The sequence below is a fragment of the Muntiacus reevesi genome, chromosome 18 (genome assembly GCF_963930625.1).
Source record: "Muntiacus reevesi chromosome 18, mMunRee1.1, whole genome shotgun sequence".
NCBI lineage: Eukaryota > Metazoa > Chordata > Mammalia > Artiodactyla > Cervidae > Muntiacus > Muntiacus reevesi.
In genome coordinates this window covers 136,325-424,682 of record NC_089266.1, presented here as the reverse complement: position 1 = coordinate 424,682, position 288,358 = coordinate 136,325, and the positions used below count along the sequence as shown (strand labels likewise).

At 48.1% G+C, this 288,358-nt stretch overlaps 4 protein-coding genes and 2 long non-coding RNA genes across 12 annotated transcripts; 3 read left to right on the top strand and 3 right to left on the bottom strand.

Moving 5' to 3' along the window:
• Positions 1-4,578: 4,578 nt before the first annotated feature.
• On the bottom strand, positions 4,579-8,979 carry LOC136149357 (uncharacterized). The gene is made up of 4 exons (XR_010659668.1): positions 8,636-8,979; positions 7,378-7,651; positions 7,075-7,198; positions 4,579-5,610 (listed from the first exon to the last, which is right to left on the bottom strand). It is a non-coding gene; the product is annotated as an uncharacterized lncRNA (long non-coding RNA).
• Positions 8,980-10,535: 1,556 nt separating this feature from the next.
• CACNG5 (calcium voltage-gated channel auxiliary subunit gamma 5) lies at positions 10,536-16,570 on the top strand. The gene is made up of 5 exons (XM_065909570.1): positions 10,536-10,801; positions 12,089-12,175; positions 13,592-13,732; positions 14,088-14,233; positions 14,718-16,570. Exons 1-5 carry the CDS (start codon positions 10,606-10,608, stop codon positions 14,973-14,975), a joined length of 828 nt encoding a protein of 275 aa, XP_065765642.1. The 5' UTR covers positions 10,536-10,605; the 3' UTR covers positions 14,976-16,570.
• Positions 16,571-60,344: 43,774 nt separating this feature from the next.
• CACNG4 (calcium voltage-gated channel auxiliary subunit gamma 4) lies at positions 60,345-110,176 on the top strand. Of its 2 annotated transcripts, XM_065910399.1 has the most exons (5): positions 60,345-60,458; positions 61,111-61,303; positions 102,133-102,216; positions 105,814-105,954; positions 109,429-110,176. In XM_065910399.1, exons 2-5 carry the CDS (start codon positions 61,153-61,155, stop codon positions 109,947-109,949), a joined length of 897 nt encoding a protein of 298 aa, XP_065766471.1. In that variant the 5' UTR covers positions 60,345-60,458; positions 61,111-61,152; the 3' UTR covers positions 109,950-110,176. The 2 variants fall into 2 exon arrangements, with proteins under 2 accessions (XP_065766471.1, XP_065766470.1); XM_065910398.1 differs by lacking the exon at positions 60,345-60,458 and having other exon boundaries at positions 61,030-61,303.
• Positions 110,177-111,702: 1,526 nt separating this feature from the next.
• On the bottom strand, positions 111,703-122,562 carry LOC136149815 (uncharacterized). Its single transcript, XR_010659710.1, has 4 exons — positions 122,328-122,562; positions 120,542-120,737; positions 115,975-117,459; positions 111,703-112,451 (listed from the first exon to the last, which is right to left on the bottom strand). It is a non-coding gene; the product is annotated as an uncharacterized lncRNA (long non-coding RNA).
• A 103-nt stretch (positions 122,563-122,665) lies between these two features.
• On the top strand, positions 122,666-130,009 carry CACNG1 (calcium voltage-gated channel auxiliary subunit gamma 1). The gene is made up of 4 exons (XM_065910770.1): positions 122,666-123,010; positions 128,124-128,198; positions 128,924-129,061; positions 129,382-130,009. Exons 1-4 carry the CDS (start codon positions 122,779-122,781, stop codon positions 129,606-129,608), a joined length of 672 nt encoding a protein of 223 aa, XP_065766842.1. The 5' UTR covers positions 122,666-122,778; the 3' UTR covers positions 129,609-130,009.
• A 7,176-nt stretch (positions 130,010-137,185) lies between these two features.
• Positions 137,186-286,595, bottom strand: HELZ (helicase with zinc finger). 6 transcript variants are annotated; one of them, XM_065908754.1, is made up of 34 exons: positions 285,911-285,989; positions 284,588-284,635; positions 280,645-280,701; positions 262,513-262,632; positions 262,195-262,422; positions 259,382-259,418; positions 244,833-244,957; positions 243,175-243,231; positions 238,802-238,853; positions 237,367-237,442; positions 235,155-235,353; positions 234,590-234,697; positions 233,260-233,557; positions 228,104-228,371; positions 220,199-220,532; positions 219,222-219,352; positions 213,100-213,279; positions 212,469-212,570; positions 205,566-205,744; positions 202,547-202,665; positions 201,244-201,389; positions 199,553-199,700; positions 195,410-195,593; positions 194,045-194,273; positions 185,725-185,929; positions 179,811-179,862; positions 178,725-178,915; positions 176,405-176,612; positions 167,979-168,058; positions 165,409-165,958; positions 164,786-165,020; positions 163,489-164,005; positions 149,717-149,969; positions 137,186-145,095 (listed from the first exon to the last, which is right to left on the bottom strand). In XM_065908754.1, the coding sequence occupies exons 5-34, from the start codon at positions 262,402-262,404 to the stop codon at positions 144,761-144,763; spliced, it is 5,808 nt and encodes a 1,935-aa protein (XP_065764826.1). In that variant the 5' UTR covers positions 262,405-262,422; positions 262,513-262,632; positions 280,645-280,701; positions 284,588-284,635; positions 285,911-285,989; the 3' UTR covers positions 137,186-144,760. The 6 variants fall into 6 exon arrangements, with proteins under 6 accessions (XP_065764826.1, XP_065764829.1, XP_065764824.1 ...); XM_065908757.1 differs by lacking the exon at positions 262,513-262,632 and having other exon boundaries at positions 149,717-149,804; positions 149,892-149,969; XM_065908752.1 differs by lacking the exons at positions 262,513-262,632; positions 285,911-285,989 and adding an exon at positions 286,513-286,595.
• Between the last annotated feature and the right edge of the window lie 1,763 nt (positions 286,596-288,358).

Genomic DNA, 288,358 nt, shown 5'->3' with positions numbered 1-288,358 from the left:
TGAGGGCCCCCGGGGCGGGCGCCCGGGGAGGGGGCAGTGGGAAGCGTAGGCCCCCTGCCCCGGCCACGCCTGCCCCCGGGCGGGGCCAACCCAGCCTGGCTCCGTCACGGTGCCCCCGACCGAGTCCTGGGAATCGCACTGGGGGGCTCTGTGCTGGGGTCCGCCTGGGAAAAGCGCCCGCCTCGTGGGGGGAGCGGGGTGGACACAGAGGACTGTGCCCCAGAGGACGCGCGTTCACGTCCTGCCGGCCCGCTCCCTGGGCAGGGCCTCGGGCAGCAGCCTGCTTGCTCACCGCAGAGCGGATCACACCTTCTGCAACAGCGTCTTCCCGGGCTCGTGGAAGGAGCCTGTGAGGTCCGAAACGCCTCCAGTGCCGGGGGCGGAGGGGTCCGCACACCCTGCCCGTGCGCCTTGCCCTGTCTGCCCGATGGCCCACCCGCGTTCCCAGGCTCCCGCGCGTGTGACCGCCCTGGGGTTCGGCGGTCGGGTCCCTGGAAGGTCTGGCAATTACACGATGAAGAAAGGCGATGAGGGAGAGGACCTGCAGCCCCTTCGTCCTCCAAAGGGCAGTTCTCAGGACAGCCCCAGCCAGCCGGGCCAGGAGCTGAGCTCCGAGTCCCGCGTCAGCCAGCAGAGGCAGAGAACCAGGTGGTGGTCCGGCCCCCAGCCCCACAGCCATTCAGCCCCGAGAGCAAGCTGCTGGCGCTCTGCACACCTCCCCAGCCCTGACCCCTCCTGGCGTGCGCTGCCGGCTTCACCCTGCCCTGGGTCTCCCCCGCAGCCACCGCCGTCTCCCTGGTCTTCAGCCTTGGACTAAAGTCGACCTCAGGAAGGTGCGCCCGGCGTCCGCCCCCACCCCCAGCCCGCAGTTGATGGCCTGCGGAGCTCCATATGACTTGAGCGTCTGCATACAGAGGTCAGCTGTCCATTAAGCCATGGAACCGAGCACTCCACTTAGCCGTGTATATGGGACACGGTTAAATAATGAAAACAAAAATAGAACATTGCAGAAGCCTGGGGCAGGCTGGAATACGCCCTAGGAAGGAGCAGGGACCGCCATCTGGGGGGAGGGACCAGAGGGTTGTGGGGGGGTCACTGCCAGCCACTCTTTGTCAGGAAGCTGCCCCGGTTTAAAATATATTTTTCCTCTCTATATAGGTCATCTTTTGTTAATTTTTAAATGAAAGTTTATACACACACATACACACATCCCAACTGGAAAAATAATTTGTCCTTGTTACAGCACATTGGGAAATTCAGAGAAGTTGAAAGAGTCGTGCTTCCTCCCCCTGACTTCATAATGCTGAGCAGTGGTGTTAGAGCTCTTTGAAAGCCCCCAACCCCCCTGCCCAGGAGAGAGAGGGATGAAAAGCAGGTACCAAATTAGAGACTCCCCCTTTTGTCAACAGAGTGAGCTCAGCTAACACATTCAATGACCAGCACTTAGGAAGATTTTTAAATATATAGTTGATTCAGAAAAAGAAGTCTTCAAGGAACTCACATTCAGAGTCTTGAACATGTAAACCTATACCAAGGAGGACTGTGGATATTGGACCCAGATATATGGTCTTCCCTGGTGGCTCAGACAGTAAAGAACCTCCCTGCAGCGCAGGAGACATGAGTCCAATCCCTGGGTCGGGAAGATCCCCTGGAGGAGGGCATGGTAACCCACTCCAGTATTCTTGTCTGGAGAATCCCATGGACAGAGGAGCCTGGCGGGCTGCAGTCCGTGGGGTCACAGAGAGTCGGGCACGACTGAGCGACTAACACTTTCACAGGCGTTGTATTATGGTCACCATTTATATTACATTACAGTCACTGGTTCCTATCTTTACCGAATGAGGCTGAGAAAGCTTTCACAGAAGCTCTGATGTTTCAGATCCTTCTTTCTACCCTCTTCATGGGCAGTGTGGCTTTGGGCAGGGCTGGGGGCCTAAATCTGCCCATAACTGGTCATTTGTCCAGCTGTGTGTGCACTTCTTAGGGCTGTAGGCGGCATCACCATGGTCAGCCAGCAGGGGGCAGGTCAGCCACCACCCCCACCCCCCCACAACCTGGTGGGGGTTGTCCCTCAGCATCCGGAAGACCGCTAATCTAAAAACGAAAACTATGGCGCCTCTTATTCCACAAAACCAGCGAACAGAAACAGTAAAGTAGAAAGACAAGCTCGTCCATCATCCTACAGTCAAAGCAACCACAACAAATATTTTGTATTCATGGAGTCACATGTTACCAGATTTTTTTTTTTTTACAAAGCAACAAACTTCTGGTGCTTTGTGTCCCACTTTTTTTTTCATTTAACATTCCCCATCAACGACTACATAACGGTAGATTGAGTGGATAAACGATAGCTCATGTAACCCTTCCCTTTCAGAAAAGCGTTTGGGTGGTTTTTAGCATTTTGCTATCACAGGCAACATCTTTGTGAATTTTTGTCCTTATGTTTTTATCTGTTTCCTTAGTGGCAATTCTCAGAAGTAGCGTTGCTGGGATGGAGAGAAACGAAATGCTTAACACTCATTGTGTGTTTGCTAAGTCGCTTTCCAAAAGGGTAAACCACTTAGTACTCTCACCAGCAGAGCATGAGAAACACCGTTTCAGATGTGATATTGTGCTTTTCTAATTAAAGTTTACTTTTTAGGTAAACTGTAAATTCATATGCAGTTGTGAGAAATCACGGGATTTCTTACAGAGACAACCCATGTACCCAATGGTGTGAACCAAGTTCAGTCATTCAGTCGTGTCTGACTCTTGTGACCCCATAGACTGCAGCCCACAAGTCTCCTCTGTCCATGGGGCTTCCCCTGCAAGAATACTGGAGTAGGTTGCCACTTCCTTCTCCAGGGGATCTTCCCTGCCCAGCCCAGACATCGAACCCTCATCTCCTGCATCACCTACTGCATTGCAGGTGGCTTCTTGACCACTGAGTCCAACCCCAGAAGTACCACGTCACACAGGGTTAGAGATACCATGTCACGCAGGGACAGAGGAGCCACGTCACACGGGGACAGAGGTGCCGCGTCACGTGGGGACAGAGGTGCCACGTCACGCAGAGACAGAGATACCATGTCATGCGGGGACAGAGGTGCCACGTCACAGGGACAGAGATACCACGTCACAGGGACAGAGGAGCCATGTCACAGGGACAGAGGTGCCACACCACGCAGGGGACAGAGGAGCCACGTCACACGGGGACAGAGATACCATGTCACGCGGGGACAGAGGTACCGCGTCATGTGGTGACAGTGGTACCACGTCACAGGGACAGAGGTACCACGTCACGCGGGGACAGGTACCACGTCACAGGGACAGAGGTACCATGTCACGGGGACAGTGGTACCACATCACGCGGGGACAGCGGTACCACGGCACGGGGGGACAGGTACCACGTCACAGGGACAGAGATACCACATCACAGGGACAGAGGAGCCACGTCACAGGGACAGAGGTACCACGTCACGCGGGGACAGGTACCACGTCACAGGGACAGAGGTACCACGTCACGGGGACAGTGGTACCACATCATGCGGGGACAGCGGTACCACGTCACGGGGGGACAGGTACCACGTCACAGGGACAGAGATACCACATCACAGGGACAGAGGAGCCACGTCACAGGGACAGAGGTACCACGTCACGGGGACAGTGGTACCACGTCATGCGGGGACAGGTACCACGTCACAGGGACAGAGGTACCACGTCACGGGGACAGTGGTACCACATCACGCGGGGACAGCGGTACCACGTCACGGGGGGACAGGTACCACGTCACAGGGACAGAGATACCACATCACAGGGACAGAGGAGCCATGTCACAGGGACAGAGGTACCACGTCACAGGGACAGAGGTGCCACGCCACACGGGGACAGGTACCACGTCACAGGGACAGAGGTAGCACGTCACAGGGACAGAGATACCACATCACAGGGACAGAGGAGCCGTGTCACAGGGACAGAGGTGCCATGTCACAGGGACAGAGGTACCACATCACGGGGACAGTGGTACCACGTCACGGGGACAGAGGTACCATGTCACGCGGGGACAGTGGTACCACGTCACGGGGACAGTGGTACCACATCACACAGGGACAGGTACCACGTCACAGGGACAGAGGTACCACGTCATGGAGACAGAGGTACCACGTCACAGGGACAGAGGTACCACGTCACGCAGGGACAGAGGAGCCACATCACGCGGGGACAGTGGTACCACGTCACGGGGACAGAGGTACCGCGTCATGTGGTGACAGTGGTACCATGTCACAGGGACAGAGGTACCACGTCACGCGGGGACAGCGGTACCACGTCACGCGGGGACAGGTACCACGTCACGGGGACAGCGGTACCACGTCACAGGGACAGAGGTACCACGTCACGGGGACAGCGGTACCACGTCACGTGGGGACAGGTACCACGTCACGCGGGGACAGGTACCACGTCACGGGGACAGCGGTACCACATCACGCGGGGACAGCGGTACCACGTCACGCGGGGACAGGTACCACGTCACGGGGACAGGTACCACATCACGGGGACAGTACAGCCAGCGCACTGACAGCAAGGCAGGCAGTCCGGGACATTCTGCACCACAAGGGTGCTGCCTGTTGCTCTTATGGCCAAACCGACCTCTCCATTCCAGGCCCAACACCCACTAATCTATTCTCCATTTCTTTATTTTTGTCATTTCAAGAATGTTATATACTTGGAACCATGAAGTGAAGTTTAAGGAAAATTATTATCAAGACACAGATGTAACAAAGTTACAAGTAGAAGAACTGTAGAGAATACATTTTGAATTAGGTTGTCTGTAGATTAGCACTGCCCAATAGAAATATAATGTGAGCCACAGAATGTAATTTAAAATTCTCTAAAGCCACACTAAAAAAATATAAAGACATAGGTAAAATTCATATATTTTTAGGCCAACATGCCATTTCGCCATATAACCCGTGTTTTTATAAATCGTTAGTGGGATATTTTACTTTCTTTGCTCATGATAAGTCTTAGGAGACCAGCGTGTATTTGTACGAACAGCTCATCTCCGCTTGGACCAGGCACACACATTTCAAGTGCTCAGGAGCCACGTGTGGCTAGTGGCCGCTGTGCTGGGTGGCTCAGCGTGGGTCCAAAGTGAAGGCGGTCCAACCGTGAGCGTGGATCCTGTGCATCTCCAGGGCCAGAGGGCCCCCGATCCGCGAGTGGCTCTCAACCTTGGCTACACCTTAGAATCACCCGGGATCATTGGAAAATACTGGCGCCTCATCCCCTCCCACTCTGTCACCCCTACAGAGGGTTGGCACTCGTTGGTCTTGGAAGTGAACCGGCGTTACTGGGATTCGTTTTGAACTCCCAGGTGGCGCCGAGGAGCAGCAGGGAAGGGCCCACTGACATGAAGTGTCCTCTGGGGTCCTGGGGGGCCCTGGGGACACACGCAGGTTCCCGCCTGCCCTGACCTCCCGGAGGGCCTCTCGGGAGGTCTCTGTGCTTCCGGCCCTGCAAAGCCCAGCCTCATCTCTGCCTTGTCCAGTTTTCAAGTGCGATGCCCATGACCTCCTGTCCCCAGGGCTCCGGGCCTGGGTCAGCGCCTCCATGGCCAGTCCTGTGTCCTTCCTGGTCAAGAAAAGACAATGCAGGCCTGCTGAGAGCCTGTGAGCCCCTGCGTCCTGGAGCCCTCACAGGCCCTCCTTCTGCCATCACTGACGGGGCTCTGGACTGGCAGGGGTGGGGCCAGGGGCCAGCCCACCTGGCCCGGGCCCCCTGGGCACCCAGGGTGATGGAATGAGGCTGCCGGGCCGAGGGTCAGCCCCTCTCCCAGGCTCTTCTCTGCCCCGTGCCCTGGGCCCGTGAGGTGGGGTCCTGGGGAACACACAGAACAACACCCTGCCTTGTCACCAGCCTCTCCTGGGGGCCCAGTGGAGGGCGAGACCCCTCATCCTTCTCCACAGGCCCTCGCTTCCGTCATCCAGTCTGGAAATCCTGTCTCTTTAAAAATGCAGTCAGCACCCTGACTCCCTGTCTTGAGAATCACGAGGCGTCTGCTGGAGCCCAGACCTGTGGGGTCAGCGCTGGACCCTCCGGGGACCCTGGGCCGCCCCCCAGGCCCTCTGGAGCCAGTGGACCGTGGTCCCGGCTCACAAGCCGCCTCGGGCCCCGACTCCCGGGACGGGGTGCTCAGGTCCAGGCCGCTGGGGCCTGGGGGTATCCCCAGCAGCGTCTCACCGCAAGTCGCGGGGCGGAGGGGAGGCAGAAAGCCTCGTGCTGAGACAAGCTGCTCAGAGAAGCACAGATTCGTGCTTTTCCCTCCTTACCCGGCTCTCACGACGCTCACCCTCGAGGGGCCCGGGCCAGGTGGGCTCTTCCGTCTGCAGCTCTTCCGTCTGCACTAACGCGGAGGTAGGGTGGGGCTGGAAGGCCGGGCTCCCGGGGTTCCTCCTGGACCCGCAGTGACCCCGCGCCTGGAACTGAAGGCCGCCAGATGGGGCACGTGGGAGGAGGGCAGGGATGCAGGGGGAGGAGGGAGGGAACACTTGGACTGTTAGCATCGTGGCAGAACGTGCTGGAAGCAGGGAGGCCGCGCTGGGGGGAGGTGTTTAAAGAAGCACATCCTGGCACCTCCAACCCAGCCAGGCCACGTGACCGTCCTGCAAGGTCCCCTCTGCAGGGCTGCTCTGTGGAGCGGCGAGCCTGCTGCAGGGTTCCGAGCTGGCCGCAAAGTGCCATCCAGGCAATTTCTCCAAAGCCAGGCTGCTTTCCTCCCCACGCTCCACCCCACCCCTTCCATCCTCCTTCCAGAAGGGAGACTCAGCAGAAAAAGCAGCATCTTTGTGAACTCTGGTTCTAAGCAGGGAGGGGCTGAGTGTGACCAGGACTAACTGGCATGTCCAGTGGGAACTCAGCCGACTCCTCCCCTCCTCCCTCCCCCTCCTCCCCTCCCTCCTCTTCCTCCTCCTCCTCCCCCCTCCTCCCCTCCCTCCCCCTCCTCATCCCCTCCCTCCTCCTCCCCTCTTCCTCCTCCTCCCCTTACCCTCCTTCTCCCTCCTCCTCCCCCAAGACCACACTCTCATAAGGAAATACCTGGTTCGGCCGTCCACCTGAGTGAGGCAAAGGCCAGGGAGAAAAGGCCTGAAATCCTTAGCAAGAGGCTGATGATGTTGAGGGAAAACGGGCCACACTTCCACTGACAGTCCGGAGTCTGCTCCTGTTGGGACAGAGTGTCGGGTGGTGAGCTCGGCGCTGAGGGAACCTCCCCCTGCCTCCGCAGCTCTGAGCACCAGCCAAGGCAGCGAGGAGGACAGGCCGGACTGTAGGCTCGGGCCCTGGCTCCCTGACTTGCTGGCTGGGTGAACACGAGCATCGGACTGACCCCCACCCCCTCACCTCTCACGTGGGGACCGTGGCCGTGGTTGGGATGAGCGTGCTCCAGGCTGGAGTCCCTGTTTGCACCTGCCGACCTGTGTGCCTCACTGAATCCTCATGAGCTTGTGAAGAAGTCAGTAGCGTTAAACATCCTCATATTAATAACAGTGCCGAGTGCAAGGGTTGCTGTGAACGGTGTGTAAACCGCTATGAACAGTGCCTGGCGCAGAGTCCTGGTCCGGGAGACATCGGCCCGTGGGAACCCGGGTGGCAGAGCGTCCATCAGCGATGGGGGCTGAGAGCAGAGAGACCCGGGGTCAGCGTTCCCTGCAAGCTTCCTCAGCCTGGGTCAGATGGACGGCCAGTGTCACCAAAATCAGATTAAGGAGGCACGTTTCCCTTGTGTACACATTTTAAGACACAGGGAGCAGGACTGTCTTTCATTTCTCGCTGGCTTTTACCGCACACGGTAGCTGTGTGCGGGGGTGGAGGCCCCCGGGGCGGGCTTCTAACTGCCGACAATGAAGACCTTGAGCGCTGAGTCCCGCAGGCTGCAGCCCCGTGCCGACTCTGTAAGGAGGATCCCGAGGAAGAAGGAAGTGGGCGCCCCCCCCCCCCCTTTTCTAAAGGGGACTTTGGTTTCTACAAGTGCTGCAAGATCAACGTCTGCTTCCCTTGGGGTGGAAGTCTCGGGACTGGCCCGAGGGCTGGGCTGGCGTGTGCCGCCTGCTCCCGAGGCCCCTGACGTCCCAGGCGGCCCGGGGGTGACTTGGGGCGGAGGGGAGGTGTGCCTCTGGTTTGTGACTGCTGCCAGCGCTGAGAACGTGGAGCCCTGGCTTGATCCCTGTTCCGGGAAGATTCCCGGCCATGGGGCACCTGCACCTCCTTGGACCCAGGAGGCACACAGCGGGCCTGCCAGGCTCAGGAGAGGAGCTGCAAGGAGCCCCAGCTCCCAGCGGAGGGTGAGAGGCCTCCACTGTGGTCCTTCTTTAATGCCCGTAGAATGAGGGGATCAGCACCGTGGAAAGCAGGTCACAGGAGCCCTGGGGGTTGCCCTCTGGCCACCAGCATGTCCCGTGGGAGCTGCCCAGGCTGGTGCCGAGTCCTGGACCAGTGAACAGGAGCAGCTGCCGCCGGTGGCTGGAAGCCCTGCTGAGAACCAAGGTCCCCAGACCTTCATCAAGCAAAGGTCCCGGGCTTTCTCTCTGGGCTGTCGGCGCCTACACTGGCCTGGCCTTCCATGTCCCTCCTCCCCAGCTGTCCTCTAACCAAGGCTCACCTGTCTCCCAGCACCTCCGCGCTTCATCGAACGTCCTTTTATTATCGGCCTGGGCAGGAAAATGTGCCATTAGTGACTCCATCTCCACAAGACATTGCTCCCTAATTGCTACTTGTGAATGATAATTAGCAGCTATTAATTCCTGATAATTAAGCTAATACTTCCAGGTAATGGCAGCTGGGTAATCATCTTAAAAGGCTCAGAGCTGCTGTGCTTTCCAGGCTCCACACTCAAGGATGACACTGCGTCTCAGCTTCTCTCGCCCGGGAGTTCAGGGGCTCTCGCCTTTTCTTTACGTGGGCAGTGACTGGGGAATCGATGAGTCTGGCCTTTATTTAGCTTTCTTCTCTGGATGTAGAAATAATACATGTTCTTTTAGAAAAGTAGAGAGAAAATCAAATATACATAAGCTATTACCTGGAAACATTCACTATCAACATTTTGGTTTATTTCTTCCCAGTCTATGACTTTTTTTTCACAGTTGAGTTCACATTAAACACATGCTTTCACATCCAGCTTTTTTCTTGTAGTATTACAATATAAACATCTTTCCTTGTGATGCACGCGTGCATGTTCCGTTGTGTCCAACTCTTTGCGACCCCATGGACTGTAGCCTGCTAGGCATCTCTGTCCATAGGATTCTCCAGACAAGAATACTGGAGTGGGTTGCCATTTCCTCCTCCAGGGGATCCTCCTGACCCAGGGAGCCTGCATTGCAGGCGGATTCTTTACCAGTGAACCACCGGTGGAGGTAGCTCACCTAGAATGAGGGTGGTGATCTGGTTGTGAAGATTAAAATTAATTGCTTGGCAGACCGATTCAACATACTTCAACATACTTCAGCGTGTGTCCCCTGTCCCGGAAGGGGGCCGGGCTGGGCATGGCGCCAGGGCTCCGCGCTCCTTCAAGGCTCTGCGGCTCCTGGGGCTGGTATTCCCACCTGTTCCACTCACCATCCTCGGGGTTCTAATTCCGGTCCCTCTGGCGGATAATGGGATTTTGTGAGCCTCAAATGTAAGCGAAAATACTTCATAAACGGCTATCAGAGTTCTCGGGAGTGTAAACCACGTGGGGACATCTGGCCGGTCCGGGCAGCCATTCCCCAAGGGGCCCTGCCTGCGCCCCATGCCTCCGCCTCAGGACCCGAGGCTCTGCCGGGCAGAACACGGCCCACCCTCCCGTGCTGGCTGTTCCGCTGTCATTTCATGTTTCTCCAGCTTGCAGTCGACAGAGACTGATTCCTGTGCTTCTGGGCAGTGAGCACGGGGCCCCACGCACGGGGCCCAGCCGGCCCCTCCACCGCCCACCAGCTGCGTGGAGAGTGGCCTGGTGTGTGTTTCGGCTTCTCCTCTGGAAGCCGGTGCAGACGGGTCTGGCTGGGGTTAAGGCCTGTGCTGTCCTGCCCGGGGCTACGCCCCTTTGCCTCCAGGCGTCCAGGCCTCCAGGAGGCCAGTGTGGGCCCATTCTACCAGCCAGCCCCCTGCCCCCACCCCGGGTCAGCTGATGGAACGGGGCTCCTGCCCCTCGTCCTGGTGAAGGGCGCCCTTTCCCCCCTACCCTTTCCCTCCCCCACCTCCACCCCTCGGGCAGAACTCACCAAGCTGCAGGCTCCTCGCTTTGGGGTTGGGAGCACTGTTCTAGGCAAAACCCATCAAGGGCAAGGGCAGGTCCTGCTCGTCCCTGCCTCTCGAGTCAGGCACGCTGGGCTGAGTGAACGGACGGATGGGTGAGCGGCAGCATCAGCCAGGGGCTCCAGACAGGACACGGGCCCCTCGCAGAGGCCAGGCAGGCAGGCTCTGCGTTCCCCCCAGGAGAGGAGGCGGCCCCTCTGGGTGGCCTGCTGGCCCTGGTTCACCCGCCCTGCCCCACGGGGGCCTCTGCTTCCCTCCCAGGCCCCCGGAGCCGCGCCTGCTCTCGCCGCTGCCTCGCTCTCCTGCCCCCAGAGCCCAGGCCGGGGGCTGCCCGGGAGGATGGGCGCCTGCGGGAGGAAGGCCCTGAGCCTGCTGAGCAGTGTGCTTGCCGTGTGCGGCCTGGGCCTGCTGGGCATCGCCGTCGGCACGGACTACTGGCTGTACCTGGAGGAGGGCGTGGTCCTGGCCCAGAACCAGAGCACCGAGCCCAGGGTGTCGCTGCACTCGGGCCTGTGGCGGGTCTGCTTCCTGGCAGGTAAGCGTGCCCTGACCGCGGCCAGTGCTGTCGCAGAGAGGAGCAGCCCCCCACATCCCACACCCCCCGGGAAGCAGTGTCCCTGTGGGAAGGAGGCGTTCCCACGGATGTGCTGCCCTCGGCGGCCACGACCCGCTGCAAATGCCAGCCCCGCCTGCAGTGGCCATCAGGCAGGTCCTCTCCCCTCCGAGACCTGGGTCTCCCACCTGAGAACGCAGGTGGCCCTGGGGAACTCCCGGCACATTCTCTGTCCACGAAACGGCAGGGATGAAACACAGGTGCAGGCTCTCCAGCTCTGCGAGGGAGTAGGTCTCCACCTGGCCTGTCCGGACCTCCTGCCCACTTGTTGGGTTTTCTCTGCCCACCCAGAGTTGCTACTCCAAGCGCTCCATTCTTATCCCTCCGTCATGACCAGGGGCCAGGCTTCATGAGAGCATCTCTTGTGCAAGGCTGCCCGGAAACACCGCAGTGGGTCCACGCAGCCTTTCCTGGAGGCTCTGAGACCCACGCGCGCGTGTGCACAGAGCACGCTCGGTCCTCCCAGCCTCGCGGCAGGGCTCTGCTGGGGGCGCCCACTCGTGCTCAGCAGGGACAACACCTGGGGGCCTGGGCGAGTCTGCCTCGGGAATGACATCCAACGCCAGCCCCACCTCCCACCGCCTGCACTATGCGGCCTCCATCTCTGCTTAAATCTGAAGCAGAGTCTGAGGTCACCCAGATCCAGCCACCAAGGTGGCGACAAAGGGGTTCTGCTCCTCAGCTCCACACTGGGGCCCCTGAGCCAGCCACGTGCCACCCCCAATGGATCCCGTCCCCAAGCTGCCAGACATCTGACACAGCCTTGCCAATCGCTTTTCACGCAGCTTTGGTGCTTCTCTGGGGAAGATGTGATGTCAGGATGGGTGTGTTCACCTCTGTCCACTGTGGGCCACCAGCCAGGGACAGGCCCCCAAGCGCTTAGATCCAGCTCAGGTGTAAACACACACAGGGGGTCAAAGATTCTAGAAGCACTTGCCGATGCTGCAAACCCGAGCTCAGGACCCAGAGAACGTGAGGGCCGTCTGGCGGGGACACCGTCGCCGCTGATCCCCAGGGCTGATTCAGCTGACCGGTCAGGCGGGAGTCCCCTTTCCGCTCACGCTCTGTGCGCACCCCTCCGGGAGCTGTCCGCTCGGCTGAAGAGGACAACCGTCCCCAAGGGGAGGACTGCTCTTTGGTCAAGGGTACGTGAGTAGCTGTCGACAAGCTCGCCGAAGGCCCCGAGCGAAAGCGGCTCCTGTCTCGCAGGTGAGGAGCAGGGACGTTGCTTCACCATTGAGTACGTGATGCCCGCGAGCGCCCAGCTGACCTCGGAGTCCACGGTCAGCGTACTAAGTAGGTATCTCCGACCTTCCACCCCAGGCCACGGGCTGCACGGGGCAGAGTGGGGCAGAGGGAAGAGGCGGCTTGTTCCTCGAGAGCCGACGCCCCGGGACTCAGCTGGTCATGCCGACCGGAGTCGCAGAGCTTGCGCTGCAGTGTCTGTCGGGGGGACAGGGTGCTGGCACTGCCAGGGAGAGGGCGTCCACACCCAGGGCCCTCCTCTGCGTGGGCGGCTCCAGCAAACCACGGATCCAGCAGCATAGAAACAGCAGAAATGCGATCCTCTCAGCTCTGGAGATTAGACGTCCGAGTCCAAGGCTCCAGGACTCTCCTGGAGGTCCAACGGTTAAGACTCCATGCTTCCAACGCAGGGGGCACAGGTGTGACCCCTGATCACGGAACTAAGACCCCACATGCCACATGGTGCAGCCAAAAAATTAAAGTTAAAAGATAATTTTTAAAAAGATCGAGGTGCCGGCCTGGTCAGCTCCTGGTGAGGGCCCTCTCCCCAACACGTAGCCCAGGCCGTCCCGCTGTGTCCTCTCATGGAGGCTTGGCCGAGGGGGCTCGCCTGTCTCTCTCTTGTCGGCACTGACCCCCTTCATGAGAGTCCCACACCCATGACGTGAGCCCTCCAGAGGCCAGCCCCAGACACCATCCCTTGGGCGTTAGGTGTAACATGCGAGTTTTGTGGGGCTTCCCTGATAGCTCAGGGCTTCCCTGGAGGCTCAGAATCTGCCTGCAGTGCAGGAGACCTGGGTTTGACCCCTGGGTCAGGAAGATCTCCTGGAGAAGGAACTGGCAACCCACTCCAGTATTCTTGCCTGGGAAATTCCATGGATGGAGGAGCCTGGCGGGCTACAGCCCATGGAGTCACAAACAGTCGGACTGAGTGACTTCACTTTCTTTCCCTGATAACTCAGTTTGTAAAGAATCTGCCTGCAATGCAGGAGACCTGGGTTTGATCCCTGGGTTGGGAAGATCTCCTGGAGAAGGGAAAGGCTACCCACTCCAGTACTCTGACCTGGAGAATTCCATGGACTGCGTAATCCATGGGGTTGCAAAGAGTTGGACACGACTGAGCGACTTTCACTTTAACTTTGTGGGGCACAGACATTCACGCCATAGCACCCAGCTCTCCCCGCCACCCCCGGCGAGACTCACCCATGGCCCGGGCCTCACCAGAGCCGGTGTGGACCCCAGATGCAGCTGCAGTGCAGTTCTGAGCTGATCCCGGGTTAGCACAGACCCCGCAGGTGAAGGGACGCGGGACAAAAGTCCACCGAGGAGGAGGTGGAGGCCGGCTGCTCACGCAGGGCGGGGGCTTGGGAACCAGCTGGGAGATGCTGGCAGGCTGCTTGGACTGGGGGGGTGCCGGGTGACCGCAGCCCCTGGAGGCTAACAGCACCCTTCCGTCCCCTTGGTCAGAGATGATTCGCTCGGCCACCCCATTCCCCCTGGTCAGCCTCTTCTTCATGTTTATCGGCTTCATCCTGAGCAACATCGGACACGTTCGTCCCCACAGGACAATCCTGGCCTTTGTCTCCGGCATCTTCTTTATCCTCTCGGGTGAGTGGTGCCGTTCCGCTCGGGCACGCTGGACTCCTGACCCTTGATTCCTAACCGCTCTGCTCCGGGAAGCCGTGATCCCACAGCTGTTTCAACCCCAAGGCACCCGCCGCGCCAGTGGCTCAGAGGAAGGGCGGGCGGGCTCCTGGGAGGCCCTGGCAGGGCAGGAGCCCCACCTGCGCGCCGGCCTCCGTCTGGAGGGTGACGGCCCAGGCAGGCTCTTGGGGGCGACTCCTGCTCCCCTGGAACTGCAGAGTGAGCTCGTGGCCACCCAGGCGCCGCCTTTTCCCGGCCCGGAGGGGAGGCGGGCGCCCCGGCAGCTCCGGGCCTCCTTGCTGAGCCCCCGCCTCCGCAGGCCTCTCCCTCGTCGTGGGCCTGGTGCTCTACATCTCCAGCATCAACGACGAGATGCTCAGCAGGACCGGGGACGCGGAGACCTACTTCAGCTACAAGTACGGCTGGTCCTTCGCCTTCGCCGCCATCTCCTTCCTGTTAACCGAGGTAAAGCCTCGCGAGGGGCTGGGCGGGGGCGGGGCTGCTGAGAGCGGGGGGAGGAGGAGGAGACCCGCCGGGCTCCACCCTTCACCCCACCCCATCCTCTCCTGGATGCAGTGGCCTTCAGGCAGGTCCTGCATCCACCCCCTCCTCCCCCCGCCCACCCCCACCCCTCCTCCCCCCGCCCATCCCCCACCCCATCCCCCACCCCATCCCCCACCCCCCCTCCTCCCCCATCCCCACCCCTCCTCCCCCATCCCCCACCCCATCCCCTCCTCCCCCATCCCCCACCCCATCCCCTCCTCCCCATCCCCCACCCCATCCCCTCCTCCCCCATCCCCACCCCTCCTCCCCAACCCCCTCCCCTCCTCCCCCATCCCCCACCCCCACCCCTCCTCCCCCATTCCCCCACCCCATCCCCTCCTCCCCTCCCCTCTGGCCGCTGCCCAGGCCCCCAGCACCAGCGCCTTCCCTCCGCCTCCTCCCGCAGAGCGCGGGGGTGATGTCCGTGTACCTGTTCATGAAGAGGTACACCGCCGAGGACCTGTACCGGCCTCACCCCGGCTTCTACCGCCCGCGTCTGAGCAACTGCTCCGACTACTCGGGCCAGTTCCTGCACCCGGACGCCTGGGCCCGGGGCCGCAGCCCCTCCGACCTCTCCAGCGACGCCTCCCTGCAGATGAACAGCGGCTACCCGGCGCTGCTCAAGTGCCCGGACTACGACCAGATGTCCACCTCCCCGTGCTGAGCCGCGGCCTCCCGTGGGCCGCGGCCCGGACAGCCTTCCGGCCCCGCTGCGCCCCCTCCCCGCGCTCCCCACTAGCTCCTGCACGGTCGGGTGTCAGGAGCCGAGAGAGGGCTGACTGGTGGAGAGGGGGTGTAGCCAGTCACTCAGCCCTCTGCTCCCCGCTGGGTCCTCCCAGCCCTGACCAGGCTCTTTCCGGAGACCCAGTCGGTCTCCTGCGCTTGCCTCCCGGCCTGGCCCTCCCTCATGATCTGGGCTGGGGCCAAAAGGTGACTGATCCCGAGGTCCGGCTGGGGCAGAGCTGCCGGCTGAATCCTTGCAAAGTCCCTCATCCCTGCCGGTCACCGCGTTCCACAAGGACACACCTGTCTGCTCTCTCCAGCTCCCAGCGCCCCACGCCGGAGGGCTCTTTGCTCTTCTCCCACCAGAACTCAGCTGCCCCAGCCGCTCCCCGAGGGGTTAAGGGGGTCTGGACCCCTCGGATGAGGTCACAAAGAGTCATTAGCGGCTGGCGATGTCTTGGTGTGTGTGGCCCCTCAGCAACGTGTTTAACAAGGGCCTTTGATGCCTTAACCCAGAGAAGCTACTCTGACGACGGAAATTTCAGGATGGGCCTGGTTCAAGTCAATATTGCCAAGCACTGTATCGGGCCCTGCTCACAGGGGTGACATTTCCAGTCTAATCCTGTAGACAGACGTCTACCAGCAAAGCAGAAAGCGGGTTTCAAGAGGCCGCCTGGGGTTTGGAGCTGGATTGCCGACACTGGAGTCTAAACAAGCCGGACTCACGATACTCCTCCCGAGGACCCTGTCAACGCCAGGGGGCTGGTTTAACTCTCATAGATGGCAGTATCTGCCTGCTGGGAACGGGCGTGCGTCAGCAGGTAGAAGCCGCAGAGGACGCGGCGGCGCGATGCCCCTTTCCCCGGGAGGGGTCCGGAACAGGGAGGTGCCGGCCCCTTCCGTGAGAGGTCCACAGATGGACGCGGGAAGGGTGCCTGCAGGACGAACCCTCGGATCGCCACGTGTCTCCTCAGTGCGGCCACCTCTGGATTTGAGGCTATCAACAGCCGGACAAAACGGGCTCTCTGCCGTGTGTTTCTGTCACTCCAGCTGTTCTCTCTTGCTCTCTTTAAGACGGCATTCAGCTCTTGGTGCAAAAAGCCACCGTGGGCAACATGTGGGCCCCAGGAAAAAATACAGAATGCCGCGCGTGCAGCCTGGGTGGCCTTGGGAAGGGCCACGCGTCTGTTTGCTGGGCAGCCACGGGCTGGGTGGCTTCAGCAGCAGACACTGGTTTTCTTACGGCTCTGGAGGCCAGAAGCCTGAGATCTCGGTGCCAGCAGATTTGGTCTCTTTCGTGGCCGTTTTCTGTGGCTTGTGGATGGCCGTCTGCTCGATGGGGCCTCTGGCGGTGCTTTTCCTGCATGCCTGTGTGTCTCCTCATGCCCAAGCCGCTCTTAGGAGGACACCCGTCAGACTGGATGAGAGCCCATCCTAATGGTTCATTTTCACTTAAATCAGCTCGTTAAAGGCATTGTCTCCAAATGCAGCCACCTCTGAGTCACAGAGGCAAGGGCCTGAACACAGGAGTATGGGGGCCAGGAGCAGGAAGGGGGGCGAGGAGGGGGCAGGGGTCCAGTGAGGAGGGGCGAGGGGTCGGCCGGGGCGGGGGCGAGGAGGGGGCCGTGGCGAGGGGCCGGCAGGGCAGCAAGGAGCCGGATGGGGTGACGGCACCACCCAGCCCAGCCCGTCACATGGAAGCTGGGCCGCCCTGCTGTGTCAGGGGTACAAGAGGGGAACGAGAGAAGTGGGCCGCTGTCCCAATCCTGCCACCCTCCTGGGGGTCCTGGGAAACCCCCTTCTGCTTCGAGGGACCTGGCCTAAGCTGTTTCCCACCCCCACCCCAACTCTTTAACAGTCCAGCCTTGCCCAGCGGCCCACGTGTGGACCGTTCACCCTCGTGGGTGCGCTGACACAGCCGTAAGGCCCCTTCCGCCCCATCGGCCACAACTTGTAACCTCCGTTACAGTTCAGGGTTTACCCAGGAACTGGGTGCTGCCCACCGCAGAGGGTTTGGTCACCGCGCGTGCAGACTGTTGGGAGCATTTCCAAGCTGCTGGCGCTTAGACGCGTGGACTCCAGCCTTTGCCAACGTGCTGAGCTCCTTGGACATGCTCTCTCGCCCTAAAGTACTCCTTCTGTCACCGTGCCGGGCTTGTTTTTGTGCACATGCGGAAAGCAGAAGCCGCTCCTGAGCACACGCCGCAGGCTGACTGTTGGGTCCAATGGGCCTCTCAGCCTGGTCGCTGGGCCACTGAGTCAGGCCGCTGTCACCCGGACGTGCAACTTCCGCCGCTCTTCGGCACGGATTCCGGGTCCTTGTCTCCCCTCCTGCGGGCTGGGTGAACCTTTCTTATCTGTCTATAAATTAATCTCAGAACTGGGACCCTTACAGCCCCTCCAGAATCAAAGGATTTTTGTCAAACATTAAAGTGTATATAAACACAGCTCAGAAACCATAAATGATGGGGCCCTTCCCCAATACACTTTCTGACTTTCTGTTTCCTCAAGCACTTATTTTAAAAAGACATATGAGTTTTTACTTTTTCATCCTCAAAATATGGGAGGGGAAGACTAATACAACAAGGTATGATTCATTATGGAATAAAATCACTCGGTGTTACCAGCCAGGGGTGGGGGACAGTTCTGACCTTTGTTCCTTCTCACCTGGAACTCACCAGCACCCCCAAGTGCCCCTCACAGGCCCCGGAGATGACTTTCAGAGAAATAGTCTGTCATCAGGCCCACGCGGAGTTGAGGGGGGCTGCTGGGGGCAAGTCCACATGAGCTTCTCAGTGGTGTCCTGAGGACCGCGTGTCAGGGAGCCCCCTCCTTCATGTTTGAGTAACTGTTTCCTTCCTAAATGAAAGTGGTGTGCTAGGGTTCTCCAGAGACACACAGCCTACAGGTGCGTACACGCCGGCTCAGTCGTGTGTGACCCAGGGACTGCAGCCCGTCAGACTCCTCAGTCCACGGATTGTCCAGGCAAGAGGACTGGAATAGGTTGCCACTTCATGCTCCAGGGGTTCTTCCCGGCCCAGGGATTGAACCCGCATCTCAAGTCTCCTTCATTGCAGGCGGTTTCCTGCCCTGCGGGTGGACTCCTTACTGACTGGGCCACGAGGGAAGCGGCAGCATGACACCTGGAACCCGAGCACCCCGGTGGCGCGTGGGCGCAGACCTGGGTGAACGAGCGGGTTCTGAGTCCCCTGTGCTCGGGGCAGACAGGCCAGGGCCTGGGGCGTGCGCTCAGCCTGGTGGCTGCCTCCCACTGCCCCCTGCTCCCTCTGGGTCGCGGGTGGTGAGCGGTGGCCCTGCTGCAGCCGCTCCCTCCTGGCAAACACGGTCTCTGGAGCCCCACATACCCCGCCCTGGGACTCAACTTTTGCTCTGTGACCTTGGGCAGGCCCCTCTCCCCAGGGCCCACCTGGGCTTCTCCTGCCTGGCTCTGCCTGACCCCCCTGTCCCTTCTGGAGCAGGGTCATCTGCCTGGGAAGCGTCTGCCCTACTACTTCCAGGGCAGCTACAGGCCCACCGTCCAGAGGCCTGAGTTACCCCAGACGCTGTTCCACCCTCTGTGTGTTGCCAGCAGCCTGGGGACCTCGGTTTTTTCATTCATACAATGACAGCATTGCATTAAATTGTCTTCATGCTCTGGCCCCAAGCTCCATCTTTGACTCTAAAGGCTTCAGGAGTTAGAGGCAAAACCCAACCAAGCCCACATGATTCCAGTATTCTTCCCCAGCCCCCACCTCTTGCCTGGGAAACGCAAGACAGTGCCCCGAAAGAGTGTGGGATTTTAAGAAATGGTGTGAAGCTCAGCCTCTGCCTTGGATCAGCAGACGAGGCACGGCTGGTTCCCCCAGCAGGCTGAGGACTCTAGGGTCCCACTCAGGCTTCCTGCAGGCTGGGGCTGGGCTCCAAGCTTCCATGGCCCCCGCCGGTTCCTCTAGAGCAGCGGGTAGGCTGTGCTTTCGGCAAGAAGCTGAGGCCAAGGCCTCAGGCCCAGCCTCTGCTCCCTGGCCCTTTCCAGACGAGCTGGTGTTCGCGGAGCTGCAGCGAGAGCCTGCCCTTGAGAAAGAGAATGGCAGAGCCCGGCATCACGGGGGCGAGGCTGTGCGCTCACCACACCGCTGTCCAGCCCACTTGGGCTCCTGGCGCCGAGAAGGTCCAATGGATGCTCAAAAATGACCTTGCCATTTCAGGGCTCCTAGTGCAGAGTTTAAACTGATCTTCACCACTGGTCTTTGAATAATTAATTCCATGCTCAGCCCTCATAAGAACAAGGCTCGAGGGCTTGCAGGTTTCTGATGAGGTAACAAGGAGACCACATAGCTCAGTCTTCTCAGTAGACTGGACTTGGGTCAGTTTTTATTTAAATCCACCCACATTCACACACCAACCTCCCACTGCGTTTCCGATAGAATCCGCATGAAAGTGCTATGGAGTCTCTTTTGTGTGTGTAAACCATTTAAACATGTATTTCTTTGTTCAGCACATCACTGGAAGCACCGTGTGTGAGCATCTCTGGCAGCTACACGAGGTGCAGAGCAGAAAAGCAGAGTGTGGGTGATCTCCCTTCACCGCCAGGCTTCAGTGCAACAAGCATCACCTGGGTTTCTCTAAATCAGGCTAAGTCAAACTTTGAGCCCCAACTCAGCTGGGTGGTGAGAAAGTCAAAGTGCCCCGGGGCGGCTCAGAAATCCAGTGGGTGGGGGTGCAGAGGTTGCCAGGTGGCTGCAAGTCCCGGCCCCATGCAGGGGAGGTGCCAGGTCCACACGCTCCATGCGGCCAGGGCGCTGTCTTCGCGGTACTTCCTGGCTCATTTCCTCCCCAGGCAGGGGGTGCCCCAGAGCTCACTCTCCTCTCACCGTCCCCCACCCCATCATGTCTCCCTGAGCTCTCAAGGACTTCCTTCCAACCTGCCCCTGGGAAAACACTCAACATTCTGCCCCAGTGGGTCCTAAAGACACCAAGGAAGATGTTGGCTTCTGTTCCTTCTATCAATACTTTTTGTAAATTGGCAGGAGGAACCTGAGGTCTGACGGGATGCAGATCCAATAACTCCTCCAGGAGGCGTGAAGGGGCTTCCCAGGCGGCCCTAGTGGTAACGAACCTGCCTCCAGTGCAGGAGACCTGGGTTTGATCCCTGGTCGGGAAGATCCCCTGGAGGAGGGCAGAGCAACTCACTCCAGTGTTCTTGCCTGGAGAATCCCACGGACAGAAGAGCCTGGTGGGCTACAGTCCCTGGGGTGGCAGAGAGGTGGACACGACTGCAGGGACTTAGCACACACAGGAGGCGTGAAAACCCAGCTGTCCTTCTTGCAAAGTTAGTGGTCGACAGCTGTCATGGCCCAGGTCCGTTATCACTATGGTGGTGGCAAAATGCTGACATGCTAACGTCACCCCTTCCTCAGTGATGAGCTGGAAGACAGCCATCCAGAGACACTCCCTCTCCCCCCCGCGCTGGTTTCCCCACGTCAGTCACCACCCTGCAGCTGCGTGTGCCCGTTGTATGACACGCCCGTCCTCAGTGGGTGGACATCACGACACTCCCAGCTGTAAGATCCACCAGCAACGCTTGCCAAGCCGCCCCAGCAGCCAGCCTGTGATCGTGTCACGTCTCCCCGCCGAGAGCCTCAGCCTCGTGCTTCTTCCCGGCCCTGCTGTCCCTCTGCTGCTGCTGCTGTTTAGCCTCTCCGTCGTGTCCGACCATTTGTGGCCTCATAGACTGTAGCCCGCCAGGCTCCTCTGTCCTTCGGATTCTTCAGACTAGAATACTGGAGTGGTTGCCATTTCCTCCTCCAGGGGATCTTCCTGACCCAGGGTTCAAACCCGTGTCTGCTGCATTGGAAGGTGTGTTCTTACCACTGAGCCAGCTCCAAGGGCTTTAAACAACCACATATCCAGCTCTCCCTCTAAGAAGCCTACCCTGGTTAAAGGGCTCAGGAATGGCCACCTCTTTGTCAGCTTTAGGAGACGCCCAGAGCAAGGAGGTAGGCGGGCGTCAAGGTCACATGTCACAGGATGTTGTCAGGCCCCCCCCGTCCTGCCACCCCCACCACTCCCACCCCAGTGTGGAGAGGGGCCTTTCCCAGAGGCCCCTCCAGCTGTGAGTCACCAGCTGCCCAGCCCCGAACCCCACAGGAAAAGTGCAAATAGATTCTGGTGAATAGGAAGCTAACGCCACCTCTGTGTGGGAGAGGATGTTATAATATCAGGCTGTCGCCAAATTAACATTATTAAACAAATGTGCAAAAATAGCAGCCATAATTACTCCATACAGTAGCTCAATCTGGAGCTCTCAGTGCAGTTGTGTGCCCCTAAACACAGGGCTGTCTCTACTCCCTCTCTTCTGGCCCTTCCTCCTTCCTTCTCGCCAAGATGCTGCAGAAGAAAGAGACCCCAAGCAGGTCCCCAGAACTTCTTTGTTTCCTTGAGAAATGAGAAAAGGATGGGAGCTAAGATTTGTTCAACAACTACTGTGTGTCAGGCCCTTTTCCCATGGAACCCCGCTGAGTTCTCACAACAGTCTAATGAAGGAAGCCCTGTTATTCCCATTGGACAGATCAGTAGACTGAGTCTGGTCACTGGGCTTGTAGATATTAAAGCCTGGCTTTGATCAGCCCCCAAACCCATGCCCTTTGCTGTTTATTTAACTATGAAAGTATGACAACACGTTTATAGGAGACTTGGAAAATACAGAACAAGGTGACATATAGATCCACAGTATATCGGAGCCTATTGCTCTTTGTCCTGACGCTCCAAACGTTCCTCTGAACCGTATCGCCCCAACCTCCCCCCACCCTCTCGACAGACGCCTCACAGCAAAGCACCTGCCGGCGGCAACGGCTCTCGGACTCGGCTGTGTCCCAGGCGGGCTGCGCTCCAGGCCTGTCCACTGCTTCAGTTCAGCCCCAGGGCCAGGACCGGTCCCAGGAGAGCAAGGGGGGTGGGGGGTGGGGACTCAGGGTCACCTGCCCCAGCGCCACCTCCCCCCATTCAGGTGTGAGGGAGGGACCCCCCCCCCCAAAAAGGACCTGCCTGCCACGCAGGAGATGCAAGAGACTCCGGTTCCATCCCTGGGTCGGGAAGACCACCTGGAGCAGGAAATGGAGACTGACTCCAGTGTTCTTGACTGGAGAATCCCAAGGACAGAGGAGCCTGGCGAGCCACAGTCCATGGGATCGCACAGAGTCGGACACTGCTGAGCGCACCTGCCCCCCGGGCCCCTCTCCAGCCCCCGGCCCCGCCTCCCCGGGCCCGGCCCTGCCTCCCCGCCCCTGACCCCGCCTCCCCGCCCCTGACCCCGCCTCCCCGCCCCTGGCCCCGCCTCCCCGCCCCTGACCCCGCCTCCCCGCCCCTGACCCCGCCCCCGGCCCTGCCTCCCAGCCCCGCCTCCCCGCCCTTGGCCCCGCCTCCCCGCGCCCCCTCCAGCCCCTGGCCCCGCCTCCCCACCCCTGGGTCTCAGGATGTCCTGGCTTCTGAGGAGCCCTCCCTCTGTGACCCGCTCAGCAGAGGCGGCTCGGGGTGGACACTCAGGAGTCGATGCTCTGGGCTGCCCACGATTGTGTCCTGCCTCGAATTATTGCAATCTGCTGGCTCCCCTCGGCCCTCGGGGATGCGCGAGACAAGCCTGCTTTGCTGAATTGCAGCAGAGAATAGTCGCTGGTCCTCAGTGACTGGTCACCTCTCTTCTTCAGCAGGTGAACTAAGTCCCATCCCAGGCTGTAGGTGCCGTGGTTCTGGGTATTTCCTCATCCTGGTCACTACCCTCATAGACTCTCTAGGGTGCAATGTCTCTTTTAAATGTGATTTCTGCAATTGATCCAGACTCTGGCCATCATTGCTCTTGGGATGGGCCCCTTGTGCATTTGCTTGGCTTGTCAGGAAGATGACACAAACCGGCAACCCAAGGTGACTGCTAGGCCTTAAGCCACGCTTTAGCAGCCTATACCTAGAGCATCAGTTTTGGGGTTAAAAGTCTGAAACATTAATTACTAAACACTAATTTCTTCTTACAGAGAAACTAAAGAGGTTTTGGACTATTAATAAATATGCTTCATGCCACCCTGAGATATTCTCTATAAGAAAGCAAATGCTTTTAGAAATTATCACTGGTATTTATGTTCACCAGTCTACAGAATGCTAATATAAAAGACAGTTCATGTTTGCTTAAGGAAAGTAGGATGTATGGTTTTAGTTAAAAGAAAAAAGTATGAAAAATGAAATTACATTTTATTAAGAAAAAGAAAGTCAGTCTGATTTATAGGTGGCTGTTTCTAAATGAACAAAGTGATTAAAAGAGAAAAAATAGAAGGTCTATGGAAAGTGGACCCCAAGAAGAGAGTTTTGTGCATAATACAAGTTTTCTTGTGATGTTGAGCTGCCCTTGATAATGGGTTTTAAGTTTCTTTATCTCTAAAGTACTTTGCTGTGGCTCAGACAGTGAAGAATCCGCCTGCAGGGCAGGAGATGTGGGTTTGATCTCTGGATCGGAGAGGAGGGCATGGCTACCTGCGGGGAGCGGCCTGAACCAAAAGGCTGGCTCTGGGAGCTGCCTTGATCCTCAAGGGTCTGTTCGCAGACATAGCTCTCTGTCCCGCCACCCCTCTCTGGAATTTATTATCTAAGTTAATCTTAAAGAACATTTGTAAGCCTTGAATGCACACATGATGCAGAGGGATAAGCCTTTCACGACCACCCTTAAGATAAACGGGATGCCTTTCTTATCCCTTGGCGTTATCAGAGAGTTCTGGTGATTGTTATCTCAAAGTGATGTTTATGGAAAAATATTTTCTCTTCTTAAGATTCTCTTCTTAGTTTAGTATAAATGTAACCCTGAGAAATAAAGAATCATCGCTGACTGCAGCGATCCTCTCGACCCCATCTGTTCTGTGTCTTTATTTCTTAGCCTCGTGCTGCTTGCTGAAATCTCCCGGCTGGCCGGCAGCTACCCCTTCAGTATTCTTGACTGGAGAAAGCTGCGGACAGGAGCCTGGGGTCTACAGTCCGTGCAGCCGCAAACAGTCTGACACGACTGGGTGACTAACACTGGCACTTACCTCCTCCCGTATCAGATTATTCACTTGTCCATTCAACCTGGAACTTGCAGCCACAAAGAAACAGTTGTTTTGTTTTTGCAAATTTCAAGTGCTTCTTCTATAAGGAAAAAAGCTAACAATTCTGCCCTCTTATGGCCAATTCACTGATTTCCCTTCTCTTTAGTATATCGCCCTGGGATAGAAAGAAGCTGGCAGAGTCCCTTTCTGGCCTTGACACTGCTGCACCTGCACGTTCTTCTAACATTCATGCACTTGTGGAAACACAGACGGACCTGTGGACATTTGGGCTGACTCCAACAGAATCATCTACTAGCAACATTTTGCCCGCCCTCCTCCATTTTCGTTTTCTTATCTTTGCACCTATCCTCATTCTCAAGACCTGTGAATATCAATGTTGTGATTTTTCTGGCCCTGTGCTTTTCCTCTGCTCCAAGGGCAGTAAACAACCATGTCGCAAGCTTCCTCTGAGAAGCCTGCCCTGGTTAAATGGCTCAGGAATGGCCACCTCTTTATCAGCCTCGGAGACACCCAGGGCAAAGGCAGAAGGCCATTTCCAGGGAGTTGTCATTGCAGCAAGATAGATGCTGCTGTGTTTCCCTTAGAATGTCCTGGAGCACTCTGAGGGTGCCCAGCTGGGGAGCCATGGTCCCAGGCCAGCAAGTTGCTGACGATGGCCATCACACTCGAATTCTTGCTGTGCCTTCCCTCAGAGGGGACCCGTCCCTGCTCGACCCCGTGCCCTCACCACCACACGGCATTCTCAGCGACAATCACTACCGCCCACTGTGGAGGCCAGTGCAAGGGACCTCGGTGCACCAAGGGCAGAGTGGCCAGGAGGGTTGCTGGACGTAGGGTGGGACCAGAAAGTAAAGAAGTGTGACCTCCAGACTAAGGATTTCGGACTTCCTTTTCGAGGCAATGGGGAACCAGAGATTTCAGGGAGGGATGCGTTAGGCTGGACTCATTTTCATTGAGGTATGACTGATGAAATGTTATATTAGTTTCAGGTGTGCAATGTTATGACTCAATGTTTGTATACATTGCAAATGACCTCCACAGTAAGTCCAGTGACCACCCATCACCACACGCAGTTACAAACATGTTCTTTTCTTGAAATGAGAACGTTGAAGATCCACTCTCCTAGCTCCTTCCAAATATGCAGGCAGCAGGGTGGACTCCAGCTGCGGGGTGGGGAGCTGAGGGGCAGAAGATCCCAGAAGGGAGGCTGAGGTCCAGGACCTGGCACAGTGGTCAGCAGATGCTCTGACTCGAGGGGCCAGGCTGAGAGGCAGAGCTAAGGAGGGGCGGCGGCTGGACCAGGGGGTCCCAGACAGGACGGGGCGGGGGCGGGCTCCGAGAGACTGGCAGGCTCTCCCGGGGGAGGAAGGGGCGGGGTGAGGCCGTCACAGCCTCCATCCACTCCAAGCACAGAAGACCTTCTGGCTGACTCCTCGCGTCCTCAGAGGGGAAGGACTCAGCGCCTGGGGTTCAGGCTCAGGGGAACCCACCCCTTAGGAGCCTGAGGGAGAGGGAAACAACAGTTCCAGTGAGATCTCAGCTCCCAGGAAGTCTGCCCCCATGCTCTGACACGGAGGGGAAGCGAGACAGAAAGGAAGCCAAGCCTACAGCCTCTCCTGCTACAGTCTTTGGCACACATGCCTTGCAAGAAAAAAGACTTTCCTTTGGGACAGCAGTCCAGAGATGGTTCAAAATTGTTTCTTTAAACGAAGCACCTAAAGTCCACCAGAGTTCAAATGCATTTACCTGAAGAGACAGACAAATTTTAGCAGGGAAAAAAAAATAGCTGCCCCACCACCACCACCGCCCACCTCCACACACACACCAAATTCGAAGCTTCCCAAGGCAGAGCAGGTGTGTCCCTCTGGGAGAACTCTGCAATCAGGAGGCTGTTAACTAAGCTGCAAATATGTGCAGAGACACGTCTTTGGCCAGAGAACACTGCAGATTGCTCTGAAATCCCATCATCTCGAAAGAAGAAAAATACGGAGAATCTAGCAATTACCTCCAAAAGCTCACCAGGCGACGGGCTCTGAGAGTGAGGAAGAGGGCAGGGCGGGCAGGGCGGAGGCAGGGGCCAGAGAGGGCAGCCATGGGCGCAGGGGGGTGTCAGAGGCGGCGGGAGGGGGCTGAGCGTGAGGGCTGCGGGCTGCCCCCGGGGGCTCACGACCGGCGGATCGGGGCGCCCCGCCCATCCCGCAGTCCTGACTCTGAGAGGGAGTTTCTCGATAGCAGAGGTTCAGCCTTATGAATTCATAAACCGCGACTTCACAGTAAGTCCCCTGCCTTCACTGAGGCACATCTGCGATTAACTCGGGGGCCCAATTAGAGAAACAAATGCTCCGCACCAGGGCCCCGCTGGTTGCCATGGAAACGCGGGCGCACAGATGCAGGTTCTGGCAGCATGACCAGCTTGCTGTTCTGATGCAGCCGTGGCGGTGCCGCAGACACTCGGACTGTGCAGAACCAACCATGTCAACTCGCAGACGCTGTCCACTAGCAAGTGATGGGCAACAGACAGTGGGAAAGCTGGACGTTGAGGAAGTAAATTCAGATTCCACAGCTGAGCCTAAAGAGGCAGCTGAGTGAGTGGGGTCAGCTATCAGGGAAGGCTTCCCTGAAGAAAGCATTTTTAAGCCCAGTCCTGATAAATAAGGGGCTTTGCTGATGGCTCAGTGGGTAAAGAATTTGCCGGCAGTGCAGGAGACACAGGAGACGTGGGTCGGGAAGATCTCTGGGAGGAGGAAAATGGCAACTCACTCCAGTGTTCCTGCCTGAAAAATCCCATGGACAGAGGAGCCTGGTGGGCTACAGTCCACCGGGTCACAAAGAGTCGGACACGACTGAGCGACTGAGCCCAACCCTGGTGAATAAGAGCCCCTGGGGAAAGGCCAGGACAGATGCTTCCAGGCTGGACTGGCAGGTGCAAAGCTCCGAGGTGGGTTTAAGAAGCTGGAGGAAGCCCAGGACAGTGACAGGAGGGTGGGGGGTCTGAAGTGGAGGTTAGGGAGGAGCGAGGACCCAGGTGGGAGAAATTGGGCAGGTAACATGGTATTTTTTGAGAGGAATTAAAAGCATTTTACAGAACCAATTTTCATAAAAATGGTCAAGTGAAAACTGCCCAAACCGGACAGACAAGTTCACAAAGGCCTGTGTCTATCCTTCTCCTAAGTTAATTGTCTATCTCTGGACACCCTGCAAGGGAACTCAGCAGAGAACAGTGCTGTCACACTTTTAGTGTGGACTTTGGGCTTATTCTGAATCGTTTCCCCAGAAGAGGGTGGAGACTCACTCACGTGTAAGCAGTCAACCACCGGACAGAGGCTGGAGGGGCCGCTTGAGGTATGTGGTCTCCAACCTCCCCCATCCATGGGGTTCTCCAGGCAGGAATACTGGAGTGGGTTGTCACGCCCTCCTCCAGAGGCTCTCCCCGGCCCAGGGACAGTACCCTCACCTCCTGTGTGCTGTGCATCGGCAGACCGGTTCTTTACCACTAGTGCCACCTCGGAAGCCCAATTACGTTTTTACCAAATTAAAAAGATACTTATTGAGTGCCAGTGTGGATGTGACTGGTGATGGAAGTAAAGTCCAATGCAGTAAAGAGCAATTATGCATAAAAACCTGGAATGTTAGGTCCATGAATCAAGGCAGATTGGAGTTGGTCAAACAGGAGATGGCAAGAGAGAACATCAACATTTTAGGAATCAGTGAACTAAGATGGACTGGAATGGGTGAATTTAACTCAGATGACCATTTTATCTACTACTGTGGGCAAGAATCCCTTAGAAGAAGTGGAGTAGTCTACGGCCATACCACCCTGAACGCGCCCAATCTCATCTGATCTCGGAAGCTAAGCAGGGTCAGGCCTGGTTAATACTTGGATGGGAGAAGAAATGGAGTAGCCCTCATAGTCAACAAGAGTCTGAAATGCAGTACTTGGATGCAGTCTCAAAAACGACAGAATGATCTCTGTTCATTTCCAAGGCAAACCATTCAATATCACAGTAATCCAAGTCTATGTCCTGACCAGTAATGCTGAAGAAGCTGAAGTTGAACCGTTCTATGAAGAACTACTTCTAGAACTAACACCCCAAAAAGAGGTCTTTTTCATTATAGGTGACTGGAATGCAAAAGTAGAAAGTCAAGAGATATCTGGAATAATAGACAAATTTGGCCTTGGAGTACAGAATGAAGCAGGGCAAAGGTTAATAGAGTTTTGCCAAGAGAACACACTGGTTATAGCAAACACCCTCTTCCAACAACACAAGACTTTACACATGGGACATCACCAGATGGTCAACACTGAAATCAGATTGATTATATTCTTTGTAGCCAAAGCTTGAGAAGCTCTATACAGTCAGCAAAACAAGACTGGGAGCTGACTGTGGCTCAGATCATGAACTCTTTATTGCCAAATTCAGGCTTAAATTGAAGAAAGTAGGGAAAACCACTAGATCATTCAGGTATGATCTAAATCAAATCCCTTACAATTATACAGTGGAAGTGACAAATAGATTCAAGGGATTAGATTTGATAGACAGAGTGCCTGAAGAACTGTGGATGGAGGTTCGTGACAGTGTACAGAAGGCAGTGATCAGGACCATCCCCAAGAAAAAGAAATGCAAAAAGGCAAAATAGCTGTATGAGGAGGTCTTACAAATACCTGTGAAAAGAAGAGAAGTGAAAGGCAAAGGAGAAAAGGAAAGATATTCCCATCTGAATGCAGAGTTCCAAAGAATAGCAAGGAGAGATAAGAAAGTCTTCCTCAGTGATCAACGCAAAGAAATAGAGGAAAACAATAGAATGGGAAAGACTAGCGATCTCTTCAAGAAAATTAGAGATACCAAGGGAACATTTCATGTAAAGATGGCCAGAATAATAATGGCCAGAAAATAAAGGCCAGAAATGGTATGGACCTAACAGAAGCAGAAGATATTAAGAAGAGGTGGCAAGAATACACAGAAGAATTGTACAAAAAAGGTCTTCATGACCCAGATAACCATGATGGTGTGATCACCCACCTGGAGCCAGACTTCCTGGAACGCAAAGTCAAGGGGGCCTTAGGAAGCATCACTACAAACAAAGCTAGTGGAGGTGATGGAATTCCAGTTGAGCTATTTCAAATCCTAAAAGATGATGCTGTGAAAGTGCTGCACTCAATATGCCACCAAATCTGGAAAACGCAGCAGTGGCCTCAGGACTGGAAAAGGTGAGTTTTCATTCCAATCCCAAAGAAAGGAATTGCCAAAGAATGCTCAAACTACTGCACAACTGCATTCATCTCACACGCTAGTAAGGCAATGCTCAAAATTCTCCAAGCCAGGCTTCAACAGCAAGTGAACCATGAACGTCCAGATATTCAAGCTGGATTTAGAAAAGGCAGAGGAACCAGAGATCAAATTGCCAACATCCCTTGGATCATCGAAAAAGCAAGCGAGTTCCAGAAAAACATCTACTTCTGCTTTGTTGACCACGTTCCCGGAGGACGGGGCTGGAGCCCGAAACACACCTGAGGCAGGTTCAGGTCCGGGGAGGCCGCTGAAACAGGGGCCGGGCAGCAGAGCGGGGCGGCCTGGCTGCGCTGAGCCTGAGCGGCCGGGACGTCCGCGGGACGCGTTAGCGGTAGCGGCTTGGGTGGAGCTCGGGAAGTGGAGCCCGGCCGCCCGCTGGCACGGCGGCGGCGCCATCTGGTGTCCGGAGCGCGCACCTGCAGGCTCTGTTCACTCTGCGTCCGCGGGGGCGAGACAGCCAGTGCTTCCCACGCCCCTGCCATTCCCAGGGCTCGGCAGGTATGCGCAACTCCTAAGTAAGTCAGGAAGGAACCCCCAAATGAGCAAACAGATAAATACCTCCCAGCCTCACGTGTATCTGTAGGTGTGTGCACATGTTTTTTGCTACACCCCGGTACTTCTTGTAATATTAATATTTAATTTTTTTTCCTGTAAATCAACTTCCTTATCTACTGAAATGCATTTCATTTAAAAGAAGAATCTTAGTCAACTTCACGCAGTACATGGAAATCCAGTATCAGGCACAAAAGAAGTCGAAAGGTACGGCCAAGGTGAATCCATGGAACATGGAACCTGTGGTTGATGTCTGGCCATGTCCGGCCGCCTCCTGAGGACTCTGGATGCCTAGCCTTTCTCTGCTAAAGGGGCAGATTAGCAAGTGTGGCTGGGATGTCAGAGCTCCAGAAACACACGCATGTGTGTGTGCTTCTCCAGGCCTGGCGTCTTCAGAACAAACACTGGAAACGGCTTTGGTGATCATAAACAAACCCCTGGCCTGAGGTCCTAGGAGGTCAATTGAGTGAAGCGGAACCAGAAACTAGATCTCCTTTTCTGCACCCGGGGAAGCCAAGGGACAGAATCCTCCTTTAATACGACTGTTCCATTCATTGAAAGCAGCTTTAAAACATGTCCAAATGATATGTATGACTTTTTGGGTGATTTTGCTAAATTTGTGCTTTATGATTTGGTGGTCAAGGGGAAAATAAAGGAGACTTTATGATCCCAGTATAATTTTTTGCATTTATAAATTTTTCATTTCTTCTCAGTAGCAGTTTTCTTAGAGCAGTTTTAGGTTGGCATATATAAATAAATTTCAAAGTAAAATTTTCAGGAACGTTGTCAAGAGCAGTTGTCCTTTCAGATTCTTCTCTCATCCTCATTCCTGGTCAGTCTATAGTAGTAGAGTCTTTCTGATCCTCTTGGGGACTGTGGATAGGGTAGCCGGGTGAGGCTGCCAGGGTCAGATGTTGTCCTAACTGGTCACCAGCCAGCTCCCATTCCTGGCCCAGTTGCTCCATTTCCAAAAGCAAAGGATCTGCTCACTAAAGTCTGACTGGGAATAAGATCAGGAAACACTGACCTGGCCTACAAGGTCAGGAAGCTGAAGCTGAGATTCGGAAGGCTGAAGGAAGCCAGCGGTAACTTATCTGAGCTTGCATGGTGGGCGGTGCACATCCAGACCAAGACTGGCTCGTTCCACTTCCTCTGGGGTTCTCCACAGAGGACCACAGACCCTGTGATCTTCAGCCTGGAAACGAGATTTCGAGCAAGTCTACAGACAATTTTCCACCAGCGTTTGTTCACTTCGTGTCTCTGTGTCACATTTTGGTGATTCTCCCCATGTTTCAAACATTTTCATTATTATTTTACTTGTTTTCTGTGAGCACTGATCATTGATGTTACCGTTGCAAAAAGATTAATCTTTGCAGAAGGCTCAGATGATGGTTAGCATTTTTCGGCAACGAAGTATTTTTAAATTAAGGTATGCAAGTCTTTTTTAGACATAAAGCTATTGCACCTTTAACAGACTACAGGATAATGAAGACACGACTTTTTTATGTATTGGGAAACCAAAGCCTTGTGTGAGTTGCTTTATTGTGATGTTTATCCCGCTGGTCTGGAACTGACCCATGGTTTGTCTCTGAACTCTGCCTGTTTGTGTGGACACGGCATTTCCTCTGCAGGGCTCGGTTCCCCAGGCTGTGCCCAGGCACACAAGTCCGGGTCTGGATGGGACACGGGCAAAGAGAGGAGCCGGACCTGAGGTGCCCCCGCCCGTCTGGCGTCCTGCGCCCGTGCCCTCCCCCGACCCCAGTTAGTCCTCCCGGCCTGCCTGCCCCAGGGTCTTCGCTCTGGCTGCTTCCTCTCCGCACACTCTTCCCACCACTGTCCACCAGGCTTACCCCGCTCTCTCCTCCTTCCAGCTCTCCTCACCCACTGGGCCAGCTGCTCTTCTGGCCCCTTCTAGCTCAGATGCCCTCCCCCCTGGTGGAATCTCCTCCATCCAACACCCCACGCTCTGCTTGCTAACTTTCCATGGTGAGTGTCTCCTCACGCGGCTGGGTTTCCTCTGCTCTGCTCCCTGAAGACTCCCCAGCGCCTGGGGACATCTGTGTGTGTGCTTGATCGTTCAGTCGTGCCCGACTCTTTGCAGCCCCATGGACTGCAACCTGCCAGGCTCCTCTGTACATGGCAGGACTACTCGAGTGGGTTGCTATTTCCTCCTCCAGGGAATCTTCCCGACCCAGGGATCAAACCCACGTCTCCTGTACTGCAGGTTGATTTTTTACCCGCCGAGCCACCGGGGTGGACATCTAGTGCTCTAGAAACCCTCAGGGGATGAAGGAGTGAGTGGAACCATGGGCAGGTGACCCCACCCCTCTCTGTTTCCTGAGGCCAGCTGGGACAGTGCTTCGCAACCCATCAGGAGTTAGAATACCCCTGGAGAGCTGGTAAGCAGACTGCTGGACCCCACTGACTCCGATTCAGGAGGCAGGGAGGAGGCTTAGCAACCCCTTGGAAGCCCCCGGGTGTGGCTGGGCCAATATTTCACTACCTCCCATAAAGAAGGCTGAGTGCCAAAGAGTGATGCTTTCAAACTGTGGTGCTGGAGAAGATGCTTGAGAGTCCCTTGAACTGCAAGGAGAGCCAACCAGTTCATCCCAAAGGAAATCAACGCTGAGTCTTCATTGGAAGGACTGATGCTGAAGGTGAAACTCCCAGACTTTGGCCACCTGATGCAAAGGGCCAACTCACTGGAAAAGACAGAATATTGGGAAAGATTGAGAGCAAAAGGAAAGGGGGTGGGAGAGGATGAGATGGTTAGATAGCATCGCAGACTCAATTGAGTCAATATATGTGAATTTGAGCAAACTCTGGGAGACAGTGGAGGACAGAGGAGCCTGGCATGCTGCAGTCCACAGGGTCACAAAGAGTTAACAGTGCTGCTGGGGTGAGAGGTCAAAGAGCAGCCTGAGGTGGAAGCAGCGCTGGGAAGAGCCTTCTCCAAGCATCCTAATCTCCAGTGCCCAGGGCTAAATGAGCCCCGGCCCCCTTCTCCCTGCAGAGGCCATCTGTGCGGCCTTGACTCCGCTCTCTCCTGGGCCGGGAGAGGGAGCCTCTCCCCGTGCTGAGCTCCAGGAGATGGAGAAGCGGGAAGAGCGGATGGGCAGGAGGAGAGGGAGGAGCAGGAGGGGCGGGAGGCGCGGAGGGGCGGGAGGAGTGGGAGAAGCAAAGGGGCGGAGCGGAGGAACAGGGGGAGGAGCGAGAGGAGTGGGAGGGGCAGGAGGAGTGGTAGGAGCGGAAAGAGTGTGAGGAGGAGCGGGAGGAGGGGCGGGAGGAGGGGCGGGAGCCGCGGGAGCGGCTGAGGCCTCCGGGAGACACTAGAGTGATGCGTAGCCCGTCTCGCAGCTCCGGGTCGCCCACTCCGGAAACTGCCCGGCGGCCAGACAGACTCCGCTCCGGAGAAGTGGCCTTTGTGCACAGGGCTGGTCCGGGTAACCGATGAGTTCACCTCTGGAAACAAGGTGCTCGCCCGCACCCACACGTGACCCCCGAGACCTAGTGTGTCTCACGTTAGGAAGGTCACGGAGTCACTGTGCAGGCCCAGCCCTCCGTAAGCCCCCGGTCCAGGGCGGGTGACGGGGGTGCCCCTCTGCGTGGCAGAAGCTCTAACCCCGTTAGTGCACGCGGGCACATCGGAGATGCCGGGGCGGTTGGGTCGCAGAAGAGCAGACGCCTGGGCTGCACCAAAGAGAACGGGCAGCCACTTGGCCAGGCAGGCAGAGCGGCTGAGACGTCAGGCGGCAGAGAGAGGATGGAGAGCTAGGTGCAGCCCGGGTCGGGGCGTGTGCAAAAGCCGTTCCCTAGCCCTCCCCCAAACACCCTGCGCCTCCCGTCCTTGCAGCGGGTCTTCCTCAGTTCAGTTCGCCAGAGTCATTTTTGTTGTCTCTCCTCAGAGTACCTTCCGTTCAACTGTGAACCTGAAACTCTCTTTTAAAATGTCTTTAAAAACAAAACATCTCAAAAGAAAGAAAGAAAGAAAAGAATGAAAAATCTCTTGCCCACCTACTCTCTGTCAATAGGACGTGCAGTTGCGAGCAAGATGAGAGCTCAAGAGCGCCTCCTGTCTATCTCCAACCCCTGCGGTGCCCGGCTCAGGATGGGAAGAGGAAGACAGATTCCATGGCCCAACTCCTGTGGAGAGGACATCAGCTGTGGGAGGAAGGTGAGTGCATTCACATGGTCGAGGTGATGGACTCCACTCCCAGTGACAGTCGGTTCGTCCATAGTCAAGGGCCCCTGAGGTTTGGCTGGACATGTGGCTGCCGTGCATAAAGACATGTCCCAGCCTCTCTTAAATGTTGGCTTAAAACTCAACATTCAAAAAACTAAGATCATGGTATCCAGTCCCATCACTTCATGGCAAAGAGATGGGGCAACAATGGAAACAGCGACAGACTTTATTTTCTTGGGCTCCAAAATCACTGTGGATGGTGACTGCAGCCCTGAAATTAAGAGAAGCTTGCTCCTTGGAAGAAAAGCTATGACAAGCCTGGACAGTGCATTAGAAAGCAAAGACTTTGACAACAAATACTCGTGTAATCAAAGCTATGGCTTTCACAGTAGCTATGGCTTTCACAGTAGTCATGTATGGATGTGAGAGCTGGACCATAAAAAAGGCTGAGAGCTGAATAATTGATGCTTTCAAACTATGGTGTTGGAGAAGACTCTTGAGAGTCCCTTGGACAGCAAGGTGATCAAACCAGTCAATCCTAAAGGAAATCAACCCTGAATATTCATTGGAAGGACTGATGCTGAGGCTGAAACTCCAATACTTTGGCTACCTGATGCAAAGAGCCAACTCATTGGAAATGACCCTGATGCTGGGAAAGATTGAAGGCAGGAGGAGAAGGGAACAACAGAGGATGAGATGGTTGGATGACATGGATCTACGGATGGGCTGGACTTGAGGGACATGAGTTTGAGCAAACTCTGGGTGATGGTGAAGGACAGGGAAGACTGGCATGCTGCGGTCCATGGGGTTGCAAAGAGTTGGACATGACTGAGTGAACAAAAACCACCCAGCCTCTCCTGACAGCAAGGGAACACATGAGACTAAGCTCCACCTAAAACAGAAGTGGCATATGCAACGTTCACTTTCAGGAATTGTTCTTAAATGAACAACATGTGTTCCTTCTAACTGGAATGTAGATGTGATGCCTGGAGCTCCAGCAGCCATCTTGGATCACAAGATGACTATGTGACTGGAAGCCATTATGGAAAAACAACTAACTAGATGGAGTCAGGTCCCTGACACCAAGAAAACTGCACTAACCATACCTCCATATTTCTTGACTATGAAAGAGAAATATAATTTTACTTTGTTAAACTATTGTTCTGCCTATTTTCCCCCTTTGATCTTGCAGTCAAATCTGATCCTATGATACTTCCATGGGTGCCTCTGAGCCTTTCTGTTTCTAGTTGTGTCCCATTCAGTCTTTTTTTCCTGACTCCATCAGTGTGAGCCCCTCATGACATACATCTAATGATGTCCAGTGGCTCTCCATCACCCTTAGGACAAGAAATAAACAGATTAGCCATTCAGAGTCTTGGCTTGGAGAAAGCCAGTTTAATTCCTCCTCCTTGCCTGATGCCTGGGCTATGACATTTAAAAGAGATGTTGGTGAAGGTGGCAGGGCTGTGAACAGAGCCTGGGGGTGAAGGCCCCTAGCCAATCGGGGGAGGAAGATGGAAGATGAGCCCATGTGTAACCAGGGAGAAAGGGAAGTCCCGTGGATGACTCCTGGAACCTTGGCCCTGACAGGTAATATGGTGGAGAGGAAGCCCAGCCCATCGCTGGGGAGTTGGTGAGGACCTGCCTCCTTGTGCTCCAAGAAAGAATGGTTCCTAAACTGAGATGAAAATAACTGCTTGTTAGATTCCTGAGAAAGGAAATCACGTGACCCGTTCAGTCCCCATCTCCTTTATTCTGGCACTTTAATTGGCTATTTGTGTGTCTGGAATGAATACCTAGGAGATTGCAGCCACCACCCCAAGGGAGCAGACTTTCTGTGCTCATCCCTCATTCAGGGCGCTGGTTCTCCACCTGCCTGATGAAAGGAGCCGGGAGGACCACTGATCGTCCCCTGTTTCTCCATGGTCACTGCACAGAATGCGATCTGTTTCCACAGGCAGCTTAACCAGCCTGTCTGAGGCAAAGATCCATTCTATTTACTGTCCCAGAAGCCACAGTGGAGCCGATAAACACCTGGTTAACAAGTCCGGCTTTTCACAAGTGGAGATGCGAGTTTGGAGGGAGGAGAAACCTTCTCCGCTAGCTTGCACAGAGCTGCTCTTTGGGAAGGAGGCTTGACCAAACGATCACTTCTCAAGGCTGGGGTTCCGAGAACAGGGGCCACACGGTGGGTTCCAGGGGCGCTCTCTTCCCGGGTTCCACTAGGGGCGCTGTCTTCCCGGGTTCCTCTAGGGGCGCTGTCTTCCCGGGTTCCTCTAGGGGCGCTGTCTTCCCGGGTTCCTCTAGGGGCGCTGTCTTCCCGGGTTCCACTAGGGGCGCTGTCTTCCTGGGTTCCACTAGGGGCGCTGTCTTCCTGGGTTCCACGCCTGGGGGTGGCAGAGTGCTCACTCCTCGGCATCGATCCTGTCGGGGCGGCCCCACCCTGATTTCCGCACCCAAATTTAATTACTTCCCAAAGGCCTCATCTACACATTCTGTCACATCGGGGGTTAAGACTTCAACACATGAATTCTGAGGGGACACAAACGTGCAGACAACAGCAAGGCTCTTTATTGAGCACTTGGTATGTGCTAACAGTTTAATAATTATTATAAGCTAAATATACAATTAAGAAGCCCCTGGTGGCTCAGACGGTAAAGAATCTGCCTTCAGTGCAGGAGATCCAGGTTTGATCCCTGGGGTGGGGAAGATCTCCTGGAGAAGGGCGTGGCAACCCACTCCTGTATTCTTGCCCAGAGAATCCCATAGACAGAGGAGCCTGGTGGACTACAGCTCATGGGGGCAACAAAGAGTCGGATCGGACATGGCTGAGCCATAGAACAACAAAATTTACAATTATTATATGCTGAATAGACACAATCACCCTTTCCATTTGACCAATGAGGAACAGAGGCTGGCATGATGTAGTAACTTGCCTGAGGTTTACCCGGTGAGGAAGAGGGAGAGCTTTTAGGGTCTCAGGATCACACACCGGACCATGATCTGCCTGGTACCTAGTTGGCCTGCAACCCCTCAACTCTTCCCCACCAGCCTCCTCCTCCCTGTCTTGCAAGACACGCAGTGTGTCTGCACTCCTGGGCCACAGGAGGACCAGGACAGAGTGGGATCATCGCTGGGCGTCCCTCTGTGCATCCCAGAAGACGCTGGGAGCTGTTCAGACAGAGGTAGGGTCCGGTTTCTGAGTGAAACAAACTGTGGTCTCGCCTCCACAAGCAGCCGCCTCGAAGGCACAGGGCAGGGAGGCAGACGCAGACAGTGGGTCAGGGAGCAGCTGCTCCAAACACCTCTTCCCTGGAAAAGAGGAAGTCATCAATTTTTAAAAAATAAACACCCAAAGCAAACTAACATCTTCAGAGGTATTCTGTGTGCTTTTCTGTAAAGATTTGAAGCTTTCCACTTCTTTCCTCTCTCCCTCCCTCCCTCCCTCTCTCTCTCTCTCTCTCTCTCTCACACACACACACACACACACACACACACACACACACACATTCCCCAGCCTCCTCCATTCTCTGAGTCCTGTTTGTGAATCTCAACCTAGCAAGCTGCCTTCTGGGATGTCTAGAGTTGGTACTAGTGGCAATACCAAAGATATGTATTCTTTTCCTATGCTTGTCTGCTTGTGTCTAAATCCAGAGTAATGATTCCTCCTAAATGAATAGGCGGTCGCTTTTTCTCTCCTGTATAAAGTGGAGCTGATGGCAGTCTCCTTGTCCTGGATCGGGCTGCACCCACGACAACTCAGCATTCTGTTTGTTCATCTTAGAGGAAGCCCTTCTTTGCTTTCATGCACGTCTGTGTTGGAATGGTTCACTTTTGCTGCGTGGCCTCTCACCTGGGGAGTAACAGCGAGGCTTCTTAGAGGCTTCTCAGTGTCTTGGCAGGAGATGCCGAGGCTGAGCCCATGCCCTCCCTCCTTCCAAAAAGATTCCCTGAGCAGCTGCTGTGTGCTCAGCGCTCGGTAGGGTGAAGCTCTCCAGTGAAATGGGTGTCTCTCCCCATGGAAAGGCCACGCGCCCAGTACAGAGCGTGGCAGATGGTAAACATGTGTCAGGTAAGTGACTGTTCGGCGCTACTGCACGGCAGATCGCACGAAGCACAACGGTTGTCTGCAGCTCACTCATCACCAAGAGGCAAGGTCATCAGTCTCACTGCCTCTGGACCTGAGCTCAACTCGTCTTTCTTTGCCAATGGAATATGGTGAAGACGACATGCGATTTCCAGGCTTAAACTTCCAGAGGCCCAGCTCCAGTGAATCCTTCCACTCTTGCAGCTGTGGAGCCCTGAGCCATCATGTGAAGGAGTCTAGACAAGCCCGCTGTGTGATGGGAGACACGTGCTACCTGTCGTCCCAACCAGATGCCAGCTGGCTTCCCAAGGGAGCACCCCCTCACTGCTCGGCAGTTCAGTGTGTGTCCCTGCTCAATCGCTCAGTTGTGTCCAATTATATGTGACCCCATGGACTGTGGCCCACTTTCCATGGGATTCTCCAGGCAAGAATACCAGAGTGGGCTGCCGTGCCCTCCTGCAGGGGATCTTCCCGACCCAGGGCTCAAACTCGTGTCTCTTGCACTGATAGGTGGGTTCTTCCCCCTGAGCCACCTGGGAAGCCCTGGCAGCTCAGTAAAAACACCTGAATCAGCTCAGCCAACCTGACCAGACCAAGGCCAGCCACATCTGACCCAGCTGATTTGAGAACTGCTGAGATAAGCTGACTCTGTGGCCTAAAGAAATGATGATTGTTTTCTAATCTCTAACAACGTTTTTCTCCCAGCTTTTCAATTAAAAAAGCAGTACATGCTTTTATAGAACGCCTTGAAAATACGTAACACTGCTGTGGTCAGGTTGGATTCTTGAGACTTCCCTGGTGGTCAAGTGGTTAAGACTTTCCTTCCAGTGCAGGGTTGCAGGTTTGATCCCTGGGTAGGGAAATAAGATTCTTTGTAATTAACTGTATATGCTCTATCATATTGATGTAAGGGCTTCCCCAGTAACACAGACAGTAAAGACTCTGCCTGCAATGCAGGAAACTCGGGTTCGATCCCTGGGTTGGGATGATCCCAACCCAGAAGGAATGGCTATTCCTTCAGTGAAGAAGGGAATGGCTATTCACTCCAGTATTTGCACTGATGTAATTTCCTGAAACAGTCCCCTGTGGATGGACATTTGTATTGTTTTACATTTTCCTATCTGAACTAGCATCGTGATGGATATACTTGCAGAAATAGTTTGAGATAGACTTCCTTAGGACAAATTATTTTAAAATGGAAATGCTGAATTAAAGGAAAGCTCTGTTTTCAAGGCACTGGACCGCATTGACTTCTGGTTCCATCACAGTGTCTCCATTCATATTCTCAGCAAGTGAGCAAACACCCACAGTGGAGAAGTCCCTCAGACACACAGCTGTCTGAGTCAGGCCAGTGCTGAGACAGGCCCCAGCGTCAGACACAACCTCACTGCCTTCAGGAAGCAGTCGTGTCTCAGGGAGGCCCTCTGGCTATGTGATCCAGCCCGTACTGTGTGTGGGGCCACTCGGCCTCATCCCACAATCACTGAACGCACAGTCCCAGCCTCCTCCTCCAGGAAGCCCTCCTTCACCTGCTCAGCCTGCAGCCATCACCTCACACCAGCTGCCCCTTTAACCAGCATTTACCGACTCCGCGTGCGCTCAGGCATGCTTGACCTCGGAAACCAGAGACACTTGACATATTCACAGGTGCCAGGATGACTAGGAGAGGGACCTAGACTAGTGCATGAAGGCAGGACTGTGCTCTGCTCCCAAATGTCTGAAATCTCTCCCCAGAGGAGATGCTGTTGAGCTGGGATGTGAGGGATGGAGGGAGGTTCCTTGGCAGACAGAGAAAGCCTTCAACCCCACGCTGCCCTCTGACCTTCAGGCAGACACCGTCCAGGGTGGGCATGTTTCTCCAGACCCCGGGGGTGTGGGTGCCCCCTCTACTCACGCCTGGGCTTTGTTCTGTTCCCCCAGCCTCTCCCCGCAAAACGCCCATGGGCTCCCTGACCCCCGCTCCTGTCCGCATGGAGACGATCCAGCTCTGGGCAAGGGGCGCGCTCCTTTCCTCCCCTTTCACATAACACCTGTCACCACATTCCTGCAGCCCCAGTTGCTCTCTGGTGAAAATAATAGATAAATAAATAATTCTTCACAAAGCTAATTAGCAGAGAGGAAGATGCTAATGTGTTTTGCCAACTGTGTCTCCCCAGCTCGCTGCCAGCAGGCCTGGGGAGGGGGTGGGGGTGGAGGGGCTGGGCTGTCGGGGGGTGGGGCGGCCGTTCCCCCACCGGTCAGCCGCCCCCCTGCCGGCCACTCGGACTCTGCATTCACGACGCACAACACACGACACCTTCAGGGGGTGGGCAAGCCTTCGCTGGGACAGAGCCCAGGTCCTGGAGCCACAGACTTGGCGGGTTTCGGCCTCTGCTGTTTCCAGGTCAGGGGACTTCCGAGGCCTCAGTCTTCTCCTCTGCAAGATGGGGTTGCTGAGGATGCTGGTCTCCCCGGGCTGTGGCAAGGCCCGAGGGTGCCAGGTGGTGCGATCACCATCTTACAGTTGAGAACCCCGAAGCTCACGGGGGTGAAGTGACCTGCCCATGGTCAGCATGCAGGGAGCTAGGATGCCTGGTCCAGTCTTCACAATCTCACGTGGAGCAGTCCTCCAGCCTGACGGGGAGCCACGGCCGCCCCCGCAATAGCCCAGGGTCTCAGATCCCACCTCTGACATGGGACAGCTGAGCCAAACCCCTCCCTCCAGGGCGGACCGCACATCCTGACGGAGAGAGTTCCACGTCCAGGAAGCCTGTTTCGATCAGCACTGGGGTCTGACAGTGGGGCCCACCGCCAGCATCGGGAGGTTCTGGGGGACCCCTGGGTGGGCGATCTTGGTAGGAAGGCGAGGTGGGCTGGTCCCGGCAAGTGGCCTGCAGACCGCCATCAGCCTTTCTTCTCCGCTGCCAGGGTTTTATTATCTGGCCGGATGAGCGGGTTCCAGATGTTGCAGCAGCTTCCTAGAGACTTCCTTTGAACGTCGTGTGCACACTTGACACTTCAGTGATTGCTGTGGAATCAGGAAGAGTCTGATCTCTCATGCAGGACCAGAGGAAACCAATGCCCAGGACACAGGCCCTCAATCTTTCACAGCACCAGGGGCTTCTCCAAGGCATCGGCTCCTCTCACTAAATGGCCAAAGTGCTAGAACTTCAGCTTCAGTGCTTCCAATGAATATTCAGGGTTGACCTCCTTTAGGATTGCCTGTTTTGATCTCCTTGCTGTCCAAGGGACTCTCAAGAGTCTTTTCTTGAGGTGAGGTTGCTTTTTTCCCACAACCCACTCCTCCCCAGGCATGAGGCTAAGCTGCATTTTCCTTCAAAGCTTTTCATCTTGGTTCGTGACACTGCTAACTCAAGGCCTGTTCCCAGCCCTTCTCTTTTTTACGTGCCTCCACTATTGGTGCCGGAAATTTAAAAACTCACTTTCCCAGTTTTCTTCAAGCTAAGGATGGCCATTGACTTATAGGTGGAATCTCTGGAAGCTTTGTTTTTCTTGATTTAAGGGAACAGATGTGGCTATGACCACCTCTTCTTCCTGCCATGAAAATGTCTGGAGCTACAGCAGCCATCTTGCAACCATGAGGTTAATGAGCAAATACATTGAGGACGGGGGAGCAAAAAGAAAGAAAGATCCTAGATCTTTAATGACACTCTTGAGATGTTAAACCAGCCCTAGATGGCTCACCTCGAGACTTATCAGGATGTGGGATAATTAAAAACTATTTTTTATTGTTTAAGTCACTGTTAGGTTTCTATATCTTGCTGCTGAAAGTGTTCCTGAAACAGATAAGGGCAGCCTTTACCACTCCAGTTCCCCAGGCCAGGGTCCTAGGAATAAAATCCACCCACTGCCTCACCCTCGACGTCTCACAAGCCACCTGGGGATTCCACCTCCTCGATGTCTCTCCTTGTCCTCTCCAAGCTCACTGTTCACAGATCAGGTTCTCATGCTGCCTGTCTCCTCTCCAGAGACTCGCCCCATGGCAGCCAGAGGGATTGTCCTAAAATGCACACTGCACAGAGACTAGTGTCCCTTTTGGCTTCAGAACTTGTCCTGGCTCCCCCTTGCCTCCAGAATAAAACCGAAACTGCTTAGCAAGGCGAACACAGCCCTCACGACTTGGCTTACAAAGTCAGCCATCCCTCACCTTGAGCTTCTTTTAACATTTCCCAAAAGTCACCATCTGGCCATGCACCCCAGGCTCAGCCTCCTGTTTTGTCCCGGCCCCAGCCCAGAGATCGGCCCAGACCCATGGGTCCTTCACACCCTCTGCTGGGCCTGCTTCTTTGGCTGTTCACACCATTGTCTCTATTGCTGTTTTATTGACTTGCTTTTTTCTTCCTCCCTTACCAGAAAGTCAGTTCCTTGACAACAGGGCTGCATGCATGGTTCATCCTATACCCTGGTGTCTGACACGCTGCAGGGCTGTGATAAATGTGTGTGGAGTAAGGGAGTGAATGAGTGAGTGAATGAATGGGGCCAGGCATTCAGGAACCTGGGGAGCCGGCTGCTGGGAGGAGCTGACGTCTGGGGTTTTTGCAGGGAGGAGAGAACAGCAATGACCTCAGACTTTGAAAACCTGCTTAATAACCCGGCTTCCTGGAACCCTGCCCGGTGGCTCTGGGGAGCGGAACACACTCCCACGTGCAGACAGAGCTGAGTCCTTCCTCCCGAAATAAACTGTCTCAAGACACCTGCCACTGGGGAACCATCTTGTCTGGGAATGCTGGAGGGGGTGGCCACCAGTTCGGAGTCCCTTCTGAGGTCCCTCTGAGGCATCTCGCCAGCTTTCTTTCCTCGGGAGGGGAGAACGTCTCAGGGGTTCCCAGGCTGGCACACCTGCCTCCCGTGGGGCGAGGGAGGGGGTGTCTCGGTGACGCGAGGCGCTGTCCATCCTGCTGGTGAACACGAGGCGGTCGTGCGGGTCACACAGCCCTCTGTGACACAGCTGCTTGGCCCCCAAGGCTCCTGCGGCGTAAAGAAGGCAAAACGGGGAATTATGAGACCTGGGAAAATGCACATTGGAATCAATTAGCTCTCTTCAGATGAGAGCTGCTCATAGAACATTAACTGTCCTAGCCCTGGCGTGTGTGTGTGTGTGTATGTGTGAGAGAGAGAATGTGTGTGAGAATGTTCATAAGTGTGTGTGTGTGAAAGTATGTGCGTGAGCATGTGTGTGTGTTAGCTGTGAATGTGTGAGTGTGTATAAGTGTGTGTGTGAGTGTGCGTGAGTGTGTGCACATTCTTGTGTGTACGCAATGCATGTGTGAGTGTATGCAAGTGTGTGTGCATGTGTGTATGAGTTTGTGTATGTGTGTGTGCATGTGTATGCATGAGCATGTGTGTGTGTGTGCATGTGCATGAGTATGTGTGTGTGCATGTGTATGTGTGTGAGCATGTGTGTGTGAGTGCGTGCGTGTGGTGTGGGTGTGTGCACATTCATGTGTATATGCACAGGCATGTGTGAGTGTATGTCACTGTGTGTGCATGTGTGTGTGCATGTGTATGCATGAGTGTGTGCATGAGCATGTGTGTGTGTGTGCATGTGCATGAGTATGTGTGTGTGCATGTGTGTGTGAGTGTGCATGTGTGAGTGTGTGCGTGTGGTGTAGGTGTGTGCACATTCATGTGAATGTGCACATGCATGTGTGAGTGTATGTCAGTGTGTGTGCATGTGTGTATGAGTTTGTGAGTGTGTGAGTGTGTGTGTGTGTGCATGAGTGTGTATGTGCGTGAGCATGTGTGTGTGTATGCGTGAGTGTGTGTGTATGTGTGTGTTTGTGTAAGAGTGTGTGTGTGTGTGTGTGTTGGGGGTACCTGCTTTCTTACAAGTGGCCGTCTTCCCATCTAAACAGCCCCCTGGCAGCTCACCGCTTCCCCCGGGTCTGCACCTCCCTGGGGAGGGGCAGGCCACACCGCATGGTGGGCATGGGAGGAACTCCAGCCACGGCCCAGCAAGCCCAGCACGGCCTCTGTGGGAGCATCGGCGGGGCTGGAGTCCTTCCAGCTGCAGCCGCAGAGGCAATGCGATTTTAGGTTTCATTCAGGAAGCCGCAGTTCCTGAGCTGATGTCTTCAATCAAGTAGATGCCAGTGGCCGCAGAGGCCACGCTGGCTTCCCGGGTGCTGGGCACAGGGACTGTGAGTCACACAAGTGTCAGGATGGCGCTGCCCACTCGGCTCCCAGCAGCGGGTCCTGAGCTGGGGCTGGGCACGGCAGCAGACACGGCACGCGTCCTGGCACCGGGCAGGACTGGGACGGGTCCGGGAGGTGAGTGGCTGCCGTCCCGCTGCTGTTTCCCTCTCAGCTCCATTTACAAAGACCTCTGTCAAGGCCGCCCCCACCCCATCCGGCTCAGGCCTCTCCCCGCCTGCCTCGAGGCCCCTCCTGGCGCGAGCCAGCTCCCTCTCCTGCCCAGACACCAAGCCTCCCTCTTGGGGTCCCCTGACACCCTCTGCTCTCTGCTCCACACTGATGCTAGTCTCTGGAAGGTTTGTGCATGTCACTCGATTTCTAGCTTCTGAATTCTCTCAATGACATCCCACCATTTCAAGAAAAAAAGCCACATCCTTTGTGACCCAGCTCTTGGGTCCGCGCCAGCCTTGGCTCCTGCCCCTCCTACCGGCCTGCTCCCCAGACCTCCAGACACTCCCGCTCCCACGGGTGGGCCTGTGTGCCCCGCCGGGAGGGCTGTCCTGCACGCTTCTCACCATCTGGGACTTCGTGCAAACGTCCGCCGCTTCCTACGCCTCCACCCAGCCTGGACGTCCTCAGCCCGTCTTGCCTGAAGCAGCTCCTGGACGTAGAATCCACCCCACCCATCTGCTGCCTGGCTCCCCTCCTGGCTGGGAGCTTCCTAAAGGCAAACTCCAGCCTTTGGTATCTGTTGATCAGCTTAACTGCTGGAGTGTGCCTTTAGGAAGCACGCATGCGTGTGTGTGTGTGAGTGAGCGGCGAAGGACAGCCTGTGTCTCCCGGGCCCGGTGCTGGAGGCACGGGTGGGAGACGGTGTGGGCCGGGTGGGCAGGAGAGGAGGCCCCAGCATTGGACTGACACCAGCACTCTCACCCGCGTTTTGCTGTTTGGTTCGGCAACTACATGATGACTTGGAAGTGGGTCTGGTTGGGAGAGGACCCAGCTCTGAAGGCAGCAGGAAACACCACTCCTGTGCTGGCTTCCCAAAGTGGCCGCCCCAAACTGCAGAAGCCCCCCCTCTCTCGCCAGAGCAAGCCCGCCCCGGGGCCTAAGGGGGGCCCTCAGGGGCTGGGGTGGTAGAGGGTTGGGACAGTGGCCAGAGGCATGAAGGGGAGAGGCTGGCTCAGGAATTGACAGAGACCTGGGTGTGAATCCGGACTCTACCACTAACAAGGTGTATGTAGGTGGAAAACCATGTAACCCTTTGAGCCTCAAGCTTCTGTGTAAAATCAGGCAGCGCGGCCGGCGGGGGCTGAGGGATTAAGGAGGTCAGGGCACAGAGCACCTGCTGGGACCGTCCCTGGGCTGTGGGGGGTTCGAATCACACAGTGTTGTCACCATGGCGACCCAGGGACTGGACAAATTGGAAGAGGAACAAGAAGACAGGACCCCCCTAGCGGAGCCACAGGGAAAGCAGGGACTGAGGGTCTCCAGGCTCAGTCACAGGAGGAGGGAATTCCAGCTCCTCCTCGAAGCGCCCCCCGCAAGCCCCAGGGCTTCGGCCACGGACAAGAAACCGAGAGTCTGCACTTGACCCCAGCCTCCCAGGCCCTCCGCTGACCCCCCTCTTGCCCTTCTGGCTGCCACGTGGGACCAGAGCCCAGCCCACCCCCCAAGCAGCTGGGGCTGCCACCCGCCCAGCCGGCAGAGGGCAGCGTCTGGCCCCCAGCAGCCCCCAGCCCGGGGGCGTGCCCCCCCAGAGCCAGTGCAGCCTGCCGTGGCCCAAGGCAGCCCTCATGGGGACCGCTTTGTCAGCAGCTCCAGGAATTAATTGAATGCCTCTCTTCATTCTGGCTGGCATCCATTTCAGTGTTCATCCCTGCTTTTTCATATTAGAAAATAATGGCAATTATGCCCTAAATAATCAATCGTTACAGTTTACGTTTAATTTATGGAGGGCTGGCATGCCCAGCTCAGCCTGTAACCACAGCTCCATCTCCACCGCCTTCCTCCTCGGGGCCCTCGAGCCGAGGACCATGTGGGGAGGAGAGGGGAGCGGGCCACCCGAGGGGCTTCAGGACTCACCTGAGACGGGTCAGGGACCCAGGCCAGCTGGGAAGAGCAAGGGAGGCAGGGCCTCGCTCAGCCTCCCCCGCCTGCAAGCTGGGCTGCCCGCTGGGCCCAGAACCTTGACAAGCTTTGTTTTTGATCCACTTTCTCTGATTTTGACTCGTTTTTGCTTCTGCCTGATTTCTCTGATCGGGTTCATCAAAACCCGTCCGTTTCCTGCTCAAAACCTTCCCAGGCTCCCCTGCAGCTCCCGGGAGGAGACTCAAGCCTCTGTGCTGAGGTCACCGGGCCGTGGCTAGTGGGCCAGCGCATGTGTCCGGGGCCTCCCCAGCCCCCGCCCTGCTGGCTCGTCCCCTCCCAGGTCCGGGCTGCCAGCCTCTCTCCCCCCAGCCCGTCCTTCCGTCCACGCGCCCGCTGGACCGTGACCGGTGAGGAACATGCCTCCCTGGCCCCCAGAACCCAGTGCAGGCCTGGGCCTTAGCACACCTCAGGGCTGCTGTAAACAGATCACCATCTAAGGCTTGAAACAGCACGGATTTGCTGTCTTACAGTTGTGGGGGCTCCCTGGGCTAGAGTCAAGGTGTGGGCAGGGCCGCAGTCCTCTCCAGACACCCTGGGCGGGCACCACTCCTCACCCTTGCCAGCTTCCGGAGTCGCCTCCTCCGTGCTCACACCCCTTCCTTCATCTTCAGAGTCAGCGGCGGGTCCGCCCTTCACAGCACGTTGCTCTGACCTCCTCTCTGCCTCCCTCTAATGCTTTCAAGAACGCTTGTGATTCCATTGGGGCCCCCCCAGTAATCCAGGACCACCCCCTGCGTGAGGGTATCTATGGAGCAACCTTAATGCCACCTGCAGCCTTAACCCCCTCATGCGGTGAGGTTTGTGCCTACTCACAGTTCCAGAGATGAGGACGTGGGCTTTCCCTTCATGTGGTAACCTGTGCACTCACTCACAGGTTGCAGAGACGAGGGCGTGGGCTCCTCTGTGGAGCCTCTCACAGAGGGACTTCGACAAACGCACGTGGAGCAAAGACAGAGAGTGAAATGAACCTGCAAGCTTCATGGACCGCCACCCACCGGCAGACGGAGCAGGAGCATGATCTGGGCCGGTCTGTCACTGAAAAGTGCTTCTTTGGACTCACATGCTCAGAGGAGACCGCCGAGTCCGGCTGCCCACTCCAGGCACCGCCGCGCCCTGCCGTCCGCGCCCCAGCATCCGCGCCCCAGCGTCCACGCCCCAGTGTCTGCACCCCGCCGTCCGCGTGGCCACAGAGGGCGCCTGCCTGCCCGCTTCAGCCCCGCCGCCCATCGCTGCCCCTCCCCACGCACCCCGAACGCACGCCGAGAATCACCTCTCCACTCCCTTCTCTGACTGACACTTTTGATGAACTCTCCCAGTGCAAGTGGGTGGATTCCACCCTGGGAAACCATATATAGATAAAAACCTGAATTCACCATGAGTCTTTTAGAAGGTGATTACTCACTGCCAAAGGGCCTGGCCCAGGGTCTCTTCATAGAGCGAGGTTCAGGGAGCATTTTAATGCAGGAGGTGTGCTAAACTGCACCCCTCTGAGAGGGTCAGCAGCCGTGCCGGGCGGGACTGAACATTCTGCTGCCCACAGGAGCCAACCAGGGGAGCAAGCGCCTGACAGGCCAGGCCGGGAAGGCGTGCAAACATCGTCTTATGATGGTGATGTGAGACGCTTCACAGCACAGTCCCCAAATCTGTTTGGCTCCTTCTCTCAAGCCGAGACCAAAGTTAAGTTAGTTGACACCCCGCCACCTCTACGTTTTTCTTCTGAGGGAGAACCGGGACCTGTTGCTATAGCAACCAACTTATTTTCTGCAAGTGCATTTTAATTTTCATCCAATGTTCCATTGGACGGGAAGTTTCTCCTTCTGGGAGTCTGACTTCCACAAGCTCGCTCTAAGCCCACAAACCCTTCTTCTCTTCTGCTGTCATAAGGGTTAATGCACATACTTACTCCTCAGGGAAAATAGTTTAAAAACAAGGCTTTGGGAGGAGAGAAAAACAAAGTAATTACATTTCCAAGTCTGCTGTCGTGAGATAACAAACTCGTAGGTTTCCGGGAGAAGTTTGTCCGGTAATTTCCGGGCTCCTTTTTGCTCCTCCCCTCCCCGTATGGCTCAGGGAAGCTAGTCCTTTACCTTTTCTCTCAGTAAATAATCAGAGCTTTTCTCCTGTGTTTGTGGTGGAGAGTCAGATGTGAACAAAAGAAAGGCGGCCACATGCCTCCTGGGATTGGCTGTGTGTGTGTGTGTGCACGTGTGCGCGTGTGGAAAGAACAGAGGTGAAGTGTCACTAGTGAGCTGGGGACAGGAGCCGAGAAGAGGATGCACAAGGAAGGAGAAAGTGCTCAACCGCAGGTGGAGGGCCTGGACAGGCATTGCCGAGAAGCTGACCCCGAAGTTGAGACCAAGAGTCAATACCCACCAGGAGAAGAAAGAACTTTCTAGACAGAGGTCAAGCCAGGTGTGTGTCGGCGTTGAGCTGGACAAGAGCTTGCTGAGGCCGAGGCAGGAAGGAGACCTGGGCGAGACACAGGGCCGTGGGCAGGCCGTGGTGATGGGGGGGGCCTGGCCGGCGTTAGCACTCGACCCCCAGGCTTGGAAACCTGGGCCTCGGTGTCCAGCAGAGGCACGAGGGCGTTGGCAATGTCCAGACCCCTCTGGCTGCCCCGCTGTCTGTCTCCCCCGTCCTCCGGTAAGGATGCTTTACTTGAACCAAGGCCTGCCCCTCTCTGGGACCGTCTCATCTCAGATCCTTGGTTGCATCTGCAAAGACCCCTTCTCCTCATAAGGTTGTTAGTTGCCCTCATGGGTTCTAGGGGTGAGAACACAGATGTGTCTTTTTGGGGGGTGGTCACCATTCAACCCACTGGGTCTGTCACCTGAGTCAACGAGTTGGTACATCACGTTCACTCTGCTTAATCACTCATCTGATACCACCAGTCCAGGGCCAGACCTGGGGAATGCAGTTGGCTGATAGAAGAACCAAGAACCAAAGCCTTTGCTTCTCAACCAGCCTCATTTTCAGTTGGCTTTTAATTCTCCGTCAGTTTCTCTAAAGCGATGTTTCGAAACATGTGCAGAACCCAGCATTTCTGTCTGGTAGGACTGATTCGCAGTCAATACACTGGAGAGAATTTGACCCATCGGGGAGACTTCATGTTCACCCAGTGGTTGGAGCCACTCTTCCGCCAGCTCTGAGCCCAGCCTCCAGGCCTTCGGGTCCTGCGTCCTTCAGGAAGTGGCTAATCGTTCCGATATCTGCCCTCTGAGGAAGAGACAGGCTGTGGTGGTGAGTTCTCTGCATCACCTTGGCTGGGCCGAGGGACGCCCGGCCAGCTAGCTAGTGATGGTCTCGGGCTGTCTGGGAGGGCGTTTTCCCAGAGAGGAATGCACTTGTCAGGAGGTGAATGGAGACCCGCACTCGTCAGAGCAAGGGGCACCATCCAATCCACCGAGGGTCCGAGTAGAACAGGAGGTGGAAAAGGATGAGTCCTCTTTCTCTCTTCCTGATCTGGCTCCGTCTCCCACCCTCAGACATCAGAGCTCCTGCTTCTTGGACCTTTGGGCTCAGACAGGTTTTCATCACCAGCTTTCCTGGTTCTCAGCTTCTGGAAGGCGCGTGGTGGGACTGTCTGGCCTGTGTCTGTGGGCCAGTTCCCACAGGGCATCTCCTCTGGGACGTATACACGCCTACATCCTCTGTACCCTGCCGCATGTACACGTCTGCGTCCTCCGTATCTGCTGCGTATACACGTCTATGTCCTCCGTATCTGCCGCCTATATACGTCTACGTCCTCCGTATCTGCCGCGTATACACGCCTACATCCTCCGTATCTGCCGCATATTTATGTCTACGTCCTCGGCATCTGCCGCGTATACACGTCTACGTCCTCCGTACCTGCCACGTATACACGTCTACATCCTGGGGACAGACCTCCCACCTGCCCTGTCCTCTGCAGCCTCCTCCCTCCTCTCCCGACATGCGCAAGGTCCTCATCTGTTGTGACGGCACCAACCATGGAACTTAAAGAATATCGGCCACTGTGGGGGATAGTGTCTGCCCAGCCTCCAGGCAGAGGACCCCATGCACATCCTAGTTAATTACAGGCACCAACATTTAGACTTAGAGGATGAGATGGCTGGATGGCATCACCAAGTCAATGGAAATGAGTTTGAGCAAACTCCAGGAGATGGTGAAGGACAGGGAAGCCTGGCATGCTGCAATCCACGGAATCGCAAAAAGTTGAACTTGACTGAGCAACTGAACAACACACTTAACATTTAGGAACCCACCTGCTCCCAAGAACCTTCTCCCAGCATTTTGTCTTCCAGGGACCCTGCCCAGCCCGGTGGCCGCCCCCTCAGATCGCCCTTCCCTCCAGTGTGAAGAGTCAATCCCCCGTGATCTGAGACAAAGGGAGCCAGGCCTCTGCAGTGGGCAAGCGACGCTGCCGGAGGGCAACAAGAGGGCGTGCGAGGAGCTCAAGGACAAGCGGACCTGAGGGAAGCTTCTGTTTCCAGGGACGCATGGGGCGGTGTGGCTGGAACCGGGGCGGTGCAGGAGTGAAGCCAAGGGGATCTCCAGACCCGGGAAGGGCCCCCGTCACTGGGGAGGCCTGGCCTGCGGAGGACGCTGCCCGCTCTGGTCCTTCAGCTGAGCCTTCCGGGTGGTGGAGTCCATCCCGGGGCCGCTCCGCCGCGCTGCCCCTCCTCTGCTCCGGCGCCAGCTCTGCCCTCAGTGCCTCGGTCCCTGGGGCCTCTCCGCTCTCCTCCCAGGAGCGCCCCGAAGCCGCTGCAGCCTGCGCTCCACCTGTAGCGAAGTCCCAAGGCTGAGTTTGGAGGCACGATTACGCGTTATGGAGACGTGGCAGCTTGGCGCTGCCTGTGCTCTGAGGCTTCTGCTGGTGACCCAGGCAGGCCTGGCCTCTCCCCGGAGCCGCAGCCCCGCGGTGCCTGCAGCCCGAACCAGGCCCGGCCCTGGCGGCTCCCGCTGGGGCCTCCTACAGGCGACGACTGCTGGTGACCTGCCTCCCCCATCTGTGGCCGTCACCAAGATGCCCCCAAGCCATCCCAGACAGTGAGTCCTTCTCTCCTTTTTCCCTTTTGCTTTTTTCCAAATATTTATGAAGAGATTTTCCATTTATCCTGACACATCTTCTCCACCGTGGGTGTCGGCTGGGAGGGCTCAGACAACAAACTCCAGAAGGTATTTTCCCCAAAGCAGCATCTGGCTCCATTGGCAAGTGCAGCGGGCAGCCTGCTGAGAACTGGCCTAGGCAGACGGAGGAGGAGCCCAGGGCAGGCGCGGCAGGGCCAGGCTCCTGAGAGCGGGGCCGTCCACCTCCTGATTCCCACAGCACTGAGCCCCCGTGGGAGCCCCGAGGCATCGTGGGGTCCCCCAACCCCCATGTGAGCCCTGAGCCCCCGTGGGAGCGCTGAGGCATCATGGGGTCCCCCAACCCTCATGTGACCCCTGAGCCCCCGTGGGAGCCCCGAGGCATCATGGGGTCCCCCAATCCCATGTGACCCCTGAGCCCCCGTGGGAGCCTGAGGCATCGTGGGGTCCCCCAATCCCATGTGAGCCCTGAGCCCCCGTGGGAGCCCGAGGCATCGTGGGGTCCCCCAATCCCATGTGAGCCCTGAGCCCCCATGGGAGCCCCGAGGCATCGTGGGGCCCCCAATCCCATGTGACCCCTGAGCCCCCGTGGGAGCCCGAGGCATCATGGGGTCCCCCAACACCCATGTGACCCCTGAGCCCCCGTGGGAGCCTGAGGCATCGTGGGGTCCCCCAATCCCATGTGAGCCCTGAGCCCCCGTGGGAGCGCCAAGGCATCGTGGGGCCCCCAATCCCATGTGAGCCCTGAGCCCCCGTGGGAGCGCCAAGGCATTGTGGGGTCCCCCAACCCCCATGTGAGCCCTGAGCCCCCGTGGGAGCGCCAAGGCATTGTGGGGTTCCCAGCCCCTGTGGGAGCACCCCCTCCTTCCTCTCACCCTTCAAGCCCTCTGCCTTCTGGCAGAGCCCCTCCTCTCTCCCAGGTAAACCATGCAGGTTGGGTGGGGACTGGCAGGATGCTGGAGGGGAGGGAGCTGGCTCGGTCCCCATGTCCCCAGGCCCTCCCATCGCAGGGCCTTCTGGAGTCAGAGCCACGGCTGGCTCCCTTGTTCTCCCACCTGCTGGGTGGAAAGGCAGGAAAAGGGCAGGGCAGCGTGACCCACCCCAGGCGAAGGACAGCCTCCTAGAATCTCTCAGATCACACCTGACTGACAGCTGCCTGCCCCGCTGACCCCAGGGCACAGCCGGCACAGCTGATGCCAGGACCACCCCCCGCCCCCCTTAATTCCCTGTGAGTTACCAGAGACCGAGCCAGCGGCGAATTCAGCTGGGAATCAAGCGCTTTCCAGGAGGACTTGGGCCCAAAGCCATCCTGGCCCTGTGCCCTGATCCTTTGCCCGCCTGTGTATTAGGAATCCCTTGGTAGCTCAAAAAATAAGGTGCCCGGAGTGCATCCATTGGGGTCAGGGCCTCTGGGAATGAGGCCTTCCTTTCTAAAGTCCCCCTAGGCCATTGTCAAGGGTGTTCAGAGTTGAAAAGTACTGCGCTGCGGGAAGAACAAGTTTCTGGGATAGGCAATCCTAGACCAGGCCTCAGCTCTCCTACCTGCTAGCTCTGGCCGTGAATAAGTTACCTGAAGCCTCGGTCTCATCATCTGTAGATGGGGATGACAATGTCCCTCCCATTACACAGTGCCCGGCTCAGTGAGTGAGAGCTTGTGTTCACCCTGGCCCATCACGAACCCGCCTTGTTGGACACACAGAGAAGCCCAGCAAGGCAGCAGGTCAGCGGTGAGATGCACAGGGCATCTTCCTGCAGACCTGCCCTGGGCCCGAGGCCGTGAGTGGGCAACTCCGCCACCCAGCAGCCCCGCCCCCAAGGTGGCCCAGGTGAGAGCACTCCCTGCAGGCACAGCACGAGCCCAAAGATGCCGCCTCCCTGAATTGTGAAAGCTCCAGAGCATTCGAAACAGCCCTTCTAGGAAGTCCACTCATTTTTCCATCCTGTGTTTGTGTGGAAACGGTCTGGTATCAGATCCAGTGGGTAAGGAGGCAGAAGAGAACGCCTACGAATTCGATCTGCCAGGGTGGGACGGAAGGGGTCCTGAGGTCACAACCGTCGGGCCAAGGAGCAGCTACTGCTGGGCAGACACACGAAGACCCCAGAGAGGCTTCAGAGCACTTCCAGAGGACCCCAGAAGCCTGGCAGCCTCGTGCGCCCACACGACAAGTGTTACTTCTTAGCTCATGTCATGTGCATCTAGCAGCGACTCCGCTGAGGTCATCCCCGCCCGGCCTGGGTAAGCGGGGCCCCTGACTCGTCTCTGGCGGCAGCTGCACAAGGAGGAGCCGCTCTGTCACTTGGCAGCGGAGGAGTGCTAACTTCGGGGCTGTTCCGGCACCAGCCCGGCGCTCTGACCACGAGATCTTGAAGGGTTCTGGCAAAGGACAGCAAGGACTGTTTTTGGCCGCACAGCACAGCATTCCAGACCTCCCAGGACCAGGGATCAAACCCGTGTCCGCTGAATTAGGAGCACAGAGTCTTAACCACTGGACCACCAGGAAAGTCCAGGACAGCAGCGATTTTAACAATGTCTTTGTCACCCGGGAGATCCACATGCAGAGGTTCCTATGGGGACAGAATCCACATTCAGAGGTTCCTGCAGAGTCCCGCTGAGGGTTAGGGTTAGGGTTAGCCAGCATTTGTGGGCTGGACACATTCGCGGGTGATGGTCTACGCCACAAAGAGCATGTAAGTCTGGTGAGGTCTGCGATTGTTGATGCTGCTATGGAGGGACTTAAACCAGATTTTTAGGGAGTACTGACAAACATGATAAAGTCACTATCTACCAGTACATATCTGGGTCACAATTATCAGTGCAGGTTTCGGAGCCTGACTGCAAGGGACAGCAAAGGGCTCCATCCTGCACAGCCCCAACAGGGTGATCTGCCCCTACGAACCTCTGTCACTGCTTAGGTGAGATGAGACCCACCATGACCCATTGCAAAGTGTTCTGGAGAAGGCCATACGCATTAATACAAGGTAAGGACTGTGCCTGGTGCTTAGGAAGCTGAGGGATGCTTAGCCTCTGTCCGCATTGTGTCAATGCCGTGTTCTGGCTTCTTTAATCCGAGCAACAACTCTGTGAGGCAGAGGCCTGGTTCCCCATTTTATGAAGGCCCAGAGAGAGACGGCCACCAGCCCCAGGCCATACAGCTGCAGATGGCAGAGCAGAACTGGAAACCTCCAGTGACCCGACTCCAACAAATTCCCCTTCCCTCTTCAGAGGAAAGGCCTTGGAGAAAAAGACAGCAGAGACCCATAACAAAGAGAGTGAGAATCGCCAACAGGAGGCAGAGTGCAACATTCAATTGATTTCCATGATTCACAAAGACGTCTACAGGATAAAACGAGCTCATCCACACGGCGGCAAACGCAGCTCCAAGGGGGCCAAAAGCAGCCACAGCTCCCACCCAGCGGGCAGCCTGGAGCTGCAGGGTGCAGGAGATGAAAGCAAGGTGGTGTCAGGAGTCGAAAGCAGCTTGACCAACTCTGAACCACAGTTTCCATTCCACTGCAGGCGCTCGACAGCAAAGTTCTGCAGGAAAAGCTGCCTTTCCTTCAAGCTCCCGCACAAGACTGTTATATTTTAGGAATTAAAAGCTCCACTTTGATAAAAGCACAAATGATCCATGTTCGAAGCAAAATTCACTGTCACTGACCATCTTCCCCACCCACACTGACAAAGGCTTCCGCCTCCTGCTCCTCCTCTCACACCCTCCTTGGAGTTCTTCTCAACCCTTTGAGCTTCGGCTCAGTTTCAGAGGCTGGCTGTGGACAAAGGAACCTCTCAGCCTGTTTGTCGAGTGTTTTGAAAAGAATGTTCTCAGAATAGCTGGCTAGCTGTCAGCGTGCTGGGCTGGAAGCTTTGGCCAAGTCAGCTTGTTAGTGTCCACATGCTGACCCATGGGGCTGGTTCCCAAACAGATTCTGGTTGTTAGTGTCAACAAGCTGGTCTATGGAGCTGGTTCCTGAGCAGGTTCTGGTTGTTAGTATCATATGCTGATCCACGGGGCTGGGTCCCGAATAGATCCTGGTGAGAAGAGACTGCCTGATGGTATCGAGTTTGAAGACACACAGGTTTGAATAAGCCTGCATGCCCAGGAGGGCAGCAGCCCAGCGCCGGAGCTGGCTCAGAGAAGCCACGGGCCCACACCAGGGGTGGCCCCTGCCCTCCGCTCTGGCCAGCACCAGCAAGCGTCCAGTGCCGGGGGCAGCAGCGGGAAGGAAGGGGAGGGCGGGGGGCCCCTGGGGCTGGTGGCTTCCATCACCTGCCATCAGCCCAGCTCACCGCCCACCTTCCCGGGAACTGCGGAGTGGTCTTCGCCCCACCTGGGCTGCGAGGGGCAGGCCTTTCTTCACCGCTCCACACTGTTGTGACTTTGAACTTGATTTCACCTGCATAACGACAGGAAGGAGGGGGGGAGGAAGCAGACGTACCTAGAAGGCTTAGGAGACCCCGGGGCTGGGGTGCAGTGAGTAGCTGACAGAGCCTGGCCACACCCCAGGTGGAGCCAGTTCAAAGCCAAGCTGGGTCGCTGACTCTGCTTAGCTGCAGGCTTATCTTCTGCATAATTGGGTAAAGATCCGCCTTCCACAGTTGCTGTGATTAAGTGAACTGATGCCCGCATCGAACTGGCACATGGGGGGGGTGGGGCAGCTTCCCACCCTCTGCACTCCTGGGGCCAGCTAGTGTGGAGACAGCGACGCGACTACCTCTCCACTGCCAATGGGAGGCGTCTGGCTCCAGTCACCGTGCCTGGGATAGACGCGGTCAGCAGATGAAGTGGAATAAACCTAAATACATAAAGCCAGGTACCATTTTCTCCTCTGCCCTCTCTCTCAAAGGATCTTGCTGAAATACTGAAGAAAAAGAAAATGGCACTCTTGCCGAGCCCCTAATCTGATGGTGGGGAGGCTGTGGGACGCGGATCTGGAGGGATTCTTCTTCAATCCCAGCAGATCGAACGGGCTACCGATAAGCCTCCACACTGAGCCGAGCCTGGGAACCTTCTAAGACTCCTTCCCGACCCTTTGCTAAGAAAGCACAAAACCACTCTTTATGTCTGTTTCACTCACGGTATCTCCCAGGCTCCCCACATCTCCCCATTAAGCCTTGGGAAATCAGCTGAACCATTGCTTGGGGCATGGAAATGAGATGTTACAAAAAGCTGCCACACAAGGTCATTATTTCTGGCGGACAGAGGGGAGAACAAAGCTTTTAAGAAAGGCTTTCAGAGCCACTTCTGCAGACCAGCCAGCCAAGGGCACCTCCTTTCCTGCTGCCTGTCCCCTGCCTACAGCCTCCTCCAGCTTAGACGGGCACCTTACATGCAGGGAGCTGCCTACTACTGTATTATTCCTCTCCCAGGGCCGCTGGCTGGCTGCATCACCCTGGAGGTGGGGTTATCAGCCGGTTCTGAGCTCAGTAAAGCTTTGTCTTCATGGCCAAAGTACAGTGAAGAATTGTGTGGTTGTTGTTCAGTCACTAAGTCATGTCCAACTCTTTGCGACCCCATGGACCACACAGCACACCAGGCTTCCCTGTCCTTCACTATCTCCCGGAGTTTATTCAAACTCATGTCCGTTGAGTCGGTGATGCCATCCAACCATCTCATCCTCTGTCACCCCCTTCTCCTCCCACCTTCAATCTTTCCCAGCATCAGGGTCTTTTCCAACGAGTCAGTTCTTCTAGTCACGTGGCCAGAGTATTGGCGCTTCAGTTTCAGCATCAGTCCTTCCAATGAATATTAAGGGTTGATTTTCTGAAGACTTGAAGAATTGTGGGGACTACCCAAATGATCTGCTAAGGGGAAAGGCATCACTCTGTTGGAAAAGACAGCTTTGGAGTGGGGTCTACACACCCCTCCACCTGCTCAGCTGTCCAGAGAAGTCACGACGGGTATGATGAGCTGTCCCCCTCCTCCACAGGAAAAGGCATCCCGCACGGCTCCGCTGGGAAGACACCACGCCCCCAGCCTCTCTAGGACAAGGTCGGTCCAGAGCCTCCTCCCCAGCAAGTGGAGGACATGGCCCCCTCAGATCTGGAAATGTCACTTGGGAGAAGCTCCAGGGACCTCAGGCAGGAGTTAAATACTGCCATTTAGAGCTCTCTAATCCGGCTGAGCAGAAATTTCCAGATTTAAATTGTGCTCACCCAGGCATGATGAACGGTCTCAGACAGTCTTGAGTTTGCTCCCGCTCCCTTTGCCGGCGGTCAAGTCCTTATTTGACTCCACAGTCTACACTCTTACAATCTCCGGACAAAGCAGGCTTGACAATTGGGTGTCCATGGATAGAAAGGCAAACTGCCAAGCCCCCACTGGAGTCCACATCCCTCAAGTGAATTAACAGGCAAAAATAACAGTCAAGCAACTCTGGACAAGAACGAAGAGGCCACTTAATGTCCTTGGGAAACTCTGGCCTTGAGGCCATCAGGGTCTGAGCCGGATGTTCCAAGGCATGAAACCTCGAGGAGGTCACTGTCTAGAGCTGCAGTTTACATTTTCTGTTATTCTTGGTATTATCCACCACATGGCACCGTGGGAATTTGAGACACAGAGAAGTTAGGTAATTTCCTTGGTGGTCATAAAGAAAGAGAGGGGAACACTCACTACCCAGGCTGTGAGGGTCGCTAAGTGGATGCGATGTGAGAGGCTCTTTATTTGACCCTAAAACAGCTCTGAAAGGAGGACTGGAGACTTCCTCCCCCGTGGTTCCGGCTGGTCCAAGGTACCCAGCGAGTCCGTCGTGGAGCCAGGGCGACCTGGCGACAGTCTTGGCTCCTAGACCAGAGCTTTCTCACGTCTTCACACACTCCTCTGAGGGTGGCGGGGTAGGAGCTGGTGTGTCAGGGCTCCAGGGGACTAACCCAGAGGTCGCTGGGTTGGAGGAGGCCCCCATCCATCCCCCCACCTCTGACCTAAGGGGACACTGGGGGAAGCGACTCACCCCACTCACCGCCCCCCACAGGTCAGATCCGTTTCTCTCTCTTTCATTCATTCCTCACGAAGTCCCCAGAGGAAGGCTGAAGGAGGAACGGAACACAGGGGCTGAAGCTGAGCGACCCAGCACATGACCAACGGTGTCAGTTTCCACACCACTTTTCCTGGATGCCTGCATCCACAGGGCTGCTTTGGGGGCTGCAGGGGGCGTGGGTGGTCCCCCATTTAACCACAGCAATGCCAGCTCTTACCTACAGGGCTAACTGGAGGGAGAACTGGCTTGTTTACACTCAGATGGGCTTCCCTGATAGCTCAGCTGGTAATGAATCCACCTGCAATGCAGGAGGCCCCAGTTCAATTCCTGGGTTGGGAAGATCTACCGGAGAAGGGATAGGCTACCCACTCCAGTATTCTTGGGCTTCCCTTGTGACTCAAACAGTAAAGAATCCACCCGCAATGCGGGAGACCTGGGTTCGATCCCTGGTTTGGGAAGATCTTCGGAGAAGGAAACGGCTCTCCATTTCAGGCTTCCGGCCAGGAGAATTCCATGGACTAGTCCATGGGGTTGCAAAGAGTCAGACACAGCTGAGCGACTTTCACTTTCCTTTACTTTTCTGTTTTAAGATTTAATTTGAAGCAAAGATTTGCTGCTTTAAAAAAGAAGAAGAAAAGAAGAGAAAGAAGAAAAAAAGAGAGTCTTGAGACCCACCTGTCTGGGAGCTTCTGAGAAGAGAACCCAACATTTATCCTTGTGGGTATTAGGGACAGGTCAGTAACCCTCTTCTGGCCCAGAGCAAGTTGCCCCACACCTAGAGCACACCTTCAGACACAACCTGGGTACCAGGGGGTAGGTGGGTGAAAGTGAAATCCACATGATTCTTGTCCTCTGAGACTTGGAAGAAGCAGAACAAACACCCAAAGGCAGAGAAAGGATCGACAAATGGTAATGAATGCAGTCAGTCTCATCTTGGAATTTCCCCCTATTATTTATACGCTCTATTTTCCCCAATCAGAATGTCATTTTCCAGGGGGCAGGAAATATTTCTTGATCAAACACGTCTCATGTACCTCAGACTGGGGAAAGGCTCACAGTCTCACGGAAGAGAGACCAGTAATTCCAGCATGGGGTAATTAACTTTCTTTGGGTCGTAGGGGTCACGGAAAGTGGAAAAAGAGGGTGAAATCTGCATCTTCCAGGAAGAGAGCTGCTCTCTGTAGACCTTCCTGGGGTCCATGGCTGCTTCCCACAGGATGCTGGGTAGCGAACGAAGAGAACGCATGGGCTCTGGGAGGGAAGGGAGCAGAGGCAGGTTGGACATTCAGACGCTGGCCCCCAGAGGCCTCCTAGAGGAAAGAGTTCCGAGCTGGGTCTTAACGGAGGAGGAGCCTGGCGGGCTCTGGAGAACGGAGCCTGTCCAGGTTGGAATCCTGCCAGCAGCTAAGGCAATTAAGTGAAGTCAGCAGGGCCTGAGGCAGAATCTGGCAATGAAGGAAGGAGGTGAGGAAAGCCAGTTAAGCTCGAGTAGAGTGAAAGGGAAAAAGAAATAAAGGTATTGAAGGGGGAGCTGGGGAGAGAGGGAGCCAGCGGCGGGTGGAGATGTTTGAATCTAGCACAAACCGGGCCCTCTGGACTGGCAGTAAAGGACCGTCAGAAACCAACGTCCACCACGGCCGCCCCATCCGGCCTCAAACAGGGATCTGGTGTTCCTCCGGAAGGACCTCGGCTGCCACCTCCCTTCTGCCTCAGCCCGAGTCGGGTCCTCCAGGCCCTGCCCACTGGATGCCGGAGCCACCTTGGGAGGGGGGTGGATGGGGCGGGAGGACTGGCCCGGGCCTTGCTCGGCGTCTCCCGGCCGCGACCCACATCTGGTGCTTCTGGAAATCTGACCTGAACGTTCCCACTCCCGCGCTCACGCCTGTACATTCATCGCCAGGTAAAGGCGCGGATATGTGTATGCGACTCGGGGGTACAGGCGCGCGCGCGCGCGCACTCCCCACTATTAAAGAGTCCCCAGGACCATTTAAGGAAGATGGGGTGTCCTGGGCTGGGAAAGCGGGGAGGCTAGCAACGCCGGTTCCCCGCGCTCCTCCTGGGGACCGGACCGTGGCTTCCTTCGCTCTCTCTCCGGATGTGAATGAGCCGGGGAGAGAGGCCGGCGCGAGCGCGGAGAGGCGGGGAGGGGGGCGCGCAGAGCCGGGAGCGCACGCCCGGCGGGGCCGAGGCTCGAGGGGCGGCGCCGAGCGGCGGGACGCGGGCCGGGAGCGCGGCGGCGGCGGCGGCGCGGAGGGCGCGGGACGGAGGCGCGGGCCGCGCGGGGAGGGCGGGCCGAGAGGGAGGAGCCCCGGTCGCTGCCGCCAGCCCGCCCGGCGGCCCGCGCAGCCCGCACTCGCCGCCGCGCCTCGGAGTTTGAGCCCCGGCGCGGCCGGAGCGCGCGGCGCGGCGCCGCCCCCCGGGCCTCGGCCCCCAGCCCCGGCGCCCCCGGCGCGGCGCGCAGAGGGAGCAGGGCGGGCGGGCGCGGCGGGCCGGGCCGGCGGGCGGCGGGCTATGAGGCGCCCACCATGGTGCGATGCGACCGCGGGCTGCAGACGCTGCTGACCACGGCCGGAGCCTTCGCCGCCTTCTCGCTCATGGCCATCGCCATCGGCACGGACTACTGGCTCTACTCCAGCGCGCACATCTGCAACGGCACCAACCTGACCATGGACGACGGGCCCCCGCCCCGCCGCACCCGCGGCGACCTCACCCACTCGGGGCTGTGGCGCGTGTGCTGCATCGAAGGTACGGCCGGCCCGGCCCCCCCACCCCGCGCGCGCGCCCGGACACGCGCGCACACACACACCCGGCTCCGGGCGCCGGCCGGGAACGGGTGGGCGCGGCACTGGCTCCGCGAGAGACACAAAGGAGCCAGAGCTAGCGGGCGGGTCCCCTCGCGGCCACGGGGGCCCCCCCAGCACACGGATCCCACAAACTCTCCACCGGCACACGCACACCCCCTCGCACATTGACACAATGAAACACACAGAAACTCACGCGCGCGCGCGCAGCCCGAGACCAGAGCGATCCCGAGGGGCCGCGCCGGGGCCCCCAGGGGAGGTGGCGGCTGGCGAGGGGGCGGGAGGAGGCTGAGGCTGGGGGGAGCGGACGCGAGAGGAGGGGAAGGAGGAGGGGGAGAGGTTGCTTGGCAACCGGTGTCTGTGCGATTGCTATGGGAACTGGACATCCTGGGGCGGGGCCGGCCGGGGGCGGGGAGCGCGAGGGCAGCTCCGAGATCGCTCCGGGCCCCGCCACGGGGTGGGAGTGGGGACTGGGCTCCGAGGGGGTCTGGGAGACCCGGGTCGCTCGAGCCTGATGGCTGCCGAGACCTTGCTTCGCCAAGTACTCTTCCTTGGACCGCTGGCCGCTCCTGCCCGCTCGGTGGGGAGGGGAGTGGAGGGGAGCGTCACCAAGCCCCCCGAGCAGGTCCGGAGGCCGGGGTCTGCAAGCACCCGCGCGGACCAGGGGCGGCCTGGAGGGGCGTGGCCGCCGGGCGGGGCCAGAAGGACGCGGCGCTGCGCCCCCAGGAGCGCGGCGGGCAGGCTAGTGGGTGTCGTAAGGATGGATGGCTCTGGGGGCCGGGACTGAGTGCCCCCGGGCAGTGGGGACCGCTCCCTCCGGGGACCCCGCCGATGGCGACGTGCGCCGGAGCGGAGCGCCTCCCGCCGGCCCTGCTGCGGAACTTGCAGTAACAGGTGGCCGTCGGGCGGCGGGGCCCCTGCCGGGTTGTGGACGGTCCCCGCTCGGTCTGGGCTTTCAGGTCGGAAAAGGGGTGAGGAGCTGGGGGAGGGTTCCTGCCCACGATCCTCGAACAGTCTCCTCTTTCTTCCCCGTAACCTTCCCGTGTGTTCGCTCCGTCCTCGGGGTCGGGAAGTTCTCCCTCAGCCCGACTTCTGCCTGCGGCCCCAGCCCCTCAGCCCCGGGCGCAGAGTCCGGCCTGGCTGGGCCTTCGCGGAGGAGGGCGGAGCTCGGGAAGAGGTGGCCCTTCTTCTGGCTTTGGGGTCGTGGTCGCGGAGGCCGCGTAGAGAAGGGTGGCCAGGTGAGGCGGCCTTGTGCCTCCGCATCCTGCCTGTTCTCGTCTGGAATCCCGCCCTCCTCTCCCGCTTCCTCTGCCCCCCACAGCCCCCACCCCCACCCGCTTCCAGCCCAGGCCGCTTTGCCCTGTGAGCCTGAAGCTTATTGCCAGCGCAGAGTGGAGTCTTCTGAGAGCCGGATGTGCAATCAATAGTTTGGGAAACAGCCCCAGAAAAGCCCCGGAAGGATCTATGGGCTCACGATGACGCCCCCTCTTTTCTTTTGAAAAACATCATTCCTGGGGTGCAGTTGCTCAGATCGCAAACACCTACTCCTGTCATCTGGGGGACGCACCCACGTCACTCTCCGCCACAGCACCTGAGTTAGACACAGAACAAGGCTGCCGGCCCCCGAGCTCTAACTCACAGGCTCTGCTGGGTGCCGTGTATGTACATGGTCCTGTTAAGTCATCCCCCTGTTGTCACCCACACCCACGCATTGACCCCAGGCCTTCCAGTTTCCCTGTTGAAAACTGGAACTTGCTTCTCCGCGCCGGCAAGCCTGGCCTCTGCAGGCTGGCTCGCATGCCTCCTTTATTAATTTCTCATCCTAATTAGGATTGATGCTGCACTTAGCATCTTGCCAGCTGCCTCGAGCCGTTTGCACTTGATGTTCATCAAGAGAGCCCCAAGCTGATCTGGGCAGCTGGCTCCACTGGCAGAGGGAGGATGGGGTGTTGCCATCTGGGGGACTTTACTGAAAGAGTGGGACTGCCTCTGTTACCTCCAGGAGCTCAGGGGTCCTGGGGGCCAAACCAGCCCACCCCCAAGGGCCAGGATGTCCTTGGACCCACTCAGGGCTGGAAGGGCTTGCCCAGGATTCCTCGGTGCGCTTGAATCATCCTGACAGTCCGTCAGCCCAGGCGAAAACTGACAGCTTATCTTCTAAAAGCACTTTGTGGAGTCCAACAGCCTCCGCCTCCTATGACCTCCCCAGCACCCTGCCAGTGAGCATTCAGGCTGAGACCCCGCCGGCACTCCCTGGGGACATGGTCTTCTCAATATTTGGCTTGTTTGGGTACACTGCATTATTTCCACCTGCTTTCTAGCAAAGTTCCCCAAAGCGTTACAAGGGGAAAAATGAAAAGCTCAATGCTCTAAGCTGAAACTGAAGAATGGCTGCAGCAGGTAGCTAATAAAACACCAGTTGTGACTGTGGGGCCCTGAAGGGTTTGCTGCCACCTCCCAAGCAGCAGGTCAGCATCCTGGTTCTTTCCCAGGGAGCATGTTGTGGGCAGGAGAGCCCCGCCCTCGGTTCCTCAGGCGTCCTCGCCGTCTGGCAGGACCGTGTGCAGAACACTGCTACCCCCACCTCACCACGCAGACATCCCGTCTTCCGCCCCCAAAGCCTGGGCTCCCCACGGCCCCTGTAGCAGACAGGCGTCACAGTCCTCTCGTGCACGTTGTGTGTGTTACCACACAGCATGCTCATCGCAGCCCTGACGGTGCTGTCTGCAGCAGAGGCGAGCGCCTGCCCTGGGCACTGGGTCGTCTCACCGCAAAGCTTCATCCTGCCCTTCTCCAAGCTTCTGCTGGGTTCCCATTAAAAACAGAACCAAGTACCTGCCAGGTGGCACAGTGGTAAAGAATCTGCCTGCCATTGCAGGAGTCACAGGAGATGAGGGTTTGATCCCTAGGTCAGGAAGATGCCCTGGAGAAGGAAATGGCAACCCACTCCAGTGTTCTCACCTGGGAAATGCCATGGACAGAGGCGTCTGGTGGGCTGCAGTCCACGGGGTCGCAGAGAGTCAGACACGACTATGCACACACTTACACTTGACTACCCAGTGGAGGAGCCCAGCTCTGAGACTGGCTTGCGGCAGCATGAAAACACTTGGAAGTGAGAATGTTCAACTGATACACAAATTGGGTAACACACACATTGCCTCTTCTCTCTCTTCCCACCATGTTGGGGACCAGCCTGATCCCTGCACAACCAGCCACCCACTCCCTCTGTCCCCTGGACCTCCACCCTCTTCCTTCTTTGTGTCTTTGCTGACTCTCAGCCCAGTGCTGGGGACGTGGGAAAGGAGTAACAAGTCTTTGGGGGCTTTTCCATAAAGCTACCACCACCCCACATTTGTTCAGTCTCTAGTGCGTCCTGCAATCAGACGAGGTGTAGAAGAGAAACAAGCGTTCTGGAGCATGTGCGATGAGCTTGGGACAGGGGCAGGGGGGAGCCTCACGTAGACTCAGAGAGAGAGAAGAGGAGACCGTGGTTTCCGAGTGCAGCAGCTCGTGTTGGCCAAGCGCCCGCCACCACGCTGAGCTGCTGGATGTGGGAGAGACCCAGTCACTGTGGTGCCATCAGGGGAGCTCCGCGCCCAGAATAAAGGTCCCGGCAGAGTTCAGCCTCGGGAGCAGCCCCCGCGTCTGCCAGGTCCCTGTAGAAGGACTGCCCAGCACACCCACAGCACACCTCCAGACGGCAGCCTGGGTGCCTGCTTCGTGTCAGTCTGTCCTGGGCACCTGCCGGGGAGGCGGGGAGACCCTGGGCCCTGCACTCCTTGCCGCCCCACCGCAGGCAGCACCAGGGACGCAGACCTCACTCAGCACGCACACCGAGGAAGAGGACGTGTCAGCACCACCCCAGGGCAGGGGCGGGGGTGGCCAGCCAGGGAGGCCCACCCAGGGATGCCTGCCCCGGGCCCACCACCCAGACCCACTTCCCCAGGGATGCACTTCTTGCGTCGGGAACCCTCTCTTGGTGGGTCAGCAGGAAGCCCTGCCTTACACCACGCTCCTGACACGGATCTGCTCAGGGAGGTTTGGATCTGAATGCCGTCCTTTCCCCACCCTGCTCCAGGCCGGGAAGCGGCCTGGGTGCTTGTCTGGGTTTATATCCGTCTTCTCTTGCACTGATTCACGGGCAGCCTGTCCAGACAGTACCGGGGGTGCGGGCAGAGAACAGGCCTGCCCACAGCGCCCAGCTCACCAGCCAGACCCTGGCCCACAGCGCATCCTGGTCCCCTCAGGGTTGCTTGTAAGAGCCATCACACCAGCCTCTGGGATCTGACATCAGTCTGTTTAACTCCCAGAAACTCTGCAGTGGAAGTCTTCAGGATCTGCCTTTGACGGGGTGGAAGAGAGGGTTAAGATGGCCCCAGCCCCTGGGTGTCAGGGTGCCTGCCCACGTACGGATACGGTTGGGGCTGAACGGGCGGGCCCAACTTTCTACCTGCTGGCGGGGCGGGGGGTGGTGGGGGGACCCTGTGCTTGAACCACACAGACGAGGCCGGCACTGTTTGAGTCAGCTCGGCTGCTGTCACAGAGTGTGGTCGGCTGAACGGCTCAAACTGCAGACATTGTTTCTTGTAGGTCTGGAGGCTGAAGCCCAAGACCAAGGTGCTGGGCAGTTCGGTTCCCGGTGAGAGCTGCTTCCTGCCTCGCTAGCGGCCACCCCTTCCCGTGTCCTCAAGACAGGGAGAGCTCTCTGCTCTGCTCCCTTATCCCGAGGACACTGGCCCCCTCGTGGGGACCCCACCCTCACGACCTCATGCATCAGCTCACCTCCCAGAGCCCTACCGCCAAGTACCACTGGGGGCAGAGCGTCAGCATGGGTCTGGGGAGGACGCACTCTCTGATGGTGTTCTTCCTTCTCTCCCTGCTATGTAGCTGGTTGTTCTTGTTCAGTCCTGTCTGACTCTGCGACCCCGTGGACTGCAGCACACCAGGCCTCCCTGTCCTTCACCATCTCCCAGAGCTTGCTCAAACTCGTGTCCATTGAGTTGGTGATGCCATCCAACCATCTCGTTCTCCATCACCCCCTTCTCCTCCTACCCTCAGTCTTTCCCGGCATGAGGGTGTTTTCCAGTGAGTCGTCTCCTCCCGTCAGGTGCCTGTTCTCTAGTCACACAGGGGGCCCTGGCAGCCCTCGCGTCTGCCTTCCCTTCACGCCCTTCTCTTCATCCTCCTCTGTCCTTCACTCCTTTCACTTTTCTGACAAGAAAAGCCCAGCTGGAGCCGGCTGACTTAGAGAAGAGAAGCTGGGGTTCCTGGTGGACCCCAGCCTGGCTTAATGGTCTCACCGCAGACCTGGCTTTGGAGGCGCTCCTTGACAGGGGCTTCTGAAAGGTTCAGGAGGAAATGAACCACCCTTTAAAATAAATCTCCAGTGTCCATCCGGATGGCCAGGACTCTGGGGGCTTCTAGGACATAGTAACAGAAGCCCAGAGTAGGAAGTGACCTCAGGTCATCAGATCCAGGGCGTCAGAGAGCCTGGCAGCCTCTGTCTCCTCATCTGGAAGTGGGACCTGATTGATCTGGAACACTCCTCCCACCTTGGCCTTCTGCCACTTGAGCCCCAGAGAGCCCCGCCCACAGCCTGCAGGTGGAACCAGGCTCCGCAGGGCCTAGACCTGAGCCCACAGGAAGCTGGTTCTCCAGGTGGAAAGCCTTCGAGATGATTTAGTTCAGTGACTCTCAGCACACAGAGGCTTCCCTGGCAGCTCAGATGGTAAAGAAGCTGCCCAAAGCTGACTCACAGGTTCTATCCCTGGGTCGGGAAGATGCCCTGGAAAAGGGCATGGCAGCCCACTCCAGTACTCGTGCCTGGAGAACCCCATGGGCAGGGGAGCCTGGTGGGTATAGTCCGTGGGGTCACAGAGAGTCGGACACGACTGAGCGACTGACACTTGCACTCTCACCACACCTAGAAGGGTGTGTCCCCAGCCTGCCGGGCACACCTGTGTCCAGGCCTTCGTCCACTCACGCCACCCCTGCTCACAGAGCAGCTGCTGTCGGGGGTGGGAGCCGCCATTCTAGCGGGCAGCTGACACTTCCAGGGACTGATGACTGTTTGATGTAAACAGTGTGCGGGGCTGCGTGCTGGAAGAGGCCAAGGAGGGTGGCCGTGGGTCAAGGGGACGGGAAGGAGCTGTCTGAGAAGGGTTGGAGGGGGCGTTTCCAGGAGGAGACGGGCGAGACTGGGGATGGAGGGGCCGGAGGACCCCCTGAGCCGGCTCATTCTTCGCTGTGAGGCCCTGTGAGTGTGGATGGCTCAGCAGCATCTCTGGCTTGACTGACTGGAAGCCACTTACAGCCCCCACCCACCAAGCGTGAGAACCAAATTGTCTGCAGACTTTGCCAGACGCTTCCTGGGTGCTGGGGAGAGGAGCAGGCAGAGCTGCCCCCGTGGAGACCTCTGCTCCAAGGGAGGCATCATTTAGGTTCAGGGCAGGAGCATACCTGATGCCCGGTACCTGATAGGAACTCCATTATTTCTCTTCTTCGAGAAAACACTTGGAGCGTCAGTGGAGGGCAGAGAGCATCTCTGCCGGGGGACAGCCCAGCATCCGCTTTAGGTGATTGGAGGTGTGAATGGTACCCGGCCCATTCCCTTTGATGAGTGAAGAATTGCAGGTGGGCCAGTCACCTGTCTGGGGGCATGGCTGCTGTGGCCAGGTCCCTCCGATCTGCAAGCAAAGGAGAGTGAGGCGGGAGAGGGAGGGGGCCTTGCTTGGGGCCACACAGCTCCTTAGTGATGGAGTGGGAGCAGAAGCAGGTGGGGGCTGCCTGGTCAGGGCTCTGTCTGCTCAGCCTCCCCCGACGGCTGGCCGGCACCTGGCTGGGCATCAAGCAGGAAAAAGGGAACTCACTCCCTCTGGGCCTTTCTCTGCCGTCGTGCCCCTTGGCATCTAAAAGGCCCCTGAGGAGTCAGGGTGGGGCTGGGGTCCACCTGACCCGGAGCTCCAGGGTCTTTGCAAAGCAGATGGTGTGTGTGTGTGCTCAGTTGTGTCCGACTCTTTGCGACCCCATGGACTGTAGCCCCCCAGGCTCCTCTGTCCATGGGATCCTCCAGGAAAGAATATTGGAGTGAGTTGCCATTTCCTCCTCCAGGGGATCTTCCTGACCCAGGGATTGAACCCACATCTCCCGTGTCTCCTACGTGGGCAGGCAGATTCTTTACCACTGCACCACCTTGCCTTCCCCTTATTTCCTTATTTCCTCAAACTTGGAAGTTTTCCCAGAAAAAATAAGTCACCCAGCCTTTGCAGCTGAGCTGAGTGGGGCCCCAGGTTGGCTCACTGGCCTCCAGGGTCTAGGAATGGAAGAAGCTGAACATCCCTGGGATGTTCAGGCCCATGTAGAGCGTGGTGCTTTTTCATCCCCTCTCAGAGGCAAAACCACACTGAATGGCTTCTGTGAACCATAAAATCAGAATCCAAGGGCCCTCAATTAAGAGCTGAAATAGGGTCTAGCACCAATGCCACACCCAGGGGGTGATGGCAGTCACCCAGGCCACGTGTCCCCCCTCCTGTTTCCTGGTGGGCACCAAGGCTACAGCTGGGAACTCCAGTATCATGCAGTAGGGCCTGGACAGAGGAGGACAGGGGACCGGGAGTGGACACATCAGGGCAGGAGTCAGGAGACCTGTGCCTGGTCCTAGTTCTGCCGGTAACATCTGGACAGGCTTATGAATCCTAACCCTAACTTCCTGGGGCCTCTGCTAGCTGGGCTGTCAGGTTGGCAAATGATACCTTTCTTTCCCTCCATGCTCCCTCCATCCTGCCTCCATCCTCCCTCCCTCCTCCCCTCCATCCTCCTCCCTCCCTCCTCCCCTCCATCCTCCTCCCTCCTCCCCTCCATCCTCCCTCCCTCCATCCTCCCTCCTCCCCTCCCTCCTCCCTCCTCCCCCCTCCTCCCCTCCCTCCTCCCTCCCTCTTCCCTCCCTCCTCCCCTCCATCCTTCCCTCCATCCTCCTCCAACCTCCCTTCCTCCTCCCTTCCTCCTCCCTCCCTCCTCCCTCCCTCCTCCCCTCCACCCCATCCTCTCCTCCATCTAACCCTAACCCTCCCTCCTCCCCTCCCTCCTCCCCCTCCTCCCTCCCTCCTCCCCCTCCTCCCTCCCTCCTCCCCTCCCTCTTCCCCTCCCCTCTTCCATCCTCCTGCATCCTCCCCTCCATCCTCCATTATCCTCCCTCCTCCCCTCCATCCTCCTCCCTCCATCCTCCTCTATCTTTCCCCATCCTCCCCTCCATTACCCTCCATCCTCCATTATCCTCCACTTCCTCCTCCCTCCTCCCCTTCCATCCTCCACTTCCTCCTCCCTCCATCCACCCCCCTCCTCCCCTCCATCCTCTCTCCTCCCTCCATCATCCCATCCTCCCTCATCCCTCCCTCCCTCCATCCTCTCCTCCATTCTTCCTCCTCACTCCATCCTCCATCCTCCCCTCCCCCCTCCCCCCATCTTCCCCTCCATCCTCCCCTCCATTTTCCCTCCATCATCCCTCCCCCACCTTCCCTCCTCTCTACCTCTGTCTCCCTCTTCCCTCCATTCTCCCTCTTTCCTCCCCCCTCCCTCCACCTTTTCTTCCTCTTCTTCCTTCTATCCTCTCCTGTCCTCTCCTCCACCCCCAGGTTGTGTGACTTTCCAATGAGAGGTCACTTGGGGACTGCTCTGCTCCACGGAGGCCCTGCAGAGGGTACAGGTTTTCAGGCTCATTTTCTTGGAAACACTTGCCTTGGCCTCTTTTCACCCTGACACTCGGCGAGGACCGGCACGCTGGTGGCAGCGTCGCCCTCGGACGCGCTCCTGCGTGTTCCCACCTCCAGCGTCAGCGGGCCCCTCTCCCACCCACTCAGCCACTGATTCTCAGGAAGCACTGGTGACCTGCTGTGTGCTCAGCCCAGCGCCGGCCACCTCAGAGACGAGGTCAGACCCCTTCCCTCCCACACTCCTGCCGGGTTCCTTACAGCCCCCAGCCGGCTCCCGCCTCTGTCATTTCTCACCTGCGTTCCCCAAGGAGAGCCCTGACCAGCTCGCCTGCCCCCGCACGAGCCCTTCTCCGCACGCAGCCAGGAAGACCTTGTCAGAAAGTAACCCAGGCACGTCACCCCCAGCTCGACGGCTGTCGATGGGACGGCGTCAGGCTCGCTCCCCGTCTGCAAAGCCCCAGGCCCCTGACAGGTCCCACAGGGGCTTCGCGGTCAGGAGGACTCAGGGCAGGGGTTGACGCAAGTCCGCGCGACGCCCGACAGACATCGCGATAGACACCCGCGCGACGCCCGACAGACATCGCGATAGACACCCGCGCGACGCCCGACAGACAGGGAGGCTGGGGTGCGGGGGCACCCTGCTCTGCCCCGTTTCAGCTCTGTGACCTTGGGCAAGTTGCCTGGCTTCCCTGAGCCTCCGTTTTCTCATCTGTAAAATGGAGTTACAGCAGCCGACACCCCCAGGCGGTGGAGCCAGTCCCTAGACGCAGAACCAAGGAGGACCGCCCCGGGGTGGGGGACGGGAGGTCCCGGTGGGCGGGGCAGAGGGCTGCCCCTCCCCCGCCCGGCAGAGGGGCGGGGCCAGGGCGGGGCTTCCGCCGTCCGTCACCGCCGGGGCGGCAGGGGCTGCCCAGCGTCAGGACGTCCGGACATCAGGCCGTCAGGCCGTGCTGCGGACCCAGCGCCTCCGGTTGCGCAGTGGGACAGAGAGCAGTGGGATCCTTGTGTTTTCTGAACCAAAGTTCTAGGTAGAATAGCAGAGCACAGACTTCCTCATGTGGTTTTATGTGCGTGAGGCGGTGTACGAAGTGCTCTTAGATCCTGAAACGCCGGCGCTCTTAGATTAGGGCGAGCAGAGATGGTGGAGTCGGGGGCCATAGCCCAGAACATTTTGCATCAAGACTGGCCTGGAAAGACCCCAAGCCCCAGTAACAGGTCGTCACCAGCAGAACATTCTTGATCATTTTTGAAGAGGAGAACCCAGATTTTCACTTTGCATTGGACGCCCCCTCCACCCCCGCCCCCCCCCCCCCCCCAGATTACTGGTGGGAGAAGGTGGGGCAGGGGAGCTGGGCTCTGAGGCTGCAGGGAGGCGGCGGCTGGCCTGCGGAGCAGGGGAGGCTGGAGCTGCCACTCGTGTTTCTCCCCCGACCCCACGAATATGGGGCTGGCACTTCCTCGGAGAGTGAAGGGCACCCTGGGCCGCCGTGGGCCCCTGCTGAGGCCTGGACTTGTGCTGGGCTCGGTGGGTGCCGCACGGCCCCGGGAGCTTGCTGTCTGGTCCTGGGGGCCCGCGGGAGGAGAGGAAGCAGTGAGGACAGAGCCTCAGAACACGCCTATCGGCAGGGCCTCCTCCTGCACTGCTGCAATGGCCTGTCTCAGGTTTGTCAGGAGGATAGATGGGAAACAGACGGGGCTCTGCACGCGCCTGCCTCTCAGTAGATTTGAGATTTCTAGCATCTGGGTGGCTCCTTGGAAGACGTGCTGGTGGACGTGAGGTGCGGGGCCCAGAGTGAGTCAGGACTGAATCCAACTCTGCCTCCCACTGAGAGTGAGTCCTGTGACCAGCCATTGCCTTCTCTCTGAGCCTCAGTTGCTTTCTCTGTAAAATGCGTACATTAATAACACCTACTGGGCAGATCTGCTGGCAGGAGCTGAGCAGAGGTGTTGGTGCTTGGGTGTGGCCCAAGGCCCAGAGACCGCCCTGCACAAGCGGCTAGGGGGGCCCCGTGAGGGTGGGTCTCGAGGAGGGAGCCCGGCTCACCTCCAGCCCCCAGACCACACGGCTAGCTAGGAGGAGACCATGGCTCCCCTAAGACTCCCCGGGGACATCTCAGGACACCCAGGCTTCCTTCCAGGGTCCGGGCAGTCCAGCCAAGGCCGTGTCACCAGCTCGTCTGGCCGTGCGGCAGGAGGGGGACACCCCACGCTTGCTTCCGGCCGATAACAAACCCACATTGAGGGCTGGCTCCCCGGGGCGAGTGTGCCGTCCCCGCTCTCATCCGAGCCCTCACCCGAGACATCCTCTCGCTTCAGCAGTTTGGCATGTCATACAAAGGGGCTCTGATTTTTCCTGATGTCCAACTCCTCTTGCATGAAAAATAGCTTTTGTTATCTTTCTGCCCACGGATTCCTGCGTGTGAGTCAAGGCCAGATGCCTGGGGCTGGAGAGTCCCCCTGGGCTTAACCACTTGGAGGGTCTTCCCTCTCCCACCTTGGGGGCCCTTGGCCCGTGGCCCTGGTGGTCTGCTTCTCGGGGCGTTGTCTGCCCGGCCTGCCCCCCGCTGCCGGCCAGCACCCCCTCCCACTCGGTGTCTGTCTGCGATGTGGCCCCAGGTCCTTGTTTAGGCTCCTTCACCCCCACTGTCCCCCCATCACCCCGTCCTCCAAACCCAGCTCCTCGGTTCCTGCCCATCCTCCCCCACCCCCACCCGGTTCCCTGTCTTTCTTTCTAACTTGTATTTCTAATTATTTCTCCCTTTCCCTCGCTTGTCTGCCATATTTAAAGCTTACAAGCCCTCTCCCTCTTCCTGTTCAAGGCAGTCTTTTGAAAGTTCTTGAGACATTCACTAGATAAAAATGTATTCTTTTAACTCTGTGATTATTAGGAGGGTTATTAAACATGAGGAGAACTCTATTAAATAGCAAATTGAGTGAGTCAAAAACCCACAGATAGGAAGCCTCTAAAGGTCATCTGTGCAAATAGATGTGAGTGTGGCTCTTGCTGTTCTGTGAGCCCTGAAAAGAATCTTGGGAAAATATTCATCAGAATTTTTTTTTAATGATGATCATGGAAACTCTGAGTGGTTTATCTTATCTCCTTCTGTCTTTTTCTGATTTTCTACCATGTTGAGAGTGCGGTACATAAACATGACACAATTTTACGAAGCCCCGGGCCAGTCTGCAGCCTGTGGGCAGGTGTACGCCCCATGGGCTCCCAGGCACCCAGGGCGTCTGCTTTCTCTCTTCGGAAGCGCATCCAGGAACAGTCCCAGGCGTCGTGCCAGTCGCCTTGTGTCAGTGTTTTATCCAGGTGACCCCTGACTTATAACCAAATTGATTCCTGGATGAAAGCCTTTCCGAGCCATCTACCATCAAATCTTTATTTCCTATAAGCACAATTTGCACACTGGGTTTCCATTCCTAGAAATCCACCTCACATAATAAAAGTGCCCAAAGTGACCACAACAGTAAGTGAAAGGCAAGTAAACCCAGATGGATGCTCGTACAAACTTTTATTGCATAGGTAAAACCAAGTCCTTAATATAAAAGCTCTACCATGAAATCTTCCTTTGGAGGCACTTTCCTGCCTGAGCCAGACTGGCCAAAGTTTCTTTAAATATGAATCCAATGAAGTTTGGACAGAAGATGCTTGCTTTTTGTTTTTTTCCCTGAAAAATCACCCCGTGGCAAGTTTAAGCATGCTTCGTTGCACAAAAAAAAAAAAAAAAAAAAAAATCCTCAGATGCTTTAAAATAAAGAATTCTTCTGTCTCAACTTTTTTCCATTGCCAATTCCATTAGTGTAAATTCTTTAGAAAAGGTCTTTGCCGGGGGGTCTTGCAGGGAAGGCGGAGTCTACTCTGACCTGTGCCGCCTCCATCCCCCCCACACACCCTGCTCTTTATGCCAGTGAGGCCGCCGACCCACCAAATGCCAGTCGATGCTGGGGTATCAGCTTCCAGGGGCCCCCATTGCCAAGTTAATGGTCCTCACTGCTCATTAACGGGAGAAGGAGATGGCAACCCACTCCAGTATTCTTACCTGCAGGATCCCACGGACAGAAGAGCCTTGCGGCTACAGTCCATGGAATCACAAAGAGTCGGGCATGGAACACACACACTGCTCATTAACGCGGCTCTTAGCCATGAGCGGCCGTTGTGGTTAGGATAAAAATGCCAGTGGACAGTAGGCAGAGAGCGAGGTGCATGTGCAGCCATCTGCTGGCCGAGATGGCCAGTATTCGAGCTAGTTATTTCTCAAATCTCATCAGCATCTCTGGGCCTTTCATGATGGTGCCTGTTCCTCCTTGTTCAGTCTTTCCTGGAGCTGAAAACAAAGCCCTCATCTTCAGCCTTAAAAGCCCTCATCCTCTCAGAAGGCACGTGTAGGCCCGCCTTCTATCTCCCCACCCCTGGAGGATGGGGAAGGAAATCGACCTGGTTTTCTTGTGTCTCTAAATGGGGTGCTTTCTCTAGCTCATTTCTGGCTGTCAATCAACAAGCCTTTGGAATGTGCCCGCCAGTGCAGAGTGCTCTGCGAGGTGCTGGGGCCCAAAGACACGTAGGAGACCCTCCCTTATGGGGGTAGAATGCCGGGACGCCCGCGAGCAGGACGGCGGCCGGGCCAGCGCTGCTCAGTCCTAACAGCGCGCTTCTGCCCGCCCCCCGCGTGTCCATGCCACAGCCTCCAGCTCGCTTCTCTGGGTAAGAGCCAAGGCACGAATACTTTCAGATAAGAGCGGATGCCTGCTGGGCACCCTGAGTGCCCCGAGCACGCCGTGTATCATCTCAAGGACTCTCTGTGTGTTATCTCAGCCTCGTCACAGCCATGGTTTCATTCCACTAATTATTTGTCAAGCAGTTACAGCTTGAGCTATTACTTACGCGGCCTTTGTTGTGTGCCAGGGACGGTCCCCAGCACGAGATGGACAGATGCACAGACTGGTGTAGTTAGTCCTCGGCACCCATGAGTGGCTGTCCCTGCTTCCATTGTACACACGAGGAAACTGAGGAACAGAGAGGTTGAGCAACTGCGTTGAAGCCACAGAGCCAGCAGGTGTTGACATCAGGATTCAGGCCCTGCAGTTTAGCCCCAGGCTCCTCTCCTCATCACTGAGCTGTGACCTCCGATGTCTCTCATGTGTAGGTGGTTCGCGTGGTCCGTTTTGTCCATGTGGCCGCGCTCAGATACAGCCCCTTGGGCAGGGGGGAGGCCGAGGTGGGCTTCCCGGGCGGGACACGGCCAGCGCGTGGAGCCCAGGCTCTGCTCCCACCCGTCCCCAGCTTCTTCTCCTGCCCAGAGCTCACAGCCCCATGGCCGCTGCGTGTGGGGAGCGACTGCGGGGGACTCGGGGTCTGGTAAAGACCCCAGACCTGCTGCAGCGACTCTGGGACGCAGGGCCCACGCTGACGCTGCTGGGGCCAGGGGCGTGACAGGTGGGGTGTGAAGGCGGAGTGAGACCATCCCCCCGGCGCAGCCCGTGAGTGCCGGCTGCTGGCTGTGGGCCAGGCTGGCACGGCGGGCTTCTCGGAAGAGGTGGGCACAGCTTCGTGACAGAACAGAGCACGATGCTGGGCCCTGGGTCTGACTCATGCAGCCCGGAAAGGAACGATTCAGCTGTCAGACTGAGGGTGGCTCTTAAGATGGGGCGCTCTCCTCAAAGAAGGTGGAAATTGTTCTACTCAAGACAGCTCCCCGGCGGAGGCAGTAACGTGCACTTCAAACCCTGGAACCCACGTGCGCGGTGGGGGCCTCCTGCCAGCCCGCGTTCACACCCGGATTGCGATGGTTGGCGTTCACGTGGTGACTCCCAGCTCACAAAAGGCAGATGGAGAAACAGAGTCTGACCCTGTCTGCCTCATTCACGTCAAGATCACAGGCAGGAGAACTCACCCTGGGTGAGGCAGGTTGGCAAGTGTTGTGGAGCTGATGGGGGCGGGGAACCCCCGGGGTGTGGACACGGTCTGCACCTCAGGCTGGGGGTGATCACTCAGGTGTGGACATACACCCCTCGGACTGCTCTTAGCGTTCCTCTCTCTGTTATCCTCAGTAAACACAGAGAGCAGACGGCTTCAGGTCTGGGGTGGCAGGGACCCTCAGGTCCTCACCCTCCCTCACCTGCCCCCATCGCTCCCCGCCTGCTGGCCTGTGTTTTCTTCAGTTCTTGCTCAGCCAGCAAACACTTGCTGAGAATGAGTGTTTACAGTGTTCAGTTCAAGGACACGAGGATTCATTCATTCATTCGGCTGTTATTTTGGCGCCTGGCCTTGTGGGAATCTGCTCAACCTGCTAAGTGAAAACACCTTCCAATAGAGAGCCAGGTCCTCCCACTGTCCTGCCTGAGGGCACAGCCTCTCCCGGGCCCCTCACACGGCTCGGGGACCTCCTCCCTCTCGCTGGCCGCTGTGCCTCTGAGAGGCTGTTTTGCCTCTGCCCGGGGGGCTCTGCCTGGGGGGCCCTACCGAGGTGGACTCGTGCCTGAGGGTGGTCTGCCAGGGGGACTCTGCCCGAGGGGCTCGTGCCGCCAGCCCTTGTCCTGCGCATCTGCCCCCCGAAGCTCCACCGGTATGTTTTCAAGTTTCTATTCAAATCCAGCAAATGTTCATTGAGAATTGAAAAACCAGCCCCCCAGACTGAGTCATGGGCACACAGAGATTCATTTATTTATTCATTTAACAAACATTTATCTAGTGCCTGCCGCTAACCAGGCAGTCTTCGAGGTGCTGGGGAAACTTTCTTTCCCAGCAGTGAATAAATGAAACAGACAACAACTCATGCGGTGTTTATACTGTCACAGGGGAGACACACAGTCATCAAGAAAAACCCGGAGCATCAGGGTGAAGGCTGTGATGACAGTGGCTGCGGGGAGGCCTGGACAAGGCCAGGAGGCCAGTCTCGTGGAGGCTTCGGAGAGCATGTTAGGCAGAGGAAATAGCAGGTGTCAGACCCTCGAGAGTCTGTCCAGGGCCTGACCTGCTGAGCGGGGAGTGGAAGATGAGGGTCAGAGAGGGGACTGTGGCCACTGGTGAGGACTTGGCCCTCTGCTCTGCGGGAGGAGCCCTGGGCGGCTTGGAGCTTTTACCAGGGTTCCAAAAATGTCCCTCTGGCTACCGTGTTGAAGAGGGCAGAGCCTGCCCTCAGACAGCTCATAAGTGGGTGGCACTCTTCTGGGACACTTCAGTTCAGTTCAGTTCAGTCGCTCAGTTGTGTCCAACTCTTTGCAACCCCATGGACTGCAGCACACCAGGCATCCCTGTCCATCACCAACTCCCAGAGCTTACTCAAACTCGTGTCCATTGAGTCGGTGATGGCATCCATCCATCTCACCCTCTGTCGTCCCCTTCTCCTCACACCTTCAATCTTTCCCAGCATCAGGGTCTTTTCCAATGAGTCAGTTCTTCACATCAGGTGACCAAAGTATTGGAGTTTCAGCTTCATCATCAGTCCCTCTAATGAATATTCAGGACTGATTTCCCTTAGGATTGACTGGTTAGATCTCCTTGCAGTCCAAGGGACTCTCAAGAGTCTTCTCTAACACCACAGTGGAAAAGCATCAATTCTTTGGTGTTCAGCTTTCTATAAAGAAAGCTCTCACATCCATACATGACTACTAGAAAAACTATAGCTTTAACTAGATGGACCTTTGCTGCCAAAAAAATGTCTCTGCTTTTTAATATGCTGTCTATGTTGGTCATAACTTTTCTTCCAAGGAGCAAGTGTCTTTTAATTTCATGGCTGCAGTCACCATCCTTAGTAATTTTGGAGCTCCCAAAAATAAAGTCTCACTGTTTCCATTGTTTCCCCATCTATTTGCCGTGAAGTGATGGGACCAGAAGCCATGATTTTAGTTTTCTGAATGTTGAGTTTTAAGCCAACTTTTTCACTCTCCTCTTTCACTTTCATCAAGAGGCTCTTTAGTTCTTCTTCACTTTCTGCCATAACAGTGGTGTCATCTGCATACCTGAGGTTATTGATATTTCTCCCAGCAATCTTGATTCCAGCTTGTGCTTCATCCAGCCCAGCATTTTTCATGATGTACTCTGCATAGAAGTTAAGTAAGCAGGGTGACAATATACAGCCTTGATGTACTCCTTTCTCTATTTGGAACCAGTGTGTTGTTCCATGTCTAGTTCTAACTATTGCTTCCTGACCTGCATACAGATTTCTCAGGAGGCAGGTCAGGTGGTCTGGTATTCCCATCTCTTTACGAATATTCCACAGTTTGTTGTGATCCACACAGTTAAAGTTTTTGACATAGTCAATAAAGCAAAAGTAGATGTTTTTCTGGAACTCTCAATGATCCAGTGAATGTTGGCAAATTTGATCTCTGGTTCTTCTGCCTTTTCTAATTCCAGCTTGAATATCTGGAAGTTCTTGGTTCATGTACTGTTGAAGCCTGGCTTGGAGAATTTTGAGCATTACTTTGCTAGTGTGTGAGATGAGTACAATTGTGCAGTAGTTTGAGCCTTCTGTGGCATTGCCTTTCTTAGGGATTGGGATGAAAACTGACCTTTTCCAGTCCTGTAGCCACTGCTGAGTTTTCCAAATTTGCTGGCATATTGAGTGCAGCACTTTCACAACATCATCTTTTAGGATTTGAAATAGCTCAACTGGAATTCCATCACCTCCATTAGCTTTGTTTGTAGTGATGCTTCCTAAGGCCCACTCAACTTCGAATTCTAGGATGTCTGGCTCTAGGTGAGTGATTACACCATTGTGATTATCCAGGTCGTGAAGATCTTTTTTGTATTGTTCTTCTGTGTATTCTTGCTACCTCTTCTTAATATTATATTCTTCTTAATATCTTCTGCTTCTGTTAGGTCCATACCATTTCTGTCCTTTATTGAGCCCATCTTTGCATGAAATGTTCCCTTGGTATCTCTAGTTTCCTTGAAGAGATCTCTAGTCTTGCCCATTCTATTGTTTTCCTCTATTTCTTTGCATTGATCACCGAGGAAGGCTTTATCTCTCCTTGATATTCTTTGGAACTCTGCATTCAAATGGAAATATCTTTCCTTTTCTCCTTTGCCTTTCACGTCTCTTCTTTACACAGCTATTTGTAAGGCCTCCTTACACAACCATTTTACCTTTTTGCATTTCTTTTCCATGAGGATGATCTTGATCCCTGTCTCCTGTACAGTGTCACAAACCTCCTGTAGTTCTTCAGGCACTACAGATCTAATCAGTAGATCTATCAGATCTAATCCCCTGAATCTACTTGTCACTTCCTCTGTATAATTGTAAGGGATTTGATTTAGGCCATACCTGAATGGTCTAGTGGTTTTCCCTACTTTCTTCAATTTCAGTCTGAGTTTGGCAATAAGGAGTTCATGATCTGAGCCACAGTCAGCTCCTGGTCTTTTTTTTTTTTTTTTTTTTTGCTGACCGTATAGAGCTTCTCTGTCTTTGACTGCAAAGAATAGAATCAATCTGATTTCGGTATTGACCATCTGGTGATGTCCGTCACCAAGAAGACCAACAGTCTTCTTTTGTGTTGTTGGAAGAGGGTGTTTGCTATGACCAGTGCGAAACTATTGGCAAAACTCTATTAGCCTTTGCCCTGCTTCATTCTGTACTCCAAGCCCAAATTTGCTTATTACTCCAGGTATCTCTTGACTTCCTATTTTTGCATTTCAGTCCCCTATAATGAAAAAGACATCTTTTTTGGGTGTTAGTTCTATAAGGTCTTATAGGTCTTCATAGAACCATTCAACTTCAGCTTCTTCAGCATTACTGGTTGGAGCATAGACTTGGATTACTGTGATATTGAATTGTTTGCCTTGGAAACGAACAGAGATCATTCTCTTGTTTTTAAGATTGCATCCAAGTACTGCATTTAAGACTCTTTTGTTGACTATGATGGCTACTCCACTTCTTCTAAAGGATTCTTGCCCCAGTAGTAGATATACTGTGATCCTTAGTTAAGAGAAACTTGTCATGGTGCTCTTGATTCCATAGAGAAGTCAGGGAAGGCTTCCCAGAGGTGGTGACATTTGCTTTGCATCTTGCAGAACATGCAGGTGTCTCCAGGCAGGGGGGTTGAACATGCAGAGTCACACGTCTTCATTCATTCACATGTTCATTCACTCATCTATTCATTTTTTACTCATTCAGAGGACATTGTATTAAGCACTGGGGTTAAAAAATAGAACCCAGCCCTGATCCTTGAAGAAGTCAGTGTCCAGTAAGGAGAAGGGAGACAGAAGGAAGCCAGATCCATGACACTTCCCTGAGGAAGCACGACATATGCAGGGCCAAGGAGCTGCCGCTGCCAGGAGCCAGGAGCAGGGTGGGGGCCCCTCCCAGGCACAGGAGTCTTTCTAGACAACAGGTCAGCTGAGCCACTATTGGCAGGTGAGCAGGAGTCTTTTAAGAAACAGGAGGGAGAAGCGTTCTGGGCAGACAGGGGCCTGGACACAGGTCTGCGGCCTTGTGCCTCCCACGCCCCTGGTCCTGAGTGGGCACCACGGAGGCACGTGACATGGCGAGTTCTGGGATGCCAAGACATTCGGGTCTGCTGGCACGGGAGGAGGCCCGGGAGCCACAGCGAGGGTCCTTCACACACACAGGTCGGGGGCTGCACTCAGTCCTCGGCCAGAGTTCCTAAGGCAGGGTTTCACTAGGGGGGAGGCCAGATTCTGAGACTCTACAGCTGAGGTCAGGGTGGAGGGAGCCGGGCTGGGGGTCGCAGACCCATCAGGAAATGCAGGGAGAGGCTAGTCCAGGGGTGAGAAGTCCTGAAGGAGGATGGGGCAGCGGGGGCCAGGTGGGGCCAGGGTAGGGGCAGACAGACCCGTTAATAAACACGGGAAGAGTCCAGACCAGGAGAGCTGAGCCCTGAAGAGGATGGGGTGGAGGAGATGGTGCAGGTGAGGCCCATCCTGGAGCTGGATGGATGGGGGGGCCCATCACAGGGTGACAGGTGGATGGTGTGTCACCAAGTGAGAGGGACAGCGGGAGCCTGTGAGCTGGACCTTAGGAGCGTGCAGCCTCTTGTACAAAACACTGGCACGTTCACAGAGACAGGAAACAGGTCAGTGGTTTCCAGCGGCTGAGAGCAGAGGGGAGTGGATGCGAGGTTTCTGTGCAGAGTGATGGACGTGTTCTGGAATTAGGAGCCAGAGGCTTGGAGAGAGTAGTAACATGCCTGCAGACAGAGCTGAAGTGGGTAAGATGAGATTTGCCCCAAAGCTTGTGTTGTTTCCACGTGGAGTTCACGAGAAGGTTTCTTTCAGACAAGTTATTTAAGATCTCTGAGCCTCATTTTCCTCATCTACAGAGTGGACTCAATAATCAACCCCATCTCTACCCTTGTGAGAATTCATGTGACATGTACAAGGGTCGCTGGTACATTCTAAGTGCTTAATTGTCATCTTTCCTCTGCCGGTCACGGCCCAGAACAACAGAAACCACTGTGTGTCTTTAGAGGAAAAATAGCAGAGGGAGTTGATGTCCGGTGACGGAAGAGCCACGGCACCAACGATGATCCCTGGGACACCCCGGGGTGAGAAACTACAGAGAGGCCCAGCCACCCCTGTGGTGGAGAGAAAGCCGGAGGGCATGCAGTCACCAGAGGCCAGGCAGAAGCAGACTGGCAATGCCGGAGGCGTGTGCCTCGTGGGCGTACCTCCCTACTGTGTGCACGGGGCACTTGCAACTGCACACAGTAGGGCCGCAGAGCCAGAGGCCCGACTGGACACAGCCTGACCATGTGAGTCCCTGAATCCCAGCATCTGGAGCCATGGGTCAGTGTGTGGACAGCGTCTGCCTGCAGCCCGTCCCGGGCCCTCGCGGCAATGGAAGTGCCACCCTGGGTGCAGGCCCAGGGCTCAGAGCCACCTTCACAGGCCTGTGACATGGCCAGGCTGGTCATCTGAGCCGCTGGACGGGTGCGACCTGCTCCTCTGAACTGCCCTCTGGGCAAGAGGATGTGCAGCTGTGGAAAGGGGAGAAGGTGGCTAGAATCTGCAGTCTGGTTTCCCTTTGAAGTGAGGAGGCAGTCTTTCTGTTTCCCTGAGAAGCCCAGCTCCCCCGGCAGAGATTCTGCCGCAGCCGCCTGTTGACTTCAAAGGTCGGCTGGGCCTCCTGTGAGCCCGCCGCTGGCCCCTGGCCTCCCATCACCGCTGCAACGGGCTCTTCCTCTTGCCGCAGGCAGAACAGGACTGCTCTCGGCCTCCACTGCTCTCCAGGTCCCCAGGGTGGGAGGGGGGCCTCATGGGGATCTTCAGCTCTCAGGACAGAATGTTCTAGAAAGTCCTGGGTGGAGGCTTCCTGTTTCTGGCTCTGTCTCCTGGAAAGCACTGGCAAGGCAGGAGATGAGAAGAGAAGAGATCGATGTTAAGGGATTCTTTTCCTCCCAACACCTGTCAGCCCCAGGCGTGAGATGAGCTAAATTTGTGTCCCCAAAAAATAGATGGAAGCGTCCTAACCCTGGTACCTATAGGTGAGTCCTTATTTAGAAATAGGGTCCTTTAAGATGTCATCAAGTTAAGATGGGGTCATAACTGGGATGGGCTTTAAGGTAACAGACTGGATTCTTAGAGGACGAGAAGAGACGCACAGGGTGAAGACCACGTGGACGGAGGCCGTGGGTGGGGTGACACGGCTGACAGCCCAGGGGCACAGCAGGTTGCTGGCAAACACCGGACGCTACAGAAAGTCATGGAACAGCTTCTTCTCTGATCCTTCAGAGGGCAGGGCCCTGCCAACACTTTGATTTTGGACTTCTAGCTTGTTGTTCAGTCACTCAGGCATGTCCAACTCTTTTTGACCCCATGGACTGCAGCATGCCAGGCTTCCCTGTCCCTCACCGTCTCCCGGAGATTGCTCAAACTCATGTCCTTCGAGTCAATGATGCCATGCAACCATCTCCTCCTCCGTTGCCCCCTTCTCCTCCCACCTTCAGTTCTGGGCGGGCAGGAGAACACATGTCTGTTGTTTTAACCCCAGCCTGTGGTGCTTTGTTACGCAGCCCTAGGAAATCAACACAGGGAAGATCATGCAGCCCTGCAGATGGCAGACGGCTGTGATACCTCCCTACGTACAGATGAGCTCCATCCCAAGAGCACGTTTGTAAGTCCAATTTGTTCGTTAGTCCAACAAAGTACACAGTCGGCTATATAGTACTGCACTTTAATAGGCTTATAGTACTTCTCTACTACTTAAATAATACACAGGTAAAAACAAACACACAAAATAAAAGCGTCTCTAATCTCACACAGCACCTTGAGAAGTACAGTAGTGCAGTGCAACAGCAGGCTTACAGGGGCTGGCATGCCCGTCTACATCTGTGAAAGTTCACGACTTGAAGGTTAGTTTGTAGGGGACGTACGGTACCAAATTAACCAGCCTCCTGAAACGTTGCCCAAGTTACTCATCAAAAGTGGTAACCTCAAATAAAAGACGCAATTTGTTAGCAACTGTGTGTTGAGAGCTCCCCACGTGGGCTGTGGTGTCTCATGGACCCTTCCACCAGCCCTGCGAGGACGGTACTAGCATGAACCCCATTTGAAACTGAGGAAACGAGTCTCAGAAAATGAGATAATTTCCCCAAGGTGACTGGACTACTGAAAGATGAGACATGTATTTGTCTTCTGTGTGCCAGCATGCGTGTGTGCTAAGTCACTCCAGTTGTGTCCAACTCTTTATGACCCCAGGGACTATAGCCCGCCAGGCTCCTCTGTCCATGGGATTCTCCAGGCAAGAACACTGGAGTGGGTTGCTACGCCCTCCTCCAGGAGCTCTTCCCAACCCAGGGACTGAACCCACACCTCTTATCCACACCTCTTATGTCTCCTGCATATGCAGGCAAGTTCTACCACTAGGGCCACCTGGGAAGCCCTTGTTTTCTCTGCTTCTTAACAAATTAGCATGAATTCAGCGACTTAAAACAAGCGGACCATCTCACAGTGTTCCTGGACGGGGAGTCTGGCCTGCTCAGCGGGATCCTCCCCTCGGGTCTCCCAAGGTTGTGAGCGAGGTGTCTGCAGGCTGGATGCTTCCCTGGGGCGGGGTCCTCTCCCAGCTCACTGGTTGTTGGCAGAATTTGTGTCTGGCGGGTGTGTGACTGAGGCCGTTCTCTTGCAAGCCATCATCCAGAGACAGCCACCGTTCTTCACCACACGGCCCCATGGCGGCTCACAGGAGGCGGTCTGCTTTCTTCCGGGCCAGCAGGGGAGTCTCCCTGACTTCTCCCGTTCCACCCTGCCCTGGGGCATTCTTATATAACACAACCCAGCCAGCCCGTTCTCAGGGGCCGCCCACATTCAAGGGGAGCACATTGAGGGTGGGACTCTGCTACCAAGTTCAGGTGAACTTGACTTGGAGACCAACGTGAACTTGGGCCTGGGCTCTGTTCCTGACGCGGGGTCAACCTTGGGACATTTCCTCCTGCACCCTTTAAATCTGACCCTCCTCATTTATAGCAGGATGGTAATGCTAGACTCCAGGGGTGCTCTGAGGTTTAGATCTGTGGAATCGTCAAGCACACGCAGTTGCTAGGAGCTCGGTGAATGGCAGCTCCCTCCCCCCTCTTCTCCAGGGTGTCTCCTTCACACAGGAAAACAGGGGGTTGGGGTGGAGAGAGCACGTGGGAGACTCCTGGCCCTGGAGCAGGAAGGCCCGGGTGTCGCTTGGGTCCGCTCCCCTCCCCTGCTCCCAGGCCCTAAGACTCTCTTGCGTTTCCTGTGGAAAGAGAAGCTGAAATGAGACCCCAAAAGAAGCCGCCACCTTGGGAAGGCCTTGCTCTCTGCACAGTGTGAGGCCAGATCCCACCGGGATGGACGTCGGTGGGGTCGGGGTCGGGGAGTGCGGAAGGGGGCGGGGCCGGCAGTGGGCGGGGCCGTGGAGGACAGTGGGCGGTGCATGGGCGGGGCGGGGGCGGGGCGGGGCGGGGCAGGCAGTGGGAGGCGGGCAGTGGGCGGGGGCGGGGCGGGCAGTGGGCGGTGCATGGGCGGGGCGGGGCCGGGGGCGGGGCAGGCAGTGGGAGGCGGGCAGTGGGCGGGGCCGGGGCGGGCAGTGGGCGGGGCCGTGGAGGGCAGTGGGCGGTGCATGGGCGGGGGCGGGGCCGGCAGTGGGCGGTGCATGGGCGGGGCGGGGCAAGCTGTGGGAGGTGGGCGGGGGCGGGGCGGGCAGTGGGCGGTGCATGGGCGGAGCGGGGGCGGGGGGCGGGGCAGGCAGTGGGAGGCGGGCAGTGGGCGGGGCCGGGGCGGGCAGTGGGCGGGCACGGGCTGTGGCAAGCGCCTTTCCTCGTGTGGTCACTCTTGTGCCTTCGGCCGCATCCACACGTTCTCTGTGCTGACCCCAGGAGAGTCCCGTATGGACCAGGGATTTCCTGCCTGGACGGGGCACGGACCCCCCACCCCATGCACCCCCCGGGCGTTAGCCCCACAGAGGGACTGGCAGCTCCTGCCCTCGTGTTCGGTGATGGCTCCCGGTAAGGCGTCCTGCCATCTGAGGGCCAGAACCGCATCCGTTCGGGGCCCTGTCTGGCCTGAGGTGGACGCGAGGGGTCAGGGGTCAGAGGCGCCGAGGAGGTGCAGTCCCGTCTGCCCTGCGCATCCAGCCTCGCCTTCCTGGATGAGGGTCCTCGCGGGGGGTGGGGGGCGGGGTGGTGAGGACCTGCCGCCTGCCCACCCAGCTCCCTCCCTCCTCCAGACTCGCCTGGAGGCTGCCTCCCCTCCGTGCCTCAGCCCTGTTCGTTCATCCGTTCCTCCAGGAGTTCGACCCAGACTGACCGCCCAGGCACAGGGTCTGTCTCTAAAAAGAATGTCCTCCAGCTGCACGAGGGACCCAGCACGCGTCCAGCTTCTCAGGAGCCGCCCTACCGTGGGTGGGCGGGGAGGGTCAGACAAGAAGAGCCTGTCTGCACCCCTTGGGGGCATCCCAAGGCTCCAGGAGCCTGACTTGGAGACCACCGCTCTGGCGGGGGTTCCTGGGAGGGGCTGCAGTGTTTGCGCTGCTTTCTCCAGAGGAGATCAGCACGAGGTGGGCTTTTCCTGATGCTGAAGAAGCCCGAGGTTTGTGTGCTCCCTTGCACAGGTCCTTCCCAGGCCGGGATTCTAGCTGTGTGTTTGTAGTTTGTATTCTTTCTCTTTAAGAGGGCCCATCCAATTGCCCAACAAAACCTGGATCTGTCCCGGGGGGCCGCAGATAGAAACGTGACCCAAGCAAATGAATGTCCTCTGGAAGGTGGAATCCCTGTCGGTGGTGGCGCCAGGGGGCCCCTGTGGGAGTGCCCGCTCTCCTCTGGAAGGTCTCCCCAAATCAAGCTACATGTGGGAAGGGAAAGGGGCCTCTGACCCTGCAACCTCACCCCCCCCGGAGACCCCAGACCACAAGCAGGTGTCTCCTAACGTGGATTGTGTGTCCTCCCTCTCCCTTGTCTGGCTGACCTTTCCAACGGCTGCTCTGTCCCCATCAGCAGACAGATAGTCCTCTGAACCTGTCGGCCCCCGCCATCCCCAGGGAAGCCCCCGAGGGGACGCCCACCACCATGAGCATCAGCCCCACGTGTCCACAGCTGACCGGGGGTCGCCAGCCCAGGCTTGCCCTGGTCCAGAGAGCTCTCTGCCAGCCTCACAGCCCGGAGGCTGCCTGGCCTGGCTCGTGGGGGCCGCACAGCACGTTTCAGGCTCGACATTTGCTGAGCGGTTTCCATCATTTATTAATGAGCGTTGGCAACAGCCCTGTGAATTAGGGCTCAGCAGGAGAGGCTCTGCGAGGTTGGGCAGGCCTGGCCCCTGGCTTCCGGGGCTCAGCATCTGCTCTGTGCTGCTCCTGCCGGTGGGTCACCCCAAACGCCTCTGCACCCAGAGTGAAGTGCGTGCATTTGGGGGTAGAAGGCAGCTTCTCACACCCACCCCAGGGGCTGGGCTGGGCAGGGCAGGGGCACACCTGTCCATCCCCCTCCCTATCGCCACCCACACACAGGCAGCTGGGCATGTCCTGTCATTCGAGTACAAAAGCCTTTCGTGGTCGAGGCCTGCATGACAAAGTGCCTCTCCCCTTAGAGCAGGCAGTCGTGGAGAAGGCATGCCAGGCCCTTGCCAAGGTCCTCGCCACTTCTCCTCATCCTCACCCTCAGAGGGGGCTGGAGTTATCCTGTCTGCTGGGAGCAGAAAACAAGGCACGGAGGGGAAAGCACCTCGCTGAGTATGAACGGTAACAGACTCAGCCGACTGCCAAGTAGGCAACCTGGTGGCCGGGTCGTGGTGACTGTGAGCTGGGTGTCGTGTCAGTAAAAAGCGTCAACTTTGGGGCCGCACATTTGAGTTGAGGTCCTGGCTCCCTCCTCTTGCTCTTCACAGTGCTTCCAGGAGCCTCAGTTTCCTCCTCTGTGAAATGGGAACAAGTAACAAATAGAAAGCAGGGCAGCTGGCTCTCACACCCCACACTTGGCTCCCCTCCCTGCCTTCCTTCTCAGAGCCCCAGGGACAGAGAGTGAGGGAAAGGGTGCTATTTCAGGAAGGGGCTGCTGACGGACCGGGAGGCAGGGCGTTGATATGTGGAGGGCTGGGACATTCTCCCCGGATTATCTAGAGATTCACAGCCTCGTGAGCGCTGGCGGTGAGGGCTGCTTGGGCAAGCATCTGAGATTGCATCTAACATCTTTATTTCTCTTTAACAAATGTCCCCTGGGGCCGATTTCAAATCAAGTTTATTCTGGTATCTAAAGGTATAAAGCCCATAACTCAGAGGCATTAGATGTAAAATATTCAGGCCTCCCCGGACAAGGCGCTGGCTGCTGGCCACGGCTGCACTGCTGCCCTGGGTCCCGGCACCTGAACGAGCTTTGTTCCCTGGCTATTACTTGAGGCTGGAGGTGGGCGGCCCGGCTCTGTCCCCAGACGGAGACGCCAGGGACGTGGTGATCCTGTGTCGGGATCCGGGTCTCACCGCAGCCCTGCCACCCGCGGTGTCAGCTGAGAAGTGGGGGCTCTGAGCCCCTGTGCCGGGACCCTGGAGTCCATACCTCTCTGTGGGGGCTGGTGTTGCTTCTGAAACATCGGGACTCTAGCATTTAGGACAGCTGTTGTGTGTCAAACGTGGGATCCAGACAGACCTGGGGGGTTTTCCTTTCTCCTGTGGCTCTCACTTCAACCTTTGGTTATGGAGAGGATTAAAATGGAGCTGGTCTGGCAGCCGGTCATACCGGATCCCAGCTGTGGTTCTCAGAGGGCGGATCTCCAGGGGATTCTCCGCGAGCAGTCGTATTCATCTCGTTACCGTCAGCTCTCGATTCCTGGGGTGACGTGTTGACCATGGGGGTCGGTGACACCAGCGCTTTCACCTACGTCTCGTGAGCAGAGGCCACGCATGTCCTCTCAGCCTTGTTGCAGGGGTTCTGGGGTCATCGCTGGAGGGGAGGGTGGAGGGCAGTGCAGCCTGGACGCTCTGCCCACCTTCCCTGTGGGCCTGGAAGACAGACAACCCTCAGACCCTCTCTGACTCAGGGACACACAATTAAATACAAGACAGGAAGCCTCACAGAGCATCATGGGTCCTCATGAGGAATGGGAAGCTGGTCCGGAGGCTTCTTGGAAGGGGTGGCACTGGCCCTGACGATGGGGGGCTCCCTGAAAGCTCCAGGCCGGGGAGGGGCGGGAAGCAGAACATGGTTTGGAAGAGCAGGATGGGAGTCAGGAGCCCAGCTCAGCTCAGCGTCGTTGAGGGAGAGCCAGGGTGCAGGGTCTGCGGGAAGAGCCCACGGTGGCTGCCAGGCCCAGACCTGGTCCCCGGGGAGGTTGGAAGCCCCATGGCACCCTGGTCAGGGTCCGGAGTCACCAGGTCACCTTCAGGGGAGGCAGCAACAAGGGTGCCAGTTAAGAGAAAGGTCAGATGGGTGCGGAGGGGAGGGTCTGAAGCTCCCTAGGGGGTGAAACTGCTGCAGATCGGCTGACGGAGGAATTACCGACAGGATGGGGAGGCCAGGAGAGCAGGAACACAGGACGGGCTGGGGGGAGGCCGGCGGAGGGCGGTGGAGGGGGGCCCCCGCGGGAGGAGGGCGAGTCCCTGTGGACAGCGGTGTCCATGGCAGCCACAGACTCAGTCTGCAGTGGGGAAGCTGTGGCCCGGCAGTGCTGAGAACCTGGGGAGAGGAGCGCCACCAGGGGCGTTCAGACAGGAAGCCGGGCAGCAGCGCCAGTCCCTCCAAGGAGGGGCCCCAGGGAGGGCCCGCAGTGACCGTCTGGGGGTTAGGAGCAGGCGGGGCGGGGGAGGTGCAGAAACCTGGAGGACACCACGCGGGGGGTGGGGCCACCTCCCTCCGCAGTCAGGGCCCAGCGCGCTCCCACCGCCCTGCACACAGAGCCACTGCTGGGGTCGTCTGTGGGGGCTCTGGGGCGGGGAGTCCTCCCAGCAGGCCTCAGGTGCGTCCTCGAGTGCTTTCCTGGGCCTGATGGGTTCTGGGTGGGCGCCCCCACCCCCGCCCCCCAGGCAGCATCCCGGGGTTGAGCTCACCAGGGGCCAGGCCTGGGGACCCGTCCAGTCCCCTCCCTGCCTTCCATGCCGTTTCCAGTTCCTTTCCCTCTCGGGGCTCTGCCTCCCCCACCCCTCCAGAGCCCTCTGCACACGTTTCCAAGAGACACCCCCCATCTCCCCCACTCGGGCGCCTGGTCTGGAACAGGCCGGGGAGAAGCAGGTGCTCCTGGAGGCCATCGTTGCCGGGCTGGGCCCCGTAGCCCTTGCCTGGGCAGCTGGCTCCTGAGCGTTCGTGTCGTGCAGAGTGTGACGGACGGGGAAGGCTGAGTGGGTTCCGGCTTCGAGAGACGACCGCCAGCTCTGGGCAGCCCTGGGCAAGTCACTAACCACTCAGGGTCTCAGTTTTTCCATCTGTAAAATGGAGCTGCCGATAATAGAGCCCCCGCAGGAGAGGGTTTGTAGTGAGGACCAAGTGATAAATGTTAAGTGATAAGTATTAGCACTGGTGACAGCGGTAGTTATCCTGGTAACGGAGGTGGTCAGTGTGCGAGCGGCTGCTCACAGACCCTCGAGGGTCGCCTCGGCAGACTTTCATCCTTTGGCGTCCCCAAAGTCTGGCAAGAAAGGGGAGCATCTGCAGACTGTCAGGAAGGAGGAGGCTGTGGTTCGAGGCAGTCCAGGGGCACCCTCCGGGGAGCAGGGTTCAAACAGCTGATCTAGGAAGGGGCTGGTTCCTCCCCCAACTCTCAGTGGCCTGAGACGGAGTGTTGGTGAGAGACTGGAGCCTCCGAGACGAGAGAAGCCTGGGCGATGTCCAGACACTGGCTGCTTCCTCATCAGGTGATGACCAGGGCCGCTCGCCAGCCTCACCCAGCCCCTTGGAGCAGAGTCGCGCTGCGTCCCAGCCTCCAGCCTCTTCTCCTGCTTTGTGTCTCTGCTTCCTGGGGAGGAGCTGCGCTGTGGCTTCCCGTTAACTGTCATCCTCCCCATAAATGGCCTCCTTGGCTCACAAGGAGCACTGCTCCTCTCTGCTCGTTCCTGGGGTGAGGCTGCAGCGTCCCAGCCCACCAAGGCCCCCCTTGCCCCGCTTCAGCCAGCCCTGCTATGCCCTGGAGGGAGGGAAGCTGGCTTTTACATTTTGTTTCCTTTTTTCTTTTGTATGAAAGCAAAAGCCCCAGGTCTCACTCCAGCCTCCAGCAGGACAGGAAGGGAAGTTGAACTGTGCCTGCAATTAAAGGGCCTGGAGCCAGGGAAGGGCATCTGTCCTGGAGCCCAGCTGAGAACAGAACCGGGCACGGGCCTAGCCTGTGGAACCGACTGGGGGGACACGGGAGGGCCCCTGAGGGCTGGTGGGCCGGTCCTTGGGACGGCTGCCTGGAGGGGCACATGCATCCCTAGACAAGGCTGCTTTCTTGGGGGGGAGGGCTGCGGTCAGTCTGGAGATGGATGAGGTACCCGTGCTCCCCGCCTCACGCCAGCATGTGCCCCCAAGTGAGGCTATCATCCCGGAGCCTAGCTTCTAACCGCATCCTGCCCCACCCCGGGGAGGGTCAGACCTTCCAAAATCCCATCTGGTGGCTGGCCCAACCCCTCAAGTTTCCCTGACTTGGCGGCCCCACCTCCCATCTCCTCCCTGCCCTCCACCTCCAGCCGCTGCCTGGCGTCGCTGCGCCCCCGCCCTCTTGCCTCTGAGCCTCCGCTGTGCCATCCGCTCCTGCTGGTTCCAGACTGTGCTCACAACCAACTCCTGCTCATCCTTCGGGGCTCAGCTCGAGTGCCAGCTACGTGGGCAACTTTCCTGACCAGGTTACAGGTTCTCCCGCACTCGGGTGCCCCGGCAGAGATGCTGGCCTGCTCCCCACCGCAGCCCAGCGCCCGCTGGCCCTCACAGGCCCTCAGAGTGGGGATGCCACCAGAAGCGAGGGGGCTGGATGGCTGTGGGTCCGGAGATGCTCTGCCAGCACCAGGGCGGGGGAGGGGAGGTTCCTGGGGGTGGGGACTGGTGCTCTCTGGTTCTGAACAGAATGGAAGTTAACAAAAGTCGAGAAGCTTTTGCTGGAAAGTTGCTGACGTGGACGGGGCACAGGCTGGCTCCGGTGCTCCGGGGGTTGGGGACAGAGCAAGAGGGCGCTGCTTAGCTGGGGGCTCTGCATCCCATCTGTGAGCAGCAAATCCACAACTGGGTGTCTCCTGAGTGAGCGCCCTGCCAGTCCCAATTCCAGCAGATGTGGGAGAATTGGAACCTGGAGCTTCAGACTACAGGGGCAGGTCTTGAAAACTGAGTTTGAACGCAGTCTCTGGCTGCCGGGAAGAGTTGGTCCCAGCCTGAGGAGACTCAGGGGGTGGACACGCACCCCCTTGGTGTCAGGAGGCTCTGGGGGCCTCCCAGACACGGGCTGCTCTGCCATCTCAGAACCGGGAGCGGGCTGGCCCCGAGGGCGGAGCTCTGCTTCTGAGTTGGATCAGACAGGAGCAGGTGGGTGTTCAGTCTTGGGAGCTTACCTGCCTTCTCAGCCTCAGCTGCCTTGCATGTAAAATAGGGGCTCCTATTTCAAAGGATAGTTTGAGGTGTAAATGAGACAATGGGGAAGCTTAGCACCGGCTTTGCAGGGAGCCAGCACCCAGTGGCAGCCAGCCCTTGCCTGTCGGTCCGTCGGTCACGGGACTGAGGGCAGCAGTCATCTGGCCGGGCCTTCTGAGAGTCGGGGCCTTGCGCATTCCGAGCTGCAACGTTGCGGGCACAGGAGGACACGGTGGAGTCCGAGGCCGAGTCCAGGGCCGTCCTGGGAGGGCACGAAGCTGGCCTCCGCCTTCTGACGGGCGGCTGCCAGCACCACAGTTGATTATCGAATCAGCTCACAGGCCACCCCGGGCTCTGGGACGTTTACAGCTGGCATTGCCTCGTGGGAGCCCCCGAACAGCCTTCTGAAGGTTTCCCAGTCACAATCCCCATCCCAGAGACGGGGCAAAGGAAGCCCAGGACCTGAGACAATGCAGTGAGCGGTGACCTCAGAGCCAGACTCGGCCGGCAGGGTGACTTCAGAGCCTCCTGTCTCTGCGGTGTCTGGCCTTGGGATGATCGAAAGGTCTGGTCTTGACTCATAGCCTCTGCGTGGAGGGCTGCGCTAAGAGGACTTTAGACCGTGATGGAGAGAAAAGCCCGGCGATAGATTCGCAATGTCTGCCGCGGGCTTGGGGAGGGAGGGTTCGGGCACCGTCGACAGCTGGGGTGGTGTCCCTGTTGGGGGATGCTGTCCTCTGTACTGTTTAGCAGCACCCATGGCCTCCCCCTGCTGCTTGCCAGCAGCACAAGGCCCCCTCCCCACCGAGTTCTGACAGTCGAGGCTGTCTCCAGAAAGGCAAACCCTCTCCCGATTGTGAACGAGCCCCGGAGCGGGCCGCAGGGATGGCCAAACAGCCCTGAACTCGGAGTCCAGAGGCCAGCCGGCCTGTCCCTGCGGAGACGGGCATCGGGTTCTTCGTGTGGGAAGTTAGCACAAGGCGTGGGTGGTCCCAAGGGCTCCTTCTGGAGGTCGTGACCCTGCCCCCTCACCCCAGCCTTCATTCACGAGGTCTGTGGAGCCAGGCCAGCAGGAAAGCCTGGGCTCTGCAGAGAGCTGTTTCGCCTCTGGAGTTCCATGTTTGCTCATTAAAGGAAAGAAAGAAGCAAAGAAGAAGAAGAGAGCCCTGAAGCCTGGTGCGGAGGTTTCATCCGAGCAGAGCCGTCAGGCAGATTCAAGTGGAGAACTCACAGAGACAATAACTACACGCCTGCTTCCCTGTGCGGAGACCAGCGAGCTCTGGGAAATCTCCCTGCTCCGTTCAATTATGAATCTCGGCAGGAAGCCTGGAAAACCTGCGCCCTGGAGCCAGGGGCTGGAGGAGGCCAAGGCTGGGGCTGGGTCCCCGGGGCACTTGCCTAAAGAGACAAGGGCGGCAGGTGGCGAGAGAGTGACGCGGGGGTCCCATCCACACCTGCGCCAAGAAGCTGGGCGTGAGGCAGCTGGGCCTCGGGGAGCGGGTGAGCAGGGGCAGCCCTGGGGTCCTGGCTGCTCAGCAGGCCTTCCTTCCAGTGTGTGGGGGGAGCACTAGGTGGGAGGGGACTGGGGCCTCGGAAGTCAGAGGGCACTGTGTGGTGGGGACGGAGGAGCGCCCCCAACAACAGGAACCTTCTCGCTGCAGGGGTCCCCACCTTACAGACGGGAACTGGCCCAGTGAGGGCTTCCCCAGCTGACCGAGATCTCAAGAGGCTGAAGTTCACGGGCCAGGCGGCTTCCACGCCGGAGCCTTGGGGCTGACGCTCCATATTCCCGTCCCCAGATATCATGCCTCCTACCCCCCCAGGTCCTGTGGTCTCCCGGGAACCTGCACTCACCTCTATGTCTCAGAAAAGCGTTGCACACCTGGTCTGAGGAATGACACGTGACCCAGACCCCCGAGAGCTGGGTTGGAATCTCTGATGAAGGTGTGGCTGGTTGGGGCAAGAAACCAAATTCTGACTTGACCCCAAAAGAAGATGTTATTGGAAGGATGTGGAGGCTTCCGTGGAATTAAGAGTTTAGCAGCCAAGACCAGGATGGGAAGAGCCCACAGCTTCTGAGGCTGGCCTCCCGAACCCCCGAGAACACCCCATGCTCGAACTCCCCAAAGTCAGTCGCTTCGTCCTCGGGTGCCCTCTGCTTCTGATCCATAATCCGGACTCTGGAGGGAGCATCCGAGCACCTGCAGGAAGTGGTCCAGCTCGGACCAGACGTGCACCCAGCATCCCTGGCAAGGGCTGTTGAGTCGCTCAGTCGTGCCCGACTCTTTGCGACCCCATGGACTGCAGTACGCCAGGCTTCCCTGTCCTTCACCATCTCCCCGCATTTGCTCAAACTCATGTCCATTGAGTCAATGATGCCATCCAATCATCCCATCCTCTGTTGCCCCCATCCTTGCTCTTGATCTTTCCCTGCATCAGGGTCTTGTCTAATGAGTCAGCTCTTCACATCAGATGGCCAAAGTATTGGAGTTTTAGCTTCAGCATCAGTCCTTCCAATGAATATTCAGGATTGATTTCCTTTAGGATCGAGTGACTTGATCTCCTTGCTGTCCAAGGAACTCTCAAGAGTCTTCTCCAGCATCACAGTTCAAAAACATCAATTCTTTGACGCTCAGCCTTCCTTATGGTCCAACTCTCACATCAGTACATGACTACTGGGAAAACCATAGATTATTTGACTATACAGACCTTTATTGCCAAAATGACGTCTCTGCTCTTTAATACACTCCCCTAACCTGCTGGGGCAGACAAGAAGAATCTCTCAGAGGCCTGTCCACCACCTGCTTATAGGCCAGAGCCGAGGGAGGTCCAGGTGTCAGTAGAACCCATTCTTCTCTTTTGGATCTGAAATGGTTCAAGTTGAGGACCATCCCTGCTCAAGACACTCTCTGCTCATGACTGCCTATGAGCAATGGCTGAGGCCAACCGATCTGCAGTCCCCTAACCTCTCCCCATGCTGCTGACCACCATGGAGACTGAGGCTGCGATGGTTGGTCGGTCTGGCAGCTGCAGGAAGCTGCCGACTCTAAGCGCCTCCCTCCTCACAGGGTGCTGCAACTTGAGGGGAGTGATGAAGGGAGAGCTTGTTAATCCCGGGGGAGCCGTCTCCTGGGCAGCTGGGCTCCTCGGGGACTAAAATAAGATGCCCAAGAGGCCCTGGGGTGAGGCCCTCTCATGTAACAGGTCGAATCTCCACTGAGCCAGGCTGGGAATAGAATCAGCGACACGCCCGGCCATTAGGAGCGAGAAGTCCCTGCATTCATTGGGACATTTCTCCAGCGTCAGAGTCACGGAGGCACCTCGGAGCAGACTGCCTTGAATCCAGGCCACCCTGTGGCAGCTGCATCACCCTCTTCTGTCAGCCTAAGTCCACCGGCCTGCCGCCCGCCCTCCTCACACAGCTCTCCTCCAGAGGTGCACCCCAGCCGTGACTCTGGGGCCCCCACCATCACTGCTCAGCTCTGCTGGGCCGCAGCCCTCCCCGAGATGCCTGGCACCGTCCAGCGCTCAGCCCTCATGCCTGACACACCCCGCCGCTGCCGCCTCCCTGGAGCATGAGGTACCCTGACTCCCAGTTCCACGGCAACGTGGACACTCGCCTCCCCAGCTAGTGGTGGGCTCTTGCCAGCTGGACTGAGGCTCTGGGCTCCACAGGGCCCAGCATCAACAGATAGACTCTGAACTAAAGGAAAGAGTGGGCAAAGGGCTGAGTGGATAAGCCATTCAACATCCAGGAAGACCGATCCCAAACAGGTCAGGCGCTTCAGTGACCTAAAGGCCCGGGTTGGGAAGAGACAAGATCACGAGGGAATCTTCTTCCGGGCTCGAGCGCCCAGGCTCTGCATCCCAAGCACTAGGCTGTGGGGAAGACGTGGAGGGCTCCTCCCCAGACCCCAGCTGGAGCACAGGCTGGTCCGAGGGCGTCTCCAGGAAGTGAGTTTAAAACTACTGATTCACCTTCCACGTCACCAGGCTTGGTCCTCTTTGAAATGCTCCGACCACAAGGGCGCCTCAGGCTCCACTTCAGCTCTGAAAGGCTGTAAAGACATTTCCCATCTTCCAGTCGAGGAGAAGCCGTCTGACCTCTGCTCTGTAGCCTCGGATCACATGCTCTTGGAAACTCTGGGCTCCCCGCTCAGACCCCCGTCCTAGTCGTCACTGGATGACTGTGAACCTGGACAGCTCCAGGTCAGCAGAGACCGCGCCTGACTTATTGATTATTGCTGCAACCAAAACACACCAATGAGGACTTACTGCCCACGAGGCAAACGGGGCAGTCCTCTGCGAGGTGGCCTCCTCCACTAGGGATCAGGGATCCAGGCTGGCCTGTCCTGTGACTCTACCATTCCCTGGGCTGACTGGAGGGGCGAGGAGGCTGTCTGGGGGAGGGTTGCAGCACCTGCCCAGAGCCCTCTCCAGAAGGACGCCCGTCACTCCTGCTCACGTCCTGCTGGAGTGGCCACACGGCCCATCTGACCTGACGCAGAGGTAGCCACGAGGCCCAGAGCAGCCATGAGCCAGGAAGCAGGCAGTGAGCTTCCAGGGTTGGTCCTGGGTGGGTCCGCTGCACCCGCTGAGCCCGCAGCACCCAGCACATGGCAGGGGCTCAGACATGGATGTTGGATGCAAGCGCTGCAGGTCAGGGTGGTTCAACGGGGCCTCGTGGAGTCACTCGCGAGCCAGCGGGCTGAGGCTCCCCAGGAAGGTCCAGCCCAGACATGCCGCCTCTCAAGCGGCTCTGTAGGAGCCGGGTCTGCCCTGTAGGAGCTGGGCCGTGGGTTTCAACAGCCTGCCTCCTCAAGGCTGGAGAGGGGAGAGCCCGGCTGCGCCGACAGGGAGGTCACAGTTACAGGAGGGCGGCCGCTCTGCAAGGACCCCTAGGCCTCTTCTCCAGGACGAGCAAAGACTTTCCTTCTCTCCCAGAGCAGCACTTCCACACTCAGCTCAGAGTCTGGGCCCCTGCCCCGGGGCTTGGGAGATCAGGGCTTCTACATCTCTAAGTCTCCTCTTTGCATCCTCAAAGGCGTGTTTTTAAAAAGATGAGAAGGGCTGAAGGGCTGGTTTCCATCTAAGCCTGAGCCAGGGCCCGCCTGCAGGTGGAGTGTCCTGGGTGGAAGGGCGGGCGCGGGGTGAAACCCAGGTCAGGGCCCAAAGCGGTGTGAGGGGCGGGCCTGAGCTGCCTGTCGCTGGTTTGTTCCTGCAGGGACCCGCCCCCAGAAGCAGGCAGAAGGGGCTCCAAGGGTAGAGGATGGGAACGTCTCCCCAGCGGCTCCCACCGTCCTGCTCAGAGGTCCCCCCAGAGGTGGGGGTCCTGATCCCCAAGCCTCTAGCTCTGCAAGCGTGGGAGCGTGTGTGCAGTCCCCCTGGGTGACCTTCCCAGTGCCGCAAGCCAAAGGCAAGAGTAACAGGTGACACTGCGCGGGGCTGGGGGCCGCTCTGAGGAGCAAAGTGGGCGGAGAGATGAGCGTGGGCATTTGGGCGTCCGCGAGGAGCGCGGGGGTAGTAACCGTGAAAACGCTCCGCAGGCTGAGAGCTCATCGTACCGCCTGGTGCTCTTTTCTCCAGGGCTCCCCCAGGTACCGCTGACCCCCCGGAGGCTGGTTGTGGAGTGACTCACGGGGTGACCGGCTCTCCCGGCTTTCCCGCGGCGCCCCCGGGCTTAGCTCTGAGTCCTGGGGGCCGGTCACCCACTGTCCACCAGGGCACAACCGCAGGGTGGGACGGTGACTGCCCAGAGGGGAGGAACCGGGAGACGCACCCGCACTCGTGACCGCTACGGGCACAGCCCTTCCAGCCTCCACAGCTGGCCGCCCTGCGGTCAGTGCAGACACAGAGCCCCACTTTCCTTAGGGTCCAAGACCTGGTTTCCTTTCTCTCTCTCAAGAAACCTCGCTGGTTCATTTTCAGACATTGTAGAAAATTTACAAAATACAAACAAAATGTAAAGAGGAAAATCTGAATTCACTCAGAAAGAAAACAGTGGGCGCGTTTTAGGATATTTCCTTCCAGACGTTTCCTGTGCCTGGAGAAATACCTGGGACTTGATGGACGTAGAGGAAGGGTATGTGAGCCGCTGCAGGCATTCCTGAACCTCTTCTCCACAAAATCCTCCTGGAGTCTCAGGGCAGGAGGGCTCCCCAAGACCCGAGTCCTGAGTTTTACCAGATGAAGGAATAACTCATCACAGGCCACATGTCCCACGAGGTCTCTTCACATGGGGGTCTCCTGACCCCCAGAAGGAGAGAACCGCTTGTCTCCAGGAGCAGAAACCACGACCCTGGGAGGGCCTTGGTCTTCCTGCGGCCTGGCCAATCCAGGACCCCCAGATTAACCTGCGCCCTCTGCACCGCTTGTAGCCAAGGGGCACACAGACTCTGCAGTGTGACTGTGACTCTGTGGTCCCGTGGACTGTAGCCCACCAGGCTCCTCTGTCCATGGGGTTTCCCAGGCTAGAACACTGCGGGGGGCGGCCATTTCTTCTAGGGGATCTTTCTGATTCAGGGATCGAACCTGTGTTTCTGATGTCTCCTGCCTTGGCAGGCAGACTCTTTACTGCTGGCGCCACCTGGGAAGCCCACGTCTTAATAGATAACACAGCAAACAGCCCGATTACCGAGAGAGGACACATGAGGGGAGTCGGGCTGGCATTCTCTCTTCTCACGTCAGCCATTAATTTTCTCGCTGTTAAGTGCCTTGGGGCCGACGCGAACAAAATTGGATTCGACAGGGATAAATGTGAAATCCTTTGGACTAAACACTCCACAGAAACAGGTTGGGGGCGGGGAGGCTGAGAGCCTGAGTCTCAGGGACAGCAGGTCCCAGAGCAGAAGCTCGGCATCCAGAGGTGGGTGGGGCAGGGCCCTGGGCTCTGGGTGTCAGACCCAGTCCCGGCGGGGGCTGCGGTGGGGGCTGTGCTTCTGGGTAACCCAGAGCCGGGAGCGAGGCTGGAGACGGGCTGGAACCATTGATATAGAAACAGCTGAAGGAAATGGGGAGATACGACCTAGGGCACATCCACTAAGTGCCCAGGTTCTCGCCTTGGGGGCCCCGGGGGCGATCCTGTCAGGCTCCCTGCCGCGCCCACTGCTTAGGACTGGGGCAGGGGGAGCGAGCTGGTGGGAGTGCAGTCGGGCTGCCAGCCTGCGATGAGGTCAAGCTGGGGGACGAGTCTGGTCCCAACTGTGGCGGCTTGCCAACCACTTCCCGTGCATCCTCAAGCCTTGGCCCTTACTTTTCTGCAAATCCCGGATGGCTGGAAAAACAGCTGGTCCTTTGTCCTGTCAGACACAGTTCCTTTCTTTGATGACTTGAAGGGTTGACACATGATAGATGATGGATTCTTTTATTCCCAGAGGTCACATGTAATTCCCACGGATGGAGTTTCATGGAGGCAAGTGACCTCTTGGGAGTTTGAAGTTAAAGCTGTTTGGACACAGAATGCCTTGGGAGGGGAGAGGTGCCCGTCGCTGGCTGGGGGATCGGGGTGGGGGAGGGCCCCGTGCCAGGGGTTCTGGGAGCCTGAGAGTTTGGGTGTCTCGCCGCATGCCCAGCAGGAAGACCCTTCTGCAGATGCAGTACATGCGGGTCCCTGGACATCACTCGGGGGCCCCGCAGCTGGCAGAGGAGCAGGAAGGCCCACACTTCGTCCGCCTTCTTGCAAGGATGGCCTCCAACAGGCGAACCAGGAGTGTTGCACTTCCTTTCACACGGCCACTCACCTGTGTGGGTCCCAGGGCTGCCATGACGAACAAAGGGACACTGTCATCTCACAGTCTGGAGCCCCAGGGCCCTGCACCTCCAAGGCCTGCGTAGGCCCCCTCCCAGCCCCGCCCTTGCTGGCGGCGCTGCCCCTCCGTCCCCACCCCCACCCCTGGCTGGATGATGAACCGTAACCACGCGTGGTGACACAGACACCTTAAATAATGTGTGAAGAAGTGTGTTAATGTGTCGGACGGTGTGATTCCTGTTTAAAGTTTCTATCAAATAGAAAATAGTACCCCAAATGCAGAGTGGAGGTTAGCGAAATGCACTGGAAAGGCCTCTGGAGCTAACGTGTCTGTACGCAAGCTAATGCTTCGAGCCTATTTTCTTTTCAGGTTTATATACATTATATTGAATATGTAAATATACGGTTTGTCATTTCTGCCAAAACACAGTGTTAGCATGATCAGTGTGGGAGCAAGTGTTAGTCCTCTAGTCCCTTTGCTGTTTCCTAAGATTTTCAGCAACTTTTGGACTAGTATCAGTTTATTATTTTTTATTAAAAAAAACAAGTTTTTAAAACGTTAAATCTATAGGTTTTGACCTTGAGAGGTGTGTGCATATGTTATTACATGAAAAGAGTAGGTGGCAGAGTGAAGTGTGTTGTATTATCCCTTTTTCAAAATAGGGGACCCAGCCATTCTGGAAGTCAGCATGGCGGTCTCTGACAACAAACGCGCAGCATCACGACCCCTAGCGGCTGCACTCCCAGGCATCTAGCCCAGAGAAGTGTGACTTTGATTCACCTCCAAACCTGTCCATAGCAGCATTAGTAGAAACAGCTGGAAACCACAGGTGTGCTAGTTGGAAATTATCCGGTGTCATAAAGTGTGGTACGGCTATGCCGTGAAATCTTGCTCTGCAGTCAGAAGGAGCAAGATGGTGACACCGCAACTGGTGGATCTCGAATTATGCTGAATGAAAGGGCCAGTCCCCACAGGTTATAGACGGTCTGATTCCGTCTCTAGAAACGGAGGTCATCTCGGTGGTTGCCCTGGGCCAGGGTCAGAGCCTGGGGACAGGGGAGTGGCTGTGGCTGAGGGTGGCATGAGGGGTCCTCAGGGTGGTGGGTGTCCCTGACGAGTGTGTCAGGACCCAGGTTGTGACGTCATCACTGGAGGAAACTCAGTAACAGGGACACGGAGTCTCCCTGCGTTATTTCTCACAACTGTATGTAAATCTCAATTCCCTCCAAGTAAAAAGATCAATGTTTTAAAAGCAGGGGAGCCTCACAGACATGTGCACGGGCTGGGATGCAACACAGAGAATGAGGTGGGAAGACGTATGGCTGACCGCTGACCTCTGCAGAGCAGCTGTGAAGGGAGATTGTTGTCAACCTCTCAGTGTTTGACTGTGCTGACACGCATGGGGGACTTTGTGAATTTTGTTTAGACCCATAAAGTAGACGATGAGATGGCTGGATGACATCACTGACTCAAAGGACATGAGTCTGAGCAAACTCCTGGTCACAGTGAAGGACAGGGAAGCCTGGCGTGCTATAGTCATGGGGTCACAAAGAGTTGGACACAACTTAGCGACTGAGCAACAACAAAAATAAAGTAGCCCAAAAAGTGTGCAGGGGAGGAGGTGAGGGCAGCGAGCGCCGCCTCGCCCACCATGCCCGGGAAACACTGGCACGGCATCCCCCCCGACATCTGGAACCGGGCATGGCCCCCTCTGGCCTCCACGGCCCCCACTCTGGCCACCCTGACACCACCTGCCTGGTGCTGCTGCCTCCTGTCACAAATGCTCAGGGCTCACCCCCAGCTCAGCCTCTCACCACAGAGGGAGACCCGCGGAGTGAAGGGGGTGGTGTCTGGGACCATGGCCGCACTCTCCGCTGAGCCATCGCTGTGGGCCAGGAGGCATCTGCAGGCCTTTCAGTGTCAGCTCAGATCCCCAGGAGGAGGCAAGTGGTTGTCCCCATTCGACAGAAGCAATGAGGCAGGTAATTGAGTCGTTCGCACCTGAGTCACACAGAGTGTGCCATCGAACCGTGCCCCACTTAGGGTGCCATCCCTGACACCCTTAGCTGTCCCCCACTGTCCTGACCAAGGCCAGCCTGCCCCACAGGGGCCCTGGAGACCAGCACCCCAGCTCTGAAGGCAGCAGCTCAGGACCCAGTGGAGGGATATGGCCAGCCGTGGGCACATTCCCCGCCGAGTGGTCCTGCTCTGTGCACCGACCCCCTTGCCGGCCCCCCTGTCATGCCTGGGCTGCCCTTCTGCTCCCCCATGCCCAGGGCCTGCCTAGAGCCGGGCACACACAGCACGCAAGTCTGGGTGAACGGAGGTGGGGGCCCTCGGGACACTCACATGGCTCTTTTCCTCTGCTCCTCCAGGGATCTATAAAGGACACTGCTTTCGGATCAACCACTTCCCAGAGGACAACGATTATGACCATGACAGCTCAGAGTACCTCCTCCGTGAGTGTCAGGACCCTGCCTCCCCCTGTGTGTGGGATGGGGGACGGTAGGCAGGCAGGCAGGCAGGCACTGGAGGAAGGATGCGCCCCGTGGGTGCAGAGGGGCCAGCCTCTGGGTGCCCCGACACTCCCCTCTGACTCAGGATACTGTGTTCAGGGATGGGGTGCGGTTAGGTCTACTGCGGCACACCAGTCGCCCCCGTGCAGTTACTGGCTAGGAGGACACACCAGGCTGGGCTGGCCTGAGGGGAGGAGGGCGGGGCGTCCCACTGCCCGGGTCTGTTGCAGGTGGCTGTCTTCAAAGGAATTGATCACAACAGCTGGTCCTGAGGCAAGGAGATTAGAGGCAAGATGCTGGCCCAGGCCAAGCATCCCTGGGGGCCTTAGACACCCCAAGGATACTGCCCAGCCAGCACTGGACCTGCCCACCCCTCCCCACCCCCACCCAGCAATCTATTCTTGACAAGTCAGATTAAATTGCACACTGAGACAGCTGGTGGGTGCCAGGCAGCCTGTGGGACCAGCTTCGGGTCCATGGGCCTCAAGTCTCTCCAGCATCAACTGGTGGAGCCCCCAGCTCTACCCCGAGCCCCCTGCCCAGGTCCTGAGACAGCGCTGGCCCCCAAACTGGAACCAGAAGTCAGAGGACAAACCCAGCCCCACGCCCCAAATCCAGATCTCATCCCCGGGCTGTGGCTACCTCCCTGGGAGGAAGGATGGAGCCTCAGCCAGGGGAGGAAACTGGAAACGGAAAAACAGTAAGATTTTGAAGTTGTTTTCCCCTTCCACATCAGCCCAGACACATGCAGAGCTGCTCCCATATGCTTCCCCGGGACCTGGGCTGGCTTCATTTATGGAGAATCGATACCAGCGTCCACAGAGGGAACACAATTCACTCTGCACCTGCTTATGGATCGTTTTTTCTAAGAGAAAGGACTCTGGTTCTGAGTCATCTCGTGAAGCAGAATAGCATGTGGTTCCCATGGAGTCCAGGGCCAGAACCAGAAACAATGTCGCCGGATCTGCCTCCTATCCCTCCCCCTCCCCTTCTCCTTCTTCCCGCCTGTCTTCTCTCTCTGCTTTCTGGGGGTCAGTATGGAACTGAGCACGTGCCATTCCTTGCGGCTGCCACAGATGGCTGTGCAGGTTGTGCACTGCACAACTGGGGCTTCATTGGCACAGACTGTGGCAGGAATACCACCATGAGTTGCGCAGTGTGCGGGCTGCACAGCCATCTGGGGTGGCCCTGACTCAGAACCCACCAGGGCAGGCAGACAGTGCTCAAGGCTCTGGGGGCAGATCTGCTGCACTGCCGGGCCTTGGGACTATGGGGAATGGAAGCATCGATCTTGGGACCAGAGAAGCATCCGATCCTTCCCACTTCCCGCTTGAACTTGCCTGAGGGCAACTGGCACTGGCTCTTCCCCTTTACTCCCTGCCCTGCCCCCACCCTGGTCCCCAGAGGGCTGGGGTCTCTGGATGGGCCCCATGACACGTCAGCCCAGAGGTCAGACGTGTGGCTTCCTGGGGTCCCCACCAGAAGCAGAGGAGATGCTCAGACCGGAGGAAGGAAGGGCGTTTAGTGAAGGACTAATTACAAAGATGTGCAGGGATGGGGGAGGGGTGGTGAGCACACAGGCAGTAGCAGCAGAAGGACCCCTGGCCCTTGGCCTGAGCGGGCGACTGAGGCAGGTGCAGGTGCCTGGACCAGAGGAGCTGTGAGGCCCGGGCCACCAGGCAGGGTGGCTTGACAGAGGAACACAGTCACCTCGCCCTCGTCCTCATCCTCAGGAGGAAGCCAGGGCAGTAACGTCTCCAAAGTGGAGTGAAGCGACCCCAGTGATCTGGTCCCTGGTGTCAGCTGCCAAGGCCCAGAGCAGGAGGGAGAAAGGTGGCCGAGGACCAGGAGGGGCAAACCGAGCCTGTGCCACCCACTCACTCCCCACTCACTCCTCACTCACTCCCTGGCCTCAGGCTCACTGCCCGCAAGCCCCTCGGGGTGCCCGGGCCAGTGATGGAAGCTAACCTGACAAGGAAGTGCTTCCTCCATCATGCGCTGTGGGGAGGCGGGCGGGCTCATTAAGGAGCCTGAGGAAGAAAAGGGTGCTGGCTCCAGGACTGTGACCTCGAGTGTTGGTGAAGTGGGGAGGGCAAGGCTGATCTCCATCAAGGGGCTGGTGTTCCCCTCAAAGGCTGCAGAAGCAGCGAGAACTGGCCCTGAAGTTGAGCTCCAGAGAGCAGGTACCCGTGAGCCCAGGAAGTAGGCTAAGGAAGAGCTAGGCAGAGGAAGTGGGCAATATCCCAGGACAGGCCAGCCCGGGCACTGCGGCCAGCCGATCTGTGCCCCTGTTCCCCTGCCATGTCTCTCCTGACAGCCCCACTGGCCTCTGGAGTCCCTGTCCCCCTTGCCTTGGGCCTGGCCCCCCCTTTTCCCAGGTTCCACATTTCAGGCTCGGTGGGTGGTTTCTGTGCTAACCTCCAAGAGCTGGTGTCAGGGCTGCCGGAGCCCACGGCGTGCCTCTGGCCAGACGCAGATCCTTGCCAGGGCCGGATGTGACCAGGAGTGGGCTGGACATCAGCGCTGCTCTGTGCAAGACCCGGCCTGCACCTCAGCTGGCACCTGCATGTCCAACACTCCAGATGAGCCCACGTGGTGAGGGATGGCCCTCACATGACAGGCGGGCGGAGTGCACGACGACTCTGGGCCCGGCCAACCTCGGCGACATTAGAGGCTCCAGGCTTCCCCGCCTCCAGCCCCTCGGACCCACCACAGCACCAAGGCCTCAAAAGGGCCCCAGCCGCCGTGCTGGCCAGCGCACAGCAGAGGAGCGTTTCAGAAGCCTGCAGGAAACCTCCCCCAGGGAGAGGGGGTGGGGGCGGTGGCAGAGAGAAGAGCCTCATTTGATGCCCCACACAAACCACTCTCTGTGCCTCAGGGCACACACTGGTGGGCTTACAAACAGGGAGACAAGCGCTGCCTTCAGAGGCTGAAAGCAGCAAACCCACTCAGCTGGCTTGCGAGGGGTGCCTGCCAGCGCTCCAGTCCCATGGGCCGGCCTTTCCAGGGGGCTGGGAGGCGAGCTCAGTGCTCCTTTCCCCCAGCCCCTGCCCTTCCTCTCAGCCAGGCGCTCCAAGAGCGGAGTATCCCCTGGGGCCCTACTAAGTGCTGTGTATCTTATTCCACAGATTCTCACACAACCTTGGCAAGGCAGTGTGTTCTTTTCCTAAGGCCACCGTAATAAACTGCCACCAACAAGGAGGCTGTGAGGGGCAGCTCCGCAGCATTCCCAGTGGCCTCCCTGGGGGCGCTGAGGGGCTCTCCTCCTGTCTGGCTGGCAGAAGTGTGACCCACACCCAGGGAGAGGCTAAGAGACCCAGGCAGAGGTGACTCCAGGCCACCTGGCATGCAGGGGAGTGACCGCAAGTCAGGGCCATCACTTGCTGGTCCAACCTGCCCCCCACCAGTCACTCCCTCCCTACTTTGGGTCTATGGGGCTGAAGGGGAAACTTCAAGGTCAGGGGGCTCCCACGTGTCCCCCGGGTGGGCCCGTGAGGAGGGCCGGTCTCATGGCCTCTCTGCTCTGTCTCTGCCGGCCAGGCATCGTGCGTGCCTCCAGCGTCTTCCCCATCCTGAGCACCATCCTGCTCCTGCTCGGTGGGCTCTGCATTGGCGCCGGCAGGTTCTACAGCCGCAAGAACAACATCGTGCTCAGCGCCGGCATCCTCTTCGTGGCCGCAGGTGAGCTGTCTGCTCGGGTCCCTGCCGCACACTGCACTCACCCGGGGCTGGGGGGGGCACTCAGGCAGAGGGTAAAAATCCCTGGGGGTAACTCGCATCAGCAGTCCAGGAGGTGGGCAGGGGGTGGGGAGCAGAAGCACAGTGGACATCAGGCCCCCTTCTGGAGTGATAAAATGGTCAGGAACTACATACAGGTGGTAGTTGTACTAAATGACATTGAAGTGTGTACTTTAAAGGGTTAGTTTTATGTTCTGTGAACTCCACCTCAATTAAAAATAATAATAGCAAGGCCAGGTATGCAAAATGCCACAAAGGGGTGCCTTACAAGCCTGTCTCAGGGGAGCCTGGCTGAGGCCGGGGTCAGGGAGGGACTCAGAGGGACTCTCAGAAGCCAAGCCCTGAAGGAGCTGCCCACGTAAAGACAGGTGAGGGGCACACGGCCAGGGTGGGTGCAGAAGCAGAGAAGCCAGCGTGCCTAGGGCAGGGTGAGCAAGGAGGCGAGGGGTTAGGGTTAGGGATGAAGCCTCCCCCACCTATCCTGACTGCCCACGTCTCCTGGCCAAGGGACACCACTCCCTTCCTGGTGGCTCCAAAATGGCTTTACACTCTCTCGTCTGAGCCCAGCTGCAGACAGCACACTGCAGGCCTCGCCGCTGCAGACGCGGAGAAGACCCTGTCCAGTGGAGAAGGCGGTGGGCCTGAGGTGCTGGTCTGCGCAGGGAGGGGGCATCTGAGGGGCTCAGCTCGGCCATGACCTCCTCCAGACCCCAAGCGGCCCCAGGAGTGAGGAGAGTGGTCCAGCCAAGGTCCCAGGGCCGCTTCTTGGAGCAGGACACCTGATTTCTTGGCCTTGTCCCAGTAGATCGTTGCCAGAAACGTAAGGACTGCAGCAGCTCTTCCCTAAACTGTCGTCGCAACTCCCAGCACTGTCCTAACAGTGGTGTTTTCCTCTCAAAGAGCCTTTTCTATTAAAGCAGCCTGGGGATGAGGAGCCGCACAGGGGAGAGGTGAGCGCGAGGCCCGACTCGGCCCAGGCCCGCCCGCTCCCTGCACCCGGCCTCTGAACCCTAAGCCAGCCCGGGGTGCCCTGCGGCAGACAGGGAGAGCGCTCACCGGCGGCTGTGCCTCCCTCACTGCGCGCACGGGGCCTTGCCAGGTGCCTGGCCCACACAGGTCCCAGTGGTCATCCTCACCCCCATCTCCTCTCATGGCTCTTCTTGGAGACAGAAGGTGACTTTCGCACTTTTCATAGAGCTGGGGCCACAGCAGCTCAGGGTCGGGCTCAGAACCTCTTGGCCAGGGCTCCCGGCTGCCATCTCGTGCTCCTCCTGCTCCCCACTTCAGGCTCTGTCTCTTTCCAGGGCAGGAAATACGCATGTGTGCATCTGAGTGTGTGTGTGTGTGTGTGTGTGTGTATCTGAGCAGAGATGTGTGTGTGGAGCGTGTGTATGTGTGCTTATTTCTGAGGGGGATGTGTGTGTGGGAAGCATGTATATGTGTGTGTGTGTGTGTCTGAGGGGGGATGTGTGTGTGGGAAGCATGTGTATGTGTGTGTGTGTGTGTGTGTGTGTCTGAGGGGAGGTGTGTGTGTGCGTATGTGTGTGTGTGTGTCTGAGTGGGGATGTGTGTGTGTGTGGAGTGTGTGTACATGTGTTTATTTCTGAGGGGGAATGTGTGTGTAAGAACCACGTGTGTGTATGTGTGTGTGTGTATCTGAGCAGGGATGTGTGTGTGTGTGTCTGTGTGTGTATCTGAGCAGGGATGTGTGTGTGTGGAGCATGTGTGTGTGTGTGTGAGGAGCATGTGTATGTATGTGTGTCTGAGGGGGGATGTGTGTGTGTATATGGGTGAGTGTATGAATGTGTGTGTGTGAGAGAAGCATGTGTGTGTGTGTATCTGAGTGGGGTGTGTGTGGAGCATGTGTATGTGTGTGTATGGGTGCACGCCAGTGCTGGGAAGCAGAGCCTATGTTTAGGGTCTCCTTAGAAGTCGGCCCCTCCTTCTCCTCATCATGGCCCAGGACAGGGAGAAGCGCATGGACATTCTCTCTCCTCTTTGAAGCAGTCAGGCTTCTCAAAGAGTGGACCCCTAAAGAAGTCCCTGCTGTGACATTTGAATATTGTCCCGTTTCCTTCGCCGAGGAACGAAGGAAAGACTTCCACTAACACCAGTGCCAGGTGCTCTGTAGGCCAGCCCATCATTCCAGCTCCTGAGGAGGCAGGTAGGTGGCCAGGTGGCTTTCCTGAAGTCAAACGCTGCCAAAGTCATGGCTGAGCCCAGGGCTGTCGGCCTCAAAAGCAAGGTGCCCTCGACAGCTGTCCGTGCCCCCGGGAGGAACCACTTCAGAGGCATCTCCAGATGCTGCGAGTCACCAGAGGGGCCGCAGAGACCGAGTCCCAAGACACTCAGCTGAAAACACAGGTCCTGCCAGAGCGGAGAGGACAGGCAGACACAAAGAACAAGGGCCATGGCAGGCGAGAAAGGGATTCTCGCCCATTCCCATTTATTCCCAGGATCATGGGCTCTGACTGTGGGTGCAGAGTCACATGCAGGGGCTAGCAGTGAAGTGAGACAGTCCCATGAATAATTCCAGGTGGACAATGATCCTCAGGACAAGTACGGTCCAAAGGCTGGGAGAGTGAGAAGAGGACTGTCCTGTCAGGGCCCCGCCTCCTGGGTGGACTGTTAAGTGAAAAGGCAAGGGGCCAAAGAGTATTCTGCAAAGAAAAAAATGGAAGAGAGAGACAGAGGGAAGAAGGACTGACTATGGATACAGAAAGGACAGAAGAAACAAGACAATAGCTGCCTTCAGGGGAGGAACTGGGTAGCTCAGAGCTTATGTTTTATTTTATTATTCACCAAAACTCTGTACTTTATTACTCATTCAAAATTAACTACTTTTATTTAAAAGTTAGCAACCAGAACAAAGACATACCACACAGGGGAGCGGCCACCTGTGCCCTGCCCCGCCCACCAGACCCTGCCCCGCCCACCAGACCCTGCCCCACCCACCAGACCCTGCTCCACCCACCAGCCCTTACCCCGCCCACCAGCCCCTGCTCCGCCCACCTATCCCTGCCCCGCCCATCAGTCCTTACCCCGCCCACCAACCCCTGGTCCGCCCACCAATCCCTGCCCGGGCCACAGGCCCCTGCCCCGCCCATCTCCCTGCTCCGCCCACCAGCCCCGCCCACCCCCCAGCCCCGCCCCACCCACCTCCCTGCCCCGCCTGCCTGACCTGCTCCGCCCACCAGTCCCTGCCCCGCCCACCTCCCTGCCCTGCCCACCAGCCCCGCCCACCTCCCTGCCCCGCCCCACCCACCTCCCTGCCCCGCCCGCCTGACCTGCTCCGCCCACCAGTCCCTGCCCCGCCCATCTCCCTGCTCCGCCCACCAGCCCCGCCCCCCTCCCTCAGCCCGCCCCCGTTGAGGGTCTAAACTCTCCCTCCCGCCCCCTTTCCGGATCCGCTTTCAGGCCTCAGTAATATCATCGGCATCATCGTCTACATTTCCAGCAACACGGGCGACCCCAGTGACAAGCGCGACGAAGACAAAAAAAGCCACTACAACTATGGCTGGTCTTTTTACTTCGGAGCCCTGTCGTTCATCGTGGCCGAGACCGTGGGCGTGCTGGCGGTGAACATTTACATTGAGAAGAACAAGGAGCTGCGGTTTAAGACCAGGCGTGAGTTCCTCAAGGCCCCCTCCTCGTCGCCCTATGCCAGGATGCCGAGCTACCGGTACCGGCGCCGACGATCGCGGTCCAGCTCCAGGTCAACCGAGGCCTCGCCTTCCAGGGACGCGTCGCCGGTGGGGCTGAAGATCACCGGGGCCATCCCCATGGGCGAGCTGTCCATGTACACACTGTCCAGGGAGCCCCTCAAGGTGACCACGGCCGCCAGCTACAGCCCGGAGCAGGACGCTGGCTTCCTGCAGGTGCACGGCTTCTTCCAGCAGGACCTCAGCATGCTGAGCCGGAGGACCACACCCGTGTGAGCCCCGCCCGGCCTGTCCGCGCCAGCCTCTCCCCAGATCGGCTGCCTGGACCCCACGGGGCCTCTGACCCCTAGGATGGACTGAGGACAGACTAAAGCCAAACCCCACCCTCCCAGGTCCCCAAACGCGAGGAGGGCTGGCTTGGAGCGAAGCCCCGGGGAGACAGGAACTGGAAGCGAGATGGCTGACTTTATCCCCAAATGTGGCTTTTGATGCTGGGGGGGGCGGGTCCCGAAAGCTCCCAGGAGGCCCCAGAACCCTCCGGAGGCAGCATGGCCTGACCCACCTGGGAAACAAAACCGAGCCATTATCTCCTCTTGGGAACAAACGCTGCCTGAAGAGCAGCGTTCCGGGGACCCCTCCCTGCCTGGCTTCCTGGGCCCCTGGAGCCTTTGGTCGCTGGTCAGCTGCTTTTGGACACGAGGTTCCCGTGTCTGTGAGCCAGAGGCGAGGAAGCCGAAGCTCGTCCCTGCCGCTCTGTCTGTCCGTCTGTCTGTCTGTCATGTCTCTGGCAGCGGCCGGTTGCTGAGATGGCTGCGGTCATGAGGACAGAGCCTGTGACCACCTGGTGCTTTTGCTTTTGTGCTGCCCTCGGCCTGGGGTCACCAAGGCCTATGGAGGTATCTGAAGGTGGGGGGCTGGGCGTAAGTTAAAGGCTTTCCTCTTCACTTCTGGAAGTTTCTGCTCACAGAAAGGGCAGAATACACTGACTGTACTTTAAAGTTTGGAAGATTCTACAGTCAGAGGAAAGGTGGCCGAGAGGCCTCTTACTGTGTCCCCTCCCACCCCTGCCCACTGGCCTGAGGAGCAGCACTGTCCCTCCTGGGGGTTCATGGGGATAGACCCTCCTCCCAGGGGTTGGCAACAGGAGCCTGGACTTTGTGCAAGAAAGGGAGACCCGAGGATGAACAGCAAGGAAAAGCCCCATTTCCCGGGTGGTCACTCATCAGAAAAGCCAGGACACTCGTTCCCTCTTGAAAAGCAGCACCAGCCCCTGCCCCACCCCCGTGACTGTTGTTTATGCTGCCACCACCCAAAAGCAGCGGCTAAGTGGACGTCCCGGCCCCGGGAAGGGAGGCTGGCAGGTTCCACTGGTGGTGTTTTTCTGGCTGTTTCTGCCCCAGAAGCGAGCAGAGAACCTGGAAGCCTGTCGGTCTCAGAGGATCGCTTTCTGGAGCCGACTCTCTTTTATATAAATGCGGGCTTTCTAACGACAAACCCTTTCTTACTTTTTGAAACTTGGCGATGGCTCTAGAGCAGTTGTCTGTGATCCCAGTAGCTGTCATAGAAGTGACAAGCAAACTCTTACCTCAGCCACCTGCTCACGGACCCCCCCGGGGCGGACTTGGCCCCAGGAGTTCAGTCCGGGTCACGGTCACTGCTCTCCTCCGCCGCCCCCAGAGGGTGCCCCTGCCTGTCCCGCCCCGGTGACTGTGTGCCCTGGTGACCGCGTGCCAGGGCCCTTCTGCTTGCTCGAAACCCTTCCCCCGTTGAGGTTGGCTTTGTGTGCTCCGTTCAAGCATGTGCGGCCACGAGTGTTGGAGCGTCCAGGCGCGGCCCGCCCCCGCCCTGTCCCCCTTCCCTCTCCAGGCCCTGACACCGCCTCACCAGGCTGGAAGGACGGGGCGAGATCTGGGGGCCCGTCCCCCAGCAAGGTCACCTCGAAAAGCAGGCAGCCTTGTCCTTCCTTCCATGTCGGCCACTTCCTCCTGCCTCCCCGGGAGCGTCTCTCGTCTCATGGAGAAAGCTGTGTTCCAATGAATCCTACCTCTCGCCCAGTCCCAGCAGAGAACGCGGGACCCACTCTCGGGACCAGGAAAGGGATGGGAGGGACGGAGAGCGGGGAGCAGAACACCTCAGCGCCTCTGGTCATCACGGCCTTTCTCTCCCGCCCCCGCCTGGGCGCCAGCCGCCCCCTGTCGAAGCCCACCCGTCCCTGCACCCCAGGGGCGCTGGGAGGCCCGTGCCTGTCCCCCACGCCCCCATGCCCTCCGCCCTTCCATCCTGCCCTCGTGTCTCGCCAGTTACACACCTGTGACTCCTGTACTTACTACCGGTTTGGGGTTGTTAGTTCTGTCTTTTTTTTAATTAAATAAAAACATTTTTAAAGCATTCTCCTCTTGATGTTGGGCAGGGAGGGGGAGAGCTCCCTTCAAGGCCTTGTGGGCAGTCAGTGTCCTTGGGCCCGGGAGACCCCTGAGAAGAAGGGGAGAGGAGGGTGGATCCTGTACTGGCCAAGGCCGGTTCTCTGCTTCTTGCCTGGGCCACTGGCTGCCTCCCTGTCCCCACCAGCTGGGTTTAGGCTCCTCGGTGGGTCCACGGAGCTGCCTGTTCACAGAAGAGGGGCAGGCCGCCCCGTGTTGTGCGGACGTCTGAGCAAGCCAGGTCCGTCTCCAGAGCCTGCAGGATGCGTCCGGCCGGACAGAGCCACAGGCTCGGGTGCTAAGCTGCCCGGTGGGCTTCTGACAAGTCCAGTAACCAGCCTCCTTCTCCTCCAGATTCCTGAATGAGAAATGAGAAATAGAGGATTCCTGTCTCCAGGTGTGAGTTTTATGCCTGGAGGAGCTGGACGGGAGGATGTGGCTCCAATCACAGGCCAAATGGGAAGAGGGACCCTGCAACAGCACCTCCCCCCACCACCACCGGAGCCCTGGCGCCCCTGCTTCCAGTCACACCCCCCTTTCTGGACGAATTCCATGAGTCTCCCTCCCAGGAGCCCTGGACTTCTCTGGTCTCTCGGAGCGGAGATGCACAAGCCTCTCAAGCCCCCTTCACGAGAAGGCTGGTGATGTGACTCCCGCAAGGAGGCTGGGGGCCCGGTGTCCCCGCATCCCAGTCCATACGGCCACAGGAACCTCCCCTGGCCTGTCTGAATGTTCGGCCCTGGCCTTTTAACCCTCCTTCCTCCTGCCTGAGGCGAGCCGCCGGAGAAACTGATGTTCCCAGATGCGCTGAGCCGCTGGGTCCTGGGGCGGGAGACCCACCCCTCCACTGCCCCCAGCTGAGCTCCGGACTCGCGGCTCCAAGCGGGAGACAAGCCACCCCGCGTCAGCGCCAGCTGCCGACAGTTCTGTTTATTCTTAGCCCTGAGGAAGCTCGGCTCAGCACAAGCTCTGCGGCCGCCCTGGGCAGATGCCCGTGCGGTCTGCATTTAGCGACGCGCTGTGGCCTCCGTCCAGTGTGGGGCTCTCACCGTCATGCATTTCTGTTCAGCTACAAATTCTGCCTCGATAACCGGCAGGGTAAGATCTGAGGGAGCTAACTAGAAGTGCATGTTCTAGGGCCCCAGTCAAGAACCCCCAGACCCCTCCTCCAGCCCCACCTCACCCTGCACCCATATCACTCAGACAGATGACACAGCCAGCCACCCCGAATGCAGAATGGCTTAATCAATGCAAGTGTATCTCTCACTCGTGAAGTCCCATCAGTGGGGTGGGTGGGAGATGCTCTGCTCCCCACGGTCAATCACAGGTTCAGAGCCCCACACCGTGCAGGTTTTGCCATCTTCCAACACAAGCATCTAAGGTCACCCTTGGCATTGACCGCCCAGTGGGCAGATGAAGGGAAAGAGCAGGTGAGCTTGAGTAGAGGGTGTTGTGAGAAGTTTTAATGGACCAGGAAGCTGTGGCTCCACGTTCCACTCACGTGCCACTGCCCAGAGCTCAGGGCCACGGTCACACCTGACAGCCAGAGGAGAGGGGATGTGCAGTCTAGCCCCAGCAGGAAGGAATGTCGTTTGGGGCACAGCTGGTCACTTTCAACTCTGGGTCTGTGTCTGGGCACCTCCCTCTTTTGCCTCCCCCTCCTCGATCTTCCTAGGAGTGCCTGCTTGGAGCTGACCCCTTTGCTGGGACTGCATTCACCGCTGTGTGTCCTGAGTCCCTCCCTCAGCTCCAGAGTTGAAGTCTGGCCTCTGCTCTGCTCTGGATGTCACATCTGTAAAATGGGTCCAGCAACCTTCTTTCTGGGTTAGAGGAACAGGCTCAAGCTCAAGCCTTGACCCAAACAAGAACCGCAGAATTACTGGATGCCAGGACCAGCATGTGAAAGTGAAAGTCACTCAGTCGTGTCCAATACTTTGCAACCCCATGAATTATGGCCTGCCAGGCTCCTCTGTCCATGGGATTCTCCAGGCAAGAATACTAGAGAGGGTTGCCATTCCCTTTTCCAGGGGATTGTCCCAACTAAGGGGTCCAATCCAGGTCTCCCACTTTGCAGGTAGGTTCTTCACCACCTGAGCCACCAGGGAAGCCCAAGAAGACTGGAGTGGGTAGATCTCCAGGGGATCCTCTCGACCCAGGGAGGGAACTGGGGTCTCCTGCACTGCGGTGGACACTTTACCAGTTGAGCCACCAGGGAAGCCCAGGACTAGCATGGGCGGCAGGTACTCCAGAGTTCCTTCATCCAGTGTCTCATCACAGAGGAGAAATCCAGTCCAAAGGAGGAGGTGAGGGTGGTGGAAGGGGTAATGAAAGGAAAGAAGGGATGTTCTGAGGATTTTCATAACAAACCCAAAAGTAGACAGCACTCGCCTCGCCTGACAGTTCTCAAGTGGGGCGTCTTTACTTCTGGGACACGTGTCTGGAGACATTCCTAGCTGTCAGGACTGGGAGGATGTGCTGCTGGCATCTGCTGCTGGGAAGACGGGCAGAGGCCAAGGATGGTTCAGTCGCTCAGTCGTGTCCGGCTCTTGCAACCCCATGGACTAGAGCCTGCCAGGCTTCTCTGTGGGGTTTCCCAGGCAAGAATACTGCAGTAGGTTGCCGTTTCCCTTCTCCAGGCTAAGGATGCTGCTGGATACCCTAGAGCGCACAGCCCCTCCCCTGCTCCCAAAAATGACCTGGTCCAAAATGTCAGTGATTCCCAGGCTGGGTTTTTCGGGGAGGGAAACTGAGACCCAGAAAGTGTGAAGATCACACAGAGGGTTACTGGTACTTGCATTAGGCTGTGGGCGTACTAGGAACCTCACTCATTTATTCTTAGTGTTTCCTTCCCTGCAGTGAGCCAACAGTTTTGAAAACAGAAGTCAGGGGATTGAAGAAGGAAATGGAAAAAGGCCTACCCTGGGGCGGGGTAGGTGTGCCTGATCCCTGGGTTTGGGGACAAAGGGCTGATGGAATCGAACCCAATGGCAGTGGTATAACAAGCCCGGAATCCTGGCCCAGCTGGATGCCCGGCCTCCCAGCTCTGCAGTGAGCTCCCACGCCCACACCCCACTACAGCAAGAGTTAGAAGGCCCGGGGTCACATCCTCCAAGCAGCCTCAGGCATTCACCCCACTCTCCCAGAGCCCAGTTCCCTCCCGGATCAGGGGAGGAAGGAAAGGCTTCCCCCTCTGGGGCCGTTGGGAGAACGGACAGATTTCACCTTCTGCAAACATCCGTAAAGTCCCCCTTGAAGGGAGCTTTCAGGAGTGTCTGTTGACTAAGGAAACAACACTCAAGGAACTCCCCAGAAGGAACTGGTCCATGAGAGTTCTGGGAGGCAACGCTCTGAGAGCCCGGCCACAGCGGGTCTCTGTCCAGCACACTCTGGTTTGGGAGAAACCTGTCACCGGCCCATGCAGGCGCCGGGTGCGCCTCCAGAAGAGGGCTGCCCTCCCACCAGCTTCTCCAGCTGGTGCCGTCTCCCCTGCCTCAGTGGTCCCTGGGAAGATGTTCTCTCTGCAGACCCTGTGACCCGCCAGCCCCATGAGGACTTCCCAGTTCCACACAGGTGATAACCCCAGCATGGAGTTGGAAAGAAGGCAGGCCTGTGGGAAGGAGACACGGGGGGTGGGGCCTCCCTGCAGGGAACTCAGAACCAGCCACGTGACCCCCTGTGCTGGTTCCCAATATAGCACAGGCCACCTGCCTGGCCACCCGCCCCGCCCTGGAGCTGGGTGGGGGAGCAGGGACTGAGGCGGCCTCTGAAGCCAGAGCGGGAGAGGGGCAGATACACCTGATACAGATATTTTTAAACTTGCAGCTTCCAATAAAACTGCCTCAGGAGCAGAGGTCTGCGGTCAAAGAGGGTGATGGACCCACCTGCTCACACTCACAACTGCAGGAGACTGGGGCTGGAGGGACCTTGGGTCCTGACCTTCGTCCCTTGACAAGAGTCCTCAGAGATACATTAACCCCCATGAGATCTCCCCTGATGCCGGGAAAGATTGAAGGCTGGAGGAAAACGGAATGACGGTGGATGAGATGGTTGGATGGCGTCACTGGCTCAGTGGAGATGAATCTGAGTAAACTCCGGGAGATACTGAAGGACAGGGGGACCCTGGCGGGGTCAGTCTGTGGGGCCACAAAGAATCATATACGGCTGAGCAACTGAACAACAACAAGATCTCCAGAATCCATTCATTAAATTGCAAATAATCAGGTACTTTTTAAAACAAATGATACTTATATTTTTCTCATTCTAGGAGTATTATACTTTACCTTTTAAAAATCTGCAAAACACAGAAAAGTTCAAAAAAGAAACAGTACCAACCAAAAGCCCGCCACCTGAGAGGTCAGCACTGGGGGGTCAGCACTGGGGGGTCAGCCCTGGGAGGTCAGCACTGAGGGTCAGCACTGCGGGGTCAGCACTGAGGGGTCAACACTGGGAGGTCAGCACTGGGAGGTCAGCACTGGGGGGTCAGCCCTGGGAGGTCAGCACTGAGGGTCAGCACTGTGGGGTCAGCACTGAGGGGTCAGCGCTGGGAGGTCAGCACTGGGAGGTCAGCACTGGGGGGTCACCACTGGGGGGTCAGCCCTGGGAGGTCAGCACTGGGGGGTCAGCACTGAGGGTCAGCACTGGGAGGTCAGCACTGAGGGTCAGCACTGTGGGGTCAGCACTGGGAGGTCAGCACTGAGGGTCAGCACTGTGGGGTCAGCACTGAGGGGTCAACGCTGGGAGCTCAGCACTGGGAGGTCAGCACTGGGGGGTCAGCACTGAGGGTCAGCACTGCGGGGTCAGCACTGAGGGGTCAACGCTGGGAGGTCAGCACTGGGAGGTCAGCACTGGGGGGGTCAGCACTGAGGGTCAGCACTGCGGGGTCAGCACTGAGGGGTCAGCGCTGGGAGGTCAGCACTGGGGGGTCACCACTGGGGGGGTCACCACTGGGGGGTCACCACTGAGGGGTCAACACTAGGGGGTCAGCACTGGGAGGTCAGTACTGGGGGGTCAGCACTGGGGGGTCAGCACGACTGTGAGGTCGCTGCCCCCCAGTGTGTGTGGGTTGGTTTCCCGTTCACTGTCCCCATGAGCATCTTCCCACATCTTTAATTTAGATTATTCCTCGAAAACATAACCTCTCATGGCCAAATCACCCAGACATCCCATCTTTCCCCTAACTGATGCCGGATTTGGTTCCTGAATCTTGAACGGCATCTGGATGGAACCGAAGTGCTGGGATGTTCAGGCTGCCTTTGGTTAGGATCTGGTGACTTCTCTGGAATTCCCCGAGCAGGCAGGAAAGTGGGGGTCCCGGAGGTAGCAGAGCATCACTCCACAGCTCTTCAGGCACCCAGCTGGAAGCCTGCCTGAGGTCGAGGAGAGAGGAGGCTGATTGCACTTGTTGATGGGGACGACTGGTCCCGGAGGCTGGGGGGGCAGGATCAGGCTTCGGCATTTGGGGAAGACACTGTGGCCCCGGCCTCTCCAGGACCACCAGCCCACCCCCCCCCCCCCCCCGCCGCTGCCTCCAGCCTTCATCACCCACCAGCCCCCTCCCATCCTCCGTCTCTGCTGAGCCCTCTGGAACTACCTACATATTGAAAGCTCCTCACTGAGGTCTCTGTCCACCGCCTCAGGCAGATGGAACCTTCTCCTCCCCCAAGGACTCCGTTTCCCCAGCCCTCCTGGTAGGAGTTGTCCATCCTCCTGCTGAGGTCCCTGCCAGCCTGCCTGGCCCCTCCTCAGTCCCAGGAGATGTGGGGCTAGAAAGGGCGAGAGGGGGCCTGAGGGGCTTCAGGGTCCAGAGGAAGCCAGGGCAGAGATACCTGATTCAGCTGTTTTAAAGTTTGCAGCTCCTGACAAAACCCAGGAGCAGAAGCGACCAGAGGCGGTTCTGCACTCGTGTCCCTGGACCCGTGACCGCAGGAGGGGGGCGGTGACTCCCCACTCCCTGCCCTCCTGGGGAAGAGCCTTCTCCGAGGCCTGGGGAGGCCCTCCTGAGCCCTTCCTCGGCACTGACACCCCCTGAACGCCCTCCTGCACACCCCTTCAAGCCGTCTGAGGCTTCTCCTCGGGCGAGAAGCCCTCCTCCGCACCCCAAGTCCTGCCAGGTCAGCATCCACGGCCGACCATCGACTCCTGGCCTCACGGCTCCCCTGCAGTGACCTTCTTATGTCCAAGCACCTCCCCTCTGTCATGGTTGACTGTCCACCGCCGTGGTCTTCAGAGCCATCTGCCTCTCTGGCCACAGCTCCCAGGGCCCCCAGTGCCTCCCCCTCCCCTCAGAATGCCTGCCCGGCAATCTCATCCAGCCCTCCAGGGCCGTGACCTCATCATCGTGACCTTGCTGTGTCCCAGGGCGACCCACACCATGAGCTAGCTGCCCCAAGCAGCCCAGACCCGCACACCGTCCGCTCTTGCCCTCAGCCCCTCGGCCTTGACCTTCCAGTTTCCTTCTTTCCATCGCATGCGCATCCCCACACGCGAACTGCTAGGTGAAGCCAGAGAAAACCAAATTCCAAGTCAGGGCCTGCAGCAGGAAGAACAGTGGCCCCATAGACATCCAAGCCTAAAGCCCAGAGCCTGAGACTCTCACTGTTTGTGGCAAAAGGGACCATGCGATGTGATTAAATCGCAGATCCTGAGATGGGGAGATGGTCCTGGATTATCTGGGTGGACCCACTGTAACCACAAGGGTCTACTTAAGGGCCAGAGGGCAGCAGGAGAGTCAGAGAAGAGGGGGAGGCTGATGGAAACAGGTCAGGTGACGGGCTCTCTGCCTGAGGTGGAGGATACCAGGGCCTCTGGACAGGGGGAGGCCATCTGTGACTCCCAGGCTGGACCGGGGGCAGCATGCCCGTGGCTGCAGAAGGTCCCGGCTGCACGGTGCAGGGAGGCAAAGGATGCAGCAAAAAGAGGTTGAGACCAGCTGGGCGACACACACCTAAGGCCATCTCTCGGCCTGATTAAGACTTAGCTCAAAATCAGATCGACATGTTTCTGAGGAAGGTTCGCTGGGCCCCACACAGGAGTTCCTCAGCCCCGGCCCCACACAAGGCCCTCCCCCCAGAGGCGTCTTCCTTGCTGTGACTAGTCTGGCTCTTTTGGGGCAAGTGGGCGCTGGTTCATGTGGCCGAGTCAAACATGGACAGCTCCCGGTGAGCTGAGCAGGGCATCTCCACCTTGAAGACTTCAGTCTTCCTTGTGGGTGATGGTGCCTCCCCTCCCTCCTGGGGGGCCCCTCAGCAGCTGGAAGCAAATTAGCTACCGGCCCAAGCCATGCTGGGCCCGTGTTGGATCATTTAGTGGAGTCAGTTATTTGAGCTCTGGCCCCTTCTTTCAGTCCATCTGTCCATCCGCTCAGCGATCCATCCGCTCAGCGATCCATCCGCTCAGCGATCCATCCTTTAGCAAACATTTATTATGGAGCCCAACCCTGGGCTCCACTCAGGGAGTTCTCTGAGGGAACCCAGAGTGAGCACAGAAGACGGTTCTGTATCTCTACCCTCTAGAAGCTCACGGTTCATCAGAGAAAGCTGACCCACCAGCAGCCTGCAGATGATGACAATAACAAAACCGTCCTGAACCCGGCGCCCAATGTCGATATATTCGTTCGGGCTGCCATGAGAGAAAGGGCTTCCCTCGTGGCTCAGGCAGTAAGGAATCTGCCGACAATGCAGGAGACCTGGATTCAATCCCTGGGTCGGGAAGAAAGACCACAGACAGGGTAACCTGAACAACAGCTCTTCGCTGACAGTTCTGGGGGCCGGAAGCCCAGATCGCAGTGCCAGCGCGGCGTGTTCTGAGACGCGCTCTCCTCCTCATTGTCTCCTGACGTCCTCCCGTGGCCGAGAGGAAGGCAGAGGAAGCTCCCCGTCTCTCCTGGTAACAACCTACTCAGCTCCCGAGGCCCCGCTCTGAACGCAGTCACGGCAGGGGTCGGGCCTCATCACCGGCATTTAAGGGGACCTAGTTTGGTCCACAGCACCTCCCTCGGGCTGAGCTGGTGAAGTGCATTATCTCAAACCCTAGAGGAGGGGCAGCCAGAGAGGTCAACCTGCTGCACACCACGCAGCTGCAGGCAGGGCTCCCAGCGGCCCCAGGAGGGGCAGGGCTGAGCGGAGGACGGCAGCCCTGGCTCCCCGGGCAGAGCGGACCGCCGGGCACGGCCCCCAGAGCAGAGATGGCCTGTCTGAAGGAATGTTTAGAAAACGGAGGAGAGAAGGTAGATCTTCCTGCTGCCCTGGGTGGCCAGCCTCAAGCCAGAGGATACAAAGACCTCTGTCTCCAGGCTGCAATTCCCTTAACCAGTCGGAGGGGCTCAGCACACGCTGGCTCAAGGTACAGTAGCTTGGCATGCTGCAAATTTTAAGTTGAAGGAATCTGAGATACAGCTCACCCAGAAAAGCCTCTCTGCCCCTCCCATGAAGCAGGTCCCAGGACACTCACGTGCGAAGTGCTCTTCTTGTCCTAGAAGGAAGGAGCAAACGCCCCACAAATGCAGACAGCGCCTGAATGAACAGACCTTGGTTCCCCCGGTTTCCTGCCCTTCAGTTGAACCCTTCCGACCTGGCATGCTTTCCACTCTTCATCACACACAGCGACTCTAGAACACTCAGGTGTAAACTGTGAAGACCGTTTCTCTCTAGATAAGGTAAGGGATATTACAGACGAAAAGAGCAGAAAGTCATGTTCTTTCTCCATATACATGTATGTGGTTGCATTTGTTATAACAAACATGCTTTCATTTAGGAAAAAAATTAAATTATTACAATAAACTATTTTTAAAAAGGCTCAAATTTGTTTCTTTGGGTCTTCACTTTTTATGAAGGCTCTGGTGCATATGAAACTTATATTAATCTCTATGCTTTTCTCTTGTCAACTTGTCTGCTCTTAGAGGAGCCTCAGATGAGAACTTAAGGTGAAAGTGCAAGTCGCTCAGTCGTGTCCGACTCTTTGTGACCTCATGTTCTATACAGTCCATGGAATTCTCTAGGCCAGAATATTGCAGTGGGTAGCCTTTCTCTTCTCTAGGGGGTCTCCCCAACCCAGGAATCGAACCCAGGTCTCCCACACTGCAGGCAGATTCTTTACCAGCTGAGCCACCAGGGAAGCCACAGAAGACTGGAGTGGGCAGCCTAGCCCTCCTCCAGGGGATCTTCCTGACCCAGGAATCACACTGGGGTCCTCTGTATTGTGGGCAGATTCTCTACCAACTGCGCTATCAGGGAAGACAGAGAACTTAAAAGGTAGCAGACAAATATATGTTTCCTCCTCACAGTGACCTTGAGAGCTCCTCCCAGCGCCAGCCGCTGATTAGGACTCGGGGCCCTGAAACCTGCTGTCCTTGTGTGCGATGGTGCACAGAGGCGTACTCAGCACAGGGCCCGGTAGAGAGCAAGTGCTCGCCGAGGCTGAGCTGTCACTACGCTCAGCATCATGATTAGCTGTCCGAACTCCATGCTAGATGCCCAAATCGCTCTCCTCACGCAGAGCCTTTTGTAAGCCGTGTCAGTCTGAGGCCAGGATTTCAGAAGTCAAACCCCTACCCGGCTCAGGGGTCTCCTCCTGGCCATGCGTCAGCCCCTTGACTACACCCCAAAATAGGCTCCTGGTGACTTGAGGAAGGAGACACAGACCCAGGAGGGTGTAGGGGTTCCAGCCTGGAGGACCAGCCTGCGGCCAGGGGATGGGGTGGGTGGACATGAAGGGGGACTCAGGACCCTCGCTTGGCAGTCCCAAACCCCACGTGTCCTCTGCTGAATCCATACACCCAGCAGCCACTTAACAGTCCCCTGTAAATCAATCAACTTTTGTTCTTCTTCACTGAAGTATAGTTACTTTGTAAAGGACAATATAACTGGAAAATCCTTATTACCTGCCATCATAGAAGGTAAACCTAAAACTAAAAGCCTGGTGTTCCACAGTCCTTGGGGTCGCAAAGAGTTGGACATGACTTGGCGACGAACAACAACAAAACTAAAACAACAGTGACAACAGCGCTACAGTCGAGTCCAGTGGGCTTTTGTTCTCCCTACACTATTCTCAGAAATGTGTGAACGACTTACTAATCCCCAAAAGAGCTTTTCTTCTGGACCAGTTGGAGGGAAGGAAAGAGAACTGACAAGGAAATAGTGCAGGAGCGAGCTGGGGTGGTTGGACGTGGGGGTTCAGGTCTAGAGTGCGCTCCCCTAGGCCGTGGGTCCCCCAGGCCCCAGGACGGAGCCCCACTCACCTGGTCCCAGGCGAGGACGCAAGCCTGTGTCCCTGGGTCTGCATCCTCCCCGGACAGCTCACTCCTTCAGCCCCAGCAGGAAGAGGCCCCTCTGCCTGCTCAGGCCCTCTGAGCCGGCTCTAGGGGTGGCGAGTCTGCAGCCCTCCTGAGCCTTCCCTCCTGCCTCACCCTGCTGTGCTCCTGGACCTAGGGAGGGGAGCCAGCCCTGAAACCCAAGGAGCAGCCGTCCTCGGCGAGGCGCCGGGGTGCGCATTAATAGAAGCTTCCTCAGGCCTCTGACACGCCTGGGCAGCTGCTGAGCCCGTCCAGTGGCCTCGCCCATGGCCAGCCCACCCTGGCTCAGCCCGGCACACTAAACTTAGCTTCCATCCCCGGCTGGAGTCACTGCCGCCGCCCCAGCCCGGAAGGACACGGCCGCCGGCCCCCAGGTGCCCACTGCCGCGGGACCACCATGGCCCCGACCAAGACCCTGAAGGTCCGAGTGGCCCTCCTCTGCGTCCTCGTGGGCACTGTGCTGGCCCTGGTGGCCGTGGTGACGGACCACTGGGCCGTGCTGAGCCCCCACGTGGAGCACCACAACACCACCTGCGAGGCGGCCCACTTCGGCCTCTGGCGGATCTGCACGAAGCGGATCTTCGTGGGCGACAAGGAGAGGAGCTGCGGCCCCATCACCCTGCCCGGGGGTAACGTACCCGCCCCGCCCGGCCCTGTGGGAGGACGGGGCTCCCCAGACCGAATCCGGGCTGGGGGCGGTGGACCAGCCAGCGTGCCTGGGCGGGGGTGGTGGGCCGGCCGCGGTGGGGCTGGCAGAGGCTGAGCCAGGCTGTGGAGCACGGGCGCTCGGCTCCAGCTATTCCTGCGCTGGGGCTCAGGGCTGGTCAGGGGCAGGGGTCTGGATGGGCAGACAGACCGCAGCTCAGGAAAGAGAACGCGGATCTACAGACTCAGCCTGGACGCACCGCCCAGCCAAACGCAGCCCTCAGGTGGAAGGGCCGCCTCGGTGGGAGTTCGTTCCAGGCTGAAGTGGGGACACACTCCTAAAGGGTTACTGGGCCCTGGGCAAAAGGAGAATGCAGGACTCCTCCTCGTGATTATCAGGAGTCTGAAGGCGGCAGCAGGAAACCCAGTGGGCGTCCCTCCTGGGTACCGGCCCTGAGCGCCCACACAGGTGACTTGCCTGTGAGGCGGGACCGCTTTGTGCGAGGACTGTGTGTCCTGCGTCTCCTCCTGGACCCAGCCCCCTTCAGACTTAGGAAATGCTTCCTCTCGCTGCGATTTAAAAGCCTGCCTCACTCTCCTAGGGGTGAGCGAACCACACTTGAAGGAGCTCTTTGTAGAGCACACCCAGTGTGAGGCTGGCCGGGCTGCTCTGCAGGCGTGGAGCTGCCACATTCTCAGTGGACGGAGCACCTGCTGTGGAAAGAGCCTGCTGGCGGCACTGGAGTCTGAGCTCTGTTCGGGCCCTGCCCGCCGCCCCATAGAGACTCCACATCTTCCTTTAACACACGGGCTCAGGTCCAGCAACCCAAAGTCCCCTCCAGCGTTCCTTCCAATGTCACCCCAAGGTGGCCGGCGACCAGAGTGAGTGCAGGCTCCCACCTGGTTTTCAGAATTAGTCTGTTATCAGGCTGGGTGTTCCTTGAACCCTGCCCTTTAAGAAAGGCACTGCTAAGTCCCCGAAGACCCTGAGGTCTCTGTGGGGGATGAAGGAGTCCAAACCCCACGCCTCCACTCCTCGCCTTCCTTGCCCTCCCCCCCGCTGCCCCCAGGAAAGCCCTGCCCTGCTCACTCCCATCGGACACCTGGAAGACACAGCGAGTCCCCAGCCTGAGGGCTCTCACAGGCACGGACATGTGCTCGAAGGGTATCGTGTAGCCCAGATGCCCACGCCCCGCGGCCACGGCCGAGCACACCCATAAACAGACGCACCGTCCGCCAGCCCTCCTGGCAGGGCAGGGTCTCCAGGGGCCGTGCATGGGGACGTACTGTTATGGTCCACCTGGCCTGGCCCTTTAAAGCCTGGTGAATTTACACAGCAGATGGGCAGGGTGGTGAGGGGACTCTACGCAAGGAGAGATGACTGGTGGGACGTGCCCGGACCGGCCACAGGGGACGCGCCGACTCGGCCTGGCCGCGAGCCTGAGTCGAGTCGACCTCTAGGCCGTCTTCTCCTGGTCCAGGGAGAGTCGCACCTTCCGAGCCTGTGAGCACTGCCTTGGCCTGACGAGCTGTCCAAGTGCACTCCTGCCTTCTCCCCTCTCCTTTCTCTGCAAGGGGACGTCGTTTTCCTTCCCCACCCATCCTGCCTCTGCTCTACTGGATCACTGTTTCTTGGAGGAATAGGGTTCATATGCCCTCTCTCACTAGTTAACAACAACATCTACAAACACAAGCATAGCACTGCCTGCCAAACATATATATTACATATGTTAACTTTGGATGACATCAGAAAAAAATGACAGGGTAAGAACCTCCAAAAATTCTTTTCTCCATAAAAACAATGAGAACATTGGCTAACATGATCAGAATAAACTTTCTCAGAACTCTAGAAGTTAACCAGTCCTGCAGCAATAAGCAAGTGCTTATTCAAGAAAGAGGGGTGAATCTCAGTAGGAACAATGAGGTTTGTAGTATCTTAAACTGCTATTCCAGTTCTTTCCTCCCTGACTGTCACAGCCTCAAAAACCAACAGCCTGCCATCAGAGTGAAGCCAGCTGCCTAGAAGTCACCAGAAAGGACAGACTAGGGCTGGATCCCTTTCAAGGCCTCATTCCCAGAGTGCTGTCATTATCTGATCTGTCTGGTGGTTCCCTAGAAGTCCCCACTTGCAAGACTGTCTTTATTTGACCTGACTCTGAGCTCATCCAGTGGAAAAAGTCTTTTACCCAGGAGGCATTTGTCAAAAACAATTAGAGACAGTTGTTTAATACCATAACTGCCTAAAGGAGCAGATAACAGAGCAAACAATAGGCTAACCAGAAAACTGGAGAATAAGATGGGTGGCTTTGAAAAGCTCCAACATATTCCTGGGAATTTAGGAGGTCACGTGGGTCCACAGTGTAACAAGTATGCACAGGAAAGATCTGAGAAGGCCATAAGCTCTCACCTCTGGCTTATGTGGAGCTGCGTGAAGAAAGAGAGAGAAAGAAAGAGAAAGAGAGGAGGGAGAGAGTACGAGGAAGGGAGAAAGACGGAAAAGGAAAGGGAGAGAGCGAGCGAGCGCGGGGCAGGGGAGGGAGGGGAAAGAGAAAGGGAGAAAAAGATGAAGGCAGAAACGTCGACTACCTTGCTGAGTGCTTGGCTGTCTGCTGGCACGGAGCTCCTCAGCAAAGCCTGGGAGAGGCATGGCTTCCAAGCGTTCTAGGAAATCTCTGTGAGCTGACCACCAAACTAACTGAGCAGAGATTTCAGTGGCCATACATGAACAGACTTCACATATTTAATTCAGAAATGTAATTTGACAAGCAACAATAAAAATAGCCACAGAAACAAACCCTGGGGAAGAGTGGACATCTAACTTCCAAAGTTATAGTTTAAAATGTCAAGTTTTAAATTTTAAATCAAAAAAGGTTACAAGACACAAAGGGGCTGCGGTCTCCGATGGGCATCCACAGGGCCCCCTGCAGCGGAGCTTCTGGTTCAGCACAGGGGACACTGGTCATCCTCAAGTACTGAGTCAGGAGAGGGGACGGGCGGGCAGGCCCATCCGCTCACCGGAAGACCTGCCACGGAGGAAGGGAGCCGGGACCTCCAGATGCCCTCTGGAAGCACTTAGTCGGGGGGGGGGGGTGGTGCCTGGACTTGTCCTCGCACAATCTGCAGCACCAGACTTCCCCAGAGCCTGGTGCTGGTCTGGGGGTGCTGACACCCCAACTGCCACCTGAGCAAGAGGACCTTTGGCAACGTGGACGTGCCTGCCTTGGCCGGGTCCTCGATGGGCCTTATGTCCAGGCCACTCGTGCTGAAGGGTTCTAACTCAGGGTCTGCAAATTGTCATGGAGGCAGCCAATCGTGAAACACGCTGGAATTCAGTTAGTTCCCTTCAGAGGGTTTTCAACGGCAACAAAAATTGGCCCTTAAAGAATGAGACAGAAATTATTCCTCTGTCCAGAGGGAGACCCTGGGGGACCCGTCACCTCGCACGAGGCATTAGAGCAGGGCTGCTAGAGAGTCTACAGCTGATAACCTAATACACGCGTGAGAGCTCCGTTCAGCCTGAAAATAGCACCAGAAGCGCCTGACATCACCAGCGGCAGCCACACACCCCAGGTAACTCAGCTCAAAGGAGAGTGATTTAAATATAGAAGCTCAAAGAAAAGGCTGTTTACTTCACGGAACATTTGCTGCTGCTAAGCCAGGCTCCATCTCCCGGGGTCATTCTCTTCCTCCACCACGGAGCAGCAGTAACCCTGACATTGGGGGGTCAGGGGGCCAGAGGTTTCAGTGGGAGATGATACATCTCAGGCAGACAGAAGCCTGGACCCCAGTGAAAGCTATGACTGGAAGGTTTTTTTCCCAAAAGCAACGAGGCACCAACACCTGGTGATCATTAAACTGTGGCCTGAAGATTAAAAAAAAAAACAACGAAAGCACAAAGTAGATGCATCTAAACCAGGAGCAGAGTTTCCTATTGAGGTTCAAGGATACACAGGAAAAACAATTCAGTGCAGTGCCTCACACGAATTAAAAGCAACATAATTTAGTTTTTTAAGAAATAGAATAGTGTAAAATAACCCATTCATCTACTTCCTAAATCAGCAGTAAAGAACATTAAGCCATGCAATAAGCAATAGTCTTTTAATTTTACAGTATATTTAGTTGTAAGAGAGATTAAAAGAGAAAAATGGAGGAGAAATTATATTGAAAATCAGTGTGAATTTCTTTGTTCTGAGTTCCTCCTCTGTCCCCTACCAAATCCAGATTTTTGGCCCTGCGGCCAATACACATCTTCCATGGCTTTCCCGGCGCTAATCAAGTGGGCCGAGCAGTTCACCCGGGAGGTCTCAGCTGCGCTGCCTCTGTGCTCACAAGCATGGAGGGCCTAATGCTTGAGATGATGGTCACCCGTGGCCCTTCATTCAAGTCCACACAATGGCCCACTCAGCAAAGCCCTTCAGGCGGCATTTTAAGGGGCTTAGAGCCAGGTTTCTAAACCTGGCTGAACATCAGAATCTCTGGGAAAGTTCTTGAAAAAGATTTTGTTTGCCAGGTCACACCCAGGGCCTCAGGATGGGCCTGGATGCTGGTTGGAAACCAGTGCTGGGTTGTGTGTGACCCAGGGTCTGGCAACCCCAGCGCCTCTGGCATCTGAGGGCTGCTAGTTCTGTGCCCTGCAGGCTGTCCAGCACATCCCAGGCCACCTCCCGCCAGGTGCCAGTAGCCGTCTGCCCAACAGGGACACAGATGTCTCCAGACGCTGCCTGGGGTCCCCTGCAGAGAGAAGCAGCCCCAGCTGAGGACCACTGTCTGGCCCTGATTGACCATGTGTCCTGCAGTTCCAAACAGACTTGAACTCTAGGCTTCAGTTACCCCATCTGCCAAATGGGCTCAGTACCCAGTGCTCTGTGCCCGGACTGAGTCAGCCTCAGCTCCCTGAAGATCCTCAGGCTCTTATACAGCCCCTTTCCCACCAAACTTTTGGTCTAAGGGTGGAAGCAAGATGCTTGTTTCAGCCCAGAGTCAGGATTTAGAGAGCAGAGAGCAAGCCAGAAGCCCCAGGAGGACTGGCCCGCCCCCTCCTTGCCAGCTCCCGCCCCAGCTGAAGCCCTTTCTCTCAACTGTTTCCCTCCTTTGCAGAGAAAAACTGTTCCTACTTCAGGCATTTTAACCCAGGCGAGAGCTCGGAGATCTTCGAAGTCACTACTCAGAAAGGTGAGCCTGGGTGGAGGGTAGGGAGGGGGAGGAAAAGTGGATTCCACCACTCCCTGCTGAGCTGGAAAATCCCTGGCATGAAAGCCCCAGGCTCCTGCTTGATGACAAGCAGCCCCTCCTGAAGTCTGTCAGCGGCAGCCTGGCCAACCTCTGTGCCCAGAGACGGCAGCTCCCACCTCCAGGCGTCTCAGGTCTCTGCATCAGAGCTCCCACGCACACACACGCATGCCCAGGTACACACATGCACACACATGCACACCCAGGCACACACTGGAACACACACACAGATCCTCTCCGGCACTGAGCTCTGTAACAAGTCGCACTCTGTCATCCTTCCAGAGACTGCTTGTCAGTCCCAGGACAGACCACCCTGAGCCTGGGTGTCACCTTCAGCCCTGACTCTGGGAGGGAGGTTTCTGCTTCAGGCAGGTCTCCAGCCACAAATCTCCGCCCACCTTCCGAGGCCTCTGCCCCTGGAAGGAGGACCTTCATTTTGGTGCATGGACGACCTGGAGAATGAATTAGGTCTTGTGGACATCCTGGCCGCATCCTTTACTCATGTGCCACTCGGAAGGAATGATTTCTTCTCTGGCCCTCAGTGTTCTAACCTGGGTAACAGGGGCGGCAGAATGCAGAGCAATCGCTAACCTGGGGGCAGGAACAACAGGCGAGGGGACTCCGAGCCCCTCCTGAGGCCCCGGCGTCCCTGCGCTCGTGTGCCGCAGAGTATAGCATCTCGGCCGCCGCCATCGCCATCTTCAGCCTGGGCTTCATCATCGTGGGCACCCTCTGCGCGCTCCTGTCCTTCCGGAAGAAGCGTGACTACCTGCTGAGGCCGGCCTCCATGTTCTACATCTTCGCAGGTAGGATGGGGCTCCCGTGGGTGCTCTCGCCCCCCTCCCCAGCCCGCTGGGGTGGGGGCTGGGTTTGGACAAGGCCCGGCTCCACACCCCTGCTCCCCATGCCCCCGTGACCGCCCCCCCAGCTCCCCCACCTGAACCCACCCTCACCTTCCCCTCCGGACCCCCGCACCCCCTGCCCCGGCTGTGCCCGCAGGCCTCTGACTCCCGGCCCCCACCCCCTGCCCCCGTTCCCAGACCCCCACCCCCACCTGCCCCCCAGCGCCGCCCCGCCCCGGGCCTGCCGCTCGAGGCCTGCGGCCTGAGCCCGGCTGTGCCCGCAGGCCTCTGCCTCTCCGTGTCGGCGGAGGTCACGCGGCAGTCGGTGCAGCGCATGGTAGACAGCGAGCACACGGCCTGGATCGCGCACTCGCTCGCCTGGTCCTTCGTCTGCGCCTGCGTCGCTGCAGCCCTGCTCCTGGTCGGCGGCCTCGCGCTGCTGCTCTTCGCGCTGCCGCGGATGCCCCGCGACCCCTGGGAGTCCTGCATGGACGCCGAGCCCGAGCACTAGCCCTGGGCCCGGGCGCGGGGCCCGCCTCGGGAGGCCGAGCCCAGGATGGGCTGGAGGCGGCAGCGTGACTTCTCCGCGTCCCCACTGGGCGCACGTGGCGCGTCGCTTCTCCGGGGCCAGCCAGTGGACTCGGCCCGGCTGGCCAGTGGACTCGGCCCGGCCGGCCAGGAGGGGCGGGGCGGCCGGTGCGGGGGTCCTCGGGGGTCCTCGACCTGCCTCCCCGAGGTTCCTCCGCGGCTCGCCAGACGCCCTGGGTGCTCAGCTGTTCGAGGCGCCAGCGCCTCTCTGCTTCCTGGTCACCCGACATCCCCTCCTTGGCTTCTGGGAGACCCGACAAGCACTTTTTAACTGGTCTGACTGCAATTTGAAATAAAAACTCTTTGAAGCTTGTCTTTCCTTGACCTTGCGTAGAGATCACTTGGGTTCCTGACCACGCAGCCTAAGGGCCCCCTTGACCCAGAGGAGAAATGAAGGCATAGGCCACGGATGGTGAGGACGTCTGTGGGGACACGGGACAGAGGGTCTGTTTACCGGTGAGATTTAGAGGCTCTGAATTCCAACTTCTGACTCTGGGCCCTGGGTTGTCTTCAGGAGAAACCAGAGGCCTTCTGAATTGGCAAGCGCGTGTGGCAAGCGGGTGAAAAACAAGGAGTGTTATTTCCAGAGCTCCCAGTGCCAGAAGCATCCCAGTGCTGACACAGGGCTCCAGCCACCCTGCCACAGGGTCTGGTTTCAGACGCTGGATTTTTGTGGCAGAGAACATTAGGTAGCCGGGCTTAGCACCTAGACACGAAGGGCCACATGGAGAGTCACAATTTACACTCTTCTGCCTTTGAATCCCCTGCATTCAACTAGCCCTTGGGGATGGAAAGCCAGACTCTTGAGCAGAAAGGACCCTGTGCCCCTTACCTTGATCTGTTTCAGAGGCCGTGGCCAACCCCCTCTTGCAGGGATGGGTCTCTTGCTAAGAATGGTTTTTAAAAAAATTTTTTTAAAATTTTTTTTTTAAGAATGGTTTTTATACTTTTAAATGGTAAAGAAACATCAAAGAGGAAAAAGATTTCATGATGTGAAAATTTCATAAAATTCAGATTTCAGTGTCCATAAATAAAGTTTTATCAGAACTGCCAGAGATAAACAAAGTCACAGGTATCCTGGTCAGAACAGATTTTAATCAGTAACTCTCTATCGCAGCAGGAACAGAACTCCACCGTATGCCCAGAGGAGATCGGTTTTCTAGGGTGGGTAGGCTCTGTAGAGTTAGAGAAGCAAAGGGCTGCCCAGGAGTGGAAGGGGGTGGGCCTGGGAACCTGTCTGGGTTGGCTAACAGGAGGTAATCCAGTTAGGCGCCAACCCTTACACAGAGGCTGGGAGACCAGGGCCTGTGGCAGGTTTTGGCTGGACAAACAGCAGTCTTTAGGCAGCCTTGAATTTTCTCAGGCAGACAGTTTAAGAGGGGCTGGGGTCATCCTCAGGATGTGGCCTTGAGCGGTTAGAAACTATGTTAGTGTTTGTTTGCATCTTTCGAGGCCAACGGTGAGTGCAGAGAGGGCTGGGGGCGCCAGGCTGGAGTCTGGTCCCTGTGACTCTAGTTCCTACTGGACCGGTGTGAACTGAACAGTCGTCAAATCATAACGTGTTCACTTTCTTAACTTTTAAAATTCATCAGATCGCACGAGGTAAGGGTAAGGGAGGTGGCAGAGCCAGGACTAGCAACCCAGTTAGATAAATAACATTTAAGTGTGAGACCTTTTTAAAAATGTGGTAAAATATACACAGCATGAAATTTACCACCTTTATTTCTACGTGTCCAGCTCCACCATGTTACCCACTGTCCATGGCGCTTTTCATCTTGCCAAACAGAAGCTCTGCCCTCTTTAAACGACTCCCTGCCCCCCACCCCTCCAACCATACACTTTCTGTCTCTGTGAACTTCACTGTTCAGGTGCCTCATACGAGTGAGAGCAAACAGTATCTGCTCCTCTATGTCGGCCTCACTTCACACAGCGCTAGTTTGTCTTGGGGCTTTGCTCCTGACAAGTTTCTGGCCTGAATGCGAAAGCCCAGCCTCCTGGAGATGCTTGCCGATTCGGCTTTAAGCCTGCCTCTGTCTTCGCCCACAGAGCAGTCCTGGTAGAACCAGGGAGAAACAGGTGGGGGAGGGGCGGGGGGGGGCGGTGTTTGCAGCCACAGTCTGAGGTCTTCAGCTCTGAGCTTGAGGAGCTCACAACACCCAACTCACTGATGTAAACAGCCCCGCCCCGCCCCACTGCCCCGCCCCGCCCCACTGCCCCGCCCCGCTGCCCCGCCCCGCTGCCCCGCCCCGCTGCCCCGCCCCGCTGCCCCGCCCCGCTGCCCCGCCCCGCTGCCCCGCCCCGCCCCGCTGCCCCGCCCCGCTGCCCCGCCCCGCGCCCCTCCCCCCGCCGCCCCGCGCCCCGCCCCGACCCGCCCCCGCCGACCCGCCCCCGCCGCCCCGCCCCTCCCCGCGCCCCGCCCCGCCCCCGCCGCCCCGCCCCCGCCGCCCCGCCCCGCCGCCCCGCCCCCGCCCCCGCCGCCCCGCCCCCGCCGCCCCGCCCCGCCCCGCGCCCCGCCCCGCCGCCCCGCCCCGCCCCGCGCCCCGCCCCGCCCCCGCCGCCCCGCCCCGCGCCCCGCCCCGCGCCCCGCCCCGCCCCCGCCGCCCCGCCCCGCCCCCGCCGCCCCGCCCCGCCCCGCGCCCCGCCCCCGCCCCGCGACAGTCGGAAGCCCATCCATGCTGCGTGTACAACAAAGGGGCGACCCAGCATGTGCCTCATGGGCCGAAGGACGTCCGGAAAAACAGGGATACAGTCCGGATACGTCCCAGAGGCAGGGAGGTGGCAATGTACAACCCGCTCCACCTACTGGGAAGGAAAATGAGAAAAGGAGTCGAAGCCAAGGCCGCCCCCACCTCAGCGAGAGGCGGCCCCCAGTCACTGAGGCCAGGAGGTCCTACCTGCCAGCTCCAGAAATCCAGGTGTGAGCCCTTAGCAGAGAGACTGATTCCCGGAACACAGAGCCACGCTCTGTGGGTATCGCAGAAGTGAAGTGATCTCTGCAGAGGACCGGACCGCCTGGCTGGAAGAAGCGTCGTTTTCCTCCCACCTTCTCCAAGGAGTTGGACGGTGTCTCAAGCCCGAAGCGGTGGTCTTCGGGGTGCGGACAGACTCGCTCCGGCCCGTGGCCCCAGGACGGCACGGACTCAGGGGGACATTCTTCGGTCTGGTACTTTCTTTGTCCTGGGCCCACTTCCAGCCCCCGGCGGAAAGCCTTAAAATGACATTTCCGTTGGTTTTTGTACGGATGGCCAGGGAAGGTTTGAGAGAGGAAGCGGTGTATGATGAAGGTAAACGAACGAGCTGCAGAGGAGAGGAGATGCCATGCTCCCTAGCCCGTCTCTGCTTCCGGCCTCACAGCGCCTTCGTGGAAGGACCTCTGCTCACCAGACCATCCAAGCTAAGCGCCACCGCCCCCCGGCCCCACCGCCGCCAAGGCCCTTGGCTCAGTCACGTGTGCAGCGTCCCTTTTCCATAAAGTATGGTTCCCCCGGTCAGGATGTGGACGTCTTTGGGGACCAGTGTCCTGTCTCAGCCCCTGACTACAGCATATGTGCTGAGCCAGGACAGGACCTGCTTCTGGACAAAACCAGGGATGGGTAGTGGACCTGCCCCTCACGACCTAGAGTTAAATATAGTCAGTGACTTTAAAATAAAGCTAAGTGCTATGCGATTTAGGTTCCTTGGCCGCGGGTGGCCTGCCCCCTTTCAGAAGCTGCTGGAGTCCTCCTGACTCCCCAGGGCCCAGCGTGGACATGCCTTTAACCCCTCTGTGCAAAATCCATGCTTTCTTCCTTGTGTGCCCTTGACACTGGGCGCATATTCCCAGGTTCTACCCCGTTCTGCATGGTTCCCTGCACCTGCCTTGCTGGGTGATGTTTTCCTGAGTCACCCTGGCAGCTAGACCCTTCCCCACCCAGTCAGACACCCCACACAGTGCACATCAGACAGGTGTGTGAGCTAGAAGAGGGCAGGGGTGCTCCAGAGAAGCAGCAGGACGCACAGGGAGGGGACCACCAGAGCTCACGGGGGGCCTGGGCCATGCCCTTGGGGGCCCACAGCCCTGTGGCTCGCCCTGTGCTGGGCCTGGGCCCCTGCCTCCGCCACAGCGGAGCTCACAGCTGCGGGTCCAGATAAGATGGGTTTTCTCAGCTGGAACACGTCAGCCGGCAGTCTTTAAGAACAGACAAGTTTCTGCTGAACACCTGAAACTAACACAGCTTCAATTAAAAGAAAAAAAAGGAACAGATAGGTTTCTACAAGGCCTTTGCTGGATGATTCAAAACTACCTTTAATGACACTAGAGCACACTTTTTTTTTTTTCAAAATGCTGTCTCTTCCATTCTTTAGCACAACCAGCAGGAATGATCTAGGTCTTAGAAGGCCTATAGCAGGGTCCCCAACCTCGGAGACCTAGTGCCTGATGATCTGAGATGGAGTGGATGTAATAATAATAAAGTGCACAATAAATCTGATGCACTTGAATCATCCAGAAGCCACCCCCCCCACCCCACCCCCAGTCCTTGGAGGCCAAAAAGGTCCGTGGTGCCCAAAAGGTTGGGAGCTGCTGGCCTGCAGGGTCACAGGGAGGAGAGTTGATCTGTCCGGTAAAGCCTGATCACTTACACAGCTGCCAGCAGTTCCCTGTTACTTTGGTCCCAGGTCACACTGCTCGCTTTATGCCCAATCGCCGAGTTTAGAGGACTAACTCCTCAAAACTTTGAATAGCAGACATAGGCAGACATAGAACAGAAAAAAAAAACAAAAAACAAAAAAACTTTGAATAGGAGATTCAGTCAAGAGTGCCCACTTCTGCTCAGTTTGTAGAAACCCGTGCCTCTTTGGATACCAAGCCGACAGAAGACCTAGTAGCAGGTGCGTTTGAAGAGCAGGCCCAGAGACAAGCCACCTACCACAGGACTTCAGGCCCATCCCTTTTGGCTTCTGTTCATATCTAGAGGGCTTGTCAGAGATGCCTCAGATTACATTTCTGTCCAACTAGTGGGCAAAACAGCATCAAACCCATTCTCCTCTAGTTTGTTTGCAGGGGAGCCCAGAGGGCAAGCCACGTGACCAGCCAGCCGAGACCACCTTCCAGAGCCTTGGCTGGTTCACCCCATTGTCACACTAGTGTCCTCTCTTCTCAGGAATTAGCCCCATGGTCTCCCAAAACAATGGTTCAAATCAATTTGCAGAGCATCCGCTTTAATGAGCTAAGAGTGGGCTAACACCACATTCTGCAAGCTGCAGCTCCCATTCTATTTAATCACCTCCCTCTGTGGATTTAAAATCCACCAGAGCTTCAGAGCAATGGGAATTTCATCACTTTCACAAAAGCCTGTATGGTAAGTTTATGCCTACAGACCAGGAGATGCTAAGGTAGGCAGCGTCCATCAAAGTTGACGTAACCATGGTGAAGCTGTTAAATCAAGGGTTCCCACAGTGACACCTGGGAAGACACAAAAGGCAACCGTTAAAGCTGAGTGAGCGGGGATGTGGCTGCGCCCGGGCCATCGCTGCCAGCAGCAGTTGGCATCTGGCAGAATCGCACTTTCAAAGGGCCTGTGTGGGGAGGGGAGCGGGTCCTTAAGCTCTTCTCTGAATCCACCCCTCTGAGCTGCTTCCGCCGGCATTTCAGGGTGTGCCCTGTAGAAGGCGCAGAGCCTACGCTGTAGGTCTGGGGCCTCGGGACCAGAAGCTCACCAGCTCCCAACTCAAAGACAAAAACTGTGGTAACGCGAGTATAAGGCCCTTAGAGGAGAAGGGAGCTAATTCCAACTGGGGAGTGTGGGAGGTGAACTGGCAGAACCCTGAGTGATAGCAGCACTCGCCAGAGCTGGCCTGGGTGTCCTGGTGCTGAAGGGTGAGCTGAGAAGCCAGGAAGGGTGCGGGTTCATCTAGGGAAGGAAGGGGAAGCAGTCTGACTCGGGGCGCTGTGCGCAGCGCTCCAGAGTCCAGCTCAGAGGCTGAAGGTGCGACAGGAAACCACGGAGGGCTTCCCGTAAGAGTGGCACCATCAGATCCACTTCAGAAAGGTAAGTCAGCCGCAGTCGGTAGGGTGAACGGGAACTGAGGCCACGCGATCAGGATGGGTCCTCACATCTGAAGAGAGGGTCTCCATCCTTGTGGGAAGTGGTTTGTTAGGACAACACCGCTGTGTGCATCGGGTGTCAGAGCCCATTACAGACCCTGCCTCAGCTCCAAGGCACAGGGACGTGGGCGTGTTCCAGTTTAGCCAAGCTCCATTTCAGCGCTCCCCAAGGCGACTCTCAATTCTCCAGCTCAACCCATGCTCCATACAGAATGATCCCGCCTTGCAGTTTTGATGAAATCACATTCTTCTACTTTCATTCTCAGAAAAGTGCTTCAAAGAGCACCAGTAATGCACTGGAATTAACACCCATGAGTCTTTATTTGTATGTTTTCCATTGAAAATTGGTCTTGGTTATGTCCTCTAGAGCAGATAGCAGCCCAAGGGCTTCTCCACAGCCATATGATTTATATGTAAAGAAATGTGTTTCTTTGCAAAACCCAGAGATGATTTATGTCGGATCAGATCAACTCAAAGAAAGCAGGATACCCATCTTGAATATGATTCACTGCACTAAGAATTGTAACTTGTCCTTAAGAAAGGCCGACTGTCCCATCTCCCCACATTTGCAAACCTGAAGCACAGCATACTCGTTTGATTCATGGTGCCACATTAATGGGAGGTTAAAATAAGACCGCCACGGCACACAAAGCCTCTGTGACCGGCTAATGCTTCTTGAAGTCATATCATGGCACATGCGAAGAATTATTTCCCCAATGAAAATGAGACCCTGACTCAGGCCAATTTTGTGCCCAGCCAGCATTTGGAGGGGAGGGGAGGCAGTGTGATTAAATGCTTGGCACACCCCCTAATATGTTGATGTTGATGTCAACTAGGTTTACAATGTCTGAAATAAATTCTGGGTTGCACAAGCCCGGCATTAATAAGGGACTTATTAAGAGCAATTCGTGATTGTCTCTTCTCTCTCAGCTAGTCGTGTCTCTTTTCGATTCTTTGGATTGCATCCCCCCAGGCTCCTCTGTCCATGGGATTCTCTAGGCAAGAACAGTGGAATGGGTTGCCATTTCCTCCTCCAGGGGATCTTCCTGAGCCAGGGATGAAACTCATGTCTCCTGCATTGGCAGGAGAATTCTTTACCAGTGAGCCATCTGGTTTACTTTTTTAATTTGAAAAGGGCTGATGATCTTTAAACTTTTAGGTAACTAACACCCGAAGCCTTCAGGCCTTTACTACCGCTGAAGTTTAGAGATTTAAGTTGCAAATTTCTGAAAACTAGAGTCACAACTTTACAAATTAATATTTAGTTCTGTTACTTTAGCTGGTTTTACTGATTAATATCATGAATAAAATCAAAGTACTGTGCTTAACTTCTGTCAGACCTTGGGTCATGAAAGGAAGCAGAGGGTAGTGTTTCACAGATAATAAACAGATCTCCAAATTATTAAAAAGGCATTTTATTATAAATACATTTTAGTTGTAGCAGTAAAATACATTTTGTGTTACCATGAATCTTTTAAAACAAAAGAATTTCACTGAGACAATGATCACAATGTAGGAATTGTAGAACTCTGAACTGAAACCTTGTTCTAAGGAACCAATGTGGTCAAAGTAATTCCAAATCTAAGTTTTAAAAGAAAATGACAAAAAAGAGAAGGAAATAGAAACCCTAGATAGTGGCTTTGGGGTTATTTTATGGTACAAAGTCATTTTTACTTTTAAGGATAAACTCTTTAGGCATTAGAATTCTCAGATGAGGTATCATTAACCACAAAGAAAAAAATAATAATTTTGCCAAAAATTATGATTATTAGATAGATGGCTGTACAGCTGGTACTTTTTGAAGAGATGGAAATGGATCAAATCAGTTTTATGTAACCTCCCTTTGGAAGGCTTGCCAAACTAAGACCCTGTATGAATTTGCAACTGTATGAAGTTAGCTGAACAAGTTTAGGTAAGAACTGTATTCTTGAAGCCTTTTTAAAAAACACTGTGTCACTAATGAAGCCGTCAATAAAATGCAAAACCCATTACCTTTATAATTTAGAGGAGAGGTATTTTATTCACCCTATTTACCTAGCATACAACTACCACATTTAACCAGTACCTTCATGGGTTTCAAAGAATCAGACGGGATGACTGGCACAGAAAGCGGATACAGTACTTGTCATACACACGGGTTTTGAGAAGCTGGCATGGTCTGGATACATAAAAACCTGACTCGTCCTCTGCGGGGGGGCAGGGGCTGAGAAACCTTCTCAGGTGTAGCTGACCTGTCAGGACTTCAACCTGGACAGAGCCCCCCGACCAACTGGACGACAGCGCGAGGTCTCTGCATCCAAGGCATTGTGCGAAGCAAAGGATAAATAAACTGAAGCTCCCTACGAGCTGCAACTGAATACAGTAACCTGTGCTGAACATATAAACAATTCCACCAAAGATTATCAAGGCTTTCAAGGAGGAAGTACTGTGTTTTAAGAATTCCAAAGCTGTGTGTTCTAGGTTGCTTATCATATGGTCTACATCTAAGTCATTCTATAATCTACTACCTTAAAAATAATTTTTTCTTTCTAGTCTCAGTAAATTCAAAGCCAAACAAAAAACCAGAGGCAGAGACCAATACCTCTCAAGCTGCACTCCAGGGGAAATATTAACGACAATAACACACAAATTTTAAAATATCCATAGACCTGTAGGTTTATTATATTGTAGGCAGTTTCTCTCAAAAATAACTTGCTCATACATGTGCACCTATAGTTTATGAATAACTCATGCTGTGTAGGTGGAAGATTCCTCTAGACTGTTTCTTGCAAACATATAAATTTTTTTAAAGGTAGCAAAGAAAAAAAAAAAGGTAGCAAAGAAATCAGAGACAATTGTCAATTTTCTTCCCTAAACAATACTGCAGGCTCCCCTAACACCTATTGGCAAAGAATCCAAAATAAGTTTAACCTGAGAAACACATAATTTGAAAAGCAAATCCTTTGCCCTCACCTCTCTCATCCCCCAAAACATGAAAACCACAAAGACATCATTTGGGGATTATCTATCATTTCCCATGCTCAATGTCACTGCCGTCTTAGTCTGGGGCTGTTGATACTTAGGGCCTCCATAAGCGCAAAGGGCATTCCCGTGTCAGTCCGATGGGTTCCTACCACAATGCTCATCTCTGTGTGCGGAGCATCAAGACTGACTCTCTAAGCGTTCCAAACAAATGCTCAGCTTCTAGACAAAAGCCCAGGTTGCAGTGTACAGGAAGCCAAACTCACGCTAGAAGTGACAGCACTCCTACCCTGACTTGGAAGAGCAGCCCAGACCTCAGAGGGTGAATGCTGGAGGCGAGAGGTGGCAGCCCCCACCCAGAGGGCTCTTTGCTCCAGCGGTCTTTCTCCATGAACGTCCCGAATTATAAAAATGTCTCGAGATCAGTTTTGCACACTGAATAAATACATGCATGATTAAAAAGACCCTCGGACTTTCTCTAGACCAGTGGTTCTCAAGGTGTGTTGCCTGGACAGCAGCCTGAGCCTCGTCTGAATCTTTTTGGAAATGGAGACGACGAGGCTTCAGCCTGGAGTCAGAGATGGCGGGAGTGGGTCCAGCAGCCTGTATTTGACAAGGCTCCCGGATGATTCTGACGCAGGCGCTCAACTCTGAGACCCACTGCTCTGTCCTACTCAGACAGGACAGAGGTGTAAACAGATACTCCTTCTATTCTGTGTGGAAACCTATGGAATTCACCCCTTCCCCTCCACTGCTCAGACATAAAAAAAAAAAAGCTAATGACAAAATTTATTTCAAAAAATCCAAAAAAATTTAATATTGGTTTCCCCTCGTATACATAGTTCTAAGGCAGGCAGTTACATGCTAGTATGCAAAATAAAATACAAAAGACACCTCATATGAGGTGTAGAAACAGCTAAAAGACTCCCAAAGAATATAATGAAAAGTCCATAATATTGTTTAATGAACTTGTAGAATTATATAAAACTTACTATGCATTATGCTTAATATTCGTATCAAAATAAAATCTCTCTGTTGAACAAATTGCAAATAAAGTCTGGTCTAATACATTACTGGAACTATAAGTATATGAATGTCTCTGGGTTTTCTCAACACTCCAGTTTTAGAAGCTTTAGGCTAACACTGTAAAACTGAGTTTAGGATTTAACCACGGTTCACGTTACTAAGTCTAGATTCTTCTGTTAGGTGCCTCTGTTCAAAGAAATTTAGAAACTCCTGTGACTATTTCCTTAACGTTTATTCCAAAGTAGATGATTTTCAAACATTTCAAAAAATTTAAATACATTAAAATTTTTGTAATTCTGTTTAATCTGATATTCTAATTTAAAGGAATAACAATGCCATTTCTTGAATGTGTTTTATAAAAATGTTAGTAAGATTCATTCCTTGTAACAATGGTCTTGAAATTGCTTATTAAACAGGTATGAAAGTAGTTAAGTGTGAATTTAGCAGCTTGACAGTGAAATCTCACCACATAAATATCCAACCTCAAGTAGAGGGAGAATATGAGAAACCTAATACAAGGAGTACTTTGAAGACTGAAATGCCGCTTACTATTTCCTGATGTCTTTATAATACGTGACGGACATCACTAAGTGATATTCTGAACAAGAAATCATAAGTAGAACATTATCCACTATTTCTAAGTGCTAAATAGTTGTGGATCAGGTGGCAAAGAGTGGAGCAAACCATCAGATCCACTCAAACATTTACTTTGAGATTTAGGAACATATAGGGTCATGCTAGAAATTGAGGGTTCTCCTACTTTAAAGGGATGGTTAGCAAGAAACATGTCTGGTAAATCTTACAAAAGACAAATTACTACCTTTGTGGAGCTACAAGAAAAACCAGATAGCCTAAGTAACATTTAAGGTAGGAATTTATATCTTTCAATATATTTAAAGTTTTAATCTTGTATTTTTACAGGCTTTTTCTGGGTTCTCTTTTTAAAAACAACTCCAGTTTGAAAAAATGCTATCTAAGGATAACAGGTGTCTCTTCTTAAAATGGTGATTTCAGTAAATCTAATCTTCTTCATAACAGTAGTTGAAATCTAAAATTTATCTTGAAATTGTTTTTCACACCCTGGCTCTTTTTAGGCAAAGTGGCTCTCTCTAGTCAAGGTGGCTGGAGATAAATACTTACATGTTTATAGCTTTGCTCTCAGATGTGTACACATGGAAAATATGAAACATGTAAAATCGACTACATGAGAGCAAGATAACACTATATATTAATTATTTCAATTTAGGAAATTAGGTTAACTTTCTCAGCAATTTCAATGCCTCCAAAAACACGGAAACTATTTTCACAAATAGGTCTTGGAGACTGCTATGTTTAATTAGGTAATGCTTATTCAGTGGGAATTCTGCTTGTTTTACTTATTCTGAAATTCTTTGAACTGAAAAGACCAATTGATGTTTACATCAAACCCAAACTTATTCTAGAATCTTTGATGAATAAACCACACAAGGCAGTTTGTTATTTCATACATACAAAATGACCCGAATAGAAAGAAAGCCTGCCTGTCTCTGAGGAAAGGAAAATGAAGGTTATGTTGTTTAAACGGTCAATAATTAACTGCTGGTTAATCAAAAACAAAGCTCTGCTACAACAATCTGGCAAAGCACAAGCCAAAATGCCAAAATAGCAACCAAACCCCCTTTAAACACACCAGAAATATCCATGTTACATTGACTGAAGCTCTTCAAAGCTTAATAGAAATTCATTTTTAGATAAGGAAAAAAAAATTAGCATGAAAACTCTACAAATTCTATCACCCAAAAGAACTTTAATGTAAAAAACAAAATCTCAGTAGTACTGAAATTAAAAAGTAAAATGAATAAAAAATAGTTCTGGCAAAAAAAAGGAAACTTCAGAATGATACAGAGAACAAAGAAGCAGAAAGACATCATGTGAACAATTGACTTCACTTGGAAGAAATCTGTATTGCAAGAAAAGGAAGTTGGTAACACTTGGTATTATCCCAGAGGTAACATCAAGCTTTAAAAATAAGGAAGTTCCATCTGAACTAAGGTTGAACCTTTATATAAGGTCATCCCTTGGTATCTGCAGGGGCCGGAGTTCAAGTCCCTTCTATAAAATGACACGGTGTTTGCATGTAACTCACACACTCTCCCATATACGTTAAATCATTCTCTAGATTACTTTTAATACCTGATACAATATAAATGCTATGTAAATGGTTGCCAGTGCATGGCAAATTCAAGTTCTCCTTTCTGGAACATTCTGGAATCTTTTTTAGTATCTCTGATCTGCACTTGGTTGACTCTGTGACCATGGCCCCTGCAGACAAGGGAGCCGACCATCAACTGCTACATCAGTCTGATCTGTGGGCACCTGCTCATGCCGCCCAAGTCAGATCCAGGAGCAGGAATGGTACTCTGAAGCCACGCTTCACTGCAGTGGAAACTTGCAATGATTCTTGCAGTTACGATTTCCTCAAAACTGTCACAAGATATTACGCATACATAATACTCAAAGCACAGCTGGAAATATGGCATTAAGGAAAGCTGAGGACCAAGCCTGGAGGTTGGAGTACACGTTTGAAACCGAATCTAAGAGCGTACTGATGGGAACAACATTATGATTCCTTGACTGGCTACAGGAACAACAAAGGAATGAGGATCACTCAGACATGCTCAGCACAGCAGTGGACTAGGAAGTAGCTATTATTTTTAGTTATTCAGAAATAACTGCTTAGAACATTGAAGTCACAACGACCCAACAGCTTCCTTACGCGAAGCTTCCATCATCAACATACTTATATGAGGTGGTGGGGTGGGCACATTTAAATAATTTTAAAACTAGTATTTTTTAAAGGTTCAGGTATGGAAAACAGGTAATTAGGCAATTACTTCATGACACAGGCTTAGTTGACAGGCCCGAGGTGACAGTTCAGTCTTCACCAACATACTTTCGACCGTTCACCTAGCTGTGTCGTAGTCCTGGATATGGGGGGGAGGAGGGTCCTTACTGACAAGAACGCTATTTTTCACAGACACCCTCACATCAGGAGGATCTCATTTTCATTTGGGCTCTGTCTTGAGTTTTGTCACCAAGTTGGAAATACGCAGCTATATAGCAAAATTTTTTCTTCTTTTTTCATGACTAAAGTTACGCTGAGTAAAATCCAACACCGCTGAGCGTGGTGATCTGATATCGTACAGAGAAACCAAGGTGCTGTGCAATTGCTGGCTCCGTTTTCCAGCTGTGACTTGTACTAACCGTGACCACATGGGCAGTCGACACATCGACACCTGCCGCTGCACACAGCGCCCGGCCTCTGCGGCGCAGCCACCTACCAGCCAGCTGCACTCGGGACAGAAGGGGCTCTCCCCGTCCGCCCTGCGGCTCGGCCACCTCCAACCAGAGGCCCTCCCCTCTCTTCTCCCGAGCCCCCTTCTCCCGGGCTGCAGGGGGCTGCTGCCGCGGCCAGACTCCTGCTGTGCAAGTTTTCCTTTATCCCTCGCTTTTCAACTGTCTTAAAGTGGACTGCAAATATATGATGGCCTACTCAAAAGGAGTCTTCCAAAAAGCTATTTCAGAACGGATCATCAGGATCCATTCAGGATTTGCAATGTTTCCCAACCTTATCCTATTATTTTATTTTTTAAAAAAGGTTATATTGTAGTTTCAAGACACCTCTGAAATATAAAAGTAGTACTACTAGGTCAGGAAAACAATACAGACATGCTTTGCTTCAAAAGTGTCACAAGACCACACGTTTGAAGAGGGTCAATGCTTTTCTTTGGATTTTACCAAAGTTCACGCAAAACAATGTCTAGGCTGTAGAATATTTAGGAGAGCTGTTTAAATTTTATATTTTTGTACAAGTTCAGTGGGGTTCTTTCAGAAGAATCGAAAGACGAAAAACAAGGGTAGTTTTTGCCCCAGATTTTGATGAATTTTGATACATCTTTGATAAACATTATATTTCTTCTTTAATGATATTCCTCAAACAAAACAGTTAGCAAAATATTTGAATTTGCCATGTATAATGTCACATTTTAATGTAAACATCAAAAAAGGTACCAAAATTTTTACTGGAGGGAAAAGAAACCTTAAAGCGGCACAATTCTTTATACCACTGGAGAGAGGGGAAGCCAGATTACAAACATTTACACATGCATAGTGAGGAAAAAAAGATTTTTACTAAATTCACGCATTTTTAAAATAGTTATCAAGTCTACTAAGCACCAACAATCCTAAAAATTTTTCAGCTTCATGATTTGTTTAAAAAAAACCACACTATCAAATTAACATTAAAAACAAGCTTGAAGAGTAGCTTGTCCAAAAAATAACTAAGTATGCCCATGTTTTTTTCAGGTTACAAAAAACAGTGGCATAGGAAATACACCTGCAAAGAATGCCTTTAACTCTGTCCTACAGTGGATGGAGAGGACAATAGCGCATCATACAGTCTAAAACTATAAAAGTTTTAGAGTGCAGCATCTTGCCACCAAAAAAAGCTGATGAAACTTAAAAGTATTCAGAAGATGCTGCCCCTTTATTTTAAAAAATTTTCAATGAATTTAAGCAAAAATAACATACATTTGTACATCAACTGGCCATTTCTGGTACAGAAACCCAGCATATGGTAATATTATTGAATAAATGTAAATGCTACTTACAATTATTTTTCTCTTTAAATACATTTTAGACAAACTTTTTTTTTCTTTTTTTTTTTAATAGTTGCACAATTAACTTCTTAGCTGCTAGCTTGATGCAAACATATATAACAATACACAAATTTAAAAATATTTTTTTATTCCACATAAAAGCTGTCAAAATTCTGACTCACGTCAAAAATGCAAATAATGGAATATACTTTTAAAAAATTAGTTGCAAGTCTAGCAGCAAAGCAATTAAGTGAGAACATATTTAACATGAAAACAAAGCAAACTGTGCAGCTATAGGTGAAGGCTGGCTACCTTAGTTCTACTGATACAGAAATTAGAACATTCTCCCTGGAGGAAAAAAAGTGATTATTTAAAATAGGAGTAAAAGCCATTGCTGCCGGCTGAGCTCCCCAGGCTGAGTTCTTGAAACAGAGACAGAGGGTCGCTGCTCTTCTTGGCCTGCTCAGGTGGGGGCCTGGGCTTGGGGGGGGCCCGAAGCGCGCTGGCGTAGGACATGGCAGGCTTGCCGCCCCCGGAGCTCTGCAGGCTGCTGCTGCTGGCTGATTCGGCGATCTGCTTGTTGGGCATGAGCGGGGGGAACTGGCCGAGATGCTGCAGCACGCTGTAGTTGAAGGAACTGGACCCCTCAAGGCTCTCAGGCTTCAGGTGTTCCTCAGGGGCTTTGACGGTCTTGGGCGGAGCTAGAAGCAGAGAACAGTAACACCGATTTAAGGGCAAGCCCAGCAACACCCAGGCACCTCGTTAACTCCGTGTCTCTACTGGTTTTCATCTCCAGGAACTCAGGGACAGACGGCTTCTGCCACAGAACCCTGAAATCACAACATATCTAACCAAACTTCTCCATCTCAGAAACACTTGAAAAAAAAATTAACTATGTGAGCTGCAATAACTAGACATATTAAAAACTGAAGGTCAAATCCGAAGGTCTGCTTCAAAAAACTAATTTGTTTAATTGTACACTTTGATATTTATTGACTACTCATAGTCTGAAAATGGGAGCAAATATGTTCTTTGTTAAATAAAAATGAGCTCTTCAACCAGTTGTCTGGTTAAGATAGCTTCTATTATTAACCGAAGAACAGTAGCATCAGATTCTGTTTCTTAAAAATGCTACCTTTTCTTGTAATATGTAAGTAAAAATGGAATAAAGTGAGAGAAGAACAGTGAACTTCACTTCACACTTCCTGTAATCTGCCTGATTTTAATATTGACTCCATTCTTCCTAACTCATTTCATGGCCCACTGCATCATAACTTGCTTTAAACACTGATTTTGTTTCCAATGTTTTAAAATTTAAACCATTATACTGAGTGATAATCATAATACATATTCATTGAGGATAACTTGAAACTACACAAAAGCCAAAGAAGAAAATAAGCCATTCAAATTTCCAAATACCAGAGCTAAGCCTTAACCTGTTGGTGCATTTTCCCTAAGGATGTCAAACAATGCAGACATTTCGTAAATTTTTAAAGGAACCTCTCATTTTTAGAAATCTGGATAGCAGTCAATTTTTCACTTTTCAAATGTTATAAAAGATAAAGTTTCCTAAATATTCATGATGTTTCCTTGAGATAAATTCCTAAAAGTACCATACAGTGCATGTGTGTGTGAACATTGCTCGGTCGTGTCCGACTCTTTGTGACAGTCCATGGGATTCTCCAGGCCAGAATACTGGAGTGGGTTGCCATTCCCTCCTCCAGGGGGTCTTCCCAACCCTTGGATCGAACCTGGATCTCCTGCATTGCAGGCAGACACTCTGCCAGCTGAGCCAGCCAGGGAAGCCACATCTAATGAGACCCCACTGAGCAGTCATCAGAATGGCCCACATCAGGACACTGATGTCGCCAAATGCTGGCGAAACACGGAGCAACAGGAACTCTTGTTCTCTGCTGGTGGGAAGGCGGAATGGTGCAGAGGTTTGCTGGTTTCTTACAAAGCTAAACAGACCCTAACCATCAGAGTGAAAGTCAAAGTCACTCTGTCATGTCCGCCTCTTTGCGGCCCCAGGGACTGTATATTCCCTGGAATTGTCCAGGCCAGAATACTGGAGTGGATCCCCAGGGGATCTTTCCAAACCAGGGATCAAACTCAGGTCTCCTGTGTTGCAGGCGGAGTCTCCACCTGCCAGCTGAGCCTCGAGCGACACACAGTGCTAACTATGGTAACTGTGGCCACCCCGTGGGCAAACACTGCCCGATTACACTCAGGCAACAAGCGTGCCCGTTCCTCTACTATATCACAACACTCGTGTTGCTACTTAACTTCAGCCTATTTTATAAGTAAATAATTGTCTTACAGTTCTACTTTGCATGTCTTTGATTACTGATATTTATGGACATTTTCCCCTATGTTTATTACCTATTCATGGATTGGAAAGTTTAGTTTTAATATTTCATTGACTCAGTATGCTAATTTCATATTACTATTTTAAAACTTAAAAAAATTCACAAATTGTTCAAAATTATTTTAAGCCATTTAACAGCTTTCTGGAACATTTATCACCTTTCCTGTCTAAACGTCATTTTGTGAATGAAAACAATTGCTTTTAAGAGCATTAGTTTAACAAACATTTCAATATAAAAGGGTCTTGCACTGCCTAATACACAAAATAAGTATTTTATTGGTTGTTCAAAACTATTTTTATTTACCAAGTCATCTTACTTAACCATGCTCTCATTTTCATGACAATTAGTTTAGAATGTTTTTAATTAAATAATAAAAACAAAATCATATTTTAGAGGCAGTTTAACCTAATGCCTACATGCTTATCTAACCATGAAAGTAAAGATCTCTGTCAATTTGATTTACCACATATACTCCAGATAAGACAAACTATTCTTTAAAACTGAATTTTACTAATCTGGCAGCCAATGCTTTTTTTCAAAATACATTTTTCTACCTAATCTTTAATTTTCATCTGTTTATGAAAAGAAGATGCTTGATAAAGCATGCTTTGTCACCAGGACAAGAGAACAGAACTGGAACACCCAGGGTCGGGGGATGAACCCCACCCTCACTGTGGGCGCCGTCAGGCACCAGGCCCCACACTGAGACTGGTCACCCCCTCGATCACACAGACTCTGTTTTCATGCTCTCCTTACTCAGCAGTCAAGCGTTCACTAAGAGCCGGAAGTGTGATCAGTGTCAAATGGGAATCCAAAGTTCAAAAAGGTCAGAAACATGACCTTTGCTCTCAGGTTTGCAAATGTAGAGAAATACAGCCATGTCATGACCGCCTTTAAATTCCAAACCAATATAATACAAACAGTTTCCTTCAACTCAAGAAGTAAGTCTCAAACTTTAGAAAGAACTTTCCCAAGTGGTGATAATTTTCCTTCTGATTTACTACTGGCAATCGCTACATTCCTCCACAAGTAAAATAAGACAAAATAAAATAAATACATAGACACACATATACACACATATACAAACTGTGAGACTAGCAGGTGTGCTTCAGGATACTGGTGACTTCTGAATTCGTTTCTAAACATTTAGCTAAGTGGTGTGTGCGTGTGCTCTGTCGTGTCTGACTGTGTGGCCCCGTGGACTGTAAGCAGGCTCCTCTGTCCGTGGGACCCTCCATGGGAGAATACTGGCATGGGTATCCACGTCCTTCTCCAGGGGATCTTCCTGACCCGGGTTTTGAAACTCCATCTCTTGTGTCTCCTGCACTGGGAGGCAAATTCTCTACCACTAGTGCCCCCTGGGAATCCCGGAGTTAAGTGTTTACTATTTGTCTTCTAGCAATGAGGAAAACTGGCTTCCCCAGTGGCTCAGTTGTCAATGCAGGAGACCCAGGTTTGATCCCTGGGTCAGGAAGATCCCCTGGAGAAGGACACGGCAACTCACTCCAGTATTCCTGCTGAGGAAATCTCTTAGACATAGGAGCCTGGCGGGCTATAAGTCCCTGGGATCACAAAGAGTAAGACACGACTTACCGACTAAACAACACATGACTTAGTGACTAAATAACACAATGAAAAAATAATAATTTTATATCTGTGGAAAAGACACCATAAATGACATATGCGTTGGGCACTTATTCAGGAAATTTCTACCTTATCAACTTTTTATTGATTTTGGCCAAAAGCTATCTTAAAGTTTAGGTTGGAAAAAAAATGAGAAATGATGTTGTCTTTAAAATAAATTATAATAAACAAAACAACTAAAAAGGAATAAATTTTCACCACGTATTTGTAATTTATATGTTTCTCAGGAAATCCAAATATGATGAGTGTGTTTCTGCTAGACCTCTAAAATGACAAAGCAATCCCAGGTGAAATACAGCAGCTTACACACAGAAGGTACTAATGAGTGTTTAAAGATTAAACACTCTTGCTGGGAATGAAACTAATACCTATTTAATGCTTTCTGATCTACTATGTCTCTTGTTCTAAAAATACGCTTGTATGCATATTCTCCAAAATGGGTCAGTTACAGAAACAATGGATTCACATTCTAACGAGGAATAAAATAAACAAAATACAAAGGTTGATGCTACCAAGGCAGAAATTCACCAACGATTATAGACTTGTTCACAAAGATCAACATCTACAGCCTACAAAGAGAAGGCTATAGATCGGAGAATCAAATAGTACCACTGTTTACATTTAACGTTTCTTTACAATCAACATAACAAAAAAAAGGAGACAAAGGACAGACAATGGTTGTTAGGCTGGAGGGGAGACGTCAGACTTCTCACCACACAAGTGCAAAGCCGTGTCCGTTCCAGCGCCTTCCTATGTCTTTTCTCTTTTTCTTCTTCGGACTTGGATTTCTTACTTCATCAGAATACAAGAAATAAACTCTGGATTTCTAAATCTCAAAATATTAGACCCTACTGGTTTTTCTTATGGCCAAACTCTACTGTGTAGGTGTCTGTCACAACTTGATTGACAATAAAACTATTGAAAACTGAAATTGATCTAACCAATTCCCACCCTTAACTGAAAAAAAAAAAAAAAGAGACAAAAATCCCGAAAGCAAGCTCTTCCCAAGAAAAGGTGATTCTATTTAGAAATATATTTTAATTTCCCTTACTTCTTTTACCCATTCACAGGTTACAATCATCAAAATAATCAGTTCCTAAATACTGACAGATTACTTACCTTCCAGATCATATATATGGAAGCTATATAGTCCTAAATTAATATGAATCCTGAGGCACAGCTGTGAGCAGTGACCATTAACTACTGTTCAAAGACAGCCATGCAAACGGAAGAAACAGGAGCAGGAAACCCCATAAGCCGCGGGCGCTGGCCAGTGAGCGCGGAGCTGTGACCACCAGCCCAGTCTTACCTGCCGGCTCTCTGGGCTGGGCTGGCCTGCTGGATCCGTTGCACGGAATGTTCTGATAGGGGGCAGATGAGGTGGCGTTTACCCAGGACTCCGGGGAGGAAAAGGTGAAAGAAGACTGGTTATTATGGTCCTGAAGCTCTTTACACTGAGCAAGACTGTCTTGAGGAGTGCTTACTTCTTCAGAACAAGGCTGCACTGAGCTAGATGAGATTCTTCTTTGGTACAAGGGCCGACCAGGTCCTCTGGGTTCATACTACACGAAGAAAAAGGACATTTCATAAATCTGTGACATTTACATCCTACTCTCTTATGTATACAGCAATCTCACTGATTAAGTAGAAATTCTCAACACCACTCTCTTCTGTGACTGTGAAACACCCCAAAGCAGCCTGAGTGGTGGGCAGGGTGTCTGGAGACCTGGATTCAAACGCAGCTCTGGCCCTGGGCAGGCAGTCCTAGCACACGACGCATCTCATTTCTGACTCTGCTTTCTTGTTTGTAAGATATGGGACTGAACCACCTGTCTTCAGTTCCGAAGTTCCATCAACGTTTTAGGTAACATTAAATTAAGCATGAAGAAACATATCTGCTCAAAATTAAAAGGGGATATTACAGTCACAATCAATTGAACTGCAATGTCTTGAACACACTCATCCATTTGAGGCTCGTCTGTGGGCCTGTCACAACCTCCTGGTTTATCACTCCTTAGACGTGATGGCAAGACAGGGTTCCCCACACCCAACAGAAGTGCACCTGACTGGCCCCACTGCAGTCTTCCTTTAAATTGTCTTCAACTAAAACGGAACACTCATTATTCTTCATCCAATCCTTTGTATGTCTGAAACTCAATTATTTTTCTCCTAACTTGCACCAAAATTTCTTTAGCCCTCTGTCAGGACGTATTTGCCAGAAATTCCTTAAGTGCCCTCCAAGTTTCCTGGCCTGACTTTTATGACCATGGCTCAATCTCAGTCCTAACAGCAAGGCAGGATGTAGCAGACTGAGTTGTCCAGCCTCGGTCTATGGCCAGACTCTCTGGGTAGACTTCAGGCTGCTTTTACTGGGAACATCACCCTGGGCAACTGACTTCACTTCTTGGGAACTTCAACCGTACATGTATCTTCATAACCCACAGTACGCAGCTCTTAGAACTGTGAGAATCGAATGAGTTCAGCACACAGCCGTTAGAACACAGGAAGGGTCTGCTGCTAACCTAACATAAAAGATAGACTTCCATGCTAGATCTTAAATGACAGGATGGGACTGGCTTTTTATTTCCCCCTCTCCCTCTCCCAGTAATAACAGACTTGCTATTCAGTTTCCAATTATTACTGTTAGGGGAAGCACACTGGTTGAAACTGCCCACCTGGCCAGGCACCATAGCAACCACTTGCGTGAGCCGTCTGATGACAGGAGGGCCTGGTATAGAACACGGAACTAATGAGCCACCATCAACTGGAAGAGTTCGGGAAGCCAAAAGGAGACTCCGCAGGTCCGACCACCGCCCAGCATCCTCCTCACAGGCGTCCACCTTGGCTGAACAAGGCGTGCACCACCAGGAAGGACCGAGTCAGGATGACTGGCTAAAGACAACCCAGAAGCTAACCCCATCACCGTAAAAGGCGAGACTGGGAGCCATTGGCAGAGCTGCTCTCCTGGGTCCCCTCACCCTCCTGCCCTCCACCCGGCGCCCTTCCCAATAAAATCTCTCGCTTTGTCAGCACACGTGTCCCCTCAGACAATTCATTTCCGAGAATTAGACAAGAGCCCAGTTTCGGCCCTGGAAGGGAATCCCCCTTCCTGCAACAATTATGACTGGGAGAGAGCTTCCTTTTACCTTTGTTGTTACAAATAACTGGAAATCAGGAACTGGAGGTTAGATTACAGAGAAGAGAGAGAGATAAATGGGCACAGAAATAGCAGGATTTGGGGGGGATAAAATATAAGATAGCACAAGCAGATGTTGTCAGGTCAATTAAATGGGGAAAGCTGTAGGGTAAGCATGTGAGAGTGATCACCTCAGATGGAACCACAAGGATATCAGCTGGGGAAGCGAATGGGCCTGGCCTGGCTGCCCTGAAGCAGAAAGGACGGGAGGGCAGGGAGGCGAGACTCTCACTGTGCGACGAGGGACGTCCGGGTCACGTCTGCATTTCCAGAGTTTTAGCCACTGGATGAGCACAGTGACAACACTTCTGTCTCATCAATTCCTTTCTCATATATTTTTACTGTTCTTTTGTCTTTATGTATAGTATCTAAATTCACTTTAGTTTTACTCTGCTTTAAAGGTATTTTTCTCCCAATGGTTAAGATCATTCTGAATTCCCTATTTTCTAGAATATTAACCATTCTAACTACTGTCAATTGTGAATTTAATCAGTACATTCAAAATTTCTTTGTTGAAGTTATTACTTTATGGTATTGGGTAGAACAGCCCACCTTCTAAACTGGTCTCCTCTCTTTGGCCAGGCAGTGCATGAATGAATGGTCACAGCAGCTTGTCCAGTATGGCTTTCTTACCGAGCTTTGTTAACAAGAAGATTAGCTCTCAGAATCAAAACGAAGTGCTTCTTTTCATTACCATGCCCTGAGTGTTCAGCACAATCAAAAACTGTAGGGGATCACATTCTAAAGGCTTTATGTGTGAACGGTGGTGGTTGTTCTACTCAAGTACAAAACTAATGTCTGTTAGTTTTGTACTTAGAAGAAAGAGGTAGAATAAATGATCTTCAAGCCTCGGCTAATTCCAGTGTTCTAAGCTTTACTTTAAAGTCTTCAATAAATCAAAGTCCTAATCAATGACAATATATTTAAACTTTTTATTAATAAAATATCCAAACATAATCCACCAACTTTAACAATCATCAACAATTTGATGTATCTGCTAAAATGTGCTATGCCATCAAAAGCCTATTTAAGTTACTTAAATTTGAAAAAAAAAAACCAACTATTGAGAGCATGCTAATTGATTACAATTGTTGGGTAGTTAGAATAGGAACAAGGAGTCCAAAAGGCAGTGACTAAAAGACAAAGGGAAAAGTCCGTGAGAAGGGAACAAAGGAAAAATATACAGACCTGAATGAGAACCTCAAGTGAAAAAAACATGCCCCCTTCCAGGCTAGCCCTAATTTGCCCAGGGCAGGCTCTGGGGAAGAGACAAAACCTATAAAAAGAAAAAGCAAGCCAACCTCTCCGTTGGGGTTGCTGGCCCTCATGCCTCGAGGGTGCACCGTCCTTTGCTTGCCAAATAAAACTCTGAGGTGGAACCGCACTGGTCCCCCGGCCCCCCCGCTGCAAGACAGAACTGAGGAAATTACACTCTCCCAACACAAGGAAATCCATTACATGCAATGAGTTCAAAATTTCAGATTTTTCCCCCCAAAGGGAAATTCCTATGAAGTACATTGAAAAAGAAGGGCACACTAAAAAAATTTGAGAAAAAGATCCCTTACCTATAAAAAATTTATGTAGTTTTGACAGAGAATGTTCTTTTATTTCCACCTACACTTAGGACCCTTAGGTTTTTTTTTTTTTTAATTTTTAAAATTTTTCAGTGGGTCCTTAGGTTGTTTAAATATATATATATATAAGCTCTACTTTCCATTGTTTATTTCATTTCTTCTTTTATTTCCTGACCATTTTTTGCTTCCTGTTGTTTTTGCCCAGCTCTCATTTTTTCCCCAAAGAGACTACTCTTTCTACATACATCTCCTGCCAATCCGAATATTCTGTTACTTATAGATGGCAAGTCTACCAATGACTGGCATGCAGATTTAATTTTAGAGTCTTCAGGTCTGAAATAATTTCACTGTTACTCCTTAAAGTCTTATTTTTCTCTGTCAGAGATCCTTACACCTGGGTTCAGTATCAGCTTCACACATATTGTGTGTTTACAAACATTTTTCGTGTTTAAACTGTGAATTCGTTATGTTGTTAAACATATGATCATTATTTTCTAAGTCTACTGCTAATATTTCCTTCTAAAAATCGAAGTATAATGCTAAAGTTCCAAAAGCTGTTTAAGAAGAAAAAGCTGGATGACTAATTTCATGTATGAATTTCTATTTTTAAAGACTGCTGTCAGTTTAAGTAAAAATTCATAGTCTGCTTACCACTGTCTTAAAAGGTCCATCTCTAACATACAAGGTTAGCTGGCCATTTCACATGTATATGCATAAATAAAAACTGGGGGAGAGGTTAGCAGCTTAATGAACCAGGGCTCTACTTACAATTATACTGTCAGAGCTGATCATTAAGGAAGAGCTAAACGCTCTGGTGGAAATTCCAAGTCTCATTAACTATGGTGCCAGAAACCTTAATTAACATAGAACATCTCATTTAAATGACTGGCTTTGATAATTTAAGCATGAATAGAGGTCTAACATTAATTTGTCCATCACGGTCTCTGTTATTCACATCAGATGCTGAGAGAGCATGCAGTGACGCGCTCTCTGAGAAGGCAGCATCACCTGGTTGTGCAACATCAATCACGAGCTGTCGTCATCCACCTTTAAAGTCAGGACAGCAGAATACGTCAGCCAGCCAAGAATACAACCTTCCAGCTCCGTCTGTACAGTAACACCGTGTTCCACGGAAGGAGGCCCGGCTGGACAGCTGGGGTGGGGGGATGGGAGGGTGAGCAGACACCAGTACTGAAATCGAGTACTGAAGGACAAGTACTTCCTGAAAACAGTACTGCAAACTAAGCTCAACACTAGAGCTGATTCAAAGAAAAAATGAAAATAAACAGATAGGTCAAAAAGTGTCTTTGTTCAAAAGCCTACATATAAGACAGAATTATTTCAAAGCAAATAACGTCATACAGACTTACACATCATCTCTAAGATGGTATAAGTAAATGTTGATTTATAGGAAGATGATCAAAATTGGCGACTTACAAGAATTCTGTTTTCTTTAGCAGGCCACTACAATACCACCACTGCAGCGTGAACATGTGCAGCTGCATAGGCATTTGGAGACTTTTACAATGACATTTTAAAAAGAATTTTCCACTTATTACTAATTAAGCCCTTTTAATCAAACTATCTCATGGTAAAGTACATCTTAAATGACAAGAACTTGGCTCTGCACCAGTATCAGCAGTGCTGGCTCTATGTTAAACAAGTTTTTTTACATGATAAAACTATCTCCACTTAAGAAGAATGAGGATTTGTCTCTCAAGATAAAATGACTAGAAAGTATGGGGTGGGGGGGAAGGTCCTACTCATAACAAACAGCAAGAAAAAACCAATCTAAGGATAAATTCAACCAGAAATGAAAATATTACAGAATTTTACAGAGGAACACTCAGAAAACAAAGAAAAAAGGAAGGGAAGGAAGGAAGAAGGAAAAAAGAATTAAAATATTGAAGACTGTACCAGTTCCTAAATCAGAGGTTTAAAATATTTTTAAAGACAAAATTTCCTCCAATGTAAGCTACCCACTCAATGTAACTAAAAACCTCAGAAAGGTTTTTGCTTCTGTCTCAGGGGGAGGCGTTCATACAGGTATTCTAAGTTTCTAGTACGAAAACCAGAGAATAACCTCCTCTGTCCCGCACCCTTGAATACTGACTGAAAGAAAAAAAAGAAGTAATAAGGGAGACACTTCACACCATCCAATCAGAAGACCAGAAAGCCTCAAAAATTAAAACAGTGTAATTCTGGTACAGAAACACATAGACAGATAAGGCAAAAAGCTGAAGTCCAGAAACACTGCAGTATATACTGAAGAATTACATCTCAGAGATTAGCCTCTAAAGTTATCATGCAAAGTGAAAACCTCACTCGGATCAAAATCACCCCTGAAAAAATCCTGAGTCACACCAAAATACTAGAAACTGAATCCTTGGAAGCTTAGAAGTCAGAGTTAACTTCTATTGTTTCTCTTTGTATTTCAGTACTGTTATAAAGAATTTAGTATTTGACAAGAAAGCTACTATTCTATTCAGTGAAAATGCAATAATTTAATAAAGAACATGAAAACAACTGGCTAAATATTTGGAGAAAACGGAATCATAACCTAAAGCTTACACTGAAATTTGAAATCAAACTGGAGCCAATCAGGAATGGTCTGTAACCTGGGCCAGGTAAGGAAGGCCTGCTGCCCGCTGTTCTCCTTACTCCATCACAGTGGCAAAGAATTAGACGCGGGAGAGGGTGCACACACCCCTGCCAGACCCAGAGCCCCAGCCTCATCCAGGCAGCTGAGGACCCAGTAAAGCAGCTAAGGGAAACCCATGGAGTAAAGCTTTAAGCACCTAAAAATACCAAATGTTCTCTCAGTTTCAAGTTGCAAAGAGTGTTACAGAACAGGATAAAGGTCACCTTTAGGGATCTTGACCTGGTGGGGAGAAAGGTCTGACGGGGTGACATAACTGAGCACAGTGGCCAGGGGAAAAGCTGCTCCTCATCTCCAACAAGCAGTCCCCCTCCACTCATCCGCGGTGTGCTCTCACCTGTGAGCGCTAGGAAGTGCTACCTGTCACTGCAGGGGAAGGAAACTGGCCGCCCCAGAACGGTCTCTCTGGCCTGATTCCTTTAGGCTGACTGTCTGTAAGGCCTGAAAGACTCAGGAAGAGCCTCCCTCTCCCTTAACCGTCTAAGAGAATGCAGCTAGAGGACCTGAGACTAAGGGTCCAGCCAGGGAAGAAGCCAGCAAAGTCTGTCTGTCAAGATTCCTCCCTAGTTCCCCTGCCTCGGCACTGTGGGCAAACACCACACCACACCTGTGCTTTTCCTTCTCCATGTCAGCTGCCTCCCTCCACTCTGAACACCCAGCCACTACCCCACATCCTCTAGTCTTCAGTTGAAGACGGTACTTAAGGCAAGGGCTTCAACCATTTTGGTGAGTTACTCAGTTTTCTTGGATCTCACCCATGTACAGACAGTTATTAAACCTGGTTTGATGTTTCTCCTGTTCATCTGTTTCATCATGTCAATTTAATTCTTAGGCCAGCCGGAAGAACCTAGAAGGGCAGAGGAAATTTCCTCCTTCCTGGCATTACAGTAGCTATCTTGGTATAACGAAATTAGGAATAATTGCTCTAGCTTTCACACATTCCATGCTGAATAGGTACATCTTTTGTCAAAACAAAATCAAAATTATTATCAAAAAGAAAAAACCAAATGAAACACAGTATGAAAAACCATCTGCTCAAGTTAACTGTTCACATCTAGATATTTTCATCCTGCTTAAGTTTAATCTATCAAGGCTTCTAGCAATAAAGGAATTCACAGTAGGTAAGGAAATAAAACATTTTTCTGTTGTTAATGTTAAATAAATTATTTTAAAAGGTTAGAAATAAACAACAAACACAAACCATTCATTCTGTGAGATGATTCATGCAAAATCACCTTTATAACACAACGCACACAAGTTATCCTAGTGTACTGAAAACATCGAAACCTGCAAATGTGGTAAAAATAATATTTTTCTTTGTCAAGGTATTTTCTTCAGTGTTGCAAGTTAGTCATCATTCGTGAATCTCATGCATCAAAATAAAGATGACCAAATGTTTTTGCAAAAGTAATTTCACTTTGAGAACCCAATGACAATTGAAAGCACTTATTCATACCCTCACAGCTAAACAGTAATAACAAATGTTAAGAGCTTGAAGGTATAAAGAACTTAAATTCCAAAACTAAGAAATATTTAAATAGATCAATGATTATAAGTACACTAGTCAGTATTCAGCATTATTTACCAAAGTATGAAACTTCATAAAACCTTATAAAAACTTTGGCATGTTACTTCTCCCACACATTATGAATTCATTTGATTAGTTAAAGTATCACAAGTGTTATCAGTAAAAATGGTGGAATAAGGAACACCATAAAAGCAATGAAAAAAACTGACAAAACCTGTCACAATCAACTTTCTTGGAATTCAGAAAATTAAAGCTTGAAGCAACCAGGGGAGTATTTACTCAAGAAAAAACAGGAAAACTTAGTAAGAACAGCAAGATTTGTGGTACTGTAACTTACCCTAGTCCCATTCTCCTGGTAGCCTTAAAGATAAGACCCTCTGTTTGCCAGAGCACAGTATCAGAGTAGAAGGGCCTCACTGTCACAGAGCTGTAATTATTTATTTCGGCCTTTCTGGTACAAAATAACACTTACTTTATTTTATCTACCCCAGAACTCAGCCAGTGCCGAAGGGGCTGTACTGAAAATACTGACGAGGCAAATGCTTTAGCTGCTGCTGCCTGAAGCAATGGGCTGCAGCTGGACTGAAAGCTGGACTCCAAAGCTAAAAAGCTTTGGAGGAAAGGCCGAGGTGCAAGATACTTCAGGGACCTTGACAAGCTCTGACCTATTCCTTCCTGGGAATGCAGAAGACCACAAACACGCCGTGCCCGCGCTAGGACAGGCCTGAAGAGTCCTCCCCTCCGGCTGAACCAGAGCCTGGAGAGGCAGGAAGTGAAAGCTAAAGCAGACACGTGAGCTGCCCGGCTCAGAGAGGAAAGTGCACATGCGTGTGCACACACACACACACACACCCCTCTGCAAAACTGGACAATGTCTTTGGTCCTGAGCCTTTAAGGAGATCTCTTGGCAATGACTATAGTCAATTACTCAGCCCTTCGAAGGAAAACATCAAGAGGCCACACAAAACAATTACAGCCTTTAAAAAATTACTTCAAAATTTAAAATAAAAAAATTAGTTCAGAAATGTTGCTACACAAACAAATGACAACAAAATAAAAAAACAAAAAGATGAAAAAAAGACATTCCATGCAAACAATAGCCAAAAGTGAGCTGGAGTGGCCATACAAATGTTATAAAAAAGCACACTCGGAGACAAAAACTGTTATGAGAGACAAAGGACATCATACAATGATGAAAGGCCAATCTACCAAGATGATATAACAACTATAAATATATGAAAGCTAAGGACAGAACTCCAAAATAACATGATGAAGCATAAACTGACAGAATTAAAAGGAGAAATAGACAATTCAACAATAACAGCTGGAGACTCCAACATTCTCCTTTCGATAATAGATATAAGACCTGAACAACAGACCCAAGGGAAAGAGAAATTGTGAACAATATAAACCAAAAAGACCTAACAAGTTTACAGAACCCTCCATCCAACAAGAGCAAGTACACATTCTTCTCCAGTGCACCAGTGTTTCAGGCGCATCAAACAAGTCTCAACAATTTTTTAAATAATAGAATTATACAAAGTATGTTCTCCAACCACATGGGACTAAATCAGAAGAAATCAATAGCAGCAGGAAATATGGGAAACAGACCCCAGCAATATCTGTTTTCTCTAATTTTGCCAAATATATACCTTAGACATTAAACTAGAAGTTCTGGCCAGGGCAGTTAAGCAAGCAAAAGAAATAAAAAAAACATCTACGTTAGACAGAAAGAACAAAATTATATTTGTAGATGACATTATCTTCTATATAAAAAATCCAAATTATCCACAAAAAAATCTATTAGAGCTAACAAAGAGTTCTGCAAGTCTGAAGATGCACAATCAATACACAGTCAACCGTATTTCTAAACTAGTAGTGAACAATCAAAAAAATGAAACTAAGAAAACATTTACAATAGCACAAAAAATATACTTGGAATAAATTTAACAGAAGAAGTATAAGAAATAATTGGAAAATTACAAAACACTACTGAAAGAAATTTTCAAAGACATCTCATGTTCAGGTACCAGAAGACTTTATATTGTTAAGATGTCAATACTTCCCAAGTTAATCTACAAATTTAAAGCAATCCCTTTTAAAATCCCAGCTTGCTCTTTTTTGTGCAGAAACTGACAAACTAACCCTAAGTTCCATATGGTAATTCAAAGAACCCAGAATAGCCAAAACCATCTTGAAACAGAAGAACAAAGTACAAAGACTCATACTTCCAAACAGGAAACTCAGGACAAAGCTACAGTATACAAGCCAGTGTGGTCAGCATAAGGACATACAGATCAAGGAACAGAACTTAAGAGTCAAGATGTAAACCCAAAGGTCTATGGTCAATTGATTTTTGACAAGGTTGCTAAGACCATAAACTGGAGAAAGAACAGTCTTTCCAACAAATGGTGCAAATAAAACTCAACGACCACATGCAAAATAATGAATTAAGACACCTACCTCACAAAATGCACAAAAATTATTTCAGAATGGATCAGAGAATTAAACCTAAGAACTAAAACTATAAAACTAGGGAAGGTAGATGTAATTCTCTGTGACCTTGGCCTATGCAACAGTTTCTTAGACATGACACCAGAAGCATGATGAACAAAGAAAAAACAGACAAATTGGACCTTATCTAAATTAAAGCCTTTGCTGCATCAAAGGATACTCTCAAGAGGGTGAAAAGACAGTCCACAAAATGGGAGAAAATATTGCAAATTATATGTGATAAGAACCTATATCCAAGATATACACAAAAACTCTTATGGCTCCACAACACAAAGACAATGGTTTTTCAAAGCAAAGGATCTGAATAGACATTTCTCCAAAGAAGATGTACGAATGGCCAATACGCATATTAGAAGATGGTCAGCATCATTAGCTGTTAGGGAAATGCAAATCAAAATGAAATACTATTTCACACCCACTAGGATGGCTATAATTTTTTTTAAAAAAGGACAAATTAGAATATAAATGATGCAAGGCACTGTGGAAAACAGTTTGGCTGCCTCTCAAAAACAGTTACCATATGACCCAAGAATTTCAGGTACAAGAGAACTGAAAATACACTTTCACACAAAATTTGTTCACGAATGCACATAGACACATTATTCATAATAGCAAAACAAAAAAAGGAAACAACCCAAATGTACATCAAATGATGAACATATAAACAAATGGCAGTATATCCATACAACAGAATATCACTCAGCCATGAAAAATTATGAGGTATTGACACATGCTACAAAGTGGATGAGCTTCAAAAGCATGACGCTAAATGAAAGCAGACATGAAAGACCACATGAACGGTTCCATTTACACCGAAGTCTCTGCAGGGGCAGAAACAGATGACTGGCTGTCGGGGACTAGAGGCAGGCAGGGCCGGGAGTACCCGCTCAGTGGTTACGGTGTTTCTCTGAGGGCGGCAAAAGTGTTCTAATTAGACAGTGGTGGCTGCTGCATGATATTGTGCATATAGGAAAATCCATTAAAGTTTACTCTAAAATGGACACTTTCAAATGGATAAAATAGTGAATTGCAACAAATTACCTCCAAAACAGACAAATAAGATATATAGAAATGTCCCTATGAAACTTAACTTTTTAATCAGCATCTATAGCAGAGTATTTGCAAAATATGAATTATTTCTAAAGCCTTTAGAAATCACTAAGGAACCACCAAAATGAAGTCAAAAAAATATTTTTCACATCTCAAAATTCTAAATGTTTACCCTCTTTTAAGACATTTGGGATTGATAATGATCACACAAACTCTACACATTCTTATTTCTAATAGCTGAGCTTAAAAGGAATAGCTAGACAACATTTTTATAGTCCAAACAGTATCATTTTTGAAGTTTTATAATCTAGAATTACTATGATCTTTATATCAGTGAAGGTCCATAAAGATGCTCTTTGGCAACACCAATATATTTTAAGAAAAATTCCATTTACCTTAAAATGCTTAGTTTAGCATTGCCAATTCTATGTTAAGCACTGCACATTCTGACCTCTGGGAATCAGAGGTTAACTGCCCCAGGCTAAGAAAGCAGGGATGGGTGAGAGGAGAAAGCAGGGATGGGTGAGAGGAGAAACCACTGCTGGCTGAGAAAGCCAGCACTGGTCACAGACTCTAATAAACAAACTTGTAATCAACAAAAATAAAGTAAGTAAACGATGAGACACTAAAATCCATTTCCCCAGATTAGACAGGACAAAGCTTCTTAAATGAACAGCCTCCTCAAGTCAGTCAGATGTTAAATGCTCTAAAACAGTTACAACAAAAGGCTCTGACAGGCTCATGTTCTAACAGTGACCCTTCTACAAGGTCTCAAACAGCACAGTAACAGGGGAAAAATGAAAACAAATTCCAAGAACATGCAGGTAAATCAATGAAATTAGAACACTCCCTCATCTCACATACAAAAATATACTCGATAGTTTAGAGACCTAAATATAAGACATGACAACAAAAAGCTTCTATAAGAGAACGCAGCCAACATTTACGGGCGTAACGCACGGCAGTCTTTTCTCACGTCAGTCTCTCACAGCAAAAGAAATAGAAGCAAAAATAAACAAAGGGGACCTAACCAAACTTAAAAGCTTTTGCATAGCAAAGGAAACCATCAACAAAATGAAAAGACAACCTAAGGAACGGAAAAAAGTATTTGTAAATGACCTCACCATCAAAGGATTAATTTCCAAAGTACACAAACAACTCATACAACTCAATGTCAAGAAAGCAAACAACCCAATCAAAAAATGGGCAGGAGACCTAAAAGACATTTCTCCAAAGACATACAGATGGCCAAAAAGCACACGAAAAGATGCTCAACATCGCTAATTATTAGAGAAATACAAATTAAAACCACAATAAGGTACCACCTCACACTGGTCAGACTGGCTATCATTAAAACGTCTACAAATAATGAAAGTTAAAGAGGGTGTGGAGAAAAGGGCACCCTCCTGCACTGTCTGTGGGAAGCAAGTGGCGCCGCCGCCGCCGTGGGAAACGGCGTGGAGGCTCCGTAACAGCTAAAACCAGAGCCACCACGCGACTCTGCAGTTTCACTCCCGGGCACACATCTGGAAAAGACAAAAATTCTAACTTGAAAAGATACATGTGCCCCACTGTTCACAGCAGCACTGTTTAGAATAGCCAAGACATGGAAAACAAACTCAGTGTCCATCGACAGATGAATGGATAAAGAAAATGTGTGTGTATATATATGCATGGGCTTTCCTGACGGCGCAGATAGTAAAGAATCTGCCCACAATGCAGAAGACCCAGGTTCAATTCCTGGGTTGGGAAGATTCCCTGGAGAAGGAAATGGCAAAACACTCCAGTGGGCTACAGTCTGTGGGGTCATAAAGAGTCGGACATGACTGAGCAACTAACACACACACACACACACACAGAGTGGAATATATTTATATGTATGTGTGTGTGTGTGTGTGTGTGTGTGTATAAAACAGAATACTATTCAGCTACAAAAAAAATGAATTTTGCCATTTGCAGCAACATGGATGGGCCTGGACATTATCACACCAAGTGAAGTCAAAGTATTATATGATACCATTTATATGCAGAATCTGTAAAATAACACAAATGAATCTATATACAAAACAGAAAGAGGCACACAGACATAGAAAACTCATGGCTATTAACTTATGGCTATCAAAAGTGGGGGAAGGGGATAAACTGGGAGTAGGGGATGAACTAATACAAACTGCTGTAAATTAAACAGATATGCAACACAGATTTGCTGTGTAACACAGGGAACAGTATTCAGTATCTCATAATAACCCACAGTGGAAAAGAGTAATAAATATATATATGTATACATATAACTAAACCGCTTTGCTGTACAGCTGAAACTAACACAATATTGTACAGCAGCTATGCTTCAATAAAAAAACAAACAGAGCAGTAAAATGAAGCTGAAAAACAAGTTGCAATAAAAGATTGTCTTTACTTAAGATCCTCTTTTCAGTTGCAAGAATTTAAGACTATTAAATTCAATAAGATCTGCCCACTAACATTATCAAACCAATAAATACTGATTTTTTCCACAATCAACTGATGGCTGGAAGGAGAAATGGAGAAGACAGAAACGTACCTCTTCTAAGCTGGGGAGCGAAGAGGACGACACCGTGCGGGAGGACAGCGGGTGGAGCGGCTCCTGACCGACAGCCGGCGGGTGGCTCTGCATCTGCACAAAAGGGGCCTGCGGGGGCCTGTGTGGCAGTGGAGGTAGGCCGTAGGGAAAGCCCGGCCCCATCAGGTGGTTCTGCTGTAAGTTAGCGAAAGTCCACGCTCCGTCAGGGGCCAGGTACTTCAGAGGAGGAGGGGTGAGGTGCTCCGACGGCAACGAGAAAGGAGAGCTGAACATCGGGGGCGGCAGGCGCTGTGGGAACGCAGGGCTGTTGACCGCCTCAAGGTCTCTGCTGCTGTCAGTGAAGTTCGGAAAGTGGGTGCTGTGGTCTGCGCCGGACGGGGGCGAGGGGGCTGCTGGTGGGCTCCTAGCCTGAATTTGTCTATACTGCAAAAGTCTTGATTGAGGTGGTGGCATTTCAGCTAGTTCCCGTGTTTCACTTTGCTCACGATTAGACAGTTCTCTGAGTAAGTCTTGAAACCTATGTAAGGATGATGAAATATGAGGAGAGCTTAGTCAACTACATGTGTAATTTTTACAAACAAAAGCATAATAACTAGAACTAGCATTAACTCATCTCAAAAGCAAGCATTAATGCTCACAGATGTTGAACTGAAGACACTAACTATACCCGAGTATCTGACTTCTTTCTTCCCCTTTTGGCTTTAAAAGCAACTGTCCTTGTCTTTCCATGCCTTTGGTAGCTGGAAGTTACAGAAGGTCACCATAACAGTGGATCTTACTCAGAAGGGATTGGGAAATGCTTCACTGCAGTCAAATGACACACCATAAAAACAAATTTAGAATGAGCACTGAAGACTCAAACATCTGACTTAAAAGAGGGTAGAATTTTGTGCAAAAAATATATTGGTAGTAAATGTATACTTTTTAACTTATAATCTCTAATTTAATTCTGTTCTCTTTGCATTATGACTGAATACGGAAAAAACACCCACAGTGATGGTACATGTCTCTTTCACAAGAGACTGCAAAGCTAGAGGCCACATAAATGCACGGTCCACAGCAGACCTTCCACACCTAGGTTTTCACAAAAGTTACTTCTAAAAAGATGTTCTACATTTTAGAGTCAATCGACAGAACTGCGTAGCAGTTGCCTAGAAGGCTGGCATCCAGTTTCTTTGGGGCAGTGTTCCAGTATGAGGCTAACAGGACAACATTCAAGAAAGAAAACAGGACGGAGGCCACGTCTCAGGGGCCCTGTTCAGTCTGCTGAAACGAGTGTGAGGCAGTTGTTTCTGACCGTGAGTCAGTCGTTTCTGCTTCATCTTCGGCACTGCTGGGGAGTTTCCAGTCTGCTCTCACTGGGGGCTGATGCAGTCCAACGGGCGGCTGGGGAAGGTGCTGGAGGTGCGGGTGGTGGTGGTGCGGGTACGGGAGGCTGCCCTGGCTGAGAAAGGCGTGGTGCTCGCTCCACTGCTGTAGCCGCACATGCTGCTGCCTCAGGGTTTCCAGAGCCACACTCCCATGCATACGATCTGTAATCACATTTGTAACAAGTCTGCTTTCAGCGTTTAGGGTTTCAAGTTAATGTCTTCAAGAATTTTTACAATCAGATATTCTCCACAAAGACACGGCTACCATATGAGTTTGGAGAGAGCAGGACTTCTAATTTCCAAGTAACTAAATCCCGGTAATGATGGGGATTCCTCCTCACCTACAGCATGACGTACCCTGACACCAACTGTACACTTAGTTCTATACAGCATTTGGAACTAGATTCTGATTATACACTAAGTTTTTTTTTGGCCAGCATTATGTGAAGAAATGAAATCAGTCCTGATTCAAATGAACACTGCACAGCACACGTCACTCCAGTACACACTCCCAGACGCTGTCCCGTCCTGCAGCGACAGGAGAACTCACCCAAAGCCTCCCCCACCGGCAGGCCCGGGGGGCTCTCGTCCGGGAAGCTGCTCAGAGGTGGAGGCAGGGCTGGGCCGGGCTGCGTGAGGGCCCGCAGGGGGCTGGGGCCCTCCCGCAGCGCGGGCGGAGGCTGCCGCTCGGGAACCACAGGCTCCGCGGGCGGGGACTGCGGCCGGTGCGGAGCCGTGTTACCGAAGAAAGCACTGCCGGGGCCGGCCGGGTAGGCAGGGGAGAGCTGCGGCGGCGGCGGGCCCAGCTGGGGGGCCACCTGACTGGGCTGGGCAGGCACGGGGCTCGGCTGTTCAGGCAAGGTACTCTGCTGCTGATTCAGCAAGGCGTGCTGCTGCGGAATCGGGAAGGGCGGTCTCGGGAGCTGGGGAAGGGCATGAAAATGACGCCCGGGGATGGCGTACTGCGCGTGGGGGGCGGGCAGGGGAAGGTTTAAGTGTCTTGGGGTGAGACTATCTTTGCGATGAAACTTGGGATTGGGATAAACAATGCCAGGACGTGATTCAGGACTTCTGTTCTGCGGGTTTGATTCCAAATCAATCTAAAAAAAGAAAAAAAGGAGAAATATTTTTTAGCTGCAGAAGATCTAAGTCCTGTGGCTTCCCACCTTTCCTCTCCTCGGCAATTCTAAAGGATATGATCCACTCTTATCAGTAGGAGCAAGAGCATTGCGTGCCTAGTAAATCACTTTCTGACAATCAAGTAAAAGAATATTCTTTAAATCAGGAAACATGAAACAGAAAAAACAGCATATTAAATCTGAGTCATAAGGAGAGATACTACTATTGTATTAGCATATCCATTTTAAAAACATTTTTTTTTTTTACACTTCCTTCCTTGGAAAGATAACCAATTATTTCCTTCTGATATAAATCACTGAAATGTGTTCTTTCTTTCTGATTTTATTGCTTTTATACATCTCTTCCCTTAAACATATCTACATTAAAAAACTTGTCTCAACTTAAATAACTTTGAAGTGAACAAAAAAAATAAGTACTATATCATCTTCGAATAATCTGTTTGGCTGTCAATTTTTGCCATCATTCCTTCAACAAACACTTATTGAGGGCGTATCAAGGATACTGTGCCTGATGTGAGAGATTAAAGGCACAATAAGACTGCATCTGTACCATCAAGACTGCAAAGCGAGGGCTGGCAGAGCCTGGCCCCCAGGCCATTTCCAGTCCACTATATTTTTGTCCACGAAGTTTTACTGGAACACAGCCACACTCATTCATTTACATGCTGTCTGTGTCTCTTTTCTCACAACGATGGCAGAGGTGAGCAGTTGCAACAGAAGCCATATGGCCCACAAAGTCTGAGAATTTACTATCTTACAGAAAGTTTTCTAAAATCTGGCTCAGAGTCCAGTAGAGGACATCACACATAAACGTAAAATTAGAGGTGTTGTAAGAGGGTGTGACATGAGAACCCACAGCCTGAGAAAATCAAGGGTGACTTCAGAGAGATGATGACACTTGGGCTGAATCTTTACAAGAGGTTGGAGTTTTGCAGTGAGGGAAAGACATACTAGAAAAAGGTAGCAGCTTACACACCGAGAGAGGAGAGCAGACGAAAAAGTACGGTGGCTACAAGGGGATGAGAAGTTCTGTGTACACAGAGCTACAACTAGGCTTGCATGCTAATTTCCTCCTCCTTGACATCAAATAAAACTTCAACAGCCCAATTACACAAGACCCTGAATGATTCAATACTGAATATAAACATTTTCCTTTTAATCTCAAAAACTGTGGTAAGCTACTGAAGGTTTTCAAGCTACAGCGTGCTGTCCTTCTGAAACACAAGACGGGAAGTGACTGGAAGAGGACAGATTAGTTTTCACGGAAACTCCCTATGAGGCTGGTGATGAAGAAGTAAGGGTGTCTGAGGACAAAAAGTGTCAAGTCCAAAGTTGTCAGCTAGCAGGGTGGAATCCTGAGGGTTTAATCTCTAAGGCGAGGTCATCCTCTGATCATGAGAATAATGGCGGAAGGTACCCAGTCATCCAAAGGGCCGCTGAGTAAACGGGCAAAGGGAGCCTGGTACACAAACACAGGCAGGTGCCCCACGGGTGCCCTGAGGCCAGAAAACATGGGTCTCCAGTAACACTAATCCAACCAACGATTTGATTTTTGCCTAACTGGCTCATGAGTACAGACGCAGATGAACAAATGGGTTAAGAGTTAAGGATGGGTACAGCAGGCGTGATGAGAGAGGGCTTGAGAATGTGAAATCTTCCTTCTTCACTATAACAGCTCTTCCCAATCTGAGATAATTTTTAATGACACAACTATAGCTGTGTCTTCACTTACTACTTTATCATAAGAAGTCTCTAAATTTGAGTCTATCAATGAATAACATAATTTGAGAAAGTACTCTGAAAAATAAAATAATGTAGCAAAGAAACAGCAGAGGGAGAGAGTGCAATGTGCCCACTAGATCCTCATCAAACAACAAAACGTAAAAGGGGAGATAATTTTCTATAAAACACCCGGATTCTAAGATGATCAATTAAACTAAATCCATGAGAACAATGCATTCACTAAAGGTAAATAACCTACCTGTTTTGCTTCTGTAGGTTTTTTCTCTGGTGTTCGAATCTTATTAATTTCAGGTCCAGGATTATTTGTATCACTTTTACCTAAGGAAATATTTTAAAGTTATTATACACTGTCTCCAATAGATGTCACAAATTCCAATGACTATTCAATATTAGACAAAAAGTAGGATATTTTAAACATTTTTTTCACCCATTATTGATTATTACTACTTTGGTTTTGTTCTTAAAATTTTGGAGTTGCAATTTCTCTGCAAGAAAGAAAATTGATAAATGAAGCAAATTTCTTTGACAAGACAAAAACTCAGTAAGGGATAACCTTAAAACAGCAAATAATCTGAAAGATAACTGCCCACTCTCCAGGAGCTTACAGTCTCATTTTTGTAGACTAGACAAAAAAAAGGCCTTGGTGTTTCTGGCTATGTATGGCTTAATATTTTGGTCACTTACAAATGCAGTTAAGCAAAAATCCAAACAATCTGTCAATTTTATTTAGTAAAGGAATCTAGGATCCCCTGGAGGAAGGCATGCCAACCCACTCCAGGATTCTTGCCTGGAGAATCCCGTGCACAGAGGAGCCTGGCGGGCTGAGCCCACGCAGTCGCAGAGTGGGACACGACTGAAAGAACTCAGCACACACGCACACAAAGGAATCTAAACTAAACGGAGATATTCTGAAAAGAATGCAGTTATGTTTTCAAAAGTAATAGATATCAATCTAAATATAAGTGGATGATAAATAATAAAGGAAGCAGTGTTAAGGTTAAAAACTCACAATTATAATAGACAAATAATGCTAGTTCATGCATGTGAAAGGCTTTTAATCTATAAGAACTAACTACTGTATATTCTAAATCTCTTCAAAAAATTGTTAATTTGAGTTCTTTCTTGAAAACAATCTTTTAAGAATGCCAATGGGACTCTGTGCCAAAACAGCCCTACCACTAAACCTCAGAAACGAAAACTACAACGCCCAAGATGAAAAATACAGTTAGCAGAGTAGACACTGCAGAAGAAAAACAGTGAACCTGAAGGCATTAGCAGCAGAAACAATGCTTGATGAAACACAAAAAGAAAAAAAGAATTTTTTTTAAAATGAAAAGGGCACGCACGAACTGTGGGAAAATTTTAGTTCAGTTCAGTCGCTCAGTCGTGTCCGACTCTTTGCGACCCCATGAACCGCAGCACACCAGGCCTCCCTGTCCATCACCAACTCCCGGAGTTTACCCAAACTCATGTCCATCAGTCAGTGATGCCATCCAACCATCTCATCCTCTGTTGTCCCATTCTCCTCCTGCCCTCAATCTTTTCCAGCATCAGGGTCTTTTCAAATGAGTCAGCTCTTCACATCAGGTGGCCAAAGTATTGGAGTTTCAGCTTCAACATCAGTTCTTCAAGAAGCCTAATAAATCTATGCCCCGACCAGTAATGCTGAAGAAGCTGAAGACCTATAAGACCTTCTAGAACTAAAACCCAAAAAAAAGATGTCCTTTTCATTATAGGTGACTGGAATGCAAAAGTAGGAAGTCAAGAAATACCTGGAGTAACAGGCAAATTGGCCTTGGAGTACAGAATGAAGCAGGGCAAAGATTAACAGAGTTTTGCTAAAAGAACACAACGGTCATAGCAAATACACTCTTCCAACAAACACAAGAGAAGACTCCACATATGGACATCACCAGATGGTCAATACCGAAATCAGATTGATTGTATTCTTTGCAGTCAAAGATGGAGAAGCTTTATACAGTCAGCAAAAGCAAGACCGGGAACTGACTGTGGCTCAGATCATGAACTCCTTACTGCCAAATTCAGGCTTAAATTGAAGAAAGTAGGCAAAACCACTAGACCATTCCAAATCGAATCCCTTATGATTAGTACAGTGGAAGTGACGAACAGATTCAAGGGATTAGATCTGACAGAGTGCTTGAAAAACTATGGACGGAAGTTCATGACATTGTACAGGGGGCAGGGATCAAGACCATCCCCAGGAAAAAGAAATGCAAAAAGGCAAAATGGCTGTCTGAGGAGCCCTTAGAAATAGCTATGAAAAGAAGAGATGTGAAAGGCAAAGGAGAAAAGGAAAAACATACCCATTTGAATGCAGAGTTTCAAAGAATAGCAAGGAGAGATAAAAAAGCCTTCCTCAGCGATCAATGCCAAGAAATAGAGGAAAACAATAGAATGGGAAAGACTAGAGATCTCTTCAAGAAAATCAGGGATACCAAGGGAACATTCACACAAAGATGGGCTCAATAAAGGACAAAAATGGTATGGACCTAACAGAAGATATTAAGATGAGGTGGCAAGAATACAAAGAAGAATTATACAAAAAACCCAGATAATCACAATGGTGTGATCACTCACCTAGAGCCAGACATCCTGGAATGTGAAGTCAAGCGGGCCTTAGGAAGCATCACTAAGAACAAAACTAACGGAGGTGATGGAATTCCAGTTGAGCTATTTCAAATCCTGAAAGATGATGCTGTGAAAGTGTTGCACTCAATATGCCAGCAAATTTGGAAAACTCAGCAGTGGTCACTAGACTGGAAAAGGTCAGTTTTCATTCCAATCCCAAAGAAAGGAATTGCCAAAGAATGCTCAAACTACCTCACAATTGCACTCATCTCACACACTAGCAAAGTAATGCTCAAAATTCTCCAAGCCAGGTTTCAACAGTACATGAACCATGAACTTCCAGATTTTCCAGCTGGCTTTAGAAAAGGCAGACGAACCAGAGATCAAACGGCCAACATCCGTTGGATCATCAAAAAACCAAGAGAGTTCCAGAAAAACATCTACTTCTGCTTTACTGACTATGCCAAAGTCTTTAACTGTGTGGATCACAACAAACTGTAGAAAATTATTTAAGAGATGTGAATGCCAGACCACCTGACCTGCCTCCTGAGAAGTGTGTATGCAGGACAAGAAGCAACAGTGAGAACTGGGCATGAAACAACAGACTGGTTCCAAATCGGGAAAGGAGTACGTCAAGGCTGTATATTGTCCCCCTGCTTATTTAACTTATATGCAGAGTACATAATGAGAAACGCTGGGCTGGATGAAGCACAAGCAGGAGTCAAGATTGCCGGGAGAAATATCAATAACCTCAGATATGCAGATGACACCACCCTTATAGCAGAAAGTGAAGAAGAGCTAAAGAGCCTCTTGATGAAAGTGAAAGAGGAGAGTGAAAAAGTTGGCTTAAAGCTCAACATTCAGAAAACTAAGATCATGGCATCCGGTCCCACCACTTCATGGCAAATAGATGGGGAAACAGTGGAAACAGTAACAGACTTCATTTTGGGGGGCTCCAAAATCACGGCAGATGGTGACTGCAGGCATGAAATAAAAAGCCACTTACTCCTTGGAAGAAAAGTTATGACCAACCCAGAGAGCACATTACTTTGCCAACAAAGGTCCGTGTAAGTCAAGGCTGTGGTTTTTCCAGTAGTCATGTATGGATGTCAGAATTGGACTATAAAGAAAGCTGAGAGTCAAAGAATTGATGCTTTTGAACTGTGGTGTTGGAGAAGACTCTTGAGAGTCCCCTGGACTGCAAGGATCTCCAACCAGTCCATCCTAAAGGAGATCAGTCCTGAATATTCATTGGAAGGACCGATGCTGAAGCTGAAACTCCAATACTTTGGCCACCTGATGCGAAGAGCTGACTTATTTGAAAAGACCCTGATACTGCGATCGATTGAAGAAGGGAGAAGAAGGGGATGACAGATGATGACATGGTTGGATGGCATCACTGACTCAATGGACATGAGTTGGAGTAAACTCCAGGAGTTGGTGATGGACAGGGAGGCCTGGCGGGCTGCAGTCTATGGGGTCGCAAAGAGTCGGACACGACTGATTGACTGAACTGAACTGAAATGGGTAGCTGAAACTCCAGAAGAGAAAAAGAGGTGAGGCAGAAACAAATTCTAAAGAAATAGAAGTCAAAGCTTTTCTTATTTGATGAAAACTGTAAACCCACATATCCAAGAAGCTCAACAAACCCCAAACCCAAGAAGCATGAATAAAACTACTCCAAGGAATATTATCATAATCAAACTACTAAAACTAGTATAAAAAGAAACTCTTAAAAGTAGTTAGAGAAAAAAAGACATGTTATAAACAGGAAAACAAAGATAAAGATGACATCAGATTTCTCACTGGAAACAATGTAAGCAAGAAAACTAAAAGATAAAGACTATCAACCAAGATTCTACACCCTATAAAAATCTTTCAAAATTGCTGGTGAAATAAAAAATTTTCAGACATATAAATGCTGAAAGAATTCATCACCAACAGGCACTGTAGTACAAGGTGTGTTAAAAGAAGTCCTTCAGGCAGAAGAAAACTTATTCAAATAGAAACATGAATATCAAGACTATCAGAAATACTAACTACATGGAGATACAAAAGGTTATTTGTCTTATTATTTAAAACACTTTAAAAAGATACTTGGTTATTTCAATGAAAATAATAACAATGTTTGGGGCTTATAACATAGGTAACAGTAAAATGCATGATAACACTTAAAGGCCAGAAGAGGAAAAACTGAAATATTGTAATGTTCTTTAGCTATACCTGATGCCTGAAGTGGTAAAACATAAAATGGAAAGTAAACTGTGGTAAATTAAAGATGAATGCTATTAACCTTAAAGCAAATACTAAAATAATAAAAAGAGCTACAGCTAATAATCCAGCAAAGGAGATAAAATGGAAGCATAAAAAATATGCAACTAATTCAAAAGAAGGCAGAATCAAAGGAAAAAGGGAATGAAACCAGAATGGACAAATTTGAAACAGATAGGAAGATGATGAAATAACTCTATAAATAATCACATCAAGTATAAATGTTCTAGACCTCCCAACTAAATGGCAGAGATTGTCACATTAGGTTTTTTGTAAACTAAAAGAAATACAGTTTAAGTATAAAGACAAAACAGATTAAAAATAGAAGTTAAAACAAATACTGTGCTATCACTTGCCAAAAGAAAGGTGAAGTGTCTGCACTGATGTTCAACAAAGTAGAGCACAGAGCAAAGAATATTATCAGAGATAAAGAAGTTCATTCCATAATGAAAAATGAGCTAATTAATCAAGAGCTGTTGTTGTTCAGTCACTAAGTCGTGTCTGACTCTTTGTGACCCCATGAACTGTAGCATGCCAGGCTTTCCTGTCCTTCACTATCTCCCTGAGTTTGCTTAAACTTATGTCCAAGAGTTATACTCCTAAATGTTTATGTACCTAACATCAGAAACTTCAAAAATCATCAAGCAAAAGTCAAAGGAAAAATAGATAAACACCAATGATATTTGGAGAATTCAATATTCCTTTCTCAATATTCATTTTTTAAAAGGTAGACAGAAAATCAGCAAAGACAAAGCAGACTTGAACAGTCCCATCAAGCAACCCGACCTGCAGCCACTGGAGTGCTCCACTCTTATTCAATGTGCATGGAGCATGAGAAAGACAGGCCACATCCTGAGCCGTAAAACAAATCTCATTAAGTTCAAAAGGATTCAAGTCATGCAAAGTGTGTTCCCTTATCACAACTGAATTAAAACTAGAAAGCAGTAAGAGAAAAATACTTAGAAAATCTCTAATAACTCACCTAAATTCACCTTTATAAATAATCCATGGGTCTAATTTTAAGAGAAATCAGAAAGTGTACTGAACTGAATGAAATAAAAATATAATACTGGGGTTCTGTGGGATGAACTACTGGGGAGATACCTATATCAATCTAGGCCTTCAACCTTAACAAAATACGTGCAAGACTTGTAGTTTGGAAAAAAAAATTTTAAGGCAGAAAGTGAAGACCTTAAAGAAGAGAGAGACACTCTGTTCATATATCAGAAAATTAAATATTAAGATGTCAGTTCTCCCCCAAAACTGACCCACAGATTCAGCACAATTCTAATCAAAATCCCAGCAGGCTTTTTTGTAGAAATTGACAAGCTGATTCTAAAATGTAGGTGAAAATGCAAAGGACCTGGAATAGAATCTTCTGAAAAAGAAGAATAAAGTTGGAGGACTCGTACTACCTGATTTCAAGATTTTCATAAAGCTACTGTGCTCAAGACAGCATGCTGGGCAAAAATAAGCACACGCTCCGGCAGAAGACAACACGGCCTTCACACACGTGGCAAACGATGTTAACGGAGGCACCAGGTGATTTTAACAGAGGAAAAGAGGCTGTTTTCAAAAAATGGTGTTAGCTGTTTATAACAGCCAGGACATGGAAGCAGCCTAGATGCCCATCAGCAGATGAATGGATAAGGAAGCTGTGGTACATATACACCATGGAATATTACTCAGTTATTAAAAATAATGCATTTGAATCAGTTCTAATGAGGTGGATGAAGCTGGAGCCTATCATACAGAGTGAAGTAAGCCAGAAAGAAAAACACCAATACAGTATATTAAGGCATATATATGGAATTTAGAAAGATGGTAACAATGACCCTATATACAAGATAGCAAAAGAGACACAGATGTAAAGAACAGACTTTTGGACTCTGTGGGAGAAGGCGAGGGTGGGATGATTTGAGAGAATAGCATTGAAACATGTATATTATCATATGTGAAACAGATCGCCAGTCCAAGTTCGATGCATGAGACAGGGTGCTCAGGGCTGGTGCACTGGGATGACCTAGAGGGATGGGATGGGGAGGGAGGTGGGAGGGGGGCTCAGGATGGGGAACACATGTACACCCGTGGCGGATTCATGTGAATGTATGGCAGAAACCACTACAATATTGTAAAGTAATTAGCCCCCAATTAAAATAAATTAATTAAAAATAAATAAATAACAAAAATGGTGTTAGAACAAGTGAGCATACATATATGCAAAAACAAAGCAAAATGATCATAAAGAAAATTTTCAATTCTTACCTCATATCATATATAAAAATTAACTCAAAGGAGACCCTTATATAAAAGCTGAAACTATTAAACTTCTAGAAAAAAACACAGAAGGCAAAAAAACTTAAGATATGCCAAAAGCATGACACATAGAAGAAAAAATAAATAAATAAACTGGACTTCATCAAAAATGAAAACTTCTATTCTTTGAAAGATACTGTTAAGAAAATTAAAAGCCAAGAGACAACCTAGAAGAAAATATTTTCAAAATGCACATCTAATTAAAGATTTTTATCCAGAATGTATAAAGAATTCATAACTTAGTAAGAGAAGGCATAAAAAAGTGGACAAAAGATATGAATAGACACTGCATCAAAGATGTATACATAACAAACAAACCCAACGAAAAGATACTCAGCATCACTGGTCACCAGGATCATGCAAAACAATACGGTAACTGGATATTATCAGATATCAGAGCAAGGGGAAAACTGAAAAAGCTGATGGCACCAAGAACTAATGAGAACTAAGGAGCAACTAAAAATCTCACACACAGTAGAAATTAAAAATGGTTGTGGTCACTTTGGAAAACAGTATGGCAGTTTCTTACAAAGTTAACAAAAGTGCCAACATAACAGCTCAGTCCTGGGTTTTTACCCGAGAGAAATGAAAATACGTTTGACACATGTTCATAGCAGCTTTACCATGACAGCCAAAAATCAGAAATAATTAAGGACAGATAAAAACAATTGATGGATAAAGGCAGGGCAGTACACCCGTGCAAGGGACTGCTGATCAACAGCAGAAAGGAACCACCAACTGACACAGACAACACAAATCAGTCTCGAAAGCTTAAAGTAAGCTAAGTGAACGCGCCCAGACACTGTGACTTAATCTACGTGACAGACTGAAGACGAAAGTACCCGGACATAAGCCAGAGGAGCTGGAGGAGGAGACTGACTGCAAGGGAGTGTGAGGGGTCTCTCGGGTAATGTAAAGGCTCTGAAGCTCGATGCTGGTGGTGGTGAACACCTCTATATATGCGTCAAGACACATAAACTACATTTTAAAGGCTGAATTTCACCATGTATAAATTATACCCCAATAAACTAGACTGTAAAAAATACAGAGGGTAATTTTTCCTTATTTATAAATTCTAGTAGACAAGAGACTAGGATTTGCACAAGAAATAACTACTTTAAATCAATTACTGCCAGAGTAGCATTCATGTTTAGTATGCTACACAAATATTTTGCATCAACAAAAATGTTTAACGGGAGAGGGCTTGCTGTCTCAGTTTTAAATGATTCTCATTTAAAATAATCTAAATACTAACATTTTTTTCAGGAAATGGATAATATCAATCATAAGAGGCTGCATGCAAATTATGTATATCTGTGCACTTATCTGTGTCTTCTGGAGAGAGGACCCAGGGTTTTTACATCGGATTCCTTCTCAAAGAGGTCTTCTGTGAACGAGTTAACAATCATCCAGCTAGAGGAACTTTACATGGTGATACCACTTGGCATGTCACCAACTTACGAGCATGAGAACAGCAAAGCAGCTCACCGTTTCGACCTTGCTCGTGCTGCTCCCTCTCCGGATGCGGACTCTGCGGCTGCCCCAGGCTGGCAGGCGGGTGGTGCCCGAGGCCGTAAGGGGCAGGGGACCCGCGCCCGTGCGTCTGCAAGAGGCTCATGTTGTAGGCCACTGCGGCCTGGTGTGTGATGATTCGCGGATCGACCGCAAACCGGCCCTGGTATCCTGTCCACGGCACCTAGGTTATTACAAGAAACAAAATAAGTGCTTTAAGGGCATGTGGCAGTCACACTGCTGCAGCGCTATTAATTAGGAAACAGCAAACACACAGAGATGCTAACGCTACTAAACTGAATAACTACAAAATGAATGTTGGTAGTAACAGCTGGTAGAATGATGGTTATATCTTAATTGGCTCTTTGAATCTTTAGTGTGGAAGGGAAAATTGATCATTTCCTGTACACACTAGGTTAGGAAGAAATCAACAACTTAAAATAGGTATTAACAATTATTTTTTGAGGCATCAAATCATTTTATAGACTTGAATCATTTTTCTTCAATATGAATGTACATATGTAACAGGTTACCATGAAAATTGCCTTTTAAAGTCATAACTGTAACAGATCACTAGCCCAGGTGGGATGCATGAGACGAGTGCTCGGGCCTGGTGCACTGGGAGGACCCAGAGGAGTCGGGTGGAGAGGGAGGTGGGAGGGGGGATCGGGATGGGGAATACGTGTAACTCTATGGCTGATTCGTGTCAATGTATAACAAAACCCACTGAAATGTTGTGAAGTAATTGGCCTCCAACTAATAAAATAACATTTTAAAAAATAAATAAATAAAGTCATAACTGTATATATATATGGTTTAATAAACTTGAATAAAAGAACAGGGAAAAACTTTAAGAAAGAATTCAGTCTAAAGAGTCTCAACTCAAAAAAATATGTATTACTACTCTTTTATATGAATAATCAAATCATTTAAGGTTCACTTACTGTCAGCAAAATTCAAACAGGTCACTAATTTAACTAATACTTCTGATTAATTAAACTACAGAAACAGAAAATTTCTTTCAAATTTTCGAATATCGAGGGGCTTCCCTAGTGGCTCAGATGGTAAAGCGTCTGTCTGCAATGAAGAAGACCCGGGTTCGATCCCTGGGTTGGGAAGATCCCCTGGAGAAGGAAATGGCAGCCCACTCCAGTATTCTTGCCTAATGCTTCTGATTAATTAAACTAAAGAAACAGAAAATTTCTTTAGGTATGTCTAAATATATAATTGCTGCATATTAACGTACAAGGAATAAATACAATGACATCTGAGCTACCATCTCTATTATTTTAATATAACTGTTAAATGCAGACTCTTAGAAATCTTATATAATAAAAGCCTCTGTGACCTAATGAAATGAAATCTAGATCCTAAGCAACTTACTATTTAAAGCAGATGATGTATAATGTTGCCAGGCTGTCTGGGAAGAAACAACTCAGCTAAAATTGAAAGTCTATGGGGAGTTGACATAAATGAGATACTTCTTATTGACAGTTATCCTCACTGGCTGCCGTGATTGTGAACTATCATGACCAAAACGGCTGAAAAATGTCAGCAGATATGCATTTTTGCATTTTGGGCATGTGGACAGGGGGTGTCCAAGATCCTTGACAATGATCATCTCTATCTGAAATTATAGTACTTGTCTTAAATGAAAGAAATATTTTCCAGGCTAAAAACTCCTGATTTGGAAATACTTGTATAACAGTAAATTTTTCACTTACCAAAATATTCAAAAATCTTAAAAGAAAATAAAAATGAGTTTTACATAAGATGGAAGCCCTCTAAAAATCTAGGCAGTCTTAGAAATGATTTAATAATGTTTTTAAGTATAGGCAGGATTTCAGAAGGAAGGCGTGGAATTCCTCAGATATGTTTAGATCCAAGGGAGCTAGGCTACTCTATGCCTTTCTGTCTCCTTCTTAGGAAGCGTTAATAAATTATATAAGAATGAAAAAGCAAAAGATAAAATAAAAACATCACTTTACAAAACTAGAGTCCAATTTACTAGCTCTTGTTAACTTTTAGCCCAACTTTTCCCAGTAAAAATATTTAAAACAATACAAAGGCTTCTCAATCAAAACATCCAATCTACAGATTTCTTGACAGCCGCTGACAATCCAGTAACAATCTGTAAGCAACAATTCACATTTTTGGGGTCATAAGAGCTGTTTTTAAAGAAGTTTACAGGCATTGAAGAGCCAAAAAAAAAGACTGGTAGAACACTATTTGGGTAGTAATTTAGTGAAGCCTACTTTATCTCATTCCACAGAGAGTATCTTAAACAGCTGCTTACAGGTAAAGGCACGGACATGACGACATTCCCTCCATAGACAGCAGGCACATAAAGAATACTCGTCCCAGTGTGCGGATCGATTCTCTGAACAGGGCTTGGAGATTTCCCCAAATTTGGGTGAGGTCCAAGAGGAGGTGGAGGAGTATATGCTCTGATAGGATTGCCAATAAGCACAGAGGGATTGGGCTGAACTGAAAAACAAATAGAAAAAGGACATAATAGCTCTACATATTCACATAGACAAAAATAATTAAAGTCATCCCACAGCAAAATACATTTCCCAGGTTTGCCATATTAGTGTGGAAGAGTAAAGCATATTAAAAAAAAATAATCATTTTACCACATTCACTGAAATTATTTGATTTGAGAGGTACAATGTATCCCCCTTTATAAACTTCCCCACAAGGGAAGCCCAAGAACACTGGAGTGGATAGCCTAACCCTTCTCCAGTGGATCTTCCAGACCCAGGAATCCAACCGGGGTCTCCTGCATTGCGGGTGGATTCTTTACCAACTGATCTATCAGGGAAGCCCTTTTATAAACTAGCATAATTTTAAATGTCTTGCAAGGAGCTGGAGATGTGGCTTTCAAGAGAGACAACCATACATACAACACATAAACATGCATATACAGTAAACATTCTTCTAAGAGTGGAACACATACATAATTCTTCAGAATAAAGTTCTGACCTGCAACTGTTACACAGTCACGTACAAAATGGTTAGGCGATTATTGTTTTAAAAGCATAATTCTGCAATATTTTGAATCAAATAAACTTTATCTTAAAATGTATAAACAAACACTTGTAAGATATCAATGATATATCAATATTACGTCCAAAACCTTATACTGCACAGGAGGCTTAAATGTTCATCCTCACAATTTCTATATTATGTACACTGGTGCCCATAAAACCACCCCTTAACAGAAATGACACATCAGAGCATTCACAAGAACAGCTGTGTTAAATAAAAGCTGGCTGAGTTCCAAAGTGTCTGTGTGTGTGTGTCCCTCTCCCCATGAAATCTGGGATAAATGTCTTGCATCACAAAAACAAGTTTTCATAGGACTAATTCTTCCACTTACCAATTCCATCATTCTGGAAATGATCATTCTGGGTATGATGGAGGCTTTTCCCCTTTATAGAAAAACACAAATAATAATTTAAACATACCTAATATGAAAGAACAATAACCATTTTCCTAGTCCCATGCAAACGAAATGTATATAACAACAATTAAAATTTAAAGATTGTGAGTCTGTAATTAATAACCATTAGATGCCTCTGAGCTGAGTTTCTGTTTTAAACACTAAGTCATGGTGCTAGGCCTCAAGATTCCTCATTTCAAATTAAGGATACTTAAAATTCCTTTTTCTTTTTAAATGAATTTTTATGTTAAAAGAAATATTCATCAACATGACTGATACCTAAATTCTATTCCTTTGCAGCTTCTCTATCAGTTCTCTATGAATTAGGTGATGATGCAAAAGCTCTTTTCAAGGGAAAGATATCAGTCTTCAACTCTTGAAGATAAGAACCTTTAAAACAATGACATGGACGTAAACATGCTTTGGGTGTACGATATTTTGAGTATGGTTCATGTGGTCTTACACTGTAAAATTTACTGAGTGAACAGGAAAATACACAGTGTTATAATCTGCTTAAGAGATAATGTACAAATTTTCTAGAATGCAAAGTGGCAGTGCAAGTCAAAAGCACCAGAAATGTACATACACTTTAACACAGTAATCACACTTGTAGGCATCTAAATGTCCACCAATAGAAAATTTATTAAAAAAAGCAATGGCAGATTCATACAGTGGCATTAAAAATGACTCTGGGGCAGAAATAACATTTGAAGAAACAATGGCTGTGCATGTCTAGACTTTAAAACATCTTTTTTTCTCTTTTCATGGGCTGAACTGAACACACTAAGCCACCACACAGCACAAGGGAGCACACTACACGACTCACCCTTCGGCCACACGAATTTTTTATTTCGTACATTACACCTGAAAACTCAGGTAGGGGTAACGTCTGCAGCAAGAAGAAGAGTTCATTCTTGACCAGAGCAAAGGTCAATGATGCCTCATTTATCTCCCTATCAGTCAACATTTTAAATACCCAGATCATCCAGCTGGTTAGAGATGGGTATGCAAGGGCAGCTCAGCTCTAACTTGAAAACAAACAAACAAACAGTCCGGGAAGAATCATAGTTGGTTCATTAACCAGAGAAGGTTCACAGTGACTGTCATTAGCTATAAAAAAAAGGAGCTTCTGAGGAAGAGAGAAGTGAAAAGAAAAGCAGGCAGAAGAAAGGAGAGAAAGTAAGAAGGCGCGCTCGGCAGGGATGGCGGTACAGCAGGAGGATGAGAAGCACAAGCAGTTAGAAGTGATAACAGGAGCAGCCGCAGGCAGACGCTCCGCAGAAGAAAGCAGAGCCAGTGGCACAGAGGGAAGACCAGTCCAAGAGGTTAACAAACTGTCCAGATTTCTTAGCTGGTAAACCCATCAACCAGGGGCAACCGTGTAGCACGTGGAGAAAACACAGCGGTGTAGTCAGTGTGGGAGGCAGAGCAGTCCCCCCAGAGACATGTCCAACCCAGTCCCTGGCCACATGTTATGGGGCAAAGGGGACTCTGCAGATCTAACTAAAGACAATACAGGAAGATTATCCTGGATTATCTGGGTGGATCCAATCTAATCACATGAGCCCTAAAACCAGAGCAATCTCTCCAGCTGGATTCAGAGAGACAGTAGAAAAGGCAGCAAGGGATGTGGCAGAAGGGGAAGCAGAGATTCCAAGAGACAGAAGGTTGCATGCACTGCTGACAGCTCTGAGACGTGGGGCCACAGGGGGGAACTGGAGAGAAGTCAGCAGAGGCTAAAAATGGCTCCCAGGTGACAGCCAGCAAGGAGACTGGGACCCCAGTCCTTACAGCCACAAAGACTGGATTCTGCCAACAGCCTACATGACCTGAGATAAGAGCCCAGCTGACCAACACCTTGATCCTGCCTCCTGAGACGCAAAGCCAAGAGACCAACCAAAACAGCCTGGACATCTGACTCAAAGAAACGTGAGATAGTAAATGTGTACTGTTTGAAGTCACTTAGTGTGTGCTAACTTGTTACAGCAGCAATAGGAAACCAACACAGAGAGTAATCACAGTCTACAGTAGACAATATACCTCAGCACTGTGGGTGCTGCGTTCATCACCTGAGTGAGAAAGAAACTTGGAAAGATGACAGCCACATCTCAGTGCTGGTGTGATGACTCTGTTGATGGAGATGAGGCATGTCAAGAATGAAAGGACCTAATGATCTGGGACTTCATCTGTTTATGTCCTAATGGTTCCCTGAACCTACAACATCTCCTGGCCCAATGAATACTGTTGAATAAATGAGGGAAAAAAGCAACCTGGGGACTCTCACATTAAAAGACAGTATACTATCTTCAAGCGCAACCAGCACCGGTATGGTTCACTGCGGTTCAATGTGGTTCAGTGCAGGAAAACTCACCCAGCGTATTCAGACCTAGTGTGCAATGGCAGGGCAGTAGGTGTGCGTGGTCTATGCAAAATACACACTGTTTGGTAGCATGTGAACAAAACAATGATGCAGCAGTAAGCTGGGACTAACTGTAAAAGTCATTCCACGACGATAACTCCAAACTTTTGCCAATAAATCTCAGAAAGTACGCATACCTTTGGTAGAAAGCTTATAAGTAAATGCAGTCCATATCATCTATTTTTTGAGGATTTCTTTTAACTCAACCATTTATTCATTCATTATTTTTTATTCACTCGTTCTTTCATCACTTTCTGTTTATTCATTCAACAAATGTCTGTGAGGGCCCACGACATGTTCACCCTGCCTAAGCAGAGGCTAATGTAAGACTAAGACACACCACCAGTGGAAACAGTGAGGAATGACCCACAGACTACAACCCAGAAAACAATGCTACAGTCTTCTCAAAAGATCCATTTCTAAATACTATCTACCCACTGAATACCTTTCAGAGAGGTACAAATGAACCCTTTCCATTTTAGCAGCTTCTCAACACTGCTCCAGCATGGAGCCTAGCAGTAAGCAGACCAAAGACAGGCAAATCACGTCCTCCATACGCACTCTGTAGGCACCTGTGAAACAGATGCTTTCCAATAAATACATGATGCCTGGAGACAGTGAGGCAATGAAAGCTTAGCTAGGACTGCCTGCTGCTCCTCGTGTCTGTAATATTTTGCACCTTCACTAAACCACAGGACCGACATCTCAGTGAGGAGAAAAAAGCTACTTGATTGATAAACAGCTAGAGGCATGCTTTGCTGCCAAACATGGTCCTGAGGAAGCAGGTCCCAGAGCATGTTCAAGCATCACCCAGCGCTGGATGACTTTACCTACATTACATCTTGCTGTGATTTTAAGTCTTAGCCCAACATTAACAACACTAAACTTTAACATTTCTTATGCACAGAATTGTATTAAAAGTTAAACATTAAGAAAACTTAGGGGGGAGATAACATGGCTTAATGTCATGTTTTCAGAAATAGCATTTTTATTGCAATGAAGTAATTCCCCTTCATCAAAAGATTCTAGCATATGAAATAAATTATCCAAAATTTGTTTCAAAATTCTCCAATGTGTATATGCGGTGGTGGTAGGGTGAGAGAACTGCGCTGCAGGTGAAACAAAATTAAAGATAAATTGATAGTTAAATGAAGCCAAATGATCGGGACTTCCTTATACTATTCTACTTATGTATATATTTGAAATGTTCTACAATAGAAAGCTATATTTAAAAAAATGATTCCAGTACAAATTCAATCCTCAAAACAACTTAACAGAAATAAAATAAAGTACTGGGGAGTGAAGGGAGAGAAGATGACAAAAATAACCTTTGGCTCACCATACCTTAGTTACCTAGTCACCATGGTCACACATGAATAAATAATAACTTTAAATAGCCAGTATGTAAACAGCTTAGTGAGCCACTGTGTTGGTGACAGTAAAACAACAGATGATATCCACTGGATCCATGAAGAAGGGTTCCTAAAAAGTTAAAAAGAAAAAACTCGGAAAACAGCTACTGTGGCCTCTAATTACAGTCTTCCTGTGAAAGAAGAAAGCCACATGGCACTCCCCTGGACGCATCACAATCTCTATTTACTTATCAGATCCTTACTGAGCACCCACTCTGTGCAGAGAGGGGCGAGGCGCTAGGGGCCATAAAGAGTACACAGACTAGGAATTTTGGCTTCAGGGAGCTTATAGTTTTAGAAAAGCAAGTGGATTCAATACATATTTTCTTTACCTTTAAGATAAAAACAAAAGCAAACTTCAGGATCTTGCTTAGGGTCAGTACACATCTAGTATCATGGCTTAAATATAGCTACATCTATCATACATCGATTAATGCTAACACTGGTCAATTAAAAGAGTTTATTGCAGTTATGGTATTTTAAGAATGTGCAAAAGGTATAATGTCTTTGCAACATTTAAAATAAAAAACAATAAAGTTTAAGAGCTTGTAACTGGGTTCCCACTCTTCACACACTTTAAGCTACTTGCTGCTCCCTGAGAGCGCCCTCTCTCTCATGCCTCTTGCTTTTTGTCTAAGCTCCTTACTGGGCATCACTCACTCCTCTTCTAAGCACCTATGATAAGCCAGACGCTGTTCTGGGCACAGAGGCTGGAGCAGGAACTAATACGGGCAAAAACTTCTGCCCCAAGGAAGCTTCTACTCTAAGTTTCTGACACATCTCCTCACTCTCACCCTCACTCCATTCACTTGGTGCTCTCCTAAGCAGTATCTCCATAGTGGAAACTACCTTAAACTTCCACAGTTGCGGACTGTACTTCCGCTGACCATCATCCCTCCAACATCTACCGCAACAAGACTGGAGCTAATTTGCTTCTCTAGCACACACTGTAATGGCTGTCACATAGAAGAAACTTAGCTATTTGATAAATAAGTTGATTATTAACTTGTTCATAGTTTAAACTTAGAAATCTAGAGGATTCAGTTATGCAAAATGCTTAATCTCCTAGCAATCCCAAATCACTGAAGCATTACTGCACATCAGGTTCATTTCTATTAAACTCAGACAACAGTATATTAACACAGGAAAATCAGTTCTCATCTCAGTTTTAATACCTACTCAGCTAAAAGGTTCAAGATATTAAACCAGTAATTACTTCTTACACCTTATGTTTCACGTTTTTAAAATGAAGCCAAAAACTGGCATACTCCCTCAATTCATGTCAGTAAGTTTAATATCATGCTGATGACTATAAATACACCCCAACAACCAGAGTAAATACTAAACAGGCCACTCTCATAGCTTTCTTTTCTAGATGGTAAGTGCAAGCATTTCTTTTTTTTCAGGCAATCTAGCAAATAAACAGCTGTTTCTGCCCAAAATAACTATAGTTCAAAAGTAGAAATGGCCTTGATTCCCCCACATCCAATCCCAGTGCCTGGATTATTTCTTACAACAAATACTTAACAACAAACAACTCCAGTTATCTTCAGGAAGTTGGCCAATTTTCTCACTGTATCAAATACCACTTGAAACTAGCTGGTCATCAACAAGAGATGAGAACTATCTTCTTTATACAAATATTGTTATAATAATATTATTCCTTGTAAAAATAATAGGCTGTGAGAGCATGGTTTTAATGCGTGTGATGGTCTTTGAAGCTGCTTTGTTTTATTCATGTCTTGCTAAAGTATGTCCATCAGTAGAGAGGACTGGGAGATTATATTAAACAAAGGACCCAGTCAGGTCCTTGAAAATGTTTTGAGGATGATAATGCCGTCAAGTAGTATGGCTGAACGACACACCGTATTTTCACTTACATGCCCACGCTGGACAAGTTCCTTGCAGAAACTGCTGGTCGTCAACCCCAATACTTAAAGTAGCTTGAGGCCCAAAACAGCTCTGACACCTCAGCGCGCTCTCTCGCTTTAACCTCTTCAGTTTCACTAAAGGGCTTTACCTTGGGGGGTGACTGCTGTGGTTTGTTGGTGTTTGCTGTGTGCTGTACTCTCAGAGCCCGGGGTATAAATTCAGGTGCCAGTGGATTCAACACGTACGTCTTCTTTAGTTCTAAAGCCTCTAGCTGAGCTTTGATCTGTTCAAAAGTGATTCCATGCAGGCTATTATTTTCATGACACAGGGCAATAAACCGCTCCCAAAATTTCCTACAGAAAAGATTTAGAAGATCAGTTTGCAGTTAAAGTGGACAAGATCACAGAAATGACTGAAAGCAACTAAAGATAATCCCCTCTCCCACTCCAACCCCGAACCCTTAGGTCCAATATTCATCTATGATTCAGGTATAATCTTCCCACCAGATCACAGGACTTCAGAAGTGTGGCTCTGAAGCTCAGTCACGTCTTGTACTGTGGGACACACAAATTCTCAATTCATCCTGATAGAACACACAGTCAATGCTCGACTATGCATACAAAAAGGTTTGTTATCCACACAATAAGCAAGGATTTCAGAACTGATAAGAAGTTAACTAGTTACTACCATACTTTTCTTTTAATTAGCTGATGCCTGTCACAGCACAGCTTATAACATTAATTGACTAAGACAGGCAAATTACGAAAAAATACAGGAAGTTGGAATGCTAATTTTAATGATTATGTCCTAATCAAATTAAAAAATACTAATGGAGACAAATACATTCAAAACTGTTCCAGTCGTACACTGTTGTTCCTAAAGTTTTGAAAACTGATCTCCAAATAGTAAAAATATTACATATCTATTATAGAAGACAACATATAAAAAGTTTAAAGATTTTAAATATTATAAATATGCATCAGTTCAGTTCCGTTCAGTCACTCAGTCGTGTCTGACTCTTTGCGACCCCATAGACTGCAGCACGCCAGGCCTCCCTGTCCATCACTAACTCCGGGGATTTACTCAAACTCATGCCCATTGAGTTGGTGATGCCATCCAACCATCTCATCCTCTGTCGTCCCCTTCTCCTCCCGCCTTCAATCTTTCCCAGCATCAGGGTCTTTTCAAGTGAGTCAGCTCTTCGCATCAGGTGGCCAAAGTACTAGAGTTTCAGCTTCAACATCAGTCCTTCCAATGAACATTCAGGACTGATTTCCTTTAAGATGGACTGACTGGATCTCCTTGAAGTCCAAGAGACTCTCAAGAGTCTTCTCCAACACCACAGTTCAAAAGCATCAATGCTTTGGTGCTCAGCTTTCTTTAAATATGCATACCTACCTTCAACATGAGGTTCAAATAATGTTTTATTATGTTATAAAAGCTATGTGATATGATTTCTTCTCAAGTTGGTATCCATGTGTCCAGACGGACAGCAAGTAATCAAAATGGCTTCAAGAAGCATAAATACAAAGCTGTATATTACAAAAGTCAGTATACGAATAGGAGTGGAGTTAAAGTATTTATAAAACTGCAGATATTAATTTCAAACTATGTTTCTCTTACATATGCTTTCTACCATCTTTTGTAGTTTTTCAAAGATGAGTTTAAGAAATAAGTAGAGAAAAAAATTCAGGCCTCCATGTCAACAGGAAAAGTAAAAATTCTACAAGATAATAAATACGTTGAAGAAAACTCTTGAGAACCCTTGGACTGCAAGATCAAACCAGTCGATCCTAAACGAAACCACTCCTGAATAGTCATTGGAAGGACTGATGATGAAGCTCCAATACTCTGGCCACCTGATGCGAAGAACTTACTCATTAGAAAAGACCCTGATGCTGGGAAAGACTGAGGGTGGGAGGAGACGGGGACGACAGAAGATGAGATGGTTGGATGGCATCACCATCCGACCAGTGATGGACATGAGTTTCAGCAAACTCCGGGATTTGGTGACAGACAGGGACGCCTGGTATGCTGCTGTCCACAGGGTCACAAAGAGTTGAACACAACTGAGCAACTGAACTGAACTGAGTAAATGTGCATTTCTGACAATAAGACACAAAGGCTAACAAGATGGTCACCGAGCCACTGAAAGTGTGTGTCACTAAGAAATGCTCTTTATTTTTATTCCTAAGAACCTTTCCACAGGAATCAGTTTTTTATCTTCATAGTCTGATAGCTAACGGTTTTCAACACAGCACTCAGGATCTAAAAATCCATAAACTCTCCACCCTTTTGATAAAACCCCATAATGTTCAACTGCATTAACATTTATCAACATATAAGGAAGTTCTTTTGGTCTAATTGATAAAGTAACAATTTCATAGAGTGACATTTCATATTCATGTGAACCTAAAGACACAGCAAAACAAGGAGAGAGTGGACTGACTTTACTATAGCCCAGGTTTTAATATTAAATTCTTGCAGTGTATTTCATTCCCAGCTTACACAGCCAAAATGCTAGAACTTGCTCTGTTTCAAGCTCCTTTATAAACTCCATAGCCTGCCCCTATACTCCTCTCACCGACCTCAATGCACTGAGTAACGTCAAGTGAAGCAGAACTGTGAGCCAGCCTCACGCGTCACGAGAACCTGGTAGCTTGCCGACAAGGCTCCGTCTGTAACAGAGGTTCCCAACCTTTTGGGCACCAAGGGCCAGTCTCATGGAAGACAAATTTTCCACTGACAGAGACGGGGGAAGGGGATGATTTAGGGATGATTCAAGCCCAGGGCTGAGCTCCTTTGAGAATCCAAAGCTGCTGCTGATCTGACAGGACGCAGCGCTCAGAGGGTAACGTGAGCACAGGGAAGGCTGCCCCCAGCCACGAAGCTTGCCGCCGTGTTCTCCTCCTGGGGCGCCGCCCGCTCCGTGGCCCGGGGGCTGAGGAACCCTGGTCTGTACGACCCCAGGGATCCCAAGGAACAGACTTCAAGTTAAAGGACACCATTTCATGCGTAACACTGACCACTGGCTATAAGCTCATCAAGCTGAAACAACTCCAAAGTAGCCCGGAATCTCCCTCTTAAACCTCGCTGTCTCTTGATTGCCCTGGGAAGGTCAAGTGCAAGGACTCCAGATCTAGGCTGCCCGGGCCTCAGTCAAGGCTCAGTCAGCTGGGCAAGTTATTTAACCTCTCCTCCTACCTCAGTCCCATCAGGTGGGAAACAGGGCACGAACAGTATTATTATTATGCTTTATCACTTAATAAAAATGCTTTATTCCTCCACTTTTAAACCTTGAGAGAAATGTAATTTTTCCCTCAAAAATTCTTACAGCCAGAAAGACTCCTTTCTCTCTCTGTGAAGGCTCTTTCACAGACTATTTCACTCTGTTCTTGAACTCAGAACTTTAATGAAATACTACACATGGTATTATGAGGCATTTCAGAACACTGAATTGGAAGATCACGTGAGAATTTCAACACTCAGACTGAAAAATTTACCACTAAGGTTATTTAAATGCTTCATCAATTCTCAGCTGCTCCCTAAACTGTTAACATGTTATGTAATGCTGGTTAGAGAACACGAGTGTGTCTCTACGTCGTAACGGAAGTATTACTTTGAGAAAACAAAACGTTACTTTCACCCAGTACATGAACAGAAAGTCTGGTTTTATTTTCATGCCAACCTTGCTTCTGGATCACGGATAAAACACTGGAAATTCATTTGGTGCCCTTATTTCACACAGAGAGAGGGCATGTGCGCACATACACCTATACACACATCTCCGCGTCTGTGAAACATGTTTATACCTTATAGAGGAGATAGAATTCACTAATAAATTCACTTCAAAAGAAGATCTTTTCCAAACATGCTTGTTTGGAGAAAATGTATGATTCCCCCCATCCCACCCCCCGCCCACTCCCTCCCCACACCTGCCTCCTCCGCCTCTCCCCCTTCAGGGCTTATTTATTCACACATGCACCGCTCCCTGGGAGAGGCAAGGTAACTTAGAAAGAAGAGTGTGGGTTTTGAAGTCAATGTGACATCTGTTTGAATGAGTTTCTTAATAGCTAGGTGGCCCTGGGCAGAAATTGAAGCTCTACTTCAGGCTGCCCATTTAAAATGCAAATAAACCCCCCACATTGCAGGGTTATTGGTCTGACTGAAGAGGCTGAGTGTGCAAAGCACCTGACCCAGCACTGAACAGCAGTTACGATATCAATACTCACTGGTTTGGTGAGGAGGAGAAGGGAAAGTTCCCCATGTTCATTTAGAGTTAATAGGAAAATTCTCTTTAAAAGCACTTTACAACAAAAAAAGATTATATAACTGGCTGCCTTCTAAACCGATATACCATACACAGTAATTATCCCTAAAAACTTGATCAGTATTTGGAAGTATCATATTGGTTTTGTATAAATCACATGAGGGGCGAGTGACACAGCCTTACCACCTCAGACCACAGAGAACCCACACCCTCATCACTGCAGCACCCAAGAACCACGATACGTCCCTCAGGGTCATTTGCATTTCGAGATTAATTTAATTCCTAGTGAAGCTGGTAAGAGTGAAGCATAAATATCCATATGCCTCAACTATCAGCACTTGGGTTATACAGTTCATTAAACTGCTCAAATAACACAGACAACCAGCACTCCCCTTCAGCTACAGGGCATGTCATTTTCTCTCCCTACACAGTGTACTGACTTCTTTGAAAATATTTCACCCAGCTTATAAATTAATGTGAGGTCCTTGACACACTCCAACTGAGTAGTAAGAAATAAACAACCAGTAGACCTGGCTTTAAGTTAAAAATGAGCCTGACAGCGGTGGCCTCAGAAAGAATTCCTCCACCTCTCTGCTCAAAGAAGGGGTGAACAATGCTAATCCCACATAATTCACAGTATAGTGTGACTCAATGGGAAGGGTAATGGTTTAAAAAAATATGCATGTTGGTAAATGTCTGGGGTTATTTATAAAGAACATCCAAAGGTAATGTCACTCAAGACCACTGTTATACCTATTTATTCCCCCAAAAGTTTTCAGTTGATTTTTAATGTATGTCAACTGTTTTTTTTTTTGCTTGTTTTAATCTATTAAATTCTAATCCAATTATATGTGTTCTCTCATTTATCAAATGATAAATATAAACAAAAGTAGTAAACTATCACAGCAATATTCTAACCAAATATATTTTCAATGAACAGTAAAGTAACCAAAGTAAACATCTCAGAGGGAAGCCAAATTAATACACTTAACTTTATTCAGTTGTATCTTGTAATTAACATATTCCCTTCCCCACTTTTTGTCATTAGTGGCTAAAAATTAATGGAAATTATTTTTTAAATGTGAAATTTAAGATATTTTACAACAGAACTGTTTAGCTATATAAAACAATCCGTGGACCATTCAAATTTTATTTTGTTAAAAATAAAAGGTCATTGTTCATAATGTAACCATAAATTAAACTCTACCTGACTCCACTGTTAATGGCTTTCCCCTATAAAGTATATTAACTTCTTTTGGAGTCTAATATATACAGCTTACTCTTAAATTAAAGGTCCCAAACTGTCTCCCTTCCCAAAGAATACTTTTTTCCTGCTGAGACAGGAAAGCAGATAATAAACTGCTATTCTATCTGTCCTCCAATAGAAGACCTGGTCTAAAAGAGCCACTTGCTAACAGCTTTGTCTACTCCAACATATTAAGAAGTAACTACCCAAGGTGTATTTGAGGTCATTCTACTTTTCTGAACTCACGTTGACAGGTATTAGAATACTTTTAAAAATTCTAAGTAATCTCTAGTACATTTTGTTCTTTTTCATCAAGAGTCGTCTAAATTTCTGTTCAATTTTTTTTTTTTTTTTTTTTTTTTGCTAACACAGTCTTTCAACACTGCATAGGCAAAGTCTCACATTACTGGGTTCATAGAGTTAAAATCCCTATTACCTAATATAAAACATAAGTGTACAAAGAGAAAGTTTTTATCAGTTCAGTTCAGTTCAGTCACTCAGTCATGTCCAACTCTTTGCGACCCCAGGGACTGCAGCACGCCAGGCCACCCTGTCCATAACTAACTCCCAGAATTCACCCAAACTCATGTTCATTGAGTCGGTGATGCCATCCAACCATCTCATCCTCTGTCGTCCCCTTCTCCTCTCACCTTCAATCTTTCCCAGCATCAGGGTCTTTTCAAATAAGTCAGCTCTTCACATCAGGTGGCCAAGGTATTGGAGTTTCAGCTTCAACATCAGTCCTTCCAATGAACATTCAGGACTGATCTCCTTTAGGATGGACTGGTTGGATCTCCGTGCAGTCTAAGGGACTCTTAAGAGTCTTCTCCAACACCACAGTTCAAAAGCATCAATTCTTCAGCCCTCAGCTTTCTTTATAGTCCAATTCTGACATCCATACATGACTACTGGAAAAACCACAGCCTTGACTTACACGAACCTTTGTTGGCAAAGTAATGTGCTCTCTGGGTTGGTCATAACTTTTCTTCCAAGGAGTAAGCGTCTTTTTATTTCATGCCTGCAGTCACCATCTGCAGTGATTTTGGAGCTCCCCAAAATGAAGCCTGTTACTATTTCCACTGTTTCCACATCTATTTGCCATGAAGTGATGGGACCGGATGCCATGATCTTAGTTTTCTGAATGTTGAGCTTTAAGCCAACTTTTTCACTCTCCTCTTTCACTTCCATCAAGAGGCTCTTTAGTTCCTTTTCACTTTCTGCCATAAGAGTGGTGTCATCTACATATCTGAGGTTATTGATATTTCTCCCGGCAATCTTGATTCCAGCTTGTGCTTCCTCCAGCCCAGTGTTTCTCATGATGTACTCCGCATATAAGTTAAATAAGCAGGATGACAATATACAGCCTTGACGTACTCCTTTTCCTATCTGGAGACAGTCTGTGGTTCCACGTCCAGTTCTAATTGTTGTTTCCTGACCTTCAAACAGATTTCTCAAGAGGCAGGTCAGGTGGTCTGGTATTCCCATCTCTTTACGAATATTCCACAGTTTATTGTGATCCACACCGTCAAAGGCTTTGGCATAGTCAATAAAGCAGAAATAAATGTTTTTCTGGAACTCTCTTGCTTTTTCGATGATCCAGCAGATGTCAGCAATTTGATCTCTGGTTCCTCTGCCTTTTCTAAAACCAGCTTGAACATCTGGAAGTTCATGGTTCATGTATTATTGAAGTCTGGCTTAGAGAATTTTCAGCATTACTTTGCTGCAATTGTGCAGTAGTTGGAGCATTCTTTGGGATTGCCTTTCTTAGGGATTGGAATGAAAACTGACCTTTTCCAGTCCTGTAGCCACTGCTGAGTTTTCCAAATTTGCTGGTATACTGAATGTAGCACTTTCACAGCATCATCTTTTAGGATCTGACATAGTTCAACAGTAATTCCATCACCTCCTTAGGAAGCATCACCTTCCATGCTTCCTAAGGCCCACTCAACTTCACATTCCAGGATGTCTGGCTCTAGGTGAGTGATCACACCATTGTGATTATCTGGGTTGTGAAGATCTTTTCTGTACAGTTCTTCTGTGTATTCTTGCCACCTCTTCTTCATATCTTCTGCTTCTGTTAGGTCCATACCATTTCTGTTCTTTATTGATCCCATCTTTGTATATATGCTGATATTTTAACATTCCTTATGACTACAATCTAAGGAATATTATCAGTTTTTCCTAAAGCCAAATAAAAACTCTTCTTATCCCCCTAATTTTAAGGTTCTCTGAATTAACCAGACACAAAGAATTATTTACACTGTGAAGCCTTGAGAAAAAATGAGAAGGAAATTCATCAAAAACAAGCTAAAGCAATACTAAAGGAGAACAAAGGAAACTAAGTGTATAACATTCAGTCTCCATCAAAGATAATGCGTGTCCACAAAGCCACCTTCAGGACCCCACTGGGTGCCCACTTGTTCCACAGCACGTTCACCCCAGACACCCGCAAAGCACACACCCCACCTCCAATGTGAACTTCTCCAAGAGGCAACTCCAACTGCACAGAACAATCACAGGCTGGTCCACCTACCCCAGCCCTTTTAATCCCTTCACGTTCTATTTCTCTTCCACTGAACTTATCAGAGAAAATGTTACAAAGTGTTTTTACTTTCTTTATTGTTGGTCTTCCTCTCCTCCCCAATAAAATGTTAAGCCCCCAAAAGGCAGAGATTTCTGTCTGTTTGTTCACTGATACATCCTCAGTGGCTAGAAGAGTGCTTGGAACATAGCAAGCACTCAGAAAATATCGAATGAATGACGATGAACAATGAGTTCACAAGTGTATATATGCAATGAACACACTCAAAACAATATATTTTTGTGTTCCCACTGGCTATCAGGTAAGACTAAAGTTTAATTAGCGAAGAGGTCATGTAAATAAACATGTACACAGGGATACAGATCACTACATTTCTCCGTGCAGTGTCTCCAACACTAACACGTAATTACCTGCATCTTCCAATGGAGCACAGAGCAATGGGATCGCCCACCACGGCAACCAGGGATTGTGCTCTTGTGATGGCAGTGTTGAGAAGCTTGTAGTTAGACAAAAACCCATAATCCAAGTCCTCTGTGGAATCTTCTAGCAGCTGCTCTTTCTTTTTAATTGGTGTCTGTTTATGTTTACAAGTATGCCTTGTACGTACTGTGCTAAGAAACAAAACTCTGAATTGCTTTCCTACAACAAAATAAAAGAGGATTGTTATTCGAACCAGTGATATAATAAGAGAATTTCATTTTTAAAATGTTACTGCTAAATAACAGATGTCATTAAGGATGTGGAGTAATTGGAACTCTTGTTCACTGTAGGGCAGAAATGTAAAATGTTATGTAAAGAGGTACAGAGAATAGTATGGCAGTTTCTGAAAAATTAAACATAGAATTAACATGTGATGCAGAAATTCCGCTTCTGGAAATAATTTCCAAAATAACTGAAAGAACTGACATCAGGAGGAAGCCTTGAGAGCCCAGTTTACACACTTTACCCCAGATTCTTTCTTACATTAACATATCTATCCCCCATTCTGTGACAAGCCTCCACATATCTGAGTACAGTTTTAGTGTAAATTCTTAGTCCTTTCTTCTCCAGGCCAAGCAGCCATTGTTCTTTCAAGCATTTCTGCTTGAACCACAGGCAGGTTCCAGACCACTAACTGTGCTAGGTCTTCTGTGGATGCTTCCTGGTTTACTAGCAGTATTCTTCCTAAGATGCACACCCGAATTCTGCGAGATCTGAATGCACAGTACAGTGGAGCCATCCCCCCACCCCCACCATAGTTTGGAAATTATCACTGGGTACCCCACGGACCCTAACACCGCACCTGGCTTCTCTGCACTCACACTACAGTGCTGCTTGACTTACTCAGACGCACAAACTGTGTAGCAACTAATCACACGGAAATTTGTAAAAGTTGCTTTATTCACTTAGGAATTTAGATAAAGAACAAACTATGCCTGGCTTGTCAGGTGCAAGTTTTTAAAAATCTTTATGAACAGATAAAATCTTTAGTTCTTGGATACATTATAATGACAATAAGTGTTGGATGCCACTGTGACCGCAACTATAGCACACATATTCACACAGTTATAGTCGTAGAAGAAGTCCATTTGTTCATACTTCTTTTACTTGGATACAAAAAATTAATAAGCATGTAAATGAGCTCAACATTTAAATGCCGATGTTGGCATTAAAGAACTTGATGTGAAATGAATACACAAATGCTTGTTCAGAAATCTTGAAATCTAAATATCAGAAGTGCACATACTTTGAAATTTAAGCATTTGAATAACCAATTCATTTCAATTCATAGTTACCTTGAACATTGAGCACCCTTTCTACGTTAACATCAGATAATCTCTTTTTTCGAAGTTCGGCACGTATCCTGAACACCTGGTCTGCATAAGGAGTCACCACACCAATACTGCCGTCATCCAACTTGCCCCACGCTACTGGCCACTTCCTTCTCAGCTCTTCCACACGCTCCACCACTTCAAATACCTTTAAATAAGCACACACGTAGACATATTAAAGGTATCAGAAAAATTTATGGTAACTGAAATAGATGTACAAATGATCTCATATTAGCAAATGTCAGTTTAAAACAACCTCTAGATAGGAGTACTGCTTTGCTGATATGAACACAGGGAGAATAAAAATTTTTTATTTACATTTCAAGCAGTAAATTTCTACAGTAGTGCACCCAGTGAAAACACGGGAATCTGAGAAAATGTAACTGGTAGTTGGCCCCCACCCTTTGCCTCACCTCCATTCCTACATGAGGACAGGTTTGAGTTCCTACCTGGAGAAAAGGGCATGAAGCTGGCAACCCCATTGGGGAAACAGGGAAGCAGGTACCCACATCACCAGCATTTCTCAGTCCATGTCCGCAGATCAAGCCAATGAAACCACGAGACTCCCGGAGTCAGGGCCTCCCATCAGGTCTCGGCAGTACAAGGGCTAACGTCACGTCCATCCCCACTGACAACTCAACGGAGCAGCCGAGAGCTGGGGCTGCCAAACCGCAGCTGGGATGAGCACACACCTGGGCTCCATGAAGGGGCTGGCGTGCAGCAGTCACTGCCTTCCAGCAGCTCAACTTCACCCAGGCCACTGCAGGACCCGCACAACCAAGCCATACCGCATTTCACCCAGCTGAACTCTTCGGACCCCACTTACTAAATCATAACATGGTTTTTAGTGTAGTTCAATCTACTTTAACTCAATGAATTGATCAGTTTCAATGCTTGGCACAATAGGTGATAAAATGGTTAATAAAACAGGTTCCCTGTCTGCTAAAAGATTACTGTATATTTAGAAAATAGTGTCCTAATTTAAAATGGATATATAAGACAAGCTCAACAGGAGGTCAGGCAAGAGCCTAAGGGCAGAGAGAGGAAGGAGACAATTTTTAATATATTTAAAATACATTATTTATTCACTATTTGTCAGTAATATCTATTCAAATTTATAACAGTGACTATACAAAAACTTATAGTTTTATTCCTTTTAAGAACTTGAGGATTACTGGCCAGGATGCAGCTCCCACTTGCAGATATAAATTCAAATGAATGACAAAGGAATAGGCTCCAGTTGTCCTGTTGTTATAATAAAATAGCAGCAAGTGAAACAAAGGCTGTCCAAGGACTCTGGTGAGTCCACTGGATCGGAAACAGTGTGCTGTCAACATGAGCGTAAGAAAGGCAGGTCTGAGTCTCCACAGCGAGGAACAGGGTGAGCGATCTCGCCCACTGCATTAGACGTGGTGGTGTGTGAACGGTAGGGCCACATCTCTGCTGCCCACCTCTACACACTGTTCCCCCCAAGCAACACAACCACTTCCCCACTTCGTGTCTCCCCTGCCCTTTACATCATAAGCAGCAGAAAACTGTAGTCAAAATACACAGACTTGGAATGCTCTGAGGAGTTCGGGGAGCCTCTCTCCTAGATAGACTCTACCAAGCTCGTCAAGCTTAACAGATAATCATCCAAGTCTCTGGAGATTAATCAACGAGTTTACAAGAAACTGAGAAGCACTATTTCAACAAAACCTACAGAAATCAGAGCACAGAGTGGAAGGCTGGGCACTCAGGCCCGGGACTGCACCCACTCTCCACAGCAGAGTCTCAAGGACCACATCAGTGGCTGAGGGGCAGACCCCATCTACTCGCGCTCCCTGGGGTGCAAAAGCTACTCCAGGTGGTTTTGGCAGCAGCTGAACATCAGAGATCTCCTTTTCCCAGCAACATGCGGCAGAAGGCCCGTGAGCAGTTAGCAGCACTTGGGTAGCACCTCCCCTTCCTGAGTCCTGGTCTGCAGCGAGGACCTGAGTGGACGCTGGGCAAAGCTGGTGGCCTTCTCTGCTCAGACAGGATGTGTCACAGGAGAGCTGATCAGGTGAGCCCGGCAGCCAGGTGCCTCTGTTCCTCTGTCCCCTCTGTTCCTGCCGAGGGCCCAAATTCAGCTGGACTGCACCGTGGAGTGATTGATGCCGCGGGGAAATGAAAAGTGAACTAATGGAGATGAAAAGTTCACCAGAGGGCCCCAACAACAGATCTGAGCTGGTAGAAAAACAAACTAGCAAACAAAAATATTCAGATAGAGATCACGTGATTTGAAGACAGAGCGGGAATGGAAAAAAAGACAAAAGCCTCAAAGAAACATGGTACACCATTAAGCCCACCAACATACTGGGAGACCCAGAAGAGATAGAAAAGAGCAGGGAAAAAATTCAAATAAATAATGGCTAAAATTTTTCCAAATTTGATGAAAAACTATAATCAACACATCAAGTTCAGTGAACTTCAAGTAAGATAAATGCAAAGAGATCCACACCCAGATATACCATCGTCAACATGGTGAAGTCACAGACAAAAACAAGTCCTTGAAAACAGCAACAAAAAAACAACTCATCATCTACAAAGAACACCAACAAGATTAACAGAGGACTTCTCATCAGAAACAATGATGGCAGTAAAGCAGTAGGAAAGCATATTTCAGTGTGCTGAAAGAACTCAAACTATAATCTAATATCCAACAAAACTACTTTCCAAAGTGAAGTGAAGTCGCTCAATTGTGTCCGACTCTTTGCGACCCCATGGACTGTAGCCCACCAGGCTCCTTGGTCCATGGAGTTCTCCAGACAAGAATACTGGAGTGGGTTGCCATTTCCTTCTCCAGCGGATCTTCCTGACACAGGGATCGAACCTGGGTCTCCTGCATTGTAGGCAGATGCTTTACTATCTGACCTACCAGGGAAGCTCACTTTCCAAAAATGAAGGCAAAATAAAGACATTCCCAGAAAAACAAAAACTGAAAGATTTCCTTACTAGCAGACGTGCCCTAAAAGAAATACTAAAAATTCTTCAGGCTGAAAGCAAGTGACTCTAGACAGTAATTTGAATCAACACAAACAAAGCATACTGCTAAACACAATTACACGGTTAATTATAAAAGATGGTAAAACAGCGTATTTATTCTCCTTTCTCATCTTAACTGACTTTCCAGCCAGCATTTTCCAACCTGAGTGCAAAAGTAATAAAGGAAATCCTTAGAGTTATCTGTCAATATTTCAAATGTAAAGAAAAGTTTACCTTTTCCTAAAATTAACTGGCACAGACTAATTAAAATGCCAAGTTGCTTTGCTTCTGGCTAGGATTTTACCAAATGGGTACTGTCAATTTTCTTGTACTGACTTCTAACTCCAGGCCTCTGATCAATTTTAAAAGGGGAAGATGAATTATTGTTACATAATAAAAGCCATTTCTTTGTAAATAAAATGAGTAAAGCATGGGACTCAAGGGAGGAGAGGGAGATAGATACCACAGATCAAGAATCATTCCCCTAATGACCAACCCACTCACACCACCTCCCCTGGGCTTCCTGAAGTCCAGAACTCCACTCCCACGTGACAGCCAGAAACAAACCTCAGGGTCTCTGGTCTGAGACCCTGAAGACACAGAGGTTTTTGTCTGCTGCCTGATCTGACCCCTCATACTATCCACATTTTCTCTAAACTTAAAAAGTCAGAAACTGTAAGAGAACCATACAAGTTGTAGCACATAATGGACTAGTGACGCCGTCATCCGTGTGGCCTCTTGGGGGACAGGGCTCTTGTCAAGTCTTACACGTTTAAAGCTGACACCTGATTCAAGCAGGCACTATAAAATGTGATCACAGTCCTCTTACGATGACTAACAATAATAACCTATATGAAAACACCGACTTTTAAGCTCTGTACTTCGGCATAAGACAGGATGTAAACCAAAATTTTTGTTTCCCACGGGAGATTTATCTTAACAAATCAATGTTACACAAAAAAGAATAAACCTTCATACCATTTTTATGTAAATCAAGTCAACACATGATAAAATATCAACCCAAATTTTAAATAAATGCTTAGTAAGACCAGACTTTCTGACTGCAAAAATGTTGACAATTTGCAAGACGAACTAAGGTACCTCTGCATTATTATAAAAAGCTGTGCTGTTTTTCTCCTGTACATCTTCCCCTCGTGCTGTAAAGAAGGTTAGTGGGTAGAACTCCTTGTGTGCTGGTTGCTTTCCACTGGCCATCAGCTTGCCCTCATAGAAGAGCTCAGAGGTGTAACTGCAGAAAAAGACCAAAATAAATAAATAAATAAGTAAAAAGTAACTGAGCTCCAAAATTAGTTTTACCCACGAGAAACAAAAACTACCAGTCGAATCTAAAGTTGCTGTATGCCCATGATTAATTTTAATCCAGACATCTAATATCCATGCTGCCAAGAGTTCCTCCAAAATTAACCACAGCAACACAAATACTGTAGGCTGCTGGTATACCACTGCTATATGACTGACCTGGCGAAGGCATGGAGCCGGAATACAGAAAGCAAAGGGAGAAACAACGATGGTTCAATTCTAAATAAGAATCCTGCTCTGTAAGGAAATTTGCTAGCTGTTATGGTTCTCTACACTAAAATTATTTTAAATGTGTGTTTTGATTTATGTAGATCATATACTTTTGCAAACAAAGATCTATAGACATTGAAACAACACACATAACTGAGGGTCATTCCAGTCTTCAACTGTAAAATGATTACTCTTCACTAAGGAAGATACTACCTAGCACTCCATTCATCACTGACTGCAGAAAATGACTGGCAACAATAAAAGGAACCACATGTTGAGATAATGATAAAAGCCACAGTTAAATCTAAATTTATTTTTCTCTCTCCTATTGCTTTCACAGAAACCTAAAAATGATTTTCCCACAACTGCCATAATCAATACTAGTAAATTACACTAAATTTGAAAAAGTCTTCAGTTTTGGTGGTGATGGTGACTGAACGCAGCACACAGGGCCCCCGGGGTTGGTCTGGATGAGGCTGGAGGGCACTCTGGCCTGTGGCTATTCAGTGAGCTAGTGCTCAAGATACTTTCAATGATGCGCACTCTATTTAATAGAAACCTTTTAAAACTTTTACTACTAAATTTCATGGTTTTCCTCCTTCCTCCAATCCTTCCTTTCTTCAAAACAGATTCCTTGCGTAACACAACCAGACACATATTCATAAACCATTATGGAATTTGTCAATATATTTGCTTACTATATATCATGCAGTTTTACATACACATTATGTATTTGGTCACAGAAAAAGGTGTTATAGCTAGTAGAAACTGAAGATTTGTCTCCAGAACGGCCCTGCTACAGAAAATTACAGCTAATTCTTGCTGCTGCTGCTGCTAAGTCTATTCAGTCATGTCCAACTCTGTGCGACCTCACAGACGGCAGCCCACCAGTCTCTGTCATCCCTGGGATTCTCCAGGCAAGAACACTGGAGTGGGTTGCCATCTCCTTCTCCAATGCATGAAAGTGAAAGTGAAGTCGCTCAGTCATGTCCGACTCTTCGAGACCCCATGGGCTGCGGCCTACCAGGCTCCTCCGACCATGGGATTTCCCAGGCAGGAGGACTGGAGTGGGTTGCCATTGCCTTCTCCGCGCTAACTCTTGAGGTGTAACTTTTACAGACATAAAATTTAATATAATTTGTGACACTAGGGACACTGTGTAACTCTGCGGGGAATAATCTGTCCCTAGGATCAGTGCTGTGCTCAGTCCCCTCCCCCAGACCACAGATGACAGCGTGGCAGAGCGGGCAGCTCACACCTACTTGATGATAGCTTCGTGGGAGCGGTAGTTCTCGCACAGGAGGATCCTACAGGGAAACTCGGCAGGGTAGTGCTCATAGAGCCGATCAAGTAACGACACATGAAGGTTCCTCTCCCTGGCAAACTCGCTGTAAACAAAAGGACTGAGCTGTAACAGATAAACACACAGGAGAAAATTTAACTAAATATACAAATAGTATTCTTATTAACATACTTATAAAAAAAATCCACCATGCTGGAACTTCTGATATACTAAATCTCAGCATGCTGAATGTTGCAATAAGCAGAGTCAAACATATACTCTAAGAAAAACTTCACTACTATAAAGTTTTTTACTACTATAAAGTTTTAGCTAAGTTTTCCAACTTTTCCTTTCAGTATGTCAACACTAACCTAGTGTGTCTGTATCCAGGTTAATAAAGGACTTCTCTGACTTAATAATAAATAGCTACTACCTTAGTAATTTTAGGAATGTGACCCATTGTATCACTGGTGGAGTCAATCTACTGTTTCACTAAAAATTAATCAACTATTTCAAACGGTAAGCTGGCAACATATACAACCTATGACTAAAAAACTTGTTTTTAATAATTAGCAGAAAGCCATATTTATCTCGTAAAGTGTAACAAACCATTCTTGACTATAACTTAGACACTAAGAACAAAAACTAAACTACTTCTGGCAAAGCAATAAAAATAGAATTTGATCCTCTACATTCAACTCTTTCCTAAAGGTCTGGACAACTACAATACTCTATACGTTCAATCAGTCAAAGGTGACAAAAGAGAAAGAACCTTAATTTGCAGCTCTGTAAAACTGATATTTTATTAGAAAAACTGTAATTCTCTTTCATACATAGGTATTAATAAGATCAGACAAGTTCCTTGAGATTTTGACTCATTTTTTATTTTAACTTCCCACGATGGTGAAAAATTTAATGCTTCAGGAAAGCAAATGTTGGGGACAGGAACTGAGGAATCATAGGGAGGATAATTTAAATTTATTCAATAAAGAAAAGAATCGAATATTCCTACTGTAGAGAACTGAACTTCAAATTAACAAACATGAAAATGGTAATGCTGATAACTTTATTCATTCTACTCTCTATCCAAAGGAAATAAAGTGGTAGGGTAGCAATTTTCCTTCAGAAATACCAACATTTTTCACTATTAGTACAGAAACATTTGAAGTACTTAACTGAAATGCATGGCACAATTTCACAGGGCGCTTTAGGGAACAAAGAAGACACTAAACATCAAAACATAACACAAGTTCCTTTCGACAGGCTGACTCGAGGGCACCTACCTGCATGTGGTCACCGGCTAGGACAACCCGCGTGTGTTTAGTTGCTAGGGCCAGAGGCATGATGGTTTCACACTCCATGGCCTGGGCAGCCTCGTCTAACAAAATGTGAGTAAAAAACCCTACAAGGGGCAAACACAGGACAGTACATTACAGCAGTGATAAAGGGAGGAAGTCCTTTCTTCTCTGTTAAGGAAAGAATTCAGAGGCCTAATTTAAGAGTTCTGAGTGCTTTAAAACCAATCCTCAATTTAGAAAACCGTATGTACATTTCAGTCATTATTTAGAAAATAGAAGTTGAAATGAATAACTATTTTACTCAATAATAGACAATAAATGGCACCTGGACCTCCCAGCCCCCAGACTAACAAGTTCCATCCGTGCATGTGAGAGAGACTTTAAAGTTCAAGACAGCAGCTCTCACCACAAAGAAAAGCTAGCAATGAAACAGTGACAGGCCCAAAGTCCTTTCACTGTTTATTTGCTAAAACACCAAAAATAAAACAATGGTAGTTCATGAGTAACTTTAGCTTAAACATACATATTAGACATTAAGATAAAGAATATCATACCCAAAACCTAATATAAAAGAGAAAGTTATAATCCATCTTTGACCAAAAACAAAGGTTATCTATTAGCAAATTCACTACTTTGATTATTTAGGTTTGTGTGTGTGTGTGTGTGTGTGTGCATGTGCGTGTGTGTATAGACAGATTATATATAATTTTTTACTCTAAGAACCTATCCTGGTTGGAAAAAAAAAAATCACCAGTCTGAAAAAAAAAAAAGATACAACAAGAATCAAAAATGCACATTATCAAATACTCCTCAGATGCAAACATCCCATGGCTGGCTCACTGCTGTTGCTCACACTGAGCACAGAAACCTGTGGACGGGATGAAGAGCCTGGGCCCTTTCCCGAGGGGGAGCAGAGCGGGAATCTCCCTGCTGTCTCGACAGGCAGGAGTAAATGCCGCCCCCGCCGCCAGCTCCCTGAGTGGGGGGTGGGGGGGGGCCTGCTTTCACGCCACAGCAGAGAACACAAACAGTTTCTTAACAGAACGGCTAGCTATAAACTCTCTAGGTTATTTAGCCTCCTGTGAGTTGACCCAAGAACCTAACCTCTATTTCTCTGAATGGCAACGAGTTCCAAATAGTCTGTTTATACAGCTTTCTAATGCAACCTGTTTCTAGGTTGGAAACTTTCTAAATCCTACTGACTGACAGGAATAACCACCACCACTTCATCGTGGTCCATTCAAATAAATGGCTGTGCTGACAGTACAGGTATCAGTAACCACTGTCTGTTTAATGACAGTGGCCCAAGCATGATGTGGACACATGCAATTTTCTCCCTGTTTAGGAGAACTTGTGCTTTTTATTCTACAAGAATAATTAAAAGATGACTATATAATTACAGGATCGAATTGGAAAAACTGAAACTAGTGAAAAAAAAATCTACCGTTTCTGTTAGATAACGTTTTAATTAAATATAGTTAGGTTTAAATCAAGAATTGAATAAATCCTGAAATTGTTAGACTACAGCTTAAGCTAGTAAAAGAAACCTAAATTAGTCAAACTGATTTAGCCTGAGCCTTGGTTGTCTAGCCTGTAAAATAACCCTCCATGAGATGACATGAGAATTAAAGTATAAACAATGCCAAAAATGAAGCAGGTAGCTGACTTCCATAAATGTACTACATATGTACATATGTACAAATGTAGTACATAAATGTACTACACTCTTGCTCTTCAAAGCCATTCTTTGCTCTTCCTCACAAAACTATACTGTTTAGGAGGTTTGGGTATTTAATTTATGTGGCAAATATGCAGAGTATAGTCATAAAGTAATGAGACTGATTGTTAAATAAACATACCAAAATTTACATTGCAAATAAGTGCTGTTCCATCAAAGAAGTCAGTTGAGAGGAAATATAACTCATTCCAAAGGATGCAGCCACTGTTCAAAACATTTTTGAAACTCTGCTTTTGTAACTGCCCTCACCAGCCAGCTATGAGCTGCGTGCACAAGAAAAATAAGTCTCATTACATGAGAGGCACGTCTCTCTCTCTTTTTTTAATGCCCCTAATGGTATCACTCAGTTTGATAACCTACCTTATTTACCAGACATGTCTCTGAAAGATTTTGAAGCTTTTCTAAAATTAAATCTACCTTCAAAAAAGAAAGTTTGGCCATAGTTCATTTTTTAAGATAAACAGAGGTTTATCAAGGGCCTCCAGGTGTCTATGCCCTGGGCCAGGTGCCAGGAATACAAGGTGAAGGGAACTGTCTCTACCTTTCAGAAATGGAAAAGAACTTGGTACTGGCTCTGAAAGCAATTCCAAAAGAAGAGAGCAAAAATGCGTTGAGCAATGTCAACAATTGTAATATAAGAACAATAAATGAATGTCCTTCCAAAGCAACTACCTTAAAGTGACACCACATTTTGATGGTTAAGCTTTGCCATATTTATCAGAACTTTTTGTTACCTTATATCTGTACTTTCTATATTTGATTTTACATAGTTCCTATAATATAATAATAGTATGTCAAAAAAACTATAATTGTTGTCTCGACACTGTATTAATGCACAAGTATTTTAAAATTATATACTTGAGAAAACTGTAAAAAAAAAAACCAACAACAAAACTGTCCAATTTGAATTTCTGACATGATCAATATTAAGTAAATACCATCTGATCAATCAGAGAACAAGACAGAGTAATAGTCACTAAAATGTCTAAACTAGGGATAGATAATTTTTTCTGTGTGAAGGGCCAAACAGTGACATTTTAGGTTTTTTTCTAGCCACGCAATCTGTCGAAACTACTCAACTCAGCTGCTGTAGCACAAAAGCATCCACAGAAAATATAGGGAGTAAATGGGCATGACTGTGTTCCATCCAATAAAACTTTATTTACAAAGACAGTTGGCCAGATATGGCCCACAGGCCAACACCTGGTCTAAACTGAACGTAGAAGCCCTGTGCATTCACTTTTTCTGTGTCTTGAGTCAGCATACCAGGTTCAAGGTCCAACTGACAGAGGTACTGGGAAGTGTTCAATGTAACAACCACCACTCTGTGTTTAAGAATATCTTCTTTCTGTGGCATCTGAAAGGTGGAATGTGCGCTTGAGATCAAACAGTACTGATGCACAACTGGGTGGACAGTCTTCACCCAGCGGTTTCTGAAATATACCCTATAAAAGAAGACAACATGTCCTGTTTATACTTATTAACATCTTATTGTATCTGATTATCAAAACACTGACAGTATAATTTTAAGACTACAATACCTGGAATTTAACAAATAAATTTGATAACTGTTAACAGTCTACTGGATTAGAATTTAACATACAATGGTGACTTCCCCCAGAATCAAGCAGAAAGTATATACACTATGACAAGAAAAATATCAAATTATTTTAAGTGTTCAGATTAATTTTACAACAGAATGATACAAAGGGTTTTATAAGCATTGGTTTTCTTTTTAATTGAAAACATTTCCAATTACTTTTTTCCCTGGAATATCTTAAAAGAAATAACATTTTAATTATCTATGCTAATAAAAAACAAGGAATTGCATACTTACAAGAGATTTCAAAAGTTACTTGCATTTTCACTTTAGAATAGTCTTACACCTATATTTAAGCAGATCTTTATCTAAAGTTCTGGAGATTTAAAAATAAATTTAAATTCTGGACAACCAGAAAATCTTAAAAGCATCTCTTCTATTAATTGCAAAAGAAAAATATAAATAGGACTCATGCAACAGATTACTAAGATGGTATACAAACATGTCATCCACCTTCCTCCCATCTCTAACTCACCCCATCACAAAGATTCACTGGGTACCTATCCACTACAGCCCAGTACAGAGGCAAATCACAGGGCTTGCAAGCTGTCATAAAGACTTTGGGTTTACTGTGATTTTAACAGAAAGCCATCGGAGAGTTGTAACAAGGCACATGTCATGTGACATGACTTATGTTGTTAAAGGGCCAGTCTGTTTCTGTAGACAGAATACCTAGTTCCGGAGGCAGGGGAGACGGCTGGACACCGGGGTGCTGGTAAATGCTGAACAATCAGCTTTCAGGAGCAGAGGGCATGGCCTGATCTGTAGTATGTGCTGGTCTTTGTGCTATAAAACTTGCTATCATGGACCATTTCAAGCTACCAACATGATGTTACTAAACATGAACCTGGGAAGACATGCACATGATTGGCTCTCAGAAACCAGTACAAGCTGCTCCATCACACCACAGACTAGGAGAGGCAGGGGCAGAGACAACAGCAGGGAGATCAGTTAGGAGGCTACTGTAAAGATCTGGATAAGAGAAACCAAATGTGTGGACTAGGGTGGTAACAGCAGAGATGTGAAAGTGGTCAGATACACTATACACTTTAAGAGGAACACTAACAGGATTTACTGATACACTAGATGTGGAATTTAAGAGAAAGGATGATTCCATGGCTTTGAAACTAGATGAATGGCAGTGGTGGTGATATGGAAGAACAAGTTTGGGGTGGGAATTGAGAATTCAGTCTTGAATATATAGTAGCAGACACCCAAGTAGAGATATCCAGTAAGAAAAGGCATTTGTACACGTGGAGAAGGCCCAAGATGAGAAAATACAATAGAGATAAACTTGAAGGCTAGAAGAGTTCACCTGGAGAACAGAGTAGTTAGAAAGCAAACTAGCTGGAGGAATGGTCAAGGGATCACCTCAACACGCACAGACCGGGAAACAGAGGCTCAGGAGAGAGACCGGGAAACGGAGAGGCGCAGGGTGGGGGGAGACCGGGAAACGGAGAGGCGCAGGGGGGGAGACCGGGAAATGGAGAGGCGCAGGGGGGGACATCGGGAAACGGAGAGGCTCAGGAGAGAGACTGGGAAACGGAGAGGCGCAGGGGGAGACCGGGAAACAGAGAGGCGCAGGGGGGGACATCGGGAAACGGAGAGGCTCAGGAGAGAGACCGGGAAACGGAGAGGCTCAGGGGGGGAGACCGGGAAACGGAGAGGCGCAGGGGGGGAGACCGGGAAACGGAGAGGCGCAGGAGAGAGACCGGGAAATGGAGAGGCGCGGTGGGGGGGGGGGGGGGCGGAGACCAGGAAACGGAGAGGCTCAGGAGAGAGACCGGGAAACGGAGAGGCGCAGGGGGGGAGACCGGGAAATGGAGAGGCGCAGGGGGGGACATCGGGAAACGGAGAGGCTCAGGAGAGAGACTTGGAAACGGAGAGGCGCAGGGGGAGACCAGGAAACAGAGAGGCGCAGGGGGGGACATCGGGAAACGGAGAGGCTCAGGAGAGAGACCGGGAAACGGAGAGGCGCGGGGGGGGGGGGGGGGGGGGACGGACACTGGTAAACAGCAGTCAGTGAAGCAGGAGGGAACCCAGGAGAGGCCGGGGTCCGGTCAGGGGACGTAAACTGCCACGGCAGTAAATCGTGCGGGCGTTCTCCGGGCCCATTAGGTCACTTGCACAGCACCCCACCCTCTGGCTGCGTCCCTCCTGAAATGTCCTCTCTCCCGGCTGCCAGGACTCAGCCTCCCCTGCTCCCCTTCCCCCTGCTCCTCGCCAGGCTGGGGTTTCTCAAGGCTGAGTCTTTAGCGCTCTCCCCTCTCATCCCAGGCCCAAGCCTTCAATTACTACCAGTGACCACCCTGATGACCCCTCTGTTCAGCCAAGACCTCACCTCAGCTCCACGATGCATATCCAACTATTTGACAACTGTCTCTTCTAGAATGCTTCAAAGGCAGTTCAAATGTAATATGCACAAACGCTAATCTCATGATCTTCTAAAATGTGTTCTAACCCTCCTTGAAACAATTAAAACTGGTTGTCCTTTTTTTTTAAGCAAAAAAAGCATTTAATAAATGCTCCTAATTTATAATTATAATAGAAGAAAGTAATGTATTTTAAAAACATTACTATGATAGGAAGGGCTGTGAAAGTAACCAATACTATTCCTAAAAGATGTAAAAATCTTAAACATGTTTTAGACTTTAATAAAAAATATTTAAGCAGACCAGCAAATCAGAATTTACTTTTAAATATACGAAAAACCTAATTTTACAAATTATCCAGGAAAAAAAAAAACAATTACAAATTATGATTCCATTAATATTAACTTCAGTGTGTGTAAGTATATAAATTACCAGAAATTAAACTTGAAAACATTAGTATTTATCTCTGACTGCTAAGATTACAGATAATCTTTACTTTCTTCTTTATGTTTCTCTATATCCTCTTAAATGAACATTTCATTATAAAATTTAAAAAGTAGTTTTCAAATTGTTCATCCAATGTAACTCCAGGCACAGCTTCTTTCCCAAAGACAGAACAAAAACAGAAGCTCTGAGCCTCAACACGGACTTTCCTTAGTTACCCCAGAAAGCTTCCTCAAGTTGAAGCTAGTGAGAATACAAAGTTTGATCATTAGGCCTCTTTCCTGAAAAATACAAGTTAGTCTAGGGCTAACTTCAAAAAGACTTAAATCTTTTCTCAGTACTTTCATTTTGTGAAACATCTAAGGCAGACACCATCTAGAAGATCAGGTAAGTAGATACCATCTAGAAGATCATTTAAAACACATTCAACAACATTTTTCAAAACTGGAGAACTGACACTTTCAAGTTCATAGTATAAAATGTAAAAGTGACACCAACTAAGTAATTTACATATTTCTAGAAACAAACTGTATAACCCACAAGAATTATAATGAAATTTAAAACAAAAGACTGGTAATATATCATTTCAATTCACTGAAATTTTATTTATGTAGTGAATTCATATGTAATGAATACCCCCAAAATATTATTACTTAAGATACTACAGAATCTGAAAGATCTATTTATTTAAAAATCTTTATAAAATAATATTTTATATCTGCCAGGAAACACTACACTTTCTCCACAGATAGCCTTTATCTAATAGGTAAGAACTCAGCCAGAATCAGATACTAACCTTCAGAACCATACACAGAAAGAAGCTATGTTTTCCTCTCCATTCCATTTTAAAATCTTCTAACAAAGTAGTAAGTAAAAACTGAAACTTAATGTTATTAAAGTGGATTCTAAAACCTCCATTCCTAAATAATTTAAATTTAAGGTCCTGCTGCTGCTGCTAAGTTGCTTCAGTCGTGTCCGACTCTGTGCAACCCCATAGATGGCAGCCCACCAGGCTCCCACGTCCCTGGGATTCTCCAGGCAAGAACACTGGAGTGGGGTGCCATCTCCTTCTCCAATGCGTGAAAGTGAAAAGTGAAAGTGAAATCGCTCAGTCGTGTCTGACTCTTCGTGACCCCATGGACTGCAGCCTACCAGGCTCCTCCGTCCATGGGATTTTCCAGGCAAGAGGACTGGAGTGGGGTGCCATTGCCTTCTCCAATTTAAGGTCATGAGTGCGTACTAAGTCGTTTCAGTTGTGTCTGACGCTGTGACATCATAAACTGTGGCCTGCCAGGCTCCTCCGTCCCTGGGATTCTCCAGGCAAGAATACTGGGGCAGGTTGCCTTGCCCTCCTCTAGGGCATTTTCCTGACCCAGGGAGCGAACCCATATGTCTCCTGCATTGGCAGGCAGGTTTTTTACCTCTAGCGCCACCTGGGAAGCCCAATTTAAGCTCAACTCCTGATAACTATAGAATTTTATATGTTTTAACTGTAAGTGTGCATATTTAAACATATTTACTGTTTTAACTGTTTCTTCTTTATGGCTATTCTCCTCCTTTATCACATTTGCTAGGGCCCACTCTAAACCACAGGGTGAGAAGGTAGTCATTGTCACTTTTACTCCACAGACAACAAATCTTCAAGGTCATATGTGGACAATTAGTGCCCCCTGGTGTCCTCTCCCCTGAATCCTGGGACAACTCAGATAAACCTGATCTCCCCAGAGTGCTCAGCCATTCTAATTCTCTCTGTTCCAGCTCCCACACCGCTCATATTTGTTGTCCATTAGGAATATCATTAATTAATCTCAGTTAATATAATTATTGGGCTTCCCAGGTGGCTCAGACAGTAAAGAATCTGCCTGCAATACAGGAGACCCAGGTTCAATCCCTGGATCGAGAAGATCCCCTGGAGGAGGAAATGGCAACCAACTCCAATATTCTTGCCTGGAGAATTCCATGGCGGGAACTGAGAATTTCTGGTGGGCTACAGTCCATGGAGTCGCAAAGAGTTGGACGTGACTGAACAACTAAAACTCAATACAGTAGATGGTACTAATAAACTCTAACATTTCAATGCACTAACTTTTCTAGGAAATACATTCACAAGTCAACATCTTTCCTCAACAGAACACTGGTGAAAATATAGGGCCACATAAAGAAAATAAATGGGGAAGCCAAGCCTTTTCTTATTTTATTCCAGTTACTAAATGAAATAACATGAAATTTTTATTTAAATAAATTTAAGCATCTTTTGCCAGAGGGCAAGTTTCTGTACTTGGGCCACCCTACTGGAATATGTTGGATTATAACTCCCCAAACATAATTTTACACAGGAAAAGCCAAACACAATGCTAGTCCATCAACAGATTTCAGTGTTTATCAACAACAGCTCTCAGGCCCCCAAAGTCAAATGACCTATGGTGGGTCAGCCAAGAGCTGAGGGACCTTCACCCCACTGTTTCCAAGCCAAGCACAATAATAAATGAGACTGTCACATTTCCTACATAACACACATACACAAACACACAAACATAAGCACACACACAAGCTCTACCAACAATAAAACATCTTATCTCCACTGAAGTAAGAACACGCACAGCAAAAATGCTATTGCTAACTCAATTTCACTTATGAGCTAAAAAAGGTAAGAGTATGAAGCAAACTAGTTACTGATGAATTTATCCACTAGTAAATACCACATTTTCACTTATAGTGATTGCATTGTTCTTATCAAATAAAACTGGATTCTAGTTAAAAATAATTATCTCTTCTCTCATCTGTCTTCAGAGTAGAAACAGCACAGCATAAACACCTGTGCTAACAGCCATGCCACTTTCTTCTCTTTTGTTTGTTTTCATGGATTTGTTACATCATTCAAATGGCTTTGCTTATGGTTATTAAAGAATTAAATAGTGTAACCTCATTTTTCGATGCCTAGGCTCAGCTAGAAATAAAAAGTTAGTGAATTATGATTCAAAAGTGTGGTTAGAAATTAATTTTTAAACAATAATTGTATTTGAACAACATAGGGCATGACATATTAGTTTGTAAAATGGCAAAACTAAATATTAATTCATATAACAATGAAAGCAAATGGTATAGTAAATAACCATTTAATGACTCTTTATTGTTTTCTGAAGAAAAGGATTTTATTCCCCCACAATCCTGTATTTAAGAACATTTCATATCCATATACACTTAGAGGACCTACATTAACCTAGAATTTTCTTTGACACTTTATCTCTTAAATGATAGCAGAGAGTTGTAAATACCAGTCAATTACATTTTGTTGCAGAAATCACTTCAATTTCATGCTTCTCTAATGTATAGTGCCTATTAAATTACCAGCATGATCACAGTCAAAATTTTATTTCCACATTGAACTATCACTGCATGACTACTCTGCCATGCAAAATATACCACAAATTTAATTAAAATTCATATAATCATAAATTTATTATTTTGTCCTATTAGTTTTTAGAGGAACACATCAAAACTGGCTTAGATTGTAACAACATTTTTTTACATACAAAACTTAAAAAAGGATGTCTTTCTCTTAATGTTTAAGAAATGAATGGTCAAAGATTTTTAAATTTTGCCTTAAATAGTTTCTTCAAAAGGCATAACCTCCAAATGCCAAAGCACAGTTAAAGATCTTGGTTTTCTCAATGTTACTGAAATCTTGATAGACACCTTTTCTTAAGAATAATAAAGTATGATACAGATACATAATAAGCCTTAAAAAGATACCTGAGAGGTCTTGCCTGGGGGTTGCCTGCTTCTACATATGGATGTAAATAATCCTTTATGTAGAGGTCAGCAGCGCTATTAGAATGGGTGCAAATGAGAATCCTGCCGGAACAAACGGTGCAAATAAAAGGAATGATACAACAAAACCATTGGAGCAGCATCACACCAAAAGCAGCAGCGGCCACTTTAACATCATACATTTCCCTCAACCTGCTCAGTAACATCTAACATGTCCAATTATGCTTTTAGGCAATTACTCTTAAAGCTCAATTACTCTCTAAGCTGTAGAGGAGACAACTTCCCCCAAATTATTTTTTAAATCATATAAAATTATTTTTAAAAAACCCAACCCTTTTGACTCTAATATTTATCACAACTCTTAGCAGACTCAGCATTTTGATGACATATTTAAAAGTTACCATTCTGTATGTTACCAATTTTTTAAAATAGTATGTTTTCAGAAAATTCAAATGTTAGTGCTTTGGGGTCTGAGTGTGGCTCTTTTTTAAATTTTATTTTTAAAATCTTTACAAGCAAGATGAAACTTGTCTTGCTAGCCCTTGCTCTGATTTCACAAGGACACAAGCTGGGCCCTACTGACGAGATCAGAGCACACGGACCACCACCTTACCTGGTCTCCTGTTGCTGGAGAATGTGCTTGACGGCCTGAGCTAGAGTGAATGTTTTGCCTGTCCCATACGGGCCAATGATGAGGACAGGGGGCAACTGTATTGAAAGTGGGGTTGTAATGGCCAGAACAGCCTCTTTCTGTTTTGCATTTAGCCGAGGATCCAACTGCTCGTCCCACTGCCTAAAGAAAATTAAAATGTAAGTTATTTTAAACATAACCTGACATATAGGTATCCTGAATTTCAACGAACCATTAAAAATGCTGAAATAACAGAGCACCTATAACAACAAATGCTTATTCTAAAACTACATGCTAAAAATTCCCAAAACAGAGTCGGTGTAGAGTGTTTTACTACGATGATCAGAATTCACTGTAATCCTCTTGTCCTTTCCAAGTGCACAGGACTCCGATAACTAACCTAAAGACATCACAACACACTTCTAGTCGCGCTGCTGCCATGTCTATAAACAGTAATGGCAGCGTCTCAAAAATGCAATTTCCCTCTTACATAAAAGCACCAGAAAGCTTGTTTCTGGGGATAATGTATTAGCAGTTTCTTTGCATAGCAAATTAAATGCCAAAGGGAAACTAACTAATTTTCAAACACTAGACCACTGAGAGATTTCTCAGTAAAATCTAAAACAAACAAAAAATAAAAACCTCTGCGTGTCAATGATTGAGAGATAGCAAACTTTTATAAAGATCTTAATTTAGAAAATAAGGTTTTGTTCACGGTGCTTTTCAGGTCTACCATATCCTTTAACTTTTCTATTCATTCTATTAATTGTTGAGAGTTTGATACTGAAACTCCAACTAAAAATCTTAATTCGTCTACCCCAAAAATAATTTAGTATATAGTAGAACTTTATGTAACTTTGTTCTGTATTCTCCAAGTTTCCTATAAATGTACTATCACACTTTCATAATTTAAAAAAGAAAATAGTTTAAGGCCAAACAAGATGAAATGTTTTCTAGTATTTCCACACAAGTAAGACAGGTGTGTCACAGTCTTCAGGGCAGAGACACCTGTCATGGCAGCACAAACGGCTCTGCAAGGAGGTCTATCTCATTAGTGTCGCTTCTCCGGCTTGGCTACTTTTGAAGATTTAAATGGACAGCAGATGCTGAAAGGGATCAATCTAAGTGGAGAATCAACAGCATTCTTTCTCACAACTACAATTATAGTACTAAAGATTGCAACAACTATGGTAAAAATGATAGAGATGTGAACCAAAATAGGAAGGGTGTGTGTAATTGGAAATTTTGCAAAATGCCTACAAAACAATCCTGAAATAAGGGAACATGCTTTAGACAGAACAATTTCCACTCTATGAGGCTACACTGTACTTAAAACAGAAGCTAGTTATTTATGGAAAATCTTAACTCTTTCAGTTTTAAAAAAGTATAACAAATGCTATGTATTATGATAGAAAATTTCAAACAAATTCTACTAATGTATATAAAACAAATTTTAACCATATAAGCATGTCATTACTTATTTTTCTGATATTTACATTTGTTTTAAAGTAAAAACCAAAAGGACTCTGACCAGTGACACTAGATTTCCTAGAAGCAATTCACTAAAAATTCAAGGACTCCCTCATCCAATTTATTTACTCACAATTCTGTCAGTACCCAGCAATGCTCCATCTTCTGGAAGTAAGGAAATTGCTTTAGCTGAGTACTGAGTCCAGATCTAATCTATGTGGCAGACACTGTGGAACAGGTCCCCCTCAAACCATCCCCAGCACCCTTCTCTGCCTCCTCGATTAGTGAACCTAGCCAGCAGTAATACTTCCTTTCTCCAGTCTCTTAGACTTTGTTCTAAGTGGAGAGGAAAGGGAGACCCTGTCTTCAGCAGCACTGCCGGGCCTGCACCACCCTGGACCACTGAGCGCTGGGTCTCAGCGACTACTTGCTTAAGGCACAGTGAGTTCAGCAAACTGCTGCCTGCGTCCATACTGACCACTCTGACTCTGTGATGCCTCACCCCAAGAGCTCCCTTATCTGTACGTGCAGATAATCGCATTCCATCAGACAGATATTTTAAAGATCAAATAAGATAATGCATGCAAGCTGTTAAAAAAATAGTTGAGCAACAAGTGCAAAATTAATGTTGACTTCTATTACTATAATATTTTCTAAGGATTTCAGAAAAATAAGATAGTATTATATTATTTGACCAGGGTACACTTTTGAAAATAAAAGAATGTTCTTAAAATATCCTCTAATTTCTCAAATTTGGGAACTTTAATGAGACAGATATTAGATTATCGATATACAGCTAAGTAAAATCTAAGAGATTAATGATAGATTTACAGGTATAATTCTAAAATATGTTGGTATCTCTTTGTTTTATCTATATTTACCATTCTATTTGTCAATTGTTTCAGTGTAAATAAATGCTTCAGAGCAGATCAGAAACTTTATCATGTGTTGTCTCTATAGTTTCTGGTTATGAATAATGAACACTTATAGAAAGTCAATAAGCAAAATAAACTGTCTTTATGTATTGTACCACCTGCTTAATAAAGATGAAGATTTACAATAAACATGCTGGTAAAACTTCTCTCTGATTTTCACAATTTTAAAAATGTAAAGTATCTCCATTTACTCTTCATTTAAAGGTTATTTTATTTCCTGAACCAATTTAATACTAAGTTCTTTTTTTTCCTGGTCTAATGCATTAGTATTATTAATTTATAGGCTACATCTTCAAGAATAATTTCTCAATTTCATTTATCTTTCCATATTTCACCTTATTCCAGAAAAGATTTTAAATAGCTAACAGTTTCTTAAAACTCCTAGACTCAGATACATTTTAATTGCTATTTAAATTATAGTGGTATGAAACCTCTTTCTGCTTGAAAGTTTTCTGCTACTTGACATTTCCTTACTGTTGCAGCTAACACCATCAGTGGTATCTGAACATACTGCTATATACAAAATACTTTTCAGAGGTGAGTATATCAAGGAAACACTTAAAAGTTTACTGGTATGGCTTCACATTTAAAACCCTAATTTTTTTCTTTAAACATGATATTCTTATCAACTTAAATGCATCATATATTAACAATGTGCAAAGCCATGTTGGAGATTCAAAGAGAAATAAGATATGGTTGCCGGGAGCCAGCACACGAGATCCCACCCATGACAAGGTCATGAGGAGAAGACCTGACAAGCAAGGCAGATCAGGACCTCAGGGATTTCGAAAAGCTGCCCCGGCGCTCACCTTAAAGATGATCTCTGTCTTTCTGATGCTTGCTATAATAGACCACTCCCTAATTTCTGTGAATCAATATGTCCCCCGGATGGTGGTACCCTATAAGATTATCCACGATGAAAGGAGTGTTTCAATTTAGACCCCTTTGCTGGCATTCTAGCCTGCTTGGCAAATGTGTACTAATGCACATGACTGCTCACAACACCTTAGTCATAAACAGCATAAAGAACCTGATCACATAAAGGCCCTAATAGGTACAAAGCCCTTCGGGAGGTAAGGAAGCCCTCTTAGAGAACAAAAAATATTATTCTAAAAGTGGCTATAGTTAAAGATTTAGAAAAATAAGAGTTTAGAATCATTAATTTTAACGAGGAATGCTAAATAGGGGCTACCTCACCGGAGCTGCGGAGTCTTTGTGTGGTAAACCTTTTAGATAAATTTAACTGATAACTTCTGCAAAAGGACTGACCTCTGTGTCCATTAAAGAATAGATTACAGAAAACAGCTTTGCATTCACCTAGGTCATAAAATGTCAATAGGCCCCAAGGCCAGAAGATAATGTACAAGACTCTCACAAAGAAGTATGCAGAAAATACCCTGGTTTCATATAGGACAAGCTGATGTAATACTAAACTATCTTTCCCTTAAAAATGTACTAATTTAGAATATAAAAGCTATGGCAAAAAATAAAGATTTGCCAGACTCTGCTGCACACCCCCAGTCTGGTCTCTCTCTCTGTCTCTGTCTCTCTCGCTGACACCGTTCATCCTGAGTGTACCCCTGGATCCTGCCAAGGCTGGACCCCGACATATGGTCTCTTTTAAAAAGCTCAGAGTCTAATGAGAACAGAAATGTATATAACTGAGAAAAATTAACTTTGGAGAAACTATGCTTGAAAGTACAAAACTGACTGAACTGAGCATGTAAGTAGGCATCAGTAAGTATTTGCTGAAATAATGAAATGGAAAGGTCAGGTTCATTTTCTTTAGGAGAGAGTACTTAAGCTGAACTAAATCTTAAATGACAGACAGATTCTCCAATAGATCAATACTGGGCAAAGATGGTTTCAGGGAGAAAAAAAACAGAGCTAGAACACAGGGCTGGGGAGGGGGAAATGCAGAGTTTAATGAGTATGAAGTTTCCATTTTACAAGATGAGAAAGTTCTGGAGATTATACAATACTGTGAATATAGCTAGCCCTCTTGAACAATACACTTAAAAATGGTTAAGATGGTAAGTCTTAGGTAGATTTTACTAGTTGTTTTTTTTTTTAAAGGTCTTTTTTTAAAGATAAGGAAGCAAGTTAAGTGCAGGGCAAATTGAACAAACATCAAGGTAATTCAATATGGCTAGTACATGAGGATTTAGAGGAAGAAAGTAGGAGAGTAAAGAAGGAAAAACTAAAAGAAATCTGAAAAGATACCGTTGGAAAGCACTGTCAATGAAACACATAATGAGAGTTTTGTACTAGGATGTTCAGATTTTATCTACATATGAAGGAGACGCCCTTCAGAGGTTTGTATGCAATGAAATGAAATGATTATTTTAGCAAAACAGCTTTGGAAGAAATATGTGGGTTAGCCCACAGAACTAGCGGGCCAGAACTAGGCTCGAAGGCTACCAAAATAGTGCAGCTGTAAATATGCACTGGTCTACGGATAGAGAGAAGGAAGGACGCAAAGAAGCTGATCAGATGTGGGCTAGACAGGTAAGATGTCACCGGCTTTTACAACTGGCAGATCTCCGACCGCTCTCAGGAGAGCGAGAAAGCAGAGAGCAGGGTTACAGGACGAGCAAATAAGAATGCCAGAACCAGGTCGATTATTTCCACTCAAGAATTTTGGCAATAAAAAGAAAAACAGGGAAGGGGTAGTAGGAGTAAGTGAAAACAGGGAGAAATGACGTGGATTTTGTGTTGCAAGGTGTATTTTGCTTTTTTTGTTTTTAGGACCAGAAGAGATGAATGTGAGGGGAAATGATGTAAGTCACTTCTAGGCCTGGCCCATAGAAACTTCCCCCGTAAGTACAGTATTGTATAATCTCCAGAAATTTCTCATCTTGTAAAACGGAAACTTCCTTTGCTCATGTTGCCCTGTCTGCCTGCTCCTGTCAACACCAAGGATGACCTTGGAAATCACGTATTAAAGATACCACAGCCTCTGTCAGAGAGGGAGCAGGGACCCCTACCATGGCTGGATTGACACAAGTGATTAAAAAAATAATCCATTTTGTACAGCCACTGAGATTTTAAAGAAAGGAGGAGTGTGTTGAGCCTGGGCGGGGGCTAAGAGGGTAAACCAGTGAGAGAATGAACAGAAGGATGCAGGCTTAGGGCATCCATTGCAGCTAGTCTGGAGACAAACAGAAGGATCATATTTAATTACATGTAACAATGTGTAAAGAGAATTAAGCAGAAAAATATTTACACAATGATTAATTATACAGCATCTTCTATAATACATCTTCCATTTTTTCTTAAATTACAAAAATGTGTTTCATATTCAAAAATCATTTTAAATTAAGTCTTTGAACCATTTTTAAAAAGGCCCTAGGTTTCCTATTCAACTTCTACTCAGAAATATTCCTAAATTGTGTGGCATCAATCGATCAAATTACATCTGTTGAGAAAAGCAAAAGAACTCATTCAGACTCTGAGGGAAAGTGAAGAGAACAGATGAGGAACTTCAATTCTAACTTTATTCTAAGAATAAAGTTCAATTTTATTCTAACTTTATTCTAGAACTTTATTCTAAGCGTTCCTGTACTCTCTTTTCTTAACCAAGAACATGTCTCCTGAAGAATATATGGAAATTTTCTTACAAACATGCTTGAGTTACTTGATACAGATATTCAGTTTAATATTAACATAATCTCCTGAATGAGGTATCTCTTTCTATACCTGTTGGGACTCCAAGGTATGGTTGGAGACATAGTGATGTCTGGAAACAAAACCCCATTCTCCTTGACCCTGTCTAGCGCATAATGCATTTCACAGAGGGGTAATCGATTTAATTGAAACTGGAGTTCAACCTGAAATACAAACAAACAAACAAAAAAGGTTCTTTAAAAAGCATTACAGTAAACACCGATATTATTCAGTTTGCTAGAATGCTCTGTGGAGATAACCTTTACAGGAGTCAAGTTTAGAGATGGCTTTAAAGTGTCATCATAGTCTAATCATAATTATTTATGTGTAATATTTGCTTTATTTAGTACCAGGCACTGTTATATTCACTTCACATAGCACCAATGACGTGTATGCTATGATTAATCTCATTTGTCAGCTGAAGAAACTGAGGCACTTAATTACTTAACCATTAAATAAAGGTTATCTGATTCCACCATTCCTATGAAGAATATATTTGGTAAAATTAGTAGAACATCTCTGAAATACCATCTCTCAAGGATTAAAACCAAGCCTATGACACTGTATTGATTTACTATGAATGAATAATATCACCAAATGCTATATTTAGATATAAAAAAAGAGCAGCTTTCCACTTAAATACGGCGGACAGGCTGAGCAGAGTTCACGCAAAAATCCATGAGGACAGAAGCACAAGAGCAGGTTCAGCTTCAGAGGAGAACGGCCGCAGGACCTAGATCAGTTTCTTTTTAAACTGTTTTTCCATTGCTGATTTAAAACAGAAATCAGAAAGCTTGACCATGTATAAAAATGGAACATTTTAGATTTTACTTAAAGATAATCGATTTTCTCTGAAAGTCACCAAAGATCTGAGTCTCCAGCCACCAGAATTAATACTCCAAGCCAACTGCACTTCTCGCTGCAGCAGAGGAAGGGAAATCAAGCCAGAAGAAGAGGATCAGCTGACAAGGAGACCAACCCCAGCGAAGTCGGCACTCTTCGAAACATACCTGTGTGTCATAATCAGGCCGAAGATTAAGCTCTTCACAGCATTCCCTGGATATCCTTAAAAATATATATTCTTTTGTTTTTTCTTCAATAGTAGCTTCATAAACCTTCTCTTTGGTTCCCTGGGTCTGTACTAACTTCTCTTTAGGGACTGGTAATAAATAAACAGCATTGACTTTGGTCATCACCAGCCGTCCAGCCAAAGTATCTTCAGAAAGAGTTTCAGTAAGCTTAAAGCGACCAAAAAGTTGTCCATTCTGAGCATACTTTGCACCTCCAGAAACTCCAGTGAGCATGAAGCTTGCTAGAATCTGCAACTGCACTTTAAGATTGAACCTAAATCAGAAGTAGAAAAATGACTTTGAATTTTTTATATTCAAACATTTTTACATTCAAAACATTAAAACTAAATAAAACAATAAAACAAAATAAAAATAAATAGAGAAAAATTAAAACTTAATTATCCATTCCACTTTGCTGAGCTACAAATTATATACTATTTTTCTGTCTTTAATCCAATCTGGAAACAGCAAACTTTAAGTGAATGAATAAACTCTGAATGTTTACAAAAATGCATGCTTAGTTGTATTGAAGAATACACATGTTTTTAAGTCTGAGCATTTAAAATGAAGCTAAGAATGATTTTTTAAAAAATAAAATGAAATGTCATGTACTATTTAATGTGAAAGCCTGTTTGAATACACCAGTAAGACAATCAAGACTTTAAAATCGCCTAAGCCTGAATGAAATGTATGTGTTGAAACTACAACAGATTTTGATTAAACTGATGCTGTCTAAGTAGTTCTTACCAAAAGAGTCTAACCATAAAATTTCTCTTCCAGAACTGTTAATGAATAACATCCAGAATACATTTCTGTTCACACCTACACGGAGGCAGATCTCATGCCCAAATTACAGGAGGGGGAGTGAAGGCGATCTTATCAGACAGTGGCTGTGCCCTCACTCCCACTCCAGGCACACGTGAGCATGAGAGAAGTACAGAGTCAAGAAAGACGAAGTGAGAGAAAGTCTAAATTAATTAACAGCTCTTCTCCGCCTTTCTGAAATGATGCTGTGAGAGAGAAGACAAGGTGGTAACAACAGGAACATTTTCTCCTTTTTCTTAAGATGGTTTAAAAATTTCCAAGAAAAAATTTACTTGTTTTATAGTCTAACACCCATTTGTGGAAAGGCTACTTTTTAGTGGTAGTATGGCACTGTTTTCTGTTCAGGTCTTCTTTTGGATACATGGTGTCCAGAATGTCTCACAAATTCTTAAAGAAAAAGAAGGAAATATCCCTTTCCAAAACATTATACATTTCATTATATAAAAACATCTGTATTGTTTACAATATTAGGAAATCAATTCTAATTAAAATATTATATTAAAATTTTGAATTTCCATTTATATACTTTAAAGTCAGAAAACTGTAAGGTTAGAGAAATATTTAAACAGCCATAATAAAATATTTAAGAAAAACAGCAGCTATTTATGCACACAGTAAGTCACAGTATTTATAAGTTCCATTATAAGTTATTTTAAAATACACGTACGATATACTCAAAGCTACAAAAAATACATAAAAATGTTTTACTATAAATATAAATTTAATATTTAATAACATGGCTTTCGTGAGGATCAGTTCAATTCTAGGAGTACTTGCTGAGCGTGTGTATCATATATAGGTAATACATGGAATTACTGAAAGCCATATTCTATTTCTCTCATTCTTTATGCACCATTCCACTAGATCCAAACTAGAAATGTAGGATATAATTTAAAGAAATAGACTGCATGTTATCTAGTTATATTTGATTCTTTGAAGACTGGAATGTGCACTAAAGATTCATATAAATATAAGTCATAAAATGAAAGTGGAACAAAAGTGTACAGTTTACATATAATCTCTGTTCACCTTCCTTTAAAAAAAAAAAAAGAAAAACAGAACACAAGCTTTATAAAAGAACAGGAAACCTTAGGTTATTCATGTTTTTTCATATAAAATTAAATTTTTACTTTGCTTTTATCATCCATACAACTGAGATGTGTGGTCATTAGAAGAGATTCCTTACAGCCCATTCTTCACTCACAAATGACCTCTATGTTGCCAAAGCTGATGAACAGACTTCTGACTTTGCTTTTCATTATTATTACTTTGCAACCACTTTCCATCTCTTTTTAACTCCTCCCACTGGCTTCTGTCCAGTCACCCTCTCCAGAGTTCCCTTCCCGCCCTTCCACCTGATCCTCGACCTCCCAGCGAGGCACCACCCACCCCGCCCTCTTCTTGGGTCAGCCGAGGTCACCCTCCCACCAACCAAGGTCACCCTCTCTAAGATGTCTCAGCTCAGGGCTGTAAACCCAACTGCCAAAAACGCACCCTGGATTATGTGCTCTGCAAACTCAGTGCAAACAGAAGAGACTGCACCCAACCTCCCTCCACGCTCCCATACACCAGCCCTTCCGTGTGTCACACGGCCCAGATAAGGGCACTGCTTACCTAGGGGTCCCAGTCAAAAGTTGCCTTTGACTTTGTCTCTCTCACCAACCTTAAATCCCCACCACATGACCACCAGGCCCTGTTAGTTCCTCTTTTTCCTAATCATCTGCATCTCAGCATTGCTAACCTGGACGACTGTTAACAAACTCCTTCCATAACTTCTGGCTTCAAATCTATTCTCTAAACCACCTCTGGAGAATCTCTGTAAAATGCGAGTCTGATGATACACAGCTCTGTGGGTAAAGTTTAAACAGGGTTCTATCTCACCAACCCCACTCCACCACATAGCACCCTCCATTAAAATTATGATGACCAACTTGCCGTTTCCCCCAAAACTCTATGCTCTAATTCTCATATCCTGTTTCTTCAAACTAAGTACCTTTGTCCTATTTTGCCACCTGACAATTCTGGTTTTCAAAATTCAGCTTAAATGCCAACTAGTCCAGAAAGCAGACTTAAAAGGCTATTCAAGCTTTGGGGGGACAAGGAAACATAACTTGTTTGCATCAGAATCAGCAAAGACCAGCCTAGAACCTGACACTTTGAATACTCAGTAATTTTGTTCACTGAATTAATAGTACATGTTTGTAGTAATCTGACTTTTTCCAAGGCACCATATTCCCATTTCAACTACTTTATATTATTCCCTAACAAATTCTTACAACCCTATAATATTTTCTCAACTAACCTGGGTAATACTTAAAGTCTTACTGTTACACCTGTTTTAGAATCTGCCATCCCCAAACACTCAGTCACAACTTAGGCATGAAAACTTAATCTCACAGTTTTAAAGCAGCAAGAGAATTCTTTTATGACAGTTGTGCCCTGCAACAAAACTCAGGAGGCAGAGGCACTGGAAAATAAAAGCACTAAGAAACAGAGCTTCTCCACAAAAGACTCATTGTTATGTTCAAGAAGCAAACATCAGAGACCTTCTGAAAGTAAGTTACCAATATTTAATTTTTCTAAAAGATTAAAAGGCTGAAACTAAAAAGACATTAGTAAGTTTTAAGTATTTTAAATAATATGCATTTTTGAGATTTAATAACTCAAATACCTAGAGTATAAAATACATCCTATAATTAGCAAAGATATTTCCATTGTTACACGCCACACCTTGAAATCAACTTTAAAGCTTACAGAATTTCTAATATTTTTGGAAGTGGCAGAAGAGTAGCCCATGGAAGTAAATTAACCCAGAATATTCACTGGAAGGACTGATGGTGAAGCTGAAGCTCTAATACTTTCTTTCGCCTGATGAGAAGAACCGACTCATTAGAAAAGACCCTAGGGCTGGGAAAGACTGAGGGCAAAAGGAGCAGGGGCGACAGAGGATGAGACGGACGGATGGGACCACCGACTCAATGGACATGAGTCTGAGCAAGCTCCAGGAGACAGTGAAACCTGGTGTGCTGGGGTAGCAAAGAGTCAGGCACAACTCAGCAACTAAACAACAAGATAAAAGATATATGCTTCCATCAGAAATAGTTATTTCCATTAGAAATAGTTAAACCTCTTGAAAAAGTCACTCAGTCGTGTCTGACTCTTTGTGACCCCATGGACTATACAGTCCATGGAATTTTCTGGGCCAGAATACTGGAGTGTGTAGCTGTTCCCTTCTCCAAGGGATGTTCCCAACCCAGGGATTGAATACAGGTCTCCTGCATTTCAGGCGGATTCTTTACCGTCTGAACCACCAGGGAAGACCTCTTGAGGATAACTTTAAAAAAAACCTTCAAAGCTATAGAGTGAATTTCCTTTTGTGCAATTTCTGACTAAATATATGACAACAAAAGTCAAAAAACAGCTGGGTCTCCTGAGGCCAACCTAGGTTGAACCAGTAGAGGCCTGAGCCACGGCAACGCAACGCCCAGACGAGCAACCACACAGGAGGCCTGCTCTGCCAGCTGTCACGTTCCCAGCGCCCCGAGCCAGCAGCCACGACACACTCGGATGCACATACACACAGCAGCTTCAGCCAAAGCCAACCGCTTTTGAAAATGTTTATCTTACAATGAAACTGTTTCACTTCAAGGTGGAATCATTATTGAATGCAGAGCAATATGTAGCTGAGGACAAGAGAAGTTAAAAAAAAAAATCTGGAAAGAACTCAGAAGCATATTTTAAAACTTAAATGAAAGGTAGCATTATTCTTATCAACTCCAAATGTCTCACACTAAAACTTAACATAAAAAGAAATCTTAATATCTGGACTGCTTTGAAAAAAATCATCTCTTAAAAAAAAAAAAAATATATATATATATATATATATATATGTACCTATCAAATTCAGCCTCAAGTCAAAATACATTTTGTCTAATCTTGAGAGGTTTCATTCAATCTATTTTCAAAAAGGGAATTCTAAGGCGATCATGTAAAAGCACAGGCATAGCTCGCCTTATTGCACTTTAGGGTCCTTTGCAGGTACTGCTTTTGTTTAATTGTTTGTTTGTTTTTTTTTTTTTTTAACAAATTGAATGTCTTTGGCAACCCTAAGTCAAGCAAGGCTATAGGCACCATTTTTTCCAACAACTGTTTATCACACATCTCTGTGTAACATTTTGGTAGCTGTCACAGTATTTCAAGCTTTTCCACTATAATTACATGTGTGGTGGTGATCTTTGATGTTACCACTTTAACTGTTTCGGGATGCCACGAAATGCAACCATTCAAGACAGCAGTCGACAAATGCGTGTGTTCTGACCGCTCCACACCTGGCCATTCTCCCATCTCTCTTGCTCTCCTCAGGCTCCCTATTCCCTGACACACAACAATAATGAAATTAGGCCAATTAATAACCCTATAATCAGCCTCAAGTGAAAGGAAGAGTCACGCCTCTCACTTTAAACCAAAAGCTAGAAATGATTCATAAGCTTAATGAAGAAAGCCTGTTGAAGCTGAGACAGGCCAAAAGTTAGGCCTTTTGCACCAGTTAGCCAAAGTTGTGAAAGTGGAGGAAAAGTTCTTGAAGGAAATCAGAAGTTGTATTTCAGTGAACACACAAATGCTAAGAATGAAAAACAGCTTTACTGATGATATGGAGAAAATGCTAGTTGTTTGGATACGTGATACCAGCCACAACACTCCCTTCAACCAAAGACTCATCCAGAATAAGCCCTGACAATTCTACACAGGCTGAGGGAGGGAGTCCCATGGGCAGCAAGGAGATCCAACCAGTCCATCCTAAAGGAAATCAGTCCTGAATATTCATTGGAAGGACTGATGCTGAAGCTTAAACTCCAATACTCTGGCCACCTGATGCAAAGAACTGACTCACTGGAAAAGACCCTGATGCTGGGAAAGATTGAAGGCAGGAGAAGGGGACGAGAGGATGAGATGGTTGGATGGCATCACTGACTCAACGGACATGAGTTTGAGTAAACTCCAGGAGTTGGTGATGGACAAGGATGCCTGGCATGCTGCAGTCTGCGGGGTCACAAAGAGTTGGGCATCACTGAACAACTGAACTGAACTGAATTGAGAGAGGGAGGAAGCCACAGAAGAAAAACTGGAAGCTAGCAGAGTTTGGTTCATGAGGTTAAGAAAGAAACCATCTCCATAACGTAAAAGTGCAAGGTGAAGCAGCAAACTCTGATACACTAACCAGCAGACTCTCAGTGTAGACGAAACAGCCTTCTATCGGAAGAAGACTCTACCTGGGACTGTATAGTCAGAGAGAAGTCAATGCCTGGCTTCAAAGAACAGGCTGAATCTCATTATGGGCTAACACACTTGATGGCTTTAAGTTGAAGCCAATGTTCACTTATCATTCAAAAAACCCTAAGGCCCTTAAGAATTATGCTAACTCTACTCCATCTATGCTCTATAAATGGGGCAACAAGGCCTGAATGATGGCACATCTGTTTACAATATAGTTTACTAAATATTGTAAGCCCACTGTTGACATCTGCTCAGCAAACAGGATTCCTTTCAAATCACTACTGCTCACTGACAATGCACCTGGTCACCCAAGAGGTCTGATGGAGATGAACAACATGACTAATGCTGATTCATTCTGCTAACACAGATCCATTCTAAAGCTCATGGATCAAGGAGTAATTTAGACTTCCAAGTCTTATTATTTAAGAAATAATAAGGCTGCCATAGACAGTGATTCCTCTGACAGACCTCAGCAAAGTAAACTGGAAAAATTCTGTCAAGGATTCACAATCCTGGATGCCATTAAGAACATGCATGAATCATGGGAAGAGGTCAAAATATCAACATCAATCACAGTCTTGTTGGAATGATGACTTGGAGGGGTTCAAGACTTCAGTGGAGGAAGGAGCTGCAGATAGTAACAGCAAGGAAAGTAGAAGTGGAGCCTGAAGACATGACTGAACTGCTGCAAACTGTGATGAAACTTTAACAGCTGGGAGTTGCTTTTTATGGATGAGCAAAGAAAGTGGTTTAAGATGGAATCTACACCTGGTGAAGAGGCTGTGAAGACTGCTGAAATGACAACAGAGGATTTGGAATATGACATAAACCTAGTTGATAAAGCAGTGGCAGGGTTTGAGAGGGCTGACTCTAATTTTGAAAGAACTTCTAACTGTGGATAAAATGCTCTCAAAAAGTACCGCATGCTCCAGAAAAATTGTTCATGAAAGGAAGAGTCAATTGATGCAGCAAACTTCATTGCTGCCTTTTAAGAAATTGCCACAGCCACCCCAACCTTCAGCAACCACCACCCTGATCAGTCAGCAGCCATCAACACTTGACACAAGACCCTCCAGCAGCAAAAAGATGACGATCTGCCAGATGATGGTCAGCAATTTTTAGCAATAAAGTATTTTTACTTATGATATGTACATTGTTTTAGACATAATGCTATTTCACTTAATAGCCTACAGCATAGTGCAACCCTAACTCATATGTGCACTGGGAAACCAACAAATTCATGTGACCTGCGTTACTGCAATATTCACTTTACTGCAGAGGCCTGGAACTGAACCTACACTATCTCTGAGGTGTTCCTATACAGTCCAATCCTTATAATTAAAATGCAATAAACCAGTATGAATTCCCTCAATATGACTCTCATGATTACTTTTCAAAATATGTGGTCTCTGCCACTTTTTGTATATTTTTTCAAAAAAAAAAAAAAATCATTGAGTGCTTGCTCTACCACTGAGAGAAGCCTCCTGATGAGCAAGGACCATGCGTGTGCTCATACTCACAGAACACGGCAGAGAGGCACGTGGAGCTGGAGGAGGTACTAAGCAAGGGGAGCAGAGCTCTTGCCTGGAGAAGCTCATGCGCCAGCGCTGAAGAGCAGCTACTGAGGAACAACCAGTTCACTACCTGACTTCACTAAGGCACCCCTCCTTAGTTTAAATATGAACAATACCACCCAAAGGGGAGATTTTTAAAAAGAAAGAAAGAAGTGTTTCTAAAGTAACTTACTTGCTGACTTCCTTATACTGGGCTATCTCCTCAATATAAAGAAGGTCATGCAACCGTGACTGATAGTTGGTCTTGGTCAATGATTTGTCTAAAACGGACTGGGTAAACAGCTGGTCAGCAGAGAGAGGAATTTGGTATCTGATAAGAAGGCTCTTCTCCAAATCAGTAGTTTCATTAGGTTCAAAATCTATAATAGTCTTAGAAGAAGAATCCCAACGTTTAGCTGTAGTTACTAGCTGTTGTTTTGCATGCATCAGGTACTCAAGATCTAAATGGAAACAAAAAACACATTTATAAAGGAACACAACATTAAATTGTCAAGTAATACATTATGCATTTCAGTATGAGAATTTTGTATGTTAGAGCTAAAGTTCTTAAGTATGAGAATTTTGTATGCTAGAGCTAAAGTTCTTAAAAATGAAAGTACAAAACCCCATTTGACAGAGTATTTTTCCCACATCAGAAATCTTTTTTTTTTTTTTGGTCTAGATTAAGAAAATAACATAAATAGGAATACATGTAAAAAGTATTCTTTTCTACCTCAGGCTGGGACACACCAAAAATAGTTATTAACATTTTAAAAATACAGAAGAGAATTTAGAATTTAACTCTTCAGTCAAGGGAAATCTGATCTGCAGAAAGTATGGTAAATCTTTCATAAGACAAATGTTTATTAGGTGATAATCACTTTTCTCCTCCTACCAGCAATACCTGCCCCATTATAGAAAAAGATTAGAAAACTGTGAGAGGTTAAATCTTGTGTGGTAAAGCACAGTGAAACCCTCTGAAAATCAACCTACAACAAACAAAAATCTTTTGTGTCTTTTTCCCACATTAAACTGCACATTAAAACATGGTACAATGTACTATTCAAATGCCATTTCAGATAAATCCAGTTTAGCCTCAGTTAAACTGCAGGGTGAGTAGGGCACAATGTCAGAATGAACGGCTGTCTGAGCTCGCTAGCTCTAGGGAAAATGCGGCGCGGGTAAAACGTGTCGCAACGAAAACCCTGAGCATGACAGGCTCACTCTGTGCAGTGCGCCTCAGCCTCTGCCGGATGGGATACAGACACCTTCGATGTGAAACCTGACCACCTCACTAGGCTAAGACCCAGTTTTTATTTAACATAAATGGAAAGATGGTCTTATAACTTACTAAAATTTCAGGAAGAAATAATAACAAGTTTAAACAGCCATTAGTCTACAAAGTACAAAGTTAAACTGTGCTATCTATGAAATGAGAGCAGACTGTATAATTGTCTTCTCTTGCTTAGTGACAGCTTTTACTATATTAAAATGCTATATATAAATTATAAACATATAAGTATAGTCATCCTCCAAGAGAAATTTCTCAATATTAGAAAATAGTTCATCCTAATTATCTTTACGGATTAAAATGGAAAAGTCCTGATTTCTAGTCTTTGTTCCTTGCAAAGGAACCAAGTTTTATTATTCATCAAACAGCTATATAAACAGTAGTATAACCATCAAGATACAAAGATGGTTTTCTCATCGAAATTTTGCATTTTAAAAATACTCTGCAAGAGACAATGATGGTTGGCTTTTGCAACAGCCTCAAAAGCAGAAGTTTCATAAAGTAAACTAACCGCATTTTCGTCCTAAATCACTCTAATATTGGACCTTTCCTACTCATTCATTAGAGCATAGCTATAAAAGATATTTAAATTATACAAACACCAACATTCCTAAAACAAAACTATACTCATCACTAAAGATCAGATACTATTAACAAAATAGCAAGAATGTACTTACTTTTCTTCCTTAATTCAAAAGTCAAAAGAAGAAATACAAATGGTACAGTGACAACCCAAATAACCAGCCCTTTAAAATAAAAAACTAAACTCTGCATAGTACTGAACAATTTAATACATAATAAAAGGATGTGTATTCTTTGGGCATAGGGAAATTATACTTCATAAATTTATTTTAAATAAGGAATGGATTCAGACTATGCCTACATCAATATTATATTCCCATTCTTTAAAAAGTCACTAGTTATTCTTGACATTTAAGTAACTGGGATAAAAACAAAACTAAAATGGTACAACTTTCCTCTAAAAAAAACTTTTTGTATTACCTATTTAATATATAAGGCAAATTATACAGAAAATCATTCCACCTTGGGCTAAAAGTATTCAGGCTTTTTGGTAAAAGTGCCTTGAGAAATAGTATTTGTTTTTCTCATTTCATCTATTTATTGCCATGATTTTATGAAATTTTTAAAATGAGTGTCTTCAGCAGGAAGCACAAGAATTTCAAAACAAATCCAAAACAATGTTAACTTTTATTCCCTCTTTTTTCACAAGAATTTCAAAACAAATCCAAAACAATGTTAACTTTTATTCCCTCTTTTTACTAACTGTAAATACAATAACAGAAGAGAGGAGAGCTAGGGGAGCAGAAAGAACAACCTTGAGAAAATCCTTGCGTGCTGGCATCAGAAAGTCTACAAACTACGGATCTAGGCCATTAACTCAGGTGTCCATTATGAGACGGGCCAGCGACTACCGAGGAATCTCCAGCAAGAACCACTTGTTTCCCTAGTCATGCTGGTCTTGAAACAAAATTCTGCCTCCCGTCCTCTCAGCAGTAAAAAGCTTCTTTAAATTAAACTTGTTTAATTCCCATTCAACGACCTTTAAAGGTCATTAGGTCCTAAGAGCTCCTCTTCAAACAGAGGAGGAAGCTGAGGCTCCCCCTGGGGACACTGGACACAACCACTCTTGGGGCTCATTTCATCCCACGTGCACACACATGCACACCTGCCAACATCTAACCCAGATGTGTGCACCACTCAGGGTGGCCTGAACCAGTTCATTCTTGGTAATTAAGTACTTTTCTTCAATCTAGATTGGGCTAAAAAAAAAAAATTCTGGGAAGATGAAACGTGAACAGGTTAGAATCAATATTCATAAAACCACTTAGGAAGAGTTTAATGCTGCTTTATTAACTAACTTCTATAATAATAAATCTGAAATCCTGACAAATTATAAACCTATGGAATTTGTTACCCTGAGATATGATGGGTAGAAGCTACACAAGTATTTTAAGAGAAATTCATAAGAAAAACTTAAAGATAGTTAGAACATGCCTAATTTCCTGAAGATAACATACGGGAAGAACTGTTACTATCAAAAATAGAATTCAAGGCTGGAGTCAACCCATGGGACACAAGATTTGCTGCCCAACTTCCCTCACCCCTCTGATTACTATGAACAGCAAATGCTCTCGTTCCAGCCGTATAATTACTATTCTAATAAAGTATCCAAAGGGTTGGTCCATTTTCTCCTGAAGTATGTAGTACAGCAGACTTGAAAATTATCCTTAAGAAAACCTGGACAGTGGGTAAGATAAGAAGCAAGGAGGAAAAAATCCAGTGCTCTTTGCACTTAGCACAAGGGGTGAAGAGGTATGCCATAAATGCATGTTAAATGTGGAATTTATCAAAAACAGGTATATTTATCTAGTTCTTCAACAGAATGAGATGAAATGATTCCTAATTCCAAAACTGGACACAACACTCTTCCTTAGAAAACATCTGGGTCTGTGGCCTTAATAAAACAAAATTCCAAAGGAAACCCACACTAGGATTTCAGTTATCCTTTTCAACATCGTTCCTTTTACTAAGACAGCTATACAGAGGTGAGAAGAACATCTCTTAGCTTATCCATGTTGTCTGTTCTCTTAATGAGGCTAATAAAAAGTTTAAACAGTGGAGTAACAACAAAGGAGTACCTCACACTTTTTACATGCTTCTACTCAGTTATATTTAGTATTTATTAACAAATACACGATTTTAAAATCTATTTTTCTATTAATTTTCTGATCCTGTAATAATAAATATATATATTTATATATGTATAATTGTGTGTGTGTATATATGTCCTTAATTTACCAACAACTTTGACAGCTGGAGATAATTTTTAAGACATACCAACTTTTAATGCTAATGCTAACATATATTGCTAGACCAAAAGTAATGAATAACATCAAGTTTTCAAATTTAAATATAAGAATTAATTTCCAACATATAGCTTCCAGATATTCAAAGCAGAATTCCAAATCAGTTTTGTCAAGCAAAAATCTTCCATTACTCAAAGTTGAGGTATAAAGTTTATTAAAACAGTTTGTGTTCTAAGCAAGGGGAAAAGTCACTAACTTTCTTTTTCTGTAAATGTCCTTTGCTACAAATTTGTGAGAAGCACATCTTGAACCCCCCCAATTTTTTTTTTTAATTCATATGGGGCTTCCCTGGTGGCTCAGCAGTAAACAGTCCACCTGCAATGCAGAAGATGTAGGTTCAACCCCTGGGTCAGGAAGATCCCCTGGAGAAGGCAATGGCAACCCACTCCAGTATTCATGCCCGGGAAATCCCCCGAACAGAGGAGCCTGGGGGGGGGCAACAGTCCACAGGATCTCAAAGAGTCAGACACCACCAAGAGTCAGTAAACCACCACCAAATCCAACCAAGAGTCAAAGAAATGCAGGCTAACATGCCCCTCCCTTAACCAGCTGGATCTTGGCATAAAATTTAAGTTGAGGCAGTAATAGATAATTCACACAGTAATTCATCATCTCCACAGGTGCCTACATGTTGAAACCAGGACCTCTTCCCAAGACCACGAAGCAGATCCTAGTAAAGGCACCTTGGTCTCCTTTATACTAGTGAAATCAACTTATGAAAGCTAGTATCTAGGACTTTTCATTCAGAGGTAATGTACTAATAAGAACAAAGTTAACTTGACCGTCAGTAGAATATGGAAACAGACACTGTAGGTGTATTCACAATTACCATTAAAATTATATTCTACCCAAATTAATACTGAAAGGTTTTACTGTGCTGAATAAAATCAACCAATGAAGTTGGCAGACCAAAAAGAGACCTGATCACCTACTCATACCAGTCTGGGGAACCTCAAAGCGAGTTTTGCCTGAGGACTGCATAAAGTGACCAGGGTATAATGCAAACATTCTAATCCCATCATACAGCAAATGAGCCAAAAACTTGGGAGGTTTCTCCTTACTGTTCCCTCCCTAACCATGGAATACTTAGAAGTCAATACATATCTTTTAATGTTGCTGTTATAGTGCCTTTTAATACATCGTATCAGGGGGAAAAAGTCTAAATATTACCTTCTGTAGAAGCTGCATCAATCATTACTCTTTGCATGAGTACTGGTTCCAATCCAAAGTCGAAAACTATGGTTTGGCGAAAAGTTCCAAATATTTCTGTGTTAAATGCTATCCCGACTTTATACACGTAATGATCTAATCCATTTGGGGCCATCTTCCCTCCTATCCATTCTTGACAGTTTTCTGGGACTTCTTGTGATACCTGGGTAGTACTATCTCCGGCAGATATTGCAATGATACTAAAATGAGGACGATGAGCATCATAAAGCAATGCTACACGACACAGCATTCTTGCAGGCTACAAGGAAGTTAAAATAATTCATTGAGTACAAAGGGGTGAAAAATCCAGTTGTAATTGGGCTCTTCAATGAAAATATTTCCATAAGGGACTTACTTTCCCATGCTTCTAAGATACTATATTAAAAATACAAATTGTACTCATAAGCCACTTAAGAAAAAAAAAAATCAGAAAGGTTAAAAAAAATCATTTATTAAAATGATATACTTATGATGTTAATTATATTTCAATAAGGTTGCCATTTCCAAAAACGATATATTTACACTACACTTCTAGCCTCCCTGCTCTTTCTGCGATACATTCATTGTTCACTGTGGCAAACGCTTTTACCCTGTACCACCATCACCTCCAATTTGCCATCCCTTGGCCTCAAATAGGAAGTCTTCACAGGAGAGCAGTTACTTCTGAAAGCACTGGATTGGGTTCAAGGCTGAAGCCAAATGTTCCCAGATTTTTCATCCCAAGATGCAGATGGTACAGTGGAGGAAACATTACCAAAAAGTACACAAAACTTTTCCACTGCACATATTAACAGAAATTGTTACTTTGCTTCATTCTTAAACTTTAAACATTATAATTCAAGATAGGAAGCACTGCAGAAAATGCCTAAAATTAAAAATCTGTTATCACAGAATTTGTGATTTCATGAAATCAAAAATAAAAACAAGTTGTTTCAATAGTTTAGAACTGCCAGATTAAACAATTCAACTTTTAAATAGTTAACTATAAGCCATGAACCCCATCCTAAGTTTCAAGTTTGGAAGACAACATGTCAAATATGTCAAACACAGCTTCACCAAATAAATAAATAAATAAGCAAGTATCTTGGTATCTACACAGATATTATCTCAAAAATCTAAAAAACAAAAAACTATACCCTTGATGATCAAAATATATCAAGAAATACACTTTATTATAATATAGAACCTACATACTTTTCAATGCTCTTTCAAAATACATATTTAAAGGTCCAATAAAACTCTAAGAAAATGGAAAGAAATTCATATTGTTTAATTATCACAAAACTCATACCTTACAGGTGAGAGCGAAGGTCCAGGTCTGGTGGGACTTTTTGGTGTTGACGGTGACGGACAGACCGGGGTCGTGCTCTACCTTCACTCCTTCCACGCACTCACTGAGCTGAAAACAGAGAGCAGGTCCCATTATGCTCTCATTCCTAAGAACAGACTCTTTGGCATGGTAAATAAATGTCAACGGTAAAGATGCTGATGGAAATGCTTACAAAGTAGGGTACTTTATACATTAATTCTCATTTTTTTTATAAGTACAAAATATAATAAAGTTAAACTAAGAGACATAAGAAAACTAACAACAACAACAAAATAGCATAAAACTCCCTGAATGAAGACAAGTTAATGTAACTCCTGCAAGTCTCCAACCAAATGGCTTAGTTCTGCTCTTCATTTTAGTAAATGGGTCTACTTTTGCTACCAAAACACTTTATCAAGAAGCAAGTGTTTCACAGAGGATAGGGATATAAACCAAAACACAGCACAAAATAAAGTCAAGATTCAAACAAGGTCACTGTTTAAAACAAACAAACAAACAAACAAAAAATGCAGTTTATTTTCCTCACCACTTTCTCAGGAGATAATGAATTCATCCACTTTTCTATCAAGGTTTCCATGTAACTGCCTGAGAGCTGTTTATTCTCATTTTGCTGTTTCAATTTTATCAACCGTGAAGCATATCTTTTCTGCCATTCTGCTAGTTCTTCCTGGGAATGTGCTGAAGTACACTGCGCACCATACCTACAGATTCCTTGCTCTAAAAATCTAAGTAGAATAGGAAAGACTGTTTTATCATACACTTTGTTGGACCATTTAAAAGATAAACTTCCAGCATTTGCCCTCCATCTCTTCAATAACAAAAACAAAACTTCATCTCCTGAAAGGGCTTGTTTATCACAGAGGAGGAAGATGAGGTTAGAGAACATTCACAACAGTTAATAAAGCAGCAACCCCTCTCCCCCCACATGCACTGACCTCTTTCTCTGGAATAAGGGGTGACAAAGCAGAACATATTCATAAACATCCCCACCCACAAAAACGGGCATTGAAAAGGTAGTTTCCTTCGTGATAAAACAACTCTCTTAGACAGTTCTTCCTAGAGCAGTTTCTCTAAAGCAACACTGACATCAAGTGGATTAGTTCGTCAAGCACAGGGACGCCCTACTTCCCAAACTGAAAGGACCTATGGAAAATTTTTCACATCCTAGGAATTTTGTTCTGAAAAAAAATGTAATACGTCACTGAATTAACATTTCAAGACTTCTACTTTTCACCTTTAAATGTAATGCCTTCACTCTTCTCTACATTACTATTACCTATATTTCATTGAAAATACTGGACTATATTAATTTGCTTTAAGTTTTAAATAAATTAGGAATAAAAGTTTTATATAAGAATCTTAATTATTTCAATAGATTAAGTTCTTCAATGGGTAAATTCACAAATGTTCATTTTAAAGGATATATAGTTAATGATTTCTCAACATTTATGACTCAGAAAATTCAACTGACAATTCGATAGTCAAAACAGATAAAAATGCAAGACTGATCAGTAACCTTAAGTTTTAAATACTCTATGAAGTAAGAGATCCAGTCAGTTTTTAAACAATTGAAACATTAAAAAATTAATGAAAGATCTTCTGAGAGGAAAAAAAAATGAAAATCAAGTTATAAATAGCAAATGGGTTAAAAAGGATGCTATGTTTTAGGTAATTTTTCAATTGGAAAAATATGGACAATAAGAAATACAAAATGAACCATCAAGTGGCTCATCCTCCTTGAAAAGACAAGTGTGTTTAAAGCTTTTTTTTTGACGATACACAAAGTATTTGAACTTAAATTACGCTATTAAGTTCTCATATGGTTCATAGAAGACATTTAAAATCATCCATTTTTTTTCTCTTTAGTATATCTTAATGAGTCAAATATTTGTTTTCCTATTGCTTTAAATTATTTCCCTAAAAATGGAAGGCTTGATAGTCTATCTGGACTACAAAATTTCTTATACGTCCTTTGCATAAGATTGCATCCTACCTCTCCGCCACCAGAATCTTCAAATTTACCTCTCAGTTTTTTCATTTCTACTATAAAATCAAAACTGAACTCTTGACAATTCAATCAAAACTACATATCAAATTTCCTTCATTATCAAAAGCAATCTAGAGTAATTAGAACTTGTACCTAAAAAACCACTAGTTACTAGTTCTTATAAAAAGAACCTTCTGATGTGACTTTAATCATTCTTTCTACCTTAACATATAATCACTAAATTGTGACAGGTTAGCCCTTAAAATATAAACTACTCATAAATTCTATATAAGATTATGTGAAGGTAATAGATTTTCTTTTTTCTTAGAAAAGTTATCAAAATAATTCAACATTTCTTTATCTATTTTATGCTCTATTTCAGTTTATCTAAGGTAACTTCAGTTTAAATCATCATAATTTAGGTAGGCAAATTTCACATAAACAAGAGACCAGTAATTAAGTCATATTATTCCAACTGGTATGACAAACGTCTTAACAATTTCCATTTAGATCATTGTTCTTTATAATTAAAAGAAGGATCATCAATATGGTTCTGATTTTTATTATTTAATGATAATGACCATTATGGCTTCTGTTTCAAACTGAAAATAAACCATTTTACTCAATCATTATACTTCTTCCTTCACTTCCTTTATCTTCTTTAATTTGAATTATTTTCAAAAAGTGAAGGAAAATTAACTATCCTTTGAATAAAGATATGTCATTGGTTTAAAAAAAAAATTCACGTTACCTTTTACACAAAGTATATTCCTCGCTGCTTGTGATTCCCCTAGGTGGTGGGCGGAAATGCCAACCATTACAAGATCCTAGAGAGTAATCAGGATATAGTCTTATCATTTGAGGCTTGCTGATATTTAATGTGTAAGAAATACTATTAACCCTCCATACACATCATCTCAGATGATGTAAAATGAACATGACATGCTTGTCTCTACCAAAAAAAGTAATTCACCAATCAAATGGATTAGTTAGCCACATGAAACTTAGAAATCACTGAAGAAGCAGTTTACACAACCGCTAAAACAAGTGAACGACCCTCACTCTATCCCAGCAACCGGTGGACGTACTCCAAGTGCAGTCGCTCCCCTGGCACCTAAACGGGGATGTGTTGGCATGCTTGTCGCGTCTTAGGTATGAGTTGCATCTCTATTAGGAACTACTTCCAGAATCAGAAAATTATGGTCTCCTGGGAAGAGGAAATTTTGTAAAACAAATTCCAGTCCTGTATATGGAGTAAGTTCCACACTACCATCCATGTTCCTTAGGGGGTGTCTGACACATGTCATAGCATAAAGTAATCCTTTTTTTAACAATTAAAACAAAGTTCATAAAGGTGAATTCTGAGATAGGAGCTAAAAATAATGTGTTTACTTCTGAAAACAGTGAATTTTGATGCATTCAGATAAAAGGTTACATAATCCAAGGGAAACAAAGTGTCCAAGAAAAAAGGCTGGAGCCATCAAGGCTCAGCAGCAGCAAGCCTCCAGGACCTTGAGGCCATTTCCTGCCTCCTCACAAGTCACGGTGCCCAGCCAATACCTCCTGCCAAAATCCACTGAGCCAGACTGACCTTAAAGCTATGATTCATCCCTTTACTGTATGTGTGACTGGGAAATTACTGAACCTTAACAAACATCAGTTTCATCACTTATCAAAAAGACGGAGAAGGGCTCTAAGAACTCAGTACTGGTTTTGTGAAAGCCACTAAACGGGAGACATCACTGAGCAAACACTCAGTGGGTGCTGGTCTCTCTTCACCTTCCTCTGGGAAGAGGAGAGGAGCCCACAGACCTTAATACTGGCAGGACAATCTCCAAAAAGTAATAACTGTACCAGCATGTGATAGAGCGTGAGAAAGGAGAAAAGATCTCCCTCCATAGATCGCTAAGAATGAGGTTTAAATTTAGAACTACATATATGGAGGAAAAGAGATGAAACAGATGACTTCTGCAATTACCTCCCAACTCCATTCCTCTATTATTCTATGAATAGGGACTAGGGAAAAAATTGCTTTCATCCACACTACTTCTTAAATGAATGTTTTATATTATCTTCTATGCTTCCACTAACCTGTGCTATAACTCAGAAATTTCCTCCCATTAATCAACAAAAAGCAATGCCCAAATGTAATTACAGCTACAGAAGTTGCACAGTTTAGTACTTACCCTCCTCTAAGTCTTCCACATGATATCCAGAGAGGACGTTACTAGTTGCTGTCTGCAATTTTTCAAATGAAAGAAATTTTTATATAAGAAATAACTAGCTGATTTGATTAAACTTGGAAAATTTCAACATTTTTTAAAAAGCCTGAGATCAGTATTTAGAAACTTAATAAACACTAAGATTGCAAGTGGTCTTTTTTGCTTTTTGCTCTATGGGTCCATATTTAAATATGGGAAAGAAGTAATTGTGTGGCCCGCATTAAGGAAACTGACAAAAATTCCCTACATAAAAATTACCTGTGGGCAAAAGCAGTCTCAGCCCCCAGCCCTGAGCCCCAGGGAGCAGCGCCCTCCCCCGCCGTGTGTCTGTCTCTCCTCTTCTAAGACCTGGAGCAGGGCCAGCTGGGGCAGCAGCACCCCCTCCCCACCCCACCTCCACCAAGTGCAGCGCCACCGCTCACCACCTGGGATGAGCCCTTCTCCCACAGTGGAGACCGTGGCTGAGGACCCACTCACTCTGACTTCCTCTAATACAGACAAGTCCTCCATCCGCCTCTTTGGCTCTTACTTTACTCTAAGTAAGCTTCGCCTCCCCAATTTCAACTGAGTGCCAGCTAGAGCATTTTCACTTAACGACTCTGTAGTCTTTTACCTGCTGGGTCCCTGTCAGTCACGTACAGATCCTCTGTTAACAGCCTACAACTAACTGCCTGACTGCATTCCTATGCCTCAGATGATCTGGCATGTAATGAATGCCCAGTAAATCTGGATGGATGGATGGATGGATGGATGGATGGATGGATGGATGGATGGATGGATGGACGGACGGGTAGGTGGATGGATGAGTGGGTAGATGGGTGGGTCGGTGGGTGAATGGCTGGCTGGCTGGATGGATGGAAGGGTGGGTGGGTGGATGAGTGGGTAGATGGGTGGGTGGATGACTGGCTGGCTGACTGGGCTGGATGGATGGAAGGGTGGGTAGATGGCTGGATGGGTGGATGGATGGATGGGTGGGTAGATGGGTGGACGGCTGGCTGGCTGGATGGAAGGGTGGGTGGCTGGGTAGGTGGATGGATGGAAGGGCAGATGGATGGATGGGTGGGTAGATGGATGTTAGGATGGGTGGGTGGGGAGGGTGTGGATGGATGGGTGGGTGGATGACCACCCAAGCACTTCAAACATAGTATGTCTAAAATAAAATTCATCAACTTTAATTTCAAATCTCATCTTCCTTCAGTGCTCCTTGTCTCAAGTTAATGAATTCACCTTCCCCAAAGAGCCAGACTGAAATCCTAAAAGACATCTTGAACCCTCCCTTTTCTGTTCTGAGCAGTTTCCGAATCTTGCCCAGCGAGGTCGAGAATGCCTCTCGTGTTTATCTCATGCTCAACCCCACTGCCAATGCCCTGTAAGCGCCTCATTCTACTCGTCTTATCTGCCCCAAAGCCAACCGACTGCCACCTTACTGTACCAAGTCACTTTCGGTTCTGCCCTCAGCTGCCTCCATCCTTTAGCCGCAATTCTCACACGCTAGCCTCCCTGGTTTCCCACAGGGTGACTCTCTCCCCTCTCCCTGCCTGTTCTTCTGTTACCGCACTTACTGACCACAGGCAGCCCTGTGGGTGCATTAGCTATGCACATCCTGGGGTGGCCCTTCAGACTGTTTTCCATGGCTCTCTCAGCTTTCCAAAACCCACAGACCCGTGAACAGCATGGCACTCAGTAAATGCTGAACTGAATAACAAGGAGGAAACAGTACCCAAGACAAAATTTGGAGTGTTTTGTACCATAGAAAGAATGTTGTAAATGTTAATTGGATATAACTGAAACAATATCACCATAATTTACATGTCACTGATTAAATTGGACCCTTTTGAGGTTGGGCTGGAACTAAACCAGGAAAAAGCTTTCAGATTCTCAAACTACTTACTAAATAGTTTTGAAGACAACTCAATTTTTTTTTGTGAAACGAGGACCAAGTTTAAGACTATGTATAAGCCAGCAAATAAATCAGGACACAACTACTCACATTATGAAGGCCCTATACCCACCAAAAAGACGTGTTAAACAATCTTTTAAAATTCTATAAGCAAGATCTAAATGGTATAGTCCCACACTAGCCCTTAAAATATGATTCCAATTACACAGAATTTATAAATGTAAGAGCTAAAAATTCACTTCAAGTATGAATTTAAAGTATCTCTTCTAAAAAAATTTATCAAAATAAATTTACCAAATACACAAGAAAAAATGGGGGAAGATGTTTTAGTGATGAAATAATGCTTAAAGCATCCGTAACTGCTAGACGGGAAAGACCCACGGTGTATTTCTGAGTCTGCATCTACGACAGTCTGCAGTGGCAGGGTGTCTGCGCTGACACGCAGTTCTCAGCTCGGACGGGGGTGGTGGGGGGGGCACTGGTGAACTGCCCACCCTCGTCAGAAGAGCTGGTAAGAATAAGAAAACTGGCCACTGTGGCTTTTGGGTTCCAACGTGCTGTATTTTTTAAAACACCCTTTTCATATGCTCAGAGCCCAAGACAGAAAGGCAACATCCACAAGCTTCTGATCGTCAATCTTTACTGAGACCTTCAGGGAAAGCAGACATTTCACATTGCTAGAATTCTCATAAACTTACAATCAAATACTGATTTGATATTGAAATTTCTCTGAAGAATATGTATTGTCTCTCTGTTTTCATTAGTCCGTCTTTAGTTTCATGTCTTTATTCTAATCCACTAGCACTTCCAGGTTAAACGTCAGCTCAGTTCAATTTTTAAATAACAAATTGTTGCTATTTTTAAATACATCAAGTATAATTATAAATAAGAGTAACACTGTCTGTTAGCTTTTTCTAAATGGCTTTTTTTTTTTTATTAGTACCAGTTCACTAACCAAAAATACTACTACTCTGGTTACACAGAAATTATAAACAAAACTTAAGTCACTTATTCCCAAAGTCCGGTAACAAAATGAGAGTTAAGTGATATTTGTAACATTATACAGAACAGGATTATAAATATCAAAGATAAAACTTTACATTTATTTGTGTATGATTATCAGATGTAAAGCTGCAAATTCAATTAAGGTAATAAGACAGATGAACACGGCCAAAAATCTTAAAACGAAAATCATCTTATTTTATGTTTTCATTTTAAAAGTCTAGAACATTTATAATTGTCTTCTTTTACTTCTGAGAAATTAAAAAGACTACATATATACTACAGGGAAATGGCTGTGAAGTTAGAGCTTATTGATTTTCAGTTAATTCATAATAAGACTAAGAAAATAATATATTTCAAAAGACTATTGAATTGTAGCAAAACAGTAAGTTTATCCAGCTTATGTAACGCATAATAACTGTCTTCTCTGCATACTTATTCGTTGCTATGAACTGTAATGCACTATGAGATCTGAAGTGTGACCTACAGGAGGTCAAGGTTCACCCCTGGGTGCTCTTATCCTCTCAGCCTGATGGGAACGCCCTTCACCTCACTCTCCAGGACACAGCACTTTCTCAACTCTCAATTCAGCTTAAGTGTCTCATCCCCTCACTACCATTCCAGTTATTTTTCCATCACAGAAAGCTCATCCCACTTACCTCAATGTGAATTATACCTATACCTGTGTTTAATTAATTAATTTATTGTCTATTTCCTCCCCAAGACTTTAACCTCCCCAAGGACTAGGACCACACGTATCTTGTTCAGGGCTGTATTCACAGCACCAAGCGTAACACCTGGCATATAGTAGGTGCCAGTTTTTAAATAAATAAGCCAATCAATCAGTCAGTTTACATGGATTTCCATTTATGACAAAAACTGACAAAAACACCTATTTTTAAAATAAAAGAAAAAATAAAATGAGACAGCTAAATAAAAATACATTGACATGACTGTATGAGGAACAGGAATTTGAGACTTACAAATCCATGGGCCTTTTACATGCCCTGCTGTCCCTGGCCTTCAACTCATCACCAGAGCATATTTTTGTTCACCATTTACCCTGTTACACATTATTTCCATCACCTAAACTCATTCCATAAAAACATCACAGAGTTTTACTAGTTACTTAGAAAATATTTTCTAATAGCCAGATGTAGTTAAAAACCAAAATTTCCCAATCACCTTTCCATTTATTGAACAGAGACAGCTAAGAAGAATTAGGGACAAAACAGAAGGCCTGGGATGCACAGACACCTTGAGAGGAAGCCAAGCTCCCAGAATGGAAGCAAGCCTGGCTACAGAAAGTCTAACAGCTTCCGTACCCACTGTTAAAGCCTCTGATGCCCAGTGACCATCCACGTCTTAATACTGAACACGAGCCACACAGAATAAGTCAAACTCTGCCCAAAGAGATTGGCTGAAATAGTCTTACCTCTGTTTCTGTAAGAAGTGTTTTTAGCCTTGTCAAATCTTTTGTTACCATCCCATTCTGAAAGGGCAAATAAAAAGGGGGAAACCAAGCAGCATATTAGTTTTTCACTCTGAACTTGACTCTTTGGCTATTTCTTTCTTTTTTTTTTTTTTTTTTACTCTTTGGCTATTTCTAAGGTTAACCCATAAAAAGAAAACTAATGCTATGCTCCTCTCCTATCCTCATTACCATCAGAGGTGATAACAAAGCCAGCCTTCTATGTGGGAAGTTAAAAAGATGAACCGGACAAAACATACAGTATGCCCTAAAACACTGTATTCATCTTGCATACGAATTTAAAATTAATTCAATAACATATTCACAATGAGTATCACTCAAAGTAGGATAAGTAAAAAAGAAAAATAAACTTCAACTTTTTAAAACTCCTTTCCTAAAACAAATAGGTGAACTCAGCTACTTAAGATTCAGATTCACATACAATGATCACACCACCTAAAGATGGTTTATTAAAACTGTTGAAGGAAAACATAAAACATTAGCTCTTGAGAAATTCAAATTTCACTTGAGATTTGAAAGAAAACTGCTTCTTAATTTTAATTTAAAAATTCAACAGGTAAAACTGTGTAATATGCTCAATTTAAATAGAAAAGATCCTTAAAGATAGAATTATCTAAATAATAAAGAGAAATATTCTTTATGATCTATTTAGAATGAAATACCCATACAATTTTGCTATATTAATAAGATACCTTAGCTTTTATATTCATTTGTTAAGATGGTGAAATAAAAAGATACTATTAAGCCAACTAAATAATTCGCTGCACAATAATTCCTTAGAAAATAACTACCCTCTGAGATGGGTCATTGTATTACACTCAACAATATACAAAGTACTTTCCTAATTTCCTTTTTTTTCACCAGATATATATTTATTTGCAGTGAAGACACAACTTTGCTCCAGCTTTCCACAGTTTATGATAATTCAGAAGTATAGAGAACTCATGCTGTAATACAACAAAGTATACATATATATTTTTTTTACTTTCATTCTGACTCTAAAAGTATCAGTTTTGTAACAGCTACCAACTGGTGGAAAAAAGTTTTAACATCTCTTTTCTTCCAATTTCTACAGACTGTCAATTCTAAAGTTCAAAAAAGGAAGTCTTTCCATTAAGTCATCCGAAAACAGACAAAAACTCTAGAAAATTAAATGGTGCATACGAAAATTTATCCTAAGGTCTGAACAGAATGAGATAACTTCATCAGAGCAGTCATGAATATTAACACTGTCAGAAAGAAAAGTAATTATTACTTAGTTTAGATAAATTTAAGCATTTTATACAATAAATGACTAAATTTAAGAAACCTCTAAGATCATATAACCACAGAAATATTTTAAAACTCAAAAATACCTTCAGGTTCTGTTAAATTATACCTCTAAAGAAAATCACTTGTAGTTAATCTATACTTTCAAAGTTTTAAAAATTATCTCTTAATCACAAACTACATTAATACAAGAATCCAATGCTTAAATATGAGTGTGTTGAAAGGAAGTAAGTAGCTACTCATAAACTTTGATTTCTGACAGAACCTACAGGACGCAGGTCCCATGGGTGAACCCATTTTTGGACATTCAGATTTAGAAGCAGTCAACGTACCAGGGACTCTCCTGTCAGCGACTTGGCAAGAATGTGGGACACAGGCTGGAGCTTCCCTTTGAGCTGCATGCAGCAAAGCACAGCCTGAAAGGCGCCGTCGCCCTTGGCCAGTCCTTCTCCCAGCACTGTCATGAGAGAACAGCCATCGTTAGCCACGGGGCATCCAGGCACAGGCTTCTCAGCTTTATTATTAGCACACTATCCCAGGCATGACCATTTCTCTTTTAACTGGACGCGGGTTACTTCACCCTGCTGGGTCCGTTTCTGCTCTACAGGAAGTAAACCAACCGTTCATCAACACTATCTGCTTTCTGGATCTCCTTCCCACCGAGGTCACCACACGGCACCCGGAAGTGCCCCGCGCTGTAGAGTGGGCTCTCATTGGGCATCTGCCTCACACACGGTAGTGTATATGTCAAGCTCCACTCCTCCAGCTCACCCCCTCCCTCTCCCTCCTGCTGGCCATTACATTTGCTCTCTACATCTGTGCCTTTATTTCTGTTTTGCAATAAGACCATCTTTACCATTTTCCTAGATTCCACAAATAAGTGTTAACACGTATTTTTCTCTTTCTGACTTACTTCACTCTGTACTGACAGACACTAGGTTCATTCACCTCTCTACAAAGGACACAGTTTTGTTCCTTTTTATGGCTGAGTAACATTTCACTCGTGGGCTTCCTCCATAGCTCAGTGGTAAAGAACTTGCCTGCCAATACAGGAGACACAGATTTGATCCCTGGGTTGAGAAGGGATCCTGAGTCTGGAGAAGGAAACGGCAACCCACTCCAGTATTCTTGCCTGGGAAATCCCGGGGACAGAGAAGCCTGGGAGCTATAGTCTATGGGACTACAGAGAGTAGGGACACAACTTGGCAACTCAACAGCAAATATTCCATTGCAATGCGTACCACATATCCATTCCTCGGCTGGTTTACGTGGCCTCCAAGTCCCAGCTACTGTAAATAGAGCTGGGGCTCATGTAATTTTTGAATTATGCTTTCCACTGGGCAATATGCTCAACAGGGGGCATATGTTCAGTCATATGGCCATTCTGTTTTTAGTTTTTTAAGGAACCTCCATACTGTTCTTCACAGTGGCTACACCAGCTTACATTCCCACCAACAGTGTAAGAGGGTTCCCTTTTCTCCACGCTCTCTCCAGCATTTATTGTTTGTAAATTTTTTTGATGATGGCCATTCAGACCTGTGTGAGGTGATACCTCATTGCAGTTTTTATTTGCATTTCTCTAAAAATTAGTGGTGTTGAGCATCTTTTCATGTGTTTGTTGGCAGTCTGTATGTCTTCTCTGAGAAATGTGTATTTAGGGCTTATAGCCATTTTTTGATTAAGTTGCTTGCTTCCTAAGAATTTGTCCATTTCTTCCAGGTTTTCTATTTTATTGGCATATAGTTGCTGTAGTAGTCTTTATGATCCTTTGTATTTCTGCAGGGTCAGTTGTAACTTCTTCTTTTTCATTTCTAACTTTAGTGAGTGCTCCCCCCTTTTTTCATAATGAGTCTGGCTAAAGGTTTATGCATTTTAATAATCTTTCTCAAAAAAATCAGCTTTTAGTTTCACTGATCTTTTCTATTGTTTTTTGTTTCTATTTCTTTTATTTCTGCTCCAATTTTTATGATTTCTTTTCTTCCACTAACTTAGGGTTTTTTGTTGTTGTTGACTCTAGTTGCTTTAGGTGTAGGTTAGGCTGTTTATCTGAAATTGCTTGTTTCTTGGGGTAGGATTGTATTGTTATAAACTTCCATCTTAGAACTGCTTTTGCTGCATTTCATAGATTCCGGGTCATCGTATTTTCACTGTCTTTTGTTTCTGGATATTTTTTTATTTCTTCTTGGATTTCTTCAGTGATCTCTTGGTTATGAAGTAGCATACTGTGTAATGTCCATGTGTTTGTGTTTTTTTTACAATTTTTCTTCTTATAATCGATTTCTAATCTCATAATGTTGTGGTCAGAGGAGATACCTGATATGATTTCAAGGTTCTTAAATTTACCAAGGTTTCATCTGTGACCCAAGATGTGCTCTATCCTGGAGAATGTTCCATGTGCACTTGAGAAGAAAGTATATTCCGATGTTTTAGGATGGATGTTTTAGTATATTTATACTATAAATATCAATTAAATCTATTTGACCCAATGGGTCACTTAAGGCCTGTGTTTCTTTATTAATTTTCAGTGTAGATGATCTGTCCGTTGGTGTAAGTGGAGTGCTGAAGCCCCCCACCACTACTGTGTTACTTTCTATTTCCTCTTTTGTGACCCAGCATTTACCTTTTGTATTGAGGTGCTCCTGTGCTGGGCCCATAGCTACGTATAACTGTTGTACTTCTTCAGCTGATCCCTTGATCACTATGTAGCGTCTGTCCTTATCCCTTCTGTTGTTGCTGTTCAGTCGCTCAGTCGTGTCCAACCCTTTGCAACCCAGTGGACAGCAGCACACCAGCCTTCCCTGTCCTTTCCTGTCTCCCAGAGTTTGCTCAGACTCACGTCCATTGAGTCAGAGATGCCATCATCTCTGTCACCCCCTTCTTCTCCTGCGCTCAACCTTTCCCAGCATCAGGGTCTTTACCAATTAAGCCAGCTCTTCACATCAGGTGAACACTGAACATTTCAGTGTTGATTTTCTTTAGGATGGACTGGTTTGATCTCCTTACTGTCCAAGGGACTCTCAAGAGTCTTCTGCAACACCACAGTTTGAAAGCATCAATTATTCAGCTCTCAGCCTTCTTTATGGTGTAACATTCATGCATGACTACTGGAAAAACCATAGCTTTGACTATACAGACCTTTGTTGGCAAAGTGATGTCTGCTTTTTAATACACTGTCTAGGTTTGTCATAGCTTTTCTTCCAAGGAGCAAGCATCTTATAATTTCATGGCTGCAGTCACAATCCACAGTGATTTTTCAGCTCAAGAAAATAAAGCCTAACCCGTTTCCATTTTTCCCCCATCTATTTGCTATGAAGTGATGGGACGAGATGCCATGATCCTACTTTTTTGAAGTTGAGTTTCCCTTTATTGAATCAGTTTTACTAAAAACTGATTTTTGCAACTGCAACTGATTTGAAAGCAGTCTCTATATTCAAGAAGGTATTGTTCAATTACTTTCAGTTTAGACCAACCTGCTCTCACTCCATCCATGTTACAGATCACTCATGTCTTCAACTGACAATTCCAATACATGAGTAACATATCCTTAAGATCATCTTGAGCACCTTAGAAAACTCCACAGTAAGCCCACATCTCCCTCAGATCTTACTATTTCTGAAACTATTCAAATATGACCTTTGGCAACTCATTTTATCTCTCTGGCCCTCAGCATGGTCATTTGTAGAAGTGAAACATGAAAACTGTGTTGCAAGAATCAAATGATACAATGTCAGGAAAATGTTTTTAAGAAAAACAATAGTTTTGCCAAAGTCTGGATCATTCACACTCTCTAAGCCTGCTTCCTTCCCTGTAAAATGGAAGTGAGGATAGCTACCTAATAAGGTTGTGGTAAAGATTAACTATGTTAACTATATGAAATATCTAGCACAATCTCCTCATAAGAGTTCCCTAGATGTTACCTAACCCTTTAAAAATTATAAAATAGTATTGAAAACTTGAGGAAACATCTGAGCTCCTTTTGAGTAACTGGGATATTAAGAAACTAGTTATCAAGAGCTGAGGAATGTTTCAGGAAAATGAAAAAAAAACAAGAATATTTCAGTCTCAGATGATTATGTTACTTTGTTTAAAAAGTATTAAACAACATACTTTACAAACACTTTTCAAAGGTCTTTGGTTTTGTACAAAGTATTAGCTGAATTTTATTTTACAAAAGTTCTGCCATTCTATTGATGTTTGAATGCCTCCATATTAGTCTTTTCTTTTTCCTCTCTCTAAACAATTCAAACAAGAAATGCTACTGATGTACTTTCTTTTAATTGTTGTCTTTAAGTACAATTCAGTTTATGTCTTGTAGGATCCCACATGAAGAACTGTGGCAAAGAAACCATCAACTATTACAGGTAAAAAGCTATCCTGCTATTGTGTCATATAAAATCAAAGTGCAATGCTGCCACTCTGGTACTGTATTATCTTTAACATTTTGAAAAAGCCTGAAAGAATACAAAGTATGGTCTAGTGTACAATAAAATTTGCCTCAGCTATTGAACCTGCCAAGAGATGCCATTAAAACATAATCTAATCTTGGGCAACTGTAAAAAAGTTATGTTTCCTTACAAATAAATTCTCTCCCCACCAGCTATCTGTGGAACTTTGCGAGCACACAACTCCTTCCTGCCCTCTGAGTTACAAAGGAGAAATCTCAGCACCTTAGCTGTGATGTGAAATTCAAGGCTCTATCCCTTTTCATTCTTAAGTGTTTCTAAGATTTTCTAAGACCTAAAATATCTCTTACTTGGAATGTTCTGGACCAGAAAATGAGTAACATTAAAGAAGTATTCATTCAACTGGGCTTCCCTGGTAGCTCAGCTGGTAAAGAATCCACCTGCAATGCAGGAAAACCTGGTTCGATTCCTGGGTTGGGAAGATCCTCTGGAGAAGGAATAGGCTACCCACTCCAGTATTCTTGGGCTTCCCTGGTGGCTCAGACAGTAAGGTACCTGGGTTCAATCCCTGACAGGAAGATCCCCTGGAGGAGGGCATGGCAACCCACTTCAGTATTTTTGCCTGGAGAATCCCCATGGACAGAGGAGCCTGGCAGGCTGCAGTCCATGAGGGCATGGCAACCCACTCCAGTATTCTTGCCTGGAGAATCCCCATAGACAGAGAAGCCTGGAAGGCTGCAGTTCATGGGGTCGCAAAGAGTTGGACACAACTGAATGACTAAGCACACACGCATACATTCATTCAACTGCTTCGACCAAAACAGTCTCTGTAAGGTAGCCTCTGGCTACCAAAAAGAGAGGATAAACAATTAAAATGTAATTCCCCTTGCCTGTAAAGTATTGCCTGCCATAAGTAAGATCACTTAAAACAAGTTTAAAGTTCAGTAAATGCTGAGTATTAGTCTTGTATTTTCTCAGTAACATGACCATTTTATATTATTTCTCTTATCAAGTCCTTAGTTATTTCTAAAATCTTGTACTGAAGACCATAGCCTAATCAAGGTGGTATTTTTCCAATAGTCTCAAAAGAAATTATTAAATTACCACTAAATTAAATTTTTGAGTCATTAACAAAATGAACTTACTCACCACTTGGATATGATCACATTCTCCAAACCAACCCATCAGGAACTGAATCAAAAATAAAAATGATGGGGTGGGGGGGTGGGAGGGAGGCTCAAGAGGAAGGGGACATATGCAGGTATGGCAGATTCACACTGCTGTACGGCAGAAATGAACACAACACTGCAAAGCAATTATCCTCCAATTTAAAATAAATTTTAAATAAAAATAGATCCATTCAATACATTAAAAATTTGTCACTTATAAATAAATTCCTTCCTAAATATCAGCCATTTAACCTCTGGCCATAAACTTGTAGCTGAATATATCCTAGGGATGGGGGAGGAGTATATAAACAGAGTCCAAATGGTGGAAGACTTAAGTCACCCCAAAATGTCCATTTATAACAAGTATCAGAAAACATGACATAAATCAAAATAACAGCTCTGGGGCAGACCTCTCACCAGTGTCCATGCTTCCAGTTTTTCCCCACTCTCCTTCTCCTGCCTCTACCCTTCTCACCCTTGCTCTCTCTTTGCTTCCAACTGTCATACATAACACTTTAAGGCATGTGGGCTGTAGCTCTAGTGGCACTTTATGTACTTACTACCAAAGTCTTCTGCAGATAAAATATTTCCTTAATAAAATGCTTTTGGAAAATGAAAAGCCCTAACAAAATTCAATGCTTGGTATCGTTAGACCTCTTCCAAATATTTCACCTTTAGGTTCAAATTCTATAATATAGCTTCTCTCATTCTCTTGCTTTCTCTTTTTGTCCCCACATCCCTGCTACCTTGCTCTTACTGCTTTCAGTATTTGGTCCTTCAACCCAGTCACAGCAATCTTTGTTATCTCTTTTACAACCCCTTGCGTATACAGTAAACCTTAAAGCTGAGATCTTACTGTATATTCTTTAAAGTACCCTTTCCTTCAACTGCAGTTCAGTGTAAAGGCTCTTGGACTACTTTCTTCTGGATATTTTCATACTATAGGAAAATAGGTTATTTCTCCTGGCTTATTTTCAGCGTTCCAGCTTAAAATTTTAGAGCTAATTCAACAACATGGGGCTTCCCAGGTGGCACGAGTGGTTAAGAACCCTCCTGCCAAAGCAGGAGAAGCAAGGGGGTTCAATCCTTGGGTTGAGAAGACCCTCTGGAGGACAGCATGGCAATGCACCGCAGTGTTCTTGCCTAGAGAATCCCAGGGACAGAGGAGCCAGGTGGGCTACAGTCCACGGGGCTGCAAAGAGTTGGACATTACTGAAGCAACTTCAGTTCATTTCAGTTCAGTCACTCAGTTATGTCCAACTCTTCGCGACCCCATGGACTGCAGCAAGCCCGGCCTCCCTGTCCATCACCAACTCCGGGAGCTTGCTCGAACTCATGTCCATTGAGTCAGTGATGCCATCCATCCATCTTATCCTCTGTCGTCCCCTTCTCCTCCCTCCTTCAATCCTTCCCAGCATCAGGGTCTCTTCCAATGAGTCAGTTCTTCCCACCAGGTTGCCAAAGTATTGGAGTTTCAGCTTCAGCATCAGTCCTTCCAATGAACACACAGGACTGATCTCCTTTAGGATGGACTGGTTCGAACTCCTCGAAGTCCAAGGAACTCTCAACAGTCTTCTCCAACACCACAGTTCAAAAGCATCAATTCTTTGGCGCTCAGCTTTCTTTATTGTCCAAGCCTCACATTCATACATGACTACTGGAAAATCCATAGCTTTGACTAGATAGAACTTTGTTGGCAAAGTAATGTCTCTGCTTTTTAACACGCTGTCTAGGTTGGTCATAACTTTTCTTCTAAGGAGCAAGCGACACAAAATGAATTTACCTCAACTTCCTCACCACTATACAAATACAAAATTATACACAGTAAAAAAATGACAACACACATAAGCACTGAAACAAACCTGAAACTTCGTTCCCCAGCATATCATAAAAGGTTTTTATTTCATCTACATGCTTGAATGAACTTTTCACATAAGGCACTGTTAAAACAGTATTTGTAAAAGTACCTGTCATACTGTGTGCTCATTAGAAAGAGAGAGAGAATATGCTGCTTGCAGAGACTTCAACTTCCTCTTCATAAAGAATTCTAATTTTCATGATGCATTTGCTATATAGTTACTGGAAAGTTCACCTGTGTTAACTGTTCAAAAACTGGAAGAAGCTTTTTCTACTTAAAAAGATCAATTTAACTGTATTTTTTAAAATCTAAAACTCTTTCACAGCCTTCACTTCAATGTCAAAAGCCAACATCTTGCCATCTCCACTGTTACGCACTCTGAGGAAATCCTGACTGTGGGAAAATCTGTGCTAAGACCCTCCCTTACTTCACTGTTTCCACGGCTGATTTGCTTATTTTTCTTAAAAAAAGAAAAAATAAAAAAAAACTCGCTCACTGAGAAACACCGGCACTCTGCCACTCTTGTTTTCTGTGCTCTGTGGGAGACGCTGTGCTTTCAGGGGTTCACAATCATCTTGATTTCAGCATCCTCTTGGTATAGTTTTAACTGAGATTTTTAAAGGGCAAGCTACCACTCATTTTAAATCTTCTCTTTTTATGTATAAATACAATTTCAGCATATATAAAATTAATGCTAGTATTTATCCCATGAGCGAAAAACAACATGAAATAAATTTATAATGTCACTTCTGACTATAACTGACACCCTGCATAGATAAGAAAAGGCACAGAACAGTCATACAACCATGATGAGCCTCTTGCAATTGAGTTCAAAGGACCTAAGTTCAAAGACTACTGCTTTCTCAAACATCTACACATAGAAAAAAGGGAGTTTCCACACTTGAAAGATAACAGTCCTCAAACTTAACTCAAATACTAAATATTCACTCACTTTCCTGATTTTCATTCTATTCCAAACTTAGCATTTTATAATTTAACTTGCTAATCCCTATCAACTTAAATATAAGAACTTAACTTAAAAGAGTTGATAGGCATTAAGGGCAATGAAGAGTGAGAGTGGAGATCCTATTCCACAAAGCCTTGGGTTCCTGCTGGAGAACCAACTGTGGTACAGCCATGCTGCAGAACACTTTGTTATTGCTTTCAGTCACTAAGTCGTGTCTGACTCTTTGTGACCCCATGAACTGCAACACACCAGGTTCCTCTGTTCTCCACTACCTCCCAGAGTTTGCTCAAATTCATGTCCATTGAGTCAGTGATGAAGTATCTCATCCTCTGCTGTCCCCTACTCCTTTTGCCTTCAAGCTTTCCAAGCATCAGGGTCCTTCCAAAGAGTCAACTCTGTGCAGTAGGTAGCCCAAGTATTGGAGCTTTAGCTTCACCACCAGTCTATCCAATGAATATCTGGAATTCATTTCCTTTCGATCTCCTTGCTGTCCAAGGGACTCTCAAGAGTCTTCTTTACCACCAAAATTTGAAAGAACACTATCTGACTTTGGTACTGACCATCTGGTGATGCCCACGTGTAGGGTCATCTCTCGGGTTGTTGGAAAAGGGTGTTTGGTGTGACCAGTGTGTCCTCTTGACAAAACTCTGTTGGCTCTGCTTTACTTTGTACTCCAAGGGCAACTGTGCCTGTTATTCTGCGTATCTCGTGACTTTCTACTTTTGCATTCCAATTCCCTGTGATGAAAAGAACATCTTTCAGTGTTAGTTCTCAAAGGTGTTGTAGGTCTTCATAGAACTGGTCAACTTCGGCTTCTTCAGCATCACCTATGCTGGGGCACAGACTTGGATCACTGTAATGTTGAATAGTTTGCCTTGGAAAAGATTCAAGACCATTCTGTCATTTTTGAGGTTGCACCCAATACTGCATTTCAGACTCTTGTTGACTATGAGGGCTACTCCATTTCTTCTATGGGATTCTTGCCCACAGTAGATATAATGGTCCTTGGAATTAAATTCACTCATTCCCATCCATTCTAGTTCACTGATTCCTAAGATGTCAATATTCACTGCTGCCATTTCCTGCTTGACCATGTCCAATGATTTATGAACGTAACATTCAAGGTTCTTATATAATACTGTTCTTTACAGCATCTAGCTTTACTTTCACCACCAGACACATCCACAACTGAGCATCATTTCCACTTTGGCTCAACTGCTTTGTTCTTTCTAGAGCTATTGCCCTCCACTCTTCCCCAGTAGCAGAATGCACAAGTTTTCGACCTAGGGGGCTCATCTTCTGGTGTCTTATCTTTTTGCCTTTTCAGACTGTTCGTGGGGTTCTCATGGCAAGAATACTGGAGTGGGTTGCCATTTCCTCCTCCGTAGACCACATTTTGTAACAACTCTTCACCATGACCGGTCTGTGTTGGGTGGCTCATAGCCTCATTGAGTTACGCAAGCCACTTCACCACAACAAGGCTATGATCAATGAAGGGGCTGTGGAATACTACTCAGCCATAAAAATGGATGGACTATTCATATACTCAAAAACTTGGATGGATCTCAAATACACGGTGAGAGGGAAAAAGTTATCTTAAAAAGGTCACAAACAATATGGTTCTATTGTGTGTTCTTTTCAAAAGGACAAAACTATAGAGATGGAGAACAGATTAGTGGTTGCCAGGGTTACGCAGGGAGGTAGGACCATGAGTGTAACTATACAGGGTAGCACAAAAAAAGGTCTTCACGTGACGGAACAGTTCTGTATCTCGACTGTGCTGGTGGTTCCATAAAACCACACATAGTAAAATGACATAGAATTAAACATAGTCATTGAACCAAAGTCAACTTCCTAGTTTTGATATTATACTATGGTTACGTAAGGTGTAACCAGTGCGGGGAACAGTACATGGATCACTCTGCACTATCTTTGCAACTTCCAGTGACTCTGCAGCGACTGGATCTAAAGAATAAGAAATATTACTGGAACAGTTCTACTATTTAAAAGTCTTGGCAATAGGAAAACCTGGCTTAAAGATCCAAATTCTTGTCCAACTCTACTAATGATTATCAATGTCACCCTAAGCCTCAGTTTTTTTTTAATCCTTTCTAGAATATAAAATACCCATATACCTTTCCTCCCCCAAATTTATTATACTAAACAGAATAATGTCTATAAAACTCCAAATAATACACAGACTATAGCTTAGGACAGATAAAAGAGAAGGAGCACAGCCTTTCAGATCAGAAAGACTTCACTTCAAAGCCACAGTCCAGTTCTAGACAGTTTCTGTGCTCTTAAGCAAGTTACTTAATCTCACTCATCACCTGTAAAACTGGAATAGTATTACAGAGTGATTAAACAAACTATTTCAGAGGGTCTGACTCAGAGAAAATCCTGAATAAATATTATTACCCTTATTAACTATTTTTCCCCCCAAAATGTTTAATTACCTTAAAATCTACTTAATGAAAACTCTTCAGAGAAAAAGAAAAGTGTAGAAGGTTCAATCAATCATGTATCAATTTGCCTTTTTTAGGCCAGTCAGCATCTTGATTCAACAGGGCTTTTTGGTTACTGAATCACTTCACAGGGGAAGTATTAATATAATAAATATCAATAGATGCCCCAAACTCCTGTTTGTAATAATTTCTTAAATTAATGACACTCTCAGCTAGGGCTTAAGAATCTTGCAGCTGTATGAAAAATATCCAGTTATAATGATTGAGCTTGACTTACATATTACATGTAGCACAAATCTCTTTCAGTTGCTAAGACTACCGTTTGATTTCATTTTCTCCATTTACCTCATCCTATTTTGTTAGTGTAAAAAATGTGAGTTTCCTATATGATGAATATTTCAAAAGCACAAGAAAAGTCTTTATTTTATGGAAGTTTTCCTGTTATGCTAAATACAGCTTATGTTCAGGTAATGAAACAGATTTACTCAGACTTACTCATTGCCACTGGCTTGACAATCCTCACTATCCAGAACACACCACCAACCTCAGAACTAACCTCTCTGAACTTAAAGTCTCTGTAGTTTATTTTCAAGATGCCCTTGAGTCCTCACTCAGAATCTATTTATTTAAGCAGAACTCCAACTTTCAAATCTTATGACTCTGATTAGTTCCTGCCTTAAACAAATCAGCCATTAAAAAAAAAAAAAACCACACATTTTGGGGACAATCAGGTAAATCTGACTATGGATTGGGTTTTGGATGTTAGGGAATTATGGTCACTTTTATTAGGTTAGTAATAAGACTGTGGTTATACAGTTATGATCTTATTTATTACAGATGCATACTGAAGTATTTAGAAATAAATATAATGGTATCTATAAATATTTTTAAATAGTTCAGAAAAAAAATTAGTGAAGTAAATACGGCAAAAGGTGACAACCTAAGTTTCAAGAATATGAACGCTTATTATATTATTTCCCCTAGTTTCTCCTTGTAAGTTTTTCATAATAAAATAGAATTTAAATCTTTTAACTCCATGACAAAGACTGTCTGTCTGGTTTCCCATCCCTGTGTGAGAAAGTGAAATTAGGGTTAGAAGCAGCGAGTGGAGGGAGAAGCGGGGAGGGTAGCTGCAATGAGGCCTGTTGAGAGCTGCAAGGAATGTAAGCTGATACTGACAGCAAGGGATCCTGCAGTACATCAAATGCAAACAAGATCTGGGGCCCTGCAGAGGGAACTGCTCGGGCACCCAGCATACTAACCAGTATAATAATTAACAGAGGCCAAGACTCTGGTCTTGTTTTTTATTACTAACTGACTGCCTAACCGTGGTATTTTATCTTATATAAAAATAACCTCACTGTACACCGGAAACTACAGTAATACTGTAAATCAACTATACTTCAAAAAAAAGTTACCAAAAGGGAAGAGGAAAAAATTATATATAATATAAAAGCAGAACTCTACAACTAGCAATATATACACAAAAACTTTTGACAATATTTCCAAATGTCTACTTCAAATGAACAACTTTACATTAAGTAAGCATTTCCATGTTCTTACTTATCACATAAATGGTAACAAGGAATGCACAGAATGTAATCATTGAACCATTATTGCAAGCTAACCAATTTCCCCCTTTTCCACACAGCACTGCAATGAACACCATTCCACAGACAATTTTTTCCTTGTTTTGAAATATTTACTTGGGACAGTGTCCCGGAACTGAGATTAGTGGGTCAAAGGTATGAACATTATTACCAAGCTGTATTCTGCTTCATACCGCGCCCCCCCCCCCACCACCACCATAAGAATACACTCATTTCACTGCAACCTTATCTGAGACAGTGGTTTTCTCCCTACATTACAGAAACAGAATCAGTACACAAAAACTGCACGTAACTAATGTATACAATCTAATGAGTTTGGACATACATATACTTTCTTTTTTTTTAATTTTTTTAATTTTTATTTTTTCATACATATACTTTCATGTTACTATGATCACAATCCAGGTAACAGACCTATCCTTCATCTGCAAGGTTTCCAGGTTAAATTTTTATATTGTTAATTCAGCAGTTGTAAAATAATACCTAACTTAAAAAAGGTAAGTAAAACAATTAACAAAAAAGGCAACACTTTTCCATGTGCTCCTGCACTAACAACATTCACTCTTCCACAACTTTTTGCAAGTCATTTAATCTACTGGGACTTTGTATGTCTCCAAAAAATGAACAGTATCAACCTCGCTAGTACTCAAGGAAGCGAAAATTAAAGAGGTCATTTCTCACACAGGAGATTGTCACAATGTCAAGACTGAGAGGTTCCAGTTACCGAGATCACAGGAAACAGGCATTCTCACATATTGCTGATATGTGAGACTGTGAAATGAGATATGAGAATTTTTCATAATTTTCTAAATTATGAAAAATTTAGGATGAGAAACTAGGGGAAATAGTATAATAAATATTCATATTCTTGAAACTTAGGTTGTCATCTTTTGCCATATTTACTTCATTTTTTCTGAACTATTTAAAAATGTGTGCATTCGAAACTAATCTGAAAGTGTCTATTAAAATTATATGTATATTTTAACTCAGACAATCAACTTTTAAAGCTTCTTCATCCAGGTATCTAACTTTCAAGACCACCACACAGAAACAAAGGCAACAGTAAGAAACAATGTGTGGTTGTTATTATATCCTGTGTAATTACAGGACGGACGAGACAAACCAGAGAACCAGAGCCACCCGAGCGCCCGCCACCAGGGAAGAGCCGAACGAACGGCGGTTATCTACACCGTGGACTATGGGTGCAGCAGCTGGGGCTGGGGCATCAGCTCAGTGAGATATCCGTCATCTATACTGCTATGGAAGAGAGCAAACAATTTTGTTATGATCACATAATTCTTTTTTAATTTTTAAAGAAAAAGTCCTATGTATGTATGTATGTAATGTATTACAAGCATTTTTGCTCACTATAGAGAAAGGTGACGAAGATGCAGCACTAATGACACGACTTCCTCATACGGGAAGAAGGGGTAGTGGCCCATCTATGCTATTTGACTTATTATCTGGCTTGTTAGTAACTTTTAAACGTCTACAGGTAGTAAAGATTGTACTCAGTATCTCTCAAACACCAGTCATCTCCCAAAGTGCACAATTCTATGAAGCAAGGTTTACAGAGAGGTCACTGAATCGTCAATGAATGGTTCAATGTGTCCAAAATGCCACAGAAGTAGGTAAGATTTACATTCTGTAAGGTTTACAACAAAAATAGCTAGTACTTTGAAAAAGTTTTGACACAAAAGAGCAAATAGGAAAAGAACTTTGATTTACATTAAACACCTCAGCCCTCCTCCCCATTTAGATAATTGAAATATTCCATTATCCAAATCACTGAGCTATGCAAAACTCCCACCAAGAGTGTGTGAGAACACACACTGAGCCCCTCTCCCACTCACTCCTAGACTCACTCTAGAGAATGGCAGCAATCTCGAAGAAAAGGATTTCTAGTTTATGAGCACCCAAAGAGCAAGAATCTTATTAATCAATTTCCTGACCAAAGTAAAACAGGAAAAAGCACTAAAGAGCATTCTAGTCAGTCTCTTCTATCTAAGGAAAATCTTCTAATGAAGGGGAAAAAAAAACATCATAGGAGACAGAGGTCCAGCTTTCCAATTTATCCAAGCTTAACATTTTAATCAATGTGTGTTATGTGTTATAGTTCTTAAAATATAGCTCTTTGTTGACTGAAAATACTCACACAAACTTTCAAAAGGCATTATCAATGTTCCCAAGGGAGTGACAGCAATGCCACCACTTGTGTTAGGAACCACGTTCATGTGCACACCCATCATACCAGAAAAGCCATCCAGATTAGTCATCACCACAAAGTGGGGTTTTTTCATATTAAAATCACTACAGAAATCAGTATATGAAAAAATCAAATCTTAAACATTGCTCAATGAAATAATTCAAAATCTTCAAAGCAGAAGAGAATCTTGTTTTTAAACATACCATGCCTACAATCTTCATCAGCTTGCCCATAGTTTTTCTGCAAAATAAAAGATACAAGATAAAGTTAAGTAGTTCAAGGCCTCTTAAAACAGAGATTTTATCAAAAGGCTGCAGCTTTGTTTCAAAGTTTAATCATTAATGTTGCAAACTTACTACTCACAGACCAAGGCTAACTCGTGCTGAGGATTACACAATCCTCTCCAAGTAAACCTCACGGCACACTTCCCTAGCCATTTACTCCCTCCTTCTCACCTCCTCTAACCTCGAGTCACCAGAACCCTCTAGCCCATCCTCATTCTCAGCTACTCACTCACTTTGCTGAGTGAACGGCTGTCCTGCCAAGAGACTGTCCATGAGGGTCACCACCCTGACTGCCTACTTCCCGCCTGCCCTCTGCCTCCCACCTGCCCCAGATAGAGCCACTCCTACCACCTGTGCAGATATGCTCCACGGCCTACTCAAGAACATCGCTCTGGCAAGCCTCTTCTACTTCTCATACATCATTAATTTTTTGTTTTCTTTCAGTTTAGTCCTATAAACAAACAAGCTCTTATTTCTCTCATCTGAAAAAATTCTTTTCTTGACTTCACTTCTCCCACTAGTTTCCATTCCTTTGTGTGTGTGTGTGTGCTTCAATGGGGCAAAGCTCCTCAAGAATTGTCTCTATCATGTATTCAAATTCCTTCCATCTGACTTTCTCTTTTTTTCCTGACTTTCTCTTAAACTCTCTTTTATCGGGCTTTCACTCCCCACTCCATGTAAATCACCAGTGGCTGCCACCAGTCAGATATATTTACATGCACCCATTTAGATACACTGTCATTTTTGGTCGATTCTCAATTCTCCACGTCTATTCCAACAATGGACATGCTGAACATCTGCTCACTTGGACAGGTTCTCCTCCTTTGGCTCCCAGGAAGCCTACTCTCATGGTTTTCCTTAGCCTCATGGGTTGCTCTTCAGGATGCTTTGCTTCTTCTCTCCAACTCTTAAACCAGTGCTGTATGACCAAGTCCTCAGTCATCTCCTCCTCTCTGTCTACACTCGCTCCCTAGTGATCTCACCCAGGCCTGAGGCTCTTACCATCCACAGACCACAGACTCTGAAAGTAACACCTGCAGCCCAGACCTCACACATGCACACCCAGCTGCTTACTCCGCATCTCTGGCGGGCATCTAAGTGTCACCTCAAACTGAGTGTGCCCAAAATGAACTCTTTCCCATAAGACCTGCTCCCCATCCACAGACCCTCATCTCAGTGGGAGGTAACTCCACTCTGCCAACCACTCAGACATAAAAAGTCAAAGTGAGTGAGCTATGACTGCTCTAGATCTCGTACTCTCTGCCTTCCATACACTAGGAAATCTGCTTCATTCTACCTTCAAATTACAGCCAGAACCAAACCACTTCTCACAAACCTCCATGGTTACCATTTTGATCTAATCCACTTCATCTCTGGCCTCAGTTCAGTTCAGTTCAGTCACTCAGTCGTGTCCGACTCTTTGCGACTCCATGAACCGCAGCACGCCAGGCCTCCCTGTCCATCACCAACTCCTGGAGTCCACCCAAACCCATGTCCATTGAGTTGGTGATGCCATCCAACCATCTCACCCCCTGTCATCCCCTTCTCCTCCTGTTCTCAATCTTTCCCAGCATCAGGGTATTTTCAAATGAGTCAGCTCTTCGCATCAGGTGGCCAAAGTATTGGAGTTTCAGCTTCAACATCAGTCCTTCCAATGAATACCCAGGACTGATCTCCTTTAGGATGGACTGGTTGGATCTCCTTGCAGTCCAAGGGACTCTCAAGAGTCTTCTCCAACACCACAGTTCAAAAGCATCAATTCTTCGGCGCTCAGCTTTCTTTATAGTCCAACTCTCACATCCATACATGACCGCTGGAAAAACCACAGCCTTGACTAGATGGACCTTTGCTGACAAAGTAATGTCTCTGCTTTTTAATATGCTGTCCAGGTTGGTCATAACTTTTCTTCCAAGGAGTAAGCGTCTTTTAATCTCTGGCCTAGATTATTCTAATAGCCTCCAAACTAGCCTCTCTGTGTCTACTCTTAACCCTTACACTTTAAACTCTATTCTCAACACAGAGACCAAATGATTCCTATTGTATCAGATCACGCCACTGCCCTGCTCAAAATCCCACAAGAGTGCTCTGCCTCAGGCAGAAGAGAAACCAGACCTCACAGTGACCTGGAGACCCCATAGGGTCTAGCCAGGCTGCACTCCCTCACTGTGTGCGTTACTCCCACACACTGGACTCCAGAGCTGTCCCTCAAATCCGGCAGGCATGCTCCTGCCTGAGGAAGTCTGCACTGACAGTTCCCTCTGCCTGTAACTTAAAAATTGCAATCCTATCCCTAACCCTAGAAACCCTCTATTTTATGTCTTTCATGCAAACTGTTACCTTCTAACAATCCAAAGTGCTTACTTACTTATAATGCCTATTCTTTATTGCCTGCCCCTTCACAATACTAGAAAAAAGTACTATGAAGGAGGGATCTTTCTTTTTCACCAATATAAAACAAATACCTAGAACAGTGTCCACCACATAGTATGCACTCAATAAATATTTGTTGAATTGAGTGAACAGTCAAAAATGCTATACAACAGTTAAACTTTCAGGTCTTAAAAACACAGCTGCTTGTCATCAAAGATGTTCAGCAATCCCTAGCCACTTCACACAACTCCTCAGCCCAGAATTTGATGATCTGCAGAGGGAATGACCGTCAACAGTCCCCACTCAAAGAAAAAGGCCATTTAACATGGTCCACCACTGGGTCACTGACAGTGTCGACTCACCAGCTGCAAAAAGGAGGCAATTCTATAAAGAAGACTCTCGATCTTGATGCTCTCTATCTCCAGCGGACAGGGCCCTGTAAAGTCAGCCACGGAGTACTGGCCAAGAGAAAGGAGGGCCTCTGTGCAGTGCTTGAGGGCCATCTCATAGTCCTGCCTCTTCAGTGATTCACATGCTTGTTCACATGACTTCTCAGCTCTTCTGTCTTCCATGACTCAGGGACAAAAATCCTAAAGACATGGAGAAAGAACAAGAGAAGGTTTCAAAAACCTATTAATTATAAATTCTAGCCCCACTCCTATCTCAGCTGGCTTAATTACCTCTCTGAATAGTTACTCTCAACCAGCCTTTTGATCAAGGTCACAGTTGAGCAGCAGCTACTGATGCTACAAAATCGATACTTCTCAAGTCAGGATCACACTACCAACAATACATCAAATCTATAAATGAGACAAATTTATAAATGAAACATGATGCTGAGTATTACAAAATATAGCAAGCCATGAGGCTTCTCTTTTCTTTTATAACCAGAAGGTGGAGAAATGCTTCCTATGCAACCTCCAACTTTCAGTCTAATAATTCTGCAACTAAGGCTGCAGAGAATCAAAGTCCATATCGTGTGGGATTTTTGACCACCAATACAAAAAACTTCACAGAAAAAAAAGCTGGAATCAGAAACCAAAATTCTAATCCAAATCTACTGACTCCTGTGATCTGCTTCTGATCTACAAAAAGAGCCTAACATCACATTAAGCTGTTTGACCACCCAGTATCCATCCATCCCCTTATCTGGTAATAAAAGCCCATGACTCCCCTCTGAGTCATTACCTCTCCCCCACTCTGAGGAAATGTGGCCCCTGAAGAGAGGGCACCACCAAAAAAATAGAAAATCAAGGGGTGTCATGTGACCAGAACTCGCCAATCCGAGTCTCATAGTCCTAAACTCAGGGACTGATTGGCTCAAGGTCAGATATGTGATCCCATAAGAACCAATGAGACATCATGAGACTTTTGCTGAGGCTTCTGGGAAAGGGTCTGGTGCTCTTTCCCTCTGAATCTAAACTCTGAGAGGCTACAGGGGGGTGGATATGCTGCAGCCATTTTTCTATATGCAACGCCAACAACCTAAGTCCATCCAGGAAAAGGCAGAGCTGAGTCATGGGGAGAACCTGGGCCCCCGACAATTTGACCTGAGTCCTAAATCCAGCTTGCTGTGCCTGGAATTTGTAGTTCGGTGAGCCAATTCAAATTTCTTTCTGGCTTAAACCAGTTTTGGTGCTATTTCAGGCAGCGGGAAGCTAATTGATGTGTATGTGCATATCTGATTAGTACCTCACAGGATGTGAAAAACAAACTGACAGTTCTCTTACAAAACAGTGTATATATACATGATAATTAGTAATAATTAGGCCACAATTACTTATTAATAATAAAAGGCATAAAGAGAAAAATGTGGGCATTTTAATAATAACAAGTATAAAGAGAAAAAAATGGAAGAGAAATGACTTAGTGTGATATGTGGTTATCTTGACTATTGAAAATATTCCAAAACATTTGTTTAGTTTTATCATAAAGCTATTTCAGCAACAATAATAATAAAATTAATAGCAAGAGCCATTTGCTGAAAGCATACTGTGCCAGACGCTGCTGAGATATATAATGTATATTGTGTCATCTCATTTCCTCATAATGACCTTACAAGGTGGATGGTGTTATCATTCCCACTTACAGATAAGGAAATTGAAGCACAGAGAAGTTGCTCACCCACAGTTAGGTCACTCGAGTGTATGTTCCTCGGTTCTTTGTCTCGTCACAACAAAAATTTGGAGTGACGGACATTAAAGCCCCTTGGCGGGTCACAGCTCTCGGAAGACAGACCGTGTTATAGCTCTCAGGTCTCGAATGGACCGTGTTATAGCTCTTAAATAAATCAGTGTCACAGCTCAGTGTTACAGCTCTATTTATTTAGATAACAGCGGGAAAATCCATCTTCGAAGTGTGAGGGCACGTCGATCCAAAGATGCGAAGAGAAGATCGCCCCATTGCGCGGGAGAGAGAGGGAGCGAAAAAGGAGAGAAGAGGGCTTTGGCTCCTCTTTTTACACGTTTCTCTGTCCCTGGGCCTGTCTTATGTAAATTGGGCCGGCCAGGAGTGCTGTTGGTTTTACCTGAGGTTCTCACTTCGGTCCTCGGACCTTCCTTTGTTCTATTTTCGCGGGCTTTCCCTTCCAGGTCTTTTAGTCACCGCCATTTTGGACTCTTTTTCCCTATTCTAACTACCTAACAGTTATAATGTACATAAAGGGCAGGATTCAAACCCAGACGTTCTGATGTAGCTCACACTTTTAGCCAGGACACCGACTGAGTTCTAATGATGTTCCAGTGGAGCGGAAACTGAAGACACTCCCAAAAGCATCAATTGTGAATATAATATATCACTACTTTAACCCTGGAACAGTCTTAAGGACTAATTCCTACATAGTTCTGCATTATGAAAGTAAAGCTATCTGACCAGCTAGTGATTACCATTTCTTATAAAAAGTGTGAAGACCCTCACCACCCTAAACCAATCGCATCCTTTCATTAAGCAAAAGTTCTAGATGGTCTTAAGTTCTAAGGAGTATATTAATTAGCATCACTTTTCCAGAAAATGATAAAATTCACACCTTCCCCAAAAGTCAACTTTATGAGAACATTCCCATCACTAAGTTGCTTTTTACCACTTTTATAGAATAGAAATTTATTTTTAAAAATTTCCATCTCAGTATAATACAAAAAAAGAAAAAAAGCATGAAATGGACTTTATCAAAATTAAACATTTTTGCTCTTTGAAAAATGCTATTAAAGAATGAAAAAGAATGAAAAACAAAGCTAAAGACTGAGAGAAAACCAACTGCAAATATCTGAAAAAGGATCTGTATCCAAATATACAAAGAGTTCTCAAAACTCAAGAGTAAGAAAATAACCCAATAAAAAGTTGGGCAAAAGATTTCAAAAGATACTCCACTAAGAAGATATAATGATGGCAAATAAGCACATGAAAAGATGTTCAATGGCATCAGTCATCAGAAAAACACAAATTAAAACCAAGCTTAGATATTACTTTATTAGAATGGCCAAATGAAAAAAATGGTAATGTCAGTGATGCAGAATAGCTGGAACTTTCATACATTGCTAGTAGGAGTATAAAATGGTACAGCCGCTCTGGGAAGAGGGTTGACAGTTTCTTATAAAATTAAAAATATACTCAGTATATCATCCAGCAATCCCCTCTCCCCACAGGCAGCTACCTTAGAGAAATGAAATCTATGTCTGCACAAAAATCTGTACAGAAATGTTTACAGCAGCTCTACTCAAAAACATTAAAAAAACTGGAAACAAAACCCGAATGTCCTTTAATTACTGACAACAGAAAACTACTCAGTAATAAAAAAGAACACGCTTTCAATAGATGCCATAACTTAGATGAAGCTCAAAGAGTAAAAGAACCCAGTCTAGAAGTTTACATACTGCATGATTCTATTTATATGACATCTTCAAAAAGATAAAACTAAAGGGGTGGAGAAAACATCAGTGGATGCAGAGATTACACAATGGGGACAGGTGACTTAAAGGATGGCACTAGGGAATTTTCGGGGGTGATAATACTCTGTGTTCTGATTGTGCTGATGGCCGCACAATGACACACGTTATATTGATAGAATTGTATTACTAAAGGAAAAAGTCTATTTTACTGTTTGATTATTTTAAGAAAAAAATGCTAATCATTTTTAAAATATAAATATCAATGTCACAATGGACATGGGTTTTAAAAACTGCAAAAAGATAAAGAAGGGTAAGTTTGTTAATAAATGGAAAACCTGTATTTTTCCCTTCCGGTGAATGTACATTTCAGAGGCAAGAGTGTAGCCTCAGAAAGAATTTCTCCAAACAGATGAATGAGTAGTTCACTACGTAAAAAACATATGATACTTTTGAAGAATTTCATCATAGCTAGAAAACTGGTCCAGGACCAAAAGTAAATATTTACTGGAAGAAAAATGAAATCGACAGTTCACCACAGAGGTGATAGGCAGACTGGCCTGGACTACAACATATTCAGTGACAGCTGGTAAGAAGGGTGGTGATTTATAAGCATCATTCTCGTACCAATGTGGACTTCCTTCTGCGACAGTACAAGGAAAACCAACAGATCACCTTGAAATCAAGTCATGAAAAGTATTAATACTGTTATATTTTTCAAATTTTTCAATTATTATCCTTAAATTTACTTTTCTTATTAGTCATGGCCCTCTTTTATTTCTAAAAAATTAAATCTTACTTCATTAGAGACAGACTTCAAAAAACAAAAATGAACTATGATCAAACAGTAGGAACTGATAGCAGTAACTAAAATTTGTTCAACCTAAGTTGAAAATTATTTCTGTATCTCTGTCTTTTACATTTGTCTCCATTAGGGGAAAAAATTATCTACCTCCTAATTAACTTGGCTGGACTGAATCAAATTGCATTCGTAAAAGTTTTAGAAGACCAATGAGTTGTACTAAACATTACCATTATTTCCACCTGAACAGAAATTACTAACATCCATGATTAGTCCTTCATTAGACCCCACCTTCTCTTTAATTATTAAACTATATAAACAATAAAAACCATATGAAACCTGAAGAAAAATACAATAAAATACATGTGTTTTACATAACTAAAAGTTAAATAAAAGAAATACTATAAAAAAATTAGAGATTCATTTTTTTAAGTCAGTAATTTGCGTTTTGTCTGCCTCACACATTATTTTTCCTGTGGAAACCCAATTATTATCCTGAAAACAAGACTGTTTTAGAAAGTAATTGTACTGTGATGAAAGAAAGGCCAGACTGATACGGTATTAAGGAGCCCAACTGCAGAACGTGCCTCCTTCTCCCCGCTGGACAGCACAGCTGTGGGAGACCCTGCGGCCAGTAAAGTGTGTCCTGCTTCCTCAGGGATGAGGCAGTCAGGAGTCACTCTAGAGATGGCATCCTATAAAATAATACCCAACCTCATCACCAAATAACCAGGCCACCCACGGTCTGACTACAACAGAACCTTCCCACCGTTCTCTACACAGGTCCCAAGCACAGTCCAGCTGGAGCCTCTGCCAACGCCTTTGCTCTACACAAACACCCTCCTCTCTTGTGGACCTAACTCCTGCCCAGCTTCAAATGCACACTTCAAGGTCTATTTCCCTAACGATGCTCCTCCCCAAACCAAAATTACTTCCACAGAATGGTCTTCCTAAAAGGAGTACATCAAGGCTGTATATTGTCACCCTGCTTATTTAACTTATATACAGAGTACATCATGAGAAACACTGGGCTGGATGAAGCACAAGCTGGAATCAAGATTGCCGGGAGAAACATCAATAACCTCAGACATACAGATGACACCACCCTTATGGCAGAAAGTGAAGAACTAAAGAGCCTCTTGATGAAAGTGAAAGAGGAAAGTGGAAAAGTTGGCTTAAAGCTCAACATTCAGAAAACTAGATCATGGCATCCGGTCCCATCACTTCATGGCAAATAGATGGGGAAACAGTGGAAACAGTGACAGACTTTATTTTTTTGGGCTCCAAAATCGCTGCAGATGGTGACTGCAGCCATGAAATTACAAGAAGCTTACTCCTTGGGAGAGAAGTTATGACCAACCTAGACAGCATATTAAAAAGCATAGATGTTACTTTGCCAACAAAGGTCCGTCTAGTCAAGACTATGGTTTTTCCAGTAGTCATGTATGGATGTGAGAGTTGGACTGTAAAGAAACCTGAGCGTCGAAGAATTGATGCTTTTGAACTGTAGTGTTGGAGAAGACTCTTGAGAGTCCCTTGGACTGCAAGGAGATCCAACCAGTCAATCCTAAAGGAAATCAGTCCTGAATATTCATTGGAAGGACTGATGTTGAAGCTGAAACTCCAATACTTTGGCCACCTGATTCGAAGAGCTGTCTCATTTGAAAAGACCCTGATGCTGGGAAAGATTGAGGGTGGGAAAAGAAGGGGACAACAGAGGATGAGATGGCTGGATGGCATCACCGACTCAATGGACATGAGTTTGAGTAAACTCCGGAAGTTGGTGATGGAAAGGGAAGCCTGATGTGCTGCAGTCCACGGAGTCGCAAACAGTCGGATGCAACTGAACTGAACCGAACTGATAGGATGGTCTGCCTCTTACTCATCATTATCTTGGATGCCTTATCTGACGAACACAACTATCTTAGAAATAGGAGTCCTGTTTTATATAATCTATATTCCCATGACAACCATCCCATTCACTAAAACCATTCAATAAGTACTTTAATTGAATTTCCAAAAGAGTTGACCTAAGGTAACCTAAATGCCAAGCACTCCAAGAACTGTCCTGAACCAAATTCAATTCTCATTCAAATGGCAATGTCATAGAGAGGTGCACTGTATTCTCTTTAAGTGCATTTGCTTTTATCCAAAACTAGAATCTGTGATGAATCTATGGGATACACAGATAGAATATTCTGTGAAGCAAAAAAGCTTTATTTATTGTACTGTGCTTAATATTCAGCCAGACTTGCATTTTTCTCTAAAACTTATAAAATCACTGAGTATGCAAGAAGCATTAGAAGACAGAGTACGCCTCCTGAGAAGAAAACTGAAAGCTAAGATCATCAATCATATTCTACTTTGAATAATCTCTTTCATAAAGAGGCAAATTCTTCTAATTTCCAGAATGAATGAAATTCAATATAGCAAAGCAAAATGCTTTAAATACATAAAATAATATCCTGATGGACCATCCACTATCTGTTTTAGTAACTTAAATTATAAAAAAAAGAAACTCTAAGAAAAGTTACATCATGAGCTAAAATTAAGACTTTTTCCATCCATCACTTTGACTTTTCCTAATCCATTTTTGAGAATTGTCAGCAGTTCTGGATCAGTAATTCCAAACTATTTCTTGAAGACTTTGAGCCTCCTCCCAAATCATTTAGCATGGTTACTAATCAATAAAGATATGAAAAAACAAAAACACATATTTATAAAGCAAGTAAATTATATTAAAAGGCTGACTTTGCTAAAAGGGTGCCGCATGCCAAGAGAATTTTATTATAAAACATTTTCTGTCATTTGTATTTCTTCATTTTCCGTTCCAGATTATCTATGTAGCCTTGCAAACACATAATGATCCAAAACAGCTGAGCTTTAGTAAAAAAATAGAAACCAACATAAGAGAGCCAACTGCACAGTTAAAACAAAAGGGCACCAGGACAATAACCACCAGCATCCCTCTTAGAGGCTGTTTTCACACTAGCGACAGTCTGTGTTCTAGAACCACATTTTCATGCTTGAAGTTCAGAACAGTGTTTTACGGAGACTGAGACCAGGGGCCACTTGGAAGACGTGAAAGAACAAAAGCAGGTCATAAACACTGTCCACAGTGCAGTCCCATTCTGTAAGTAAAAGACAGGCAGACTATAAAGTGACAGGCTGTATCGTGGGCCTGGGTACCTATGTATCTATATATAGAGAGAGAATATATATCTATATATAGGAGAGATATAATATCTATATACAGACAATATTTTATATAAAAAGTCCAGAGAGAGAGAGATGAAACAAAATATTAAAAGTAAATATATCCTTCCCCAAAGTCTTAACTCCAGTCTAATCATGGGGAGTACATCAGATAAATGCAAATTGAGGGACATTCTATGAAATACCCGAACCAGGACTCTTCAAAATTGTCATTAAAAAAAAGAGAAAAATTTGGAAAACTGTCAAGAGCCCAGAGGACATGACAACAGCATTCAGTGTGGATCCTGAACAGGAAAAGGGCTTTTTGGGAAAATGAGAAATTCAAATAAAATCTGGAAATTAGCTAATACTAATTTTCCAATGATGATTTCTTAGATTTGACAAATGTATCTTAAAAATGTAAGATATTAACAATGGCAGGTTAAGAATATATGAGAACTCTTGACCTACATTTACAACTTTCTCTAAGTCTATAATTATTCCAGTATTAAAAGTAGGTTTCTCTGAGTGGTAGATGACAGAGTTTTAAAAATTCACTTGCATTTTCTAATTTTTTAACAAGCAACATGCTTAATTCCCTGATAGCTCAGTTGGTAAAGAACCCGCCTGCAATACAGGAGACCCTGGTTCAATTCCTGGGTTGGGAAGATCGGCTGGAGAAGCGATAGGCTACCCACTTCAGTATTCTTGGGCTTCCCTTGTGGCTCAGCTGGTAAAGAATCTGCCCGCAATGCAGGAGACCTGGGTTTAATCCCTAGGTTGGGAAGATCCCTTGGAGAAGGGAATGGCTACCCACTCCAGTATTCTGGCCTGGAGAATTCCATGGACTATACAGTCCATGGGGTCACAAAGACTCTGACACAACTAAGTGACTTTCGCTTTCGATGCTTAATTATCTGAAAAACAAAAGGGGGAGAAGGTAACTATTCTAGATCAAAAGAAATTAAAGAGATAAAAATAAAGAAATAAAATATATTTGGGGAAAATGGGAAAAATTATATATGAACTTGATATCTGGCAGTATAACCATTAGTATTACTGAATTATTTTCTTAGATGTGATAATAGTATTATATCTATAAAGAAAAATGTCCTCTTTCTTAGGAGACACGTGTTGAAGTGTGAATGAAATGCCATCTAAGATGTCTGCCACTTACCTTCAGCTGGCTCAGAAAAAAAAAATTCAATTCGACAGAGAGAGAGAGGCAAATCTTGATATAAGGCAAAGAACTGGGTATTGATTATACTATTCTTATAACTTTGCTCTAGGCCTAAAGATTGTCATAAAATAAATTGAACTAAATTTTCTTTAACTTAAAAAAATGATCCAAAACCCAAACTAGGCCAGAAGTTATAATATTCTCATAAATATAAGATATACCGTGTTTTATGCTGCTTAATTCATCTTTTCCAAATTAAAAAAAAAAAGATCAAAAAGGGATGGCTTATTTTACATATTAAGAAATTATAGCTAACACCCAGGAATAATATTTATGTTTCCTACCAATTAATACTGAATATAGTCTTTTTATCATTGGAGCAGTTTATATTGATCTTGGGCTCATTAATTTCTAACTTACCTAGTTTTTTTTTTAATAAATCTGTTTACTTGAATACCATTACCTCATCCCTCCTCAGGTCGGTAGGTGCCCAAGATGCTACTGGAGATTAGTGGAGAAATAACTCCAGAAAGAGTGAAGGCATAGAGCCAAAGCAAAAACAATACCCAGTTGTGGATGTGACTGGTGATAGAAGCAAGGTCCGATGCTGTAAAGAGCAATATTGCATAGGAACCTGGAATGTTAGGTCCATGAATCAAGGCAAATTGGAAGTGGTCAAACAGGAGATGGCAAGAGTGAATGTCGACATTCTAGGAATCAGTGAACTAAAATGGACTGGAATGAGTGAATTTAACTCAGATGACCATTATATCTACTACTGTGGGCAGGAATCCCTTAGAAGAAGTGGAGTAGCCATCATAGTCAACAAGAGAGTCCGAAATGCAGTACTTGGATGCAATCTCAAAAACGACAGAATGATCTCTGTTCGTTTCCAAGGTAAACCATTCAATATCACGGTAATCCAAGCCTATGCCCCAACCAATAAAACTGAAGAAGCTGAAGTTGAACAGTTCTATGAAGACCTACAAGACCTTTTAGAACTAACACCGAAAAAAGATATCCTTTTCATTATAGGGGACTGGAATGCAAAAGTAGGAAGTCAAGAAACACCTGGAGTAAAAGACAAATTTGGCCTTGGAGTACGGAATGAAGCAGGGCAAAGGCTAACAAGAGTTTTGCCAAGAGAACGCACTGGTCATAGCAAACACCCTCTTCCAACAACACAAGAGAAGACTCTACACATGGACATCACGAGATGATCAACACCAAAATCAGATTGATTATATTCTTTGCAGCCAAAGATGGAGAAGCTCTATACAGTCAGCAAAAACAAGACCAGGAGCTCACTGTGGCTCAGATCGTGAACTCCTTATTGCCAAATTCAGACTTAAACTGAAGAAAGTAGGGATAACCACCAGACCATTCAGGTATGATGTAAATCCAATCCCTTATGACTATACAGTGGAAGTGAGAAATAGATTTAAGGGACTAGATCTGATAGACAGAGAGCCTGATGAACTATGGATGGAGGTTCGTGACACTGTACAGGAGACAGGGATCAAGACCATCACCATGGAAAAGAAAAGCAAAAAGGCAAAATGGTTGTCTGAGGAGGCCTTACAAATAGCTGTGAAACGAAGAGAAGCGAAAAGCAAAGGAGAAAAGGAAAGATATTCCCGTTTGAATGCAGAGTTCCAAAGAATAGCAAGGAGAGATAAGAAAGCCTTCCTCAGCGATCAATGCAAAGAAATAGAGGAAAACAACAGAATGGGAAAGACTAGAGATCTCTTCAAGAAAATTAGAGATACCAAGGGAACATTTCACGCAAAGATAGGTTCGATAAAGGACAGAAATGGTAGGGACCTAACAGAAGCAGAAAATATTAAGAAGAGATGGCAAGAATACACAGAAGAACTGTACAAAAAAGATCTTCATGACCCAGATAATCACAATGGTGTGATCACTCACCTAGAGCCAGACATCCTGGAATGTGAAGTCGAGTGGGCCTTAGAAAGCATCACTACGAACAAAGCTAGTAGATGTGATGGAATTCTAGTTGAGCTATTTCAAATCCTGAAAGATGATGCTGTGAAAGTGCTGCACTCAATATGCCAGCAAATTTGTAAAACTCAGCAGTGGCCACAGGACTGGAAAAGGTCAGTTTTCATTCCAATCCCTAAGAAAGGCAATCCCAAAGAATGCTCGAACTACCATACAATTGCACTCATCTCACATGCTACTAAAGTAATGCACAAAATTTCTCCAAGCCAGGCTTCAGCAATACATGAACCGAGGACTTCCAGATGTTCAAGCTGGTTTTAGAAAAGCCAGAGGAACCAGACATCAAGTTGCCAACATCCTATGGATCATAGAAAAAGCAAGAGAGTTCCAGAAAAACATCTATTTCTGATTTCTTGACTACGCGAAAGCCTTCGACTGTGTGGATCACAATAAACTGTGGAAATTCTGAAAGAGATGGGAACACCAGATCACCTGACCTGCCTCTTGAGAAACCTGTATGCAGGTCAGGAAGCAACAGTTAGAACTGGACATGGAACAATAGACTGGTTCCAAATAGGAAAAGGAGTACGTCAAGGCTGTATATTGTCACCCTGCTTATTTTACTGATATGCAGTGTACATCATGAGAAATGCTGGGCTGGAAGAAGCACAAGCTGGGATCAAGATTGCCGGGAGAAATATCAATAGCCTCAGATATGCAGATGATACCACCCTTATGGCAGAAAGTGAAGAGGAACTAAAGAGCCTCCTGATGGAAGTGAAAGAGGAGAGTGAAAAAGTTGGCTTAAAGCTTAACATTCAGAAAACTAAGATCATGGCATCTGGTCCCATCACATCATGGGAAATAGATGGGGAAAGAGAGGAAACAGTGTCAGACTTTATTCTTCTGGGCTCCAAAATCACTGCAGATGGTGATTGCAGCCATGAAATTAAAAGACGCTTACTCCCTGGAAGGAAAGTTATGACCAACCTGGATAGCATATTAAAAAGCAGAGACATTACTTTGCCAACAAAGCTCCGTCTAGTCAAGGCTATGGTTTTTCCAGTGGTCATGTATGAATGTGAGAGTTAGACTGTGAAGAAAGCTGAGTGTTGAAAAATTGATGCTTTTGAACTGTAGTGTTGGAGAAGACTCTTGAGAGTCCCTTGGACTGCAAGGAGATCCAACCAGTTCACCCTAAAGGAGATCAGTCCTGGGTGTTCATCGGAAGGACTGATGCTGAAGCTGAAACTCCAGTACTTTGGCCACCTCATGACAAGAGTTGATTCATTGGAAAAGACCCTGATGCTGGGAGGGATTGGGGGCAGGAGGAGAAGGGGACGACAGAGGATGAGATGGTTAGATGGCATCACCAACTCGATGGGCATGAGTTTGAGTAAACTCCGGGAGTTGGTGATGGACAGGGAGGCCTGGTGTGCTGCGATTGATGGGGTCACAAAGAGTCAGACATGACTGAGCGACTGAAGGGAACTGAACCTCTTCCCTTAAAGAAGCTGGAAAGATGACAAAATAACTCAGAAGACACAGTTGGAAACTGTACAGAAGCCTAAGAAATAGTCACTGGCTGAACAGAAGAGCAGATCTCTTACAAAGCTGTATTCCATGAACCATGGGTCAGACATAGTTCGTTTTGACCCTAAGATCCAGTAAAGACCCATCTGCCCAAAATGCCTTTCACAAATGGGAAAGAGGTGGAAATGCTAAGACACAGGAGAACATTCTTTCTTGTCTACAGCTAACTGAATTGGAAATCTTTAACATCATTTCTAGTCCTAAAATTCTGCAATTCTACATGTTGCTGTTGTTTAGCTGCTCAGTCTAAACTCTTGTGTTCAACTCTTTGCAGCCCCTCGGACTGCAGCCTGCCAGGCTCCTCTGGCCATGCAACCATACTGGAGTGGGGTGCCATTTCCTACTCCAGGGGATTCCCCAGGGACCGAACCCACATCTATTGTGTCTCCTGCACTGGCAGGCAGATTCTTTTACCACTGAGCCACGAGGAAAGCCCATAATTCTACATAAAACACCTTTAAAACAAGTATACATTATCATTTCACATCCATTAGGAAGGCTACTATCAAAAAAACAGAAAGCAAGTGCTAACAAGCAAGTGGAGAAATTAGAACGCTTGTACACTGCTGGTGGACATAAAATGGTGTTACTGCTATAGAAAACAGTTGAGGGGGTTCCTCAAAACATTAAACACAGAATTACCAATTCCACTTCTGGGTATTTCCTAAATAACTCAAAGTAGGGATTTGAACAGATATGTATATACCCATGTTCACAGCAGCATTATTCACAATAAGCCAGAAGGTAGAAGCAACCCAAGTGTCTATCAAAAGTTGGATGGATTTTAAAAAATGTATTTACGTACAATAGTATTGCGTGTGTGCATGCTAAGTCACTTCAGTTGTGTCCGACTCTATGCAACCCTATGGACCATAGCCCACAAGGCTCCTCTGTCCATGGGATTCTCCAGGCAAGAATACCGGAGTATAGGTTGCCGTGTCTTCTTCCAGGGGATCTTTCCAACCCAAGGATCGAACCCACATCTCTTAGGTCTCCTGCATTGGCAGGTGGGTTCTTTACCACCAGCGCCACCTGGGAAGCAAGTAATACAACAGTATTACTTAGTCTTAAAAAGTAAGGAAGTCCTGCCACATGCTACAACATGGATGAACCCTGAAGACGTACTAAGTGAAATAAGCCACTCACAAGAAGATAAATACTATTTAAGTGCACTTATAGGAGATACCTATGGTATGAATGGACCTTACTTAAATTCATCACAGAGACAGAAAGTAAAATGATGTCTGCCAGGAGGCAACAAGGAATGAAGAGTTAGTTTAATGAGTAGAGAACTTCAAGTTAGGACGATGACAAAGTTCTGAGATGGAAAGGATGGTGGTGATGGTTGCACAACAAGGTGAAAGCACTTAATGCCACTGAATTGCATGCTAAAATGGTCTAAAATAAATGTTATGTATATTTTACCAGAATTAAAAAAAAAAAAAAAAACCCTCAAGTATACAAGTCATAATATCCTCCTAACCTCCTTAAAAGCAGTGAGGCCCATGTCCTAATCCTGGTGCAAACTGAAGGAATGCGCACTGCCCATTTCCCAACCTCTCCTGCCCACAGAGGAGAACTGAGAGCTGGCAGAGCCATGGCCAGAGATGAGAAACAGGTCCTGATATTACTCCCGCTGAACAAACTTAGGTAAATCAAAACACAGGGCAGAGACCAGGATGGCCGACAGAGGCAGACTAGGGAGAAGGCAAAGGCAGAAGCAGGAAATCCTTCAGAACTCGGGCGGCTGATGAGACTGGGAAGGGAGACAGTGAGGAAAAGGAGGGTCAGAGAACAGGGCAAGTCAGAGAAGGGAATTTCCTCAAGATAAGGGAAGAGAGAGGAGTAAGAGAAAAAAGGAAGAAGAACTGTAAACAAGGAGATTCGTTCAAGAAGAGATTCTCCCCAAGTACCAGCAAAAAAAATGATTTCCTTCCACTGACTTGGCCATCTGTATCTAAAGAATCCAAGAAAGCTGGTGAAGTCTATAAAAAGTTAGGGAGAAAACTACTTCCCTATGTAAGAATACTAATATACCCCCATCTACAGAGAACTATGTACTGCCATTTTTTTCATCTGTGTTTGTGTTTTCATTTCAATTTCAATCTGGGCCTACCTTTTTTATTTGTATCAAACACTAGTATGCCGTGAATGAGCTGAAGAGTTCTAAAGCAGGGGGGTAAGAGTAAAGGCGTGAAGCCAGATCTGTCAGCATTTGAATCATGGCATTGTGACCTGAGGCTATCTGCCTAAAAATCTGCTTCCATCTCCAAATCTGCAAAATGGGAATAATAACAGTCTACACCTCACAGCTGCTGCAAGAATAAAATAGGGTGAAATACGAAAGCACTTAGAACAGTGTCTGGCCCACCCTAAGCACTATTAAGGTATGAGCTTCCTATTATCCTCCAGACTTAGAACATGAGCTCCAGGAGAGCTGCAATTTTGTCTGTTTTGTTCACTATTGAGGCCTCAGGTGCTTCACATAAGTATTTGTTGAATAAAAATGTATTGAATAATATAAATTTCTTGCCAGCAACATAGAAACCCAAAGGAATAGCACTACCTTTTTGTTATTATGGACAACTAAATCTATATCACACTTGAGCCTCAAAGTTCACAGATGGTTTTTATATACCTCATCTCAAGTGATTCTGTGAAGGCATTATTAACTCTATCTCACAGAGAAAGTAAAACTCAGAAGATATAAGTGATTTGCCCAAGGAATTCTGGCAATTAATCCCACTTCTGTTCACTACAGACCCCCACCCAGAAAGCTCAGCACATACCCTACTAAACTGTTCAACTCTCCTTACCTGCAAATACACAAAATCTAAGTTCACCGAACACTCTATCCCATTTGCTTCGATATAACTGATGGAAACAGATGAAACAAGATTAATAACTACTGAAGCTGAATAATAAGTACAGTGAGATTGATTATACCCTACTTCTGTGTGTCTGAAATTTCCCATAGTAAAAAAAAAAAGTAAATAAAAAATAAACTCTTTACTCTCAACATAAACTCTGCCACTTCTAACTTTCTATTGAGCATACCACAGCAGAGAACCTTCTCTGTATGAGGCAGTGAGGAGAAAGCTAGACTGGGAATCAGGACGCTTCATTCTTTTTCTGCTTTATTTAACTATGAAGCCTCACTGATTCCTCTAACTTCTCTGGACCCTAAACTCATCTGTTCCTTCCAGGGTTAAAACACTCATTTCGGCTTCCTACTAGTTCCTTAAACTCAACGCACAAAATGAAACTTGTCTTTTCTCTATTCTGAACCCCTAAGACCTATTCTTTCATATTCCTGATGTCTTCCAGCTATTCAGCCATAAAAACCTCAGCCTCATCTCTGACTTGAGACACAGAACTGATGGTTCCCTTCCCTCCTACCTAGTCAGCACCACATCTCTCTGCTTAACCTCCAAGATATCTCTTGGCCCCATCACCTCTTTTCATTCTCAGGGACACCAATTCAGGCAGTCACCCCTGTCGTGGGCTATCACCATGCACCCAACTAAAAGCCCCATCTCGAGTCTCTCCTCACTGCCAAGCCCTCACGTTCACTCTTCTAAACCCAGTCACGACCTCTCAGTAGCCTCACCTTCCACATACTCCTTCAGGTAACCAGAGTCCAGGAAACCTGGGTAACGCGGTCTCCGGATGCGGCCCCACTTCCGGCCCCACGGCTCCGCGGCTGCTCGGGCTGCCCGTCCCTCCGGAAGGCCCTCCTCTCTCCACTGCCTCTCGTGTTCACGCGGGTGCAGCTTAAAGGCCCCTCTTCGGCTGAAGCGCTCCCCGACAGCCCCAGGCGGGCAGTATGATCCCTCACTGAACCCCTCTCACGGCACCCTTCAAACTCCTATTAGTCCTTTCTGGTGCCCCTACTCTCTCCACTAGGGGATTCGTTCCTCGTCAGAAGGAACGGTGCTTTGTTCGTGTTTGCGTCCCTCTGAACTGAGCTCCCGAAGCACAGCGGCACGCCACCACGAGCGATCCGGAAAGCGCTCCCCCCAGCCCTCCAGGGCGACTGCGGCAGCCAGCGCCCCCAGCTGGTCGGGCTCTGAGCAGCCTCCTCCTCCGCCCGGGATGTGCCCCGATACCCTGGGCGGGCCTCGCGGTCCTTGCGTGGTCGCCTAACCGTAACCGAGGAACTGAACCTTGAAATGACTCAACTGTTCCCCTTCACCACTCCTGTCAAGAAAACTCAACATTCAGACCGGGCTCTCTTTGAATATTCCAACTGAACTTGTTCCGATCATGTTTTTAACAACTACCTGTTTATTAGCTGGTTATATTTGCCTTACCAACCAAAGCCCACATCAACAGTTTATTGATTAAAACTGCAAAGGATATGAACAAACAATTCACCATGAAGAGACTCAAAGAGAAAAATTCAACATTATAGAACTAAGAAGTGCAAGTGCCACTTTACACTATGAAACAAGGAAGGACTTATAAAGAAAAAATGTATTTCTGTCCAGTTTTGGTAATAGAGGTCAATCTGTGTATCTGTTAGTAGTACAAACTTGTATAACACTCTTGAAAAACAGTACCACGATATATACTGGGTTGGCCTAAACGTTTGCTTGGGTTTTTCCATAGCATCCAGAACGAACTTTATTGCCAACCCAGTATCAAAAGCCATAAAATCATTCATATCATTTAACACAACAATACATTCTGAAATTTATCCTAGAGATATAATTAGCCAGAAAAAAATACAATATCTACAATATCTAACAATGTAGATCAAAGTATTAACTGAAAACCAGCAAGCAAAACAAATATCTAACATAAAAAGATTAATGCAAATTATTGACAGCATGATTTGATAAAATATTTTGCAGCCTCTCACAGTATAATCATGTAAATTAAAATTGTGACACCTATAATATGGAAATGTTTCATCACTAGTATATGGGTAAAATACAAATTATGTGCATCATAATTAAAAATGAGTACAGTAAATATATATATATATATATTTTTAATGGAATGCCAAAAGGAAAATCAAATGTTTGAGGGTGGTAACTCAAATATTTAACAATTTACTTAACATCAATTCTTAAATTACTTCGTAAGACAAAATTTTACCATACTGAGGAAACGAGGGGCTCCAGGATACAAATTTGACACGGTCTCAAGAAGAGGTCCATGTCTCTACTCATTTTGGCCTTAACTGAGAGCCCTCATGTACTTGTTTTATCACAACAACCCAGACTCCAGCTTTCCAAGAACTAACAAACTAGCTCAACTAGTCTTCTGATCATCCCCAAGAACCTGTGGACAATGAATTGTGCAAAATTACAACAACTCAAGAAACAAAGAACCTTACAACTATGTTTCACTTTAGCCACCAACAAGCAGCCAAGCCAGAGTTTAATTACAAACCTTAAAAATATATAGCACTGTCACATTCAAGTCTCTGCAGCTAGCATTGAAAAAACATCAAAAATTAATTTTAGCACTGATGTCCCAAAAGTACAATATTAAAGCAGTCTTCTAATTGTTTTTCTGTAGTACAATCATTTTCTATGTTTACTACTGAATGGCCAAGATACTATAACAGACTAAGAATACTAATTACTGTGAAATAATACTCAAGACTAAATTGTCTTTCTTAGGGCATTTCAGCAAAAATTAAATAATCTGAAAGACTAAAACCACCATTGTATGGAGGGAACACAACCATTAGAAAAAAAGTTGAACCTGCGTTCCACTGATCTGTTCTCAGTACCTAGATCCTCAAAAATGCAGACATGTATAGTCATACATGACAACACACACATAGCAGGTAACGGGAAAAACAAACAATTTAATACTTAACCAGTTCATCACAGCACAGGTGATCACCACTCAAGAATGTTGACACGAAATCTGAAGCACCTCTTAAGATCCAATCTCATGCAGATAGGTTGAACTCCTGTGCAGTTACTCATTCAAAACAGAAGTGTAAGATTAACCTACCCTCACTTCTCTTCAAACACACTGACGAAGTGTCAGGCGGTTCTGTTCACCATCATCCCATCAGGACCCAAAGTTCCAGGTCCAACTGCTGCACCAGAGCCCTGCTCACTCCACTCCTGAGTCCCACCTCACCCCTCCTGAGCAGACACTCCTCTAGTTTAAGACTTCTCACGCACCACCAAGTTTTTTCTTTCTAAACCAGGTTCTCCCAAGCCTTACTCACCTGCAGTTCACTGCACTGGGTATTACCCAAATAGCCCATCAGAGCTCTTTATAATTTCTGAAAGAGAGAGAAGGAATCTTTTAATACAGAGTAGAAAACAGGATTGCTGACGTATCAGTTCTGAAGCATTTGTATCCAGTAGTCACAGAAGATGGTCTTTTGGTCCATAGCATTTCAGTAAAATGTAGCATAACCAGCCAGGACCAAGAGTCCTGAGATAAGGGTCCAGAGATAAAAGCTTGGTTGAATGTTGCTACTGATTAGCTGTGTGACCTTGGGCAAGTCACTTGCCTCCTCCAGGCCTCAATTTCCTCATGCAGAAAATAAGAGACTAGACACAAAGAGCAGAGCACATTACATGGAAAGAGCACGCCCCTTCCAAGGCACAATGCCAGTACCACTACTTACTAGTCTTGTGACATTATGTGAGTAAATTCACATTTAGCCTAAATTTCCTCTGCAAAGCGGAAATAACAACTATCTTGAAATGGTTCTGAAAACTAAAGGAAAGATAATGAGTTATAACAAGTCTATAGTGAATATACTGTGCGTCTCACCATAAAATTCCACAGATGGTAATTACCAACATTACTCCCAGCCCTAAGGTTACATGAATTCAATTTCCAAATTATTTATTTTCTTAGAAGATCAACAAATCAAAACTGTACCAACCTGACAATGCAATTACCAGTTTCAGTGTTTCACTAACAACTCAATGACAGTTATCTTACAGTGATGGAAGTTTAAGATTACCAATATTACTTAACATCACAGGAAATAAGAGCGGACTCGTCCCTGCACAACATGTAAGCGGGTTCAGTGGCCATGCCTTCCTCATCCTCTCCCTCTGCCTTCACTGCTGCCAGGGCACCTCAGCAAAGAGCTCCTCCAGAAGCCGAGTGACACCAACTGCTTCTGCATCAGATCAGGGGAGCAGGACCACAGGTGGAGGAAAGAGAAGAGGCTTTTTTCTTCATCTTTTTTACTTTATACACTTAAGCATGGCTCAGGTTTGTTTACCATGGCATGCATCAGTTTTACACAAAAATGAGTAATTTTTAAAACCTATATTATTTACACATATTGCCCACTGATAGGAAGCTTGCCTCACAGGAATATTTTCATACAAGGAGAATATCCACAGAAGAAAGCAAAAAGGCAAATTCAGATGTGCAGAGAACACCTAAAATATGGCATAGAAATGACAAAAATCACAAACATTCACACTTCAGAATGGTTCAGTCAAAAAATATGCCATGCATTCTTTGAAAAACCTAATGATGAATCAGGGGTTTCTGGGGTCAAAACAAGTTGAACGCACCAACTCTGGTTTTACCAGACAACTTCCTGCTCTTGGAGAAACTGACCCAGTACCACTTACATGAGCAAACCAGTTAGTGTGATTGTTTAGTAGTATGTTGAAAAGCTTTCAATGTGCTTTAGACAACTGGTAGCTTAAAAAAAAAAAGACATGTGCACACATATGTATACATATACAGATGTATAGAAATTAAAAATCTTCATGTTACATCTACTATTTATTACTGAAAGAGGAATATTAACTCTGTTAAATTCAGGTTAACCCAGAGGTATTATCCCAGCCACCTCAGAGGTGATAGACCACTAAGTTTTATGCTGCTCCTAGCCAGCATTATAGAAATCATGCTGACTATACCCAGTAACTTAAATGAATGTAAACTGGTGGAGCCACACTCTCCACACATATCATAGTTCCCTCCTAGAAAACATTTCAAAATATTACTCAGAAATCAAATTATATTTGCATGTACACTTATCTAAGTTGATGGAAATAAACAACCATTAACAATCTGTTTATAATTTTTAAGTAGCTCCTCCACCTCTCTTGTTTGCCAAGTTGATAAACTTGGCCCCCAATTTTCTATGCATTTAAAACAACAGGCAAAAGACATTATTTCTTGAGTTGGGCATGTATTTGGAGTCTTACAAATAGAGTCTGACAGATAATGAGAGGCTAATTTGCATTTGATATCAATGCCATGCCTGCTTCTCAAACAGAGAACAAAACTGCATGTGTAAGGTCTGGTCTACCTATTTGTAGGGCCCTCCTCAACATTCTTAGCCTTTCATGAGTGTGCTCCATATTCTTAAACTCCACAAGGCACTTTGCAAGCAGGAATAATATCTCCTGTTATTTTGGCATCACTCCCTTTTCCAGTAAAACACTGGACTGTCCATAAATTGTCTACAGACTTTAAAACAATCCAGACTGAGTATTTATGGTATCAGAAATCAAACTTCTTGGTAACAATCGCAAAATCCAAGTGTACCAGCTGATAGAGAGGTGCTTACTAACTCCCAAAAACCACAGCCTTCCCTAAAATAGTGTCCTACTCCCCAGCCAAAAGGACAGACTGAAAAAGCTGGGTCTTTATTCATGTCAGACACAGACTCTCAGTTCACCCAAACTTCTACACTATGGCACTTCCCATCTAAGAATGCTTTGTGTAAAAACCTGCTTGGTGGCCAAACACCAACTTCACTTTGAAGTGAATACTAACACTTCACAGGATCTACAGGTGTGAAAATTGTGGAAAACGTCTTTGTGGAAAATGTCTTAACACAGTTCAGGCCAAACACTAACCATATAAGATTACCTATTTCTAAATATTCCCTTTTGGATTATAAACAAACATCTCCATAGGCCAAAAAGTAGATTAGTGATTCTTTCCACAAAGTAATATGTAAATTAAAAAAAAAAAAAGGTACAGATTGGGAGATCTAAGCCATGAATATGCCTCCATCAGTAAGCTGAAAATAAATTTTTAAATCCATATTTGCTGTAAGAATAAAAATAAAAAATATATGTGATACACACGAGCACTATGGAGTTTCAAAGCACACCAAATGTGGCATGCGCACGCACACAGGGCCTTAGTTTATGCACACCTTCCTCACCCAAGGTTTTTTTTTAAGGCAAAAATATGAATTGTATGCCTCAATCTGGAAAAAAATAAACCACAGCTTATTCTTCTAGACATGTGATAGAGAGGGTTTCAAAATACAAAGGCTATCCAGACGTATTAAAGGAAAAAAAAACAAAACTGCAGTAACCAATCTACCAAAACTTACATGTTCTCAATAAACCACAGTATTTTTATAGACACACACACTTACACACACTGTATGGTACATCTACAATGCCTAAAATTTTTCTAAGAAAGATATATTTTTCAAGTTGAGAAAAATGCTTGTGAAGAATGTAAAATTAGCAAACCACTCTCCTCCCCAGTACTGTTCATTGACACTATATCAGTGCTGTTCTATAAATCCAAAGCCTTACAAGTTGGCTTAAAAAAAGCAACACTTTTGACTTTACATATTACATGAGACCAGAAAATAATGAAAAGCCAGTCTTCTCCATAATAAGTTAACCAAAACTCAACACTATCATAATTCAAAATAATTATGAGAGACCAGCATTATTCCATTTTTCAGAAAATAAAAGCAGGATTTGCCTAAAATAATTCTTTCCAGTGGAAAGGGTGTACTTGACACAAGACACACAAAACCTACATACACAATCACTGACACTCAATGTACAGTGAGTGATAAACACCAAGACACAGATAAAATTAAGACATTCAGTTAAAGTTACACAAGGAAATTTAAATAGGCAAACTATAATTACCCCTGGAAAAGACACTCATCAAGGATGGCTGCAAATAACATTTGGCTCTGGATAAGCTCCACTACCGTTGTGTGTGCTGGAGTCCCTGAAAAGTCTGTACACTTGACACAGTCTTTTTTCCCAAATCCAGCCCAGGCTTTACCCCCATCAGACAGAGGGACTCATTTGGAAATAAAGATTGTCCCATCCAATTACTTAGCTTCAGTCTCAGCCTTATGACTCGATTAAGACAAAGAAGGAGAAAGGTTAAATCATTTTTAACCGCAGTCTCACCTTACACATCTCACCAGCACTGTAGTTCTTTAGTTCTTCATCCAATTCCTGAGGCAAATAGAAAAGTAAAATGTGTCTATACAACACCAGTAAAAGACAAGATCAGTAGTAGTAAACGTTCTATCAGCGTGAAGTGAAAGGGCACCTAAATTTCAAATGGAAAAAAGCTACCAAAATGGTACAGTATGCAGCTTTTAAATGAGTCTGTTTGTTTTACTTTAAAATAAAAACATTTCCTCTGTGTGATAAAAGAATAGATTATAAAACGCTCTTAAAATCCAAAACATAAAAAAGTCATCTCTTACAGACTGGACTTTCAAAAAGAATTAGAAAGAAGAGATGAAGGGGAGGAAATCCTTTCATATGAGTTTAAGGGAGTGCAAAATTCAGAAAAAGCGAGCCGGGACAACTCTTTACTCCCCAACCCCCTCCCCCACACCCAACTCTAGGAATCCACCGTGTCTGGAGTTATACATTATTATACTGATGATTTGCCTGAAAAGTGTAAGTGGCGAGGGTGAAGGAACAACAATTTTGAATTTCAAACAAAACCTGAGGATCTCAATCCAAGAAGAATCCTAAAACCGTGATTTCCAAACCGGGTTGGAGGAGCCTCAGCAAAGGAGAGGGTGCAGAAAGCTCAAATAATTTGGGGAGAGAGGAATCAAAGTTCCTTAGATGAAACTGCAGTCCTTCAGCTCTAGAAAAGGGGAGTCTTAGAGGAATCTCCGGAAAGGATCGTCTGTTTTTATTTTTGTTGATGTGCTCCTGGGCCAATGAGAATTTCCGAGGAGGGGGTGGAGAAAGGGGGGGTAAGAAAGTGAAGCTCAGGAAACAGCCCCCGGCTGGGGAGGGAGGGGGCCCCGGCCCACTTTTCCTGGCCCCCGCCCCCACGCGGGCAGAAGTCCGATCCCCGAGGGGCAATAGAGCGGGCCGTAGGAGGCCCGCGCGCTCCCCGCCCCCAGCGGCGACCCCGCCGAGGGGCGCGAGCCTCCCGGGAGCCCGGCGCGGACTAGCCTGCCGCGGGCCCGCGGCGGGGTCCGCGAGGCCTGCTCCGAGGCCTGGGCGGAGGGCGGCGCGGCCCCCGGCGGAGGGGAAGGGGATCGGGAGGGGAAGCGGCTGTAAACAGCCCCAGCGTCCGGGCCTCGCCTCGACGAGCCCCGCTTCCCAGGCCCCGCCGCGGGCCGCCCGGGCCCCCGGTCCGCGCCAGGGCCGCCCCTGCCGGGGCCCGAGGGGCCGGAGGGGAGCCCAGCGCCTTCCCGGAAGGCGCCGGCAGCTCGTGAAGCGGTCCCGGCGGCGGCGAAGGGGGAAGTCAGGACTTACCTGTCATTACTTTCTACGCCATCTTGGATCCACTTGTCAACGTCCCCACAAAGCATTGTGGGTAAGAAAGAGCCTTTAAAGTGACTCCCCTCGGCCCCCGACTCCCGCCTCCGCCGGCGCCGCCCCTCCGGCCGCACCTCCGGCGCGGAAAGTTGCCCGCCGCCCGCCGCGCGGCCCCTCCCCGCCGCCGGCTGTTTGCGTTTAAAATCCGCCCCCATCTTTAAAACGGGGCTCCGGGTCTCTACGGCCGCCGCCGCTCCCGGCCTCTCTTTCCCCTCCCCCTCGCGTCCACGCGGGCCCCGGCGCCCCCCGGGGCGGGCGGACACCCCAAGTCTGCGTCTGATCGGCCGCGGGCTCCCCGCGCCGGCGGCGAGGAGCCGCTCAGATTAGTCTGTGCGCGCTGCTGCGTCGGTTTCGGCCCCGGACCCTCGGCGCCCGCGGGCCGGCTTCTGCTCCCCGGGCCGGGGCCCGAGCGCCGGCGCTGGGCCGCCGCGTCCGCGGACGGACGGTGTGTCCGCCCGCCCAACGGCCCGGGACCCGGCGGAGGCCCGCTTCGCGGCGCGGGCAGGGGCAGGGGGCACGAGGCGAAAAGCAACTTTTACCCGCTTGCCGCTCCCTTCCGCGGGCTCCTCCCGGTCCGGCACTGCGATCCGCGACCCTCAGACGGAGACCCCTCCCCTAGGAATGTGGCCTCGCTCGGCTGAGTCCGCCCTTCTGCAGTCCGCGCCGCGCGCGAGCTAGGATTTCCCCGGGCAGGTAATGGGGGCGCAGGGGCGCGAAGGGCTCGGGGGAGGGTCCCGGCGCCGGGCCGGGGCGAGAGGGTGAGCGCGCGCCGCGGTCCACCTGCCGGGTCACGGGGAGCTGGGGGGTGGGGGGCGCTCTGAGTCGCCCGGGCGAACGACCCCGCCGCCCACGCCCGCACCCCGGCTGCTGCCCGAGGGCCCCTCGCGGGGCGGCGAGGCTGTCCCCCGCGCCCTCCGCCCGCATTCCGTGGCGCGGGTGAGCCAAGCACCGGCCGGCGCCCTCGCTCAGCGGGCCCCTTGCCCCGGGGAGCGTAGGTCAGTCTGCGGAGCTCTCACTCGTTGCTTCTTGGCTGTGCTTTGCAGACTTTGGGGACTCAGAGTGCTCCTCCCCACCCCCAAGCAGATTTTTACCAAGAGGTGTCCAAGGGAAAATCCTCCAGGACAGCGAGACTTGAGAAACTGTGTTCTGTGTGAATGCTGCTGAAAGGCTCTGAAATGAGAACTCAAAGGCATTAAACGCCCCGTTCCGCGCACGGGGAGGGCCTGGGGCCTTGGGGTCCACCCAACTTTTCCGCTACCCCAGACCCTAGGAGAAGCCTCTCTCGAGGAACCTGGACAGTTGCTGACATAAGCCCTGCCCCCGGGGAGTTAAAAACTCCACCAGGCAACAGTCTGGGCCAAAAGAGAAGAGTGGGGTGTAGACTCATTAAGAGATTGGCCCGGGGTCAGCAGTGAGGGAGGGAGCGAGGTAATGAGTCACTCCAGGCCGGCCTCCCCTGAGTCACCGATTCTCTGAGCTCCGAACGAGTTGGGAAACTGGAGCCTGGAGCCAGGTTCTTAGACAATGCAACCCCCCCCCCTTCCCTGCTGCCGCGAGGGGCATTGACCGGGGGCGGGGAGGCCGCGCTGCTCACACCCTCTAGCCCCTGCCCTCTGGAAAATGGACCGCCTCTCTGGGCTAGAGAAGGCTTCAAAGACCTCTCCACAGGGTAGGCAGTCACGCTGTTTCCCGTCCCACTTCTGCACCTGGCTACCCACTCCTGTGCACTGATTTATTGCTTGCCCTGTGTTTACTCGGGACGTTTATATATGTGGTCTGAGTTTCCTATAATTCAGTCAGAAAGCCGAGGGCAACAACTGTACCTGAACCGACATCTCTTTAGTAGGTACTTTTCTTGGTCCTGTGTGGGCCTGGACCCAGAGAAGAGCTTGATGTTGGCGACTGTTGCACCCATTCATCCAATCCAAGGTGTATGCTGCCAGTCCTCCTCAAAGACTGTGACCTGAACTAGAAAACCCTACAAACTGCTCTCCCTGCCTCTACTCTGCCCCTGACAGTCTCTTCTCCATCTGACCAACCAACCCAGTGAGGTCTGTGCAATGTTAATTGTATTACCCGACTCCTCAACAGCAGGGAAGGTGTCCCCAGCACCTTAGAATAAAATCAGATTTCTAACAGTAGCCTACGAGCTCCTGGGACTGCCCCCTCACCATGACAGCACGCTGTCCTTCTGTGTCCCCTGTGGACCTCCCTCCAGCCGGATCCTTGTCCCCCAGATGTGACGATCGTCATCTGTTCAGCACTCAGGGCACAGCTCAGATGGCACCTCGTGGAAGGGACTTTTCGTGATCCCCTTGACCAGAGCAGGGTTAGAAATGTTCTTGTCTGTCTTGTCTGTTGGTTGATTGTTTATCTGCCCACAGC

Coding starts and splice junctions, on each gene's coding strand:
- CACNG5 (XM_065909570.1), top strand. CDS start 10,606: ATGGGCGCCTGCGGGAGGAAGGCCCTGAGCCTGCTGAGCAGTGTGCTT. Junction 13,733..14,087: donor CATCTTCTTTATCCTCTCGG/GTGAGTGGTGCC, acceptor CCGCCTCCGCAG/GCCTCTCCCTCGTCGTGGGC. Junction 14,234..14,717: donor TCTCCTTCCTGTTAACCGAG/GTAAAGCCTCGC, acceptor CTCCTCCCGCAG/AGCGCGGGGGTGATGTCCGT.
- HELZ (XM_065908752.1), bottom strand. CDS start 262,404: ATGGAAGACAGAAGAGCTGAGAAGTCATGTGAACAAGCATGTGAATCA. Junction 178,916..179,810: donor TTTCCAGAATGATGGAATTG/GTAAGTGGAAGA, acceptor TTTGTTTTTCAG/TTCAGCCCAATCCCTCTGTG. Junction 164,006..164,785: donor GCAGAAACGACTGACTCACG/GTCAGAAACAAC, acceptor ATCCTTACATAG/GTTTCAAGACTTACTCAGAG.
- CACNG1 (XM_065910770.1), top strand. CDS start 122,779: ATGGCCCCGACCAAGACCCTGAAGGTCCGAGTGGCCCTCCTCTGCGTC. Junction 128,199..128,923: donor CGAAGTCACTACTCAGAAAG/GTGAGCCTGGGT, acceptor CGTGTGCCGCAG/AGTATAGCATCTCGGCCGCC. Junction 129,062..129,381: donor CATGTTCTACATCTTCGCAG/GTAGGATGGGGC, acceptor CTGTGCCCGCAG/GCCTCTGCCTCTCCGTGTCG.
- CACNG4 (XM_065910398.1), top strand. CDS start 61,084: ATGGTGCGATGCGACCGCGGGCTGCAGACGCTGCTGACCACGGCCGGA. Junction 61,304..102,132: donor GCGCGTGTGCTGCATCGAAG/GTACGGCCGGCC, acceptor CTGCTCCTCCAG/GGATCTATAAAGGACACTGC. Junction 105,955..109,428: donor CATCCTCTTCGTGGCCGCAG/GTGAGCTGTCTG, acceptor ATCCGCTTTCAG/GCCTCAGTAATATCATCGGC.